Source organism: Erithacus rubecula, assembly GCF_903797595.1.
Source record: "Erithacus rubecula genome assembly, chromosome: 2".
In the NCBI taxonomy this organism is placed as follows: Eukaryota; Metazoa; Chordata; class Aves; order Passeriformes; family Muscicapidae; genus Erithacus; species Erithacus rubecula.
In genome coordinates, this window is record NC_136685.1 from 46,344,660 (window position 1) to 46,592,392 (window position 247,733).

At 37.9% G+C, this 247,733-nt stretch overlaps 4 protein-coding genes and 1 long non-coding RNA gene across 5 annotated transcripts; 2 read left to right on the top strand and 3 right to left on the bottom strand.

Moving 5' to 3' along the window:
- Positions 1-847: 847 nt before the first annotated feature.
- FRK (fyn related Src family tyrosine kinase) lies at positions 848-48,660 on the bottom strand (the record flags this gene model as incomplete). Its single annotated transcript, XM_079298920.1, has 8 exons — positions 47,568-48,660; positions 25,967-26,088; positions 19,509-19,669; positions 18,708-18,876; positions 10,629-10,787; positions 5,374-5,559; positions 3,080-3,241; positions 848-1,188 (listed from the first exon to the last, which is right to left on the bottom strand). Exons 1-8 carry the CDS (start codon positions 48,032-48,034, stop codon positions 848-850), a joined length of 1,767 nt encoding a protein of 588 aa, XP_079155046.1. The 5' UTR covers positions 48,035-48,660.
- Positions 48,661-61,683: 13,023 nt separating this feature from the next.
- Positions 61,684-230,869, top strand: LOC306798641 (dermatan-sulfate epimerase-like). The gene is given in 19 exon segments (XM_079298819.1): positions 61,684-61,911; positions 63,770-63,861; positions 65,294-65,365; positions 66,738-66,844; positions 68,463-68,542; positions 72,212-72,293; positions 140,057-140,231; positions 144,431-144,528; positions 165,948-166,066; positions 166,886-167,044; positions 173,108-173,276; positions 183,830-183,915; positions 183,918-183,923; positions 183,927-183,939; positions 208,257-208,725; positions 220,753-221,006; positions 224,720-224,959; positions 225,945-226,152; positions 227,834-230,869. Coding segments are annotated over 19 exon segments (4,290 nt in total). The 5' UTR covers positions 61,684-61,818; the 3' UTR covers positions 229,602-230,869.
- On the bottom strand, positions 77,365-84,027 carry COL10A1 (collagen type X alpha 1 chain; the record flags this gene model as incomplete). The annotated part of the gene is made up of 2 exons (XM_079298257.1): positions 77,365-79,383; positions 83,889-84,027. 2 exons carry the CDS (start codon positions 84,025-84,027, stop codon positions 77,498-77,500), a joined length of 2,025 nt encoding a protein of 674 aa, XP_079154383.1. The 3' UTR covers positions 77,365-77,497.
- On the bottom strand, positions 140,292-150,133 carry LOC306798642. Its single transcript, XR_013773422.1, has 3 exons — positions 149,763-150,133; positions 148,495-148,624; positions 140,292-142,646 (listed from the first exon to the last, which is right to left on the bottom strand). It is a non-coding gene; the product is annotated as an uncharacterized lncRNA (long non-coding RNA).
- Positions 230,870-239,527: 8,658 nt separating the features above from the next.
- Positions 239,528-242,284, top strand: LOC306798717 (calcium homeostasis modulator protein 6-like; the record flags this gene model as incomplete). Its single annotated transcript, XM_079298921.1, has 2 exons — positions 239,528-240,073; positions 241,895-242,284. 2 exons carry the CDS (start codon positions 239,528-239,530, stop codon positions 242,282-242,284), a joined length of 936 nt encoding a protein of 311 aa, XP_079155047.1.
- Positions 242,285-247,733: the final 5,449 nt, after the last annotated feature.

Consider the following 247,733-nt stretch of genomic DNA (forward strand, 5'->3'; position numbering starts at 1 on the left):
AGAAGAAGCACCTGGGCTCCATTTCTCATGGAACAAAATAAAATGAATCATAATCTCCTGTATTAAAGTTGAATCTGAAGAAGGTAGAAGAAAGGTCTGCTAGTTACTCTGCAAAATACCTAGACCTGCCCTGTTGAAGTGGGTTTGTGATTTGAGGAAGCAGGATTGAAAAGCTGTCACTCTAAAACACTGAGATAGACTCGAGTTCATGTTAAAATATATTTTCCTCCAGTATCCCTAAAATTAAGAACCATAAAATAAACCCTTACAGTTCAATGGACAATAACTCAATGGACAAGAACTCATAGATATTTAACAATGTTAAGAACAAATAACTTCAGGAACCTAATAATAATTTTGTTTATTCTTGTAAAAGAAGTACAGTAGACAAAATATAAAAAAATCAGCCTATGCATCCAAAATAATAAACAATTCCTTTCCTCCCATGAATATCTGTTTATTTTCAGATATAGCAAAAGATCATGTGCTTCAGTTCTAAGCAAGGCAATTAATTTGGATTCTGCCAAATCAGAGCCATCACAGTTACAGGATTCCTTCTATTATTTTTATCATTAAAGGACTCTGGGAGCACAGATCCTGCTGTGTAGAGCCATCACATTCCTTCACAAGAACAAACTGGTAGGAAGGAAAAATCTAAAAGTAAATAATTATTCCAATAAAGAAATCACAAAAAGCTACAATAGTTACTTAGCTAGACTCATTTAATTTGTTTGTTCTTGCATTGCATCATTTTAAAATAAATAGGAGACTCTTTCTTTTTTTGAAACATCCATCCTCCATCCACTTGATGCTTTGTCTTGCAAAACACTTGCCAGCGGCAAAAACTTTAAGAGTCATTGAGGATCACAGGAGCGGATGAAGTGTACCAGGGTTCTTCAGCTGGGGTCAGGCTGACTCCACAGCCTCCATTAGCCATGTTGGCTAGGACATGCCCTTTAGGAGCATCCTGAGGGTCCATGTCCCAAGGCCTGGGCCTTAGCAATTGCATGGAGATGGATGTCATGGTACTGTCCAGCTGCTCGCTGAGCGCCTCGAAGGTGGGTCGCGCATCGGCCTCGGCGCTCCAGCACTGCAGCATCATCTCGTAGAGTGGCCCTGGGCACCCCTCCGGCTGGGGAAGTCTGTACCCATTTTCCAGCAGCTGGATCACCTGGTATCCTGGCATTCCTGCAGGACAAAATGGGTCCATCAGGCTACTCAGGATCTGCCTACTGATGCAATGTGTTCCTCTCTCTTCAGCACAGAATCACCATAGAATGGTTTGGGTGTTGGAAAGGACCTTCAAGATCACTGAATTCAAAACCCCTGCTATGAGCAGGAACACCTTCCACTGGACCAGGTTGCTCAAAGCCCCTTCCAGCCTGCCCTTGAACAATTCCAGGGACAGGGCCTCATCTCTTACTGTTTACCAGCAATTAAAAACGACCTCTGACATTTCCCAACCACCTCATCCTGACTGTGCCAGCTGCAAGGCATCCCAAATAGGTTTTTCTGGGTGTGAAGCTTTTCCCCCACCATTTGGGTTTGTCAAAACTTTTCTGATATCTATTTAGCTTAAATAGTTCCTAAACACCTCTAGTCTCATTGGCTACAAAATCTCCTAAGAAAACCTGACCTGCTGCTGAATTTTCCTCACATTTAGAAACTTTTTCCTAAAGTCAGCACTAGGTTTCCTCAAGAGCAGCTTGGACAGTGGTATCTTACTTGCTCTATCACCACCAGTCATGGAGAGGAAACCATTCCCCTATCTTTGCTATACTTTTATACACTAAGACTGTTGTCCTGTACCCTTCCAATTTTTTACTCTTTAAATTAAATCTTGTATTGTGTTAACTTCTTTTCCCTAGATCTATGAATGGTGTTTCCTCTGCACATTATCCACTGTCACCACAAATCAACACAACCTCTTCTAACTGATTACTGAGAACAAACCCCTGAAAGTAATGCCAAGTAAGCAAATAGCCATGGCAAAATGGCATTTTCTACTTTCAAGATACAGACAAAGTATGCTTTTAAAAAGGGACAATACTGAATGGATTTTCAGATAATATCCAGAGCTATGGTGTTACTTATTTTTTATACTAAAATTATTTATTTAAGTGCATGTGTGTACATATGCACTCACCTATAGTTTATATAAGACTTCAGGACATTTTGGTTTTGCTTTTTTTTCCTTCAGAACAATTTCGCAGGAGGTGAGGATGGAATCAAAAAGCAAAATCAATTTTTCCTTTTACAGAAAATATCAGTTTGGGACACTGTGAAATGTAGTTTATGGTGAATGCACCACCCCTCAGGCCTGTACAGATACAACATAAGATTTTTTTCTTTACTCCTTCCCTTGTGTTCTACTCACCAGCACAAAATGAGTCACAGTCAATCACCTCACTGATATCTCATGTTATTAGAGCCACAGATCCTTGAGCATTTCTCACAGTACTAGAAATAGTAGCTGCACTCAGACTACTGTATCTACTTTTGAGGTTGGTGACATTTTATATTTTAATTATTTAATTCTTGTAATCTTTTCCTTTATGAAGGCTTTTCACTGCAATGATCAAATATGAGGGAAGGGGGTAAAACCACCCTGATTTATTTTTCAGACACCTTCTTCCTTAAGTGCTTGTGCAGAATTTCATACATAATCTATTCTTCCATATGACATACTAAAAAAAAAATATTAAAAGGAAAGGTTGGGGAATAAAAGAAAAATACTTCCTTTATTTATTCCCTTTCTTCACATTCCAAGAATTGGCATTTTTGATCTGATGATGGAGAAAAATAGCCAGCTGGCTTAGGTGCCTGGCAGTGCAGGTTGATTTCAGCAGGAGGAAGCTTGAGTGTGTGCTAACCACAGCCTTTGCAAAGCTGCCAGGGGGGCCTGGGGAAACCAAAAGGTCTGACTCACTAAATGGACCTCATCTGAACAATCTTCTTCCTCTCTTTAAACTTTTAACCCTTTAACATACCCGTAGTACAGGCATTCAACCTTTTTTTTTGTGTCATTCTGAAATCAAGAAAAAAGTTAGACATCATTCTTTAGGTAAAAAGTACTTACCCTGATAAGGCATCTGCCCATAGGTGACTATTTCAAACAGAAGAATCCCAAATGACCAGACATCTGATTTAATGCTGAATCTCTTGGAGAGGATTGCCTCCGGGGCTGTCCATTTCACTGGGAGTTTTGTTTCAGCCCTAGCTTCATATACTTCTTCATTTTCTACCTATCACGGGTAAAACAAAGCAAGCCTAGTTTCAGATCTGCTTCAGGGAAGCACTTAAGCATCTCACCAAACTCAGCATGTGCTTAATCTGATAATCTTTTAACCAAATTCTTGTTTTTTATGTAAGTACCCATTTTCTGAAGTCTATCTATCACTAGAATCAGTTTTGCAGTTGAAAAATGTTGAGGCTTCATCGGAGGCTTTTCTATAGCATTTATTATTTCAAGCAAGTACATAGCATGGGAGTGGCTCCTGATTAATTATGACTTACTACTGTGAATTCTGAATCTGGCATGCAAAATTTCAAAAGTCTGTCAGGAGTGGCAGTGTAAGCATCCTGCTGACACTAGAGACCAAATGTCTCCACGTCTGGTCTACAGGAAAGAGAGAATGCAAGAGCAAGAGCTAATGAATTTTGGAAGCTTTCTTCTGTGATTTATTGTGGTGTTGAAGGGCCATTGGCTGATAGCAGTCATTTAAGCAGGTTTTTGGGGAGGAAAGAATAAACTCTGACTGATTCAAATTAACATATTAGTTTCCAGTGAGCTAATTAATGTAAAGTGTAAGTGAAAGACACAAAGAATCTGTTCAGTTGCAAATTTGTAGAATCATGTCCTTAAAGGTTTATTGCACAGACATCTTAATTTTGTGAACATTTCTTCTCTCTTTAATGCCTACATGTAATGTAGTGTACATAAGTCACATCTAAGCCTTGGTCAAGTTTTTCACATGCAAATCCAGACATACATGTACCAGATTTTGCTTTTTTGATTGTTTAAATACAGAATTTATGTTTCCCAGATGCAATGCTCAATAGTTTTGAAAATACTGGTAGTTATTGATTTGTATCTCTGTAGTCTTACATGTTGGCATCTTGACCATAACATATCTTTAGAGACAAGAAATTGTTTTATTGCACTAAATAACACATGTAAAAATAGAGATTTCATTTCTCACACTTAATTCTTTGTATATGACCATGTTAGTGTTTTGGCTTAGGAGGCAAAATATTCCTAAGATAGTCTGCCCAAATAATTCTGTGACTGAGTATTTAAGTAAAGTTCAGTTTTAACAAAATGCCAATGGCTGTAAATTATTACCTTTCCTAGTGAGGACAGAAGACAAATATCCATTATGAACAATGTTCAATTAAAAGCATGTATATTTTATATCAAAGAACTTGTAATATGAACTTATACATATTTAGAAGAATCAAAATTCAATTAAAAGAATTTTCAAACTCCCTTGATGCCTTTGTTAAATCATTATTCTGTACTTCAGTATGCAATAAAGCCAATTCTGTTATGAACTTCAATTTCTGCTGCTTGAATGGAAAAACTAAATGAGAAGCATAAGACTTTTTGTCTGTTTTTCCTTCTCAGTGCAAGAACATAAATAAATAATAAAATCCAAACAAACACAGACTCAGAAAATATGGATTTCATATTGAAATCCATAAAATATGGCAAAATAAATCTTTCCAGATTTTCAGAGGTAAGAAATCTCATTTTTAAACCACAGCTCTTTCATAGGGAGACTTTGGTCAGTGATCCTTGACATTCTCTGCCTTCAAGCACTAGAGAAAAAAACAAAATGGTGCAGTGGCAAAGAATTTGCAACTGCAACAGATTTAAAGCTTACTTTATGAACTTTTCTCTTAGCTAGGGAGAGAAATGATTATGATTTACTACTACTTTTATGATTACTACCTGTGATCACAAGTATCATGGAGGCAGTGGGGAAGTGAACAAGGAGAGAATATATGTCAATACATTTTTGTATGCCTTCCCTTATTGGCCCAGGTGTATAATCTTTCCATCATTCCTCTCCATGTTTCAGACACTAAAGCTTGTCCAGCAAAGGGTATTGATTGCCAGGATTCTTCCTGGGTGGCTGAGTGGGAAGCAGACACCAGGATTCTTCAGACTGACACAAAGGCACAGGGCGACTTCTAAACTTGCAAGGGATAATGCAGGTAGAAGACACAATATGTGAATATGTCATAGATCCTTTCCTTCCTGGGCTTGCCTTTGTCTGAATCCATCAATTCAGGGCTACAATTCGTTCTTTCACCTCTTTCACCTTGCTCTCCAGAGTTAAAAACAGGGACAATTAACTCACTCACAACCTACCTTAAAAACTCTTGCAAGTCCAAAGTCTGCCACTTTGTAAACATTGTGTTCACCAACAAGAACATTCCTGGCAGCCAGATCCCGATGGATATAGTTCTGAGATTCAAGATACGCCATCCCAGAAGCCACCTGAGCAGCCATGTCTACCTGATGTGTCAGGGAGATTTTAGAGCCTCCGTCTTCTGTTTAAAAAGGAGATGACAAGAGCAACATAAGAACAAGAACATGATGCTGATTTCAGACATAAATAACTTAAAATCTGACTGGTTCAAAAAGCCAACACAGAGAAACCAGACCATGCAATACAATGAAGTAACAGCAAAATGACAGGGATTAGTGAACGACATTATTTATTTCCCAATAACTGAGTAACAATGCTTGTTCCATCTTCTCTAAAAGAGTGGATACTAAATGCAGGAGTTAATCTTGGCCAGGAAAGAGCTTCTGACACAGTCCAAAGAGAAAATCATTTATCTACTGATAGTAACATAATATGCACCTTTCTGACAGGTTCATAAAACTGTTCCAAACTGTGAATAAGATGTGAGTACCCAGTGGCTGTAGCTAGAGCTGACTAAAGATGGAAAAGGACAGAATTATCCTTATTGCCTGTTCTATGATGATTCTGACTAGGAAAAAAGCCCATCTGCTGTCAAGTATAACTCATTTTCACTTTCCAGTCCACTTGACTGCTTCATGCTGTTATCTCTGGTGTCACTACTCAATGGTAGGATTCCTTGAGATGCTTTCAAGCTATCCTGCTTCTCCAGTAGAACTTTTTGAAGCAATGTGCATGTCATTCTCACCACACTAAGATAAGCAAATTCCAGAAATTAAGATTTAGCAATCAAAGCAATCAAACAATGCAGTAGAAGAACTTTGAGTTGAGCAACTTGCCTCCACAAATGAAGGAAACTCCTAGGCCACTAAAAACTGCAGCTAAAACTGTAAGACAATTAACAAAAAAAAAAAAAAAATCACTGGGGTATAACACATTAGAGTACAAATTCAGGGCCTTTGCAGCATTCTGGGGACAATCAGGCATTCTGAGTAACCAACTTCCTCAATGCAAAGAATTCAAACTAGGAGGTAATTGATGGTAAACCAAATCAGTGGACCATTCAAGGATCACTGTCACCCAATCCCAAATGCTGCAGCACTGAAACATGACTTTCTACCTCTGTAGCCTCTAACACACAAAGCTGTTTCAACTTTGTGTTTCAGAACCTTAATATCAAAAAGCTGAATACTTGCTGCTAGGCTTATTGGCAGTTCTTTGCCATTAGGTTGGTGACTCTTACTAACTGCCCCTGTGTTAGAGAAATAAAAATTTTGTAGCTGGCAGTCTTCTCTCATTTATTTTTAATAGATTTTCAGTGATAATGCATTAGTATTGTTTTAAGTAGCCTACTCCAGTTCTGGCATTTTATTTGATGTAACCTTGTGATTTCACCTTAAGAAGAGTGTGAAATGCCATTGTTTACTAATCTAATCTGCAATCACCAGGCTCTGAAATTCCTGGTCATCTGGATGCTTTGACATAATTAGGCAAAAATAAAATAAAAGAAGAAAAACAAAATTTTTCCTGCTGTATGTGTCTTAATCTATATCCTTTTTTAGGCTAAACTCATTGTCATGATAAACCAGCATTAAGATTATTTACTTCTATTGTTGACTCAGAATGTTTTTTCCTCTCCTACACATTTCATACTGCCTGGACTTTTAAAAGAAAGAGGGACAAAAATTGGACTGTGTGAAAATCCACTCAGTCCACAGAATAATAAGATTTTCTGTTCTGATAGCTGGCAGGCATCAACATTTATTATTCATGCTGCTAGACAAAAATATAAACCCACAAATTATGCTTATGTTGTATTTAATCAAAAAATAACTAAATGTTTTCAAGCACCTTGCATTAGTACTTGGATTTTGAAAGTTAGCCTATGTCAGTCAGCCTTAAATATTCCCTTTCACATGACTTAATCTGCACGTGTTGTGAGCTACCTGGTGAGAGCAGACAAGGATACCAACAAAGCTGAGCACAGCTTTGTCACTGGTCAGCTGATGTTCCAGGACAGCCTGATTTAAACTTGCTTCAAGAGGCAAAATAAGGCAATGCCTCAGGAAAAAGGGGTGACTCATCAGCCTCGTATTTAATGAGCTACTTCAGTGCCAAATGGGAGTTAGAACTGCTGAACCCTCCCTGTTTTATTTCCTGCAGGACACTCAGGAGCACCATGCTAAAGGGCAAAGGTGAGATCCACATCTTACACTAGAGTAGCAGCTAAAAGATCACTTCTATCATTAGGGCCTGTTTGGAATATCAGACTGGGCTGACCTACTGCCTTTAGCCTGGGCTGAGGGAGGGGAAGAAGCCACTCTTGCCCTGGCTGCTGCAGTATTTCTTGGATGCTCTCTCTCTGCCAGCTGGCTCTGCACTGCAGCTGTTCTGGAGTCTAAAGAAGGGAAAGCTTTAATGAGAAGCCACAGCTCACCCAGAGCTACAACTTGTGTACAAAGACAGAGGATGAAATTACAGGTATCTTTGGGATCTGAAGTGTAAATAATCTATGTCTGTCTCCTAAAGATTTCTGACTACACCTCCAAAACTCCAGGTTGGGCCAGACAGGACCTCACCACCCTCATAGTGAAGAATTTCTAAGAATTACCTGATGATAAGCCACCATCTTTCAGATTAAAGCCATTCCCCCTTGTCCTGTCACTATCTGGCCTTGTAAAAGGTCCCTCTCCAGCTCTATTGTAGGCTCCCTTTAGGTACTGGAAGGCTGCTCTAAGTATATTTATAGATAGCTAGACAGATAGATAGATAGATAGATAGATAGATAGATAGATAGATAGATAGATAGATAGACAGACAGACAGATAGATAGATAGATAGATAGATAGATAGATAGATAGATAGACAGACAGACAGACAGACAGATAGATAGATAGATAGATAGATAGATAGATAATGTTAATATGACTTCCACACTCATAATCAGGCACTACTGCTCAATTTATAAAATCTTCTCTTGTATTATTCTTTAACTGATAAAGAAAATGCAGCACCTCCATGTCCTTTTTTACTAATATTTTTTGACAAAACCCTCAACCTCTTATGAAAAATTTATTAGAGAAAATATTAAAGAATTCTTGGGGTCTGCACCCTGTTCTAAGCAATCCATCACAACTGCTCATATAGAAAAGACAGGAAAATATTCTCATTGACAGATATCTGACAATAAAATAAGAGAAAAATAAATAAGCAGTACTTTCTCCAGTGAGGGCATTGCCTCCACAATAATTCACTGAATTTCAAGAATGCATACCTGCCAGAACAAGCCCCAGGTCCATCAGAATTCATAAAAGCACTCATACATTTATGACAATTTCATTCACTTCCAATAACAAAGAAAAGTTTTCAGGTGCATTTTTCTCATACAGCTCAATAACTCTGCATAGCAGTGTTCATCAAGAACTCTCCCAAAGTACATTTGAAGTGTGCACAGGGAATTCCCATGTCCATCATTATTAAGTAGCTGTCATTATAGGGAAATGTGAATAAAATTTTTAAAATTTAAAGCTGGAAAAGCATACCATACAGTTCTGGGAGGGGAATAGGAACAACGAATATCTCTGGACTTTCCTCTGCTCTAGTTTGCCCTATTTACCCATAGTGTACCCAGAGACAGAAGCCTTCTGGAAATATTTTCCTGTTTCCTGCAGAGGCTGAATCTCAAGAAAACTTATCAGGAGCTGTTGCACTCCAGCTGATATAAATCACTTCCAGTCACAAAGCTTCAAATACAAGCTTGAAATATTTTTCCTTATTAGTCTCACTAACAGCAATGACTTTTCTCTGACCACAATACCCATCAAAACACTTGGATCTCTACCTTCACCTCTTAGTTCTGTGCACCTCCCTGTGCATTGGCCATCAGACAAGGAGGGATACTCCTAGGCTGGGTTTCAACTGAACATTTTTATGGATATCTTGATGGCTGCCTGGAAACCAACTGACTTCCCACAGCCTCTGATGAAGAGCTACAGAAGTGAGCAAGGAGCAGGGTGCTGTGCATATGCTGGGAACTGATCCATGCACAGGCTGCAGCACTGATGTGCTCTGGACACGTTTCCTCTATGCACACTAACAGGCCAATTTTCACCTCTGCAATAGCTGTGACTCATTCTGGCTTTCTCAGAGCTATTTCTCCAGCGTAATAAATGTTTCCATGTACAGCAATCATTTTCTGATGTGCCAGGCTCTTTCAATCAGATAAACTGCAATCTGCACACAAAGGCACCAAAGATGAGAATTTAAAGAAAATTTGTGCCTTGCTACCTCTAGCCAGCAAATGCCTACAAAACTGTGGATGATCTGGCCCAAGGTCATGGCAGACCCACTCTGGGCAGTTCCTGGTAGGGCTCTCTCCATGTCAAAGTTTTCTTTAGCTGTAATTGTGGGTAGACAGACCCTCATTTAAAAATGGTTCTGCAGAGAAGATGGGGGAATGTGTCATGGTAAGTGCTGCCTGTGGTATTGCACAGGACTTGGTTTTATGGGCTGGAAACAGAAGAAATTCAGCCTGACAACCGTGGCAAACATTTTGTCTTCAAGAAATCATTACAGCTTTAAAGACATTTAGCATCTCACAGACATCTGCTAAACTGAAAAATGGGTAACAACTCTAGAATCAAGCATTTCTCAACAACAGGAGTGAACTTAAAAGTGCAATCATTATGCTAGTCTGTTCCAGGCTGTACGATTTTATTTTTAATTATTATTTGCCTTCAAAAAAGCACTTTGAAGTGCTGCTGAGATAAAAGCCTTGATGAGATAGGCAAGAGACAAATTTGTAGTGGAAAGCTATCCCTGACTAGTAATAGTTTTCAAAGCTGGTAAGTACATTTTGTGGAAGTGCCTCTATTTCATCTCAAATACAATGACCTATCCTGGATACTTGTGTTTTTATTCCTTTGTGTATGTTCCCATCTAAGCATAGAACTGAATGAAAAAATATGGTCCATTATAAGGCAAGAATCAGACTGTGAATGTGATTCTTTCCTACTTCTCAAATATTTTGGCATGTCAAAAATTCATAAACCCTTCTTTCCACTTTTTTCACCCCCACACATGACAAATAATGCAGCTTTTATATTAAACCAGGGTATTGTGCTTCTATCTTTTATGTTAGTGTATTTACTAAACTGCAGCACCCTTAACATGAGTTTAGAGTAACTTGCTTACTTTTAAGGTATTCTAGAAGACTTCCATGTCTCATCAGCTCAGTAATAATATAAATTGGGTCCTCTAAAGTGCAGACAGCATAAAGCTGTATAAGCTTTGGATGTCTCAAGTTCTTCATCATTTGTGCTTCCCTCAGAAAGTCATTTCGATCCATTGAACCTGAAACAACAGCATATAACAAAACATAAGCTAAGGTTATTAAAGGGCTTTCTACTAGCCTGGCAATCTTAAGGGAGTAACTGATACTGTTTTCTGTCTTTGAAAGTACATTAGCATCTCAAATCTTCACAGTTCCCACAGAAAACAGACAGTGCAGCTGAAACAAACAGTTAATGAGTGAAACATGCCAGTTGCGTAGGGACAGAGAACATATGTGTCCCAGCCCCCAGAAATATAAAGCCTAAAATCAACCACCCTCAGGCCGCCCCCAAACAGGAAAAAAAAATGTGAGGCTAGAATATTAAGGGATACATTTTAGACAAAAACCAGGTTAACAAAAGGACCAGAAACTGAGGTGAGAGTGTCTAGCTAATGAATATAAAATTTCTGAGAGAAAACTAGTGTTGCAATAACAATCTGTTGCACTATATTTTCAGCTTCACCAATCAAAGCCTGAAAGCACTGGAAATCAGTTTAGCATATGCAGAGAAGATGTGTGCATTTTATATATACAGAAACAAATAGCTATTTATAATGATCATGCAATGGCAACCTTATCAGAAATACCAATGTATGCACAGATGTAACATTAATTTTACAATCCTTTAAATACCAAGTGTCTTAACAGCAAATGATGCCAACTTTTTAAGTGTTACATAAGATCATAACATCTCTAGTTCTATTCATATACATAGGGAACCAATGCAGAAACTATGTCAAAGAAGCAACCAGAAATGGCACAGGAAGCTAAAGTCATGCAAATGTAGGATTAAAGCTCATATGTCCTGAACAGGGGATTGATAAGGAAAACATGCACAAATAAAGAAGCAAAGCTTTCTAGATCAATGATCCAGTAGTGATCAGATATTGTCAGATGTTTGAGGAAGTTGGTGAATAATCTCCTTCAAAACACTTGTACAAACAAATGGGAAACTATTCAACTACTGACATGTCTCCTTCCTCCCAAATGAAGAAAATATCACAGTTAAGATTAGAGAGTAAAATATCTAGTTATCCAAGTTATTCTGCTTTATGTCATGTTTCAAAACAAACTCCTCTTACTCAGTAAGCAGACTAAGTAATTTGAGAAGCCAAGAGTCTTTATGAGGTTTTTTTTTTTTTTAATATTAGGTAATCTATAAGGCTCCTTTGGGAGTTTGACTCTGTTCCAAACATGGATTTTTAAATTAAGTTAAATTCTTGGAGGATGTTAAATGGCTCAGCAATAAAATTCCAACAGAAAATCTGTTCTACAATAAGGATTATAAAATCAACCTGCTCACCCAATACCTACCTTAAATGCCGCCTCCTGAAAAATGCCCCAGCCTATTTCCCAAAACATAGTAATGATGTGTGATTTCATATTCTCACATCAATACAAGAGGAATGATGCAGAAATGCTCCTAACATAGACTTTATGAAAAAAGAGCCTCTTGACGTTGCTACTTGGGAGAGCAAAGATTACATTGCAAGGAACTTCCATTTCCTCACACTTCCCCTGGCAATCCCACATTGCCCAATTTGATAAGACTCTATAGGATGGCATAAGGAGGAATGCTCACAGTTTATGGATTTCTATGCCATCAATAAATGGCAGCCAATAATACATATCCTTAACAGGTACAAGCTATACACATTTTCTTTAGTCACTCTCAGAGGAAAGTGGGGGCCTACACAAAGAGTAAATGACACCTGGTCTGAGTAAAGCAAAGATTATGACAGAGAGATAACCCAAAATATATTTCATGCTTATTTTTCTTGTTTAGAACAACAGAATCTTTATAGATTTACTCGAACTTTGCCCAATTCTAGATTTTTTTTTTAATTAAACTCTAGGGTTGTCTTTTTAAGTTTTAGACTCACTTTGATATTGATTTAAAATTCTGCCCCATTTGTTTACTTGTTTCAAAATATGTGTATTGTCATAAAAACGAAGCTAAAATCTAGAAGCTTCATGGTGTGAAGCATTCTGCCTCCAAAAGCAAATGCCTCACCATGACTAATGATTTAGTATCAGTGCCAAAATTTGACAAGTTGATCCTAAAAAGGATAAACCACTCGCTCTCTTAGGGTCTACCAAATCATGGACCCTCTATGGATCATTATACAAGATTTCTTCACACCATAGAATTTGACAGTCTGATTTGTTCCCACCATCTAAGTTTGCCTACAAGGAATTTCTCAGTTTAATCATGCTATAAACTTCTTCCAACAAACTGAAACTGGTAAACATGTATGACAACTTCCAATAAATTGATCAAGAAGGAAGTATTCCATTAACTGAATAGCTGCAAATCCTTTTCTACACTGTAAAAGCAAATAACAGTGACAATAATGATAACCAACCAGAAAAAAATCAGTAAGTATTTCTTGCATATTTTAAAGAGCATATGTAACCTTCAGTTTTACTTAGTTTGTATCTTTAAATAGTACAAGTAGCAGACAGCACCCCAACCCCCCACAGCCTTGTAGATCTTATATTGTACTTAATAAAATTGGATGCTAACTGAAAAAAATTTAAAAGTGTATTTATGACTGTTCTGCCTAAGATTAGGTTTCAGCAACTGAATAAGCAAATTAAAAACTGCCTCTAAAAGCAATCAAACACGCTTGTTACAAATTAGTTGGATAAAGCCTATCACAATACTGGCAAAGAATTTACAGTAGATCCCTTTGAGGAAGGAAACACATGCCACATGGAGTTTCAAATAACTGAGGAGGGTTTAGCTTGTAGTTGAATATGTGTGTTTATAATGAAATATGCATTTCATCTGTAAGTGGAAAACACAGAATAAAGAGCAGGTGGAAATAGAAACCACTTGGTCATTAAATGATTAGTTTACACAAGCCTTTATTGAGACAAGTAGAGGCTTCTTTTGTGTAAGATACCAGTTTGGGAGTAGATTTATCAGGACATGAAAAAATACAGTCTTGATAATCTATTTTTTTGAGTGAGAGATGTTTTTCTAAATTTCAAAGTCATTCCTAAGAACAAAATGTTGGAATCTCTTTCTTTGAGCTGTTCTATGTTGTGCTGCTTTAGCAGAAATCACCTCTAACTTATCTTAGAACAGATATACCAGTTCTGAATAACTTCTCTTTGAAAATATTCTGTTACAGATCTGAAGAAATTTCATATTCTAAGATAAACACTGATAATCTGGAAATGAGTTGGAGAGGAAGGCCAGTTATTTTCCAGATTCCACTAAATGTAAATGGCTCTAAAATATTTAATAAACCCATCACAAGACCCTTTGCTTGCAACTTTTCAATAAACTTTCCCAAATTGCTTCAAAGTACCCTTGTACTTCAGAGGAATTGAGTCCTCTAAGTAAAGTTTATAGAAAGTTAATTTATGTGGAGACTGCATTAAACATATAACTATGATCTTCTGAATAAGTTTATGAGTAATAAAGAAATAACTTAGAAACTAAATATATGGCAACACAAGAAACTAAAATAGCCTATTCACATTAACAAATGAATAATATATGTTTTTGGATATTCTCAAGCAGCTTTGTCACCACACAGAAGTAAACTTATAAGTCAGTGCAAGGCCACATACTGAATTAAATGGAATAAAAATTTTTCTTTTTCTTGGGGAAATTGGGGTACTTCCCTGAATGCAAAGCTTTTTACACTGCATATATATTAAAGAGATGAAAAATTAAAGAACTGAACATATTATTAAAAACTCCACTGACAGTGCCAACCCAGACAATATACTGGAAAATCCTCCTGGAAGAAAAAAGTCATGCTTGGACAGTTTCCATGCAGAGAGAAGGTTGGGAGATACTCTACACCGTGATAATGACAAATGTATCCGTCAGCTTCAACAGGCATAAGGAACTTTATCAGATACAATTAATTGGTGATGATAGATGTCTGCTTCACATGCTGGCAGCTGGAGAAGCAAGCTAGCCCAGACAATAGCTTCTAGAAAATCCATCACACTCAACACAGGACAAAGTACAAACCCCTGATGCAATGATTTCCACTTAAATAGAAAAAAAACAGTGTCTCAATGAGGAAATAAAAACAGAAATGTGAAATGACATGTTCAGGGACCTGCATCAAGGCAGTGCTCTGCAGGGCCAAAACCAGAAATAGCAACTTCTGGTTTCTAGACGGTTTTCCTATCTGCTGATTCCTGCACCTCTTTGAAAACTGTGGGTCAACAGCTCAAAAGTCAAAGATGTTCCTTAAGGCAAATATGTCCTTATGTTTTGTTTTTTCATTCACACATTCATGGCTATAGTTGGGGCTGGTAAAATGCCACAGATGTCTCCAAAGCAGAGACAAGTGGACCGGTGAACAGATAAAAGAATTATTTGAACAAAAGCATTACATTACTACTGCTTTTTGTTTATAGTCACACTGAACAACAAATTGCAAAAGGAATTAAGAGAAATAATGTGCAAGACATTGACAATGATATTTAAGAGCAAAGAGTGGAATGATCTCAGGGAATTTCAGTTGTAATTATGCTGGAGGGACAAGGGGTGTGTGCAAATTGTCAACTTTGAGTTTGTGATTATGATGTTTTGCTTTTGGTGTGGAGAATTATTTTTCTTGATGTTAGTAAAGTTTATGAATGAGGAATATGCCACCCAAACTGGAGCAGTCTGCTCCTGAAGGACTGCATCCCATGGAAGAGAGCTCCACTGGAGCAGTTTGTGAAGTACTGCAGCCTGGAGGAGGAACTCAAGCTGGGGACAGTTGTGGAGGACTCTCCTGTGGGAGAGACTCCTTGTTGGAGCAGAGGAAGAATGTGAGGAGCTCTTCCTCTGAGGCAGAAGGAACATCAGAGACAATATGTGATGCACTAACCACAACTCTCATTCTCATGTCTAGCTGCCTCCTCCCACAGTGGAGGATTTTGGATTCCAGGAATCCAATTTTACAATCAATATAAAGAAATGTGCTCTAATAGCATGTTATTTTCCCATTGTAATGTGCATTTTCAATCTAGAGTCTGACATATGAGTGCATATATTTTCCTGCAAATTATTACAAAATCTTGTTCTATCTGAAAGGCCAGACACCTAAAAAGAGGAAAAGCATTGCTAGTATGCTGCACATGAATGTTTCTGAAAGAAACAGTTGTGAAATTTTGAGTTTGTATAAAATATTTCAAAAATTGGCTCTTGCTCACAATTGGAATGGAAACAGACTTCTGAATACCCTAATCACTCATGAGTCAAAAATCACACATTGGCATCAAGGGAGCCAATGACTTTGGGGAAAACCCATTACTGCCACTTTACCAGGAAAAGTTTATTTGGGAAATGAGAAGGATACTATCTAACAAACTGCATTTAGCCTTTCTAAAGACAGCTGAAAATTGGTTTAACCCACTCTGTGTTTACTTCCAGAATGGAAAGAAAAATTAATACATTAAATAGGCTTATTACAAGAAAGGGTTAAAGAGAAGACCTCAGGCAAATTCAAAGGTGAAATTAGGTGCACATTCTTACAGTGCCTTTATCTTAGGACATGAGGACTTCTCATTATTGTGTACTCGAGAACAAGCTGTGTTTTGATTAATATAAATGCTAATCTCAGCAGAGGGATGATGTGTAATGGCACATAACAGCAAAGTATTCTGACTATATATGGTCTAGAACAGATGTACACTGCAAAATAAAGCTCAGCTGGAAAACCCAAAGTAACAGAAATCTTTTCTGGCTTTCAGGCCTATAAATCTGTGACATTCTGATTGCATTATGCTCTTTGCTATTGTTCACAATGTGATTACCCTTGCTCAACCTGCTCCTGTGTGGTAATAAGCACTGTTCCATTTCACAGTTTCTCTGGTGGTAAAGCCTTTCTAGCTTTCCATCTCAGGCCTTTATATTTCCAGTCAGATCACTTTGAGTTTAACACACTCCTCTGTTTTTCTGATAACTTGCTTGTCTACACCGTAAAACAGCTTAATGAAAAGTTTGTAGTTTAAAATACAGCCCCTCCTGCCCCAGGGTAAAGACAAGTGATTCAGATCTTTGAGCCAAGCAATAGGCGAGGTTCATTTTACAATGTGTTACACTGAAGCCTGAAACGCTGCTTATGTGAACATTGGAAGCTTCAATCATCAACACAATATATTTCTTGATTACCCATTAACTACTATGTTTTCCATTCATTTATCAACTTTATGTTATGGGGAGTGAAATTACCAAGCCTACCCTTTGCTGAAATTTTATTTGTACCAAGGTAAACATTTATTACTCAGATTAGGGTGAGAGTATTGTGGTTTGTCCTTAATTAGTGAAGTGTTATTCCTCATGAGTAATAATGAACAAAAGTTATGGAAAACCAATGTGCTGGTTACTGTAAGGCACTCCAAATGCCTTCCACTATACAGTGAAAAACACTGTATAGAAGAGGATAATTCACTGGAGAAGTAATACTAGAAGGTTAAATGCTTACATTTGTGACTGTTTGAACGAGATAGTTCACAAACTACAGTGATAAGAGATTCAGCATTAACTACATAATTTAGCAAGGACAAATCAAAGTCTTCATTCTGAGCAACACCATGAGCAATACCTGGCTTTCTTATCACAGTGTGAGGTCACAAACTCTTCTATCCATGCACTGCATCCAGGTGGGGCTTCTAACAGCCCTAACTCAACACAACCCACCATGCAATCAGTAAAACTGCTGCTGTTGACCTTAGCAAGAGTCAGACTAGAGTGGGAAAATCTGAGATAGAAGTATTGATTAATCAAGCCTTTTTTCCCAGGTGAACTATGATACTACAGAAAGAACCACAGTTGAAGGAGTTTCTTCTATTATACTGTGCTAGTCTATACGTGATAAGAAGTTTGTAGTGTCTTATGTTTATTCTGGTAAAAAGACCTGGTTTCTGTTTGCTGAGTCACTAGGGAGATGAACCTGTTCACTGAAAAAAGTATTGTCTTTTATATGAATTATAGAAGGTCTTTAGTTTGAGCAGTATTTATATTTTCAGTTAAGCAGAGAGAAAAGAAAGGGTACTTATTTTATTTCAGTTTGCATGTCCCAAAACCCAAAAGATATCCTGATACAAGAGAGCCTTAAAACATATGTTTATATTCCTCCCTGTTCAGGAGACCATTCAAGCAGTGCTCAAGCATATTGATGTTATTCTGAATCAAAGGTCTGAATCTGTTCTGCTTCCTGAATCAGGTTCATTAGTGCCCAACACCAGCTTTTTCAATTAACCACAGCTCATGCTGTTATCTCTTTTTAAAAAACATATATATAATCCAGACTACCTCTCTTATCTATGTGGTTCTTGCCATCTGCTGGCAGATATTTTATGTTGTCAATTGAAAATGCACAAATTTCTTGAAGTTAATGAAACATAATTAAGAAAAATGCTAAAAGCTGTAATAGTCACAATCTTATATTACATGCAAATAGTGGATATAAATGTTGTGTGTCAAAAACTTTGAAAAATTGTATTCAAGCAGTACTAGGATTAAAGCACTCCTTAAGCACAAATTTAGCATAGTGGATACTCTGTATTACCAAAGAAATCACTGTAATATAGCACCTAATCACTAGAAAACTCCTACAGATGACAAACTGCTACTAAATCAATTACCTCACCTACAGATTATTCACTACAGTTACTCATTTCCATATAAACAATACGGAAAAAAATAGGAACAACCCTTATTGTGGTTGCCTTCTTATGTGACACAGATGTTGAATTAATTCAGCTCATCTAGAAACAGAAAACAGTATAAAATTCTAATTCAAAATACCCAAGGCTATCTGGACCTAGAGCTTTACTAATCTCCATGTCTAGGTGTGTGGATTTTAAGAATGTGTGCATATAGAGATAGGCTGTCTTTGCTGTAGCATTTAAAAAGTAAAGAAGCACTCTTGCTCATATTTCATATTATTAAAATTTAAAAATAATTCACATACCTGGTTTTAATGTTTTGATTGCCACAGGGGTGGTATCATTCCACCGTCCTTCCCATACTTCACCAAACTGACCAGATCCTAATTTTTGCACCAATTTCAGAGATCGTCGGTCTATCTCCCAATGATCAACAGTTTTATAAGACAAATCAAAAGTAGCAGGACTTTGTATCTGGTAAAAGAAAATAAATAATACAATAATTGAGACTTGTAGTATTTTTTCAACAACATACACAAATCATTGCTAACCATGTCATTTAAAGCTGGAACAGATATAAATAATGTTTCCTTAGAGTACACCCATGAGATAAAGTGAATCGAGAACATAAAATACAACCCTCATACTGGGTGCTCTTTGTTAGAAATAAGAAATATACTAAGGAAAATATCCTGCCATTAAAAGCAAAAATTAGAAAACATCCCTCTAGCAACCTTTTTGAAAAGTGACATATTGTTTGCCAGAACCTTGTGGTTTTATCTCAGTAATTACTTATGGACAGCTAGAGTTATGAAGCTGGAGATTTCATCTCCATATACATTTACAAAAAGGTATTCATAAATCATGATTTGGCATATTCCCCCCCTCCAAACACTTAATGATTTTTTCAAAATGGCATGGTACTCTATTATTAATTTATCAACCTCAAGAACGAAACTGTAACACTACCCAGAACTTTCTGAAAACAAGCAGATCATTAACATCTGAAATGGTAGAAGCAGATATGGGGACAACACTTTCTGAAGTGATATCTGATGAGTCAACTCACAAAAATTACTTTGCACAGTGTAGCATCCACTCCTTACCTTTAGGCATGGCTTTCTGAGTGACATGCAGAGGCCATCTCTGTTCTTGCTATAATAGTCAACCAGCTCATTCAGAGTTTTGAAAGTTATTCTTTCAGTTAGGAAAATTCTTCCATCCACCTTTCTGATCCTGTAGTGCTTCACAGATATGCCATCAAAAACTAAAGATTTAAATATATTAAATGTCCAGGAATTATTGCAGTGGTACAATATAATTTATAACCAAACCATCACAATGTTCCTAAATATATTTATGAGGACCTTAAAATAAATTATTTTAGTTCCAAATATGTCAGCTATTCAAACCAAAACCCGTTGTTCAGATAGCTTCATGTATCTTGTCTATTAGTCTTCAGCTATTCAGATTTGGAGATTCTCCAGCATAAGAACTGATATAGAAGTACATAAAAACATCTTCTGTGAGGCAGTTCATGTTTCCCATCTTTGAAGACACCAAAACCAGCCAAAACCATCAAATTGACTGCAATCATTTAGTCAGTTTTTAATATTTCCTTTATCCTCCTTTATTTTAGTGTTAACATACCAAATAGCAGCTGTTAGGCTGGCAGGCATTTTAGAGGAAACAGATATACCCTCCACATAGCCATGGTTCTTGGAAAGGCACTCACATTTCCAAGGGAGTTTTTAATTTTTTGCATGTTTGGAATATGCAAAAATCAGGTGAATAATGCTTCAGGCAGTTGATTCCTTTTCAGTGGAATCTTTTTATTCTAATCTGCTTTGTCTTAATCAATAAGTTACTTATCTACATATGATGGCAGCCAAAGTGTCCCTACCTGTGTCCATTGGAGCACCCTTTTACATGTGTCAGAAAAAAGGCTGGGCCACTGCATGCTGGGGCTATACATGGGCCAGATCAGAGAGACAAAAAATGAACATAAATCTCACACACACACACACACACACACACACACACAGAGAGAAGAGTTTGGAGACCCATTAGTTTAAAGATCTTTACAAAGAAATATCAGTAGAAGCAATAGCAGGCTCATCACAGAGGGCAGTTGAGAACAGCTGAAAAGATATTTATTCACTTATGTGGGTGTCATTTACAAGACACTCCATTATTTAGACATCACTGTTCATGTTCAATGGGCAGTAGACAGTTTATATTACATACAGAAGAGTAGCTGATTTAGCTCCAAAGAAGTCCAAAGCTTTTAGCTCTAACATTAACAGTGTTCCACTGTTAAACCTGGAAGACAGATTTTTTTATACTGTTTTACTGCATGCATCTTGGCAATAGCTTTGTTTATAATAACAGAGGAATGCATGGCTACATATTGTATGTAGAAAAAATATAGAATAGGTTGCATGAAATTAGCAAAGCTGATGGAAGAATAATTTCTCTCACCATCTAAGTGATGAAATAAAGAGGAAATCTTCCTTAGCTACTATTGTGAATGATCAAATATCTTTGCACTGTACTGTGTGATTGTCATCCAAGACCACCAGAGAGCAGACAGGAGCTTTTCAAAATACTCCAACTCAGGTAGTAGTTTTAAGAATCTAGCAACTTACAATTCTGCATGAGGACAGGAATGAGAATATTTGTAAACAAAATACATATTACACTGCACTTTTCAAATTATATTTCTTTCTGAATTAATACCCATAATTTTTAACTGTAAAATTTATGAATGTTTTTGTGATGTGTCATTTGGAGTTGAAGCAAAATGAAGAAAAGAGTAATTCAGTAAGAACAGACTGAAAATGTAATGACTTTTTCAAAGTTCACGGGAAAATTAATCCAGACAAATTAGTTAGTCTTTATGATGCATTGAACAAAAGGCCAACAGGATGACTGTGTTAATCCAGTTTCAGTTGTATATCACAAGCAATAGTAGTTTGACTACCTGATTTATTTATTAGCAGTATTATAGCTATTACTTGTGAAGTAGCTTACATTAATAATGTAAGAGCTGGTTTGAAGGATGTGCTCTAATTTCTTAAATGAGCCTTTTACAAAGCCTTATCATTGACAGCATCCAGGTCAGATGGTGATTTGCTGGAGAAAATTTATGTACTGATAACATCTCATCTTGCAATAAGTAGATTATACTAGTGCAGTATTTGACAGGGGGTTGTTTACTTCTATTTTAGGGCTGAATTTGGGTGTACAAATCCTGCAGCACACACTTGGCATTCCACAGCATCGTGTGGCTCCTCTGCCAAAATTATACAGAGCACATACGGAAAGGACTATCCATAACTCCTTTCAGTCATCTCTACATCCATGCCAGACTACTAACCAGGACAGGGTTGCAATTTCAGTTTCACATAGCTAGGCAGTAGCTGGGTTTGAAGACTGAAGAGGTTTTATCCTCAACTCACCCTTTCCAAAAGAATTACAGCTCCCCATTAGATTTCTAAATGGTTTCAGTCTAGCAGAAGGATTATCCTCTCTATCTATCTTCACATGATGGGTCAAGCAGAAGTGGGTTTTGCCACCTGAAGAATGTGAATAAAATAATTTACTAGTTCTTCTCCAGGGCACAAAAATTTATGGTGGTATCAGCAGAGTACACACCTTCACCAAATGAGTAATGAGACACTAATGTTCCATTACTGCCAAAAACAATGTGTCCCAACACGGCTCCTGTGCAGAGTCCTCCCCCAGCACCTGCCATGCATCACTGCCACCAGCACCTCTGCTCTGCCTCCATGCCCAGAGTGGATGTGGGAGGAGGGTGACTCATGAGATCACTCTCACCAGCACAGAAAGGGTACAGGGACAGATCCAAAATCATCCTCTCAGCATGGCCATGATTTTGCCAGTTCTATAAGTCTGCTGCCTTTAACAACTCCCTGTTTTTCCTGTGCTGGAACCCAAGAGGAAAGCACACAATATTCTTTCAGGAGCATGGAAATAATAGCTGAAGAAAACACAAACCATTTACATTGTTACTTAATGCAATAAGTCTTTCAGATACCATTATTCAAGGATGGGCTAAGTACAGAGCCTCCTGCTATCATTGGCAATGACACTCAATTAAGCTGAGCACATCTGAATTATGGCTTTTAATTAAAAAGAGGCAACATCTAAGATGGCACTAACATGTTTAAAATTTAATGCATTTCACACCAGATGCTGGAGTCATCAGCATAAAAATCTGTCGACAACATGTGCATTTTTAAAATGGGAAAACCTATTTTTAAAATGTCAAACACTCAAAATTTATAGTAACACATGTCAGTGGCCTATCTGGCTTGATGAGCTTTCCATTTCACTATTCACAGATGATAAAAATCTTTCTGAACATGTATTTTTGTTTTCAATTTAAATAATTATTTATTATCCAAATCTTACAAATTGAGAGGTTTCCCAACAAAACAATTTAGAAGCAAAAAGTGTAGTTTTATGAGATTGAATTTTTTTTTTTTTCTTACTATGAAGATCATTTGTCTCCTCAATCAACATTAAATCTCTTATATATCCCATTGCCCATATGAGTAGAAATCACCCATGAAAATTATAAAATCAGTTTATAGGTTATTGGGTAAAAATCTTTCTTCAACTTCTTTTTTACCTAAATGCCATGCTGGACAGAGAATTAAAATATTTTCTTGAAGACCTTAATTCTGAAAGCCAAGTTTTCACTCTTCAAGCCATTATCATCTACACTGCAATGAAACCAAATCAGTAATAGAAGCTAGAGCTAAACCAATCAGACCTAGAGAATGTGGGACTTCTGAGGTCTAATGTTTCTGGACTGAAAAAAATTGGAAACAGAAATTAGGGATTTATTTCAAAATACCAGATTGTGACTTCTCCCCTGTCAGTGTATCAGCTACCATGGAGATAAAAGCCAAAAAGCCATCCTTTTGCCTCAGCTTTCATGTTTCAGAATTCCTGCTGATGGCACAAACAGGAAAGATGCAGGAAAAGTCTTTTCTCTGTAGAACCTGGTGAACTGAACAACCTCCTTTCCTACTAATGCTTCCCACAATACAAATAATTTCATTGCTTGCTTTAGAATGCACTAGCTTTCCAAGAAGTAGACAGTAAGCAGTGAGATTAAGGACATAAAATATCTAGACCCTGATGTATAGTATTAGGTTGAAAGCAAAGGAGTTTGCACAATACAAACAGATGCCATTCAGCTAAGCCCATTCAGCACGCAGCAAATAATACTTAGCTCTTTGGGAAGAAGTACCATGTTAAGGATAAATTATGTTCAACTCTGAGAAGAAGCAAAAAGATCAACACCAGGAAATTATGTCACCAATAGTGCCTACAGATTGTTTCAGAATTTATCCTCTTTCTTTGCCCAAAAGAGCACAAACATTCAGTAAATCTGAGAGGGTACATATATTCACACATACATGCTCAGAGTATTCTTGCACATACTTGTGCAAGAAAGACAGCTGGCTCCTCCAGCTGGAGCCTTGCCTCTGTGTAAGTTTTCTTCAACGCCACTCTTATCTTCCTTAATCAAACAAACCAGCATGAAACAAGCCAACACTCTTGGTTTCATACCTTGCTCTTATCAGTCATCATCAAAGCTCCTCTCCCAAATATGCTTATAGAAAAATGTAAAAAAATTTCTACCACAAGCTTTCATAATTGAATCAAATATACTGGATCAGATGGAATAAATTTTCTATCCAAAATTTATAATGAAAAAACGAAACATTTTTTTTTTTATATCGAAGAGTATAAGTAGTATAAGAGATCTTATACTACTATAAATGCTGAATTAATATTTATTTTAATTCTCTTGGATTTTTCTCTGAAGTATCTCATGGTTTATCTAAGATACTTCCACGTTCCTTTAGAGAAGTGGTTAGGATGTGGGATAAAATATTAATATTTTAAATCTTTCCTAAAAGTCCATAGTTGGAGAATAATAAAAAGAAGTTGCATTTCTACCCCCAGGTGCACAAGGAAAACATTTTTCATTGATTTTTAATAATGTGCCATATATTCAAGGGCTATCATTAAGAAGATAGTACAGGCTTGTCTTTCTTTCCCTAGATAACATCACCATGTCAGCAGTCTAGCCCAGCACTTTGATGAAACCAGTTTGCTCATGAACAGCACTTGAAGGAAGCTGAAACCATGTAACAACAGCAATAAATTGGCACATGTAGAAAAAGCATTTTGAAAGGTCTGTGGCTGTAATACAGTCCTAGGATGAAAGTGTACACACACAAAGGGGTCAGTTCTGTCACAGCTCAGGAGCAGTCTGATTCCTCATTAAAGGTAGTTTCCCTTTAAGCATTTCATGGCAACTTCCTTGAGGGCAAACTGAAAACTGTGGAGTAAACTCTCCCAGTACTGCATATTTACTTACACATTTATTTCAATAAACTTCCCCATATTCCACATTTCTTTGTCTTGGCAATACAAAGCCAAATTACCACAAGACATTGCAGGTACATGCACTTTAGTTATAACTGGGAAAGTGAAACCAAGAATGTGACAAAATTTCCTTAAGCTGTGTTTCTGTGTAGTATTCAGAAGGTGAATGACTCATAATCATCCAGGCAAAAGAGGAGTCAAAATGAATTTGGTTACAGCCAAGGTGCCTCTCATTTTACTAACATAATTCTGCACATGACTACTCATAATTTATTCACTAACATAAAAAGCCTTTCCTGGCTCTGGGATTAATATAGGTAGAGCACATTAGGAAGTTTGGGTGTATAGCCCTGTTGCCTCAAGGACAGCACTATACTGCTGACTCACAGCTGTATGACAAGTTTGATGGGAAATGTTCATGGAAAACAACCAATGAACAATCTCATTTATTATCTAAGATGGCAAATATCTAGAGCATAAAAAATATGATGTACTTATATGACAGTAAAATTATTAACAAATAAGTGTCTTAATTTGATAATCATTCAGATTTAAATAAAGGACTTAAATAAATTTCAAATTGCACCATCATCATCAATCCAATTTTTTACTGAAGTTTACAGTGAAATTTTCAATGAAACATCACTGATTCTGAAGTACAGCTGTGAAGACCTTCCTATGATTTTATCCCTAAAAACAAATAAGTATAAACACAAGTGTGAGTTCTAACAGAAATCTCCTTTCCTTAAATTTCAGATACCTGTCAACATGCTTTTTTTTAAATTTTTGTAATCAGAGCTCTAGTGTACAATTGTAATGTAATTTTTAATGCTTCGATCATGAAAATACTATAGGTATTAAGGCAGCTAGAACACTGGAAGTACTAAGCATAAATAGGTTAATTTCAGTTCTGAGTATATTGTTGAACAAAATCTATAAAATATAAACTCAAATTACTTTCACCAAGTTTTCTTTATATGTCTCCTGGGAAAAAAAAAAATTAACTTTATGAACATTATTATGACCTTAATTTCATTTTCATGCCCTCAGTTTATTGTCCTCAAAGATGAAAAAGCCCAGATCACCTGAGAAATTTTTAGAACATTGCTTCAGATGAAAAACTAGAATATACCTGAGAGGGAGTATTCGCCTTTTAGACTTTCGCTGTCTCGGACTAGGAAGGCTCCTTCCGGGTTTTCAGGGTACAATAGTTGTCTCTCGGCATCTGCTCGTTTGATTGGGCCAAAGAACCATCTGAACAAATAAAAACCATTAATTTTACCATTCAGTGAAACATACCAGGAAGTCAGTTTAGCTTTTATAAACATGCTGCATATTTACTAAGAGATAATCTGCATTATGTCAATAGTATGGGGTGGTGGGGGAAGCCAACAAGAACTACAGAACAAATTTATTGCTAGAAAACATCACTTATATATTTGAGTGAAATCTGCTTTTTTTTTTTTTTTTTTTTTTTTTTTTTTTTTTTTTTTTTTCTGATGAAATGTCTTACTGCTTTCAAGGCAACAAGCATACAGAAGTGACAGACTGGTCTTGTCCCAGAAGAAAAGCACCAAGAAAATTTGCCAAGGCTACAAGGGCAGAAATTGATGCCACGACCATTGGTGCCACTTGAACTATGTAGAGGTGCAGGTATGTGCTAACAACCCAACATCTTAAAAAAGATTCCAAGGTGTAAATCACCCTCCTTCCCCATTCCACTGCCATGTCAATACCTCAAGTGAGTTACTGGCAGTTTTTCAGCTTTGCTGCTTTTTGACAAACAAAACCAGCAGATCCCTCAAGTCACAACAAATATCTCCGTACCTTTGTTCTGTGAAAATCTACTCTGATCTATGGCTTTTAAAATATTTTTCCTCACTAAACCCTGTAGTTCACAAAGGCTTGTTCAAGCAAAAATTTTAATTTGCTCCTCTGAAGGTAAGATTTAACTCTCTTTCTGCTTTGTGCTGAGTTTAAATTAAAGAGCAAGAAGACAGAGATGAGTCAGCGTTTTCAACAAGGGTGGTGGCCAGTTTCCTTCCAGCAAATATGCAAAGCTCTTTCCAAGCTTAGCTCCACTTCTTATTTGAAGGAAATTATGATAAATAGGTATCAGAAAGATGCCATAAGCTCATAGAAGAATTCCTTTTAAATTAATAATACTAAAACTATTATACAAACTTCAAATATAAATCAGTGCACCACAAGTTGCCTACTTGATTTGTCAATAACTAGTGAGAAGTACAGACAGAGTCATCAACAAACTATTTTAGTATCTGCAAGGCTTGTAGTCATCAAGAGGAATGGAGGAAATAATGAGAATACTGGGTGATACCTTAGCTGATCAAGCATGAGGACTGATAAATGGGTTTGTATTAACAAAGAGGAAATGAAAAGAGGTAAATATAGACAGCTCTAACCCACACTGAATATGCTTTTTTAACAAAAGAAAATTAAAGGCAGATTTTCCAGACCATATTTCTATCTGCTGAGTTGAAGATGATTTGTATAAAATAGGTCTTGATACATATTTGGCAAGCAAAGTAATCTCACTAGAAAGCTGGAATGGGTTAGTAGTAATTTTAATTAGTTAAATGTGTTCATTAATTCAAGTAATTAATTTAATTAATTCATTCATTAGACTGTAGAAAACTAAGTAATCAATAATTGTTCAAATTCTTGACTAAGGTTCTTGTCAAAGGAAGGAAAGTACAAGTTCAACTGCATTCAAGTCCCAACTGTATTTAAAGTCCTAATTCTAAAATCTGAATTGCCTAAATATTACATCTCTGAAAATAACATCTGAAAACTAACAAACTATATGAGCCAAAAAAAGAAAAAAATCCCCTTGAAGTATATCACTCAATGGTGTTCAAAGCAAGTGATCCTCGTAAGTGTGTATAAGAAGGGTTGTTTAATTTTTTGTCTCCTTTCTTCTGGGGTTAGAAAGCACCTTTCAAAATAATTTAATTTTGTACCAAACCCAAAGTTTCCAATGTATTTTTGGCAAGACTAGATTTATGGTCAGGATAGTCAAAACACAGTCTTTATGTGACTCAGCATTTGACTATACACTATTAATAAGTCAAATTTCTAAAGCTGAAAACTTGAGCCGTAATACAATCTATGCAACTAGAGCAAACTGTTGGTTTATTTTGGAAATATAAACTAATATACTATTACTATGTGTATGTAAAACCATTTCTACAATATAAACCATGATTTGGGAAAATAATATGCACATAAGTGCATCACATTTAGGCATAAGTATCTGCTTCTTTGATTTCTAAACATTTTAACTTATACACTTATTTTTATTAGACTGGAAAATCTTCACTTAAATCGATATGAAATTGCAATTAAAGGTTATAAAAATATGTAGGTTCTGACTCCAGATAAGCTTAGCAGTTAAAAAGATCCTAACTTGAAAACAAGATAATTAGAGCAACAATATTAGAGGAGGTAAGTGTAACTGAAGCAATTATTATAGAGGGTGAAACGTGGACACATATTGTGTATTACCTCATTTGCCTGGCTTTATATGATCTGATTAAAATGTTTCAGAAAAATACAGGGAAAATTACTTTTAATAGCACTTGAATATTTGAATCTTAGTTCAAAGCCATTGGGTTTGCAATAATAATTATAGAGTACCAAAAGTAATACTGAATGTGAACAAAAACCTCTTAACTTCAAAGCAAATAATTTAATTTGTTGTTCCTTTTTTTTTTTTTTTTTTTTTTTACTAAAGCACTTCTGAATTTAAAGTACTATTTTCAGTATAATGGAAGTTTAAATTCTTTTTATAAAGCATGAAGAGCTTATTTCGATTTCTAGCAATTGAACTTATGCTTCAAAAGGCTTAATATTTTACTTCATCCAAAAGTGTGTATCTTAGAGGGAAAAGCACTCTAAAAAGTAATAATGAATCAAAGTAATTGCTCACCACAAGATATTGCTCTGCAGGATAGGAAGGTCAGACCAAAGCAACACCCAATCCTTAGTAAATCTATTCATGTTTTATAGCTCAAAGACAGATGAAAGTTTTAAAACAGAACACTTGGAAAACAGGAACTGAACATGAAGCACTATCCATTGAGCAAGTTAAGAAACTTCTCTGACTTCAGTGCAGTGTATTGGCACCAGACAGTCCAGGAGAAGTTTGAATTAGCAATTCTTACACAGTATCAATCTTAACTTCAGCTCACAGCCAGGTCACTTTGGGTCATGACCGTCGGTGCTGGATCAGTAGATTACCAGGTATGGCACAAATGAGTGCATTCAGAATGGGGCACAGTTTTCCATTTCTAGCAGGAGCTGTGTGGTTAGCACAGCAATATTGCTCTTCTGCCAGCAAGACCCAGGAACATGCTTTCTTGGCCAACACTGCACATAACCCTCCACCAACTCCCTTTTAAGTGTAGGATGCCACATCTGGTTTTGGGGGATTCTTTTCTAGCAGCTTCCTCTGAATTCCTTGCTTTCACCACCATTCATAGCTGTTGGGAATACATTCATTAAAAATTCCAGAGTACTTCCAGGTCATTTTGGCCACCACATACAGGATGATTTTGAAGACAGAAAATTTGACCTTCGTATAGGTCCATAACAAACATAGTCCTCATCTGTTTTAGATGATGCTCAATACTGGAATATCAGTGAGATTTGTTGTGGTTATTGACAGCCTAGTAATCACATATGTTTTGGCCATCGGTTCCACTAGCATGTTTATCATCACCATTTCACATCATGGATCACAGGAGGTTTTGTCATGGCATGCTCCCTTACTGTGACAGTATCCCTGCTGAGACCTCTGATGAGCATCTTCCAGCAAAGGAAATCATCTAGCTGAATGCTGGTGGTTATGCTTGAAAGGCAATTTATTTTAAGGAACAGAGATCACCCCACCTTACACTCACTCCTGCCTACCTATTCATCCCAGTTTGAGTTAAAATAGTCATGAGTTCAAGGGAAGTTGGTAGTGCTACCTGGCTCCATCACTGCCTTTTCTGAGAAGCTTTCTGTCCTCCATGGTGCAATACACTGCTGATCTCCCTCTAAATGTCAAAATCTTTTTAACCTGGTTTTGTTTTCTGTCGCCCTGTGCTTTGCTAGATAAAAACCCGCTAAAATAAAAGTAGTCACTCCTACTTCTGCATTTCTTATAGCAGGAAGATATGGCAGGAACTTTCAAGCTAGAAGGTAGAAGAGTAACATGGGTCAAGAGCTAAATCAAAGAAAAATGTGGAGGCAGAGTTCTCCAATGCTATATCACTGGCAATGTTTCCAGTGCCTGATAACATGCCTGGAAATGGACAAAAGCCCCAGTGGAAAAAATAAACCAACAAATATCCCCATAACAAAAAGGAAGAGTATGCAAATGAGTTTTCTTCCCTCTCACTAATGCAAAATCCTCTTCTGATCAGATCTGTTCAAAGCACTCACCTGAGATAGAGACTGAAGATTTTACAGATCTCAACTAATCTGGGAACTGTGGGGTTTTTCTGTTCTGAAATTAATTCTATCTAACACTCAGAACTAACACTTTCCTGAAAAAAAGTATTCCCAGCCATGCTCCAAATGAAAATGCTCTCAGGGAAAATATTTTTTGTCAGTCCACCATTCCTTGGATACCCCTTTCACAGACCCCACACCTCCCTACATTCAACTTCTCTTCTTGTTCTCTCCTAAATCCCTAACATGCTAAATCCTGACTCTAACACAAAGTGTGTGCTGAGCCTTATCCAAAGTACCCCACTCATTGGCCAGACAAAATATTTTTTTGGACATGTCACTCCTTCGGCAGCTCCTTCGCAATTATGTTCCAACAGAAACTCCATGATTAAGGACTCTGTGAGCATCCCCCTTTGGGACTTGGGGAAGATGCTCACTACCAAGCTAAACATTAACCCTGAAATAACATCTGCAATCTTTAGCTTTCTTGGAAATCTCGGCAGATTCCTCAATGATCTTTTGTTATTCCCAATGAAAACCAGCAGAGAAAATGATGTGGAGTTTTTTCACCCATTTCCTTTAAGGCTCACCAGTTTCCCACTTTTATCCCCTACCATTATTTAGATTTAATATGTACAGGAGAAAAGTCAGAATTAACTCCACAATGTCATATCCGAAGTCACTGAATTTCCTTTAATAAGTAGTTGGAACTGGGATATAGGGGGATTATATCAGTTGTTCATTCAAGTTTCAGGACACTGGAGATAAGATTAGAAGCAGAAGTCTGTGACATACTGTTAATTTTGTTATTGTTCACTTAAAAGTAAAAATCCTGAGGGCTGAGTCAGCAGTAAGGTACAACCACATACAGAAGCTGTGATCATTACAACAGGCATGAAGAGGGAGGAAAGGGGACCAAAATGCTGAAAAATAACATGAAGAAATAACAGAATGAATAATAGCAAATAAGTCACATAACATTTATTTCAAAAATTATTGAAGATGTTGTAATGAACAGCACAAACCTATCCTGGATCAGCACTTTGTGGCACAAGGGCATCTTGAATCTCACTTTCCATAAGTGCTTACAACTGGGATTTAGTTTCTCATGTTAGGGTAAGTCTCATGAGGCTAAGTGTCAGCAGCTGAGAGGGTTTGTTGAGATTCCAGTAGTTCTCCAGAAGTCTCCATTAGGGAACAAATGGTGCTGACAAAAAGGTTATCTGGCCCTCCAGAAGATAAACTCAAGTGTGTTAACTGAGTCTGTAGTACTAGGCTGAGGAGAATATGTTTCTTTGACTGAGAAAAGCAAAGAATTACTGCAATTAGAGCAAAATTCTTGGGTGAGGACAAAAAAAAAAAAAAAAAAAAAAAAAAAAAAAAAAAAAAAAAAAAAACTAGATACTATCTATACCAAAACCACACATATTCCAGTTTCTGGAATGAAGAAAGCTTGTGTAAGAGCTAAAAACAAATACAGAAAAGTTCCAACAGCATACAAAGTTTACATTTTAAATGCCTCAACATCTATTGTCATAGAAAGCTGTAATTGCACTCTCAAGTACTTCAAAGTTAGGAGATGACAATATTAATATTGCTTTCATGGCATCCACTCAGCCATTTTCAGAAGATCCACTGTGATACTATCTTTAATTACATGGTCATATCCAGTGCTCCCTACAGTGTTAATATGAATGCTGTTCACTGAATTGTTGCCTTCTATTTTATTTTGTCACTGCATAGATAGAGTTCATTTTTCACTGTTTTAAACAATTTACATTGTTTAGCCTCTGCTCTCAGTGCCAGTTACAAAATTACATGAACAGCTTCTTTCCTCAAATCTTTTATTACAGTGCTCATTCAATGACTGCAATATCCAAATGCATTGCAAACATTCATTAAATATTTTTGTGGTGCTTTTCCTTGTAATATACTTTCTACAGTGAAGAAACAGACAGAAAAGGACTAAAGCAATATGAAAACACTATGAGTCAATATGAAAATACTATGAGTATTTTCTACTAACTTTGGATATCCAACTTGAAAAGTCCAGGACCCATCTTTCAGGAAATTTAACATCCTGCAGTATGTAGTGATTTGGACAGCAATAGGTGCTAACTTCTGTGCCACAGAAGACAAGGAGAGATGCATGGAAAGCTAGAGAGACAGAGACAGGGAGATCCTCCAGGGTCTTATTCAATTACTTTCATCATATGACCACCCTGTGACCACTGCCCTTACTCAGCACATGGAAACCTGAACAGGCTTGTGTACACCACTCTTCACTGCTGTCATCCATGCGGGACAAAGAGGGATGCTGAACCAGCTTTTAATCCATGCCAGGTCTGCAGTCTGTTGTGGGTAAAGAACAGTGCAGAAACAGGGCCAGAAACTTACCAAGGGAGCCACCAGCAAGTCCTCTCTATGCTGACAGGGAGGCTCCAAGCACTTTTGGGTTTTCCCAAAATATCAAAGTTAGAAAATGCAACTCTCAAGTGTAAATGAATATGTTCAATTACTACATATAAAGTCTAATTGTATTTTCAAAGCCTTGGTTATTTTGAAGCAAAGTATTATTAGATAGCAAAAACACACACACTTTGGTGCAGAAATCTTTCCTAGTAAACATCAAGCCTTTTCTCCTACATACATGAACAAAAGATTTATTTTATTGTTCTGAGTCATGTTTTTTACTTTTAGGCAAAGAGGCAGGCTGTGCTTCCCCTGTGCCTGGTATCAATCCCAGAAAATTCACAGCCAATCAGGTAAAGTCTGGAAAAATTAAAAGCAACTAAACAAGCTCTTCTGATGCAAATATTAGGTTGTTTTAATTATAAGACTAATGAAGTAATAGCATTGCTTCAAGAGCTGATTTTCAAAAAATTAGGAAATATCACTGCCTGGATGAAAGCCTTCAAGATAACATAATTAAGAAAAAAAGGTGCTTTGCAAATGATGAGGTGTGTGCATGAAGGTAAGAGTGGGAGATGAGCACTGGCTGCTTCAATTTTTCCCTGTACAGGATACAGTGAACCTTATGACAGTTACCAGGGGGGAAAGAAGCCAAACCAAAGAAACAAAAAAAAAAAAAAAAAAAAAAAAAAAAAAAAAAAAAAAAAAAAACCAAAACCAAAAACCAAACCAAAAATGAAAGGCAAAAACCCCATAAAACAAAGCAATAACAAAACAACAAAAAATAAAATAAAAAAAAACCCCAAAACATATGAGATAAAACCACTGAAAACCAGAAAAAAATCTTTACTCTGGCTAAACCATGAAGATGAACACTTGCCAGCAAGATTCCTTTCAAGAGCATTTTCAAAAACACAAACATTACCATAAATGGCATAAGAATCTACACAGTGAAAAGTCAAGGATTTTTCTGGTACTTGCAGATTTTAATTGGACAGAATCCAGAAAACCAAAGATTGGGTTTCAGGCAGAGCCTTTCCTCCTTACTTCTTTCTACAAGCATGCCTGGGATAATTTTTAATTGTCTGTCTCTCACTGTCATTTATTATCAGATACTGAAAGGTACACGGAAAGACAAAATTTAAGAGGAAGGAATTTAAATCTAATGGTAAAGGATGTCATAGGACATTGAAGGAGGAACGGACAAAACTGGGCAGTAAAAATTCAAAGCTGAGAGGACCATAGAATATTAGCAAGTGGATGGATTGAGAGAAGAAAATCAGTTAGTAAGCAATTATGAGAAAAGAAAAAAGACAAAGCTGAGGACTGCATTTAGGAGCCTGGCCTATGGCAGCCATTTCAGTTCTACTTGGGAAAACAATTCTACAGAATGTCTCTTGAAACAATTTCACAGACTAACTTTCACTGTGAGGATTTCTCTATACAGATCTTTCCTCTGTCACTTTCTTAGTTCATCACAGCACTCATTTTTGTACTACCAAAAGAATACTTTAACATTACCTTTTGTCACATATATTTATTGCCTAGAAGTCATTGCTTTAAACCTCAGTGACCAAAGTACCATCAGCAAAAAGCGAGCAGTTAAAAACATTCATGTGACAACACCCTTCTCTGTCTGCATAAGTAAATCATCTCTTAACAGACTGCAGAGAGTACCTGACTTGGAATTGAAATAAAAAGACATTTAAACTGTTTATCTGTAGTGACTCAGCACAGTTCTGACTACTTATTTACCACATTGAGAATCTAATTCCCTCCAAGTGAAACCAGAAATTCAGGTTCTCAGGAGCAGTTATGTCACTTATCACACTGAACCTTCAGCAACTATAATGGATTTGCATCATACGGAAAGAACTGAGTCCTGTATATTGCTCAGAGCCCTGTTGTTGAATAACTTATCACAAGCTAAAATGAAGACTGTGCAATGTGTGTGGGACTTGGAGCTTCTGAGTCTTTCCACAGTGGGTGGAATAAGTTTGGTTTTCTTTCCACAGAGAAAAACATAGAACATGTGAATAGATCTGTATAAAATAGATATATTTTTAAAAAGGCTCATTTCTACACTATGCAGGCATCAGATATCTATCAAAACAACAGAGCAACACTAGTTTATGTTTTTAAAAGTCTGTCTGTGTGTTTGAAAGTGACTGTCTGTAGCAATATGCTGTAAGTTTTGTTGAATTTTCCACACTTTGAGATCAACATTGTGATTTTTCTTTGAATAACCATTACAGTGCGAAATACAGTTTTGGAAAACAACAGATCCTATTTTGCTTTTGGCTTTTGGATAGTTTTCCTAGTGTTCTTGTCAGCAGATATAGCTGACTGGTTGGTGTTTTTCCAGAAACACTAAATATAGGTTTGACTTGAGAGAGTTTTATTGGTGAGATGGCAGAATATAAGAGGAGATATGAGAAGAGGCATAGAAGCAAAAAGGGAAAGATAATTAAATTATACTTCTCCATCTATTTTCTAAACAAAATGTTATAGTTTAATTTGGGAAAGTACTCAATTTGAATAATTTTAAAAATTAAAGGTTTTATGTTTCTGTTTTCAAATGGAAGTTCCCACACAATATCATCTTTTTTCAAAATTTTGTTCAGAAATTATTACATTATTTGAACACAAGGTAAAAACAAACAATACTCTTCACAATATTTCAGTACATATTTTGATTTCATACAAAGCTAAAACTAAGGACTCTTGAGAAACCTCTCTGCTTCTTTCTTCCAGGAGAAAGGAGACATTTTTCCTTTCTCTCATTCCATACTTATTTGCTAATGAATATGTGCACTAGAACACAAGTGATACATTCATCCACATAAAAAGGGACGTTTAGGTAAAACAAGGCAATTTAAACCTATGTTTCTAATATATTATAGTCACTGTCTTGCTAGAATTTACAATGTGCATAGATACTTAAATACCATAATATGGTAAACATAGCACTTGAATAAACAGAGGAAATATTTTAGGGACTGAATGTCTATGAGCCTACCACCAAAATTAGGCATTTCTTTTGCTACCATTTCTTTGTAGCAAGATGGGATTTTGCAGACATTGCCAGAAAATAAGTCTTTATACTTCTAGACTGAAGGAGCAGATTCAACACACTTTCATTGTGTAGTGTCTTTAAAAACAGATGGTTTCAATTTTCTAATCACTGAAAAGTGGAGTGTAACACTGAAGAGTAGCTTACTCCACATCATCTCAATGGCTGCAAATGTAACACTCCCACCTACCCTGACAGACTGACTTTATGTGCATCTACGACCCAAAAGGAATGCCAGGTTCCACAAACAAATCACTGGGGCAGAGATGAAGAAACTGCAGGACACTGCTTTCTCATGTGAAGAGGACAACAGAAGTGTCAAAAAAGACTCTGAGCACCTAAAGTCTCTTTTGGTCTAAGAAATATCTTTGTTTTGTGTTCATTGTTTCTGCATAATAAATAATGAGCTGTGCCCTAAATAAAGGACTCTAAAGGGTCTTAAAGAGCCTGTCAGAGCTTCACAGGCTTTTATAGTAAAGTAACTGTGTGGGATAGATAAGGGAAAATTCAACAGTGAGTAAATTGGCTTAAGCCCACCACAATGGCAGGCATTTCCTCTTCCAAACAAATTTTTTTCCCTCTAAAACAAATTTCCTATCTTGTAAACATAAACATCAAGATTACTTGTGCATTTGGCTAAAAATCTGTGACACATTGTGTGCAAGCCTTCCCCAAGGTGGGCCATGACCATCCTGACACCTGATTGTGCTGTAAGGGATTACAAATAATACTGCATTCATTCCTCACTAGTTGATAATGACAGTTGAGCGTGCTGCAAACATGGAAATTGATTTGCTCTGAGTCTGCAGCAGGATGACAAACCATTGCATCTTTGGCTACCCTTGCTCTCAGTAATGACTGGAAATGACTCTTTATCTTGTAGAAATAATATTATGAGGCCAAGTGCATGAGCTGTGTAATTTAGCATAGCTCACCCAACACTGGGTTCATTGTACAATAGGAACAAAATCATAATCTCATAGGATTAATTTGTGGAAATATCCATTATTTTGTGCTACTTTGCTATTGGGTAATTAATTTTAACATTTGTATTAATTCTCCACAATATTAGTCATCTGCATGCTGTATTATTTAATCTGCTCTGAAGTTCTTCTATATGAGAAAACCAATAGCAGGTGAAAGTGATATCATACTGCTTTTTGTAATGTTTTAGTTAAAAAGCTCCATTTAGAGATTAAAGTTAATTGTCAACATTTGTTCTCTGTTGGATTTTGCACCTGAATAAGGCTTCCAGTGCATTTAAAGCTTCTTCTCAAAAAACATCTTGCATTTGGAATCAATGGAAAGCTACCACTGTCTTTAACAGCATTAGCTTTAGGATTTGGGGTGTGAAATACAGCCATATAATCACCTCTTTTAAAAACATCCAAACTTAAAATACATTCTTGAGACCCTATTTCTGCTGCATGGAGTCTTTCAAATAGCATTGTAAAAATCTTGCATCAATGTTAGTATACCTGTATACATTTGTACTTCTATACTGACATAATATACTGTAAAAGTAGCAATAACTTGCTGTTCATAACCAAGGAACAAGTGGAAATCTTGAGGTTGCCTTAATGTTAACATGGTACAGAGAAATAACATGAATTGATGGGAAAATCAAATAGACAAGAAAATTTTCAATCATACATTCACTTAAACCATTACAGCTTCCAGAAGCACTCAATTGATTTTCTTGAGAAAATCATTCAGAGAAATTATTTTCTTTTCTCACAGAGAAACTCAGTGCAGAAATAATACAGAAAACTTAAGAAGCAAAAATTCCCTGTGCCTGCCCAAGACACTGGTGGCAGAGCACTATCCTCATCCATTTTGTGCAGAGCTCTCTCTTGGACATTCACTTGGGTTCACACCTCAGACTACTGCAGCACTCTGGTGGAGTTGTGTCCTCTGCCAGGTCAGTTTTCAGTGGAGGACAACCAGAATACTCTGTCCCCAGAGGGACACATAAAAAACTGCACAGTCTGGCATCCTCAGGTGTCTCCAAGCCAAAGGACAGAATGGTTCTTCCATGGGGGCACAAATTTCTTTAAAAGAGGGTCTCCCAGCTTTCAGATGAACCTTTTCAGGGTGGCAGATGGGAAGAGTGACACAATAAAGATACCTTTGACTTCCAGAAGTAAAGCTGGAGCACATCAAACTCCATTTCAGTGTGTGCATTATCAGATCAAGACCCTCACACAGATTTCTTTTGTAAGAGATCACCATGTAAGACTTATGTCACGATCACAAGAAGTTTCTGGGTGATTTTTCAAGCATTTTAGCTCTGTAATAAGAACAAGACTTCACTTTCTTTTTTTCTTTCCTTGCACATATTCAGAAAACCAATAATTATCTTTTTATTTGAATCAAGATGTTGTCCTGGAATAACATAATGAATCCCCAGGTTTACATTCTTATCAGCTGCATAGTCTGAGTTTGCCTGTCATTTCCTAATAGCTCATCAGCTGGTGTGACTCAATTTATTTCTGGTTATGGTTTTTCTTAACATTAACTTGTCAGATTTGGTGTCTGTGTGTTTTTTCTCTCCCTTTCCTTGTTGGCAAGGTCCAGATAATCCTGAAAAGAAGTGTTTCCAAACTCCACATACCCTTCTCTGTCAGTGCAACTGAGCAGATCCTCCTCATCACCACCACCCTCCTTGGGTGCCCCTCAGGTTTGTCTGTGTGTTCTTGGGTATGGCTCCCTCCATTACACCACCTCAGAGCAGCAAAGATTCCTCCCATATTTCCCTACAGAGATTTCCACTAACTGTAGAGATCAGTAACTCCCAAAGGAAAACTAGTTTTGTTGAGTTCTCAACATTTCTGAAATTCATGGTACATATTCATTCCCATATGTGAGTCTTAGATTTCTTTTTTTCTCTCTTTTGCAGAGTGGTTTTAAAAGCTGTGATGCAAAATTTTTATGTTCTAAATACAGGAAAAAGATTGTTAAGTAAGCTAGAAATATATCTATTTTAGTGAGTGAAATCTAAGGAAAAATTCTTACTGACATTACTGCAGACAAATTTATAATGTAAAGTATTATAGAGTACTCTGCACAGAAGTAGTGGAATATCAATCCTTTATGGAGCTATCACTTATCACTTAAGTCACTGCTTTGTTTTTTCAGCTGTTATTGATTATGATAAGTGTACTAGCATAAAAAAAAATATGCATTTCTATGTGGTGGAAGTGATAGAGAAAAGGAATATTTTTTCATGATCAGTATGTTGTTTGATCTTCTGAAAAGCTATTTCCAGATGACTTCTAAACCTGCCTGGAGAACTGAAAACTGAAAAGATGCCAATTTCCATTCTAATTTCTTATAACGTGGTTTTCTTTACACAGATATGTGTTGAAAACCTGAATGTCAACATTTAAGAAAATTTTGATGAAGGATCAACTTCTTATGTAAAAACATTTAATCTCTTATTTTTGAAGTTTTAACACAAGAAGGGCCTTCAAATATAACCTACAATCCTATAGTATTGTTTAAAAATAACTGGAAATGGACTTTTCCTCTTACATAGTATAGTAAATATGTAATAATATTTAGTCCTTTTCCTTAAATATCCTCCAATAAATTTTTTTTTTTTTTCTACTATGCTTGCCTGACTTGAGAAAGAAAAAACTATTTTACTACAGAAATGCATCTGATTCTGATGAATCATATTTTCTCTACTAACCTCTTTTAAAATTAAAGTCCAGGTAAATTTTCTGTCATCTAAATTCTGCCGCTGGAAGGCTGCTCAGTACCAAAATTTCTGCAATGTCTGCTATAGCCTGAGTATACATATATATATATATATATATATATATATATATATATATATACAAATCCTGATTTTAGTGTCAAATCTTATTTGATGGATGTGAAGGTAAAGTCATTGATGCCTGCAGCCTGGGTTGACTTAGAGGCACTAGTGTAGATGAGGCAATAGGTGAGATCTGTAAAGGACCAGTCCCTTAATGTCACAGAGACCTGGGCAGCCTACCATTTCCTTGTATGCCTATTTATTTTCAGTATGTCTTTTTTTTTTTTTTTTTTTTTTTTTTTAATATCACTCATGATTAAGCACTCAACAATCTAGGGGGGGGAAAAAGATAAACACTTGTTTAGAAATATAGAAGTCTCTGCAGAGAAGACTGGGGATTTTGTAGGGCTGTTTTTTGTCCTAATAGCTTGGTCTTTGCCCACCAACAGAAATAAAGAATTGTGCAGTGTCAACACCTATGGTTTTGTTAAGCAGACTTGACAATAGGTCTGTAATTAGACATGGCAGTGATGTACCCTTGACTTTGCTTATACAACAGTTCCAGCCTGTGGTGAAATAGAAAGGTAAGAGACCAAAGAAAGCAATGGGGCTAGAGGGAGCCATTGGCTTGACCTTGTAGGGTATCTCTTATGTTTCTATATCTTAATCTCTTCAGTGCAGCTAGAATCTTACACAAAGAAAGTCTTCTATAACCAACAGTGCTTTTCACTTGTGACAAAATAATTCTTCACAGAGATACCTGACCTAGTTTGTTTAAAATGAGCCCAGCTTTAGGACTTCTTAGCCTGGCTGAACTCTTGGTTGCTATTTCTTAGTTCTAAACCTGCTCAGAGATCACTCAGCTCTGCACAGCTCTGTATTATCCTGGGCAGAGAGCCATCAAAGCCAGGTATTGAGGAAACATTGTAAAATACCTGGAATGTTTTTGCAACAACATTACTCAAACACAACTAATCTGTGCAAGCATGCACAATGCTTATTCCTACTGAGTAGGGGAAAACCCACCAAACAGGACTATTGAGTTGCTAGGACAAGCATGTGGCCTTTTTGTTTTGCTTTTTTTTTTCCCCTAAAAGGCACTGTAAAGGCCACCAAGCCTTAGAGAAAGCTAACTGGCTGTGTTTGCAGGATGTACTTTTTTTTTGGTCTTCACATGATTCATTGCCATATTCTTCGTAATAGGGTAATGAAAACCAATAGCAGATGATTATAATATATAGTACTCACACTAATTTCAAATAAAGACAAGGTAGGATAAAATTTCCAAATTTCTCAGAATTTGAATAGACAAAGTCATATATGTTGAAACCACATTGCCAGAAAATAGGTGACCTTAACATGGAAAGTTTTCATGAGCAGCTCATCTACAATGTCGTAACTCCTTTCTCTTTTCTGAGCAGAGGCACATTTTCTCGACATGGATATGCATATGGATGTATAAATAATTTTGGCACTTGAAAAAATTTGTCATTTTACAGCTTGGTAAATAATTTCCTTTTGTGTTCAGTATAGTCTTTGAATATTTAAGAAATAAGTAGAAATTAAGTCAAAGTTTGATATGTGCTTGAATACAGCAATGGAATACTTAACCAACATTAAAAAAGTTAAATTATTAATTTAATGATCTTTTTGCAGTATTTCATTATTTAAATTTGAGAAAGGCACTCCCAAGTCAAAAAACATCAAAAACATGATTTAGCTTTACAATACAGACCTCATCTCACAGGGCTGTATTGCATGATCTTGAAAATATCAGTCTTACAAACTTTCTTTATGTTGTGTGTGTGTACACATGTATGCACATACAAAAAAAAACCCCATAGATAAAGTATATCAATTGAAAGAAAATATGGAATTTCACATATAGGCTTTTATACTAAATACAGATTTTGGTGATAGAGACCTTTTCTACCAAAAAGATAAAGAAAAAAATATTACTTTTGTACTTAACAGGTTCCAAGAATGCAAAAAAAAACCCTACTAGTACTTTGTGTACTAGTGACTACATGACTTTGTGTAATCATGTTAGCAATGAAAAATTTTTACAAGTTCATTTCAGTACAAGGGTTAGTGGTGATTCTGGTGTGTCCTCAGGAATCTGTACTGTGACAAAATAAGGAACTATGAGAGCAAGAGAGAGGGAGCACAGAGAAACCACAGTGGAATTCATTCCGTTTTCTGCAGTATTAGGTAGAATCTAAGGCTTCACTTTCAAAAAAGCCTCTAGACATTTTGACTGTAAATACCACTTTGAAAAATGACCCACATGATCCAATGAAACCCTAAAAGCCTCATTTTGCAGGAAGTCTAAAACAAGTCAGCAAAGTGAAAGCTTCTTCACATATAGTAACTGAGATTCAGTCAATGTATGAAATAGTTAAAGCTAAGCCAGGTAACAGAAGGTGAAGGAATTATGGAGATTGACAAAAATAACCTACAAGACACTTCTGCTTTCAGAAGGTTGTTTAAAAAGCTCACTGTGGAATTGACTGGTTAGATTTCATTGATTAGGTCTGGAGCTCCAGACCAGGTATTTTCCACCTATGTAAGATATAAAAGATAAGAAATATTTTTGAAACTGACAAAAGTTAAAAGTAATTGCTATGATCTTTTCTGACTTAATCCACTAGGAATTTGTACAGATTTGCTTCCCTCAGCACAGCTGTCTTGTGTCAACAATACTGGCATGAAGACATGGAGTGAAGATGGCCAATGGCACCCTGGCCTGTATCAGCAGTAGTGTGACCAGCAAGACCAGGGCAGTGATGGTCCCTCTGTGCTCAGCACTGGTGAGCTCTGTGCTCAGTTTTGGACTCACTCATTATAGGAAGGACACTGAGGTACAGAGCATGTCCAGAGAATGGAGCTGGGGAAGGGTCTGGAGGACAAAGAAGAGGAGCAGATGAGGGAGCTGAGGTTGTTGAGAAAAAAGGGCTCAGGGGTAATCTCACTGCTCTCTGTAACTACCTGGAAGGAGGTTGTTGTGAGGTAAGGGTCAGTCTCTTCCAGGTAACAAGAGACAGGAAGAGAAGTTGTGCCAATGGAGGGGATTGGTTATTTTAAAAAATTTCTTCATGAAAAAAATTGTCAAGCACTGCAACAAGCTTCCTGGGGAACTGTGGAATCACCATGCCTGAAATCTTGAAAAGGCATGTGGATGTGACTCCTGGGGCCAGTGGCAAACACAGTGGTGCTGGGTTAATGGCTGGACTTGATCATCTTAGATGTCTTTTTCAACCTCAGTTATTCTATGATTTTGTGATTGTAAGTTGTCTTTCAATAAATAGCCAACAAGTCCATCAGGATGGCAGGCAAGAGCCCCCTCTAAGTACTATCTATCTTTCCTCTATCAAAACCAGAATTCACATCACTCCAGCAGTGAGGTGTTTTATTTTTGCTTCATTAAAATTAACTGTAGAGCTGGGCTATATTTTTCATCCAGAACAATTTTCACTATGTCATTTTCTTGTTTAGTTTAAACAACCGGCAGTAATAGAACAAGAGCAGGTGAACATGTTACTATGGTTCCTGTTTGTAGTGCAGAATAACAGACACAGAAGAGGAGCACAGAGACAGGAAGGTCACACCTTTTTGCCAAGAAGATCTATCTGTTAATTCAGATTTTGGTATTTGTCAGGCTTTTCTTTCTCATCATCCTTTGTTGGATGTGCAAATTAAATTATGTGATTCATAAGGTTTTCTGTTTTCTTTTTCTAAGTGTTTAATGTTTAAACACTGAAAGAAGAGCATTCCAAATTCATGGGATGCAGCAGATACAACCTCATTCAAACTAGAAATTAATTCAAATTAGAAATGAAAAATTTGTCTGGCTCTTGGTTTTGACTGCTACCTGTGATGCAGAGAGAAGAAAAGCACCAATGCTCTTACAGTTGCTAATTTATCATTAGCATAGTTTGTGTCTGCTTTGGTCAGATATTATTTCAAATAATGTTTTCACGGTACCAGATTTATTTCCTTATGAAGAGAAAGTTCACTATGTGACTATGGTTTGCCAGATTAATGCTTCCACTCCCCAGCTGCCTTATCCCACCTATCCCAGGTGAGGCCAGGAGAACACACTCTCTCCAGAGATACTAAACACAATTCCTTCACAATCTCTCCACCTGACAGGTTGTTTTTGGTGCAAGAAGTCCTGCAGGTGCTAGAAGAGATTAGCAATGAGATGTTTTACTGGTAAATATAAAAATGAAGGGCCTTGTTTCCTCAGTCTGTCCAAAATAGATTTCATTGTAGCAGGTGTGCACTTCTTGGATGCATTTCATCTTCTGCAGCACATGTTTGGACTGAAATGTTGCAGCTGACAGAACTCAAGCCATGGATTTATCCTTTTTTCTCTTTTCACACAGATTGTTACCAATTTCATCCAAGTTATCCACCTACAAAGAGATCACTCAAGCCAAAGGAAGGAAGCAAAATTATCTTTTAACAAGAAGTCATGAACAAATAAGAAGTGTTTGACTTTGGATATAATTTAGTTCTACTATATAATATAAATATATTAGCAAAATATAATATTAAAAAATGCCCCCTTCAATTGTAGCATCCAAATTCTACCAATAACCTTTGGTCTGAGGAGAGCAACACAGTAAAGAAATTTCATCCTTTCTCAGTTCTGATAGCCAAGGATACATGATAATTGCCTTTGTTATGAATAGTGCTTATTTTTTTGTTTTCCCCAGATGAGACATTGCAAGTTCTTTCTGCCCTTTCCCCCATATATTGATCCACCTTATCAGCTCTACCTCATTCATATCACACAGTCAGAGACATCCAGGAAGAAAAATTATCGAAAGAAGTTTCTCACTTTCCTTGCTTTACTTTTTCTCTTTCTTACCAAGGAAAAGCAAAAAGAAAAAGTATGCCTTTCTCCTTGATAAAAATTCACAGACACTTCAGCAAGGAGACAAACTGGTCTGCTGCAGCACTTGCTGAGAACAAGCAATGACCCAGCATTATTCTATGCCAGAACTGAAGACACAGCTCCAGATGGACTATGTGATCTCTAATTGTCTCCATAATAAAGACCACGCCAATAAGTTGATAAAAGAGGACCAGATATATTTGCTTGTTAATGCTCTTGAAGGTCACAGGCAAAACTGAAATGATAAGCAAAAAGAAATTTGACTACTCTACAAGCAGCTCTCAAGCATCTATTGGCTAAACTTATAGAGTGGCCCTGTCATCTCATTTTAGAGCCTTCCATGTCCTTCTATTCCTTCGTTTCAGTGACTCCATGGAGTAGCCATGCATGCATATGAATGCAATTTTTTAAATAGTTTCTACACAAACATGCTGAAATCAGATGCTAAAGAATGTGATCAGTCTGGTTTTCTTTCCAAGCTCCCTAAGAGTCACACCACAATTAAGTCTGTTTCTTGGAACAGAATAGCCAGCGTTTCTTTGCTTGTAAGATGAAGATGCAATTCAGAAACAAAATTCCTGTTGTCTCTGCAGATGTACAGAAGCTGGTTAGTGTATAAAATGTGCATTCAGTTAAGTCTAAGACTGTTGATCAACTGTGCCTGGAAAATACTGGAAGCATAAAAAAACCACACTGCAAATATATGGTGAATGTACATTTTGGCAGGTGAACATGAGATTGTGAGTTTTCCATTCTTTGTCAGTTCTGTGCTGGGACCATAAAGAACAGCCATACAGGATGCAAGGGTGCATTAGAAACTCCATGTATTCTATATCATGGCTATGAAAAATTGGCCAACACCAAAGAGAATTAAAACCAAAATACAGAGATAAACTGAGGTTAGGGTAGAAAGAATTATTTAATCTTTGAATTTTAATTAAAAAGACGCTAGAATAGCCATTTTTCTAATTGCAATCTTTAGGGAAAACAAAGGGTAGTTCTTTAAACCATCATTACTCTTGTTCTTACTGTTTCACTAGGGCAATAGAGGTATAAACTACACAGGGTGGGTGAAAGGGGATTCTTGGAGGAAATTGTAGCAAGGTATCTTCCAATGTGATACAAGGCAATAAAAATCGTCACCATGAAGATGAACAGCTCAACTGGAAATGCTCAACAAAGCAAAGACGTCTAGCCTTATTTTGGCCATGTTTGAGTTAGGATGACTCTTCAAATGTCCTGCAGAGGTCCTTTCTAACCTCAGTTAGTCTATTGTTATATTTGTATGGGGTGACAGCAGACAAGCTTATATATATATATATATATATACATATATATATATATATATATATATATATATATATATATATGAAGATCACTAAAGCCAAGTAATTTAGAAAGAAATGTCAGAAAAGACAACATGTTTAAGCCACATTAATCTTGCTGTGAAATAAAAAGCTCATTTTGGAGAAATTACTTCATCTGAGAACTGGAAAAAAACTCCATATTTTCCTCTCCAGTGTTCTAACAATCTATAGAGAAAAATGTTTTCTTGTAACTTAGTCTTTACTATAAAGGGAGAAATGTATATTAAACAAGTAAAAAAACCAATTAAATTGATTCAGTAACAAGTAAAAAATCAAAGGTTACACAACAATACACTTTGGCAAACTTCACTTTGTATTTGAAGTTCTAGATATAGAAAGATAAGGACATTAGGAGCTGAGATGTTGTATAACTGAGAAAAATTACTTTCAAAGTATTAACAGCATGAAGAAATCAGATGACTTCTAAAAAAACTAGCTCTTGAAAGAGAGCAAAGGCCAAGCTGAGCTAAATTAGAGCCTACCACCATTTATCTAGTGATTCAGAAAATGCCCTCCCTGCAGATTAATTTCTCCAGTTGGAAGAATTTTTTTTTAACATGACCATTGAAAATGTTGTCTGCAAGAATACAGAAATAGAAACAGCTGGTGACACTCTGGAAATTAAGGTCTTCAGGTTAGAGATTAATCTTAGAGTTGGCCTAAAATGCCTGTAGCAAAAATCCTACAACTGATAAAAGACTGGCATAATCATATCTGAGCCAATTTTGCCAGCCTGTGGCAGTAGAGTGGGCAGATCAGGTCAAAGATGATGTTTCAGGTCCAAATGAGATTTCACTGAAAGGCTACATCGCCATCCTTCTGAAGTCAACATTCATTCTGAGACTAATAATGAATGTCACTTATGGCATTTCTTCACACAGTGATGATTTTTGCCAAAACATACCTCTGGAACAACAGTCAGACCTATTTCAGTAAATACTGCCTTTGACTTCAACACACAGAAGTAACTCTACAGCCCAGGCTGATTCAGACCTTACTCATCATCACTAGGGAGCCAAGTAACTGATTCTGTGTGATTCCTGATCTATTTCAGAATATTTAATAAGATCTGGTATGCTTTGAAGGGGCAGAAGAAGATGGGATGGATAATTAAGCTCTGTGAAAGTTTAACAACTTCATCTGCACTCTGTTGTCATATCCACTTTTGCTCTTTGCAGTACTTGCTACAGTTAATTTTGCCCTGAGAGCTGAGATTGTCTCCAGAGAAGATGCACATAGTCTAGAAGAAACCATTAGGAACTTATCTGTTATGGACTCACCCATCATTTGGAAGATGAAAAGGTGTAAAGGTAGCTTGCTTTAACTGATTAACTCTGGTAACTTAGCAGATGGCTAAGCTGAACACCACTCAGGGCAGCAGTCTGCCCTATATTTCTACTCTCTGGGTATCATCTCATATACACTTACTCTTATACAAATAAAAATAATGAGCCATCACAGCAGTAACCAACTTGATGGTCCCAGATGATTTTTAAACAACTGATTAGTGTGTATCAGAGAAGGAAATTATTTAAAACAAAATAAAACCCCTCCACACTCTGCCTTTGGTAATTTATTTTCCTGTGACCACAGAGTCTTTTCCTTGCACACGCCAAATACTGCTGCCACCTCTAGGACCAGCTGGAGGCTGAGTGTGGCATGGTACTACCCACCAAGAGAAAAGGCTGTGGGCTCCTGTCCCAAAGCCATTTAACACAACAGAAAGGAGTCTCATTCCACATAAGGTGGGTTACTCACGGCTCAGCTTCGATGCTCTGGTCAGCAGCGATGTAGTTGGCAGGGACGTAGCCCGCGAGCTTGCGGCCAGGACAGACTGACCCCTCTGGCAGGAGCAGCTTGGCGTACCACCACCCCTCGTGGGATGCATTCAGCACTTCCAGCTTCTCCCCTGCTCGGAAGCTCAAGTCGTCCTCAGTGCGAGCCTCATAGTCGAACAGTGCCACAAAGCTGCAAATGTTTGCTAGATCCTGGCCAGGCAGTGGAGGTAAAGGTTTCTCTTTTATCTTACTCTCTAAGGCATTCTGTTCTACTAAATCCTTCTGTCCTGCTAAGTCCTTCTGTCCTTCTTGGAGGTCAGATTTTACCGCAGCAAGGTTGGCAAAGACCTGGCCTCCTTTGTCTTCCTGCTCATCATTTCTCCCAAAGAATAAGCAGGGAAGGTAATGCTCCAACCAGGGACAGTGCTTCCGGAAGAAATTTCCCATCCTGACTCTTTGTTGCTTCCTCTGCTTCTGCTTTTCCTTTGCTTTTCCTGGTTGAAAGACCCTTAGACCAATTTTTGCACCATCCACATCTTAACTTTTTGTGGATTTCTTCTTCCCCATCTCCTTTAGCACAAAATGAAACAACTCTTGGCACAGCTGGAAGCTCCTATCTGCGTCCCACGGAGAGCTCATTAGAGACGGCTCCTAGTTAGGGAGTGAAACCTGAGCATTCAAATGCCAGCACACTTATGGAGGGAATTTTTCACTTCCTCTTCACAACAGGAAAGCAACACAACAGCCGAGCTGGGCTGAGCTCTGAGAACAACAGCAAAGTGTGGAGACTCTTCTATTACAGCAAAACAATAAAGCCAGAACATGTAAATAAGGGAAGCTTTTCAATTCCTTCTGCTCGGAATGGGTGTTTTCTTATCTTAGACGTGGTCTGGTCATACGATCAGTGGTGAATGTCTGTCTTGGCAATGATTAACCAAACTGACCTGCCTGCCTCCTCAGCAGTCTGACGTGGACAGCTTGAATGAATATTTCTTTTTGTTTCCTGGTTTGTACTGGTTTCGATTCACAGTGGGAAGCCTTTTCTTGCCTGAGACTGGCAGACACCCTCACCGGGAGTGCACCTGTGTCTCCTGCCTTCACTCACACCCAGGCACATTCCCTGCCAAGAACCCGCCCCTCAGACCAACCCTATGACTTTTTTTATTTTTTTATTCAGCTGGGATGGGCACTTTTTACAAGGAAAACCAAATATCTATGGCTTACAGTGATAAAGCATTACATTTTAAGGCATTCCTTATTCTGAATGTTAAGGAAACCAAGGCACTAGCCAAAAGCATTTCTCTAGGTGGCTGGCTAATTAAATCAACCTTATATAAAAATAAAGGCTGTTTTCCAGTCAGCATGTAAGCAATGACACTGCATTGACCATTTCTAAAGTATCTCTAACCCAGCACACAGACCAAGCATGGGTGCCTGGATACTGCTGTGGCAAAGCAGGCTGAAGGGTTTGGTGCCATATCACAGTGGTGCAATCCAAGGTTTGTAACTACTGGAAATCTCCACTGCCTGGGGGACACGGAATGGTTGGAACAGGAGCAGGAAGCACAGAAGATACAGTGACAGCTTATCTGCACACAGTGGTGATATTTCAGTAAGAGACAAACTCTCACAGATCAGAGTATATTTATTGAGATTAACCAAAACTAACACAGAGACCTATAACTTCCTGGTGAATAAAAAACCTGAGTCACATATTTTTCTTTTTTTTCCTCCTCAGGAATTTGGTGCTGTTTTCCCAAATCTGTTGCACATTTCTCAGTTCCATTTGGAGTTGCTGACTTCTGTGATTTTACTTTACTACAATGAAAACAACTAAATAACAGAAACCAAAATCATTTGCTTTCATTGTGTCTCTCATTCACTGAATGAGGAGACCAGTGGCAGAGGCAGAAGGCTCCAATGAACTAGGGATAGTGGCATGGCTAAAAGATATCTCCACTGAAAGTGCTAATGTAAATATCAGGTGCATCTCCACTGAAGAGGAATGGGGAACTGCTTGCACACGGTTCTGCAATGTTGCAGAAGAAATTAAATAAAGAAGAAAGCACCATACACATCAAACCATCACTAAACTTCATCGTCTTTAGGGTCTATAAAAAAAGGTAAATTGATTTTGTAGATTATCATAATCTTATTTAGTTTCTGAAGCAGCACTGGAAATGATTTTTCAACAGCAATTATTAACCACATAATAGTAAGAACACAGATATCAAGATACCAAGAGATATTTACTTTTCCTTGGTGTGAATAACACTATCCAAAGGAAAGAAAAGCCTGTATTGATAAAGAAACTACCATAATTAGTCTTGCTTATAGAATCGTCTACATTTACTGAAAGTAGAGAATATTAGAAACTACTACTAAGTAATCTGGCAATGTTCAATTTGCCTATTTGATTGACTTTTCATGTAATGGTTTTTGGTTCTGGAAACTTGGACACTAATTTAGCAAAGCTTTGCAAACTCATTTACTGCCTAGAATAGTTTCATCATGACAACAAAGCCATTTGCATCATACAGAATCAAGCTGTACAAGGCACAACTGTTTTCAGGATCAAGTTCCACCTTTACACTCAGGAATCAAAATACAAACACATTAGAAATCACATGAGACCATCAGATTAGCATTTGTAACTGTAACTACAACAAGGCTTAAGCCTTCAAATAGTTGTGTATAAGGTATATGTGTACACCTTATCTCAAAGAGCTCCAGGCACTAAATTCATCTTCTCCCTCAATTTGTGTCCCTGTGTGGCTTTAGAACAGAAAGACCTTTTCTGGAAGTGGTCAATAACTCTAAATCAGAGTTTTTTCATCCTGATCTTCAGTTCTGTGTATTAACCAAGCAGAATTTAATAAATAGCACTAAATTAACTAATCAGACTTAAAAGACTTCTCAAAAAGAGAGAAGATTGGAGTTGCTGAGAACCACTGAGCAGATTTCCTATCCCAGGTGGGACAAGACAGTAAGTGAGCTGTGGTGGCCACACTGCAGCAACTTCTGCAAGGGTCTTTTTTCCCATCCTGGTGACTTTATAGAGAATCGACTGCATTTATGAAAATTAAGAAGTACTCCTAATGGTTTAGAGACTATATAATTTTATCACAGGCAAGAAAAGAAAATTAGCATGCAATAAAAATGTTCTTGCTGATTTTACAGAAAAAAATAAAATCTGATAAATCCCATAATCCTGATTTTCATATTCACAGTTTGGAACAAATGAGAATAATAATGTATATTCAGGAGCTTTTCAATATAAACTGTTTTCCAAGTCTTCTGCATTTGTATTACATATAATTTAATAGAATAATGTTTGCATTACTTATGCCTTGGCTTAACTTATTTCTTTGTCTTGAATCCCATTATATTTCCCTTTTTTTGCAAAAGAAGGCCAAACAGTTCTGCATTGCTCTTTAGCCTTCTGTATCTGTACTTAATTTGTTTTAGAGTCTGAATATCAGAGCAGAAATTGTTCAAAAAATAAGCTACTGGAGTGACTGTAAAAGAATTAAACAGAGATATTGATTAATTTTATTGGCAAAAGTGCTTTAAGAAGGATACAAGGGTCTCACCTCATTCTTGCAGCCAGCACTAGCTAGCAAAAAGATGAATTTATTATAACCAGAATGGCACATTTACATTATGAACACTGAGATATAGTATTCTGGTCCTATATTATAATAAAAAACTCCAATCACTAATATTGCAAGTAATTTCTTAAAATACGCAACACCTTGAAACAAAGATTGATAATTTAAAAGCTGTGTCTGACAGGACTATATAAACTAAGGCTTTAGAAAAGAGAGCAAATCTATTCAATCAAGCAGTACTTTCCCCCTTCAAACAAGGTAATTGCCCACTGCTTTTAACGTATATTTCCTTGTTATTTCCTTGTTCCATAAAGAACATGATGCTATAGATATCTGAAGTTACTTTTTATATTCTATATGTTGCCTATAAAGTCCAGTACAAGTAAGACTCTTGCCAGGAGCCTTACGCCTTGCACCTTATGCTTGCTTAAAGGATTAATTTGAAGTCCTCTGAATGCATTAAATCAAATTCTAATTAACTTAGAGCCAATATCCCTTATACATTATTCTACAAAACAATCATGTTTAAACATGGTGGTGAAACATATTTTTCTTATCTGACTGAATGGACAGAAGAATAATGTGTTAACAGTAGTGGCTTAGTACAAAACTAATCTGCAACACTGACATTAATTGATCTTAGAATCAGGTCCTGATTGCATGAATTAAGGCATCAGACTAAGTTGTATAAAATAAGTACAGATAAGATTTAAAACCACAATATTTCAAAAGGCTTGTTTTGATATAAGTTCTATTTATGTTCCATGCCTTCAGAAATTATTTTGTAAGAGTTTGCATTACAGATATTTCCTACAATGGTTGGTTTGTATGTGCTCTATGTGGAACTATTGGCATAAATACATAAAAATTTGGGAGTTTCAGAAAAATGAACCCTCCTTCAACACATAAATATGCTGGTTCATATTTCAGAGACAAGGAGTGAACATCACTGAGACTTAGTCTTCAGTACTGATGATACACAGTGTTTGAAACCATTCCCCTAGGTCATGCAGAGAAGAATTGCAGTCTGAACAGAGCTCTGCTGGGGGAAAAAGAATATTCCAAGGCAATATCCATCAACAGTTTTGTTATGAAATATGAGTCAATTGAAATTGGAAATTGAAAAAGAGAGTGTTTTTTCTTAATGAGACCACAACTGAAACAAACATTTTTGTTCATAATTGTGTTGAATTCCGTAAAAGGAAAACACTCCATGTAAGGAAATGAGAAAGTAAGAATTGTAATTAAATAATCTACAATGCCTGTAGCACCACTTTCAATACTATATAATCTTTTTCAAGCCAGAAGCTGTAATGCTGCATTTAATGCATGCTGGTTTAAATATTTTACATTTTTTCCTTGCTTAGAAAACTTCATAATGATTATGATAAAGCAAGTCAAACCATTCAGCAAAGTAAAATATTCAAATAAAGCGATCTTTAAAGAAGTTGGCAGAAAACAAAAAACATATTGCTTTGAATCTGTTCTTGGGAAATAATTAAAATTACTAACCATTTTAAAGTTGTCTATTTTTTAAAGGCAACAAACTGAAATAAAGCACAGTGATTTTTTTTTTTTTTTTACTACAGCCATCTTTTCAGCTATATTTCTTTCCATTTGCACATTAAAATGGAACACATTACTACAACTTTGTAGCTTTTCTTTATTCCTTTTAATCAACTTCCATTTTGTTTCTCTAATTTGCAAACTGCCTTTTTTTTCAGTGAAAATAAATTATGTGTGCAATTTTGTCCTTGACAAAATTGTTTACTCTTAACACTTACTCACTTTCTTGGTTTTGTCTCTTATCTTGAACCATAAATCCATGAAGATTGTTACAGATTTATATTTGATTCTGCATTTTCCAACTTGAAATATTTTTGCATTTGCAATGAGAAAACTCTAGCTATTTATTTCCATAAGGCTGATCCAGTAATCCATCTCTACCCTAGAAAACATTAAAAGTATACTTTCAAGTGCTGTGACTATGAGAGTTGGTTGTTTATTATCCGAATTCGGGCCTGAAACACACTACATCTGACAACAAATTAACAGAGAGAATAAGGTTCTGTCAAGGATTGACATAATAGAGACTTCCTCCATTTGTTCAAACAAACAGATCCCACTTTGCTCAAATTTAATGTGAGTTTTGCCATTATCTGCAATGGGAACAGACCTCAACCATTATTTTTCATTTCACTGTATGTTATTCTAAATTATATGCAGCTCACAGTGTTAAAAATTGTAACTTAATTTGCTTTCTATGAAGCAGCCTCTCAGAATAAAACGAAAGAGCTGTAGCTCTCTAAGACATGAAAAATACTTCTAATCATATTTATCTCTGTGTAGGAAAAAATATGGCAAGTGGATGACAAAGAATTATCAGCAAACATGAATTTGCCATTCTTTTAATAAAATGAATTCAAAACCTGACCCTGTTATGAATAGTTTTTTAATTTAGAATGTGTATATGTTTATGAAGATTTTATGATGGGTCAAGATCATTTCCCACATAACTCTATCAAAGTCTGCACGCTCTGATATATATGACTTGTGAACATGATTTACCATTTTTATCTTAAGTTGGAATTGAATCAAAAGAAGCAGAGAAGTCCAAAGAGAGATGGATGCAAAGGAGCAGTTTATCAAAGTACTGCACTCATTGTTTCACCTGAGAGTGAAAGAGCTTGGGGTTTTTTCCAAAAATAAAACCAGCAGTCTCACCTGACTTTCACTGTACCTCAAAAAGGTAACATCTCACAGAGAGCTGAAATTTACTATCAGAATATATTGATATCCCATATAAAGGAACATGTCTTATTAGTTAATTTAGATTACTGAAATATGACAAGCAAAACCAGTAGAAAAACTAGAGGTTAATTTTACAATAGAATAGAACAGAGCAGAACAAAACAGTTCAGCTGGAGGTGACCTGTAATGATCATCTGCCTGACCACTTCAGGACTGGCCAAAAGTTAAACCATGTTTTAAAGGACATTGCCCAAACACTTCTCAAACACTGACAGGCTTGGGGTACCAACTACTTCTCCAGGAAGACCATTCCAGTGTTTGACCACCCTCTCAGTAAAGAAATACTTTCAGTATGGACTTCTGACACAGAATTCTGTTGTTGTAGATTAAATAATTCACCTTCTTTCTCTGAAAATTTTTCCCCATATCCATATTCATTGGTATTGACTTTCACAGCTTTAAACCTTATCAGAATTGCCTCTCCCCCTGTCAAGAACATGAAGGTAGCTAAATGCAGACACATGCTTTTCCTAAAAACAGAAGAGTTGCTCTGACCTGCTTCACATACACAGAAACAAAGTACAGATATTTAAACAGTTGTATCAGCATGATGGGCTCTTCTTGATGGTTAGTATACATTCCTCTACATCACCACCTTCTTATCAAAATGCAGCATACTTTCTTTTTTATGCTTCCATCAGACCACTACTAGACACCCTCTAGAGGCAGAAGCAGAACAGTAAATATCAAATGTAATTTATATTGAAAATAAGCTCTTATATTTTAGATTTATAAGCATTAATATTAGCTTTTTGTTATTGCAGCCCAGGAAATATCACTGTCATTATAATCAGCAATGAACACATACAGAAGAAACATGTATTGAATAGAAGATCAAATTTAAAAAGAGGCTTTGTAGTTAGAGAAGAAAAAATTTGATCTCTCTACTCATCATAGTGATAGCATAAAATCTGATCTTGAAAATTCTAACATGGTAAGAATTGTAATTAATTAAGTAACTGGTATGTTAGTTTGAAAGCACAAATTTCTGTGTTATGTTACAGTGGGTTAAATTTTTCTGTATTCAGTCATAGCAAGACCAAAACTAGAGCAACGTGCCCAGTTTTTCTGTATTCCAGAAAATTTGTTAATGACCAAGTGATGAATGAATATCATCCAGACTGAAAATCAAAGATAAGCAGGCTTGAAACCCCTTGGCCTTCAAGGAAGGAACTTAATTAAACAAAAGGAGTCTGTGGGAAAACATAGTAGCAGCCTTCAAATAGATGGAAGTCTGGTGCATAATGATGAGTTTCTCACATCTGCCAGAAACAGGACACAACAAAAGAGAAGAAGATGCATTAGAGCACCAGAGACTTTATTTTGAAATGGAGGGAGAAAACTCTGTGTACTGCATATAAGGACTATTAAACACTGGAAGAAATTGCCTCAGTGGCTCTTTCAGAGGCATACTTTTAAAGAAGTAGACAATTGACTTTTAAGGAATGTTTGTAGTCAGATTGATTGTACCCCAGGGCAGAAGATGGCTGTTGTTAGGTCTTTCCTAGTGCTGTTATCTGCAAGTCTGCAGTGTTATAGTTGTGCCATTTCCCACTGGCTGTTCAATAGCTCTGTTCTTTTGTGCAGACTGTGGATTGGAATGCGTTAGATTTTTTTTATGCAATGATCAGCCAACGTCAAGCTTGAAATGCAAGCCTGTAACCTACTTGGACAACTCAGAAATCTTAAGAATGTCTGGTTTACTCATGAAGAAATTTAAGCTATAAGCAATTTATATTACCTGTCCATGAACACACCACAGATGAATGGGAAATGGGGACTGAAAACTGAGCAGTCCTCTGGATTTTATGCTTCACGTTGTAAACATAAAATAACAGTAGGCCCAAAAGAATGAGAAAAAACCCCAATATAGGAAAAATAAGGCAGTGTCCCTTAGATCATAGAAACTGCACTGTTTTCCCACTATTAAATACAAAAAGGTGTCTTTTGGAAGTCTGTAACTCTAGTGCAATTTCTTTTGACTAAATGCAACATTCATCTAATTCAAAAAGAAAAATCTTTCAAAATACCTTTAAACCACTATGCAGAGTTTTTAAATATATACTCACTAAGGCTCCAGCAATCAGTCTTGGCTATTAATCATTTTGACAAAAAAATTGATTTTCATTTCCTTCTTTCATGTTGTGTGGGAACAGTCTGAGCTAGATTACAAGATCTGAGAGAGATGATAAGGACAGTAAGAAGGCTTCTGAGAGACTCTGAGCACCTAGTGGATTACTGTCTGTTTAACCTTTTGATGAACTATTGGGTTTAGTTTTGGGAATTTTGTCTCTTTAGCATCCTGATTTTCATTTCTATGCTGGTGAGATACAATGTAGTGAATATAGCACTGAGGTGCCAGATGTAATCAAATGTTCTAATCCCAGCAAGACACTAGAAATTTTACATGTATAATTCCATGAGAAAGTTGATGTATCCATACTTTGTAGTGTATAAAAAGGCTCCTAAACATCTCAATAAACAGTAAAACTTCTGAAATCACTGGAATTTAATCGAATCTTAAATCCTGATTAATACTTCAGTATATTCACCAAGCTTCTCTACCTAGCAACAAGGCATCCTGTGTGCCACAGAGGGATGCTGTGAAGATTATATAGTATTTCGTTCAACTTTTAAAAGTCTGCTAAAGAAATAACAAGTGCTAGAGATTGTTTCACAAATAAAAGACATTATTGTCAGATTTGACTGTCTTGCAGAGACAAAGGTTATCCTTAAAATAAATTAATGTTGACAGACCTATGTCTCCCAAAGTATTACTCTGCATAGCTGTACTTCTGCATATCCTGAGCTTATTCCTGTGAAAATCCAACAATCCTGTTTGAATGCACAAAGAATCCCATTGAAGCATCATAGGGCTGTGAGTGTTCTTATATCTGTGCACTGAACAACTTCATGGGTTAAAAGCTCAACCAAGTGCAAACCTGAAGTTCACCTCTTAACAGTGTGCTAAAATAAAATATATTTTTTAAAAACCAAAACCCAGCACCTTTTTGTTCGACTAATGTTAATCCAAATGTATTTTCATTTGTTTTTAAAAACAGGTGAAAATCTAGAATGTCCTGACCTTATTTCTGCATAAGAAGATGTTCCTTGTCTGAATGAAAATCATCCATATTTTTTTCAAATTTTTATTTTCACATACCACTGTTGCATACTCTTCTGTAAAAATACGAGTGTGTCTACCTTTTTTTTTTTTTTTTTGACTAAAAAGTTTTACAGCCCTAGCCAAAATAGACAAGCGGCTACAGCTGCATAGTTGGGACAAAGCCAAGGTACACAGTCTTAGGACAATACACACGGAGTTCAGGGAAAGTGAAATAGGCTGAGGAGCAGAGGATTCCCAGCTAACTCAGAGGGATGCTGCAATGTATTGTACTGCTGCCCCCTTAAGGACAAAGAAAGAGAGGAGCTGCAGTACTTGTCCTGCTCCGAGGCCTGCAACTTCTGTGTGACAGCTGGGATTTTGACATGGTTCTCATGCCATGTACATATGCACATGTCGTGTACATCAATGTACACTCAGTTTTGTCCCTTTTGCTCTCCAGGGCATGTTTGTGCACACCTGTACTCTAAAGCTGGCTGGTGCTAGGAGCCTGTTCTGCATGGAAAGCAGGCAGGGTGAGGCATGATGGAAACCAAAATGCTCCTTTTCCATATTTCTAAAAGGCTTTGATATATCAGATCTCCCACTCCACATGTTTCCTGCAGGTTGCTAAACATTAGGGTGATGAGAATGTGCAGAAGCCACTGCCCTGTCCTGCTGGCTCCGTAGGTGTCTGCACCAGGGGTTGAGGGCTGGAGAGGGAATGTTCCTCCAGCAGCCTTGCAGCCCTAGCCTGAGGAAGGCTGGTCTTCAGATGTGCCACACCACAAGCAATTCTATATCCTACAGAGTGAATAGTTAGAAATTTCCCCTACTACATAGGATTTGTGATTTTACCCAGTTTGCCAATTACCACCCATTCACAACATAAAATAAATTATTATGAGCCATAGATTAACCATAAGGAAACCTGAAATAAGTTCAGGTACAACCTGATAGCCCAGTTCAACTTCAGTTATGTGGACATCTCTGGGTCTCGTGGTGCCATCAGACCTGAAGAACAGAGCTGAAAGAGGGCTGTTAACACATTAAGGTACTCCAGTTTTTGCAGAGGATTTTCATTAAAGGCAGCTCCTTTCTGAGAAAGGCCCTAAAATGCGATGTCAGCATATTTAAAGAATTCATCTGAAAGGAAGAAACTGTGAGAAAAAATACTTTTAAGACAAAAGAAAAAGAAATAGAATGTGGTGCATATGTGCTGATAGCAGACTTCTAAGGCTTTCCTATTACCAGACTACTACTGCAAATACTGAATGTAAAGTATAATTCTCTCATTTATCTTCTCTTTTCCCAAAACTGAAAACCAATTATCTTCATCAGTATTTCCTCTATTTCTTGTTGTCAAACTTCTGATTTAATCTTCAGCTCCATATACCTGAAATTTAACTTTTTGAATCCCTCCATGGATGAATATTGTTCTCTACACAAAACAGTTTGAGATAAGTATGATTAGTATTTTTGTGTTGTAAATTCTATGATAGCTTGTCATTGCTATCAATATAATTGTGCAGCATTCATAAAATCTGGATGTTCAAGATTACATTTAGTTGACAGTGAATACAATGACCAGAGGGTTGGACTACATGATCTTCTAACCCAAACCATCCTATGATTCTATCTATTAATACCCAATTTTCAATATCTGTTCAGATGTTTCAATACTTCAGTGTGTTAAGTTGCTTTTCCAGTGAGTTTTTTGCATAAAATGCTTTACTGGCATAGCAAGAAAATTATACCTTTTAAATGCCGTAACCTATACACTATTTTGGAAGCCACCTGAATCCTCTTCAGTGAAAAAAAACCCAAAAAAGTAACTGTAATGAGATAGCTGTACTGATATAGTCTGCAAGGCAGACAAACTTTATATGAGAATAACATGAAACACTAACTGTGGGTGATCTTTTGGACCTTCTGAAGTCAATCAAAATTGTGGCCATCAGCTTAAGTTGGACAGGAATTTGTTTTGTATTTTCTGAAGTGAGCAGCTTTAGCAAGGTAAATTGTCTTGCTGCCCCATCTAGATAGTTATTATTCCCATTTTGTGTGAGGTCCTGGATGTACCTTTTTTGTATGCTCAAGTTTCACACATATTAATTTCTATGTATTTAGGCATAGATGTATTTCTTGAATATATGTCTAAAACAGATACACATGTATGTATCATTATTTATACATAAATTATGGAGTGTATACATATACAATGTATGGTGTGAGTATACAATATATGATATTCATATATATATATACACACATATACATACACAGCAGCATTAGAAAGTATATTAATGTCTGTGAGAGATTCAGAGAACCTTTAAAAGAAGCTACTGTACAATGGGCTTTGGTAAAATTACATAATCCATTCCTATCTTGCTCTGACACCTTAAATGTTCATCCTGTCCTACTACCAGCATTTTTTGAATTTTATTCCTAGTTTCTATATATTTTCCTGTCTATTTCCTAAATTGACACTGAACTTCTCTGTGCAATTTTTAAATGTGTCTGAGAGGTCATGCTATTAAATTTCTCTCATCTGCGTCTACCTGAACATAGCAAACTGAACTTTAATATATAAGTACATTGTATCTCTTAATATATAAGAAAATTGTATCTGTTTACTACTTGAGTGTATTTCAGAAGGGTTTTTCTCTGTAATATTAAAGTATAATTGAGTCATCCTCCAAAAATCAAATCATAATTTAATATAATCAAAATTTCTGCTGCACAGTTCTATGGTTATGAAGTCCAGCTTATCCACCTACAAAGCACAGTACTTAGTTGTGCACAGGTAGGCAACACTGGAAAAGATTACTTGTATTAAGTATTTTTTAACAACTGCTCTCAATTCAAATATGTTTTATACTATTCTATTTATAGCCATACAAGAAGTTTTAAAGAAAATGTATTTATTTACTAAATACTGAACTAGAATTTTTTTATTTTTTGTGAATCAAAAAGTTTGATGGTGTTATTGGTCTACTGAGAGAAAAGAATTGAAGCATAAGGAGGTACTTCAAACAAGGCTGTCAAGCCCAGCTGGTTTAGCATCTTGAGTCCTTAGCTATATTCAAGCTCAAAAACTGAGAACAAGACTACATTAATGCAACTTTCATCTGTTTGCTTTTCTCCAAATACAGCACTTCCTTTCAGACAGCACTTTATTTCTAATTGCACTGCAGCATTATTTATTCAGATACCTATCAAAAGCTAATTTGTTTATGTGCTCTGGACACAGACTGCACTGTTCTTAATTTTTTTTTCCTTTTTTTTTGATTACCAAAACTGTCAATAAATTAAAAGGTAGCAATGGAATTACCTATGGAATTTTGGCTTTTCCACGGCCTAATGCACAGGATAGTGTAGTTTACTGTATACAGTATACCCTGCAAGGTGTACATAGAATCATAAAATGATAACATAGAATCATAAATGGTTTGCCTTGGAAGTGACCTTTAAGATCATCCAGTTCCAACCCTCCTGCTTCAACTATTCATGGGATGGGGTATCCACAAGTTCTTTGGGCAACCTGTTTCAGTGCCTCACCAGCCACATAAGAAAGAATTTCTTCCTTGTATTGATCCAAATCTACCCTCAGCTTAAAGCCCTTGTCCTATCATTACACATCTTTGTAGAAAACCTCCATCCAGATTTCCTGTAAGCTCCTTTAGGTACTGGGAGGTCTCTCTGAAGCCTTTTCTTCTCCAGGCTTTGTAAGAGAGGCACTCCAGCCCTCTCATTATCTTCATGACCCTCCTCAGGAGTATGTCCAGCAGGTTGCACCACTTTCTCACTTTGGGGGCCCCAGAGATGGGCATAACAGGAGTGGACTAGATGGGCAGAATCCCATTCCTTGCCCTGCTGCCCACATTTCTCTTGATGCATCCCAGGACACAGTTGCCTTTCTGGGCTGGAAGTGAACATTGCTGGGTCATGTTGAATTTCTCCTCCACCAATACCCCCCAGATCCTTCTGTTCAGAGCTGCTCTCTGTTCATTCTCTGCTCAGCCTGCATTTGTGCTTGGGATTGCCCTGACTCAGGTGCAGGACCTTGCTCTTGACCTTGTTGAACGCCACGAGGTTCGCAGAGTGCCACCTCTCAAGCCTGGATGGCATCCCTTCCTTCCAGCGAGTCGACTGTCCCACACAGCTTGGTGTCATCGTAAACGTGCTGAGGATGTGTAATGAAATACTAACTAGTGTTTTCCTACTTACATGAGCTAATTCTCCCCGGTAGGGCCCTTGCGATGTGTCACCGGCTGCCCTGTCACTAACCAAGGCTGACTCCTGTGCCCCCCCTGCTGCCTGCCCACCAGGTCCTCCCAGCAAACACCCGCCGGTGACTCTCGTTCTCGGTCTGCCAGACGAGCGGGAAGCCCCCGTTCCCACGCCTGCTCCCAAGCGCACAGAGCCGCGGCGGGAAGCGTGTTTTTCGAATCCGAGCGCTTCGGCACGCCTCCGGCCATCACCCTGCCGTGCCCGCCCTCCCGCCCGGGCTCGCCGCGGGGCTGTGCCGCAGGTGAGGGCGGCCCCGCCGGGGCTGGGCGGGCCGGGGCGGGCCGGGGATTCCCGCGGGCCGCGCTCCGCTCTGCCCGGCACGGCTCCGCAGGAAGCGCCGCCCGCGCTCCTTCCTCCTCCCGCCTCTTTCTCCTCCTCCTCCTCCGCCCGCCTGCGGCGGCGGCGGCTCGGCGATGCAGCAGCACTTTTCCCTGGCCGAGTGCGACGTGGTGGGCTTCGACCTGGACCACACGCTCTGCCGGTACCACCTCCCGCAGAGCGCACGGGTGAGTGCGGGCCGAGGGGAGCCGCGGGAGGGGCCCCGCTCCGCCCCGCTCCCGCCGCATGCCCCGCCGGAGGCACGGGGGCCGGGACCCTCCGCCGGGGCAGCGAGCCCGGGGCCGGCTGGCTCCGGCATCCACGGAAGAGAGGAGAAACGCGAGTGCATCTCTCGCCGGGCGCTTCCTCAGCAGGCCTATCTGCCCGAGCAGGGGGGACAGCCATGTCTCTCTCCTTCCTTGAAAATGGTTCTTTCCTGGCCGTAGCGGCGCTGAGGAAAAGGTAGAGCCCGCCTGCTAAATCCAGAGATGCTGCAGAGTGAGGAGCCCGCAGCACTTTGGACAGGAGACCTTTGTGAACTTTCTGGTGCTTATAATAAAACGCCGAGTTTAGAGACACCTCTGACTTAGCCCTGTGCTGTGCCTTCCCGCTCTTGTCACTTTCGTTTTTAAACTCCCTGGTTATCTTACATTGACTCGTTCTTCTCTCTTGACTCTGTTCTGAAGCTGTCTTGTGTCACGGATGCTCACGGTGTCTCACTCTCCCCCTTTCTTTGCCTCTATTCACTTACAGTACATTTTGCACTGCACAGGACTCCCACGCTAATTGCTAGATAATTTCAGAATTTGGTATAGAAACAAATGTTTATGAGCTGTCCCATTTATTAATAGGCAGTGCATCCTGTGCTGAAAAAGTGAATTGCTTCCCTTAGCTGTGTGTGAACTTAAGTGGAGAGGCATCTTGCTTACAGAAGAAGATTCAACAGTAACAATAAAATGTACAAGCTCTTAAATTTCTAGATGGAAACTGTGTAACATTAGGTTTACCTTCCATATTCTTACCATACACAAGCATGTTCTTTCTGATACAAATTCTGTCTGATGAAGGCAAACATTAGAAAATTGATAACTATAAGGGTTTTTCAAAAATGCTAACCAAGCAATGAACAAAATGAAGAAAAAAATCCCAAAACTTTTACTAAACTTGGTACACTCTTCATCTTCTTACAGGAGACAGAGGCAGACTGACATATGCCCATTGCCCATTGCATGCCTCCTTATCTCTTGGAAATAAGAAACACTAAAAGATTGACAGGCTCAGCTGAGGATGTAGTTAGTTCTTACTGTTCAGCACTGGCTTTCATATTTGTCTTTCTCAGATGTTATTCATACTGATTCCAAGAGCATCTGTTATAATTAAAGAAAAAAGGCCAGGGAACAGCTTTAATGAATGAACCATGAGAAAAAGGGAGCAATTACTATTTTTGGATGGTCTTTAAGGGCATGGCAGCATCTCCATAGAGCTTCTTGTAAAACTTTACCAGCACAATACATTAATAAATTGCTGAGTGTCATGCTAGGCCATCTGAACTTAGAAATAAAACCGTTTATTCAGTAATTGCATATTTTCTTCAAAATAAATTCCTTCAAATACTTTTAAAATGCCCCTAAGGGTAAATGTTTATTGGTTTGGAAGCTGCTTGTTGATTTTCAGTAACCATGACATTTAAAATTAAGAAAAAAAAAAAAAAAAGCCAAAAGGACTGGCAAGGGGGAAATAATGACTTGTCTTGAAGTACTTACCATCTTGATTTCCCAACAGTCTTGAAGCACAGGGACTGTAAAGTAGAATGTTGTAATCTGGGTTATGGTGGGCACATTGCACCAGAACTCTTGTGTGTTTTCCAGATATGACAGAAATAACCTCAGGCACTATTTCTCAGTGGGGGCTGTGGGACAGGGCCCCTAGCTCCATGGTTTGATTTTGCTTAGGAGGCACTAGCACTTGCATCTTGCCACTTTTCAAGGAAGCAGTGATTTGGATTTCACTTAATATAATGAATACATGTATTTTTTTCATTTGTAGCTAATATATGATAGTTTTGCCCAGTATCTGGTAACGGAGAAGGGATATGACGAAGACTTGCTGACTCTAGCTCCAGACAGCTTAGACTTCTGGTGAGTACATTGAAAATAATGTCATTCCTTCATGCTGTAACTTTTACAAAGCTCAGAAAACAGCACCATTTATTAGGCAGTTGGTGTTATAATTGTCAAGCCCAATGGCTAAATCCAAAATTACAGTTTTAAATAGTTGTTTTAAAAAGTATTTGTTATGAGACGCTTCTAACATGGTAGTTTGAAGAGAGAACTGAGCATCCAGGCTTGCTTTGTCTGTGCTTCCAACTGTGTGAACACAAGCCTTTTAGTCTGTCTCTCTTATTTTATGTATAGTCTTTGTCTTCTACATTCTATTCAACAGTAACCATCAGATTTTTATCTCAACAGATGTTTTTTTTGTTTGTGTAAGGCAGATTAATCCCAGCAGCCTTCTGAGAAACTGCAGAAAGGAAGCATACCAGGAGGTAGCATTTGGGTGGCAAATCAGGCAAATGCAAAAGACATAAACCCAAAAAGATGCAAACCCAAGTTCCTGCTCTGAACTTAGTGGTTTCTGAGCAGGAACTTGAACTTGAATCTTGAGCTTTTAACTTCATAAGGTTATTATCTAGGCCACGGAGGTGGGGACTTGAAGACCAGGTAATAATTAGATATTTTTAAAAATAATATGTACATTCTTGTGTAATGGTTTTTACAATTCAATATTTGACTGGAAAATTTCCAGTTAGATTGATTTCAACTTCCATGAGACAAGCAGTATATCTGTTTATCATAATTTGAGGCCTATGATGCAAGAAATCATTTGTTCAGCTCTAAATATCTTGGATTTGGTCTCTTATTGAAGCAGGAGGCTCCTTACCATGGACCTGCAAGTCCACAGTGCTAGTAACACTTGTGTCATTGCTTCTTGCCCAGGAGTCATTCATGAAAGGTTGGCATCTGCTTACTGCCTTCATGGCATATGTTCTTTCCTTTGGGTGTCTCCTAGAGGATGAAGGTGTCATTGCTTCCTGTCTCGTTTATTCGTTTGTATTCTAACCACTGAACTCTGAATTAATTTTTCAAAGAACCTAAGCAAATGTAGATTCAGTTATCTGAAAGATAAAGATTTGTTAGGGACAATCAGAAACTCTTGCTAAGTGTCTCCAATGTTGTCAAGTCTTCCCCTTGTTAGTTTTATATGTTTGGACTTTAAACCTCCAATCTATATAATTGTCCCTAAATTTACTGGACATAGAACTGGGTTTATTTAGTAGGATTTTGCTGCATAAGGAAAATCCAATCCTCATTGTAATAATATGCACTTTCTTATAGAGAGGATTGTTCAGACATGGAAGTATTTGAAGGGTTATGACTTGTTTGGTTTTCTGTAGCATCATAGCTACAGAAGCACTATAATTTCTGTAACTGCATATCATTGATAAATGAGAAGACAGTCCTCTGAAAGCCTTAATTTTTTGTTTCTTCCTTAAAATTAATTTACTCTTAGTTGCAAAGGCTTGGTGTTGGACATTGAAGAAGGAAACTTTCTGAAACTTGCAGAAGATGGAACAGTTTTAAGGTAATATGGACAATAACTCTATATTGTTAAATGTGAGTTGTATTGTTAAATATACTAACATCCCCTAACTATCCCCTTCCTAAATGCCATCTCTCAGTTTTATAAAAATTTAAAACACTTATTTCAGCATGCATTCCTTTATTAGATGTAAAAGTTTAAATTACTCTTTGGTATTGTGGTGCTCAGTTTCTCTTTATGTTACGTATGGAATATTTTAGTAATGTTTTGATGTTAGCTAGTAGTAAATAGTATCTCATTTTTAATGAGATGTGAGACTCTGAAGACACATTGATCTTGAAAGTGAATTCTTATTTTTGGTGGCTACCAATGTATTCTTTGTCCAGCTCTGCTAAAATACAGGGTAAGGGTTTTTTTTGATTGAGAGTAACCTGGCTTGGGAGGCAGTACTAATGACTAATACTAATGACTATTATCTTTGTGCCATAGACATTCTAAGTTCTGCAAGTTTGCAACATATAATTTAAACATCCTGAGATAGATTAAACACAGAAACTGATGCATTCAGTTTTGGAATTCTGGGGGGTTTCCACTTAAAAGCTGTTTGGCTTTAAGTCATCACTTTGAGTGAATCCTTAGTTCTTCTTTCTTTCCTTTTTTTTTTTTTTTTTTTTTCCCTGATAGCATGTGGGAAAAGGAGCTTGAAGATGCTAAGGAAGATCAAATCTCATTAAAAAAAGACAAAAATACTCTTGACTCATTGCTGTGTATCCCAAAATTCATTAAATAGCATGAATTTTGGAGTACTAAATGCAGAATTCAAGATTAGAGGTATACCTCATTAAAGGGAAGAGTGGTACAGGGTTACCTCTGTGGGCACTGCCTGCATTTGCTTCAAAATGGGACCCAGTTTGATGGTCCAAGTAGTTAATTTTTAATGCCTAAAAAGGCTTGTGTGTACTTATGTATTAAAAAGCTGCTTTCAGGGCTCAAACTAGCACTTTTCCATGGTTCTGCCCTGCATTCTGTAGGCTTCAGAATGATGTATAGGCTTTCTGCACTGTGCTTTATTGTGCAGTGTATATTGATAGCTCAAGTGTAGCGAGTGTCCTCACACAATTGAAAACATTCGAGCAATACAGAGTGATTGTGTTAGCAGGTGAGGCACAGTGGCTGTGCCCCCAGCCAACCAAACCTTTGTGTAGTAATGCCTTTATCGAGAACTGGAATGTATATGAGAAAAGCTTAGTAGGTCCTGGGAAACTTCTAAGCTATAAAGAGAGTCAGTTTTGATCAGCTTGCATGCACTGTAATTCAGTTGCAGTGTGTTACTTTGCACAAGTAGTAGTTTGGATGTTTTCAACTCTTTTCTCTTTTGCTTTTTTGTTTATAAACAACTGAATGCATCGAATAGGGCAAGCCATGGTACAAAGAGCATGACATTCGAAGAGATCCTGGAGATCTATGGAAGAAAGGAGTGGAAGCATTTCAATACAGTCAGTGGAATGGTTTCACGTACAGGTAGCTATGCTTTAGCATCTCCTCTTCTTTGAAATTGCTCTGGTCCCTTCAGTGCCTCTCACTATTTGTCCTTAACACAGATTTGTAAAAATACTTGAACTGAGAATTACTGGAACAGGTAAATGTATTGGGGAAGACTTGGTTTATATGTGTTTTTAACTTCTAGTATTGGAATTCACCTTAATATTTATTTCATGATATTTATTTTATGGTAAGTCAAATGAGCTGACATTATAGGCATGTTTTGGTCATAGTGGTGGGCACAGTGTCTCTTGATGAAATAGACTGATACTTGCAGTATCAGATCATGATTAAACCCCAGCCAGCAACTGAAGACCATACAGCTGCTCACTCACTCCCACCCTGCCCAGGCTCAGTGGTGAGGAGAATCAGAAAGAATGGTAAATCTCATGGGTTGGGAACAATTTATAATTGCAACAAAATGTTGTAATAATAAATATATACTAATAATTATTATTGTAATGGCAAGGAAACAGAGCCTCAGAACCCAATACAATTGAACAATACCTGCTGCCTGACAGCCTATCTCATTTAGGACAAATCTGAAATTTTTCTTAATTGTTGATTTACTGCCACCATTTCTGTTACCAGAGGTCTGGGTGCAGCTGCAAAGAACAAAGTGGGTCTAGAAACAAAACTTCTCTCCTTGCATTTGCAGTTTCTGTGGTTAAGATGGGAGTCACTTTGAAGGAGCTATGGCTAGGTTTGCTGTCTTGCTCTGTGTTTCTGTTTTACTTTGATCTTGGCTGTTGAGAGTAACACACAGGAAGTGCTCACTTAAGGTGTGTTTTGTTATGTAATGGAGATACTTTCCTTGAGATTTTGTTGACTGCAAATGCAATGCTTATTGTAAAACTGCTGGTAATCTTTTGCAAAGCGGAGGAAGAGAAAGATTTCCTTTGGTCATACAGGAAATGTGCTTTTCTTTTTCACTGAAACATACTCTTGGTCTCTGTTGTGAATGTTAATCCCCACTTTGCTGACTTGTTTTTGAATATACCTAAGAGAAAGCACAAACAAGATAATGAAAAATAATCACTGGTTAAGTAATTTCACTCCTTGAAGAGAGTTGTTGAGCATGATCGTAGTCTGGGGGAACATTTACACCTTCCTGGTGCAGTTGTGTTTTGTGGACTGATGTAATAATGTGAGCACACTTCCCTTTGGGCTGAGGCACTGTCCACAGCAGTGTGTTCAAAGGACATGACTGTGTCAGACCTGTCCAAACGTCTTTGAACTTGTTAAACACTTTTCTTTTGTTTTCACTCTAGGGAAATAGATGTTTTGGAAGAGTTGAAAGATACTGTCCTGAATTAAAACTCATGGTTCTCTTCTTTTTCTTTTACTTGGGCTTTTAGAATCTTAAAATGTCTTATTAAAATCTCGCTGCTTTCATATAGGTAAACAACTTTTAGTTGCCAGTTATGACGATCAGAAGTTTGCCTTTGTTAACAAAGGTTGGGAAACAGATGATGCTTATTACCAGTAAAATCCGAAGAGGAGCTTATATTATCATTATTAGTTAAATGCAATTTTTATTTATGATTATGCATACAATACAGGGATGTTTAAAGTATATTTTTAATTTTTTTTTCAGCTAAATACTATTTGTATGATAATTATTTTGACCTGCCGGGAGCCCTCTTATGTGCAAGGGTTGTGGACAGCTTAGACCAGGTAAGAACTGGATTGTTTGAAAATTATGTATTGCATTATCTTTTTCTTCCACCCCCATATCTCTTGCATGCATTATTAAATGCATGCAAATTGAGTATTGAACAGCATCAAAGTATTTTTCTTATTTGGACCCTTCCATGTTGCACTTACTGTATTAAAGTCATCTCTGAAGATAATTGTGAGCTACATGGCATGTTCAAAATAAAAGTACTTCCACCAGAGGGCACAAATAACTAGGACACTAATGGAAACGTGCTGTTTCCTCAAGTTTACCCTGTGGTATGCACAGTGCAGTTCTTTAAGTCTCCTGTAATTATGCTTGATTATACTTGAAATAATATAGTGTAAGTTTGCTGAATTACACGATTTGTTAATTTGCAAGCTGTTAAAGAGTATATAAAGTTTAATTTTATCCTTTTAAACCTTGTTTTTGTCCTAAATATATTGATCTGTATACACATATATAAATATACCTCTGGCATAGTATCTTTTAATTTTTTTTTTCCTCTGCTAAACAGTAAAATAAATTCTTAAGGTGGAAAATACAGTTCCTTGAACCTATTTCAGTGCTTTTTAGATAGATATAATGTCCTAAATGCTACCTTTGAAATTTGGTGATAATTGCGTAGAGGAAGGTTTGAATGTTTAACTTGCGTTTAGCTGGAGGTAGGAGAGGGTTCTTCTCACAGAATAACTGTGTTGATGTCTAAAAAGTACTGGGGTAGTCTTCTGGCAGAAGTACCAAAGTGCTTCAGGCCTGAAAATTGTCAATACTTAACCTTGTCTGCAGAGTGGAAGTCTGACCTGTAAGATGAGTATCTGGGGTCTCTTTGCATATTAGATGAATTGGTGCTTTAGCCTTCACTCCAAAATAGCATGCTGAGTAGATTGCTGCCTGAGTCCAAGTGCTGCATGAAGAGTTAGCTGAAACTAGCTTATCAGGGAAGCAGGGAGGACAGGTGCTCGCTAAGACTCTTAATTTTCTGCCTGATTAATCTCCTTCCCCTAAGCTGTTCACAGCTTAGAAACCTGTTGCAGTTGTGACACCTGTATTGTGTTTACTTTATATTTAATTTAGACTCAGCACAAATCACCTACTTACTAAGGGAGAAAGCACATAATGGCTTTCACATCCAGTTACTAGTCTGCAGGCTGGAGCACTGACCCAGGGTCAGTGCCATTTTCAGCCAGAGGGAATTAAGCCTGTGCCATTTCTCCAGTGAGCCATGAGAAGTGGGTCATGCACCCTCTTTATCTCCTAGCAGTTCTCAAGTATTTTACTGGATGTCAGCCCTGTTTCAACAGGAGGGCTGCAGTAATTCCCTGAAAGGTTAGCATCAGCCACTTGAGAAAGATGCAAGGCAGGAGGTGGTCAGCCTCTCCAGCCCAAAGCTCATGCCTGCAAAATGCTGCATCCTAAGGATAGAAACCATCACATTTTCTTCCACATTCCTAAAAGAAAGTAGAGCCTCCTGTGTCCTGTTCTGTGTGCCTGCTTACGAAGTGCTATTTTCTTACCATTTCCAGACAACATTCTAGCTTCAGGAAAGCTTTCTACTGGAAGCAGATGTGAGAATTACTAAGTTGGATTCAAAATGGGTTTAGACATGAGCTGGGTGCTAGACTACCCTGCACTGTTAAAAATGTATCTGTTTTTGCTGTTTCCAGAGCCAGAACTCCTACGTGTTTTCAAAGCATGGGAGCTTCTTAATGTTTTTGATCTTCACACTGATGAGTTAAACAAAACATTGCTTTGTCTTGATAGTTCAGCTAATAAAATCACATTTTGTAAACACACCAAAATAATGATGGACTGGATGGCCATGCATACAGTATTCTCTCTGCTTTTTGGAATCGGTCAGTTTTCCTTTACAGCTTGTATGAAATGGCTGAAGATTTGCAAGAAATTAGTTTAAGTTATTTTAGTCTCCTCTGAGTTCAAATGTTGCAAAGGAAGTGTACCCAGTTCTAAACTACCATCTATCTGTCATCAAAAGGGCACTCTGAGGAACTTCTGGTTCAGTTCAGTGATTAATTATTTTTTAAGATAAACAAGCAAAAAAACCCAAGACTCCAAATGAAGGACTAAGTCAGCCACATGGAAGACAGTTGAATCTGTCTGTCTTGAGAAGAGTGCTAGCTTAGGCTACTTGCATTGCTGCTAGACAGATGTATCTCCTGTACATAACTTTGAATAGTCAACCTTGGTTAGCATCATTGGCTAGCTGAAGCTGACCTATGAAATATTTTCTTTGTATGAGCTTTTTTATGTATTTCTGTGGCTGTTTGCTATAGGAAGGGATTAAAAAATAAAAACTTGTGAAAGCCACATTGCCATCTTTCCTGCTGTTAACCTGGAGAGCTGATGACTGATAAGCAGACTGTACTTGTCAGTTATGCACAAAAGACCTTGTTTGTGTGACTTGCTGATTGTGAAAGTAAAGGCAGGCTGTTCTCTGGAAGCCTCCATGGCAGGTTTGGCCTGAAATAGCAGTTTACTTCAGTATATATAAGCTACATGTTTTAGGTTTTTGTTTCTCAATGATAAGTATTTGAGTTTGGAGGGGTTTTTTAGTTTTTGAATGTTTCCCTCTCTACAATATGCTTTATGCTTATAAAATGGCTCATTTCTCAGGTATCAGTGCAGATATCAATACACAGAGGGCAGCAGTGCCTTGAAACTGCAAACAGTTGCCTTGAAATTTATCCTGATGTGGATATGGAAGGCCTGTAACAGCATTACAGAAATACTTTCCATGACACATAAACTCAAAGACTGTACCACCTGCTTGATGCTGCCAAGTTACTGTGTAACTGAGCACCTCTTAGGGGCTCTGTAGCTAATCCTCTGCTCTGTAATACTGGCTAGCTGTGTAATTGCATCTGTTTCATTCATCATCACTACAAAATTTGTGGTGCTTGAGAGTGCTGTGGGGCTCAGCTGGTTGAGGTTTTCCTCTGCCATGTGAGAGGCTGAAGGGGAAGCTGAGGTCAACTGGAGCTCTGCTCTGCCTGGGAAGCTTTCTAGGAATAGTGAGAGACTGTTCACAATCGAGGATCACCTTCCTCTGTCCTGCCAGAGCTGGGGTTTGGCAGTCTTCAGAGCACAATGCCACAAAATGCTGTTCAGCCAGGCTTCTTGATGAGCATTTTGTACCATGTTTGGGGTAGAGTTCTTGGCAGAAGGGCATTACCTCTAAATTATAGCAAAGGGATTTGCCAATTCTTAAGGTGGAAGGTGATATGAATGCCAGGCTGTGGATAATGTCAGCATGCTAATTAAGTTCAGTATCTGCAGCCCTAGGCACTTCTTTTTCCCAAATGTCAGTGGATGGGATGGGATGGGATGGGATGCTTATGCTGTAAGTTGCTGTTCTATCTGATAACCCTTTTTGCTGTAATATGTTACAGTTCCTCACAAACACCAAGCATTTCTCCATTTCCTTTCTTTCTCCCATCATAACACTCTAAGAGGGACATAACTTGTCTGCAGTTATCCAGAGTTAATCTGCATGCTACTGAATCCTGATGTCCTGAATCCTACTGCCTTAAGATTGTCTTACTCTGTATGATTTTGTTAATTCATGGCATTTCTGTCATTGTTTCAATATGAAAATTTGTAACAGCTGATACTTGATATAATGACTAGGTTCCTTTTGACACTTACAGCATGATGGTCAGAAAAAGTATGACTTCTGGAAGGACATGGTGGCTGCTATCCAACATAATTATAAAATATCAGCTTTTAAAGGTAAGTGGATTCACTGAAGACTCACCATAACAGCTGAAAATATTACATGTGCTTGCCATAGCAAGTGTGTTTGCAAGTACACTGTAGACTACTCACCACAGCTTTTATTTTTAAATTTTATAAATCGTTGTATAGTAAACACGTTTTTCCTGGAATAAAATATTTTTATCCTAACTTTTTTTTTTCATTTCACTGCTTTGACATCTTTAATAACATTTCTGATGTGCTATTTCACTCAGTATTTCAATTTTATTGCTATTTAAAATAACTTAGAAGGAAAATTTGTTTCTTATCGTGATTGATGTGGTAATGTGGACATCCTTGAACTGTGATTTGAATCTATTCCTTATGATCTTGTAATGATATATAAAACCAGAAATTAATTGGGGAAAGAAATTCAAGTACTGACTAATATTTCATGATTTTCTTAAGCACTCTAGTTTTGATTAGAATTCCTCATGTAGTATTTACACAGTATAGAGGTTTTGAACTTCGTAACATTTGCAGAGGGCCATTTTTTAATAACATTGTTTCTCCACCCAAACCCAACATTATAATACTGTAATATAAATTATAATTGAGAAACATCTTGGATACTGTTCTGCAAGAATTTTCCTTTCCTTCACAGATGTAATTTCAGAGTTACTATCAGGCATATAAAATAATAAGTTGATAATAAAGTCTAACCATTGTGTGTGCATGCAGTTAATTGAAATTGTTTTTAACAATATTTATTGTAAAACATTTATATGCAGCTCAGTTTTGAATTCTGAACAATTCTGAACAATTAGAATTGCCTTAGTTGATGCAACACTCACTAGACACAGGTGTAGATTGCAATACAGATTATATGCACTGCCTAAACATTGTAATACAAGAAAGGGATATGCTCTGTCATGCATCACTTTGGAAGGCTTCAGAGTAGTTTTACTTTCCATTTATTAACGTGGTCCAGTAGCTAAAGCACTGGAGTCAGAAGAACCTGAGCTAATTTCTTCCTGTATCACTTACCAGTGATGTTCCCATGGAGCATCTCTTTTTGCTTCAGGTCCCTCTGTGATACAAGAAGAAGGGTACTAGTCTTCTATCACTGCTGACAAAGTGATTTATTTTTCTCAATTTGACATCTCATATAACTTCTTAAGGAAACTCTCAGACCTGGATCCCACCATCTACATACCAGGAAGCCCCAGTGTCTTTCATAGCCCAGAATCTGCCCTGAAAACCACTTAACTTTTGACATAACTCCATGTCTTTTAGAGGATTTAACCCTTCAGAGAAAAGCAGTGCTCATTAACAGTTAGTCAAGGTAAAATTTCAAAAGCAAACTTATTAAGTGGTCAGTTGGGGCGACGCAAAGTTCCCAAGTTGAAATGCCGTCTTAGCTTTGCCATTGTCAGTGGTGGAGCAGAACGACTGACCACTTTACTTTTTGAAATCCACTGAGTGTTTGCAGTTCACTTTGATTTGTTGTCAGTATGCCCTTGTGTCTCTATGTCCCTTCTCTTTTTCACAGGATTTTTTTGATCATAATCAGGTGTCTGATGGATTTTGCTTTTCATTGTCTTAGCTATGGTAATTGCCTTAGATAATTGCCCTATGATATTTTTTTTGGATGGCCCTTTCAGATAGGCATGATTGTCTTGACTTAGCTTGATGAAGGGTATTAACCCACTCTTCTCCTTGTAAAGAAGTGAAGAATTGAGGCTTGCAAAAGGAAAATAAAGGGGTTCCCAATAAAATTGTGTTATTTTAGACATTTTGTTGTGAAAAATAACTAAAAAAAAAAAATCTATAAAATACTATCAGAAAAGCATGGTGTCTGATAGCAGTGAACACAGATATTTGCATGTAGTAATTTCTTGCCTAATACCTGCAATAGAGTTCTCTGCAATCAGTATCCCAGCTGAGCATTATATTACTTGAGAAATTTTATTTTATTCTCAATACTTTATTCTTATTGCTGGAATATTTTGTGACTATAAGGTGATTAACACTGGACTATGTTAGATTTAGGGGATGTTTTATAGGTAGTAGTAAAGAGCAATTTTAAAGAAAACATCATGGGGCAATGTATTTTACACTTTTAAGCTATGTAGACATATTATGGAAACAAAATGTGCTCTTCAGAGGGCTAATAAGAGCTTGAAGTATTTATTATAATATATATACACATATAACATATATGTATAATTATTTCCTTGTGGAAAATTTCAGATTCGATGATTTTTTTGGACAGAAAAATCAATAGCTCTTTTAGGGAAATGTTGCCAAATATAACTTCTTAAAGCAGAATTTGTTAAATTTCTTATCTTAAAGGCTACTTTCTGTCTCCTGAAGGCTTACCTTTCTCTGTAACTTTACTGACACTTCTGGAAACTGTAGCATCTGTGGTTATATAGTTAAAATTATATATCTGTAATATTTTCAATCAGTTTGTAAGTTTAAATTTCATTTTGGAAGTGAAAAATCATGGCTGATATGGCAGCAGACTTCATAAATTGCCCATAACAAGGCTTGTTAGGATACATGTTTTTGAACACAATTTATTGTCTTGGCAGAAGATGATGAATTTAGACATCTGTGATATGTATGTTTTATCTTTAATACACAACTTTAGACATAAGGGAGAAAAAAGCAAAATGCTTTTCTGGCCAAAAGAGAAACAATCTTGTGCAAAATGTTAGTAGTTCCTAATGTTGATATAGCAATGATGAGATATCTGTCTTAATTGTGAAAACTGCACCGAAGAAGCAAGTGAAAAGTAAATTTGTTACATTTCTTTGTTGTGCCTTCCAATTAAATATAGAAGGGATTTTTTGAGTGCTTCATGTTTTTGATCACATCAGGCTTCAGAAATTTCAGTACTTCTTTGGAAGTGACTTTGTACTACTACAGGCTCTTAAGTTTTCATTTGAATCTCATGTTGGATTTTCTTTCCTTTAATATCCAAGATCCAGAAGAAGTAGTGTTTTTGGAAGGGCTTTGTCATTAGAGAGGTTGATGATTTTCTTGTGGAAAAAACATTAAAAAACAAACTTAAAAAATCTTACAGACCTTCTAAAGGTCCCCTCTAAACTTAAAATCCAGAGCTAAAATCAAACTTGTGCTTTTGTCACAATTTGCTGTATCATCTCTAGCTTTTCAGTTTTAAGAATTTAGTGACTTAATATCTGAGTAATCATGGAAAGACTTTAAAAACCAGCATGAAGTTCCAAGCTGTAGACTTATTTGAAGTTCCATATGTTTGAGGAACAAAGACATAAAGGACAAATCCTGATTTAAAGTGGATGGAATGGATGGGGTGGGTGGATGGGATGGACGGATGGATGGATGGATGGATGGATGGATGGATGGATGGATGGATGGATGGATGGATGGATGGATGGATGAATGGATGGATGGATGGATAAGGGTTAGTGAACTGTGTTTTTAAGAATGCTGCCAGGCCCAGTTTCTTCTAAGTTCATTAGAATCACAGGGCAATGTGGTCCTGAGCTGCTGAGCACCAAGCCTCTCCAACAATTTAGAACATGTGCTTTAGCATACATTTCATATGTAAAGTAATTAACTTGAAGTCTACTACTTGGTAATATTTTCCTGCTCCCATATCCAGTCTCTCTATTATTTTCTGAAACATAAATTCCAAGTTGGTAGAGTGGATGGGCAGCAGGACATACTATGTCCTGGGAAGTACTGTTGAACTAAGTTCATTTATTATTTTACTGAACTATAGCCTGAACCACAGGTTTCCTTATCCAGCAGCACTTAAAAAGACGAAGAAAAAAAAATTCTTCAGGTTGCTTTTAAGGTAGGTCTTTACAGATTCCAAAGTGTTATATTGTTTTGCTAATGGTGGGTGAGCCATCAAGCAAAAAGTGTCCTAGCTTTTTTATTAATCCTGGTGTATTATCAAGTATTTAGGATACTTTTGATTTCAAATGTACACAACATAACAAGCCTCATGTCTGCTTTCATGAAGAAATAGTAATATCATTAAAAACTGAAGTTAGGCCTACATACTTTAGGTGCAAGTGATTAAAAGCTTCTGTTTAAATAACAAAAAAAGGTAACTACAGTAGTTTGAAGGGTTCTTAAGGTTTTGATATGTATATGATACTTTTAAAGCACATGAATGGCAACTGCCACTGGAAGAAGTGTGTGATCAAACTATTAAGGTTTTGTAATTCATAAGCTAACTTTTCATAGTGGCATAACAAATTAATGAGATTATTAATTTTTGTGAGACATGGTTGTGTCACAATTACTGACTAATTACTGTCATCCTCTGATAAATTTACCAAATAAATAAAATGTATTCCTCACACTATTGTGCTTTAAAGGAGTGAACTGTTCAGGAAAAATCAGGGCAAGGATTGTGGGGTGGTAAAGCTGATCAGTTTTTATAAGTGTCTGCTTGCTTGTGAAGATATGTTTTTAAGGTTTGGATTTGGTCAATGTTGTTTTATAGTACTCTGAGTGTTACAGAATGTTAGATTTAAAAATGTTGAACTAGTTTGTAACATCAATGTGCATTAAAGAAAAACAAGTGGATTTTGAGGCTTCAAATCTGGTTGCTTTTTCATATTGTGAAAATTTAGATCTTCAGTAACATATATAATGTATAAATGTTATCTTTCTCCAAGGTAGTTAGTAATTAATAAGAACAGCACAACTAAATGAAAACTGTGATTATGATGTGCATTCTGTTTGAGTTGTCGTTCTTGTCTCCTGTTGGATAGCTTAAAGATGAAGCTGGATGTAGAATGTTCCTGAAGTGTATTGACCAGCTGTTCAGGAGACTGTGGTATATTTGAGACCATTTACTTGGACTAAAATGCCTTCAGTTAATGAAGTATGATCTATCATCCTTTATTGTGTTATGAGGTGTGATAGTTAGAAATTCTCATTTTCCTTGCAAATGAAAAAGAAAAAAGGACAGAGACTGGTGCATTATATTAATTCATAAATTTTTTATGTTGAATTCAGTCAAACAATCATCATTCAAAACAATTTTTAATGACAATTTTCTAAAAACATACAATATTATTCTATGAGGTTTTAACCACTCTCTTCCACTTTCTCACTCCCTCCTCCATTCCTGTTGCAACACTGAAGTTGCATGACCAGCTAGGGACAAATCAGATCAGTGCCTGGTTAAAACAGTCTGAAGGAGAGTGTGTCAGGACAGGATAAGTGGGGTATTAGATGTGAGCAAAGAGGAAACCTGAGAAAGAAGAGTGAACATACTCAGAGGAATAGAGACCATTAGATTCTGAATTGGGCAGTTGGAGCCATACTTGGTCATTCTCCATGAGATCAATGACAGCACTGCCAGAAGCCTGGTCGAGGTATCCTTTCTTGTACTCATCATAGGTATACATGATTGGGGAACCATTTTTGTAGAGTGCAACCCAAACATTTGTTCCTTTTGCATGCACGTGGTAGGAGAAATAGTACAGTCCAGGTGTCCTGCAGGTGAAGATTCCTGTTCTGGGGTCATAGTGTTGCTGCCTATTGTACAAGATTTTATCAAATTTGATGGGGACTGTTGCTGCAGGGTAGGCTTTTGAGAGGATGACGCTGAAAGCAGACACTGGCATCCCTGTCAGAGCTTGGTTTACTCCTCCTTTTATGAAAGATATCCCTGATAGCTCCCGAGATTCTCCTGCTTTAACATAGCCTTCGGGCATTACAGCTTGGCCAGGGGGACCAGGAGGACCTGGGGGGCCGGGCAAGCCAGGCTCACCATTGCTGCCTTTAGGCCCGGGGGGTCCAGGTGGTCCCATGGGTCCACTTAAGCCTTTTGTGGAAATGCCTGCTGGGCCCGGCAGTCCTGGTGCTCCTGGCTCACCCTTGGCACCAGGGGCTCCCGGCAGGCCAGGGGGGCCAATGGGACCTCTGATCCCAGGTATTCCTGAAGGGCCTCTGGGGCCCGGCTCACCGTTGGTCCCTGGCACTCCCTTGGCTCCCTGTGGACCCATTGGGCCAGGCAGCCCAGGTAGCCCAGCAGGGCCCGTATCGCCTTTTGCACCTGGGACACCCGGGTGTCCCTTAGGACCAGCTAGACCCTGCTCACCTGGGTATCCCGGTTTTCCCTCTAATCCTGGTAGGCCTCGTTCCCCCTTGGCCCCTGGGAATCCTGGGTGGCCTGCAGGGCCCATGTCACCTTTGGGCCCAGGTAGGCCATTCTCACCAGGCACACCTTTGAGTCCGTGAGGGCCCATGTTTCCTGGTGGCCCGACCGGCCCTGGTTCTCCTGGCACACCAGCTGGACCTTGGTCTCCTTTAGGTCCTGGAAGGCCAGGAGGACCTTCAGGTCCTCTGTGTCCCTTCATCCCTGGCAATCCTGGCTTTCCAAAACCTGGGAGTCCCGGGGATCCAGGCAGCCCTGCAGGTCCAGGATGTCCCTTGGCCCCAGGGATACCTGCTGCTCCTGGTGGTCCCATTGGCCCAGGCTTGCCAATGCCAACTTCTCCAGGTTCGCCTGGGAGACCCTGAGGACCTGGGAGACCAACTGCTCCAGGTGCACCTGGAAAACCTCGGTCACCTTTCAGACCTGGCTGGCCTGGCAGGCCATTTTCACCAGGCTTCCCTATCCCAGCAGGGCCAGGGGGGCCCCGGGGTCCCTGTGGACCTGGAAGACCCCTGCCACCCGGGCGGCCTGGGATTCCGAATCCGTTTTCTCCCTTTTGTCCGTTTATACCTGGGATCCCTGGCTCTCCCTTCTCACCAGGGAGTCCCCTTGGTCCCTGAGCTCCTGGAGGGCCCTGTGGTCCTGGCTTGCCAGGGACAGTCAGTCCTGCGGGGCCGGGGCTGCCGGGGGGCCCCTGTGGCCCTCTTGCTCCTGGGAGTCCAGCAGGTCCGGGTTCTCCTTTCTCACCGTTTAGTCCTCTTGCTCCTGGCTTTCCTGGTAGACCTGGTGCTCCTGGCTTTCCAACTGCAGAGAATCCAGGTGGTCCTGGGGGGCCAGGGGGGCCTTGGGGACCTGGACTTCCAAAGCCTGGCTTTCCTGCAGGACCTGGTTGTCCTCTTGGTCCAGCGGGGCCTGGGGGACCAGGGGGTCCTTGTTCCCCCCTGACCTGCACACCTGTGAGAGAGAGGAAACCTCATCAACCTGGGCACCTACAACATTTACAGGCAATGTAGCGTGGTGATAAAATGCAAGCTCATAGAAGTCAAGTTTCAGCTGCTGTGTTGCTCACTGAGAACCTGACATTCAGGGTAAAAGTGTTTCACAGCCCTTACAAGTAACAAGTGCAAATTTGTTGGAAATGTGAGATATAAGGCCTCTAGAAATCATTTTTCTTCAATACATTCAGGGTCATCAGAGAGCTTAAAATTGCTGTGCAAGTAGATGCAGACTATTAAGCAAGGAAAAAAAAAAAAACCAGACAAATAACAGATTTTGCAGCTTTTCAGACTTGATGAATGAAATCACAGAAAGCTATCTGTGCAGGTGCAGCAGCTTTTCAGAAATAACTTGGTACTACATTTAAGTTGTTCTTCCCTGCCCCCTCCTTTCAAAAGTGTCCCATGGCACTGGCGCTCTTTTGTAAATACATGAATGTTATGTTTTCAGATATTGTCTGAAAGACTTTTGTCTGTCATAAAAATTTCACACAGTGGCAAGTTTGCAACTGATAATTCATTTTACTGCTGTCAGAATTCTGATACTGTTATAGGATTTTTTAATACTATTTCATTTTCTTAGTTACCAAAACAGCAGGTGGAGCCACTTAACCAAATGTCACAAACAGAGGATTAAACAAGCTCACTGTTTAGTTTTCTGTGTGCTTTGGAGGAGCCTGCGCTTTTTGTTGGAATTAGCGTGCTGATTCATTGCACATTGCATGAAAGTTTAACACAGATACTGTGAGACTACTTCAGCAGTTTGCAACAACTGGCAGCATTATAGAACAAAATGGCATGTCTGTGATGGATGACAATTTAAGAAGTCATTTTAAAAATAAAAAGTGAAGGATGCAAAAAGAGCCTGGATTCTGTTTTTTTATAACAGCAACACACTCTACTGAATGCTCATTTAGAAAATATTATTGATCAACAGTTGCATCAGCTACATTTTTTCCTTTCAGTCTCTCACTAAAACACCAGTGTATGAATTACAGATACATATACACATGAAAGTTTTTACAATGACTATTTGTCTGTCTCTGATAATAAACTGCTTTTTCCAATGTGGCTAGTCTTGTTGAACCAAATGTGAGGTGAAGGAGGAAACTATTCTTCTACATATTGATTTGGGTTTTTGGTTTTTTGGTTGTTTTTTTTTCATAATAGAGGTATGCTTATGAAATACATTTGATTTTGGTTTGTTATTGGATCTGCAAGGTTGCCTACTTCCTATATTGACAGGGAAATTGTTCTTTTCTAGAAAGTGCAGAGAGTTCATTTTCTTTTCTGCTGATGCATAAAATCAGCACAAATGCATATCAAGTTATTTTGCACATCTTCCTATCTCATCCTTCTTAAGGCCATGAAAAGAAAGATAGCTTTTAAAATCCTACACACAGAAAGCAAGCATGGTCTAGGATTTATGATATATTGACAAACTTTTTTTGTGGCAAATTGCATCCGACTTTAGATTGTGTATCTCCTTATTTTACCATATTTTAGATGCAAATATTAGTCCTAGGTTCATAGAGTGGTGAGTTCTGCCAATTTTGCTTAAGATGTTAAAGGCATTGTCAGCACTCATGTTGTTTTAGAGATTTTCTGTGAGCTGTGTCGTTCCAAAGTTGTGCTGCTTTTAGATTCAAATTGTAATTTTGATTGTGCTGTCTAAAAGCAGTGGTTATTCTTCTGAGGAGAGGACTGCTAAATTCGTAAATGAATCAGAATTTATACCAAGAGCAGAATTTATACCAAGAGCATTGATTGGCTGCTCTTTTCCATGTCTTAGCACATGGAAAATTGATGCACCTTGATGCAAAATTGGTTTACATTCTCTAGTGCAATCAAACCCCATATATATGTATTGAATTAAATATATGGACTTTAATATAACCTGCATTATTGGCTTATTTAAACATTGCTGAACAGTGAGACCTTCTTCAATTATTGTTTTCAACTTGGGCTTTTAAAATATTTCAAGCCAAAGAGATACTGGTTAAAAAATTGTGTTCTGGAGAGCTGTCAAGACCAGTATTTTTTAAACAATTTCACCAAACTAAACTTTCATTGCCAACAGAAATTGTGTGATCTGTTTTAGGTTGTCCCGAGTCACCAGTTCGGGTACAGACTGAAATTTCAGTTCAAGGCTGCTTTTTGACAAAGCAAAAAGATACTTATTGGTAGCTCTATCTGTAGAAGTCAGTGTTTGGTGATCAAATTGGAAAAGTAAGCTATGATGAAAAGCTTGCCATTGCTACTTGGGCTTCTTTCAAATGGAATGACTCACTAGACAAAATATGTGGATTCATTTGGTTCTGTACGCTCCTGTTTTATTCTTCTGAGATCATCTCAGATTACAAATTACAATCTCCAGCAGTCTTCTCTCTTTAAACTCTCCTAAAAACTCTATAGGATGCTTGTTTTCTGGACTCGGGAATAACAGTCCTCTCTTTCAATGCTTGGTCACCAAATCAAAATTTATCAAGCACTTTTGAATGACTGGACTTTCATGTCTGTAAAACTGCATGTTATTCCTGCTATTGAGGTCTAGTATATAGTCTTCTGTTATGTTTTCTAAATCGAGAACATCTTATACTTCTCAGGTTTTGATATAATCATTCTCATCCTAAGGATGAATTTTCACTCACATTAGGTTCTGTGTTTGTATATAAAGTGAAAACTTAGTTCAGGGCAATTCATTTCCCCCTTTCACACCATTTTCTGTCTAGCCTGATTCTTGATTAATTTGTTGCTGGTTTCCCCCTTCCCAAATGTTTTCTATAGAGGGGGAAAGAAGAACCACTATGAGAAGTATGTGAAGTATGGTAGAGGATAGCCAAGTAAATATTATACTTCACTTAACAATAGTATAAATACATAAATTATTCTGAGTAAAGTAATGGAAAAGCATAATGAAAAGTTAATGAGGAAGGAGGAAGGAAATGCAGCATTTAACTCAATGAAAATTCTAGTTAGCAAGTCCTCAGCGTAGCTGTTTATGAGCATGTACCTAAATTTGATCCAGGAGTGCTAGGATTCCAGGAAGTCCTTGTGCTGAAGACAAGGGATGAAACTATGACAGTATTTTGGTACAGCCCAGGAGAATATTTTGGGGGTAAGGTTCTCAGCCATGCTGCTCTCACTTGTTTCTTACTGCTGAGATTCTTGGAGCATGTGGGTTGGAGCTGGTTGGTATGGAGCCAGTGGGACACAGCTGATATGAGACCAGAGTCCTGTGTGTGCTGCTCATCATCAGACAGTCCATAGGATCTGTCTCCAGAGCTATTCTGAATCAAAACCCCCTGAATGAAGATAATGTGGATGCAATACCCTGAGCACCAATTCTGCTCTCCAGATTTGCCCATGTCCTTTTTCTGGTGAAGAGAAGCTTATTTGCTAATGCTGTTTTCTGAGCCTCTCATTCAGTTTCCTCATTTCCTCCCAAGTGTGATTATTACAACTAAAAGTGGATGGAATACAGCAAAAAAAGGAAATCGAAAATACTTTTAATATCCTGATGATATCTGGAAGAAAATAATGCTATTCTCAGGGACTAAGGTAAGGTTTTCTTAATTTTAGTAATGACAATTTTAAATAGTCATTATGGACAAGAAGCTTTGAGTTTAGGTTTTTTTAAAAGATGTTGGCCTAAAGATGGAAAAATAGAAAAGAACTCAAATAATTTCAAACATTAGGTATAGTCACCTATTCAACTTAAAGGGACAGAGAGGATAACCAGAAATAATATGAAACAATGTAGCATTGCAGTTATGTATTGCCTATCCAAGCTGCCATAAGACTGCTTTATGCAATGAAGAAGGGTTTATTAAATGTACTAAAGCTAAAATTGTTATATTACTATGTGCTTATCTTGATAATTAAAGCATAAGCTTAAATCACTCATGAAAAGCTATGTAGAAGTTTATGGCACATTTTTACAACTATATATCATTTTATTTTGTCGTTCTAGGCTTTAAGTGGGTCTTCATTTGCCCATGTGTATCATTTATATATTTAAATTTGCACCTAAGGTCTGTTTTGAGTGCAGATAACATGACAAAGTATGTAAAAGTTCTTCCTGAATGTAGGTAGGTTCTACATGACAGGTCTGTTGCTAGAAACCCCAGTGCTGAATTAAGAAATTTGAAGATAATTAGCATGTTGTACATCATTGTGTATGCAATCATGTTGTGTTACTTCCACTACTGAACTGGAGATCTGGAGCTGTTACTTTGTTTCTGCTGTATATGCCTTTGGTGTTTATTGCATAAAACATTTGTCTGACAAGTGAGCCAACTCCAGAGCCATTGTAAATTCTTTCTGAAGTGATAAAATTAATTCAATAAAACTAAACTGTTAGTGAAATTTGAATACCAGCAGTATAAGCAAAGAGCTTTTGCTCATATACTGAACCTCTAGGGATAGCTGTGTTAGTTTATTATGAAAATATATTAAACTTACCTTGACTCTTTACATTGTATGGTAGAAAATGTGGTCCCTTGATGCTGGATTGCTTCTGATATCGTTCAGAAAAGTATCCATCACCACCATGGACAATGTTCAGACCAAACAGCAGCAGTAAAGATATTTGTAAATGCATGTTTCCAAATCAGTTCTGTGTTGGAAAAGGTAGAGAAAGATTGTTGTAAAGAAAAGCTGTTTAGTTCTGGTTTTGGAGCATAAATAGATGAGTTTACCTAAATTATTGGTATTATTAGTAAATTATTTTGTGCTTACTTCCATCTGCTTTCATTAGTTTTGAAAAATGCTCTAAGAAAAAGTGAATCAGCACTGCTATACTTTGAATGATGGAGCTGTTGTATAGATAGATTAGAGGCAATAGCTCACTCTTAGGAAAAGAATAATTTTGATTGGATGGCAGCCTATTCATGACAACAGTATTCAGAAACAATGGTTGTTTTAACTAGACCTCTAAAGTTGAGGAGTTCCATATACCAAAACTCCTGAAAAGAGGAGAAGTTTTTAGTGAAAATAAATGAACACTTCCATGATCTTACTGCCTCTGTCTAATGCTATAGCAAATGAAGGATTAAGTCCTGGTTCCTTCAGCATAAGTGGCAAAAATCTCACCAAGGTTGAAACCTGTTTTTAACCTGTAGCCTTACAAAGAACCCCAGTGGCAGTGAGAATGCTGTCACTGGCCCTTAAATATTAATCTTCTTCCCTCCCCCCAGACAGAAAAGAGGCAACCTGAAGAAGTTTACCTTCAAAACCAAAGAGAATAAAATGAAATCGTGACATACCAAAATGTTGTGGAGCTCCAATGCAGAGTGGTAAAGGAGTGAATCCTCCTCTACTGAGGAGTTCTTCTGCCACTGGTGAGTGAGCAGAAGCTGATGATTTCAAGTGCCACCCTTGAGTATTTATCTGGTTTTCTCCTTAGTTGGGTGACTGCTGGACATAAGCTCCTCCCCCAAAATCAGTAAGCAGTAATTACCTGTGTGTGTATAAGTGTGTTTTTTAGGGGTGGGGGAGAGCTATTTTGGGCAGTCATCCTAGACTCTCTTAAGGGGTGTTTTTTATTATGTTTTTTCTTATTGTTTATGAGATTGTATTTCTCATAGCTTGATTTTTCTAAAATTTTTTGGCCCCTCTGTTTTTAGAATTGATACAGGTAACATTGGGAAAAATCATGAACTAGGAAGTAAGGTTAGTAATTCCAAGTATTCATTTAAATTTCTCTGTAAATGTTTTAAGGAAAGACCTATACATTTTGAATTTTGATGAGCTGTTACTTTCAGGAATGACCCCGCTAAAGTTTGTAAGGACCATTTATGTGAGTAACTAGAGGCTATTTATGTGAGTGTTCACTGGGATAAAAGTGAAGAAGTTAAAATCAATTAAGATGTTAATAAGGGAATTGTCAGAAAACCTGATTACTTTTAGGCATTTATTTTAGGAGATTATCTTCATGTTATATCTCTAGACTTCTGTTTTGATGTTGGAGGTATACTACTACACATATAATGCAAGTAATGTTTCTGTATTATGAAATCTTAAAATGTGAGTTCACCTTTCAAAATGAGAACTTCATTGTGTCTGGTTGTAACAAATGTACTGAAATCCACACTGCTTAATTTTGCAAGTGTTAACACATGGGTAATGTTTGGGGGTTTCAGTTTAGAAAATTTAATCTAATGCTGGTTTTAGTGTTGGTGGATCAAATCTGGTTATGGTTTTAGCTCTTAAGAGATTTTGTTAAACCAGTGTTACTTAATGGATTGTACCCACAGTTTGCAACTACTTTTTTTTTAAATAAATCTTATAGTGATTCAGCATCACTTCATTGAAGTTCAGTACTAAGTAGGCAGTAATTCTTAGTCCTTGAATTGTTTGTTACTCTGAATAATCTTTTAAAACTGAAGGTCAGAGACAAGAAACAACTCTTCTGATTAAGGATACAACTGTAGAATTAAATATATAGTGCACTTTGCTTTAAGAAAAAATACCTACATATGCATTATCTGTGTATTAAAACTCTTTCACCAATTGTAGACTTCTTCAATACTCATATATGGTATTCAATTTTGTAGGAGTTATAGGAATACTAATAAATAATGTGTACTTCTGTCAGTTCTCATGCATGGTAGGTACAGAATGAACATCTGTTGCAGTTTCAGCCAAAAGACTGAGCTGGTGGCCCTGAGCCCTGTGGCTGTCCTGTGGAATGACAGGTTAACGTGGGCTGAATTTTACCTCCTCCATGTCTTTGTTTAATTCCATAGTCTTCAGCTTTTTTGGCTTTTATGTATTATGGCAAATATCCTAGAACACAAGTTACTGTACTGAAAGGGACCAGTGGACCATCAAGTCTGTTCTGCTTCCAATTGTGTTAATATCTTTGCTTACTAGAGGACTGGATTAATGTTTTAACTTAAACTGGTGCAATAATTTATTCAATGTATTGTTGAACAGTTCTTTTCTTCTTCTTCCTAGCCATCCTCTAAACAACACTATTTTTGTATTATTTTCATAAATTACCCTTTTTGCTGCAAAGGTCTTCAGATTAATGCCTGCTTTCTCCATTAAGCTTTCATGCCTGACCTGGTCAGTGATTTTCAGAGAGTTTGCATATCTGAGATGATATTTTTACTCCCCATATATGTATTCAGTTTCTTTTAGACTTTCAGAGAAAAACTCTGTCCTCAGGTTTTTTGTGTAACTTCTCAAGGTGCTTTATTTTAAAAATTATCTCTTTGAACTCAAATGAGAATCCAGACATCCCGTTTTGACAGAGGCAGTAAATATATGGGCATAAAGTTTATTTCCTCCTTGAAAAAACACAGCTCCAGCCCCTTTTTTGGTTCATATAAATGTAAAAATAGCTTTTGATTTTTTTAAAGCATTTAAATATGTAGCCCTCAGTGGGAAGTGTGGTTGTTGCTAATTTGACAATATTTGGTTAAGAACAGCAGGCGACAGTTTCGTGCACACACAGTTTTGTGCTAATTTCTTGCCTAATTCATAAATACCCCCAAAGCAGGCACACTTATGTTACAAAAGCACTGATAATTTACACTGATATTTGCTCAGCAGCCTCGCTTCCTGCCTTGGCTCCCTCTGGGCAGGAAGGTGAATAATCTCTATGTGTGTCTGCATAAATAAGGATGATTGTGGGGTAAAAAGGTATATACAGGCAAACCCGTTGTCCTTGTGATTGACCTGAGCTCCACCCTATTGTGCTATCTTATGCCACTTCTTGGGCTTGAGGTTTTGTTTTTTGTGGGTGTGGAAAGCTGAGGGAGAATTGGAATTCACTGCTTTTGTATGTTTTCCCTGTTGCTGTGGCTCTTTCATATTGGCAGAGCACTAACATACATTTAGTACTAAGCATGCCTGTGAAAGGTGTGCTGTAGTATGTATTTGCCCTTGCAAAAATACATGTAACAGACACACTTACTATATCTATTTAGAGTAACAGCACACTGTAAACTAGAAAGGTTATTTGCATAGCTGTTTTCAAAATATAAACTTTCTGATGCTTTTGTTTTATGGTTACACATTTAGAAAATTGTTGTTTCTTACAATAAAGGTGTCTTTACTCCCTCCTCCCTATTACATATTGTAATATTGCATATTACAAATATAATAGTCAGGAATAAAATTGATCCATTCTACTGCTTCAGAACTTGCTTTTTAGTAGTGTACTGGCTGCATCTTCCCATTTAAAGGTAGTCAATGCAATAGCTTAAGTCCTAAGTTTAACTGCAGTAGAAGGACTCCAAACAGTCTTTATTGTCCACTGAATGGTACTGAAGTCAAAGCCTCCAGTGCCATTTGCAGCAGTCTGCAGTATTTCATCAGATTTGCTGACTAGGTGTTCTAATTGTTGTTGAATGTTGCTGGAAAGCGTGCACTTACACATGCTTTCCAAAACCCCTTTTTGCTTCAGTCTCTTACTCCACAGAGTCAGTGGAAACATGTGTAACACGGCAGTGTCACCATGATTTGGAAAATAGCAAGTGACTTTCACCACAACCCTGCAGGTTACTCACAAAGTGACTTTAACCCACTCCCTGTCATACACCCTTCAAAAAAAAAATAAAAAAAGTGCTATTATGTTCTTGATGTTGAAGATACTCAGTGTGAATATATTTATTGTTTTTACTTGGAGTATATGTTCTTAGTTTTTGCACCATCTAAGCACAAGCTATGAACTTAGTTTCAAATAACAGAGTTCTCTGAAAGTAATAACTCATGGCTTTAATTTGAAATTTGTCTTATTTTTAATAATTGGCTTTTAGTCTTAATCCTGACTTTTTTCCTTAAAATTGCTGCTATGGATTATAATTACTGTTTATGGTTAAAAATGGTACTCAGGGAAATTGGTCTGTGGAAGGCTGTTTACTCCCTTTATTTGGATAAGTAATCTCAGTTATGAAGAAAGTCAACAATGTGCTGGTGGGAGATTTTTCCTTTAATTTAAAAAAGACTGAAAAATGGGGAGCAATTTGTTATTGATCATATAAAATCAAAACACTGTCAGCAACAGGACACAGTGCTTTTGCTGCTTCTGGCTGAGGTCCAATTTTCTTACCTGCTTGAAGTAACCTTGAGGAATGTCCTAGTCTGTGACAAGTTTTGTTCTATTAAAATGCTTGTACACAAAACGTGGTAGTTTTGGAAAGGACTCTAACAGCAAGGACTCTTAAGAGCTTCTAGCACCCTCCCTGGTAAATGAATTCTCCAGCCTCCAATTTTAAGTTTTCAAAGAAAGGTGTTTAAGAGTTTCCACAAGAAGTTTGAAAGCCTGCCATGAAATTAAAGGAATAATTGGTTTTCCTAGTTTGTAGAATGCTTTATGGCACTTTGGAAACTCCTAAGTCATGTTGATTGCATGGTTTAGAGCTGTCCTCCTGTCCCTTTCTGTCACACAGTGGTGAAGAGTATTCTCATCTTCCCTCGATAGCAGCCAGGTAAGCTCTTAATGGGAGTGCAGAGCAACAAAGTGTTCCACTGAACCTGACAGGCCACACTAATACAGAGGGGTTTTAGCTTTTTATTGCCCACAGCCAAATGGACACAAAGGAATGGTAAATTGGAAAATTTGTTAACTCAATAGATGTGGGAAATCTGAGTGATTGGTTGTTTTTTTTTTTTATTTTGTTTGGTTTGTTATGTATTTATTGTAGCATTCTATTTACATGGAGGGCATTTTCTATTCCAACACTAGCTGCTTGGACTGCACAGGATTAGAAAACATCTTGGAGAAGGAAATATTTACCTTGCTAATTGAAAAATAAATAAGATTTATTTTGAGTTTCAGAATGCACACTGTCTTTTTTAATTAACAGGCTTGTTGAGGTAATGTGCAGGGCTGTCCAGCCCTATCTATATCCATGTTTTGAGATATAATAAAGAATTCTCTTTAAACAAACAAAACAAAACAAACTGTTACTCCTACAGTCCTGTTGTACTCTTTTTATAGACTTCAAGTCCTTATAGTCTTTTAACACTTGTAATTGTGGTTGAGTAAATGTCCTCCTTTGAAGCAGTAATGGAAAGATGGTCTGTATTTTTTCTGGCACTGCAAAATTGACTGCTGACCAGTTTGTTCTGTTCAGCTCAAGTAACTGTTGATCCTAAGCACTCTATTTAGTATAGAAGTATATTTAAATAGATGACACCCAGTTAAATATTTATAGTTGTATTCTGGCTGAGTTAACTTGCAGGGAGACTGAATAACCATGTTGAAACCTCAAGAGAAGATGTTTTCCAAATAGCTTATAGAGAAAGCTTTGAGATCAACATGAATTTTTGATGAAACACTCCTCTGAAACAGGTAGTATTATTGATTATTGCTTTCTAACAGCACTACATTGTTTATCACCATGTTCACTGGGCTTGTATAAAGACAAGACAATCTTTACCCACCAAAGAGAATTTCTGGTAACTAGGAAAAAGATATCAAACAGAAGTACTGGTGTTAGAAAACATGCTTTCCTTTGGTATCCTGTTGGCCTGACCTTATTTCACCCTCATTTTTATATCTCCATCCCCTGCTCCTGAAAGTGAAAACAGTAAATATTGTTTAAATTAATGTATTAATTTGAAACTCCTATCAGATATATATGTTTAATTGAAAACCAATCAGATTCAAGATACTGAAAACACAAAACTGGGTTTGTGTATTAGATAGTCATCCTTTCTTTTACAAATGCCTTTCTAATCAAGTAGCATAAATGTTTAATTATATAAAGTTTTGTGTTTTCACTAGCTCTATTTAAAAGTGCAGACTTGCAGCTGATGGCACGACTTGCTTGGAGAGGAAGAGTGGGATTTTGTTAACTAGTTGCAAAGTTCAGGAAAATAAGATTTCCAGGAGCCTGGTCACTGAATAGACTGAGGAAATGCAAGCATTTTGCTCTGGATTTTAAGGAGGGGGTTCCACAAAACTCTTTTCTGGAGCTACTTAAACATAACCAGATACAGCCAGATAAAGAGGCTTCTAGTTCATTCTAGCTGAAGATGCTCATTTTCAGCCTTCTGGTTGATATTGGTTGCACTCCCAGTTGTTTCAATGCAATGGTTTATGAAGCTTTTCTTTAAGAATTTCATTTGGATTAAAATCAGTTAGGCTTTCCTGGGAGTGATGGTAATAGAGACTTGTTTTCTGTAGGTCCATGTCATTTCACAGTATATTTTAAATTATTTTTGAACATGTTAAATAGATCATTAGTCTTTTAAAATTACTGCAAGTCTTCTTTCTATTTTAGTAAGTACTTGATGTTCTTTTTTTAAAAAGAGCATTCACATAGAAATGTAAATATGCTAAGTAGTCATATTTTCCCACTGAGGAGTATTTTTATTCATTTTTTTAATTCATGCTCTATTTTTTCAATGATTTTTATTAGATTATTTAATATCTTTCTCTACCTCAGTGCTTGCTAGACTCCAGGTTTCTGTCAGAGTGCCCTGAACCACAGAGAATAAAGTAGAAACCATGGAAAAAAAGAGTGAGAACCACTTCTACTTTCCCAAAGGTGAAAAAGTTCATGCAGCTTCCTCTGGTATCCCGTAATTAGGAGAATCTGCCAAATAGTTGGTCAAAAATAGGTGTAACTGAGCTGCTTTTTCAAGTGTATCCACTGGAACATGTAGTCAGCCTGCTGAATAGTCTCATTCATTGACTATACTACCTGCTGTGGTTTGGACAATTGGCACAAAGTTGTTTTTAAACTTGCATGTTTAAAAACAGGTGCCAAAGGGGGAAATCCAGACTTTTACAAGCAGAACAAATAAAAAGTTGTCTGAGTCCATTTTAAAAATAAGATATTTGTTTGTTTTATTAAGTCTGGCATTTTAAATATTGTTGATTTGTTTTAATTTATTTAAATTGAAACTTTGAAAAATTATTTAGTGGATGCCTGTGCATATGGTGGGTGCGAGTCCTATGAAGAGTAGTTGAGGAAGCTGAAGTTGTTCAGTCTAGAGAAAAGAGCCTCAAGTGGGACCTTATTTCTCTCTACAACTACCTGAAAAGAAGTTAGAGAGAGTTGCAGTGTCTTTTCCTAAGTAGAGAGTGATACAACAAGAGGAAACAGCCTCATGTTGTACCAGGAGAGGGTTAGATTGGATACTAGGACAATTTTGTTTTTTAACAAAAAGGGTTGTCAAGCATTGGAACAGGCTGCCCAGGTAAGGGGTGGAGTCACCATTCCTGGAGGTGTCTAAAAGCCTTTTAGAAATGGTGTTTAGGGACATGGTTGGACTTGGCAGTGCTGAGTTAATGGTTAGACTTGCTGACCCTACAGTTTTTTGAAATCTAAATGATTCTATGATTCTGTATAATTTTTTTGTACACTCACACTTATGCAAAATAAGCTTAAGTCTATGAAACCTAAGTGTTCCTGATGATTATTAATAGACTGGTTTTCATTTCAATTAGCCGAAATTGAATTTTTACAAGCATTATCTTGTCACAAAGGAGAGTTAGAATTACTTGCTTTTAATAAAGTGCTAATGAATTGTCAGCTTTTATTATTATAGAAAACCAGGGCTACAAATTATTGCAGGTTTTATAGTTTTATTTGCTGTATTACCTAACTCAAATCACAAGTTTCAATGTCTCCTGTAGGACATCTTCTTCCATAGGAAGAAAATCACATGAATATGAGGGATGATCTTTTTTTATGGAATTTACTAGTAGACTTTTGCATTCAAAGCTTTGAGGACTAAAAGAGAGACTCATGTGAAGCAGATAGACACTTTCCACACTACTGATACAAAAACATTGGGACACCAGGAAAGACAGCGACTCTTAAATTCATGACAGACAACCTGACCAAACTTCATCCTGTTTCCCATGGTGATATTTGCTGCCCCTGCTGCTGCTGTTCTAAATGGTGAAAAAACAAATTGAAAATTGGTCTTCTGCAAGAGGTGGTGTGAAATGACTTCTGCACCCACTGATGGTGATCTCCAGAGATCACAGATACTCCACCAGTGTAATTCTACTGCATACAAAAGTAAAAGTGGGGATAGGAGATGGGCTAAGGATGAAAAGACTCATTTATCCATGTCACATAGTCCAAATTGTGATGTGGACTCTGAATTATATGGTTATCTCATGCAACATCTCCCTTAAAAAATTCCTGTAGAACGTTTGGATTTGTCCCTCAAAAAGCTGTAGATTCCAGTTTGAGAGCTACTGTAAGCATTTGCCTGCAGTGGGGAAAAGTATCATATGATGATTAGGGGAAGGACTTTTTAACAGTAGAAAATAAGGGTTGCTCTAAATTAGTTTTCAATCAAAAATAACTGTGGAATCTGGGAAGCCAGGGCTAAAATGAATTCTGTTACTTGATATGGTATCTGTGTTGGTGTCATCACATCACTTAACATTAAATCTGGTACATTCAATTCAGTGGTTCTATTGCCATTGCATGCCTTGTCCAATTAGTATCCCTTTCTGCACTAGAAATAAGGCAAAGTTCTATCTTTATATTTGCATATTTGCAATCTTATTCTGCATGCTAGCTTTACCTTTTTTATTTTTTTTTTAAGGTACTTCACATTTTTCCAACAAGAGACTTGAGTATTAGATTTAGATGTAGTTGATTCAAAAAGAAACCTTATGTACAGGACATCTATCTGCAAATTCAGTAGAAGTTACTAGAATGAGATTTAGAATTTTATTTTTTCATTGAAACCCTTTTATTTACCAGCTTGAAATATTTCTAAATAAAGCTGAGAATCTTGAAACCATCTCTTTATTTCAGGACATGAACATAACACTATTTGTCTGTTGAAGTATTAGGTCACAAGAATGCATGTTAGGTCATTCAGAGAGAGCTTATTGTTTCAGAAAATAGACCTTCTGTGTCTGTAGAGCTGTGGTGGGATGTATTTGCTTACCTACGTATTAGTAGGTAAAAGTAAAATTAAAATACTAGAATATTTTTTCTCCTGCTTCATTTTTATACCGGTCTAAATCCAGATCTTTTCTGGTATGTCCTGTGTACATAAATTGTATTGGGTTTCAGAGTTGGATTCCACCTTTGGCTGTGCTGATGACCACAGGATGTTTACATGAACTATGGCAGACTTTTCCCTCTGAGGCTTTCCTGCAGTGCTGTATCCCTGAGACACTCCAGTTGTTTAGAACAGGGGGGTTTGTGCACCAATAGCTTGCAGGTACTTTAAGGGGAGATATATTTAGGGTAGTCTCATAGGGAGTGCCAACACTGTTGGAAAACTGAGCTGGCAAGAGCATGAGCAGAATTTATTTGATATGTGGAATAATCTCTGGTCAACCTTACAAAGTATTTAAGTATAATTTTACTACCTTTACCAGTTTCTAGAGATTAAAAATGCCAAATAAAGATAAGAGGAACTTTTACATTGACAAAGCAAGATCTATTTTACAAACTTAATTGGAATAGTGGACAATTTTGTCACATTATTACTAAAATTGACTGAGAATGTTTAAACTTCTACTGGATCATCTTTTAGAAGAAGAGAAAGATCTCAGTGTAAAAGTTTGTGTTCTCTAAGAAAACAATGTGAAATTTCTACAGAATTTGATTAGAAGTTCTCAGAGTGATGCTACCTATGAATCTCACAATTAGGGCTAAATGGTCTCTTGGGAATGCAGGATCTTGGTCTTTTGACAAGGAAAATGCAAAAGTAGTCATAGATGTAAAGGACCTATTTCTGTTGAGACTTGGCAGATTCAAGAATAGAAAACAAGTTAAAATTCCAGTATCTTTAAACTGTTTTTCTATGGAATGATAATGCAGGATGCACTGCCATCCAGCTGTTCTGATGGTGCATTTTTGTGTCTAGTAGTTAGGAGAAGTTGGTTTGCATACTTGCATACAGCTGCAGAAAAGAGATGATGAGCAAGACTACATTTTGTGTTTGGAGTTATTTTATGGAGTTATGTATACGTCTAAAATGTCTGCTTGAAATAAAGCATGTTTTTTCCAAGTTATACTAATGTTCAGGAAAGGACTTTAGGCTGTCCAAGTCTCAACTATCAGCTTACAATCAAGACCTGATGTCACCTACTTAGATTTCAGGTGACTGCACAGTGGCCTGTGAAGTAAAATATTCAATTTTAGGCACTGGTTTATGCAAATGTGGATGAGGTCTCTGATGTTTTTTCAAGGACATATATGCCCTAAGTCTGTATTTAACAGAAAATGAATCTATAAACAGTCTAACAACAGGTTCTGGGTTTCTGCAGTCAAGCTTATGGCCCATCAAAGCTTAATCAGCTCCCTATACCCCTACAACACAGCATTTTTCCTTGACTTCTGTATTCATGCCACATGCTTGGAAGGCACATAGGAAGCATTTCAAGTTTCTGTTCTTGTGCTAGGAGGGCAAAGTAGATGTGATTATATTCTTCCACTGCCTCTTCCAAAAGAAACACTCTCTTTTGGAGAGTGGTCCATTAAGCAACTAAGTAGGTGTGAGAACTTGACACTGAAGGTGTAGATAAGCTCTTTGGGGCATTTAGCTGCCAAACTCTAACAAGCCTTTATTGTGCAAATACAGTCAGGAATTTGTAATAATTGCATAAAATTTCATGGTAATGGCAGATTGGATACTTTGCACGTTGTACCACTATGTCCCAAATTCCAAACCTGTGAAAAGAATTAGTGCCTTGGAGCTATTTGGCAAGATGTGTATACATGACTAGGGTAGAGACTTTTTTCATGATGTTTTTATTAAAGGATAAACAATCAGTTTTAAACAAATATTTTTGAAAAAGTAAAAGCATGAGGTACAAGAAGTTGCACTTATTGCATGTATGAGGTATTGCAGTTGGGCTGGTGAAAATTTGGCAGCTTTCTATCTGAAAACCTAATCCTGATGAAACTTCACAATTCACACTAAAGATTAATTGTATATGTGTCCTGTTACAATATGAGGTGATTATTTTAATGTTTAAACTCTTCTCTTATGCTTTTACAATTCAGGGCATCAGGGTTCTTTCTAAGGAAAACTATTTTCATAGTCTTTGCTTTTTATTTTTGAAGGCATGGTATTTCATACTGTTATTAAAAGCTCTTTGATCTACAAAAACAGGTATTGAAAGTTGTGTACTAACACTCAGTAGCCATAAATTCTAATGAAATCTTCCCAAGGAAAAAGAAACCAACCCAAAAATGCAAGTGTTTCATATGTCATTTATAGTACTGTAGTTTAAAGCATGGTCACTTCTTATATCTGTGTTGTCTCTCTCCTTATTGGTAACTGTATCCCTCTGAGATCCTCTTGCCAAACAGGTGCTAGGAGTAACAAACTAGTGCTTTGGAAAAGTTGAAACTCACAACTAAACTAACTTCAGGCTTGTCAAAACTTTTCCCAAAGGCATTTATTTCCTTCTTCATCCCAAATATTTATTAAGTTTTCAAATGGAGAACCTTTTAAAGATGAGTATTACAATGTTCCTGGCTTTTTTTGAAGAACAGTAGATTTTTTTTTTTTTTAAAGTATGAAAATCAATGGCAAAGTCCATAATAACTGGTTTTTAAATTCTATTTTCCCAAGGTCTTTCATTTGTTTTTCTTAGTCTAGAACAGAACGGTGCTCTGAATTTCAGTTATTGTCATTTAAAATTACAAAAAATTTAGACAAATTTTCTGCATTCTCTGTGGTTTGGAGCTGATTGGACTGTTACTGTTACCCTCCTGTGTATATCAGAATAAAAACAACTATAAACATGTTTAAGAATATGAATATATCTTTTGGGGTATATCCCATGGGGATGCTTTCTAAAACTGGTTGCTCATTACAACATGGAAGTACAGGGAGAGGATTAGAATTTTAAAATGCTGCATATGTGTTCATATTTGATTATTTTTAGGGCTCTTTTAGGGTTCCCCCCCCCCCCCCCCCCCGCTTTTGTTTCATTCTAAATGTTGTGGTTAGGCAGGTATTAAGGATTGTTATGATTACACAGACCTCCTGCTTTTCTCAGTGTCCTCTTGACAGGAACTTTGTATGCCAAAGGCATATATGTATAATGGAAAAGATAACGCTGAAAGGGATTTGAGTAGTTGTGGCTATTGCAATGATTGCTGTCTCACATCAGTAAAACTGATTCCTGTAGAAATTGCTGCCTGGCTAGCCATCCACATTTTGGCTTATGTTTTGAAGGCGTTTGAATTGCTCACAAAATTACCTCTGTTTAGACATTGAAGTCCATGTCCCAGGTGAGGCATCCTCTGAATGCCTCTTTTATAGGGGCAGCTAACTGCTGTCCTCAGATGAGGCTGGAGATAAGAATTCCTGATTTTCTCCAGTGACTGACTGATGTATTCTGGTACTCAATATATTGTCAGTTAGAAATCCATTTTTGAGTATCTGATTGTCCATTATTTATGAACTTATTATATGTATTATTATTTAATACTGAATGCTCTGTATTGCCTGCATCTCTCTGCATCTGGCCCTTAGTGTCTGTTGATAATGAATGGAACTCAGGCTGGTGATGAAATCCCCTGCTGTGGTGACAGCCCAAGAATGCTGTCCACTCCATCAGATCAGGTTTGGAATTCAGGGCATTTCTCTTTTGTTTGTGTCTGTGAACTTGAAAGGAGCATTTTCCAGCAGGAAACAAATATGGATGTTTTTATGATACGCCACTCATTTCAAGTAGTTGCTCAGGACTTGTTTTCTTCAGATTTATTTAAACTCTTTGGGACTGAAGAGATTTCTTGCTATCTGAGAAATCACTACCAGGTTTCCCAGTAATTCTCTGGAGTCTTGACGTGTGTCTACAGCTTATTCTCCCTTGAACAAAATGTAATTTTAAATATTTTCAATGTCTAAAGCCAAACTGGATCATTACAATAATTCATTCCTACTGACATAACACAAGCCAAAGAAGCTTGCCCAGCAGCTTCTGTTTCTATCCAAAGTTTGTCTTCAAGGACATAACATTTTATCCTATCTATTATGTAGCTGTGGGTTACTCTGGTTACTTCACAAACTGCTCCTGATCCTATTTCACACCACAGAAGAGAACTCCCTTTGTTATCACAGCTTTCAGTTGTCTGTCAGGAGTTTCTTTTTAATCTCTTTTTTTATTTCTTTTTCTTGTTTGTTTTTTTTTTTTTTTCCCTGCATTGGAGTGTTGTGTAATGCTGTTTTAGTATGCAAGGAGCTATATTAACTTGTTTTGATGTAGGAGAATCTAAGCATCAGGATCTGTGATTGATGGCTACTACAGACACAATCTCTTCTACCCCTCCAAAAGAACCTGATTTCTTCATATTTTGAAGCATCTTTCTCTCAGTTCAGTGGTTTTATTTTCATATCTTACTTTTGCTTTTGATCAGTTTCTTATCCTGTCATCTTCCTGCTTGTTTGGATATGTTATATATTCTGTCTTTTGCTCCTATAAAAATATTAATGCATATATATGTATAAACTGTATTATATGTACACTAATTGGATAACAGATTTAAACAAGTGAAGTTTAAAAGTATTCTTTTTCAATAAGACATTTTTGTATATATGGACATGACAAATTATCTCATATCAGCTAATTTTAAGAATTTAATTCTAACACAGTTTTCAGGACATACACAAAAATCATACAGTTTCATTAAAAATTAGTTTTTGAAAAATAATGTAAAAATTAATCTAGATAAAATTATGAAATTGCATAGAAAATGTGTAACCGTTTTTTTTTCTAATTTCTGGTTGCAACTAGTTCCTGACTTTAAAATTCAGTTTTTAATTCAACGTTTTAATCAGCATCCAAGAGATCAGAATTAGATAAGCTGTAGAAAAGCTTTGTAAAAATTCTATTTCATATATTTGTCTGCAAATTCAAAAGAAAGAGAAGCATTATTTCCTTATCAGAGGAGGAATATTCCTTGAACTGTTCTCAAGACTTTACCCTTAGGTGCAGGAAAATCTTTACTTTTTCAAGTGCCTTTAATTTCCTAGTTTCCAAAGTAGTTTTAAACACTGTAATTATATTTTGAGAAATGCAATTGATGCTTTTGCATATAGAGCTCAATTAACCCGTATATTATGCATCAGAACAGCATTCATCTCTTGGAAATTATGGGGAACAGAATGACAGACTGTGCTGTTCACCAAAGCAAATGTCTGGACTGGTCCCCTGTATCTGTAAGTAGAGTCTAGTGGATCCTAACTTCATCCATATTGACAAAAGTCCTGCCCTTGTCAAAGGTTTGCTGTTGGAGTGGTCTGCTAAATTAGTCTGAAGTGTATCTTTCAAGCCAGAAATTTACTTCAAACAGGAAAGACTACAGTAGAAATAAGGCTGTGACTGCAAATATGAATCAACAAAGGAAATCTGGCCGGCCCAAAGCCTACATGACCTACGTGAAGCCCTTCAGAATGTTTCTGTTGACAGATGCATGACTGGACTTGCATCTGGCGAGTCTTGCTAAGAGACAGCAAAGCAGCTCCTTTCTTGTTGAGCAGAAGAGTGGTCAACCCTTCATAAAACCCTTTCTGTGACTTGCCAAATGTACACAAGTAAATTTGAGATGCCAATTTCTATTTGTGTCTGTGGTAGCAGGTTGTACTTTTCCTCTGGCTGTCATTTATTAACTCTTTACAAGTCCTGCATTACATCTTCCATTGCTAATGTCTAGTTGACCCCATGAAGATTTGTTGTACTTGTGTTTGGGTTCTTGAGAGCTTGTCTTTTCTCTAGAAGCTGCAGCTTTACAGAAAGTTACTCCTCAGCATATTTCATGCCTCTGGCCAGCTACACAAAGCAAATTCTGCTATTTTATATTTGAGTCTCTGAGCGCATTGGATGTGTTTATACAGCTGGCACCAGACTTTCGCAATCCTGCAGAAGCCAAGTGGATGTGAAGCAGACCTTTACTGGAACCTGTGTGACTATCTAGAGTGGTACAGCACAATACATGTGTTAACAAGGGGACATCCATGCTAATGCAGCTTTGTGTGCAGTCATACCAGGGTATAAACAGAGTCTGGTTGCACCTGCCTGCATAGATACCATTGCTGTGTCAAACAAATTGTGTAGAACTGCCAGTTCTGGTCACCTAAAAGTGAATTATCAAGTTACAGCAAAAAGAAATAGTTGTACTGTTGCAAAATACAAGGAGAGTGGAAAAAGAACATGATTGGAAAAGGAAAAAAAATTTTTTTTTTACACCAAACTATTTCCATCAAAATGCCAGAGCACACAAAACTAGATTTGGCAGGAGCCTCTTCCACGCAGTTCTCTGTTGGATGCTGTGGGGAAAGTGGCTTTGGAACTGGATGAGTGAGGAGGCTGGAAATCCTATTGTGTGTGCTTATGAGTTTGAACAGAACTTCTTTCTTCTGAAGTGCAAAATATGGCAGTTGGTATGTGGCAAATGGTCAGGTTTGCAACAGATATGAATAACCAATTATGGAGTATTCCATGAAGCAGTGAATCCAGAGAGAATAGCTTTGGTGTCTGTAACAGTGTGTTCCTAGAACTTCACTCAGTGATTGAGCGATTTTAAAGAAAGTGAAAGATAAATCCTTCCACACCCATTGGAAAAGCAGATATTTTCCTTTTAGCAGAGAACATCTGTTGTAGTTAAACTTATATGTGGAATACTTTTTTTCTGGGAAATTGGAGCAACTGCTGTTTTTACAAACAGTAAAGACTGAAGAGATAATGAGAACTTATGTATTAAAGGTCTCCTTTGATATAGAATATAAACACTTCTATCAAAACAAATTTTACCTTAACCTTATATCTCAAGGTAATTTATGAAATGACCATACCCATAATCTGAGATTCACATAAATTTACGGAAAACAAGAAAGACAGCAAAAACATAACAACAGAAAAGACTACACAGCCTCATTCCCACAAATCACTCCAGAGCTGTTGTCTTTCCTCATTTTAAACAGATGTAGTTTGTATTAGTATTCTGGAAATGTAGGTGTATCAAAAGACCTGCTTTAAACAGCAGACAATGCAAAAAGCTAAATATTTGTGTAAATGACATTAGGTACTATTAGTCTTTGTCTGCTAAAAAGGCTAGTGCAGATAATAGTGTAAGAGCCACCTTCTTTAGCTCGAAAGCTGACTCATGCTTTCATTACTGATTCATCTGAGCAGGTTCTGCTTACAGCACACAAACAACCCCATAGAATCGCACAGACTGCTCACATGATTCAACAAATGATTATCTCTTTTGGTTAATGTGGTGGTACTTTTTTTCCCTCCATAAAGAAGATCACGAGTCACAAAAGACAATTTAACTTATCGTTGAAAATGTTTGGTGATCTACTCATAGAAGCATTATTTGAGGCTGATTTATGGCAGGAGGAACCTCCAAACATGAGTTAGAAGAAGCAGTGGCATCTACTAGAGATATTTTAAGAGACAAATTTTGGTACTTAAAAGTGAATTTGATGAGAATTACTTTCAAAAGAGAAATCCAAGCTGATGGTTCCTGAAGACTTTTAAAATTTTTCTAGCTATAGCAGTTAGATAAATAGGTGTGGTTATTCATCAAAAAAATGTGGAGGATCAGAAAACACTATAGGAGTGCCTTGTTTGAGGACCAATCACATCTTTGATACTCGTGATATTGACTACAGCTTGGTGCTTTAGTCTAGCCGGACTTAATTCAGTGGATTTGCCCAAAGTAGGTATTGATCGAAAAAGGGAAAAAAAGGGGGGGAAAAAAAGTGTCCAAATTGTTTAGTGCTGCTACAACTAAATACTTAGTTCAATCTATTGATTTCCAGTTAATCTATGTGTAGTTTTTACCTTGTCATGGGTTAGTTAAATCTTCCAAATTAGCCTGAGAGAAATGTAAAATAGTGATTTACAGTGCTGCTAATGCAATATGAGAAATGGGTTGTTGAACCTTGAAAGTGCAACAGGTTCAGTTATATGCAAGATTTGGTTGCTTTTATGTGGGTGGAGATAAAGTTGATGAGGTTGATGAAGTGAGCTGTTGAGAAATGTCATTATATTCCTCTGTAACTAAATTCCCTCTGTCCCTCACAAATGAAAAGTAATCTAAATAATGTTTTAAAATCTGGGGTTCTTTTTAAAAATCACTTTTTACACTGAAATCCTTTTGTTGGAAAAACTTTAATATGTTTGTTCCTGAAAACCTTTTATTTCCTAAATGTTACTTTGAAAGACGGCAAATTTTGTAGCTAAATTTAATATATTCTTCATTTTCTTCTACTAAAAACAGATTAAATTTTGCCTATATATTTGTGTGTGTGTGTTTATAGTAAGAAAGAGACAGGAGGGCAACCCTCAACCTGGAAAAGGTGATAGAGGACTAAGAAATATTTTATCATCTCTGATTTAGCCATTCCAAGTTATGGTCAACTAGTAAATTTCTCTTTCCAAGCTAGCCTGTGCTGGTTAAACACAAGATGTTTACTTTGGCTACAGGACCTTTAGGCAGACGTGGTATGAGAGGCAGAGAGTGCCAAGTTAGTTGAAAGGTCTGTTAAAACATTTGAAAGTGGACAGGGAGGAACAATACTAGTTATTTATTTGAACTCTAAGTATTAAAATATGGAACTCCTTTTTGTGGTAGTAGAGAAAGTGTGCTTTTTTCTACCTGAGAATGCAGTATAGCATTGACAGATGTCGATTATTTGTAGACTTAAAAGAAACCATTACCTTGTTATCCTATCTAGAGATATATTTTGTCTATTTACCAATTTGAAAAAAATTGAAATTCATATTAAAGCTGAGGATGGAGAAAATGTTGACATTATTAAGTTGTTTAAATTTAGCCTGGTTTTTCTGCAGCTGGAATGCAATTTTTCTTCTGTTTACCTGAGAATTGAGTCCATAAATAATTGCAGCTCAAGTGACTTGCAAATAGGTTTTAATTTGTATTCCTGATGCATAAGGTGGTATCTTTATCATTGTATATTGAGTTTTAACTTAAAAGTTTTTAAATTATGTGATGAAATAGAGAACAGTATGGTTTTCACAAGGCACCTCATGAAAAGAAACATGGCATTGTCTTGAAACCAAGTAAAGCAGTTGCACTATTTGTCCTTTTATCCATCTTTGGTACCAATATGTACCTTTCATCTCTTGTTAATCTCTTCTGGTTTTCCTAATTTTGTCCAGATTATAAATTATTATTCAGCAACATAGTTCATTGCAGCCTTTTCTTAAAATCTACTTTTTTTTTTCTCATTTTCCATATGTAGGAATATTTCTATGTGGTATCACATATTTGCATATGTTATTATTGCATTGTCATTTTGTGCCTGCTTAATTGAAAAATGGAAACAAGGCATATATTTTGTAATCCATTTCTCTGCATAGAATGAAAATAGCATGTTGTTGGAATTACTTTAATGCTGTTGTTACAAACATGAGAAGATTTCCCCTACTTTCCATTGGTTTTAATTGTCAAAGGTTTGTGTGCAATGGACAACAGACATTATATTTTGATGAAAGCAGAAGCATTAACTCTTTTCCAAAATCAGAAGAGCAATGTGTTTTTGAAAGATAATAAATTATATGAAATTTTGCTTTAAATTGGTTCAGCTTAACACCACAATTTCTCTGAGTGACTTTTGAACATCTTCTGTCCAAGTTATTTTGTTTACAAGAGATTTTGGTTATGGTAGCACACCCCAGCCATCACATCAAGGCAGCTTCAGCACTGGTCAGTAGCATTCATATATTCATATTCATCATAAAAAATATTCCTTATATTCCTTGTCATTATCCTTTCTCATAATAGTAAGAGAAATGAAAAGGTACTTGTTCATATTAGGTCAGCGCAGGGGATAAACACAGCAGAGTTTATCTTCCTGCCTCCAGACTCCTCTCTTAAAGGAAAAAGTATTTGTAAAGCATAAAAATAATACATACTTGAATGCTAGAAGTATTCTAATATTTCTGTTTAAAACCAAAGATGTCTCTGAGCAATTCTCACAGATGCAACATTGTGGTTACCTTTAATAACTGAGTTTACAGTTTCATATGTAAATGTTCACTCTAGCACAGAAAAGGTCATCTACACAGGACAATACAGAAGATTTACCCCCTGCTTACTGGAATGCCAGATTCTTGCCCTTTTTTTCCTAGTGACTATTCTTGTGGGTCGTACAAGCCTAGCTCTGCATATAGGCGGCTCACAGTTTAAATTGTAGTAGTGTCGTTTGTTTCACACACACCAAAAAAAATATTTAATAAGAAAGAAGCCAAAGGAGATAATATCTTCAGCATATGCAGCATTTTCTAGTTACTTTCCATATTTTAGAAGTGTTCCATCCCTTTTTCTTTGTAATGTAATGCTGCTTCCTAATTTAATAACTTTCAAGATAATATTTGGCCTAAGAAATGACTGGAATAGAGTTAAGAAATCTGTAACATTGAAAGATATTTTTGCAAAAGTTAACCTTAACATCTAAAATGCCAACAGGAGGACTTTCTGCCAATTTTGACATCTGTCTCTTATTTTTAAGCAATGGCTTTAAATAATTTCCCAGATGTTACACAACATTTTTACAAAATCCATGTTTTTATACCTCCTGAATTGTATCCTCTACCTTTCTGCAACATATGTACTTCTTTCTTACTCAGTAACCCTACATTTTTTCCCCCTCTCAAAATGTTAGAGTCATTGGAATGGTTTGTGTGTTTCCAAGGGTAGGTACTTGGAGGTTAACATTTTATGTGTAATATGTGCTACTGTAGTTAATTCAAAGTAATTTGGAGGCATAAGGATATGTCAAATGTGGATAAAGCCCAAATCACAACACTGATTGTCATCCCCCTGTTTCTGTGCTTTAAGTTTGCAATACATCATGTAATGAATTATCTTGCATCAAAATAGCAAGGTGTGTATATGTCCATAGTAGTTTATGGTAAGTGTGGAATTATGAGAGTAATTAATTGTCTTTGTGGGCAAAGCCAGAGTTTCACAGCTGTGCTCACCTACTTGGCTGCTTGCCACAATAGGTCAGCTTCTCTGCCCTAGCTCTGTCCTTTAGCCCCCCTCCTGTGTTCTCATTTCCTTCTGCCATGTGTGGCTTTTGTCAGGTTCTTCTGGGATCTGCTTTAGCTGAGATAGCTGAAACCGACCAAACCTTTTTACTGGTTTAGTTTTCTTCCATTCTAGAAAATTGAAAGCATTATAGGGATGTTCCATCAGCATTAGGTTGAAAGAGTGAGCAGAGGAGGAACAGGTCCATGAATCACTCAGAATGCTCCACAGTCCGTATTTTTAATTCAGGTCTTTGACTCTAGCCATTAACACAATTTTTTTTTAACTTGCACCTTGTGTATGAAACAGAGACATTTGTTGCCTCATGTGGTTAGAAATAAATGAAGTCCTGAAAATGAACTGTGTTGCAATTTATCTTCTATGACTTTAAAAGGTTGATTATATCAGTGTACTCAGATATTTGGAACTTTGGATTACTTAATAGCTTGAGACATTTTGACTTAAAATGTGATGTTCTGCAGGAAATCAAACTGGTCTTGTTCAGATTTATAAAGACTAGTTAATTTCAAACTGTTCCTAATTGGAAAACAAGAATGGAGAGATGTCTGTGTTTGTAGGAAGAAGTGAAGCATTTCTCGTCATTGATTTTGAGCATCAGGAAACTTTTTCTACCATAAGGGCAAACTAGCTTAATTAATTTCAATAAGTTAATCAAGAAAAAACTTATATCTTTCCTTCACAGCTTTTTGAAGGAAATCTGATACTTGGGTAACTGAAGTGCTAATGCACTAACAAGGATGTAAAAGTTCTTACTTCAGTTACATAGATTATATTTAGAAAACTTTGACCTAATGGCTTACTGTTTTTTTTTTTCTGTTCCATGAAATGGGGTTTGACTCTTACTCACTGCCCATTTTGAGAATAAACTGTCAATCTCTATTCATCTAGTCCCCAAATTAAGAGCATCTGCCAATTGCTGTATGTTATATTTGCACATGCACTGCCTGGAGAGTGGCCTAACAGAGGATTGCAATGTCCTTAATGCCACCCATCAGGGTGGCCATCCTAAAAATAACCAGGCAGTGCTACTCAAGGTAATGCTCAAGCACATTGACTGCAAGCACTGCCTACTGCAGTCACTACTACCTACTACTTTCTAATAAGCACCAGGCTTTAAATACAAATATAAATTAATTGCTTTATGCTCATTTTGATTGTGACTGCTTAAGGATTGATCATGGCTTGCAGTTTCTCTCTCCCTGGCCTATTCTGTTGTTAAAAGAATCTGCTGTGTAGAGTCTTTTTTCTTTTACCTATTTTTCTGTATTATGGGGGGTGACAACCTCTATTATTCAAAGAATCCATATATCATTTCATGCTGGGGTAAGAAACTGTGAGCAGTGGTACTTGTGCATCATTACCTCCCCAGAATTACTATCTAATTATAACCTGATTCTTAAAAGATTATGTCCTAAACTGTCACTTAGTATAGGTTTAAAGCTTGTCTTGTAAAAGGCAGGCGTTGTTAATTTGGGATCTAGATCTTTTCTCTTTTTCCCAGCATTGTCATTATGCTTTCTTTCTTCCTTGGTAAGAAGTTGGACATCTACAATTTCCCATATTCTTGCAGAAAGTCACCAAGTTTGAAAAGAAGTTGTAAAAAAAAAAAAAAAAAAAAAATGCAGGGACACCAGATAGCAAGCACTTTAATGAAAAATTTTGTCATGTAAAAAGATGTCCAAAGCCAAACAATATTTGATAGAGTGATGTTAATTTGGTGATTACTAAACACAGCTCTATGTAAGGTTAGTTTTTTTCCATTCCTTAAGTATATTGAAAGACTCTATTCATTATATCCTCATACAATAGTTTGAAATAAATAGAGATAATAGCTTGAAGTTATAGTGCACTGTAAATGAGTCAGATCCTAGCAGAATAACAGTATAAATGAAATTCTGAAGTTCTGACTCATTTATGCCCTCATACACTTTGGAGATCATTTAGGGTACCAATGGAAGATGTGCTGAATCTTTAAAAATTGTATTAACTGTCTGTTATGGGAAAATAATGCTCAATCAGCACTGTGTTTAGGAGAAACAATGTTGTCTAGTACACTCCTCTCTCACTCTGTCTTATATTATTGAGGATATTCTCCTATGATTTTTGTGACAAATTAATTTAGGGCACAGCTATCAAAATGTATACTTTCTTCTTCCAAGCTGATTTTAAGTGGCAGAATTATCAATTTTCATAGTAAGCCATGCTGATCTCTGTTACCAACCACAAAGGCTTGAATCTTGGATTTTAGGGATTCCTGGTGCATTGGATTTTAGGGATTTCCTGGTTTTAAAATGAAGGAAGACTTTGCTCTGTAGCAACTGCTAAGGTATTCTGCACAAATAAAAATTTGTATGTCACAGTTAAAAATATGTTTGCCTGCTTTATGTGCAAAAATATGTTTTAAAGTATGTGGTTTTAAATTCTTAATGCTATGTGAAGGCAAAGCCAAATTAGGCATAAAGGAAGGACATTTTCTTTGGGATGCTGTCCATTTTTCTTTGATTTTAGTACTGCTCCTGTTGATATGGTAAGGATAAGTGTGGGGCTAGGGCTGATTGTCAGTGTTCAGATCTTTGCAGGGGATGATTACCCGCAGCAGACTTGTTGAATCCTCCACCTCATAATTGAGGAGTTTCTAAGAACTTGATGGGGATGACCTGATTGAACAGACTTCCTCAAAGAAGTTGTGAGCAGTTATAGAACTAGTATTATCAATATGACTTCAAGTGTCTGGAAAATAGACTTAATTGGCTTTTTTGAAGCACAAATCCTAATATTCTGTCTTGAGCCGTGAATCACCCAACTAAGGTTAGGGACATGCCTAACTTCAGAAGTACTGATCACTTTCTAAAAGTGTCATCAGTGGTTTTATTTTATTATACAGAAGTGAAAAGACAAAAAGTAGTGAGCATATTGAGCAATATTGAGTAATTCCAGTGTCATGGGCTACTAGACCAGTCTGGAGAAAGGTGAGATTTGGTGTGTGCAGATTTCAGGTGCAGTGTGGAGTTGGAAGGAGTGGATCAGGAAAAGAATAATTCTGGGTGGGAACTTGAAGACACAAGCTCCTGTGGGAGAGAATTTAAAGGTAACACCTCAGGGGAGATGCAGAATTAACATTAGGACATATTTTACTAAGTTTGTCAAGTACTGGAATGAGCTTCCTAGAAACATGATCAGTATTCCAAACCTGTCAGTTTTTATGGACAATGCCCTTAGTAACAGACTTTAACTTTTGTTCAGATCTGAAGTGATAAAGCAGTGGACTTGATGATCATTGGAAGTCCCTTCCAGCTGAACTAATCTAGTAGATTCTAGTCTATTCCAAAAGAATTGGAAGGTAACTGGATGTGGAGTGGGAAAAGCAAGAGGGTTTGGGAGAGCATTAAGAGAGTGGCACTTTCAGAGGCAAAGCATTGGCACTGTGGGATTGGGAAGATTAGATTTGTGAGGAACTAGAACAAAAGATTTAAAGCCAGAGGCTTTAGCAGCGAGAAGAGGAAAACTGGAGACATTGATGGGAGGCTCTGTAGGAAAATGACCAAGTCAACATCGGCTTCTGGTACCAGAGGCAATTTTCCTCTCCCAGACATATGCATGGATTTGAAATATCTCTGCCCTGACTTTTTGTCTTCATAAAGCTCTATATTTTAAATTTCAGGGATTTTTTCATTGGAACAAAAATCAAACAAATTTATGATTCTGATTTTCCTTAGATTGCAAAGTTAATAAACAAACCCAGCATTGGTATTCTGTCCTCACTCCTCCTGTATAGAAAGTCTACGAACCATAATTGAGAGCTGTAGCTGTGACAGCTTTTATACTTTTACAGATGCAGTTTGGGGCATGTTGATTTATGTGTGTCCTGGTGTGTAAGTCCGTGCATGAGAATAAGATGCATCTGAGAACCTCTGATAATGAAAGCTGTAGTACAACTGGGTCAAATGTGTTTAAGTAAATACACTACAGATACAACACAGTAAAAAATAAAATCATCTGCAAGGAGCTTAGGTGTGAAGTACACTTATTAATACTGAGAAGGCTAATTTTTCTGAGTTATCACCATGCATTATTTTATTTCTGGTATGAAGAAGGTGTTTGGCAAAGATAAGCCCATAGCTGCAGTTTAAAATATGAACTGTAAGATAAGGCACAGAAGTTGTATTGGTGGCTTCCTATGCCAAATCTAGGCCCTTCTCTCTTAATGTATAACACAGTAACTCTCCAATAAGAGGATTTTTTCTTTATTGAAGTGAGTACTTTGAAAATATTTCAGCTTAGTCTAGCTGTGTCCACAGATTGCAGCAATAATAGTTGGCATGGTGAGGGTCATCTGGAATATTCATTGAAAGTTAATTTTTGTCACTTTAAAGGACAGTTTTCAAATCTTAAAATTTAAGTAAAATAAAGCAAACACCACAACTGCCTGTTGAGAGCCCAAGTTCAAAGTAGTATTATGGAGTAAAAATTATTCATTAAAAATTACTGTGCAGACTGTGAAAAATACCTGAAGCATTTTCTCCCCCTAAAAATAGAATAAACCCCCCCACACACACACACTTTTATGTAAGGTATCTGTTCAAATCTTGTTTAAAGGATAAAAAGTTAGAGACAGTTTTTAATGTAGCTTCAGTTTTAAAACTGTGGTAAGCTGCTTTCTCCAAATAAAGATGACTGTTTTTGTAACCCTATTCTTACACTTTTTCCTGCAGAAAAATTTCCAATGTATTTAAACAGGAAGAGCAGGCATCAAAGCAGATGAAAGAAAATTAAGTATTTGTTTTTATTCTAAATTTCACCACTTTTGTACAGCTCACACTTTTTTGTAAAGCTCAAGTGGTTTTGCCTGCTGTTACTCCAAGTGTAACAAGGCTATTTGGAATATTTTAGACAGAAGTCTTTTGAACACACAGAAAATGTTCATTGTTAGTAATTTGTTAAATGATCAGACTAGTAAAAATCTAGCATATGATTAATCTGGGAGCCAATTAATATTTTTTTCAATTGGTTTAACAAGTAGGACAAAACTCCTATTCAAAATACATTGCCTTGAAAATGAGAGTGAATTACAGCAGAAATAGTTTTCTGATTGTGTATATTGCATTGAGAAATATTTAAAGCATTTGAAGGCTCAGCTAAATCATTCTGCAGTTCAAGCACTGAATTTAACATAAGTGGAATACTTAGTGCTATTTTAACCTTTTGTATCATTTTCCAATACTTGAATGGAATGTTTTTTTCCAATGTCTTTTTCCTTAGAAAGAGTGTTCATTTCTCAATTATTCAGTGTTTGCTAGTATAATTATAAAATATAAGCAAAAATCATCCTGTTTTATGAAGCATCTATAATCACCTTTCTTTTTATGGAAAACCCTATGGTTGAAGGGAGAGTTGTAATTGTTATGTTATTTTAATCATTGATCTAATTTCTTTTTGGCATCCAGCTACAGGAATTGATGTTTGTCCTACCTTTTAGTTGAATGAAAGCTGTCCCTCGATAGAGGGAGTGTCTGCTTGCCAGCTGTCACCAAAAATCCCTCTTTCTTAACTCAGATGTGCTCCTCTTGCAGCAGTTGTGATACATAGGAGTGATCAGCAAGCAATTCAAAAGATTTAGGAGGAAGCAGTCTTCTCATTCAGAAACCTTTTTTTTGGTGACTTTTGGACTTTCTAACTTATTGAAAAGCTGAGCTGAATCATATACTGGCTACTGACTGATGGGTCTGCCTTCTGATTCACTTCCAGGAGAGAATAATTTTTTGTTTCCCAGCAGAAAATGATTGCATATGAGAGGTGGAAGGGGATTTGGGATTCTCACTTTAAGCTCCATGTTCTCATTTATCTGTGTTAAAGAGGAGCATGAAATTCATTTGACATGTCTCTCTAATGGGATGGGATTTTTTTGAGAGTAGAGAACAAATTCCTTTATGTTCTGTAACCAATAAAAAAATCCATTTTATGAGAAAAAATTACAGCATATTCCTGAGTTTTTCAGTCTATTCATATTTTTGTAGCAAAACTCAGATTTTAGAAAGGGGAAACAAGCTTCCTAGAAGATCTTATACAAATGCCTTCATGTCTGTCATCCATTTCTCTTCTTCTGTTAATGTAAAGGTCAAATAGCAATACCTGTGATTTTTTATTTTTTTTTTTCATATTAAGGAATGAGGGTAAATCTAAAGTATTAGTGTTTCCTGGAATCCAATAGAGTAATCACAAATCAGGATATTTTCTTCCTTTTCATTACCATTTCTGAATCCATTAGTTCCAGTACTGAATTTGGATGATTTGAAAATTCCATCTTCTGAACTGGTTTCATGGCTATGGTAGTGCTGTAGCTAACTTTCAAGAATGACTATGCTGTGCTTTTTAAAGTTCATAAAGTCTCTTATGCTGATACTTTTCTTCATTTAGCCTAAACAATTCTTTGTTATTGAAGTATGAAAACCTTGCCTTTGGAGTAAACTCAGTCACTGCCGTAGACTTTGGGAGAAAAAAAAGCCATGAGAAAAGTATAAACCTTGAAGATGACAGTGCAAGATGTTAATTTTCATCATATCCCTTGGCTGAGGCAGATTCATCTTTTTTACAGTCACTGTTTAATCTCAATATTTCGCTGATGTGAGACAGGTAACTATGACATGACGTGTGACGTTGTTTCAAAATGCAATGGCAGAAAAGATATATACTTGTATTAATGCATATAGACAACTAATTGTCATGTTCCCTGCACCTTAGCTTCAGAGATACTTCAAACCATTTTTCAAAACTTAATGCAAAATACTTCAAATTTTAGGTATCAAAATTTTAGTCAGCTCCGTGACCTTGGATTTTATTTGTAATGATACAGGAAATTATTTTTAGTATTGATTCTGTTTGGTAAGCAGCCAAAATCATGAGAGTAGTTTGTCTGCACTTTTTGATCCTCCTGCTACATGGAATGAATTCTTTGAGAACTGCTAATCTGCATGATTTAGTTCAGTTTGAGTCTGTCCTCTCTGAAGATGAGCTGGTTTCTGAGATAACATTAACTTCATTAAAATTACAAGTCAGTTACAACTCTAAACCTAAAACTCAGATTTGACTGAAAATTCTAGTTTGGTCCCATAGAGACTAGGTGGGCATGCCTGTGTTAGGGCACTGCTGCTCTGGGGGCAGTGATCCCATTCATTTCTGTAGAATTTTTGACAGTGAGTTCAAGAGAGACAAGGTTTTCCTAAACTGCGGAACTTCTCCACATTTAGAGGCACAAGGTTTTCACAAGGCATGTCTCTTTCCAGGTGATCCTTCATTTTTTGCTGTACCTTTTATCATCATTCAGGGGCTGAGGGCTTGACATACAAAGGGCAAAAGAAAAGGTCATAGTACCCATGAATGGGATTTCTCTATATTAATATGTTTGGAAAACAGTAAAAATGTCAGGGAAAGGGGCAGCCAGAATTAGTGGATGTATGTGCCATAGCATCTCTCTATCTAAGTGTAATGGGGATTTTTGTAGGATGGGAATAGAAAAATGCCAATATCTCTTAGGAATGTGATGAATGTTCATAAATTTTTATTAAATTCTGGGTTGCCTTTATGGGTGGTAGTGCTGACAGTCATAAGAAAGCCAATATTAATAGATTTGTGTGCAAAGTATATGTGAGCAAATAAAAAAAAATGTGGAAATAAGATAGTGAACCTGACATATTAAGAGGAAGGACTGTAAGATGATTTTTTTGGAACTTCAACTTTATTTATAGGATATAGATAGATCTTACAATGAAAGTGACATTTCCTGTCCTGTATTTATTTAGTATATATCTGAACTTCCTTAATGCATCCTTTCAAAATCACAGTTTAGGACCACAGTATCTACAGTCCAGAGTGGTAAGTGTTGCAGGATAAACTATGGATTTCTGTAAAATTATTTCTGTGTATAATTTCTGAATTCAGTTGATGTCCATCCTGGATTGTTTTGAGTTGAATGCACTTTTACTTGCCTTTCACCCACCACTGCTGGGTAGTTAATATGGCTTGTTTAAGGACAAGATAACCATTATTCCTCTGCAGTAAATCATTGCTTTTCCCCCTTTCCTTTCATATTTTTTCTAGTCCCACTGTCTTACGTCTGTTTCTTAGAAATTTTTACCCTACTTCAATGCAAGATGTGTAATTCTGGGAGATTTTCCACTCCAGTATACCAAGGGAGCTGAGAACTGAGAACCTCGTTGCTTATAGGCAAGAATAGTGATTTATATAATCCTACTGGCACAGCAGTTCTATGTGAGAATAGAAAATACGTAGGAAGAATGGAATGTTTGAAGAATTTTATTGCCTAAATCCATAATGCAAATTTCAGAAGCATGTATTTTAGATTGTTCCTGAAGTGTAAAACCAGAGCACTTTAACACCAGGAGGCAGCTTGTGCTGTTGCATAAATTCTGTGGATTTATATTATAAAAATAATTCTCATTAATATGATTTTGGGTGCTAGTGATTGTTGTTGCTCTTGCTTAAGAATTTATTTTGTTTCAAGTTTGCTTCATTAATTATATTTTGCATCATGCCTTTTTATGCCACCAAATGATAGATTAGCCAGACCACCTCTAGAATATTTCTCACAAATGAATGCCCTTGAGGTGGATTATTTTGTCTTTCACCCTTGCCTCATCTGTATATATTTTAGCTGTATTAATTATTTCAAGTAGATGATATTTCATTCAGATGCTTAAATATTTTTCAGTGGACTAACTTCAATAGAGATTTGGTGTTTCTCAGAAATTACCTATGTTCCTTTTGGTTCTCCTATAAAATTGAGAAAAATCTGTATGTTTAAAACATACAGATTACATCTTTTCCCTATGTTTTATTCAATAAGTCATTATAGACTATCTTTTATAGTTAGTCTGAGAAAGTAATATTTACAACTTCTCACTGCTTACAGCAAGATTTAGTTCTTTATCTGTTTTGCAGTGGCATTATCCCTAAGTTAACATTTATTTCTAACTTCTCAAAAATACCAAAATGATACTGATTTTCTCAGCTTCTGAATTATGATACAAATATTCTTGGGTTTGTATTTTCTTTGTTTCAGTGGAGAAAGAGTCTTTATTTCTGCACAGATGTTGAAATCACATCTTAATAAAGATTATTTATTGTTCTGTTCTGTGGGAAAGAGAACTGGGTGTTTCTTCAATAGTGGAAAAACTTGTGGTCTCTCTAAAGCTCTGGTTACAATTTTTTCTTCAACTTCACTTTCCTGTATTAAACTGACACTTCTTTCATCTATATGCTTGAAGACTGCAATTCCATTCATCCATAAGGTATGGTCCTCCCTTATGTATATTCTTATTTCCTTTGCATACAACCATCTCCCTTCAAACAAGCACCAAGCTATAAATGCATAATAAATTATAGCTTGAAAATATATTTTAGGTCCTTAGACAATCCTAGAACTCAAAATGGTTAGCTTGATCCCAGGCTTTAGCTTGGCCTAGGCAAGCTTTTCATTCTTTGTGCTATAAAAAAATGCAAACTGATTCTGAAGAAATAAACACATGTAGGGGTGGGGAACAGTCTTGTGGTTAGAAAGGAAAGAATATACAACACATACCTAAAAAGAGCAAAATAAAAGAAATACACTCTTGGATTGGTGAGAGCATTGCTTTTTATCATTTCAAGTTAGTAATCATAAAAGCTACAAGTAGCAAATTTTGCAAAGAGGGAATGGTACTGCGAAATGTTTCTGGCTGTCTGCTTTGCTTCATGAAAGCACTTGGATAAGGAAATATTAGACTGGAACTTGAAAGTTTGAAAAGCTTTTTGTAGAGGTTCAGACAATTGTACAAAAGCTGGTAGAGCAAGATTGTTATCTCAGGAGAAGAATCTGTACATTTCTTGATCAGACTGCTGAGCATTTTCTAGCCATGGCAATAAATACTTCTAGCCCAAGGATCCCAGTGCCTGTTTATCAGCCAGACTCCCATAAAGCCTTTGGCAAGTTTGGAAAATAAATACATTGACATTCATAAGAAACCTAGAAATTTCAGTGAGATTCTCCACAAAAGTACAGATAGATAAGCAGGAGGAAAGGCACACAAAACTTGAAACTGATTTTGTCAATGGTGAAGGGTTTTAAAGCTAAGTCTTAAAGCATTTCAGTAATCTTCCACATGATACTGCCGCGTTGTGAAACAAATTAGAAATGTCCAGCTTTTCTTCAAAAATTAGTCATAAAACCATATTCACTTGGCATGTTACAACCTGGGAGTCGTTCAGTTTGCCTGGTCCTAATTACATCAGAGTTTTGCATTTGATCCCTACATGGGCCATTCACTTATATGTTGGACTTGATGGACTTGGTGATCCTTGTGGGTCCCTTCCATCTCAATATTCTGATGCACGTCAGCTCTATTTTAAAAGAATTTCTCTATAAAAGATACACTTAATAGATGATATAGCTAATTACAGATACCCAGCAGTGAAGGCTGACTGGCTAAGTAGTTGTTTGTCTGTTTTGCCTAAGATTGCCCCTAACATAGTATCTTTATGTCTTCATAATAAAAAATTACACCATAGCTTCACATAAAGAAGCACAGCAATTTCATTCTAAAATCAGTTATTACCTCTTTGATCAGTACCATGTTCACATGATACATTTTTGTTATTTTTTTTCATATGCAGTGTGGAAAACCACCCTAGTTGCAAAATAGCAAGTTGATGTTTATTGATCAACAAGAGCACGTTTATTGCACACTGATTTTTCAGGGTACCTTTTTCTGCTATTCTGCCCTGCTTTGAAATCTTTGTTCTTCTTTATCATCATATGCATATATCACATTTCTATGGAATTCTGGCTTTAGATCATAATTTCACCATTATACTGATCCATGGCACTTTTTGAGATTGGCAAAGGAATCCTGGACGACACTATTTGAGGTCTGTTCTCCTGTGTTTAAATGTTTAGCCTGGTTTTCTGAGAAAATACATATGGAGTCTATGGAGGGTGGCTTGTGTGCATGGCATGGGGTAAACTGAAGACCTTTGGGGAATTTCAAGGGAATTTTACAACCTCAAATGTAATTAAGTTCCTTAAAAACTTCATTGTGAGAATGGAGAGAGCATTATTGCATGAGAGCAAAGCTTCAGGCTGCAGTTAGAGCAGGTAGATTGCATCCACATAGCTCTGGCTGCTTGGAGTTACTGTATCTCAGCACAGGGCAAGCAAGATCCATGATAAAGATAGAAATCAGCAGATAATTTTCTTTATGACCAGGTTGAATAGTTTGTAGAACAATATAGCTAAAATAATTAATTTTGAGATGTACATATCCTGTGTATAGTTTAATTGATAATCCTGGCTTTGTTTGGCTTTTTTTCTTTATTATGACAACACAGAGAAATCAAGAGATATTGTGATTTCTACCTGTATTTTTGCATTTGTGGAAAGCTTATTTGGATAAACATAATTTTGGATAATCAACTTAAACTTTTCATTTTTCCATTTCCTTTATAAATTCAAAACAATGTATATTTGCTTCAAAGGGGCTTTTCAAAGATGCCTTAAAAATAGGTGATATAGTAAATTATTATTAATTAATTATATTATTGATAACTTTTTATTAAATGTCTCCTTTTTCTTTGGTGAGGTAATGTAAGGTTGGGAATTAAAGACTGGCAATTGTCTTTTTTTTAAATACACATTTATCTTACAGTGCATATATTTTTGTTATTAAATGCTTGTTTCAGCATGTGCTTCCCCAGATCTATACAACAAGAAGATACATTTATAAGAGAAGAACAGATTCAGTTCTCAGATATTAGATACTACTAAAATTGTGACAGGCATATGGCAAAATGACGAAGTGAAATTTCAGTTCCTAGGGGAAGAAATAAAATCTGGTTACTCAGTCGACTCTTTACTTACACTGTGATTATTTAAGCTGTATGTGCTATAAAACCATCAGGTGTCTGTGTAAATAAATGTTTTTTTTTATGAAACTCTTCAAACTCTCTTTCAAACTTGCATCAGAAATTAGCTAGCTGTATCTCATAACAAACTTTAAACCTCCTATTTTACATGAAATTGCAAAAAGTTACTGAAATGAAATCAAGTTATTTTAATTAAGTATAATTTCACTAATAATTTACTTTGTTTAGGAATGTCTATATAGCAAAAAAGCTCAAGAAAAAAAAGAATAAAGCTCTTTCATAAAAAGTCCATCTGCTTGATTTAGCCAAATGAAAAATTTGTCTCATTTATGTTGTTCAAATCACTCTGTTTCTTTCTCAAAACCAAAAAAAGGTTAAATCAATAAATAAAATCATCAACCAAATATTTAATATTAATAAATTAAAATGCCCCCATAAAAAGGAATGTTAGCTTTGAATTCAGACATTTTGTTCTGTTACTGTCATCAGAATTGACAAATCTGTCATTTCCCTTTGAAAACCTATATAAATATACTAGGGTACACTGGAAAAATGTTTTAACAGCTTAGAAGAGCTTGGAAGTTTTTTTGGTGCTGTTAAAGTATAAAATAAAGGTTCTTAGGGAATTTCAGTCCATTTTCAAATTATAGTTAGGAATCTAGCTTTTGGGTCTTTTTTCAAGCCAAAATAAAACTAGTAAGATTCTTCTGGCACACCACTTCTTCTCACGCCCTGCATCATATAATTGTTTCATAAAACAGTGCAGGTCACTTAAAATTCTTCAGGTTTCTGGCCTTCAGTAGCTTTTTTGAAAGGCACTCCCAGAGCCTCAATATTCTCATGTTTGAGAAAGTTTCCAGCCTAAATCTGTTTGTGGCAGGTTTCTAGCCTGCTGCTGTTGTGGGTTTTAAGATTAAACTGTCCTTCTCCCTTATGAGAGGAGGGATCTAATGAGGCATTTAGCTATTCATGTAGTTCTTGCTCTTGCAGTGTTTTCTTGCAAGACAAGCTGTGTTCTGAAAGACTCTTGCAGAATATGGACAGTCAGATACTGACTCAGATGAGATTCCACTAGTATTTTTACACTGGTATTCACTCTTTGGTGCTTCAGTTGAATTTATCTTGTGTAGTGTATCTGAAGAAGTTATTTGTGTTTTCTTGAGTCCTGGGTCAGAAAAGAAAATTGCATGTTTTTCTCTTACCTGATTTCTGGCTGATGAGCTACTGAAAAATAAATTTTCAATAGTCCTTAGGGAGATTTTTTTTGTTTGAAAGTTAGGCACCTAAGGAAGACTTACAAATGTACCTTATGAATAACTATAGAAAGATGGAGAAATCTCCAGAGAATCTCCATTCATCCCATTTAGACATGGGATAGTAGAAATATAAAACATCAGTGGATTTGTTCACACCTTTCCACTGATTATACAAAGAGCTGGGAAGTTACAAAGTTTTTAGATAGCTTGGATGAGTTGAATCCCATCTCTGCTGGGGGGGCACTGCACTTTGTACTTCCATCCCATGTTTAATATTCTTCTCCATTTTTTTACTATGCATGGGTGTTCTTCTCCCTGTCAGTGCTTCTCTTTTTTTTTATTTTTTCCAAACTGCTTGTATTCATTCCTATTTTTGGGATTAAATCACAAAAGTAAAATTATAAGTAAAACTGATATCAAGACTGATATCAGAGAAGCTCTACTGGAGTGATTTCTTTTAGCCCAGAGGTTTCCCTTTCAGCACGGCTCATTGGCATTCCCTCTGCAACAGTCACTTTAGTCAGCATCTTCAGTCTTTTTCTAACCTTCTTTTTTTCAGTTTATCAAGTAATCTCCATTGTGACACCTTACCAAATGTTCTGCTGAAGTTCAGATAAAATCTAATCTCTCTGTGCAGTTCTTTTGTCTGGAAAATCGGGTATCCTATCAAAGGAAAAAATCGGGCTGCTCTGACATGACCTACCTTTCTAAAGCCATGTTGCATTTTGTTCTATTGTCCATTTACCTTCAAGCCTTTAATTATTCTTTTCTTCAGATTTCATCATATGATTAACATGGCGCATGAGGTGTGAAAGGATAAAAAATTTTGAGTCATTTTTTATTCTCCAATATTGGCACAAATCCTGTTATAACCTGAGTATATTTTGTAGCTCTGCCTAAGTAACATCTTCATTAAAAATCTTTCTTTTGGGTCTGGCATTAATTATATGGCCATTTTTCAGAATTCTGAGATAAAAGGGAGCTTATGAGTAGGTTCAAGTGCATTAAGCTGCTTAATCATTGCTTGTTCCTTAACTATGATTATGAACATATGCTTACCTCACACATTAACGTCACTGAAGACTTCCATTTAATTTGGGAATCATGTTGATTTCTACTGTGGTATTTCAACTACTCTGCTAGAACTACTTTTATTCCCTGGTAGTTGAAAAGGTTGTTGGCATTTTCTTGAACTGTTTTTTTTTTTTTTTTTTTGCTTCAAGGAGCAATTAATTTTGCCATTTTATTTTATTTCTTTGTATCCAGTCCTTTTAGGCTTTCTGCTTTTTCAAATATTGTTATCTATCCATTTGGATCTGAAGACATGATATAAAGGGATTTCCCTTTCATTGAGATGCAAGTTCCAATAAATACTTGAATATTTGATATAAAGAAATCCAAGTGTCCTTCATCATTTTTTTTCACCTTTTTTCTTTTTTTTTTTTTTTGTCTGAGAAGACTAATATTTTCAAATAAATCTCAAGGGAGCTCTTGAAAAGTTGCTTTAAAGTATGTTCTCTCTGCTAAGTAGTTTATTTTCCTGGTAAAATAAATAGCTATGCAATTTTAATAGTAAGAGTAAGCTTATAGTACTTGCACACTTTCTCAGAGAGCTTCTGGTTAGTCAAAGCTTGTTTCCAGTGACTGTGTCATTTATTAAGTTTGAAGAAAAAGGCCATGATCTTAGTGACCAGACAACTTTTACAAAAAATTTGACTGAGATGTGAAGTGACTGTTTTAAGTCATTAAAAAGTAATAAAGTAAAACATTTTGCAAAGGAAATGTAAGCTAACACTGCAGTGGCATCACATTGCTAAGTAACAATTCCAGAATTACTGTGCTCTAGGTTCTCCAGATGGATATGGAAAGGAAAAAAGAGCAAATGCCTGTAAAAACATTTGCCTCAGTAGTGGATGTGCTTCTACCATTACATGGGGCCTTTGGCTGTCTACATTTGGAAGTGATTTGAAATGCCACCGTGTTGAGCCAGTTGCTTTACAGGAAAGGAGAAATGCAATTGATTAATGCCATTTTGGACTGAAGCTCCTTCATTTGTTTCTCATAACTGACTGGATCATGATCCAAGCAACCTAATTCAATAAATAAGGGAGTACATTATAGTTACAAAGAACATCACAACTGAATATTTTCTTAGGAAATTTAAACACCTCATGATCAATGACCATTGGCTGTATATTTTTACTCCTGTATCAACTGGGGAGAAAGATAATTATTTACCTAGTTTGTCCAAATGTTTAGTCAATGAGGTTTTGGAAAATTACTGATGAAGTAGAGAAGTCAATATTCTCTTTTGCAAATGTTAAAGGAGGCTATTCCCAATGTGCCCCATGGGGAATATGCTGCACCATTTGCTGTCTGCGAAAGGTTTTGCATGCCAATCAGACATCACCAGTTTCTTAATACAGGTTATGGAATGAAGCAGGATCAGCTATTGTTACCTGCTGATGTATCCTGATGTTAAGGACCCAGCTGGTTACTTTGTGTTTGTTTTTTTTTAATTCAGTCTAACCTGATCTTAAAGAGACTTTAATTTTATCTTAAAGACAACTATTTTCAGAATTTACAGTAAAAAGCATAGTGTAAAGTTTAATTAGAAGAGTGAATGCAAGTAAAAGGAGTAAGCCCACAGAATTTTGCTTAGCTTAGTTAGTTCAAGGGTTTCTTTTATCCCCATTCGCTTTGACAATGGCTGTATTCAAGATAAGACATCTCATTTTCCCCGGATTGTGGATGTTTGCAGAAGACAGTCAAGATTTGGTGCATGTTCTTTTTACCTGCATAGTCAATGTTCATCTTTCATGAAAGAGAGAAGGAAAAGGATAGAAAAGTAGATAATTTCTTTTCAGACAATCTTATGCCTGTAGTCCTTTAGTGTTCATCAATCCTATTAATTCTAATAATTGCTGTTTGTCCTGTTTTAGAGGTGTTCATGTTTAATTAACCCAGCTGAACAAATCACATCCTTCCAGCCAGGCTGGCTTTCATGCAAGTGAACACTGGCCATTGACAACTAGACATTTGTTGTCTAGATTCCTTTTTTGAAGCAAAGGAAAGAAACAGGCATTTGTAACGTGTGACTCACATGGTCTATTTTAGACATCTGTGTACACTCAAGTGGGAAGAGCAATATGCTAGAGACACCCATTTGTCTCCATCAACTATAAAAGAAACCTTGCAATCCTGCACAGATTTAGGGATTGTCAACCTTACGTGGGGTGATTCTCATACTTAAGGACTGTCCTTTTACTAGGCTAGGTTTTTACCAAAGCAGTGATTCATGATGAAGTCCTGTCCTCATTTTGAAGAGCTGGGAAATTTCCATGTCCCGGAGAAAAAGTTCTCATTCTCCCTCTTTGCTTACCCAGCAATTACAGTGTAGCCGTCTGTACATTATGTAGCTGGGACTGTGTGTGCAACTCAGGAGAGAGCTGCTGTTTGGGACCAGTCCTGGAATGGACCCCTCAGTGCTGCCATTAACTGCTTTGGGAGCTTCTGGCTCTTTTTCATGGCATTGGGGTAAAGGCAGTGAAAATCTGCCCTGCAAGACCTGCAAGGAATTCCCAGCACCACTCTTCTCTGTGTTCTCCTACAGTTTCAGGACTTGCCAGCATTCCACTTGCACCTGCAAATGTTCCCACAGCAAAGGGAAAGAAATTGGGGTAATCCATATGGAAACTCAAACAAAGCAAAGTTTTCACAGAAATGGTGTTTGCAGTTAGTAGAACACTGTGGATATTCCAAAACTGGTGTAATGGTGGACATCTGTAGGTGGGAGGGAGCATTTAAAAATATCCTTAGTGTCTGAGTATGAAATCTTCAAACACTATTTAAGCTGAACCTGAATGTGTGTGCTGACATTCAGTGACGAACTGATGCTGGCTTAAGGCTCCTAGGGCCTCATGCAGAACATCATATTAAATAAAGCAGTGGTGTAGGGTGCTGATAAGATTTCTCTCCAAAAATATCATCAAGGTTAACTTTGTCCCAGCAGACTTTCCTTGAGGCTCTTGGGAAATGTGAAGAAAAAAAAAAAAGTGTTTATGTCCACACCTGACCTGCTGCAAAATTTTATTTTATTGGGTGATCTGCCAGAGGACAGATCTGATATAATTGTCTATAGAGCTTAGATTTTATGCCACTACACTTATGTGAAGGAGAATACAGAAATAGTGATCATAAACCAACTAACATATCTAATGAAGGTATTAGAATGACAAAGGTGCTTGTATTGCAACTGCAGTAGTATTCTCTTCCTCTAAGGAAAGCTAAAGTTTTCTGGTGCCTGGCAGGAATAACAAAAAGGAGACATTCTCACTGTAATTAAAAAGAAAAGGAAAAAATAATTTTAATAAAACAAGTGTTAGTGCTTGATTTATTAATTTTTAGTTCTGTATTTCCTAGAGGAAAAAGAATCAAGAGTAAATAGACATACTGAGTCTTTAGTACCCCTTTGTGATTCAAACAATATTCCAGTTTCTTGCTGGTGTAGATTTCATTAATTAAAAAAATCTAGTGATATTCTCAATATCCTAGCTATTTGTCTGTGCTACAAAACATACTAGGACTTTGGTTTTTGAAAGGTAAAGTATAGCAAGCTGTTAATGGAATTTATATTTGTGCTCCCAAGAGATTTAAATGAAGTCTTGAGGGTAACCACAATCCCTGGCAAGAATTACCTTTCTTATTAAAACTGACCTGGACAGGACTTGCTTTCAAGCCGCATTGAAATTGTCTAGAGAAAAGAATCTCTGTGGGAGACAGCACAAATTCTTCTTGTCTCCCTGCCTCTGGCCAGCCTAGCATAGCACTGCATCTTAGTCATTAGCAAGGGAGAGAAGGAAACCAGTACTTCCCAGTTCTGGAAAAGAAAACCACTAAAGAAAAAATACACTTACTAGATTCCACAAACTAATAATGAAAGTTTTGTTTGATCACCAACAACTTACTGCGACCTCATGAACTGGAAAATATTTTCTGTTATCCTTGGGTAAGTTTTGTCAGTGGATTGTTTCAAGGTTTCTTGGGATGCATGGAATAACTTAAAAGGTGACTTGCTTGAATTTTAAAGCATTTATTTATTCAGTACACTTCAGTTTGCTAATTATTTAGCCCAAGCAAAAGCAATTAGCTGCCAGGAAAACATCAGCAATAAGTAATGTTGATGTTCCCTCTAAGAGTTGGCACCTGCATTAAATTCTTGTTCTAAATCACCCACCTGGATCTGCCCCACTCTCTGCATTAATAAAGTAGGAAAACTGGTAGAGAAAAGTTAATCAATATTCACAACTCCCCCCCTTAAAAAAATAAAATAAAATAAAATAAAATAAAATAAAATAAAATAAAATAAAATAAAATAAAATAATGTGTTGTTTTCATGCGTCTTTTCTATCAAATTGTTATTTTAAGGTACTTTTTTTTTTTTAATTTACCTGCCATGAAATTACTAAAACTGCTTTAGAAGTCCAAAGCTGAGATTTCCTAAGTAAAAACTTGCCTGCTAAATATAAGCTTCCTTGCAAAATTTAAAACTGAATTCTTACAGTAAAATGTATGAAGTGATTTGAAATTGGATGTATAGTGTTATTATTGTACTAGTTTTTAATGAGGATGTCAAAGAAGGAATACTGATGGGATAATATATCTAACTGTACAGTGCCAGCTACTTTGTAACTGCTATCAAAGTTTAAGAAAAAGAGATCAGCTTCTTTCTAAAAAGATGTTGAACAAAATCAAAGTGCTTAGGAAAGGACTGAAGATGAAAAGGAACCTAAGTTTTGTGTGCAGTTTTTAATGGTGGTAACTGATTTTCTGACAAAACTTTTAAAAAATTATGCATGATCATGTGCTATTTTTGGAGAATTATAAGAATCAAATAAATCTGTCAGGAAGCCAGATATGTACTTGAACACAGAATTACCACTCTGGTAACTTACATCAATCTTAGAAGATGATTTGAACTGCCTTGCTAGTAGATTTGAAAACAGTGTGAAATATATCCAGTCACTGGCCATATGGCATGCATCCACCTTCCAGCATGAAAGCCAGTATGTGGCACTAATGTGCATTTCAGAGGCAGGCTAACTTCCAAATGGCTGAAGGGTACCAGCCAGCTGCCTGCATGCACAGAGAGAGGAACCGAAATGCAAGGGGAGAACCCTGCTGAAATCCTTGAGGTCTCCTGTGCCTTTGCACCAGCTGTTTGCCTTATAGAGCTCTGAGCAAAACCATACAGGAAAGATCATAGACCTCTTGCACTGTCAAATAGTTTGTGGCCTCCAGAAGCTTGAGAGTTGAACTATGAGACCTGTGTGGTATGTGAGAGGGCTGGAAGGGATTGCTTCAGTTCGGAAGGCAGGGACAGCACTGCTGGATCTCAGTAGCCTGCTGAGGTGCCAGACAGCCTCTTCCTTGGAGCTTGAAAAGGACAAGTGAAGTGATCCAAGAGCTAGTAAGTTTATCCATTAAGGTCAGGTGAAGTACAAACTCCCTAATTACAGTGCTTACCAGAAGGACGGGAAAACACTCTGTGGAGTTTGCGAAATCGGAATTACATTTTCTTCTTTCAAATATACCCTCCAATCTTTAAAAGTTCAATGTGATACTTTTCCTTTTTTCATCCTGTACTTTAGAAGCAGGAAAATATGTTGTGTCTAGGTATTAGAAATCCTCCTAATGCTGCCTGATATTTGACAGACTTTTAATTTATGTATATACAGGTAGAGGGTATGTTGTTTAGGCATTCTTTTTTCTTGCTCCTTGCACCCAGATCTTTGTTTTTTGTAGTAATTATGGTGATCAAATCCTTGGGATGCCTTTCTCCCATGGGATCATAATGTATTTGGAGTGAAAGAAATGTGTGCTGCTTTGCTGCAACAGTACTAATCAGACCAGCTCCAAAAAAACCTGTTGTGAATTCTGCTTTTCACTGCTGTTGCTGCTCCCTGGCCAGAAACCCTACTCACTCAAGAGGCTGTTCTTTTTCCCTTTCTCCTTGTGCTTCCCTGGCTTAGTCCTATGACTTTCTCCTGTCCTTCTCCTCCCTCTTTTCTGAAACTCATTGTTCTTAGATTGAAAGCAGACACCAAAGCCACCACAAACTGTTTTCTTTGGTTTGAAACAGCCCTTCCTGTGCATTCCGTGCATACAGAATGATTTGCTAGTGGCTCAGATCAGCCACCATCATTGGAGAGAGCAGGGAGGACTAAGACGTGCATGCTGAAAAATTCTTTATGAGGAGAAATTGCAATAATCATAATGTAAAGATACTCCTGACCTTAGAGGACCCTCAGGAGCAGGGCACCACCAACAACAGGGCATCATCTGTAAAAATAAAAATCCCTTGGGATCTTACCGTGTAGTAAGTGGCAATGTTTTCTGACCAAACTGGGCCCAGTGTAATGACACAAAAGGATTTTTACCACTGCTAAATTTTTACACTGTACTAACAGTGCAGGCATACATTGCCACTTGATCAATCCTTAAGAGCAGCTGAAAAGTTTCAGTTCCCATTCAAGACTCAGCAACAAGGTCACTTCTGATTCAGGTGTAATTTTTTCAGATCTGAATCATCAACAAGGCAACGAATTTTTTTTTTTTTTTTTTTTTTTTTTTTGTTCTTTGAGCCCTGCTTAGTTTAGTCTCTAATGAAAGACAAGAGAATGTGGTTTTTCCAAGTAACTCACTTCACTGCATGGTGGATTTGACTTTGATCGTATCGTTTTTTTTTTTTTAGTCTTTTAGAGGAGTCTGTCACAACTGAGTCTGTGACTTGTGCTGTGAAGGAGTGTGAGTCAGTTTTTATAAAAACAGTCAGCACAAATATATTCTTTATTAGGCAAATACATCAAGGCAGTTAGTTTTTCCTCCCATAGTCAGATACAGAAGATTTTTCAGCTTTGTAAATAAAAACCTGCAACTGCCCAAATGATGCACATCGTCACTTTTTCTGCTCTTTGGGGCTCCTTGTTACACATTTCATTGCAAGTTGAAGGATACATTCCCAGCGGTTCTGGGGAGGGAATGTAATCCTCCAAAAGGATGAAACACAGTAGTCAGGAGAGTTTCAATGAACGCATTCGCTCCTCTGTGAAACTTGCTCCCTCTGGTGTTTCAGCTGAGCCAGTGCTTGGTGACTTTTAAATCCAGAGTTGCAGTGTAATTACTTTGTAGTAATGACGGCATCATAATCCGTAAAACAATTATAAAAACTTAGCGTATCTTACTTTTAAAAAAATGGTGTTTCCACCGAAACACTCAGGTGACATTGTAGTGAATGCAAAGAGCCACACACATACCTTCCCATTTTGGTCTGAATGCTATCTTCCCTATATATAATTATTTCACTTTATACTTTTATGAATTTAAAGAAAAATAAATTGTCTCATTTTTGAAGCTTTATTTAGAAAGCACTTGTTACTTGCGGTTTTTTTATATAATATAAAGCTATTTGTAGCTGTCAATCTAGGGGGGAAAAAAGACATGTAATCATGCTTCTGATTTAAATCATTCCCAGTTCTGCTGTATTAGAATTTGGACATGTTCTTACAACTCAAACAAGATTGACTGAATAAAATATGAGACACCTATCATGTAGGCAAAATGTGTGCATAGCAATTGAAGTGTTTCTTGCATGCCTAAGATTGTAAGTCACTCAGACGAGCTTCTTACTGCACTGTGGGGAAATGCTGCCACCTGTTTGGTTTAGCTCTATGCACTTAATAAGCCAAAATACTTTTCCCAGTCTAGGACTCCTGCAGTCTTCTTTATATCCATTTTGTATGGCTCAAGCAAAGTGCATTTTAAACAAGCTGGAAAGGAAGAGTTTAAACTTCCCAGGTGAGCATTTTGAAAGGTGTTTTTAGATGGGCACATTACATGGGGCATGTTGCTGAGCTTGCAAATGGCATAAAAAGTTACAGCCTGTCAGGTGAGATAGAGTGACTGATTGTATATGTGTACATTAAACCTGTCCCCAAAGTGAAATAAAACACTCTCCTAAATGAGGGAGTAAAGAAAGCAGGTACAGGTTCTCGTCTGCCATATGCTAAGATTTGCTTATTTGATCTCTTGTAGTCATCTGCAACAGAAATTAAAATGAGAGCAGAGTAGAAGCAAATTCAGCTTGTCTTTTGAGTGAATAAAATACTATTTGCTGATGCTCATTCTCTTGTTTTGAAGAGAATAAGATCCTTGTAAACCCTTATGCCACTGAAGTCAGTGTGAATTTTTTCACTGGACTGTGAACAAATCTTTAAGAGGCATACTTGCATCAAGCTATAAAATATCTTACTGTAGTACACAATCAGCTATGGTCAAATACCAACCACAATGTTTATTACCACAATGTTTCTGGTGAGTTAATCATGAAAGAGCATGAGGTTTAATAAAAATTTTATGAAAACTCTTATTATAGATTCTCTGTTTTTGTCTTTTCATAACAACACGTGATGCTGTTTTCATACTTTCTAATAATGCATTTCTGTAGAAGAATGACTGTACATGTGGAAAAGTCATAAGTAATTCAAATGCCTAACAAATGAGCACATAAGACTTAAAGTCCTTTTTCTAAAGATTCTTTAAGTCTTTATGTATAATTTAAAGTTTCTTTAAGTATAGTTATTATTTTATTCTATCTACTAGCCCATAAACTTAGAACTATATATAATGGTAATTATGGCTTTTTCAATATAAATGTATTTCTCTTTCTCTACAAATGTATCTTACATGTGTGTGTAACGTGTAAATTGGATTTTGTTTTATAGCAAGTTTTAGCAATGAATACAGATATGAGCAAATTCTTGAAAGAATATATCTCTCAGGCATATATCTGCTTGTGCTGTTGCCAGAGTTGTCTTTGATATTCAGATGGTTTCTAATGCCTGAAAATTTGCACTTAAAAAGGAAAAAGAAAATATTCCTTTTACTTGTTCTTCTTTTTGCTTATCTTGAGTCCTTATACAGCAGGGAAGTTTCTTTTAAAAAGCAGCTGTGATATACCCACTGTTGCTGATGTAATTTAATGTTGGTCCTGATAGGAGTGTTTTGATGAAAAAAACATACTTTGTGTCCTATATCACTATAAACTGTCTGAAACCAGCATTCTTGTAGAGACATTTCCATATTAAATTCATTTCTTCCAGCAGAAAGGTAGTAATAAAAGAAAGCTTGTGCAACAAATTATATTAATAAGAATACTCAAGAACCTGACATTAATGATCAGATATCAGTCCAAAAAGATAATGAGGCTGTTGTCTCATTTTTGCAGAATGTAAGGTGCCGAATGCAAACATGGTGTGCATATATCATTGGCTTTGGCAGGAATGATAATTTGAAGACTAAAGGAGAAATAGATCTCCTTATATGTCTGTTTTCTTGGAACTTAATAAGCAGTGCCACAATCTGGAAAACAAAAGAGCTGTTTGTGTGTCATCTGGTTTCTTCATAAATATTCAGGGAAGACTTGTTGCTTTGTGGAAACTGCCTCTACAAACACTTTAAATATACAAATATGAATTGTTCATGCAGTCTTTGCTTTCATAAATATTCCATCCTGTTTGGCTAAGGCCCATGTAAGTGGAATTTCAATGGCAGGACTTCCTTCCTCACAGCCTAGCAAGGGGTTCAAGTGGTAACCAGGCACTTGTTTTCTACTTTTTCTCATCAAACTATTTAATTGAGGTTGTATTGAGAGAGCAAGAAAATTGGAGCAGGGCTGTTGGTGGTGGAGGTGCATGGGAAACCCTCCTGCTCCACAGCCTACCCACCCAGAACATGCCCAGGAGTGCCCAGTGCTGTAATGAGCAGGGTGGGTTCCCAATCACCCACTGCCTGGTCTGTCAGCCACTGCAGAAACCTGAAACACTGAGTCTTGTAAAGTTTGTATTAACAGGAAAAGCAGCAGCATTTTGGGATATTCTTTGTAAATGCAATATAAATGTAAGAGATACGCTATAGTCACTTAAATATTTTGAGAGAATGTTTGAAACTACATGATCTTTAAGGTGCCTCCCAACCTGAACCATTCTACAATTCAGTTTTTGATATCAAATACATAAATTGCCTTTAATTTCCAGAATTTTCTGCTAGCGGTTGCAGAGATCCATACAAAAAATGGCCTCAGAAGAGGCCAGGAGTTCTCATATATTTGTGTCATTTGGATAATGTTAACAAAGATGAAGAATCAAACCTGGAGATATAAGAGTACAGAATCACAAATAGAGCACCCAGAAAAATTTTCTTCACAACTTTTAAATAAATTTCTCTGGGCTCTAAACTCCAAAATTGCTGACAGCTTGACAAGCAATGACCTTTTCAGCACTTTAGGTATAATTTTAACTAATTTCTTCTTTGCTGTTCTCCATAAGAGAGTGATGAACTCAACACACACACTTTGCATAAATAATTTCATTTAGCTGTGACATTTTTAAAGCATTCTTAATGGAGACTGTACATCTTGTTAAATTTCTGGAAAGTGTTTTGTTTTTTTTCTTTGTGCTCAAGCTGATTGCTTGGCCATAAAATAATGGACTCTTTATGCTCATGAAAATGGCATTAGGGGGTGCTCCTCTCTCAACCTTCCTGTGGCAAATGAGCTGGTACAAATGGGTAGGGGATGTCTGCAATGAAAGTAGCATGAAGTCAGCATGTATTTTGTTTAGATAAGTTTCAGGCTTCTTGTTCAGATTAGCAAAAACTGTGATTAACAGAACTGTGCTGCTACTCTTTGCTGACTTCATTCCTCATACTGCTCACTAGTAAATTTTTCTGATGTGACCCTAAGTGTCATTATTGAAAAATATGAACACTAGCATCACTCATTAAAGCAATGGATGGAGGTGTACATACTCATTGATAATATGTAATCACAATACTTTAAGGAACTGTAGAAAATAACTTGCATTTAGCACACCACTTCCAAAATGGTGTATTAGATGTTCCTAACAGACAGCTTTCTAGCCTCTTTTTAAAGACCTGCACTGACAAACATCATACAACCTCGTTGGTAGCTTTTCCAGTGCATCAGTACCACTCAAATCAGAAACCTTCATATCATTCCTAATCTAGGTTTGCAGAGGTGTAAGATTATTGCTTCTTGAGTCATTGACCTTGGTCTCGGAGGACAGATTATTCCTTTTTTCTTTTTTTTTGCCCCAAGCATGAGCTTTCTACATTAAGCTGTCAAATCACCCAGTGTTTCCATGAAGCCTTTCCCCCAGATCCACACCCTGACCTCTGTCACTTGTTGTTTGGGGACCACTGCCATTTTATTCAGTTCTGTTCCATTTTTAAAAGTTTTGTCTAGGAGTTTAAGAAGGTTTCAATAACTAAAGAAAAGGGAAAAAATGAGTAGCTGGGATCTGTGCTCCCGACAGGCATGGAGTGACAGTTCTTGATAGCAGAGGGGCTGCGGTGCTTTGAGGTGACTGCGGTGCGGCCGCCTCCACGGTGCCGGTGCCGGTCCTGGGGGCTCCCCCTCACTAGATGGCACCACTGGATCGATGGACCACTCCTGGAAGGATGAACTCCTTCTCCAGGAGTTGCTCTCTCTCTTTCCAGTGCCAGCTGGACTATTGAGATGGGGAACAAATATGCACATGTGGAGGCCTTGCTTCCTCCAGCTGTGCCGGCTTCTTAGAGATGAATGAAAGCCTTTATACTGTGTTTCACTGTACTGTCTGAATGTACCATGACTCCTTGTCATTTAAGCTCTTTGAGTCTTATCCTGATGACCCTTCTTGGTACATCTTCCTATTAATATTTCTTTAATACACAGAGACTGAAAATACACTTTTGCAACCAGATTTATGCAGCTCTGCAGGCAAGAACCATGAGAAGTACTTGGTGTGTGTGTGATTTGAGAGGTGTATAGATAGCTAGAGTGAGATCCCAGGCAAGAAGAGTAAGACTTTCATTTTATGTATTAAAATATGGTGGTAAGCATAGCAGAAGGTGGTAATCACCTACAGCAGGAATAGTTATTGTTGAACACTGCCTGTAAGTTATAAAAATAATGAGATCACAGAAAGCACACAACTGGTAACTTTGTGTATGCACAGGGTAGTCATAAACATGAAAGATGGATAGCCTGACACAAATCTCCTCTGGTCACACTCTTCTGATTTCCGATAGGTTTTTCTGATAAAATTGTAAATGCCTCAATTTACACAGAGTTCTTTTCCCTACCCCATTCTTGTGGTACTTGTTGCTTGCAGTTTCCCATTGCCCATCAGATTGTTCTTGAAGTGTGCATGTGGCATCTGTATAGCAGTGTTATGTAGGAAGTAAAGTGAGTCTGCTTACAACTCTTGGTCCATGTGTACCCATTTAGAAAGTTTGCAGCTGTAGACCTGGAGGTTGAATTAACACCATTTGTTCTTGTCAGTGCACAGTGTCTTGGAAGACAGAAAAGGATTATTTCTTGTTTTAAGAAAAAATACAGTTTTTCTTTAATATACACATACGCATATACATATACATATACATATACATATACATATACATATACATATACATATACATATACATAATCTCTGTTTGTGTGTTAGTATGCACATGTGCAAATATAAGAGGTAGATGATGATGCTGCTTCCAGGAAAAAGATTTCTGAGAACTTAAACTTCTTTCTTACTGCAAGAAGTGCCTCAAAGTAGCTGATCCATTCAAAGCTTCACAAAGAGTTTCATCTCTTCCCCAGAGCTATTTTAATTTGAGATTTCAAAAGCAGGGATTACCTGTAATGTCTTCTTGGGGGAGCAGGACAGCTGAGTAGGATTTTTAGTTTATCAGCAGCTGTAGTCTGTGTTTCATTGTAAGATATTTATCTACTGAATTTTATTTCTTCATTATGCACTTCATTTCCACTCCAAGCATAAAAATACATTTTACATGAGCCAATATACTCAACTAACTTTCATCAGATTTGTAAATAAAACAGTGCTTGAATATTTTACTTCCTGACAAATTAGACTGCAGCAGCATCCTGAACAGATCCCATTTCCCACCTCCTTAGCTGCTTTCAGTTGAACAAAACAATTTCCTCCTTCCATCCTAAATTGTGTTTCAGGTTTTTTAGGGTGTCTTTATTAAGGGATGTATTTTAAAGGTGTGTGAATTGACAACAGGTAGAGTTTAATAGGCATCTAAGTATGCAAAATTTGTTGGGAAAGTAGTTGTTGACTGCAAATAGTTGTAATGTATGTAGAGGAAAAATCTCAAATATGCTTCTATGGCAAGTTTGTGTGACAAATATGTAAGGATCAGTAGCTTCAGCAATCTAAGTATAGGTAAAGATGGAGATTTCCAGAATTTTTGTGGTTATTTCCCGCTGATAGATTGTCTTCCTGTAAATCTTAACACCATGGCAATACTTATATAACAAATGATCCATGTAAATAACAGGAGGAAGAAATGTGGGTTGTGTTGCCTTGAGCAATCACTATGCCACCTTTCAGTCTTTTACTTCCAAGCATACATAAGTGTGTTGCATGCATCCCATCAGAAGACGTTCTTGACAATGGAGCAAAGCAGATTTTTTCCACCTGCAGATTATTCACTTTAATTGTTCACACAGTGCAGTAGGGAGGATCTGGAGAATCAGATTAATTGAACTGAGTGTTTGTTTAGCAAAGGACAGTCATCTCTACAGAAGTTTAGTGTCCAGTTCACGGGTTGTTAGTGTCATTAGAAATGGTTTCATACAGTTTGGTAAATCTGATCTGTTATGCTGCAAACTAGCATGGTAATTCTTTTGTGAAATAAATAATTTCTTCTAAAATATAGCAACAGATCCTGTCCTACCTCCTAAGTGCATCCTTCTTGCTTTGTAGTACACTGGGGAAACATTGCTATAAATAAATATAAATATATATTGATATAAATATTAACATAAAACCAGAAGGAAAAGAAAAAAAACAAGGAAAGAAAGAAATTCTGTCTCCAGCATTGTATATGTAAAACTATGGAAGGTCATTCAAACTACCTACATCAAGACAACTTCTCTACAAGTGTCATGTATCAACAGTCAGGGTGCAGACTTTGCCACATGCATCTGTTTCTCATAACTTTTTTTTATTTGTGGTGTTACCCTTTTCTGTAGGAAGGGATTTGGGATGAAATGGGCAAGGACTGCAGTGTGGGGCTAACTCTGACTATGTGAGCAGTTAAATCAGCCACTTGGGAACACCAGTAGAAACAGAAAACATGAAAATAGCCTGGATTTCTCTTTCAGTGTCCATGGACTTCAGTAAAAACTAGGAATAACAGTACATGCAAAAGCCATGTCAGTATCTGGCTGTGGCATTGTGCTCCTAGGAGTCTTGGCTGTTCTGCATCCAGGACACTGCTGATGTGGTGGGAGATGAGGCAGAGCTGGCAAGCAGAAGGGTGAAGATTAGGGGCAGATTGAATGGGGTTCTTCTAGATAGGAAATAGTGGGGGAATGTCAGAAATTGTACTTTTAAGCTTGCTTGAAAAGTTTTTGGGGAAAAGTAGTTAACAAGCTATGTTTTCAGGAAATTATACAGCCTCATCTTGAAGCTGATTTTAGCTAGGGCCAACCCTTAAACCTTGCACAGCCTTGAGGTTCTGGGCTGTCCATCAGAGGTCTTTGGTTCTACCCCTGCTACACAGGGGGAAAAAGGGGGTGATATTCAGCTAAGAGATGTCAGAGCCATAATAACTTCTAATTTAGACATTAGGACTTCCCCTTAAATAAAGGTTCTGTGCTGTTCCTGACAGCCTTTGTCATGGGAACCTCACCTCAGAAAGGAGGGGGAGTGGTGGTTCCTGCCTTATTAAGCCAGAAGAAACAACATCTGCTCTTCGCTTCCTTAGGAAAATTCCTAGTAAATCAGACCCTATTTCATTGGAGACCTATCTTTAGCTACTAAAGCATTTTAAATTTTGCATTAAATTTGTCATAGGCCACAGGAGTAGAAAATAAGTACAAGAGGAAATGACCCATGAAATATTTGCAGAGGTGATGTTTTGTGTATGTTCTACTAAAATGTTTCCCTCAGTGTATTAAGTGTTTATATAGCACTACAGCCACTATTAATCCAAGTAGTCATGTTTTTCCTAGCCCACCACAGACCCTTACCTTATGATCACCCCCTTGAAATTAATCAAGGTGGGTACAGAGTTGTCATCACTGCAAAATAGTTTATTATTTTAGAAAATGTGGATGTTGCTAAAAATATTGAGGATGTTAATGTTACATGGTCAGTAAACATCTTCTTTAACAGATACACAGGCAGAAGAGGCAAATGAAGAACCAGTTGATCCTGTAGTTCAACTGGTAATATATGATTAGCTCAAAATTCAAGTGCAACATGCAAAGGGCTTACATTGTGATCTTTAAAATCCCTACTTTTCTGAGAACACAGGAGGAAAAGCTTTTTAATTTAATTGGACATCCTAATACATGTTCCCTAAGTATAAGCATGCATTAGTAATAGAATGCAACCTATCCTTAATACTGGTTGGTTTTCATTTCTTCTCATATTTCCTACCTCCTCTCTTCTGTCTGATTTTCAATGGTTTTTTTTCCCTTTTCTGTCTGATTTCAGTTCATTTGTATATACAGGAGCAGCTTGAAAGACTCTGTTTTTTAAGCAGCTACTCATATATCTGGCACATAAGCTAATTCTTAGCTGCAACAAGCAGAGGCTCATCAGGTTGCAAAGTTCAGCCTCATGACAGGCAGAAGCTCACTGAGGTGTCATTCTAAATTTCTGGTCTCCATTGGCCAATTCACCCATGCTTCATTTTTTCCACTAATTTATAACAGAAATAGTGCTGCACTCTTTTTTCAGGTGAGAATGAGGTATTTGGTACCATAATATTGTTTTCCTTTGTCTCCAAACTTAGTATCTTTTTTTCATGTCTGCTCCTAATAAATTAAGATGTGTAAATAGCTGATGTTCTTCCTGCCTGAACTGGACCAGGATGTTTAATCCTTTGGCCTTTTAAAAAATGGCACAGTTTTTCTAAATAATTTTCTCAATCTTTCTAAAGAACTGAGACAATTGCAGAAAACATAAAATCTCAAAATATTTGATATCTCTCACTCTTCATTTTTGCTATTATGATATTTGCCTCTTCCTAACTTCCTATCTTCCAGGACTGTCATCCTTTTATTCTGTTTTTAAAACTTTTTATCTCCTGGGGGATGGAGAGGATGATTTATCTCTTCCTGCTGCTCCCTGTTCCTGGTATCTGCCTCATCCCAGGCCTCCAGAATGTAACCATATTTTGTCCAGTCATTCCTGCATCACCCTTCATTATCTTTTCTTATCTTGCTTTATGTTAACATTTCCTTCCCTCTGTCTCTCATTTTGCTTCTGCTGCTTAAATGAAAGGCAATAAAAGACAACTTGCCTGATGTAATTTGGACTATCACCCTCTTTCCCCTCTGCTTGCTTTCATTAGATGAAATTTAGGTTCTTTTGGAGAATCTCCTGTCATGAAGTTATTTTTCTTGTGTTCCTGTTGAATCCTCATGATAATTGTTAGATTCGTTTATTTGGACAGGAGAAGAAGACAGCAACATTGGTCAAAGAAGTTTCTCTGTTCACTTCAAAAAAACTGAAGTGCTGTAAGGCTACAGTGGAGAGGAAAACACAGCTAATATAATTCTCTGTGTCATTGCTGATTGTAACATTTATTGCAGCTCTACTCTGTTAATCAAATCAATAACTGTTACCTGCAAGCCAGCATTTTAAGACAAAAATTAGGGAAGAACTGTAAGTTCTTTCTCACGGCAGAGCTGCAGAGAATTTGGCTGTGGGTATTAATAGCTAAGCTATCATATTGCCTTTGAATTTAAAAGAGAGAAAAGTCACATTCCCAATTACTATTTTCATTGTAAGAGATTGTTAAAGCCACTGAATACAAGATACAAATTGGCAGTGTAAAGTTGGTTTTTTTGGCTAAATTCTAGGGATTTTTTTTTAGCTTCATACTTCTCTGCTTACCTTAATTGTATAAATAGCAAATAAGTTATTTTTAATTTAATCAAGTTGGTACCCTTTAGAAGCAGTGACAATACCAAGAAATACACTATTCCTGTGTTTTAGTTCTGGACTAAAACCTTGCCAGAAAGGTGCCTCTTGAACATTTACCCACTTTACAATCCAAATAGCAGTTAAGGGATGAAAACTGCAGTGTCCTGGCAGTGCAGATTTACAAACATTGAGTGCAAAGGAGTCCAGAGCCAGTGGGTGTGAACTGAGCCTGCCAGGGAGAAGCAGTGTAGTGCAGAGCACAAGCAAAATCCATAATTAATATCCAAATACAGGTATTATTTTAGAACATCAGGCTGCATACTTCAATGGAGTAAGTTTGTGACTGTAGTAGAGGAGGGGCATTGCCTGAAGGACTGGATTATTATGTGTGCTGGAAGACACGACAAGCATCAGCCTCTCTCTGAGTATGGTCTGGGAGTTCTGCATTTCCAGCATTTCCAGCTACATAAGTCCCATCACACTTGCTAGCCCAACTCTGTTGCACACAGTTAAACTGCAAGTCAAGAAAATGTCAGATAAATGTCACATCAAAAATCAGATTAAATGTCAGATTAAGTCAGATTAAATGTCAGATTAAAATGTCAGATAACACACAAATAAACTCTGAACTGGACACTAAAGGAACTTCTGATAATATAGATAGAGGAAATCATATCGCTTTGAAAGTACATCAGGACGTTGATCTGATAAGAGACTCTGACAGGACCTTAATATGTGGTGGTTCTAGACAATTCATTTTATTTGCTTCTATTTCTACATTGAATTTATAAAGCATATATCTTTTTCTGGTGGATCGCAAAAGCACTAATTGTTTTTGAAAGTGTATTTGAAGGATTATTATAAGTCTTTACAGAGGCTAGTTGCTGATTTGCTGTTCCAGGCTGTATTTCAGAGATTTGAGATAAACTTCAAGTTGTTTAGAAACAAGAATGAAATTGCAAAAATTGCATTTGTTCCATGATAACAAATACATAATACATTCTAAGGTTGTGTATGAAATGAATTCACTTTCTTGCTCCACATCATTGGATTAAGTTTCCTCATAAAAACACAGGGGGTAAATATGTTGATTGTTATATTGATTGTCACAGTCTTCTTGCTTCAATTTGTTTTTATTAAATACTTCTTTGTATTTTGTGTAAGCGTTCACACTGCCAAAGAGCCAGAGGTTACTAATAAAGGCTTTGGCATGCTTGAAGGTAATGGAAAACAACAGAAAATTTGAGGTGAAAGTTGGGACAGTTATTTTGTTAATGTTTTGCTTTCACTGATTTATGGGTATATATATGTCCATGTCCATATAGTTGTATGTTAAGTGATATTCATAAAACCTAGAGGAAAAAAGATAGAGATTTTGTTTTAAGCAGTGTATAGAAAACAAACAATCAGTTATAGATCTGGCAGTGACCACAAGTCCCCCACTTGGATACAATGAATTTGTGGACCAACAAAACTTTCCTAAAGTTTACTTATATTTCCACTTTTCCATTTTCCAATTTGGATGGCCCCATAAGCATTATCAGGGAGGTGTTATGGACTAGAGAATTTCTTACTTCTCCACAGTGTTATTCTGATGAATTACTTCTTTTTTTTTCAAGAATGGAGCTGTATGACAGTTGCATAATCACTTATTTCTATTAACTCATCTTTGCTTTCCCTGTTAAGTAAGAGCTCCCTGTTATCAGAGCTATTAGCTGTGATAAAATTATTTCTTTTCTGATTTCTCACTGATGCTTTGCTTAAAAGAGTTTTCTTACTATTTTTATTGTTCGTTTGCTTTAGAAAAACATAGCGAAATGTATGTCGTAGTGGGAAAAAAAAGGCTTCATCTGTCGTTAGGAAATCATTCCATTTGATTTTGAAGGCTTAACACTATGCTATTTGTCCATCACATGCTAAAGCTTCCAAAATTCTCTCTGCCAACAAGGTGCTTGTGTCTCTGCTATACTCCTCAAAACTGGCTCCTGCTCTGGGTTAATGAACAAGAGTTTTGGCTTTTATTTTATCTGGCTTTCAATCAAATCTTTCTAGCTTTGGTGGTTAAACTCATTTACAGGTATGAGTTTGTATTCCACCAAACTGTCTTCACCAGATACAATAGTATGCTAGGAATTAACTCAAACTCTGCTTTCCTGGGCCATGCTGGCCTGATTACAGTAGACTATGCTTTAATGAGGATTCTTCTGAGCTGCCTCTGCCTGATATGGCAAACAGCCCAGAGGCAAATTTCAGATCCCAGTGTCAAGAACTGATTCATTGCTTGTCTGCAATTAACATGCTGGGCTTCAGGGTCTAGATAGAAAGCTAGAATAAGACTCTCTTTCAGCTCATGTATAGAACCCAGAGTTGTTGACTTTTTCCAATGCAGATATAGCTCAAAGGTCAAATATAATAGATATGTCAGGTAAAAGATACTATACAGATTATGGAGAGATAAGGCAGTGTTGATTAAATTAATTCAAAGGCTTTAAATTGCACATCAAACAGTGGTCACAGACAGTGGAAGGCATTTCATAAAGATAGAAAAACAAGGAGTGTCCAGGAGTAAAACAGATCTTTTTGTCTGAGGGTGATAAGAGTGATAGGTCATTGGTTATATAAATGAACTTTGCCATCTTTATTTTAAATTGTTTAAACCCATGAGAGCTAATGCCTAGCCTGGTTTTTTTTGTGTGCCCCTTCCTTCTCATCTGATATTGTGCACTTTCCAAAACACCAAAAAAGAAAAATTGTCAAAGCATAGCATATGAAATATTATTGCAAGTTATAATATGGAGGGGAAAAAAATGCAGTTTCTGCTCCTAGAAACTCTGTTGCTCATCCCAAATACTATTCATGCCTCAGGAAAGAAGGAGGGAAAACACAACAGGAAACCTTCTTTCGTAAATCTGCTTTGTTTAATCAAAAATATCATTGTTCTTGGCTAGCTCTCAAGGCAAATGTCATGGCATCCCATAATGCTGGCTGCAGGAACAGGCTCGTATTCCCCTGGTAGACTTACACAGCCTGACCTAAATACAGCAAAGAACTCAAAGAATGGCCTGGTTGTGAGCTGGGAGATTTTGTTGGAGACTCTCCTCAAATATACCAGTCCACTTTTCTTGAAGAAATCTGTCAAGATGTAGTACAGAATGATAGATTTTTGCCTCCTGTCTAGTTCCAGGGATAACAGCCAATTTGAAACTTTTTTTGGAACACTTTTGTTCCCTGCCATCTGTAGATGTTTGAATGTGCAGTGTATGGAACAGAGTTATGTTTAGCACCCAGCATCTTTCAGTCTTTCTTTGATACTACTGTTTCAAACATGCATGTTCTCTTCCATTAAACTGCTAAAGTTCAAGTGGTTTAAATCTTATTTTTTCAAACTAGAGAACAGCATTACTCACATACCAAAAGGCTAAGTAATGTCTGGGATTTATTAAATCATTCAGCAAAGTTGACCACAGACAGTTGCATATAGAACAAGTGCTGGAAGAAAAATAATCTATGATGATGTTCATTATACTACAACACACACAGACTGAGAGCCAAATATTTGGTATAATTTCTGTCTCTACAATTATTATATTTCTTTTTAAAGTTTTAACTAGCTTGACAGTTTTGGTTATAGAGGGTTTGAGCACAGAGGAAATATGTAGGGAAATTTAATGTTAATTTGACATCTTGGTAAAGCAGTTATGGGCTATAACAGGATGAATATTTATTGGTGACTTTAATGAATAGGTAACTTTTACTGCAAAGCTAATGTTGCTGCACACTTTTAAAGTCTTCCATTCTAAGTGTATTTGCAAAATTCTATTGCTGTTTCATTTGGCAAAAAGAACATTATTGAAGCTCTAATTGAAACAGGTCAGTTTTTTGTATCTGTTCCTAGTATTCCAAATACTTACTTACAAATACTTACTTTGCCAGTTTATCAGCCTTTTATAGATAAAGTGCTACTTGAAAAAAAACGCAAAAACAGTAAAATGGATGTTACTGATCAGTCAATGCTAATGTGAAGTGTCAGAAGTAAGTGAACAGGTGTTCTTTGGAATTTTAGGCCCTTACTACTTTCTAAACATTTAGCTCATTTCACAATCACAAACTAAGTATCCAAAAATTGAGAAAACACAAAAGGAAATAATTATTTCCTGCATGAAACTATAATCTAAAATTTCTTTGCTATAAACTATTATGAGCAAAAGAACATCAAACAAAATAATTATGAAAATTCCACAATGAAAGAGTAAAGTCATGCCAACTTATTTCTGTGAATTTTCTTGATTTGATTGGAGGTTTTGGTTTATATTATGTTACAACCCAGAGAAAATTTTAAACTTTGCTTTGCTTTATTTTAATTTTATTGTTTGCACATAAAAGGATATTTGTTGTGTGGATTAAGTGGTTTGTGAGGAGGATTGGATAACATAATCCTATTTTAAATTTTTTAGAAGACTGTGGGATGTATTTCCCAGAAGTGAAAAATCATCCAGACAAATATTTACAAAGATGTCCTGAGTCTGTAAAAAAGTGGCTGAAACAACTGAAGAATGCTGGGAAGATTCTGCTGTTAATTACCAGTTCTCACAGTGACTACTGCAGGCTTCTGTGTGAGCATGTTCTTGGGTAAGTGCAAAGTCCATTTCAAATTAAATCTGCCCATTGGAGACTGGAGATTGCAACTGGAGATTACCCTGAGTTATTGGGAAGCTTATCTGAGTTTTGTTTATGTATGATGAATTATTTGGTTCCGAGTTTTCTGCTGACCCCTCACTGGTGGAGTGGTACAGGGTACTTGAGACAGTGTAGTCCATCTGTGAGTCTGTGAGCTGTATGTGACCCACAGCACACTTACAACCTGCATCCTTTTGGAGGCATCATGATGGGATTGAGGATGCCAGGGAATTACCTGTCAGGCCAATATCCTATACACTATTTGATTCCTGATTTTATTGTAAGCTTTTGCTAGACTGTCATATTTAAGCCACTTATTTTCTTGCTTCTCCAGCAGTAAATGCAACTAGCAGTACTATTGCATTTCCTTGCAGTAAAGCTACAGGAAAATCTTACCAATATTTTTCCCATTAGTGCTTTCCAAAAGATGGTTGTGCATGAGAAATGTGCTTCACAACAGCAGAAAAGATAAATCAGGTGGTTCATTGCACTTGGCAACTGCTTTAGGTTGTAGTTGCTGATCACAACAGCTTTTTTTAGTATAATGTTAAGAACATGACTGGTCAAGTTAAATTCAGTGAAATTCAGCAGAGCTATGACTTACCTACAAAAAAAAATTAATCAGTGATGCAAATAGTGAGGTGGGTGACAGAGTGAGACTATGAATTTATTATTAATCAAAGAATTAAAGTAGTTCAATATGAGCCTACCTTGGCTATCAGGATATGCTAGGGAACAGCAGAATGAATACAGCAACACTGTAAGAAAACCATGGACAAGGTAAAAGACAGAGCTACCTTCCAAAACCAGTCCTGCCAGTATCACTTCTCTTTTGTACTCTCCAGGCTAAATGCTAAAATGAAGCATCAACTGTGCCAGTTCTCACTGCTTTGCTTGAACATTATACCTGCTTGTTTGAGGGGCAAATCTACTTCCTGACAAAAGCCAATTCTCCTTTATGAGCAAGATGCCTGTGAATTAACTCTTTTGTGTAAATCTGTCTAGTTATTTCCTAAATTAAAATTTGGCAAAAAAAGTAAATTCTTGTCCACATATAATGATTTTGGCTTTTTGTTCCTTGGTGAATAATGTTCAGCTATTTAAGGTAACTGTAAAAATCCTGTTGGAAGGCAGTAAGCAAGATACCAGAAACTATCATTGCCTTTCAAAACACCAAAAAGATATCCTGCTAGAAGGATACTGTGTCACTCTCTCTTTCCACAGAAGTGTAGGATGTTCTATGGTATTTATTACAATTATATTTTTCAATGATTTATGCAGTGTGGCTTCCAGGTAGCTTTTGGAAAACTAAGTACTCCACTGTCCATTAGACTTCAGTGAAGAGGGGCTGTTTTCCTGAAAATCTAAACCTTTTATTGATTTTGTTTGTTCCATGCCTCTCGTATCAGACAAAAAGACTCTACATACCTGTGCTGCTTTTTGCTGTACTGGTTCACACCCATTATCTCTGCTCTTACCAGGCTAACTGGTTTTTATTCTTGACATCAACACTGCATTTTATTCTTCAACTCTTAAGAGTTGAAGATATCAACTCTTAAGAATTGCACCTACAAAGTCTTTTATTAATTTCTATTCCTACTCCTTTCACTTAACCAATATGATACTGAGAAGCCCAAAATTGTATAAATATGAAAATCAGAGATGCATGTGAACTTTTAGCCCTTACTCCTAATATTCTTACCTTGTAGCTCTTTACTTTTTGCACTTTATTAAAGAAGCACCTTTTTGGCTAAGAAATTATTGTCTTCATAAAGCTTGTGGTGGGAAATTCATGTTTAATTGTATAATTTACCATTTCTTGAGCAAAATATCCCAGTTGTGTTGTTTGACCAAATTGTCCTTAACTAGAACACATTTTGGTAGGGAGAGGAAGTTTAAGAAAAAAACTTCATTTTGAAATAAAATGAGAACTGTTCCCCAGCCAGAGCACAGACATACTGCTGGGATCAGTATATAAGACATGTAAACCTTAAAAAGCAAGTTCCAGTTCATTCACACAGCAGCATCTTGGTGTATTTTTTCAGTCTTACCTGCCATAAGGATACCATCCAGTTAACTGAACATTTAAGTGTTGACAGGAGCACACCTAAAAACGAGTCAATCATCATATAGTCACTGAAGCCAAGTGTATTTCACCTTTTCAGGAATGTTAGCTACCTAAAAATGAGGAACTTTTTGAAGCTGGTCATTTTATTTCCCTCTGTGGTTAGTGGAGAGAAACCACTGGGCATTATCCTTAGGAGTTCATTCTGCATTGTAGAATTAAGTCTGAAATAAATGGGATGAATTACCTTTCAAGAGTGTGGATGTTTTTCCATTGGGTCTGTTAATGGTGTCAACCACAATCTGAATTCAAGGCCACAGCTAAGCGCATCTCCTCATACAAAGCAGTTTTTGGACAGATCAATAAAGTTACCAAATCTTCTGGAAAGTCTGTTTGTTCTGTTTCAATTTTTTTGAACAAAACACTTGCCACTTTTTCCACAAATCAGAGAATCATAGAGACGTTTAGGTTGGAAGAGATCATTAAGTCCAAGCACCTTTGTGTTTGCCACTAAGCCGTGTCACCAAGTGCCACATCCACACATTGTTTGAACTCTTGCAGGGAGGGTGACTCCACCACGACCCTGGGCAGACTGTTCCAATGCCTGACCACCCTTTCTGTGAACAAAATTTTTCATAAAATCAAATATAATCCTGCTCTGGTGCAACTTGAGGCCATTTCCTCTCACCTTCTCACTTGTTTATCGTTTTTTGTTGTGCTCCTGAAATGTTTGCTTTGTTTTGCAAATTCAAGCCTAACTTACCCATGGATGGATTATTTGCACCAGATGCTAATATGAAAAGTTTATCTCTGTTGGTACTTTTCACCTGGAGAAGAACCCAGCCTATTTGCTCGGCATCTGGAATCTTCTACATGGAAACACACCATTGGAATATTTCATGTTGATTCTTTTAAAAAGGCAAAGGTTTGCATATGGTCACAAGTGAAGAAAAATTAGACAAAGCCAAAATTCGTCGGAGAAAGGAAATTTGAAGGACTTTTATTTTAAGGCTAGAATGTAATTTTGAGCACAGCCCAAAAGCTGTCTCTCATAGGGAGCTCATTCAGTTTTTGATAAGATATTTCACTCCCATGGAAGATCATAAATTATTTGAAAGTGATATAGTTAACTGGTTTATTTCCACAAATTCCCTCAAATGCTAATAGCATTTCAGTGTCTGTGACCATCCTGGATTTGCCATCTGTGATTTCTTTGTTCCATGCAAGACCATCCATATTTTTTTGGATGTTGTAGGCAATTAAGTCACCTAAGCAATGAAATATTTCTAATAAAATAAAGTACCTCATAGATGAGGAATGTTTTCTTATATACCATGCTGAGACATTCAAACCCATTTAAACTGATGGGATTTCCACAGTTCAGATAACAATCTGTATATATGGATCTAATGATCATCAAAAAATCCGAAATTTGTTCTGGGATTCAGCTGGCAGATGAAGACTTGTAGCTGGTGGCTTTTTATTTATAGTCACATGTTCAGCCTCCTTGTAAGCAGCAGGGATGCAGTGAGAGCAGCCAGTGGAGTCTGGAGAGAGAGTTCAGCTATCAAAAGGTTGCTTCAGTTTTGGAATATGTGAAATTACACTCTAATTTTCATTGGCTGTAAATTAGATCTCAGTTGTCTGCCAAGGGTATCTTAGGCCTGTGCATACCTTCAGTATGGATACCAGCAATATAAGCACCTGTGTTTAAGTGTCTTCAGACATCACTTCAGATATTCTTCTTTGAAAAGAAAATCCCTCATTTACAACTTTCTGTCCATGTCTATGCATATGTTGCCATCTCAGATTAAAAATATGTCATCTGTTACATGTTCTTCTGAGATCAAGGAACATCTTTTTACAAATAATGAGTGTTCCCAAAGATCACTCACTGTGATTTGACTCTCTTTTGACAGCCTCAGTATAAGAATAATAGTGACATTGAACAAACATCGAAAAAAAAAGGCAACAGAAGCAAGTGCCTTAAAGAAGTACTCTGATATTTTCTTAAGTCTTACAGAGTATTTCATGACATCTTAACTAGTTTGTTTGCTTTACTAATCATGTTTACTTTACTTTCTAGGAGTGATTTTGAGGAGTATTTTGACATTTTGATCACAAATGCTTTGAAACCTGGTTTCTTCTCCCTTACACCAAACCAAAGACCCTTCCGAACTCTTGGTAAGTTGCAGTTGCTTCTCATCTGCTTACATCTGGGGGAGAGGGGAGAATAAAAATTAAGGCAACTGAACACTGGTAGTGGGGTGGGAAGTGAACTAAATTCTGTTAAGACTGAGGAGCACTGAGAAATTAAAAATTACAGTGTTGAGGATAATTAAAAGACAGAGCTGTAATAGCAATTAAAATTACATTGGGGCTCAGAAATTGCATCTGTAATGAAAAGGAATCTTTCTTTATTGTGCTCACAGGGTCATACACAGAAAATGAAATTTAGTTCTGGGAAAAAAAAGCAGAAATATTTAAAGAATTTAAAGGAAATTCAGAGAACTGTACAAATAAAATTGTAAAGCTAAAGGAAGAAATTTATGACAGAAATCTGACAGCATTAAGTGTGTTTATTTTGGCTAAATAATGACAGAGTAGGTGAAAAGGAAGTGCCCCTGTACTCACTTAATTTAATTAAAACAATCTGAAACACTTGGCAATGTTGTCCGTTAGGTAACTAAGGTTGTAACACAGGAGGTTTATAAGAGCAGTGTTCATTGAACTACAAATAACAACTTGTAAAAACAGTAACATTAGTGAAGACAGTTAATTTTTCCATGTTTTGGTAAATACCTTTATGATTAAGTTACCTGAAAATTAATCTTATAGCCAATATATGCCAAAATATTGCCAAACTATGGTTTATCATTTTGACAGGAAAGTCAGTGTTCTAGCCCAAAAGAAATTTTGCTAGTGGAACTTTTACAGTAAAACTGAAATAAGCAGCAAAAATAAATATTGAAACTAACTTTTAATGTTTCACATATTTATATAGAAAATAACAAGTATCTTAGGTGTGATTTTTAAAGGATCTGTTCAAATAGATGTCAAGTTGACAATTTGAGAAATAATCTCAGTAGGGAAATTGAAAATGTTTGTATGAAAGGAGAGAGAGGAGTAAAATGATGAAGAGTGTAAAAGGCTTAGCTCTGCAACCATTTTATTTAGTTTCATATAAGGTAAATTGAAAATAAAATGTAATACACTTTGGTTTTGTTTTAAACAATTTGATTAGCCTGACTTCCTGAGGAAATCCTGCTGTGTCCCTCTGTCAGTAATTCAGCCAGCAACTTTTGGAGCTGTTGGACAGCTTCAGTGAATTTAATAGACAGCCAAAAAACTCCAGGATACTTTGATGAGGTGGGGGGTTTTGTGCAAAAAAGGGGCAGAATAGAGGAAGACCAAGTTACTCTCTCCATTGATAATATGCAACACTGGCATAATCACCACATTACACTGGAAGGACAAATTTTCATGACGCTGTTTCTTTCTCTGCTTTCAAATAGGAGCAGCTTTATCTGGTGTTCTCTTACTGACTTAGTGGTTTTCCTTCAGTTTGTGTCTTGACAATGCAGAGGGGCTCAAATGTTGGTCAATCACTCATTGCATTAATACCTATTTAATGCAAAATAAAGTGTCATTTCTGCTCTGTATGTAAAATATTTACTTCTCTATGTAAATAGATAAGGGACACAAATGTAACTAAAGCAATCATCAGATAAATAATTTGTTGAAACTACTAACCCAGGAGTGCATCTTTTTTCTTATTATGTTTGTATTTGAATGACAGTAACTGTTTTTTTCTGAAAGACCAACCACAACATTCAAAACAAAGTCTTGGACACATAGGAGAAGGTTTTTAGAGACATGTTTAAAAGTACTGTAGAGCTTGTTTAAGAGTACATGAAGTTTAAACCATAAAAGTAGGAGCATTTATATGAGAAAATGCCTGAAATAATAATACATTTCTATAATGTTTATTTTGCTGCCCTACCTCTGTGTTCCTTACAGCAGCTGAAACAGTACACAGTGAGGCTTCTAATACTTTGACAGGGAGCAGTTTTCAGAATATTTTTAAGGCTTGCTTTCAGAACCACTGAAAGTTTAAAATTTCTTTCTTCCTGTTGGCACTACAGACTTCAGGGAGAAGAGTTTGGCCACTGTGCTGCAGATCAGGGAGACAAAATTTCCATATTTTTCATTTGAAAAAGTAAAAATCTATAGGTGGACATCATCGTCCATTTATTAGTCCAAAAATATTTTCTTAAAGCACAGAGACTAAACTTTTATTAAGGTAATTTAGGGGAAGAAAGTTTTTTCTAGGAAGAAATGTGTTGTAGAAAATGAACTGAAGTAACTGCTTGTCATTGTTACCCATTTCTCCACATCTAAATCTCAACCATGTTCTTCCAACCATCAGTAGGTCTGAGCTGCAATAAATTCCTAATGATACCATATTTTATTGTGTTATAAATGAAAATAAGGATAAGGTCAAAATACGGAATGCGTTCTTAATTTCAGAAATCCCAAGTTTTGCATTGTGTACTGGACTTAAATGTTATTTATCTATAACAGGACTTCTGCTGCAGATTTACTAAAGGAAAGGTTTTGAAGTTTACTAAAGAGAAGGATAAATTCTTTTCAGTGACTAAGTTCAAAAGACAGTTGTATTCAGCAGGCATTTGAAGGAGAACAAGAAACAGGATGAGATGACAAAGGAGGCATTGTCTGGAAATGTGATATTGGGTAACAGCTCTGAAAAAGTGGTTTTTTTAGTAGACAAGTAATTTTAGAGCTAATCCATTTAGAAACCATGAAAAATTATTTTAATTGCTCAATTAAAATTGCATCACTGCTTCATTTTCATTTCAAGATGTGCATCATTTAAAGCAACTAAAACACTAAACTAAAAGATTTGTGTGACTGGGGCACTGAAAAGCACAATAATAATTTATTTAGTTTTGTATAATTGTCTTTCAAAATACCATTCTGTTATGGAAGGAACAGTTTATATGAATCTTTACCTATTTTAGGACAGCTACACTTATTTTGACCCTGCAAAACAGTTTTTATAATTAGGGCTAACTTATGCAGCAAAGGATGTATTTTGTGAGAGCAGTGCTGTACATAAAAGTATCCCAGACTTTTCTACCATAATATGAATACTCCATATATTACTTGTTTTTCACGAGGTTGTACTTTCTTTTACAAAGGGAAATTCTTCTCATGGTTCTTGAAAGTACTAATAATATCTTGAGCTACAGGACCTAAGGATTGGGTTGAAAATGTTTGTGTAAATCCTATGTTGACAAGGAAGGATTTTCTTTGCTTTCAACAGCTACATCCAGCTTAAAATAATTTCTCATTCCATGAAGGGCTTGAAGGAATATAAATAGAAAATACAGTTGTGAATTATATGATAATCTGCAATACATGAAGATTTCTGTAACATTTGACAACAGAGCTTTCCTTTTATCACATCACTTTTTAATGCGTATCAAATTACTAGCCTGACTGCCAGTCCTTATCATTGCCAAATACATCTTTTACAATCCAGAATTATAATTGAAATGCTAAACATAACCCTTAATTCCCTGGAAGCCTTCTCTAAGTCTGTATTCACAGGGAAGTCTGTGTGGCCTTAAAGAAGGCTTATATATCTTTTATTTTCAGCTCAGTCACAGCTGTCTTTTCTGATCTGTTTTTTGGGGGTGTTTTCCCCTGTAAATTGAAAATGTATTGCTGGTTGTTCAGTGTCTGAATTTGAAACACCCACTTAAAAACTTATGTATAGCCTCATGTGTATGTGTATGTACAGGCTGAAAACAACCCTATAGATAGAGTGCCAATGAATGCCACATTTCAAAGCTTGCTTTCAGTTACACTTCCAGGCTGTCTGCCTTGTTCCTGAACTTGAATTTCTGTCCATCTTAAGGTGCCTCTACTGCAGAATGTAGCTTCCCATTTAAGAAACTTTCAGTCATCTAATTTCTAGTAACTGCCATTTTAACAATTCTATGCAGAAGCTTTTTTCCTCCTTCATTCGATTTTCCCTACCCTTATAAAAATACTGGAAAATTCTATAAGCCAAAAGGACCAATTAGAAAAGAAAATAAGGAGACAGGATATAAAACACCATACCTCTGGACTGAATAGCATCTTTGGTTATTAGGGTCTGCAAGGCTTCAGAAGGTGGTGATCCCATGTCTGTCACTTGAGTTTTCTTTTGCCATTTTCGTGAACAACTGGGTTTGGCTATGCCAAAGATGGGCTGGATGGGAAAGAGGGAAGGGGGAAGGGGGAGCATAGGAGGAGGTAGAGTGATGACAGAGCAGTACATGGAAACATACAAAGGAAAGGGATTTCACACTGCTGGAGTTTTCTGAATTTCAGGTCTTTGCTTTTTGACTTTTACTGTTGCTTCAAGGAGGACTTCTGCCATAAGGCTGATGTGTCAAACATAGCTTAAAATGATGAACCCATGTACTGGGCTGACTGGGACTCCCAGCTGGCCCTCCAACCACATCAGGGATTACAGCACTGTCCTCCCAGGGGTCTCAGAGCTCAGGAAGCCTTTTGCAGGGAAGCCCACAAAGGGCCTCATCTCACATCTCTCAGGAGGCACAAGCAGAGTAACAGCAGCACCAGCAAAGAGCGCCTGTTAATCTCTTCCTCCAGTGGCTCAGGGTGTTCCCTTATGTAATGCAGCTGTGCTTGTTGTCATTCTTCTGGAGATGCTACCTCTTTTTATTAGTCTATGTGGATATATTCTATAACATGAGGCCACATAATAATGCGTTTTTGCTGGGAGCTTATGACAGAGCAGCATGTGAAGTTGCACTGGCTGCACACTGCATGATTCAAGAGCTATCAAGTCTATAACCATTTCTTTCTACAAGAAGATGCCTTTAAATTGTTATCCCACAGTGCCATATTGCTTTTAAAAGCCATGATACTGTTTTTAAGGGAAATGAAAGTGTATTGGTGCTGTTTTTCATGTGCTTTCCAGCTATTTAGGAAAGAAAAAGGATTATAACCAATAAGTAATGGCATTTTGTACTCTAGTTTTCTAAACTAGATCTTCTGTTACCTCACAGGATCATAACAGTAAATCTCTTACTGCTCTAATACCAGAAACAGGTTCTGTTATAAGCTTTCAATGGGAGATCCACTGTTAGGAAAGGGGATAAAGCATCTTATTCTATACCCAAGCCACCACTGAGAAATAATTCCCTGCTCTTATCTCAGCCAGGGATTTTCATTTTATCCATGGTTTCTGAGAAAAAGAAGTTTCTTTTTAAGCAACAGGTTAGTATGGATAATTATATATACAGATCTTCATATTCAGTGATAGAATTTGTCTGGTTTTAATTTTTTATTATGAAAAACTATAAGGATTGTGGACGTACCTTATGAAGATGTCACCTTCCTTCAGGTGACACCCTCTTTGGCAGCATGATCAATGTCTGACTGCACTTTCTGAAAAGCAGGCTAGGGCAGGCCAGTCAGGCTGACAGTAGGAGACACATAAAAGAAATTTCATCTCATGTACCAGGGTTTGTTTTTATACAGGTATTCATACTCCACTGGAGAAGCTCAGAGATTGTTTCAAAAAAATCCACAATGTCAGGCTTCTTGGCTGAGTGTTTCACCTCCTATCATTTGTTTAAATGATCTTAGTCTAAAACTATTCCACTTTGTGTACTGCCTTTGCAAAGATATCGACACTCCACAGATTGTTTTTCTGACAGTCTAAACAGCTGTCTCAGAGACTTCTGGTTTCCTGATATTATTTATGTCCTATAGACAAACATTTAAAAAATCAACAGATGTTACCTTGTAATGAAAGGGACTTACCAATTTATCTTTTTAATGTTTGCTAGATAGTGCCTGTGTGTATTTTAAATCAGCACTTCAGAAATCATTTGAGAATGGAAGCGATCATTTCCTATCATTGTTTGTATTTAAGCCATGGATAGGTAAGATGGGAGTCTTTTAACTGTCCTAATGGGTTAGAAAACTCTTCTCTAACAGTTAAATTTTATTTCATTTTTTATAAATATAGACTCAGTAGACAGTGACAGTTTGGATTTTAGGTTCTCTGTGTTCAGTACACAAGCTTTCTGTGTGAAAGCATTTTAAAAAGGTGTGAAAAGCAGAATAAAGTTGGGCCAGCACATGCTTACATCCTTTTGCAGAGCAGGTTGTTAGTCACAGGCTTCATTCTTTCTGATGGTTTCCAAAGTCCTTAGCTACCATATTCAATGGTCTTTGCCTCATAAAAACAGATGCTTTGTGCAATTTTGATCTATTACAGACATAATGAATTAGAAATTGAGGACACAATTGATCACTAATTGGCAGTGTGTCATTTATAAACTGTTTGTGTAATGCAAGAGACTGCAATTTGCACTGACAGTGTGTGTATCCACTACTACACTGACATAATTAAACTGGTGTAAGTTTGTCAAGCTGTGACTCTGTAGTACTTAGACCATGTGGAAGCCTAAGAATGACTTTCCCTTACAGCACATTCCTCTTGGGAATCCGAGCTGAGAAGCCATTCCTTTTCTTAGGAAGAGGAGTGGAGTGAGTGTGTTTTGTTTGGGGTTGTTTTTTGAATGGGCTTTGCTGGTGCTTGCTTCAGAAGTTCTGTGAGGCCAGTTTGTCATGGCATGATTTATATAAATTTATTTATACAAATTATGGGTTTCACTCAGGCGTTTTACAGCACATCAGAAGCTGGAGGTTGAGCAGCAAAGCTCTGGTTCTGTTTCTACCAGGAAGGCATTGTGTTGGCCTGAATACAGACATTCACTGTAAACCTGAAGCACAGGCCAAGGGCTGGATTTCAGCTGATGCCTGAAACTTGCCATGGGAGGTACCCGGTTATCAGCTGAACCAGCCAATGTAAATTGAGTTTGGTGCTCCTTCTTGAGCTCTTTTTGTTCAATCATATTAGCCAGAAGAGCCACCAGGACACAGGTTAATTCTTTAACATTTACTGTTTGCCTAAGCATTGAGGATTATGCAATCTCATGGTATGTGTGGGTAGGGATTTCCACCCATCCCCTCCAGCAAACCTCTATCAATACTGCAGCTTCAACCATATTTGAGACTGGCCTAGCATTCTCAGAGATATTACAGCCTCAGTGAGCTGGAGAGGAAAAGATGGACCTATCACTGCCAACACAGAGAAAGGCTGTGGTATAAACTTCCCCTAGGTTAGATATCTTAGTATCCATCCATGAGACCCTAGCTACATCCATGAGAGCCTAGCACAGTTCAAAACAACTTCATAGGAAGATAGTCCCCATTATTTCCATTGTTGTTCATAGACTCTTTGTCTATTTGAAATTATTTTTAGAAGAAAATAATTAAATTGTGTTTGAAATGAGGCATCTCTTTGTTGCTGAGTATTGAGAAGAATGCTGAGCTGCATTCTCCAATGCCCATCCTTCTTTAAAAGAAAAAAACTTATAGTAAATGTGTCAGGCCAAGGTCTTTATATGTTTACATAGTGTTCAAAGTACCTCAGAGGATAAAATGAATAAGAAGTTATTCATCCAAAAATCAAAAGTGAGAAACTGCAACTTGCTTCTGCATAAAGACAGCAGGGATTGCTTCAGCTGATTACCTTTGATATTAAATAGCGTGTTTGGCACAGAGCTGATAAGAATATTACAGAAAGCCAGTTCAAAGAAAGTTAAAACTGCTGGTTCAAAAGCATGGTATCTACAATATTCCTTTTGTTAAAACTGGAAAACATGTTTAGCATAATTGCCAAGTACTCCAAAACAGAATTCTATGTGTATAGAGAGTATACTTTCATTTTTAAAAGGAGTTACAGTAACTACTGCAGTAACACCACTACACAATCCTAGCTATTGATTATATCATGTATATTCAAGGCTTTGAAGGATAAAGCTCAAACCCCTTTTCTTTAAGGTACTGTGCAAGGATGTGATAAGAGTCAATTTCTGTCTTCAAGGAGCCCACAGGCAGACCAGATAAACAAATGGCAGAAAGACAAAAGCATTGGCTTTCTGTTTGAGCTAAAGAACCAAGATATTGAATGACCTCCCCTGAATCGTATCTCTGGCAGATATGCATATTCACCTAAGATATCTAATGTCCTAATCCAGAAGCAGTGAAGAACTGTAAACTGAGTTTGAATAAGGACTTGTCAGTCTTGACTGTGAAAATCCTTTTAGCCCTTTCTAAAGATTTAGCATAGTGGAAAAATTGATATTATTTTGATTAATTCTGCTAGATTTAATTTTTATGGTTCATTGATATATCCTTTATAATTTCCTGGAATTGGACCCATGAACTTTATGTGTTCTATACTGAAATGAATCAAATTATTCAATAGTTATCTAGTAATTATTTCAAAATATTGGAAGTGATAAGCTCTAGTCATTTATTTTGGAAGACAGCTGAGTACCAGTGGTTCAGGCCACATTTATGTTTCATTTTAATGAGAGAAACATCCTTCATAAAGAAGCATGTCAAATGCCTTGAAACACACACACCATGGATTGGTAGGTTGTTAAGAGTCAACATCTCTAGAAAATCCTCAGTCATAGTTTTCTGGTCACCTTCTGGTGTTGTTTCTTATACTGTCTTTTACTTCAGGATGCTAGCAGAGAGAAGTACTGTGGTACAGTTTGATCTGGCTTGCACCAGAGAGATAAGGCAGGGAAACTGCCACACTTAGGAAGCCGAATTAATCAAAAAAATGCAGCTTCTTTTTACAGCAGAATTAGCTAAGGGCCTGTCAGCCCAATCCCCTCCTGCCAGTGAGTGCCCACAGAACATAAATTGCCATAGCCTAAGTCTGTGTTTTCAAAACCAAAGCCAAAATGCCTAAATGACAAAACTTGTTCAGCAAACAGACTATCTGGCTTAAGGGAATTCTTCTCCAAGACATGAAAATCTTATTAATAGGAGATGATTTTTTTTTTTTCTTCACATGCTGTGAGAAAAACAGACAACATTTAGAAGCAAAGCAGTGAGCACTTAACTTAGACTGCATTTATAGTGTGATAATAATATGCAATGCATAAAAATGCTTGGGATTGATGGAAGATTTTATACTGAATGTAAAGACACAGTTCTGTATGGCAGACAAAAGAAAATGCACATTTCTAACATGTGCAAGGCTTGCCAAGCCTACTGTTATTATTCCTGAGATTAGCTCAGTTGGTTAGAGCATGGTGCTAATAACACCAACGAGTTGTTGCAGCAGTGATAGCACCCATTCTGAAACAATACCTTGAGTTCCCATGTTTATGTTTTCATAGAAATGCTAAAGAATGTCTAGCAATTTTTTATACAAATAATTTGATTCAATACCCACAATTCTAGACTAGAAGTGTGGAATTATGGTTGTGAATGTCTTTTCACCTTTGTTCTCTTGTATGTCTCCCAGCACATACAAGAGTGTCCATCAAGAGTGTCCATGACTACAGGGGAAGAACTAAATTAAAAATTGCAAGAGACTGAAAGGAATACTAGGGAGACAAACCATGCACAACTCAACAGCTGTTCTGGCCTTAAGAGACTACATACTTCCATTTGATTTGTTTTGTGCAATTTTATTATCAGATGGTTAAACAGATTTTATTTTGTCCATGTAATAATAAATGCCCCACTGGAAAGCTTATAAATTTACATATATTATTAACAAACGCTATTGCTGTTTCTAAGTAGGATGTTACACCATTTGTAGTTTATTCAAAACCTGGGTTTTTTCTTGCCAAATCTGTATCAGAGAAATGGATCGTTTTAAGAAGCTATTTTTTTAATATGGAGTTGCAAGCCTCTCATTGTCATGGTTTCACCCCAGCCAGCAGCCAAGCCACTCACTCACTCCCCCACCAGCAGGATTGGAGAGAGAATCAGAGGGTAAAAAAAAAACCTCATGGGTTGAGATAAAGGCAGTTTAATAGCAAAAGCAAAAGCTGCACACTCAGGCAGAACAAAACAATTCACAGCTTCCCATGGACAGGCAGGTGTTCAGCCATCCCCAGGATAGCAGGGACTTGAGAAGGCAAACTCCATCACTCTGTGTCTCCCTTCCTTCTTCCTACCCTCACTTTATATACTCGGCATGATGTCAGCTGGTCTGGAATATCCCCTTTGGTCATTTGGGGTCACCTGTCCCAGCTGTGTCTCCTCCCAAACTCCTATGGCACCTCCAACTTTCCTTGCCAGCATGGAAGTACTAAGAGCAGAAAAGACCATGACTCAGTTTAAGCTCAGCAATAACAAAAACATTTCCATATTCATCACTGTGCTCAGCACAAATCCAAAACACAGCCCCCTGCCAGCCACTTGGAAGAAAATTAATTCTCCCCCAGCAAAAACCACCACAGTCCCTGGAACAAAAATTGACTCAGAATTACATTGTAAGGGTGCTGCCATATCTCAAAAATCAGAGGTCTATTTTGAAACAGTAAAATACCAGGAATAGCTACAGAAACCACAGTGTAGAAACTGCTCTGTCCATCATTTATCCTCAGCCACCTCCCACTGCAGACAAAGAAGGGCCAGCAGACCTGGTCAATGGAGGGCCTTTCTGTGCCCAAGCAGCAGTGCCTGCGCTGCACAGGAGGCATTGCCCCACTGACCCAGTGCTGCTCTTCCTGATCAGAGCCTTCACACTGTGTTTCTGCACCAGGGTCTGAATCCCAACTGAGCAATGAATTAGCTCATTGCTAATTATAGACCTGCAGTGCTGATCAAGAGCCCCAAGGAACCCAAAGGTCTTGCAGAAGTGGCACAGACCCTATGGAAGATGGGATGCCTGAGGGATGGATCAGTACAAGTTTGGAAACTTTACTGGTCCACTAATGTATAGTGCAAACCTGTGAGAAATAACTTCACTCTATAGTTCTTAAAACTATGTCAAAATCCAAACAGAATTCCTGTAAGAAAGAAAAATCACCTGTGAAATGGGGGACTTACCAGTAAGAGTTTGCAGGGGAAAAAACATTATTTGACATTTATAACACACGTGTAAACAATACATGATAGAAGTAAGAATTTTATTCACCCTTCTTCTCTGTGAGGTTTTGTTCATCTTTATTCTTCATGTAATTGTTTTCATCTGTAGAATTCAAAAGAAGTAGATTATTAGACAGAGAACCTCATAAAGAGTTACCTTGTGATTTGATTTCATAACTAGTTTGGAAATTGGAATTGAGGCAGTTTGTAGTAAAGCAAAAATAAAACTGTATGGTACATTCCCGGCAGAGTGAGAGCTGGCAACTGATGCAGAGAGCTTCCCTTCAGCATAGTTTCCATGAATCTGTATGTGCTGGTTTTGATTAAGGAGCTTTAGAGTTCTCTTGTGTGTTCTCCAAAATGTCAAGCTTTTATTAAGGTTAGTCTGTAGAATTGGTTTTTGCAGAAATCACTTTTTGCTTTTTGTGCTGCAGATCTGCTATTGGAAGCAAGTAGTGAAAGGAGCCCTAGAAATGAGTTGAGAACACGTGGACAAATCATAATCAAAGCCTGGGCTGAGATCTGCTTCAGTTTGATATGACAGCTGATCTCTGCCTCAGTTTTCCAGTTTCTAAATACCGCAGCTTACATGATGCTTATGAAGCACCCAGGAGAACTGGAAAGCACTAAGTGGCAGAGGAGATCTACAATGAGCAGCAGATGTGAATTTATCACACATGGGGTAAATATCAAGTGTGTAGAGACTCACCTTGTTCAGAAGCAGTTCTGCCTCTCTCACCAAGTACAGGGAAATAATAGGTCAGAGAATATAAAAATGGACATTTCTTGGCTGGTAAGTGATCATGGGACACTGCATTGTTAAGGTGAGCCTAAGTCCTCCATAGCTAAAGTTCCAAAAGGAATTAGTTCTTGCAACCTGAAAGCTCAAAACCAAAAGTGATGTACCATCTTCTTCCTCGCTGTCTTTGTTCTTCAATGTGTCTTTATTATTCACATTGGGCTCCAGATGTCTTAAACCTCAATATGTATGCTGCACATTTTTGTAGGTAGAGTTAGAGACCCCCAGACTTTTTCTCTTTGTTAGCAAACATGTTCATTCTAATTTGATTCTTATCTGCTGTAAAACTACTTCATATATTTATTACAGTCCACAGATTCCAGGTGCCTCTGTGATACTGCCAGACTAAGGCTGAATGCTCCAAGATTGTTATTTTTTCTGGAATAATAGTAGCAAGAGATTTTATCTGTGAAATTCCTGCACAGAGAGATCTGGCAGAATGCTCTTGGTTCTGAGAACCATTTTCATATAAACACCCAAGTGGTTTTGCAAACCACACAAAATGCACTAATAAGGAACTGGAAAGATAATCACAGATTGGTTTGGGTTAGAAGGGAGCCTTGAGGATCATCTAGTTCCAACCCCTCTGCTGTGGACATGGACACCTTCAGGTAGACCAGATTGCTCCAAGCCCCAGCCAACATGGCCTTGAATACCTCCAGGCAAGGGGCATTCACAGCTTCCCTGGGCAACCTGTTCCAGTGCATCACCACCCTCACAGTAAAGATTTTTTTTCTAATATGTTATCTAAAGCTAGTCGCAATTTAAACCATTGTCCTGTCACTACATATGCTTGTAAATATTCTTGCCCCATCTTTCCTGTAAGTTCCCTTCAAGGATGCAGTTTGGTCACCCCAAAGCCTTTTCTTCTCCAGGCTGAACAATCACAGTTCTCTCAGCCTTTCCCTATAGAAGAGGTGCTCCACCTCCCTGATCAATTTTGTGGCCTTCCTCTGAACTCACTCCTATAGATCTATGTCCTTCCTGTGCTGAAGATCCCAGAGCTGGATGCTCTACAGCAGGTGAGGTCTCAGGAGAGAAAGATGTTGGGGGGAATCATGTCAAAGGCCTTACATGAGTCCAGGTAGATGACATTTGTAGCTTTTCCCTTACCCACTATTGTAGTTACTCCATTACAGAGAGCCACTAGGTTGATCAGACAGGATTTTCCCTTGGTGGAGCCATGCTGGCTGTCTGGAGGACCTCCCTGTCCTCCATGTGCCTTAGGAAGTATCAGGGAAATAATTTCTCTTTCATTTCTTCAGAAGACTCTTTACTACAAATCTTTCATATTAGTCTTCTCTTCAAAGGATAACTAAATATACTTTGCCAGAAAGGAATATTTTCCATTCTTACTTGCCATCTCTAGCCCAGCAGCATTGTTCTGAGATTTACAGTGGCTGCTTCACGTAAGAACTCTTCCTGTTTCTTAGAACATTCATTTCCTAACACATTTCATTTTGTTTATTAAATACGAAGTTGTACTGTATCTCAACAGATCCTACAGGAGCAAGGTTTCGTGCTGATTTTCATTGTGGTGTTACCTGGCCCACTTGGCTCCTTAGCAGACCTTAAACAGCTTCTTAAGTCTTTGCCAGTAGTTCAAACCTGTCATGTTCTTTGTCCCTCCTTAGAATTCATCCATGGCTGTGATCCACAGGGCTATTAAATTGTCCCCAGACCTCAAGTGTGAACTTGTTCTCACATTTCTGACTTCCAACACATGCTCACACCTTCTCCTTCCCTTCTTTTGTAATGTTTTTATCTAGAAGAAATAGTAAGAATATAAAATGCAGGAGAGACTATAATAAAATCATCCTCATTGCAAAAAAAAATTTCAAAATCACCACTGGGGTTCATTGATATACGTGAACAGAGACATGACTCCAAGGGGAGACTCCAAAATCCGTGTTAGGTCCCAAACTCTTCTGGTACCTCTTGAACTTTTTCTTTAGCAAAGGGAAAAAAATATAAGGCAGAAAATATGTCAGGAAAAAAGTGTATTTGTTACTGAACAAAACCACCCAGTGTGATTGTGGATATGTTTCATATTCTTTCATATCTACTATTTTAAACTATTAGTGGCAGTTACTATATTTTCTAAGAGAAAATGGTCCTTAACTATTTAATGCCATTATATAGTAATTAAATAGTTTTTTCTTTGATTGTTATTTGAAGTGCCAAGTAACCTAGTAACCTAGAAAAATGCTCCCTATTTAATACATATATGAAGCAATGCTGAGGAAGTGTCTTCCCTGACAGCTGTATTCAAATGGGTTTAATGTCAGTTTGATTTTTACATGTGTAATGAAATGCTTCTCTGCTACCATGAGATGAAAATAATTCTTGGGTCAACAGAAGCCAGAAGCCCTCCCTCAGTAGGCTCAGATGTTAGCTTTTCTTCCCAGAGATAAAGAACTATTACTCTAGGGCATCCAGTTTTCCTTAGAAATATTGGGTTTGAGTGGGGTTCTTCTTTTTAATTCCTAAAGGTGAGCAATGCTTTAAAATCCACTATCTGCAGCTATACTTATACAGTTGCTAACAAGCAGAGAGCTCTGTGGGTTTATTTGTTTATTTATTTTTAATTCCTAAATTTATTTTTCTGCATTTAGAATCTTAAATCATAAGTTAGACCTTAAAGGTTGATATAAAACTGCCCCCTTCAGAGGCAACCAATATTTGGAGCTAGAACTTCAGACAGAATAAATCAATAAAATTAAACTAGGTATTTGAGATAGTGTAATAAGACAGGAAAAAAAGAATGGAACTACTTATAAATCATAAATCAACCTGGTTGTATAAATAGTTTTCATATAAAAGTTAATGAAAATGTCTATTGTGTATTCCAGGTAAATCAGTGTGTGCAATAACTATGCATGCTCTTGTCTCCTACACAATTCCCTTTGAAATAACATATTTTAGGGAACTGAAAACATGAAAATATAAGGATCCTTGCAGCAGGGTACTTATATTGCTTTGTGGGGGTGCATTTCTTCAGAAACAAATTGTCTGTTCAAGTTTTCATATATATTTTATACCTGAAGTATTAAGATATAGGAGAAAAAGTTTTTCTGTAACTGAAGATTAAAGAACTTCTGGTCTTTTTTTGGTCCTGGGAGTTGTTCTTTTTTTAAGTCTAAGGCCAAGGTAAATGATGGCAGGGAGTTTTTCCCCCTTACACTTCAGTGTCAATTTTCATTGGGGGAAAGTATGGTCCAACAGCAAATTTCTATTTGCCTTATTTCAGGAGTATTACTAGAGAGACTTAAAAGGTTCAGATAAACTGGAAGACTATAGACTACACAGTGCAAAGAAGATGCTTTGTGTGTGTCACTTTTATTTTGAGAAATGGAGACATATTTCTGAAGTGACAGGTTAGGTCAGAACTATCTGATGTCCTTCATCTCATCTTCTCTGTTTCCCTCCTAGTTCTGCTTCCACCTCATATACACCAGGTAACAACAGCTATGGACAGGTGCTTGAACTGAGCTGCATATTCCTGGAATGTTTATGTCAGGGTTTTTCCCTCAATTACCTACCTTTCATAACTTATTTAAATTGGAAATGCTTTCTGGAAAAGCCTGTCTCTCTCCATAATTATTAAGGGATCTCTAGGAAGACTGTTGTACTAATTTTAACATGGCTATTTTTCTGAATATGAGAAGTTCCTCCTTTATAAGACTCTGTTCTGGATCTTTTTGCAAAACTAATGAGGTCCAGAATAAAACTGTTCTAGAGAGGGAATTTATTTCTTTTTGTACCATTTTGCACCTTTCCAAGATCCCAGTTTGAAAAAAACAAAAAAGAACAAAAAAACCCTCACAAAATACCTGCAATGAAGAAGTGAAATTATGCAATTATATTCCCCTTAGCCTTGCAAAGTAGAAGTTTTCTTATTTATGATTGCAAATAAAATTATGGAAAACTCTTGCCAAATTTGCACATGACTACAATTAGAAATGAACTTGTAGGAGAGTCGTTTTCCAAAAAGTGATTCTTCTTTCCTGAGAAAAAGACGACCTTGCTTGTATTTCATCATATCAGTGTTTCAAACAGAAAGGCTTTGTTAGCCAGACTGTTCCTGGGAAGACAGAAAGTTATTGCTTTGACAGTTTTGAAAACAAATTACTCAATCTGTAGGGAGCTGTTATTTTCAGTTCCTGTAGCAGAACAATCAAAACTTCTAGAGAAACTTACTTGCTTCTCTAAAGAAACCACTGATTTTCTTATAAACAAGTAAAAGTTCAGAGAAGCTTACTTGCTGACGTCTCTAAAAGGAGCTACTGATTTTCTTGTAAAAAAATTAAAGCTTCACTCTTATCTCTATGTACGTAGCCTGTTGCTTGGCACAATTTAAGCAGTAAGGCAGATCTTATTTTCATAAAAATATAAAAGGTTTTGGTAAAACGAAAAAATAAAAACTTTCCTTTTTATTTCTGCTCAAAGGATTCTGTGGTTTTTATATATGCCTGGAGCAATTTGAAAATACACTATTTCATACTTTAGTCTTACAAAATAGTGGAAGAACAGACGTTCTTCCTGAGAAAAGTAATTGTTAGTAAAGTGGTAAACACTACTTATGAATTATTTTGAAATAGTTTTTGGGGTTTTTTTCACAGGATGTTATCTGGTTTTTTTTCCTCAGCTTTATCTGTAGTGTTCTTCCAGAGCATTGCCAGTTTTTAGTAGTACTGTTATTTAGTCCTCCATATTATCAAACACACATATGCTGGGATTGCTAAACATAAGAAAGATCTATCACTGCCTAAATTTTAAAATCATATTCCAGCTTTCAAAATTGAGTTTTTACTTTGATTAGTTCAGCCTCCATCTCACCAACCATAAGCCTCCCCAAAAAATGCAGAATGATGCAAAGAGGAGGTGATCTTCAGGCTTTTTCAGGGTGGGGGGGAACAAAACACCACAGATTGGACTGCCAAGAATGGAGATGGCCAAAATCACTTTGGGAAGCCTTAACCTTTCATTTCAGCACATCATGTCAAGGGAATAATTTGTTCTTTATCATTTCCCTGAAGTCAGATAGGGAACTGGCAAGTGCTGATGCATGGGCTGATGGATTTCACAGCTGCTTCCAGGGCACAGAAGTAATTCAGGGATGGCAAAACACATACTAATACCACAGTGAATCCTGGAAACCACACAGCATAGTTGATTGGTCTATACACAGGAGTTTGGGGTGATACCCTAAGAAGGGTGCCCATAGCGTATGAAGTTTTGCCTCTGGGAATCTTGTGCTTGTTTTCTTCATGGAGAACATACCCACAGGAAAACTCCACAGCTTATATCATCCCATCTTGTTATACCTTTACAATTGGAAGAACTCTGTGCAGGTCCCTTTGTCCTTGTAAAACAATGCACTTTCCTGCCATGATTTCCCTTTTGGAAAGGAGTTTGTCTTTCTTATGTGAGCTCAAAATGTTGTCCAGAATCAGGCTGTGTTTGCAAGTCTGGAACATAACCTAGCTTTTATATTAATGCCCTCAGGGTCTGAAATGGCATTATTTTAAATTGCAGAGAGACATATGAGTGTGATAGTTGTGGGCCACAGATTTGTTATACAAATTTGTTATACAATAACCCCTGTGTTGGTAACCAGAACTTCAGTTGCTGAACACACCAGCCCGTCTGTATGAGGTGCCTGCAGGAGGGAGCCCACCAGAGCTGCCCATGGGCAAAAAGAGGCAGCAGCAGGTACAGGCATGAACAGTGACAGAGCTGACACGTTTCTCATTCTACTGCACAGCTCAAAGGGGAAAAAAAAGCCACCAGTAACCCTAATAGCCAGTCTAACTCGGTCTGTGTGAAAATGGGTTAAAGGCTGTCCAGGGAAAGGCAGAATGACAGACTGTGGCTAAGCTGTATGTACATTGTAGTCAAACCCAGCACACTTTTGGCTGGCATGGCCTCTGGGCACTTGGAATTGCTTTCTTCCCCTGGTGTCTGCCCAGTCAAGTTGATGTGAGCTGTCCTCAGGCTCTTTGGTGAGTCACTAGCAGGTCCTGGCCCCAGTGTGTAGCCAGCACTCACAGCAGGGCATCCAGCTGGAGGAGCAGCAAGGGGTGATGCCTCAGGCATGGTGAACTGATGAGAATTAATCTGGGTGTAGGTGTGGCTCAGTATAGGTGAATAACTGTTGAAGCATAAATTTCCCCTCACTTGAGTTTCTCTCTTAACCTCAAGCTTTCCAACCAAGAGCCCTATCCCATGGCCTGGGGTCTGAACACCAGCCAGGCTGGGGATGATCCCCAGGTTCAGACCCTTTCCCTCCCAGCAGGTATAACCCATTAGAGGACACAGAACAGATGGCACTAAGCAGGCTGTTCAAAGTCTTTCCCAAAAAGTGACTCTTTGCCAAAGTAAATTACCATCAGTTGTCATTTAAATGAGAATAAGCTTCACTGATTACTTTTTGCATAATCATTCAGAATGAAACCAGATGTTCCTCAGGCCATGTTTTAAAGCTGCAGTGTACATTTAAAGGTAGACAAGAAAATCCTCACAAGAAGAAGCATATTATGTCTTGTTAGTGAATTGGTTTATCTGAAAAAACTTATCTTTTATTGGTGATGAAAATATACTTCTGAATCAGAAACCATTTCCCATTTGTTAGACAAAGCTATATGGAAATTGCTATCCCAGCAATGTTACTATTGCCCCAGCATGAGTCAAGCTTTCGTTGTTTTTAAAAAGGAACAGTAACTTCCCTTCAGGAAGACTGCTCTGAATTACAGTTAGGTTTGGGCAAGTGTTTTAGAATTATTTTCTGGGTTTAATTATTTCAATTTTACTTGCTTGGTACCTTTACATTTCTTGACATGACACGTTTTCAGTCTACAGCCAGGAATCTGGTTTGCAGTGTTGAGGCTTCTAAAAGGAAGCAAATCACTCTATATCATCAGAGAAATACTTTTTGGTTATCCAGTCTGTTTGAAATTGTCAGGACATCTCCTTTTCCTCCTAGTTTATAAGACCTAAAGCATCCCTACCTATTTGTTTCTTCCTGCTGGAAGAATATTTATAGCATTTCTGACATTTGAATGAACTTTTAAGAATCAATAACAGCAAAGTGGAAAGAAGGTCAGCAGCAGTTTTCCTCCTGAATAAGGGTAGCCAGCATTCAGCTTGGAATATCTATGTTGGGAACTACCATAATCACATTTAGGCAGCATTTTTGCAGGAAATTTTGAGATTTCCTCAGCGCTGTCATGCAGCTACAATCTGAAGGATACAAGGCCAGAGCCATTGGTTTCATTGATGGGTTTTTAAGTTGTTATATATCATTTTTTACATGGCAGAACTCCTTAAAAAGCCTTGAAATGTGGTGCTGAAGAATAATTTTCTTAGCTGTATTTTGCCACTGGACAAATATAAGTGAATTAGAAACTGTTCTCATTAATGACTTATCACAACTGAAACACCATCCATTTCCTTCCACAGATTACAGTAATAAAATAGACACAGTGACCCCTCAATGTGTGAGAACAAGCAGCCATAAGAGATGGTTCAAGACAAGATTTGTCCATTCAGAGTTGTTATTCCTATGACCCTACATCTCAAATATTTTAAAGGACCTTTCCTAATTCCTCAAATTTATGAAGCTCCTTCAAATCAAAATGTTCCTGTAATGAACTAGACATTTCAGTGCTATTTTGCTGCCTCTTTCTAAAGGGGAAATTATTTTCCCTTTATTTCTTTGCCTAAAAATGAAGTTTCTCACTTAATTAAATCCTTTCTTTCTCCATAGCTAGCATCCCAGAAAATTATTGTTGCACTGTCTTTTACCTTCCACAGGTTCCTGGCCAGCTAGTTCAGATTGTAACTGTGCATTAGAAGCCGAAATTCCGAATGCCTTGAGTCAAGTGAGAGGAATCCCATTGCTGGGGGTGACAGCAATAGCTCTCACAGAGTGAGCAGTCTTCTACCTTGTAATTAGAGTGAATTGTTGCAGTCAGGACTTCCCCTCATGCCATTCCATAGGGTAGCCCAACAGCCTCCTGAAACTGCTGTAATACATAGGCTTTCTGTTTACAAATGCAATGTCATTATTCAGAAAATACCTAACAAAAGCTCAATTTTTCTCCAGTATTTTCCTGATTGACTGAATGGAGAGACAATGACAGCTATACAAATCTTCAAAAATTTCAAAAAACTATAGCGTCTCAAAAGAGTTGTTTTCCTAAGTTTCTTTTTCTATCTCCATGTCATTTGAAGATTGTGTCTACTTGTTCAGCCAACCATCCAAATATGTCTAAAAATACAAGGAAAATAAAATAAATTTACTGTTATGACAACTTCTGTTTGCTCAAAAAATGTTTGATCAAAGGTTTTAATAGTCAGGAAATTAAGATTTTTTTAATGGATGTTGTCATATTTATTATTATTGTAATTAGTGTTACATTCCTGAAGAAGAACAAAGGAAAAGACATTTCCACACAAGTTCTACATGAATTGTTAATGTCAACTTTGAACTTCCTTGTTTTTTCCTAGTTTATAAAACACCCTTAATATAGAATTGTTGTGTCTCCATTTCTTCAAATTCATAGATTCATATATTAAAGAATTATTTCATTCCTCTCTATACCTACTCATTTCCCTCTTTTTGCTCCTATTTAAATTTCATTCAAAGACCAATGTATTGTGTCATGTGCATCTTCAGTGCTCTTAAACATAAGGCTGTCTTAGCATTTCACTGTTCTCCAAAATTTGCATTTCATCTTTCAGCAGTCTCTAACCAAGTAGAAGTTGCTCTTTTCCTCTTATTCCTAACACATTTTAAGTACTTAGAAAAATTCTATAAAGCAGGAGAAAAACTGAGTCATATCTAAGTACTATATTGGTTTCGAACTCTTCTGTCTCTAGCATAAAATTAAGATCTTTGAGACTAAATAACAAAATCAGCCTTTTGTTTCACCAGTTCAATAGACAAAAGACATTAATATTAATATTTCTGGTGAAATTGTAGTTTATCGGTTCATTGAGGCTGCTATTTTGGCTCCAGCAAGAAGCTAGAGTTCATCTGGCAATAGTACATGAATTTGAAAAAGCAACAAGGTTACGTGGACACTGAGACAGATCCATGCTTTGGAAACAGCCAAAGACAAAGCCTGTGGCAAAGCTGGCTGATGACCATGGAGTACCAGTTTCTACAGATTTTTTTCTAATTTACTGACAATGCCAGAGTGGATACATGTCAATGCAGATTATACCACTGCCAGCAGCACTGGGGGATTTGTCCACTCATTATTTCTTCAAAACTGGATGATAACTGGAACTGCTCATTGTTTGTGAGGACCTAAGACTGATGAACATCCTTAAGAGCTGCTTCAGTCTGTTTTGTTTGGTTTATGTCAGTGTTTAAAAACTGTGGGTTATTTTTATGCATGGTGGGGTACATTCTGTCTCTTACAGTCTGTTTTATCTCATGGTTTCACCTTCATCTGTAGCAGCTCCATCAGTCTGGTCTGTTGGCCTCCTGCATTCACTGCTGCAGTGTTTGGGAGGCAAAGTCCATGAATTGAATTCCTTAGGTCTTCTGTACACACAAGGCCCAGCTGCTTCTTTTCTCATGAGTGTCTGCCTAACCCCATCTACCAAACACCTTGACTGAATCCACAGTCAGTACCAGAACATAAGCCAGACACTGGAGCTGGTTTAATGTCAAAATAGTCCAGCTGTGCACAGGCAGCTTGTCACACATCTTAAAAGTACAGGAGATGGGCTGGTCTCACTAACAGCTTACAATTTGGCTTGGTGATTCCAGAAAATGACGAGGAACAGGAGGCTCTGCTGTCACTGGACAAGCCTGGATGGTATTCCCAAGGTAATGCTATCCAGCTTTATGATCTACTGAAGAAGATGACTGGCAAGTTGGATCCCAAGGTATGTTGTGAGAGTAAATCTTCCTGAAAATACCTTGTTTCACTCAAGAATTCACCAGACAAAGTTTCATTAAAGTTATTGATGTGTTTGGTCACAAACTTCTTTTCTAGTTACTCTTGCTGCTGTCCACCAGCCTGCAGCCCAGAACTGGAAGTAGCATATTTGTCTTCTTAGAATATGTAAACTTTTTAGATGTAAACTTTCTGTATGCATGGTTAAACGCTTCAGCAGCTTTAGGAAGAATCAGGTTGCAATCAGGAAATGTCCCTGAGGAAATTGATCATAAAGATTAAAAGGTGGTATCAGTGAAAACTAGGAATATGTTAAGTACAGGTGTGGTAAGTGAAAAAGCCACTAATGATGGTGTAAAAAATTTTTCATAGTTAATAAATTCTTCTCTGGGCACAGAAGAGTTTCAAGTCACCAAGAATAATGTTCTGTCTTGTTTCCAGTGTAGTGTAAAACTTGTTCCAGTTTAGTGTATTTTTTTGGTAGTCTTTCTACTGCTTCCCGTCAGGCTATTTCTGTCAGCCAAAAAACTCACACTTCCTTTTGCTGGTCCCAGCTAGGCATCCCTTTCCAATGCCCCTGGAGGGGGAGAGCAAGGAGGGTGTGTGGGGCCAGCCTTTCCCTTATGGAAGTGGTTGAAGATAAAACCCCAAACTTGACATTAGGATCTCTGCATGTCTTGACCAAGTGTAAACATGGAGGAATTTTTATTAGGTCGTTTTAAAGGATCTTTCTCTCTCTCTGTGAAATACAGTTTACTTGTGTTTTCCTCATATACAATGAACTTCTAATTTGCTTCTTCCCTCACAGGTTGTTTATTTTGGTGACAGTATGCACTCAGATATTTTCCCAGCTCATCACTATAGCAACTGGGAAACTGTCTTCATCTTAGAAGAGCTTCTAGGGGACAAAGGTATAGTGCCTGCAAAGGCTGAATCTGAGCCCTTGGAGAAGAAAGGAAAATACGAGGTAAGGCTTCCTGCAGATGTTTCCTGGAACAGAACTAAGTAAATTGCAAAAAAGCTTCATGTCACCTGCACTAAGAATGAACCTGCTTGTCTTACCAGGGTGCTGGCAGCATCAGTATCCCTCACAGGTGTATCCTCCTTATCTTACCAGGAGGATGCTGTTCTGTCCCAGCTCAGCAATGCATGGGTGACACAGCACCTCTACCTGGACCTAAGCCATGGACTTCAGAAAAGGAGCTGTATATGCTCTCCTTGAGCAAGGACCTTTTTAATAACAAGATGCCTCCATCCCACAAGTAGAAATTTCCTGCCCACTTATCACAAGTCCAACGCCTGAACCCTGCTGAGTTCATGACATTTCCCTGTGTGTTGTGGCGAACTGTAAACACGGAGGAATTTTTATTATATTGTTTTGAAGGTTGCTTTCTCTCTATGTAAAATATGGTTTGCTTGTGCTTTCCTGATATACAAAGAGCTTTTAATTTGCTGCTTCCCTCACAGGTTGTTGTGTTGGTGACAGCTGCGCTCAGATAAAGGGGACTGCTTCAAAACCTGGCCAAGTGTCGACTTACTGATAGTTGCCTTAGATAACTAAAATGATTTTCAGGTTGATCAAGTCGGAAAGCAGGGCCTTAGCCCTGCTGTTACCCTTTAATTCTCCCACAGAAGGTGGGAAGTTACTATGGTTTATCCTTTCCTCTGCTGCCAAAGAGCTATATAGATAGGAAACAGCACTGAGATGGATGATGAGGCAGAATTGTACCTCCAGCATGTCGTAGGTAGGTAGGACCTACAGGAAAGCTTCACTCTCCATTTGGAGTGTCTCTTCATGTCATATGCTACTAAATAAATAGGTTGTTTTCTTCTAATTGCAGAGAAATATACATGCTTTTCACACTTTTCTTTGTAAAGCACTAAACTTTATTTTTCTTTTTAAAATAATTACTCTTTGTGATTAAAAGTTAACTTATCAAGAGAAAAGATTTGGGGGGTGCATTTATACTTGGTATGTTTTTAATCTAAGTGTTAAAAAATGTCCTTGTTTTAATGGAGAAAAGGGTACCTTCAATGGGACTAAAACAATATAGACATTGATATCTATATATTATTTTTTATTAAACATATCTCATATTTTCCCCCATTATCCACTGATTTCTAAACTAAGGTCAGACAAGGACATTTCAGTCCTTGAAAGTAAGGAAATCTAACCATTAATGTTTTCCTGGGTTGTAATAAACAAAAATAAAGTAAAAAAATTCAATATCCTATCAGGAAAATGTGTTTCTCAGTAGGAAGGGGACGTGGGGGAGGAAGAGCTAGTAGCACTTTTAGGTTAATATGACTTGATTTAAATAATTAATGCTTTAAAAATAACTCAATATTCTCTGTAAATTTGTTCGTTCTCTGACTGGAGATTTCTGCATTGCTGCATAAAATTTAAGGTTGTGGGGATTTGTTCAACAGGGTTTCTTAAGCATGTTCAATATAAGCTTTTGAAGCACTTATTTTTAAACAGAGGGGCAGAAAGTGGTTCTTTTCCTGGATGTGCAAAGAAAGAGTAATGGATTGATGCATTTCCAAGCCCACGATGATGATTTGGTTTTCCCTTGCTGCCACATCTCTGCTCAACTGCTCACGAGATCCATCTTCTCTATCACAGCAGCTGTCTAGCAGCAAATTGAGACTTTTAAACAGGTGCTTGGCATTTCACTGACACTGTAGCATTCTTGATAAGAGATTGCAGTATCTCAAAGAGACACCATCCCTACCACACACAGCCCCTGTTCCGTTTACATCCGCTACTGGTGACAGCAAGCAAGCAAGGGAGAAATGAATTGTGTTGATTAAAGGAACCTGAACAAGGGGGGCCGTGGCAGGTCAGTGGTGTTATTTCATTACCATGCTGCTCACTGGAGTCTGAACAACAGGTCACATCCATATCTCTGCAGTTGACTGGACACCACTAACTTAACAGGACTAGTTCAAAGGGACTTCCTTTACAAGCCTATGAGAATTTGATTTTCATTCTCCCAAGCAACTTCTCCCATTAACCCTTTGGTTAAGAAGGGAGAAAAGCCAATTCAAAGGATTGTACAAAGTCAGGTGTTTCTGGAAAATTAGTCACAAACAAATTAGATTTTATCTGGTTAGTCAGCCTTACCATTCATTGGTAATAAAATACAGTACTACTGTAGATTTTCCAGGCCATGCTTCATGTGCAAGAAGGGATTGAAAACTTAATACATGATGCAACTCTCAATGTTATCACTCTTTTCAAAATACTATTAAAGTAATAAAGTATTGCTTTAATTGTCAATTGCATCTTTCAGAAAGAAATTACTAAAATCTGGTTTTAGTTTTTGGTGTTTCATCACTGACAGAGAGGGGAAGAAAACAACCTCCTCACACACCAAGAGGGAGACTTATGATTTCCATTTTCATTGGCAGTTTTTGTCTTTTCCCTTCAGTTAAATGCACTATATAAGCCAGATACACATAACTGTGAAATTATGGTAACAACTGCAGTTCTTTTAAGTAGTGAGTCATAACCAAATAAGCAAGAGAATAGCAAACTAAAAACTATTTATACAGTTACTTGGCACCTAAGTAAATTGCAGCATGCAGGGTGAATAAAAATGCAAGGCATTGTGTTGAAACAAGATTTCTCCTGAGCTGGGGGTTTGTTTGGCTGGAAGCTTTGGTTTTGCATTCTGTTCTTGAAATGTATGATCAGCTCCATCAATGAAAACTCAAAGGAAAGCTGGAATTTGTCCCAGGATTTCGAGGAAAATCATTACAGAGGAGCTGTCAGTGTGTGAAAACCTTGGGCTATGTGAATGAATGGAGCAGAAATCAAATAATTAATTGATGGATATAGATGACAATTTTGTAATTAGAAGGGAATACTTAATTTTTACAATTCTGCCTAGTGACTGGTTTGTAGAAGTCAGGGCTGTTATCCCCCTGAATTTCCATTAACTCCCTTGGTGTGAGCATAGATATTTACTTTATGTTTTTTGGCACTGTTTGTCTCTTAATTCCTGTTTATCTTTGGCATGAGTCTAACAGTACTTTCAGGAACAACCTGATGTGGTGTTTTGAGGCCTGGTGAGTTAAAGCAATATTCTTGGAGCAATGCCCTGAAGTACAGCACATTTAATTTTAAATTTGCTTATAGTGTTCTCTGTTGTAGTTTAGGTACAATAATCACGGGTGAAATGTTTTATATTTGCATGATGTGTAAGAAGGCAAATTCTGTGCAACAGAATTCAAACCAATGGCTGACTTGTCCATTTGCACATCCAGCATGGATGTCTGGTTCAGGGGCATCCCATTATTGTAGTCAGCACAGCTGTGCTGACAGAAACACCTCAAATACTGTTACACCAGAAAAACTGTATTTTGAGCATTGATTTTTTTTCTGACATCAAGAGTCAGTGGTGTGTTACTACCTCAGAACACACATACAACCATCAGTACCATCACTCATATTGGATGCAGTAAATATGCATGAGTATTCCTCATGCTCTGTCCTTGCTATGAAGATGATAGCATAGTTGGTAGATCTGCCTCTAAATAAAGCCCTTAAAATACTAATGGCTTGATCTTTCACTCCTGTCTTTTTTACATCTTTTTTCCTTTCATCTGTGTACCAAATGTAGAAAAACTTCAGAGCTTGACTCCCTGCAAATTTGTATTTTAGAAAGGTCATTTGTAAGCTGGCAAATCAGCATTACCCAAGGGTCCTATTAACAGATTCTGTCTATTGTGCTAACAGGCCCTATTTGTCTAGAGCTAGCAAAGCAAAGGTGGTAGTAAGTACTCCCGGTATTTTGACTTTGTGAAAGCCCTGGAACTTGGGAATTTCTGGTGCCATCCCTATTTGCCTGAAGTGTAGAGATTTTCTTCGAGGCTCTGTACCCTCAATTGACACAATCAACATCTGACCTGCTGCTGTCTGACCAATATGCCTGAGAGCAAACCTATATTTTTGGGAGATTTGCATGAGAAAGAGGGGTTGTCCAGAACTTTCTGGGATCTGCTCTGCTGTGAGAGCAAATTCTGTGTCTGGGGACTGGGGACTGTGCCTGGGGAGTGGCTGATGTATCTTCCAGAGCTCCTCAGCCCTGCTGCTGGGCATGTGCCTCCAGGCATGTGAGTAGCCACAGTTAGAGGAGACTTTTGCCTCATTTCACAGATGTACAGATTGGTGGTGTGTGGTCTGTCCTTCAGTGCAGGCTCTGATCAGGTGTTCTGCAGGTGAGATAAGGACATCTTCAGGGCATCAGTTAGGGATGGAAAGGGAGCAGTGTATTATGTTTCCTAGGGATGTGGTCAAAGTTTTGACTGCTCTTCCTGGATTTTAAATCAAGATTTAGCCTGCCAGACCTGCCCTGTCATGTGCAGATAAGTCAGCAGCAAAATGATGAGAGCACTGCACCAGGTGACTTGATGACAAGTCTCATATTTAACTTGGTTTGATTTCACCAAGGGCTTGGGTTGTAAATCCAAAGTTTAACTCCCTCCTGTTTATTAATAAGGAAGAAATTCCTACTCTAGAATCAAACCTCTGCAAAAACCCAGGTTACATTTTTGATTGTCTGCTGAACTAACCATCCACTTCAGAAAGCAGAACCCTCACATCAATTCCTCTAGTCCATAAATAGAGTCCTGTCGTTTGTACAAATGCTTATGTGGGCCAGTACTGGGGTTATTTTGATTAATCACCTGAACAGCTGTAACAGCCTTAAGAGTTTTCTGCATGTGTCATCCAGCTGGCAAACAGATTTTAATTCATTAGAGCACCTACACTTAATCATAACTGATGTAAAGTCCTGAGATTTATATGGAAAGATAAGATTTAGTGAGGAAAAAAAGAAAGTAGCATGCTGTCCTTTTGTGTAAGGCACAAAAAAAAAAAAAAAAAAAAAAAAAAAAAAAAAAAAAAAAAAGCCCAGGACTTCAGTTAAATGCTTATTTTGAACAAAAGATAGGAGAGTTATTTTTCCAATGTATTTATGTCAGAATATAGAAATTAATATCTACTTTTGTTGAAATCAGTACATTCCCCCCATCAATACTCAGAGGACAAACTGTAACACAGACTCATGGAGAGAGTGGCTCTGTGTTCACTAGTATGGTCTGCTCAGCTGCCTCAACAGCTTCCTTGTGACAAAAGGTACAGGCCTCTGTCATAAACACAAAGGACAGACTTCAGCAGATTCTCAAAACTTTCAAGAGAGGGGTTAAATGGAGAATAAGGTACAAAAGTTCACGAACCTGAAGGCGCAAACTTCAGTATCTGTTCTGTGTTCTGCAGTCTGAGACATTACTTTGCACACAAATTACTTTAACAGATTTTCTATAGCGTAGTTTTGTTTCCCATTTTTTCATCTTTCTGTGTCCTGGCATTTTTTTCTGATTGCTCATGGTAGTATATAGCAAGTTTCAAGATGAACTGGTAAAAAGTCAGTTTTCCCAATGCTGGTTTAATGCTTTCTTTAAAACATAATTAGCCTAGATGTTGTTGTCTGAAAATACATATTAAAAAAATAAATACTCCACAATTTTCTAGGCAGCTGACTGTCTCTCCATGGATTCTGTGGCTCTGTTTTCACTCATTCCTCAGCCCAGAAACAGATAACACAGGTAGTAGGTTGCATTCTTTGCAGTTACTCCACCCAGCATCAGGAAGCTCCTTTTCCCCCAGGAGGAGATCCCAGCTGTAGAATAGCCTCTCCAGCACAGAAGGACAACAAGCAATTCACACTATCAAAACCAGAAAACAGAAAATGGAAAATAGAAGGGGTTTTCTTAAAAGGTTTAAAAAATGTTGAAAGTTAACTTTTTATGTCCTAGGGAATCCATACATTGTATAAACAGGAACTTGGGGACTTATGGGAAGAGGATTGTTATTGTGTTGTTACTGTCTTTATATTTTAAAGCCACATTGCTCCTGAGATACAATATAGCCTTCCCAGAGAATCAGAAAAACACTAGCGTTCCTTAAACTAATGCTGATTTCTTTTTCTTTCTTTTTTTTTTTCTTTTTTTTTTCTTTCAGGAAGATGAGCTCAAAGTTCCTTACTTTGTATCTAAGCAGTGGGGCTCTTTCTTCATGGACAGATTGCCAGGCCTGGAAAATGCAGAGGAGTCCTTCGTTCACACGTGGTCCTGTAAATGTATTAGCACTTACAGCACAATTGCAATCCCTAGTCTGGAAGCAATAGCAGGTAAGGAATGTGTTTGGGGTTTTTTTTCCAATGAATGTGCAGTATTCAAAGTTTGTAGTGCTGTAGATCTGGTTTTGAGATGACATGTATTTAAAATACATTCAAAATACTCTGTTCATACTGTGCAGCACTTAGCACTAGTGTTTAATACTAGGTGTTTAATTGCTTCTCTGTTAGAGGTAAGGTGCAACATTTACCAGACTGTAGATTAGTTCCTGAACTTGGTCCCTACTTCCTCACTGTGGTTTGCTGTTTCTATTTTCAGTGGTGAGATACATTTGAAACAAACAACATGCAAAGTTACTTGAGAGTGTTATACTTGCAAAAATGTTTCTCACTGATCTGGCTTGCTACACTTCCCCTATCAGTTGGCATTTGCTTTACTAACACCTCCCTTCAGCATCTTTTGCCTGCATTGTGCATAAGACCACAGAATAAAAGTTTGTTGCAAGAGAGCATTTCAGGCTTGCCCAACAGTGACTTCTACAGCAGGACACATGATAGACCTTTTCTTTGCAACCATATTTTACACGTGTACTTACATTGTATGGATATCTCAGAACAATCATAGGCTGTCAGAATTTGTTTATGCTTCTGGTATTTGCCATTTTGCAGTCTATTTCAGCCTAAAGGCACAAAACCCAAACATACCAATGAAAAATGCCAACAGAAAGATGACTTCTGTAAAACTCCCATCTAATACCTTTTCCAGGGTCATACTGTGGCTTGCTTTGAAAGTGTTGGCCAAGAGAAAATGGTCAGCCACAGTCTGAAACTCTGCCTCCCAGCCAGCTCCCCCCCAACCACAGCTCAGTTTAAAGCACAAGTGTAAGTAAGAGCTCTCAACCACAAGTGTATGACAAGCTTTCCAGCTACAGATGAAAGGGTGGGAACCCATAAGCATATATGGGCTGTTAGTGAGTAGGATAGCTGCCTGTCATCAGCACTGGAGCTCTTAAAAAGCCTGTTTCTCCATTGGGCAGGACACCATGATCTGTCCCTCCCTGCATTGAACCACTGCTGGGGCAGAGGGTCATGTCTGTAAAAGTTAAACCCCTGTGCTAAAGGACAGGGGAGAAATAATGTTTTAAACGTGCAGCTGTGTGCCATACAGGAGACTCAAAGTTGAAGGTACAAGAGCATCTCTGCTTTCTTACAGAGAGTGGTATTTCTTGTTTGTTTGTGTGGAAGAGCAGATGTTCATTGTTATGGATGTTAAGGCATTCCTGACTCCTCTTGAATACCTTGTCTGACTGCTGTCACAGCAAGCTGTGAGAACCCCTGCTTTGCCAAGCCCTGAAGTTTTTGGCTGCAGTTTTAAGTCATATCTTAGCTGCAGCTATTTGGGAATAACTATCTAGAAGAGATTGAAATGGGTTATGTAAATTTGATGCTCTCCAGCTTTTCCTTTCCCATTCAGCTGCTTTAATTAGCAGCAGAGGACTTTCCACTGCCAAGCTGCAAAAACTCAGGCCTTTTCTCAAGATCCCCTGAGCCCAAACATGCAGCCAGGCTGCTACCATGCTGACCACATGAACCTAGCTCCCAGCCAGCAATGTGCTGACTGTGAGAGCTCAGCTCAGGCTGGCTCAGCCTTGACCCAGCCAAACAGCCTTGACCCAGCTGCCCTGCTCACTGGAGGTGTGCTGGAGCCTCCTATGAGCTGGGGGTTGACAAGGGTTTCTCTATCAACAATGTCTGACCTGGCTTTTGTCCACCCACATGAGCAGTAGTTAGTACCATGTACAAGTCAGGATGCCAACAGCTTGTGATCTGCATAAATATTTGGTGAAATGTGGCAGATGGCTGTGCTGCTGACTTTAAGATTGATTCTTCTTGTTTGGCTGCAGTGAGTATCTGTGCATGAAGAACAGCTTGGTTTACTTCACAAGAAGTAAAAAGATTGAAAACGATTATTTCAAAAACTATTCAACATTACTCAATATTAGTAACTCACTTAATACCAGTTAAAAGGTGCATTAGAAGTTCTGAACTTTAATCTCACTTCTGGAAGGGAAGGTATTACTGGAATTGCAGGCTACTGCACCACAGTTCATTATCTAAACTCTCCTGAGAGTCCTTGAAGAGAAAATGGTATATATTTTTGTGCATGAAAAAGTGTATTTCATTTATTGTTAAAATTGCCCAAAGGATGCCTTCTACAATACCCTCTGTGTACTTCCATCAGTTTGGAGTTATACTGATAGTACATGGTTAATAAAATAGTAGAAGCCAATGTCCCTATTCCTATTCTACATGCCTCACTCACAAATCCATCTGTTTCTCCACTTTTCTGCTGTTGAGTCTTTCTTCATTTACAGCTCCCTTACAGATTTTGAGCATTTTAAAGCACAATGATATCATAAGAGATTTTCCAAACTGGGATCCATTACCATGGGAATGTTACTTTAAAGCTCCTGCATGGAAATTAAAAGGTGTAGGGGTCTGACATTCTGCATAAACCAGAGTTTCCATGACATTTTTCTCCACTTGACAAGGTTAGGTATGGGCCAAGTAGAGGAGGATTACTGTGATCTTTCCTACCTGAATAATCTGAATTTTACCTTAAAGACAGTGACCACTACTTTGTGACCATGTGATCACACTTCCAGATCCCCATGTTAATAATTGTATTCCCTGAATCATATAAATATTCCAACAGTATTTTCAACAGTTTCAAAAATACTCTTTAAGACAGTTTTTAATATTATTATTATTATTATTAACAGTTCTTTGATCCAAAAATATGATACACATATTTCAAGCTAATGCTTTGTCTTTCAATCTCACTATGTTTGATATTTTTATAAAAGTCACACTTCAAAAAATTCCATTAGGAGTTTTAGAGCTGGGGGGGATTTTTCCTAATTTCATAATTCTTAACCTAATGTTCTAAATTTGTCTCATAACCTCTGAATGGTGAACTTTGTCATAGGATTAAAAACTACTGCAAGCAAAAACAGGAGCCTGAGTGATGTTGCAGCTCAAGAAAATTTCATTTCAGAAAATTAATGCAAATGTAAATGCTTCATGGAGACTGAGTTTTGGAGACTTGATAACCAGGCTTGTCTCATGCATGAGAATAATGCATTTTTAAAATTTTACATGCAGTGTGAAATTGTATCAGGGTTTGCCCATATGTCTCCTTAAGTTTTTCTTCATGCCTTATTGTTATTTCAATTAGCTAGAACTAGAGGAGAAATTTCCATTATAATTAACCAAAGCTGTCTCTTTAAAGATGCCTACAGATCTGTACCCTGCCACTTTCTGCAGGAGTTTAAGTCGTCAGCCTGCTTGCTGTATAAATATAATGATAAAATTGCCAGTGAACCATGACAAAGAAGTTCATGTTTCTGCTTAGAGCTGCAAATTATCTGCACAATGGAAAGCTCAAGGCAGCAGTGGCTGGGGCTCCACACATGGCAGTGTGCAGGTTGCAGATACACAGGTCTGCCCAGCAGAGATCTGCAGACTTCACACACCATCTTCCACATGTATCTTTTAGGTGAATGGCCTGTTATCATGGAAGACATGAATTTCACTAATCATGTGATATACTAATCACTAATCTGCCATATACTGCAGCCATATACTGCTCTAATCAGCCATATACTATTTCTGTATTGTGAACAGCATCATTTGCAATTATTGCTGAAGTGAAACCAAAAAAATCCCTCATATTTTTGCACCTTAGTTCTATGTTTTTTAATTGACATTGAATCAGCTAAAGTAAAAACCAACTCCTTTTAAAATTAAATTAGTCCTTGCTGTAACCAGACTGATAACTGTGCTCTTGCTAAAATGATACAATAATATATAACTCCCTTAAACACATAGAACTATCTGTATTATGTACTTCTGGTTAGGAGTAACCTTTCATATTTAATGTCTTATCTTAGAACTGTGCTTTTACTTGCCAAGTTCAGTGTAAGACTGTGTCTGCACAATAAGTGTCTAAACACTAAGATTATCAAAATGCTTTGAGGATTTAAACTGTTTGGGGAATTTGCTGTTACTAATATTAGTTGCTGTTACAAGGCCAAAGAGGTCATTTTTATAATTAAAACTTTTATGCAAAAAAAGTATTCTTAGAACTGCTGAAAAATTGGTATAAATACACAGCAGTAACATTTCCGAGGTTTTGTGGCCTTGAGATTTTATACAAGGAAAAAACAAACAGATAACAAAGATAACTGAATAGAGAGAAGATGTGTTCTGAGTGTATAAACAGCATCTTGATCTATGTGTCAGTTGAAAAGCATCAGATAATGTAAATCTGATTCATCTGTTCCAGGAAACTAGCTTTAATATTCTCCTTTCAGAAGAAAAAAAAAAAATCATGCCCAACACAACCAACAAATATAAGGCATATTTTTTTCAGCTGGAAAATACAGCAATAAAACAGCATTTTAACCATAAAAAATTACTGTTCAATAAATCAGGACTAGTTTATAAAAAGTTTTCAGGACCTAGTTAGTTCCCAAATGGTCTGAGACCTCATCTTTAGCACAAAATTTGACTACTTGACAGTAATTTTCAGTATTGAAAGGACAGTATTAAGTATATTACAGTTTTTTTCAGGCATTCCTTCCTTCTTCAGAAAGGTGTATTGACTTGTGCCCCTGGAGACCATGTCAAATCATGCAGAACCCAAAAGATTACTTCCTAGCCAATAGCTGACAGAAATGTTCCTGCCATCATTATTTTGCTCTATGAGATGTCAAAGTACACCCACCTCAAAAAGATTAAAGGGAGAACTCATGAGCAACTCATTAAGAAAGGGGGAACCACTCAGTCATTTCTGCTTTAGAGTTATCCTTCAACTCAGGCAGCATAATTTCATTTGCAGGCTGTAATTAAAGCTATAATTGGGTTTTGAATGGATCACAGGCTTATGGGGTGGGTTTAGACTGACATTTCATATACTGGTTATAATACAGTGTTGATAACTTTTTAGTGTGAAAAGTAATGAAAATAGGTAAATCACCAAATACTGAAAATACTCATCTGACCAGGTTTAAACTATACATAACCTGCAACCTCACATGTACAAAAAACATTGCTGGAAGCATTTATGTACTCTGCATTAAGATGGTCACACATGCACAAAAAATTGTGTAGGCCTTGTCTTCATGAGTGGATTTTTATTTTAAGGTAGACAATGTTTATCACCCTTCAAGAGAAAAAATCAGGCAAAGGGAAAGAAAGCATGTGTTTTACGAGAGAGCAGAACGTGATGAGATTAACCCATCTCATGAGTTTGGAGAGGAAGCTTATCTTGATGAGTTTGCCTCAAAATGAAAGTAAAGGAGTGTCTGCATTTCTCTTAATATAGCTCCTTCACAGTCCCAAAATGCAACTCCTTTTATTTTAATGAATCAGAAATACCTGTCACCTCAATTGCTTGTTTCCAGGCTAACTTCTTGCACCTGCCTCAGAAGCCCTTCCTCCTTGCTCTAAGATCCAGAATGTATCATTCACACAGAAATTAATTTACAGATCCCTGAAAGACTAACACTTTTTGATAGGATCTTGGCATTCTCTCAAGATTTTTTTTTTTTAGATTAAGTCTTCACCTAGATATTTAAAAATATTATATTATAGTCCAATATTTTCTTCTGATCAGTTCCAGATCAAGCAAAGAACCACACAGGGCTATTTTCTTACAAGACCTTCAAAAACCACTGTTTAAACTAAAACAGAAATGAGAGACTTTTCTCTCACATAGAAATAATGAGTTTTCTTGTGAAAACCCAAAACAGCAAAGGAATTTCTGAGGCTTTTCTCCACTGCAGACTCTTAGCAGGCTCAGCTGCGAGTTAGTGCATGCCTTGTGCACAGCTGTTTTGTTCAGGAAGGGGTCAGCAGTCCCTTGGCCATAGGGTAGACCCAAAGTAATGGGACTTGTTATTCCCAAGATAATTACAGTAAAATTGCACACCACAAGCAATCACAGCAGCCACGATGGGACAGTCATTCCATTTCCCCAGGCACACATCTGTCTGCAAAACTGGTAGTAAAGCTGCTGCTGTACATATCCCTGCAGTTTGCCACTGGGGTTTTCTCCAGTGGCACTGTCTTCTGTGTTAGACACCACAGAAAAGTAACCAGAGACAAACCTCATTGGCACTGAAGCTCTCTCTTGCTCAGGCCAAGCTCAGTCCACAAATGTCTGCTGGCAATGCCACAGGCATGATCTCCAACCAATATACCTATGTTGGCAAAAGCTCTTATGTAAGTGCAAGTAAAGCAGCAAGCCTGCACTTTGGCTGAGAGTAGTCTTTATTCCTGCATGCCCTGGGGTAAACTGCACTGGCTTGTATAACCAACTGTATCCAAACTCAGCAGCTTGCTCCAGTGGAGCAAACCTGTGTTGAGGAGTCCCCTCTTTCCCACACTGCACAGATACTCTACTCCTCTTCAACTTTTTTGAGTTATGGAGTATGCAGACAGCAGCTCTGACTTTCATGTAATTGACAGAAGAAATGCTTTTCTTTGCTGACTTCACTCTTTTGGGAGCTGTGCTTTAGTACAGCAAATATCTGAGCTCCAGTTTTGGAAAATCAGCCTTAGAAGTTTTTCTAAAAATAATTGCTATCAGATAGATCTACTTGTGGCCTTGGGTTTTTTCTTTTTGCCTCTAGTATGCTGTCTCACATCCTGAGCTTTTAGTGCAGGTGCTGCTTTGACTGTTGCAAAATAGAGGTGGGCCAGGAGATAAAAACATTTGGTATTTAGAAGAAGCAACACCTGTTAACAGGTTACCCACAGACTGGCAAGTCAAGTCACTCAAAGGCACAGCCAAACTGGTGAGTTCCCCTGCAGCAATTGTGCTTACTGCATTGCTAAGAAATAATTGTTAGAAGTTGTTATCATTAAGAAATTAATGTTTTCTTTCAGCAGTGACTTTGAAATACAATGAAAGATTTATGATAAAGCTTCTAAGCCAGCATTAATTGTGGAAAATCCTCTAAAAGCAAAAGAATTTATACTAGCTGATGGTTTGTCCTCTGCCCCTATAATTACCTCACCCAGATGACGATATGTAAGATAGAGCTCTCGGTGTTTTCTGAAATTTGCCACAATTAAGCAGTTTAAAGATCTGTTTTTCAAACTTGAGTATCACTAGCAAGGTTTTAGTTCTTTTCTTTGGTGATAATCAGGAGGATATATTTGGATTCACTAAAGAACACAACCCTGCTGTTTACTTAGGAGGCTTCTGCAGCATCTGGCGCCAGCGCTGTTCACTGGCAGGGAGCAGATTTCAGGATGGGAGAGGGAGTTCTGCTTTCTGCAGGGCTTCTCACTCGTCCCAGAGATGCTGCTGTGGTGTCATGATGAAAAAATGTTGGCTTTGCTTTTGTTGGTCAATACTGAAAAATGATTCCTGACATTTCTGCGGTGTATTTTGGGAGAAATCTGTTTCAATCTTGGACTGTGCTTTTAATTGAAAAATAAAGCCATCCATCTAAAGTGCTTAGTTAAGATTTTATTTGTTTAATGTATTGGTTTGTTCAAGGAAGTTGAAAAAAATTAGAGTAGTAAGTTTATCAAGCAGGCCTGTGTCTGGATTAAATTAAAATTGTCTTCCATTCAGTTACTCAAATACTTTCCTGATCACTCATTGAGAATATTATGTTTTCCCTTCTTCTTGTGGTTTCTCTTCCTTGCTTGTGGGTGGAACTCCAAGTCTTCCTGTGATAAAAGCTTGTTGCATTCATTTAGCTGGCCTACACTAAGTGCACAGCACATTAGACAGTGAGATGTTGTAACTATGATATAAATCCATCCATAACTCCTAAGTACATGTGTGGATCTGGGTATATTTAAGCATCAGAACACAATGTTTTACTTAATGTCACGTAAAAACAGAATCTGGATAACTGGAACACGGTAACTGACAGTAGCTACTGTTCAAATATCATCATTGTTATTTTGTTCATGCCAGGGCTGCTGGAGGCAGGGCAGGGCAGAAGCTCCTCTGAGCTCAAGTTAAGCCATATAACCTGTGAGGGTTGCCCAAGCCATTGGGAAATGCTAATAACACTCAGTGGTCACCACAAAGGAAAGCAGTTTTCATCACTCATTTGCAGTCAGGCTGGTGTGGGAGCAAAGAAAGGAGGGGGACAGGAATTCAGTATGATGCATCTAATAACTGGCATTTCTGTAAATCTGGGACCTTCTATACTCCTCTGGGACTCTCTTGGGACTCTTCATGTCTGATCTCTAGGAGTCTTTGGCTCTTAAAGAGAGTATCCTATTTGTCTTGGGTTTAAAAAAATTAGTCTGGGTGGAATTATTTAAGAATGATAGAAAAATTCTGGGACTCATTCTCAAGCAATTGGGTAAAGTCAGCTCGTTCCTTCTTCCAATCTCAAGTTGTTTCATTTGTTCAAGTCTATTTAGGGTTTTTTAGGATAGTGGCAATATTGGATTAATTTTGTGCTGAATTAATTATCAGTAGGTTAGGACTCATTAGAGCCTTGCTGTTAAGCTCTATCTCAGAGAGGACTCAATATCTGCCCCCTGCCTAATTTATGACTCTCCATCAGGTTTAGATGAGAAGTGGGTGCCAAGATACAGAGGTCTACCACCACAGCAGCAGCTCTGAGCATGCACAGCAGCAAACCCTGAAGAATTTACTGGGGAAAAACATTAGGAAAATAACTTGGAAATAAGAAACTATTTTTTTCCCCAAGATTGGCTTTATTATCAAATGCTGTATAGGGTTAGGCTGCTGGGTTTTTTTCATACTTTTGCAAAATGGATATGAATATTTTCTAGCCATCTTCCAAAGTCAGCTTGCTGAGACAAAAGCAACATTTAAATTTATATACTGGGGTGGGAATGTATAAACATGTATAAAATAGTTTGGTGTTTAAGCTGATTCTGTAAAGCTAGTTTACCAAGAAATACCAATGAAATTACCATTTTGATCCAGCTTATTCTTTTCCTTGGCAATAAGCAACTCTGTAGCAAGTCTGCCCCATCTGTGCTGCTTTTTGATTAAACTTCTCTTGGGAAACTCCAGGCTTCTGGACTATTAAGCTAGTAAAAGCTTTTTTATAAAACTAATTGTATGAAATTCGATTTTTATAGCTTGTAAAGATATTTGGAAATATTTGCTTTCTTTTTCAATTTATTTTGTAATTTTTTAAACCTTTGTGTTAAACTGAGCATCATAAATATACTCATCACCCAGTAAATCCAGTGGGCTTCTTCATGCTAGGAGAACATCTGCCTGTTCTGCCATGCTCACAGTGAGCTCCAGAGATTTCCTTGACTCAGACAAAATGAGAAAATTAACTTCTTTGACAAGCTAAAATCATCCACTTAAATAATTCTCTTCCAATTAACTTTCCTCCTATTCCTCCTTTATTCCAGTCTCTATCTGATTTTTCACCTTGATCTAAGTACTCACTTGCAGTGTTATGTTCAATATGAGTTTAAAGCTGCAGACCTGGATGCTGACCAGGTGCCTGCCTGCGAATCACTTGTGAGACAGAACTGCATTTCCTGTTGTTTTTGCTGAAACTACTAAAATTGTGGGTTTCTGTTTCGTAGAGCTATTGAATAGGTGGGGGGCGAAATTGCAGTGTGTAGTGACAGGATGTCACTTCCCCAGATTTACACCAAAATCTAAAAAAATTTGCAATTCAAAAGTTGTACAGATGAGCTGAGTAATAGCTTTTATGCATTACTTTGGTCCTAAACAGACAACCTGGAAAGGAGCAGCTAACCCTGTTTGGGGGGAGTTTGTTCTTTCTATTAATTCATTGGAAAGGGAATGTTTTTTGAACTAAGTTTTATTTATATTTTTTTTAAATTTGGTTTCTTAAACTTTGAGTTTGAGGTGAGCACGAGAAGTATCAGTTTTCTGTCTGTGAGGGTGGGCGGGTCACTGCTGGCAGCAGAAGCTTTTTAAAAAGTTACAGAAAAGAAAGCTTTGACTGTTCAGAGCTATTTTAATGCATTCAGTGTTCTTTACAGACTGGAAGTGATGAGTACATCAAGTTGCAAGTACAGATTTCTAAGAATGCTTGATACAAAATGATGTTGTTAACGTTGGACTGCAAGAAGGTCTAAGAGCGGGTGCCTTTTGGGAATCTTGCTTCAAAAGCCATGAAAAACAAAAAAGGAACTGATTCTTTGTTTTAAACATAACTCTCATATGAGTAGATTGCTGAGATAAAAGAGAAGGTGACAAATTAAAGAATGAACTTGAAGGTATATTGGGAGAAAAACTGAATCTAGGCTTAATGAAGATTTTTGATTAGTATTTGAGCATTAGTTAAATAATTGTCTCTGACTAGCATTATTTCATCAATCAGGGGACTGAATATCCTTTACTGCAGTTGAGTAAACTCTGAAAGTCAATCCCTTGAACAGCTGAAGATGCCAAATAAATGTGTAATCATGCAATCTGATTGAATTCTGATGCTGGTGAGCAAACAGCTCAAGGTTTTAAGAAGTACTGCTATTCACCACAGGCTTATTTTTTATGTGATACAGGCTGTGTTGCTAATCAGATGTGGTATGTTTCTGTCTTACAGATTTACCACTGGATTATAGATTTACACGATTTTCCTCAAATAATTCAGCAACTGCTGGGTACTACCCAAGCCCTCCAAGAGCACTGCTGCCAACTGAGGACTCAGCAATGGTGAAATAGGTTGTTGGCTTTTTCCTTAAATAACCCTGTGGCCCTTACTTAAACTGCTATCAAATGCTAATTCGTGAAAATGCTGTGTGATGCTTCATAAAATAGAGTGATGGATTAAAGCAGACTCCTGTGTAGACTTGTGTTTCACTTGTTTCTCTAGTCCAATCAGAACAGGTGAGTGATGCATTCTTCTGTCCAAGTCTTCTGACCACCACTACCTTTCACAAAGTGCTTTTTCCATGCACTGCCCACTGCCTTCAGGAGAAATGTAATAGTAATACCCCATCCTGAGTTACATTCTACATTTTTGAGGAAATTGTAGGTAGTTTGTCTGTGAGATGATGCTGTTACTACCATAAGCCCCAGGAAAGACACAGCCATATTTCAATTAACAGTTACCTTGGGTAGCCCAAGTTATCACCATATATCAATGTTCTGCAGGCTCTGAGGAATTCATGCTCCCACTGTAAGTGTTCTTGGAGACAGAGAGAGACTGAGTCCCAAACAGAAAGATCATCATACTCAAAGAGAGATTTGAGTGGGATTTAGGCAGACTGATAATTCAGAAAGCCTTTATCATACTTTGTATTCCTGAAAATACTTGGCTGCTCTTCAGCCATAAGGTTCCCTACATGCCTTTTCCTCCTTTAGTCTGCAATACTTCAAGCATCAGAGCCCTTCTGCAGAAGGAGGGAAACTTGTACACAGTTCCCTTCTCTGATGGAGTGGATTCAAATCCACATTCTTCACCTCCCTGGGAAAACCTCCCAAGAGTAGGAAAGATATAGCAACCAGCCATCTTTGCCAAGTGCAGCCTCAGCCAGAAGAGGAGCAAAACTCAAGGCATGAACTGAAAATACATGATTTTTACCTGTTTATTTAAGCAAACAGGAATCCTGTTCTCTGTGGATTTTGGTTCAAAGACCTGTTCTCCAGCACTTAGTACAGGGAGAGCTCAGTAACTAACACAGGCTAGCAGATGCAAAAACATGTCAAATATTTGTTTAGTCAGCAGTTTTGTCACACTATGATGGCAGGTTTTTGGATAAACTTCCCTCAAAGTTTAAAGAACAATCAACACAAACTTAATTTTTTCGTTTCCAAGGAAAAGAACTCACTTTGTTAAGCCTAGACGATTACCACAATGGATTCAGTTTGTATTGACACTTAATTTGTGTCACCACAGCTCACTCTGTGTCTTCACAGCTTCACCAGCTTAAACATTTTGTGTCAGAATCAGACATAGACACCATTCCACCTCATTTCAGAGATGATACTGGCCTCTGTCTGCATATTTTTTCCTGCTTTTAAATAGAATGTTATTTTTACATTCTTGTGGACCAGTTTACTTGCAAGGAATAAACAACATTTCCAAATTAGCATTAAGCACTGGTTTATTGAAAGGAAAACATAAAACAAATGGGGACAAAACTGAGAAAAACTTTCTTTAAGACAAGGTGAATGAGGAATGAAAATGGAAGTGCCATTCTCCTCATAAAATACAGGCTGAAAATATTTGACTTGAGATGGTAACAGTTAGTAATTGTTGAGTTTATTTGGAATTTTTTAAATTAGCATCAATGTCTTCAGCAGCAAATCTTGCTCATGACGGTGATATGATCTGTATTAAGGAGAGAGAGATACCCAGATTAAAATCTCAGATTCCTGATTACAGCATCTTTGAAATTCTAGCTTGAATCAAGTAATCTTCTGCAAATAATTTCAAACTAATTTATGGTGCAAACCCATATTGTGTACCCTCACACTTCTGTTGTTATGAATTTAAAACTGGTTTTTTTTAATTGGGGAAATTTTTTCTTGATTTTTTTAAAGGAAACTAATTGAATTGTTATGGAAAAACAGGTTTAAAATATTCTAAGTCCTTGGGTCCTGATGACTCAGTAGAGAAGCAGTATTTTTTTTAATGGAAGGGTGGCAGATTCTGAAGACAGCCTGAACACAAAGCTCACCAGAAGAAATACATATGCCCATCTTTGACAAAGGCTGTCAGCAGCCATTTGCACGTGCTGCCAGAAGGATCTCAGAGTAGCAGAGAAAGAAGAGGATAACAGAAAATTGCTGTAAACATGACTCCATGTGCCACTGTAGTCTGTGGCTGCAGGAAAACTTGGGAAAAATAACTGAAGTGGTTTTCCAAAAAGTAGAGTTCCTCTTACTTAAAGACTCCTCTATTCAAGGATCTGTGAAAATTATATAGATCTTATTGCAAAGTAGAGATTGGAAATGGAGGAATGAGGAGAGCTGTGGCAAGAGGAAATGGCACAAAGAACCAGGGAGAAGAAATGCACACAGCAGAAAATTGCTAGAAAGCTGGCCATATTAAATATGACACTGTAAAGACACCATCTTTGCTTTTTCCTTATTTCTGTCTCTCTTCTTTTTCTTTTTTTTTTTTAACCCCTGGAAATCTCTGAAATTCTTGGATTCTCTTGTGAGAGGCCATTGACAGAAAGATTGTTGAAGTGCCTGCTCAACTATCTGGCACATCAGCAGGGAGACATAAAGTTGTAAAGTTTCCTTGAAATCACTGTGTCTGGTTAGACAGCCTTGAAAGCCACAGTTTTGCTTAATGCCAGAGATGAATACCAAGTCTCTTTTGGTGTCTGTTTTGGTATAAAGCACATGTGTCTGGATTTTAAAATAAAGGGAATTTATTTCTGACCAAAAAAAAAAAAATGTTCTTTGAATTTACTTTGTAGCTGAGCAGCAAAATGAGAAAGGGGAGATAAGCTTGTCTCAATGCAGTGCAAGGAGAGGTTTTGCTACAGCCTCAAACGAAACAAAACTTGACCTGCTCAGCATAAGACATATGAAACAACCAAAAACTTTAATAAATTAATACCTTTAATACTCATTGATAGTAATCTTTGATGCACAGAAGAGCTCAGTGCAGGTTTCCTGACAAGGACTTCTTCATGGGAGCTAAAGGCTTCTTCATCCCCAGTGAGAAGTTAAATAAACACAAGCAGATTATCTGTGGTGAGCAGGGGGCACTGCTGGACTCAGGATTTTCAGAGGTTTCTCCTTCCCCAGACTATATCTGTGTTAGTGCAGTAGCAATTCTTAAGGGAAAATTTTTCTGATGACAGGCACCAGGAACCAGCAGTCCCAAATCTAGTTTAAGTCTTTCCTCCTGAGGTCAAGTATGCATTAAATCATGCTAAAGTAAGAAACAGCAGAGCATAAGAATATGTTACTTGGCAGAGGTGCCACCAGCAGGAAAGTGACATCTGAACTTCTCTTTTTGACACCACAAGGAACAAAAACACAGTAAGTATAAAACACACTTTCATACAAAAACTTGATGTTTCACAGCAGTTTCTCAGAAAGCCAGGTTTAGAAATAAAGCCACCTCTGTACAAGAAGGTAGAAGAATCACACACTTCACCACAGGGATCTGATTTCCCTGGGAAGGGAGAATGGCATGGGGCAGCCTGCTGCTCCTCAGCATCATGGAAGGAGCAAGACAAGTTTTACAGCACATTTAGGCAACTAACTTTTAAAACAAAATATGCCTCTTTCTGTGCATATGCCTGGAGGCAAATAGCATTTCAGCTGACTCATGGTATCAGATTTAGGGGGGAAAGCACATGGCTAAACTACAGGAACCTTACCTCTGTGGAGTGTGCCAGCTGTAATGGTATAATGGCTAAAATGGTGTAGCCACAGACATCTATTGTTAACAATTGGCCAGAAACCAGCCCTTCCAGCAAGCACATAGCTGATCCAGAACCCCCAGGGGAAAGGCTAAATCTCATTATAAATCCAGTTGCCTGTAATTTTGTTTTCTGCAATTCTAAGTGGAACATCAAACCCCCTTGGTGAGTCACAAGAGAGAAAAAAAAAATTTAGAAGAGGTTTTCTTCTGACTGTTTTTGGTGCAAGAAACAAATGCTGTTTTTCAGTAAGCATTATAAATAGAAATGTTTAACTGGAAAATGGAGGCTGGATTATGGCCAAAATAAGATGGAATCCAGGAAGTTAAACAGACACTGTGATTTCCAGCCCTAAAAGCTTGCTAGCATCTTTACAGGGAAATCTGGGGATTCCTGTCTACAGGACTGGTGCTGTGGCCAGGATGGCCCATAATCTTCCTGAATATGGGACAAAGGTGTAAGGTAAATCTTTCCAGTATGAAGTGGGTACCCACAGCTGTTCTCTGGCAGCCATGGCAAGACCACAGAGGTTTTACAGCTGGCCAGATGTCACAGTTCACAGAAGGGCAAACATCTGAAGCAGCACATTCAACTTCTGCCCTGCTGCAGCTAAACTGATTTAATCAGAACTGTGCTAAAAATCCCTCACGCCTCCCACTCCCGCAGCGCACACGTGGCTCTCTCACACGTGGCCATAACAGCTTTTGAGTATTTGCACAGGGGTGAGAAACCATCACAGCCACTTCAAAATTATGTGATGGCTTTCAGCCCCTTCTGCAAATTAGAGGTTGCAAGACACAAAATGGTAGCAGCACAGATGGAGCAGCAGCTCCAGCGGCCCAGCCAGAGCAGATTCTCCAGCCAGAAAGGCATTTCTGCTTTCCAGTGGCTACTAGATATTGAGTAAAAAACAGTGAAACACTCTATTTGATTCTGCCTTACAAAGCTAGGAGCTAACATTCTTTTTAAGAGTGAAGAAAATCATAAACCACTTTACACTGTATACTGGAAAAAGTAGGAAAAAAAATAGGTGCTCTATTCTATCTGTTCTGAGAGTGATATTTTCAGGGTGTATTTTAGGAAATAAGTCCATTAACTTTCAGTAAACCTTGTTCTGTCACAGCACTAAATGAACTCCAAAAATTGGGACTCCATGTACCTAATAAATGTACATTAAACAATTAATTTCTAAAGCCTCCAAAATCTCTGAGGAATAAAAGTACAGGTGAATATAGCAATTCTTTTTTTTGCCTTATCTCTAAATAATTCCTGAAAGTTTCAGTTTTCTCTCTATATCATCCCCTCTATCATAACTTCAGCTCACAATGAAAAATTAAATATGCACTCCTGTGTGCTAAGCAGCCTGTAAATTACATTAATCAAGAGAAAGAAGATGCAACTGTAAATTTTGTGAAATTAAACAACATGTTATTAAATTAAGAGATAAAAAATTATCTTATTCTGAGAGAGGCCTCAAAAATACCTACTGAAGGGCTGCTGTTGAAGCAGCTGCAGCAATGTTGGAGACAGCAGTGTTGGAGACAGCAGCACTGAGGGTCAGCATGAGCTGACTGTAGTAGTGTCTAGAGGGTATCAGGGAAAGGAGTTCACATATATCTCAGAAAATAATCATTACCAAAATATATCTATTGTGTGGGGTTTTCATCTTTCCTCTAATCTTCCCATGTTATTGTGCGGGACTTGGAGATGCCCAGTACATTACTGATATTAATCCATACACAAAATGGGGAGGGGGGGGGGAAAGTAGCCTGAATATGATTACATGAATTTAAGAAAATAGACTTAATAACCATCAATATGACCATTGTTAGATAGATATTCTTAAATGTAACTGAAAGTATTTGTATGTTTGTATACATATTTGTGAGCACATTTAAAAACCCCTGCTGTACAAAGCACACTGCCAGGAACTCAACAAATAGATATGGTGCCTATGAGTGGCCCATCACAAGGTGGTTACAGGGGCCCCTGAAATACTCAGCAGCAGTGCCCCAAAAGGCCCAGAACTACAGACACAATGAGTAATTATTGATGCAAATGAGTGCAACAGCTTCATGAAGACCCTAAAACTGAGAAGCAGTGGTGGAGCTGCCTTTGGGGAGTATGTATGACTGCAACAAGAGCCACCCGTTGTTGAGCACCATTGCTTTAGAATCAAGTGTGAAGAATTGATTGCTACAGTACTCTAGTGATGCCTAGTAAGTATTATATTTAAGTGGAAATTAATTTTTAATGCCTTTCTTTGTGTTTGATTTAATATCTCACCCTTGAGTCTTGGCTGCACTAAATAGAATGCAGTAAATCAGAGGGAGAAGATTACAAAGAGAAATGGAGAATCAGCAAGAAGTTTGAATACAGTCACTGAGACAAACCTTTTTCATGCACATGTTTCTGCTGTAAAGAAGAGGAGAGAGACATGGGACTGTGAAACTCTAGAACTGGGATGGGGATAAATAAGCAACTTGTAAAAATGTTCATGAATTCCAGCAGTTGCTTAGTTGTCTGCTTGACTTTCCACATACCAAGTGACTCCATAAAATTGGTGGATTCTAGCCTTAAAAAATGAAAATAGCATTCTACAAGTGGAAAACATTATTGTGACATATTTGGCATCCAGAGAGGGAGGTTGTGGCAGTCAGCTCTAAGAGAGCACTTTGGAAGTGGCTTTGGAAGGTTCTTCTCGGTATGAGCATTAACAGTTTGTGCTCCCAGGGCATGATGCTTGGCCTATAACATCAAACAAATTTGGAGAGAAAGAAGTTGACACTTATCATGCATGTTGAGAAAGGTCACACATTTGAAAACATAAAGTAACAACCAATTCAGATAAATAAGAAGCCACATGCTGCTGGAGAGTTGCGCCTCTGCAACGTGTTTTGATCATCAGCAGAGAAAAGAAGGGATATCTGCTAAAGAACAAGCAGGCCAGTTAGGCAGACAGATACCTGCTAGAAGAAGATAAACCTAAACCCTGTCAATGTCTACAGCAATGTAAAAGCAGTAATATGGATTCTGCTATTAAAAGGCACAGATGATGGAAGTGATTTTTTTATTGGATCAAGGTATTTGATGGCACTTCCCATTTAAGTGCCTGTGTACCTGCTTTATGGTTACTTCCTGACACATCTGAGGACCATGAATTTGTCTCCACTCTGATTACTGATGCTGCAGCTTCCCATTCCTTAAGAAATCTGCAAGAATATTTTTATCTGACTTTGTCTGCTGGCCTCAGGCTAAAACAGGCTGAACACATGGTGAGAGCAAGAAAGAGGGAAAGAAAGGAAATGTAAAGCAGAGAAAGATGTCCCATTTACATACAAAGAAGAGCTGTTTAGGAAACATCTAGTGTTTTTCCCTTCCAGCTACTCTACTGATAGTTTGGCTACCACAAAGTAGAAGAGTAAAAGGCTGCATCTGTGAGAAAGAGAGAAGTGTTTCCAGTCCGTGGATGTAGATGAAGGATTTTGCTGTGAGACAAACTGCTTTGTGCCTCACTAAATGTGCCCCAACCAGATGAGCTTAGACTAGATTTCCAAAATTTGATGGAAGTCAGCCCTAAGAATCAGAATTCTTCTGATTCATAAGACTGATTTCAGGCAACTTCTTTTCATCCTAGTTTTGAAGCTGTGACTGTATCCATGAGCGAGAACCCCAAATGCCCAAGTAGTAAATTGAAAGAATCATGCAACAGCCTCATAAACTTGAAGGTTGTAGCAGGAACAACTAAGTTAGGACACTGTCTGGTGCACACCCTGGTTGGAAAATAGGAAAGGGCCAACATTCTCCCATATGTGTCTGGAACTGGGATAAGATTGGAAAATTAAAGCTGCCTTCATGTGGCTCTAATAAAGTCCAAGGAGAAGAGTTGGGCCGAGCATCTCAGAACAAGGAGAGCAGGGTGAGCAATATGCAAGTGTCCAGTTTTGCAGTCCTGCAAGTCAGCTAGAAGAAGAGACTCTTGTCCTACAGATTTCAGCTCACAGCACTAGATCAGAAATCATCACAGCTGGACACAAAAGGCAAAGAAAACACAAGGGTTACGGTCATAACCAAATAAATTATTTTGAAGAATTACTGAAAAAATATGGGGAGTTTTCTGTTTCTCATTTCATTTGAAGAGTTTTTTGTGTCTCTTAATGGCAACTGTTAGAAGTGTTTCTTACATGGAAATTAGAGACCAAATAGATCATGCAGAGAACACAGGGGTCTTTAATGAAAGGTGGGCAACAGTAAAAAAACCCAAATCAAAACGAACAAAATCAAACAAGCAAAAGAAGACAAATAAAAACAACCTAAGCACACAGAGGAAAATCCAAAGAAGAAAAAAATGCTCTTGCATAGACTGGGCAGGAAGAAAGAAAAGGATAGCCAAGGCTGCATAAATGGAACAGGTAGAATGATATACAGCTTCCCTCTTTAGGCTATCTTCAGTCAGCAAGGAAGAGAAACAAACTCCAAACATCCAAACTCCAAAAAGTGAGAACCAAAGGCTTTTAAATGCATGAAGTATCAGCAGGCACTTGGTGTCTGCCCCAGAATGAGCCCTGCATCACTTGTTCCATGTGGCCCTGCTGCCTTCGTTCCTTGCTGTCCTACTGAGGCAACCGGGTTTGTTCCCTCTTCACATCCTCGTGATCCAGCTTGCCAATGCAGCAGGAAAATAAAGTGTGTTTCCCTCCCCCTGCAAGCCAGATAACTACTGGGCTTTCTTGGCAGCTTTTCCTTCTCAAAGAAGAAAGGATAGATGCTACCAAGAGGTGGCTGTGCAGAGTGTTTGTGATGCCATAGACATTTTCAAGATATGCACTCTGCTTAGGTGTACAGTGATTTCTCTGAGTGTGACCTAAAAATTTGCCATTGTTGGAAAAGAGCAGCATTTCCCACATATGTTTGGCTCAGTCCCACAGACACCAGACATTGCATATAATGTGGTTTGCCATAAACACCTAGGAAAAATAATGAGCATGTGACGTAGGAGTAGAAGTGTCTGACCTGAACAGTTTTCAAAGTATTTCCATGAAACACACTCTGGACAACTGGGCAAATCAATGGTCTTAGCTCCAATAGGTAAATTTAGCTCCTTTCCTAAATCCATTCTGGAGCAATGCCACCCAAAAGGTCAGGTTGCTGTATGTTTTAGTGTCACATGATGCAATTTAGGGAAATGACAGCTACAAAAACTATTAACCTCAGTGAGACTTTTCCAATAAAATAAAATTAAATTTTAAAATATGGGGGGAAAGGGAACAAATAAACTAGGGGTTTGATACTTGAAAGGAAAGAGGGAATGAAAGATTTCAGGGACAGAAGCACCAGAGGAATGGAAAATAGAAGATTGTATGTTACTGAGTCAGTCATTTAAACCTACTTTATGGTTGGTGGCAGGAACAGATCGCCTAGGCACATGATTCATCACATCCTAATGAAGACATCTAAAACAGGTCAGATGAATTCTGCTGTAAAATAATTTATTTTTCTCTGCAGTGCTATAAACAGAGTCTAACGTGACTCGATCAGAGGTAGTTGCCAGTCAAGTACAGAACAAAAGTGCATGACACGTTCAGAGGTTAGACGGATCCCACCCAAAGTTGCTGCTCCAAATTGACATTGTTTCATTGTTTAATTGTTTTCTTCTTGCTGTCAGCACTGAATTCACTGGCATGCAGCAAGGTCAGCAAACCACTGAGAAAAACAACCTCAGCAAGAGGAGTTATACCCATGGCTAAAGAAGTGAAGGGCAGAAGATGATCAAAGACAGTCCATAATCTTGCCTGTGCAAGTAGCATTTTGAACATAATCACACAAAACAGGACCTTGACAGGTCATCTGGTCCACCCCTTGCTCTGAGGCAATATTCATCAGACTTTCTAGATCTGAACACTTCTTGTCAAATATATGTTCAACTTGCACTTAAAAAGCCTCCAGGGAGAGAGGTGCTGTTCGCTTCTCCTTTATTTACTCTTACAAGTAATTTTTTTTTTTATCCTAGCTAGTCTAAATTTCTCTTACTGTAATTTACATACGGTTTTCAGAGGACGAGTTTAAGAGATTAGTATCTTCTTTTTAGCAGCTTTTACTTAGCTGAAGGCAATCTTCCTCCAACTTCTATTCCTGAGGCTAACTTCTTTGGTCTAAAACAATACAAACAAATTTTCTTTTCAAAATTACCAGTGGCAATGCTGAAATTAATCTAGTGTGGACAGATCTTGCCTCTCTTAGATATCGCTGAATCATCCTATAAATGTTAATTTATCTATTTAGCCTGACAAACACTCTGAGCTACTGGGAAGTAAAACAAGCCCCATTTTACACAAGAGGACATGAGTCAGAGAGGATTTGTGGCTTTCCACTCTGTTGGTATCTCCACCACGTTCTAACTGTGCACCAGAGCAAGATCCCAGCAGTACATCCAATCTCATTCTTTAATGAGGCAGGAAGCCAAGAACCCACACTATAAGGGGTCCATGGTGTGCCTTGAATTTGTGATCACAAGGCAGCAGTGGGCAGTTTTTCTATAATATAGAGAGATCCATGCACAGACCAAGGGCAGGATTTCAAAAGCCATGCAGCCATTATGCTTTTCAGAATTGTAAGGGCTAATTCCATTTAACTTAGAGTCAGGTACTTGATATATTCACATACCTAATGATGCAGACGTGAGAAAAACTTAAACACCTTCCTCCTGATCACTTTAGGCACCCTGATAATTTTAGAAATTCCAGTAGAATGAGCCTATCTGCCACATCTGCTCTGACTGTGAGGTCTGCACCTCTTCACATGTTCATTTTTATCACAACAATATTTTACAACTCTAGTGTCAATTCAGTAGATCCTAATACAATTCAAATAAGTGTTCAGAAAGCTATCTTCTAATGGTTAATCTAGTGTTTGCATGAAACTGAAGCACTTCATGCTTTTAGGCATGTCATTACTGGTAAAAAATCAAAGCTTCATTCCAGGTTCTGGCATTGCACTTGGAGATTGCAGCAACAATGTGTGGATCTCTGCTCTTTAAGGCTGAGATTGTCGATAGATATTGCTGAGAAATACAACAGGAATGGAAGGGTGAAGGGAAATTCATAGTTTCTGGCTTTGTCTAGCTTCCACAAATTTATTAGTCCTGATAGAACAGCAGGAAATCACACTTTCAAGCACAATGAATCTATTTAAAACGATCATCAGAAAATACAGATTTTGCATTTTAGAATAGGGAACTGAGGTCTTAGGAGCCTGCTGACTGATTCAGTAACATCAGTAAACACATTACTAAAATGAGGAATACACTTTGTAAGACGTAAGCTTCATGTAATTGGAGACCATCCTGATCTATCATATATAAATATTTTTATTTTCATTACGTAGTCAATAAAATATGCATGGCTTTCAAAACCCAACAAACAGTCGGAATTCACTTAGAACTTTGTCTTGGCTATAGTGACTGAGAAGTAAAAAAGAATGTTCCAAAGTATCATTTATTTTATATTTATATTACTTTCATGTTACTTTCTGAAATATCTTCAATTGTGTGTCTGCGAAAAATGTCGGGATGGCTGACTGGAGCAGTCACTGCATTTCACTTTTATTTTTTTCTTCTTTTACATTGGAAACGTTTATGTAGGTAGCCACACCATACTTAAAAGAGCAGATTGGCAAATCGGCTTTTTGTTTCTTTGCTGGCTTGAGGGGACTTTTGGGTGGGAGGTCCTTTTCCTGTCATGGATACGGTGACAGTACCAGGGATGGACAATGGATATGAATGGGACACCCGGGATGCTGTCACCTCCACAGCCACCCTGCCCGCCCCGCGGTACCGCTGCCGTACCCTCTAGCTCCAGGGAATCCTGTGCCAACACTCCGGCCTCGGAACCAAAACATTCCCTGCGGAGGAACGCTAAAAGGGAGAATTAGGGCATTTCCGTGAAGTTCGAGCCGGGCAGGAACGGGCGGGGGAGGAAAAGCCGTGCGAGCGCCAGGGATAAACAAACACGAGGGCACACAGGGAGCGAGGGGAGCGCCCGGGCCGGAGCGGAGCGGAGCTGCGGGGCGGCTCCGAGCGCCGTGCCGCCATGGCGTGAGGGGCCGGCGGGGGAGGAGGAGGAGGAGGACGGGGAGAGGTACGGAAGGAGGGCGGGGAAGCGGGAGGTGGAGCGGGAGCGGGAGCGGGGGGGAGCCACTTTCTTCCTGCCTTGAAAAACGCACCCCGCACCCCCCTCCCCGCTCATCCCCCGGGGCTGCGGAGGAGAAACTTTCTGGCAGACGAGAGGCGGTCGGCGCCGGGCAGGGGCCGCGGGCGGTGAGTGCCCGTGCGGGGCGGGCAGCGCTCCCGTTCCTCCATCCCGCCGCTCCATCCCGCGCTGCGCTCCGCCGCGCTCCCGGGGCGCCTGGCGGCGGGGCGGGGGCCCGGCTTCGGGAGGGGCGGCCGGCCCGAGCGCTGCCTGCGGCGCGCCGTACCCAGGCCGGGAGCGGGAGCGGTCCAGGTGCCGGGAGCGGGAGCGGGGCCGGGGCGTCCCGCGGGGAGCAGCCCCCGGGCAGGCACGGGCTTTTCCCGGCCGCTCCCGGCGGAGCGGGGCTGCTGTCGGGAGCCGCGGGACGGGCCCCGGAGGTCGGAGGGAGGTGGGTGCGAGCGGGGGACGTGGCGCTTGCTGCGCGGAGCTTCACCTGTGGGCGCCGTGGGTAACAGCTCTGCTCGTCCGCAGCGCCGCGGCCGCGGGAGCCCCCGAGCCTTCTGCTGCCGAGTTCAGCCTCCCAAACATGCGTGCGTGAAAGGTAAGCTGCAGCATCCTTGTCTTGCACCTAGGCAAGCTGAGACACAGGAACAGAGAGACTCGCCCGATGCAACTTCCTGCCAATTCTCTCTTTCTTTATATATTTGTTTTTATTTCTTGTTTTTTAAATTGGGAAAGTTTTAAGTGACCCGGGACCAGAGCTGTCAACTGGAGAAGCTCAGTCTTCTCAGCCCCAGGCAATGAGTTGCAATTCCTATAGCTAATATTGCATGAAAGCAGTGCATCATCACTTGGTGTGTCTCATGCCAACTCTTAAAATTCAATTTGGTATGAATGAAAGTAATCACCCTCTCTGTTCTTCTGTCACTCCCTCTTGAAGCAATATAAAACTGTGACTTTTCCCTGTGTTTTCAAGTTGGGCTGGCTTTGGTTTTAGCCATAAGCAATGGGAACATAAAAAATAGTCACAACTGTGAATAAAATACAACAAATATTGCTCAACCCTGGAGATTTTTTGGTCATGCTAAGACGATCAACTGCAATTTAAAAAACACTAAAATTTTAATAAAGTCTAAACAAAGACAAAGAAAATCTCAGCCTAAATATTGCCACATTGTGTTTATCATGCCAACTATTATTGTAACTCACTGCACTATTTCAAAAAAGGAACAATTCAGCTGAAGGGCAACAGTGGGAGTCAATAATTGAGATGCTGTTTATTATTCTGAAAGACTCTAACTGGGTACCCTTGGGCAAGTCACTCCACCTCTCCTTGGCTCTGTTTTCTTCCTCATAAAACAGATAAATGTGCTTGCTTGCTTCACAGGGGTGTTGAGAAGTTTAATTAATTAATTAGTTTCATGACTACTTTTAGATCCTTGGGCACATCGTTCTACAGAAGTGCTAAGTATTACTCAACTAAGAGTTTCTTTACTGTATCACTTATATGTGTTTTTTAAGTGACCTGAATTAGTTACATTTTTAGGGGAAGTCAACAAAGTAGCAGTTTTGGATTGGCATTGTCTTGACTCTTGGTAAACTTCACTGAGACGTGAAACCGAAATATACTAACTACAATGTATTTTAATGGAGAAGAGCTACTGGCACTTCAAAAGAGTGTCATTTTCTCATTATTCAAAGCAAGAGCTTGTCTTTGTTGCTTTGTTTGAAGTACTGTGATGTTTTGCATGATTTTGAATTGCCATGTGAAACACCTAAGTGCTCTTAATAAAAGAGAAAGATATGAGAATAGTTTATAAACATCAGTATTCTCTACTGCGAACACTGACCTCGGAAGACACTTGGTGCTGATTTTCCCCTACACATCAATATACAGTCTCCTTTACAACCTGTTCTTTGGTTATAAAGAATGTTGCAAGAAAGAAATGCCACTGATTGCCTATGGTAAAAGTTGATAGATTTTGGTGGCCTAGGCAAACTCAGTTTTTATTGCAGTGTATATTAGTTATTGTAACTAGATATTGAGTAATTATCTGCATTACAATGGAGATAAAAGTATGTTTTATTACGTGGTCAAATGTTAGATGTGGTTTTTATAGGTTACATATAGTTATAAGTAAAAATGGGTAGCTGAAAGTGGGTTTTAGAGTGACATCTTGGGTTTGGTATTTTTAAAGGCTCTTGGGGTCTGTGTGTACCATTTCTTTTCCTCAAGGACAATGACACAAAGTACATAAGCTATTTTAAAATTGAATTCAAATAAAAACTAGATCAGATCAGTGGTGGTAAAAAGTTGTTCATATCACCAGGCAGCTGTTGTGTGAATGAACATAGGAAGTTTACATTTTAGCAGAGAAATTGTCACATCTGTCAGTACCCAGCGGTCTGAGCAGTGAAAACTTGGGTTAAATGAGGAGGTGAATGCCCATAAAACTGAAGTGTTCCTTCTCTCAGAAGTGATTGCATTTAACTAAAATTCAGTCACATTCTTAGGCTTGTGTATGGAAACTCGCACATCTGGCACCCACAGCATACTATAGCAATGAGCAGAAATAAATCTAGTTACTATTGCTATTGTTCCTGGATATTTTGCAAGAAATAAAACCCTTTGAGGGGGAGGAGGGGCACTGAAGGAATTAAAAAATAAAGGAAAAAAAACCCCAACTTTCTGTAATGATTGTTTTCTTGTTTAGACTTGGTAATCCAAGTGTGTGGTGAGTGAAAGAGGTTATGACTTTTTCCCAGCAAATTTTACTTAGATGGTAAACATGACATCTCAGCAGCAGGTTTGTCCTGTTCTCACCTTCTTTGCTGTCTCCATTCAGCTGAGGTAGATCGAAGACATACTTACGGTGCTGTATTCTCCTACATCTCTTAAACCATGGTGCCAGTTTGCAGTTCAAGACTATAGCCACATGCTTAGTATAAATAATGTAATAGATTCTGCATTTGAGCCCCTTTGAGCCAGTGTTCTCTTTATATGGGTAAACTTTGCACTGGTGTCTCTTAGCCCAACTAAGCCCAGTTGGGATAATGCTGTCTTAGTAAACCCTCAAACCCTTGTGCACTGCACTTTGAGCAGATTCAGTTTTATACTCAGGATGAGAAATGAGCAGAGAAGCCTGCTAGGAAAAAGGAAATTTAGCAAATGCCACCAGAGATCTCCCTTTTGAATGCTTTGTTGGCAAAAGTTTAGCAGAAATGAACTGTTGGTAATGGAGAGCTGACCAAATAAGTCAGGCAATTTTGGGAATCACATGAAGGACAGATCACTGGAGATGTTTTCTCACATCAGATGCTGGCATGATGGTTTCATCCATTCTTGAGACATGGTCAGGTGTGATAGCACAGACACAAGGTGACTGTTATGTACACAGTCTGAAATTACCTTTGTTTGGTCTTTTTCTGTTTTTCCCCTTGCTTTTGACTCAGAGTATACAGGAGGAATCAGCAGTAGCATTGTTTAGTGTGAGCAAAGGATTGTAGGGACCTTGGTCATTTGAGTTTGGTGTTGTATCTCAGTACAAAAGAAAGGTAATTTTAATGTACAAGTTCTTTTATCATGGTTGGCCTGTTTGATGCTTTTGTTTTGTGGGGTCTTTTAAACAGAAATATTAAAAATGCTGAACATTTTATATAAACCTGGTATGCCTTCTTCAGCCTTCTAATCAAGTGGCTATCTAGAATTGTTAAAGTATTTTGAAAATATATTTCTGTGGATGTCATGTTCTGTTTAATAATATCCTTGCAATAATAGTTCATCATACTTTTTACCAAAATGATCTGTCCAGTTTCAGTTCTGCTATGAGAGCCATGCCTGCACAACTTACAGTCAGAAATGAGATCATAAGATTCTAAATTTCAAAATTAACCTATAATTTAATGGTTGTGTTGACACCTGCTCACAGATTGCTCATACACACTCTGAGTAGCTACATTTTTCAGGAATAATGTAGCCATTTAACTCCATCTACAGTCGAGGATTCTGTCCTTGAAAATGTAATGACCACTTTTTTCAAAGTTTTTGTTAAGGGTGTTCTGGGGAACACTGAGGACAGTAATAACCCTGAATGAACTACAGGGCAATACATTTTTGTCTGTCCAAGTTTATACCTTGAAAAAAGCAATGCATCTGGACATGTGTATATTCCATCTATGGAGAGAAAGAGGAGCTGTATGCTCTTGTCTCTCTGTGAAGAAACCCTAGATAATGAGATAGCAGCAGATGTAACAGCAGAATTGTATCAACAATAATGAACAACGCACTCATTTGTAGAGAGATGCAGCTGCCAGGTAGGGTGGCACAATTTAGGTCTACGAACACAGTGACATTTATCCAGTAACAAATGAACCAGTGGCTCTTCTGTGTGAGAACACATTTGGGGTCTGCATGCTCACACTCTGAGATTATCTGTGATAATATAAAAGCAAGTGTTGGTTTAAACTGCTTAGATTACAAACTCCTTAGGTTCATAAATTGACTAGCATCAGCATCTTTGGACTTTGCTGGTGCTCCTGTATGCTGTCACAATAATTTAACATATGTGATTGCCATGGTTTTATCCCAGCTGGCAATTCAGCCCTATGGCCACTTGTTCACTCCCTTCAGTGGGATGAGGAAGAGAATTGCAAGAATCAAAGTGAGAACACTTGTGGGTTGAGATACAGTCAGTTTAATAGACAAAAGTCACACAAAACAGAATTCATTTAGCACTTCCCATGGGCAGGCAGGTGTTCAGGCATCCCCAGGAGAGCACGGCTCTGTCACAAGTAATGCTTACTTGGGAGGACAAATGCTGCAACTGTGAATGTGTCTGTTTCTTCTTTTTTCCCAATAGTGTATGCTGAGCATGATATCATATATTATGGAATGTCCCTCTGGTCAGTTGGGATCGGCTGTCCTGACTGTCCCCTCCCAGCTCCTTGTGCATCCTCAGCCCCCTTGCTGGTGGGGTGGGGGGAGAGGCAGAAAAGTTCTGGACTGTATAAATGTTGCTCAGCAGTAACTAAAACATCCCTAAATTATCAACACTGTTTCCAGCACAAATCCAGAACGTAGCCTTGTACCAGCTACTATGAAGAAAATTAACTCTACCCTAGCCAAAACCATCACAATGAAAATAACAATAAAATATTAATATAGTTTTGTGTGCAACACTGAGTAATAAACAGGATATATAAACACTTAAAATGAGTTTTAATCCCATAGCAACTGAGGGATATGATGCATTTTATAGTTCCTGTCTATTAATATGAAGTCCTGTGGCAATTCTTTACAAATAAAAAGATTTGCTGTCTTCTGCTACTAGTTTGTAGATAGAGAGTGAGAACTGCTTTTGTAAAACTCTAGCAGCATCACATAATTTGTTTGCAATATCTTGAAGACAATTGAATGAAGGACAATTAATATAATAAGCAGAGACTAATAAAAATGTTAATTACTTATAGTCAAGAACAACAAATGAGGGGACTTAAAACATTTACAAGTGTTTGGAAGAGTAAAGGTCAAGGCCAGCAAAGTAGTTTTAGTTAGAAAGAGGATAAAAGTTAAAGTCTGAAATGAAAACACTTGTTTTGTTATCAGAAGTTTCTGGTGTTGTAATCAGCCTCCTCAGAAGTGAGGGAAGATGGATGGCATGCAATTCCCTGAGGCAGGTTAGGCACAAGCAGGAATTCTGGCAGCAGTAAATTGGCTTTCCCCTTTTGCATGTATGATTATTTTTTCCTGTCCTTTTATTTGTGCCTCCTGGGGATTGCCATCACCATGTGAAGTTTTTCCAGTTCCTCTTGTGCTCCATGACTGTACCATTGGATCCAGTCTGCCCCAGGCATTTCTGTTCCCTTGCTCCCTTCTTGTGATGGGTGGTTGTGCCTTAGGGCTGTGGCTTTCTCAGAGGAAACTCTAAATATTCCTAATACCCTACGCCAAAGGGTTCACAGCTTTGCTGACCCTGAGTGGGTCTCTGCGAGGGCTAGGAAGATGAGTAATTTCTCAGCATTTGCCAAAGGAACATTGTTTCACCACGTGGATTGTGCAGGAGCCTCTGTTCTGTGTTTCTGAAGTGCCTATTTCTATCATAGTCCTAAACACCAGAGGTGTCCTACATGCTGTAATAGTGTAACACGTGGATGAGTGGTTTGTGTGACTCCTGGGAGCAGACAAAGGTAGGGAGTGTATCTTTTTGGCCTAGATGAAAGTTTTCAAACTGCCTTCCTATAGTGCTGACATCTGTGAAAAAACTTCTGAAGTAAAAAACAAAACTGAATTTTATTTCTTGAGATGGCCTTTTGGAATTATGTTAGCACAGGATACAGTACTGGTGTTCTAGAAGGAATCTTTCTGTGGTAACTTCTAGTTTTAAGCCTTCAATGGTAAAAGTGATTGGGCTTTCATTCACTGAATGTGGATGCCTTAACAGGCATGTCTGTACTGGTTGGGAATGATCATGTGCAGGATTCTAGATACCAAAATTATTTTGTTACTCATTCTACAGAGATGTATGGGATAAAAGATTCCGGTAAGGGCTAGGAATACTAGTGTTATTGCAACCAGAAAATTATCAAGAAAGCATTTTTGCAGGAGGATAAATTGCAAAATAGAAGGAAATTCTAAATTCTCAGATTATGGTATGGATGTGCAGATGATTTAAATCAGGTTTTCTCTTGAGGTAGAGAAAAGGTTATGCATTCAGTGTGTGTGTGTGTGTATGCCCTGTTAGTTTATATATACAGTGATAAAATAGACAAATAAGCTTTTAACTGAAAGGAATTAACAGATGAAACTTCCCTCACAGATGTCTTACACATCCTACTGTGAACTTATAAAAATATTTTGCAGTTGCTGTCCTACCTGTAGAATGGTGGAGAATGAATGCAACCCTCCATTCTCCTGGAATTATGGTCTGACACGGCTGTGTACTGCTTTACACAGATCCATTTAATTTTGTGTTAGATCAAAGGACAGATACAAGTTTAAATCTTGACTGCTGACATGATGGCATATACTGATAATCTCTATAGGAACTGACTGTTTCTGGTTGCCATTAGGATTTTCATAGCACAGCTGTTAGTCAGACATGAAAGTTGATACAAAACTTCTTTCAAGTTATTCAGAACATTTCAGAACAAGTGCAATACTAACACCTGGGTACCTGATCTGGACTTTATTTATGGCAGATGTTATTCTGAATTATATTTGGGATTTCAGTATTTAAGTTTTGAAATACCTTTGAAATTATATAATTGTAACATGTTTTTCATAGTGGAAAAGCCAGAGGAAGAAATGAAGTAATGTCCCCTGGTGGTTAAGGTAGTAATAGGTATTTTTCAAATATTAAGCAGTGATTTTTTACACCTTCCTAGTATTTTTATTGGAGAGCCAGATAGTCACTGGTTTTAGTTCACCATCCAAAAGGTAGGTGAAGGACTCCTGACTGCTCCTTACTCTTGGGATGTAGGAGTTTCCCACCCTGGTGCTCTGCCCCACAGCTTTGAAAGGATCTCAGCAGTACTACTGTTTGTTGATGTAGAAGCTACAGAGCTTGGGGCTTCAGTCAATAGATTTATTGTGATTATTACAGCACAAAGAAAAGCTTATAATTTTATTGGTTCTGCTCCATCATGCTCCTAATCACACTGTATTGGATATGGTTCTCTGGAACCAAATGACAATATATATATATATATGAGAATTAGTCTCCATTGACTCTTTCACCTCTCTGTTTTCATGGACTTACCCTGCATTTTTTAGTACTGGAACTTAATTGGATTCAGTTAGAAGACTAAATTTCTCTCCCAATTTTAAATATGTTTGCAAAATATATATATTGGTGGTAAAAGTGACCATTGAACAAAACAGCTCTTCAGCTGATGTAACTGTTATGATTTTAGAATGCTACCATTATATAATGTTACCAAATTTTCCAACTGATATATTCCGTGTTATAGGTTCTGCTCCTCTCATCAGCAACAAAGTCAATTGCAATGTGTGTGAAAAGATATTTCAGATATTTGGACAAGTGCAAAAAAAAAATTCTACAGAAGTTTGCTTTTCTCTGCTGTGATCTAACCTATTGCTTCTTGTGTTACATTTTGGCAGCTGTCAGCATTGGAACAAAGAGTTGCACTCCCTCTCCATTTAATGGAACAATATTCCACACAAATCTCATTGCAGTGTTACTTATTAATTTCATGGTTTTGGTAGGACAGCAGCTGTTTCTGGTGATTGACCATTTCTTGTCAAAATATCTATTACTTTCATACCTGTTTTAGTGCTGGGCTCTAAAATTACTTATTTTCGTTTTAATACCAGTTATTTTAATGTAATTTGTGACAAAACTGTAGTGACACCGTTGTTCAAAATCAAACTGCATGTTACAATATTACAAGCATTGAAAAAAAATTCAGTAAAAAAAAGTTCATTTTCACTGTCAATCATTTATGAAGTGCAAAGAAATTATTAAATTTAAGTCCATGCTGGCTCAGAGGTCATTTTCTAAGGTAAAACCTCAAGATTTGATTTTCATCAGTATGGTAGAACAGATTTCCCTTTAAATATTTTAAGACATTTCTTAGGCAAAGATTTGTTTCTCAGGTATCTCAGGTAACAATAATGAGAGCTGTAGCCTTTGTGGAAAATAGTAGCCTCCCAAAAGAAGACAAAGAGTCTGACGTGTTCACGTCCCAGCCCTGAGCTCTGGTGAGATCTTTATTCAGAAATCTGACTAATCTGTGGTGGTGTAATGCCTCCAGTTCTTGGAAGCTTCAGTCACCTGAAATCCCACCTTTTTTGTTCCTGACTGTAAGTGTTGACAAGGTGCCCATTTCAGAGATGGGCCATGGCTAGCAAGGGAGATGCCAGCAGAGACACTTGCAACTTCTGCTTTTTAAGAAGCAATAGAAGTTTGGTCCCAGGAAAAAGCGGCTACAAAGCAGAGCAGCTCTTCAGAACTGACACTACAGAAAACCACAGTTCCTTACCTGTTTTTACTTGTTAACCACTCACAAGAAGGTCAGATTGCTTCAAGGACAGGTGTGCAAGCTGGTGATCCCAACAGACATCGTTTCCTCTCCCTCCTCCTCTGCCCCTCTCTCACTCCTCTGCTCTCACTGATGAAGTGACATTTCTCTACACACGTGGCAGGAGTTAATGGGCCTCTCTTTTCTTTTAAATAGTTTATTTGGTAAAGTTGTTTGTATAAACCAATGTTTCATTTAGTTAGTTAGTGGTTTCAGTTTTACAGTAACTTTTTTTTTCCCTACAGCTGATCATCTACCAGTTGATGTAGATGGGGAGAACTAAAATTGTTAAGACTGTTTTGGGTGGTTTTTTCAGGAATAATTTATGGTTTTTCCTGTTTGTTTCTGCTGGCAGTGGAGTGGAAATAATGCAAAATGCTCTTTCAATCTAGAAGTAAATGACAACTTTTTCAAAGCACACTGTATAATACCATTTTCTTCCATGGCCAAGCATCCTTCATTCTCCTTTTAATTTTTAATACTTTATCAGATCATGGTTTCCTAATTGAATAAACCCCCCTCATTTTCAGAAAAGTCTGAGTTGCTTGGTAAAGTTTTTCTTGGAAGATGTAGTTGGTAATGATGCAGTGTAATATGAGAGTAAGAAATTCCTTTAGCTTTAAAAAATGGTATTGTGAGTGCACATTAAATGATCAGAAGGTCATACTCCAATTCTTTCAAACCTTGTGTATCAGACAAACTTGTAAAAGGTTCATGCACATCTGGTAAGGTGAACAGTTATTTGCACAGATCCAGCTTCACCTAAGCTATGCTGATAATCAATGAAAATTAAAATCAATGGAAATTAAAATCAATGCTGATAATTGCATGGAAAGGAAGGTGTGCTCCTTTCCAGCTGCCTCCTCCCATCCATCAGTCACACCAGGCTGAGTCCTGCAAAGTTATGGGACAGGGTTCACTGTCTTTTGTGAGTCTGGCTGCTGTGAGGTATTGTCTTCATATCATAATTTAACCAAGAATAAATGATTCTGTACTCCTGCTTTTGTCACTGCCTATTGACTTTTTTCCAGATCCTGACTCTGAGTAAATATAAAATAGGTTGATTTTCCAGTTATTCTGTTGTAAGCCTAAACAGGGAGGTGCAGTGGTTTCTTGTTATGTAAAGGAGAAAAAAGGTTTTACTTTCTCAGTAAAACATGCACATGAATGAAGGGTGAAAATATGGGAGGCTATTGAATACTTAAGAGTACAGACTATGACTTTTTGGCAGCCCTGAATGTGTTTGATGATGGTGTAATGCTGGGAAATGTGTGTTCAGGTTTGCAAAGGAGTTCTGGGAAACCTTACTGTATATTCCCTAATCATTGGTCAGAAATAACTTAATTGAGGGAACTCTTAAAACCATCCCTGAATTTATGCATGTTCTTAATTCTCACTGATGTGCAGAAGTACTTACAGAAATCAAACCAAAGGAAAGAATGCATGAAGTCCTTACTGCTAGCTGGGATTTTTTTTCTGCTTGTGTGAGCCAGGAAATATTTCCAATAAATGATTAACACAGAAAAGTGACAAGTATTTTTAGCTTTTTGGGGGATATTTTTTAAGTCTTTTCCTCTGCCCACAGTTCTAAAGGATCACAGAGGATTTAAAAAAACTGAATTGGGGATTTTTATTATCATGCCAAAGAGGTTTTTTCATCAATTAAAAAAATTACATCATGTTTCAACCGTAATGTATTGCTTTGGTTTTTACCTCCTTCCTGTCAAAATATACTGTTGTATAGTCTCCTTCAGCATAGAGAAGAATACAAGTAGTTTTGAGTATAATTTGAGTAGATTTGGATAAACTATGGTGCACGTGTCTTTTTGCATGTGTGTATGGGGTGAGAGACAATGCAGATATAGCTAAAGTGTTACCAAATAAACCAGCCGGTGATAATGTAACCTGTAACAATTAGTTTGCATCCAAAACAGAGCAAAATGTACTTGCAAAATTAAAATAGTATGAAAATGTCATCTTCCATTATGCTCTGTTTAAAAAATTATGCTGCTCACTATAATACATAAATTTAAGCAGTTACAGGGTACAATATTATTTGTGCCCTAGGTAGGAGTTCACAAGAAATTAAGTATTTCTTTGACCAAAGATATTTGCTCACAAATTAATTGTAGGATCTGAGCACAAAAATCTAGAGGGTCTGGGCACCCAGTAGTCATGAAGTGTCCTTGTCTGTCAAAGTTTTCTCATACTAATGACTTTGTTGAAACAGGATGTGGGTCTCTAAATAAGGTTTTAGCAGCCTCAGTTTCTATTAGAAAATCTTGGCTATGGAATAAGACCTGTGGGGAGAAGTAAAAGGTTGCTTTGTACTTTAACTTCCTACAAATTTTATGACTGAATCCTATGAAACGGGTTTTCCACAGGAGAAAAAAAAATATGTCTGTTTTTATGTTTTCTTTCCTTCTATTTCTCCTTTTAATAATTGAAAACTACTGTTCATTATTTACATAAAACTGTCTCACTTGAGTCTGCTTTCCGTAACCTTTTCCCTCGTAAGAATTCTAGGAATTTGCTGGCTTTCCTCAGGGGGGTCTTGGCCATGTTTTATCTGTGACTTTAGGCCAGATAGTTGGTAATTTCTACAAAGTAACTTACTATGTTTAAATTGCATTTGCCCCTAGATAGAATTCCCATTTGAGTGCATTTCCAGAAGTCATGTATGTAGAAGAATATGCATTTTAATTCAGTGTTCGGCCTTCTTGGTAACTGGCAGTAAATCTCCACATGTAAAATGGAAAGCCCCTTGGAAAAAAATACTAATAATGCAAACCCCTAAATGCCTGGAAGGCAAAGTATTTCAGCTGTTTTTTTAAGACTCTGCCACTTACTGTTTCCCTTTTTGACTCCTAACTTGCTCTCTTTTTTTTCTTTTTTATAAAATGAGGACGTGTCAGAACCAGAGGCCTTAAGCTCTGTATAAAGTGACCCCAGTGCAAACCTCCAGCATTCCTCATCTTTCACTCTCTCCAGCTGCTAACATCAGCCAAGGCAGCACACAGGCTTGGCTGCTGCCAGCTCCCTGGCTCTCCCCCTTCCTCCTTCCTTCCCGCCCTTCTCTGCTTGCCAGTACAGTCAGCACTGCTTCATATTAAGCACCATTGCAATTGTTTGAAATCTTGACTACAAGAGCTTTGTTGTGTCCCTTCAGTTGGTGTCAGCTACCAGAGAGAAAGGTGTGGGAAAGAATAGGCTTTCTTCAAAGTGTACTGCTTTTTCTCTTGGATGAAGTGCTCAGCAGATGTTTCATGTGAAGTATTCAAATAGAAATGATTTGAAAGTCACCTGGAGAATACATGGGGTTCTTCAGATGGAATCATATTTCCTAGAGAGACTCCTGAATGATAGTGTCTCAGATTCATTTCCTAACTCATTCTTTCATATCCATCTACCACAGGACACTTCAAAGATGGTTTGGCTGCCACTGAGACCTGGAGATCTGATGCCACAATGAGGACTCACACGCGGGGAGCCCCAAGTGTGTTTTTCATACATGCGGTTTGCTTTGCCTTTGCCTGCAGCGCCAGGGAGGACCAAGACACGATGGTTCCTTTTGTCAATGCCAACTATGACAGCTACCCCATGCTCTACTTCTCCAAGGGGGACGTGGAGACTCTGCAGCTCCAGGCCAGCACCACGCACCAGCACATTGCAGCTCATCTGATTGAAGCAGTGCAAACCATGCTGTCGAATCCCCTGGACTACCTTCCTCCCTGGGACCCAAAGGAGTTCAGCGCTCGCTGGAATGAAATTTATGGCAACAACCTTGGGGCCCTGGCAATGTTCTGTGTGCTCTTCCCTGAAAACATGGAGGCCATCAACATGGCCAAGGATTACATGGAGAGGATGGCGGCTCAGCCTAGTTGGTAGATTTTTGTCTTTTTTTTTTTAAGTTGACCTTTTAAAAGTTATTCTTACTATATAAACTGCTTACAGTTGGAGGAGTGAGTGGATGAGTGAATTGCTTAAATTATGTCAGTTGTACTAATATTCATTTTAACAGTGACTAACTTGCTGAATTCATTTACTGTCATCTGGACCAGCAGTGACACACAGCTTTTCACCTTCACTGGACTTATCTTCTTGAAAGTTGGTGCTGAAAGGAGAATGGTCCTTTGTGCACGTCCCTGTTTGCTGTAAAAAAAAAAAAAAACGTAGTTCCACTCTCAAACAGAAGAAAGAGTTTTACATCTGGTTTATGGCAAGAAGTGCTGAAAGTGTTACTTTTAAAGCATGTTTTCCCCCAGATTCATACATATCTTTTGGGTAATTCTTAGGAAGAATTTAGGAAAAGGGGGCCTATGAAAAAGGTATAATTAGGTGTAGGTAAATATGATACTCTTGGGCTTTTGCAGTCTGCTCTAACATCTGTCTGAGCTTTAGTTCAGAGTGGCAGCTTCATTTGGCTGCATGGTTCTTGGGCCTCTCCTTAAAACATTCTAGGACATGATAGTAGTCCATCTGATTACTGGAACTGCCTGAGTAACTGGTGTTTTGATGATCACCTTCTGGATTAACTTCCCCTGGATATGAGCTGTCATCCCTACAAGTTACTCTGTCTTCTCTATGCCATACTCTTTTTATGGGGAGAGAAGTTCATGTTCTCACTGTGGGAGTGATTCTAGAATTGAGACCCCAAGGACTCCTTTTCATACCCACCTGCAATTTATCTCCTCTTTTTGCTCAGGCATTTCTCCTACCTCCCTGTAGCAGCTGCCACTAGGTGCACCTTCCAAACTACAGTCCAGGATTGCTGTCACTGTGAATAGGTCAGACAGAGGATGGGAACGTGGGCTTTGCCCAGACAAAAGCATCTGCTCAGGGCAGCAAGGTGGAGCTGGTTGGGGCACTGCTCCCTTCTGTCACAGCTGCACTTCTACAGATCTATGCTGACAGCAGCTCAGCAGAAGTGTGAGTCAAGATTCAAGTCAGCACAGGAAGAGAAGCACTAGCTGTTCAAGCAGTATTCATTGCTAAACTATGATTCCTTACCTTCTGGTAACCAACTAGTGGTATCCTATGGATGTTATCCTTCCATGGGCCATCACTGGAGTTACGCTGGATTTGAGCTAGCATAACTCAGGATCTTTGTCCTCCTGATGGGCATGATTGAAAAGACAGGATAGTGTTTGGGTTCCCCTGCACTAAGTATTAAAATGATGAATGACACAGAAATACATGAGCTAGAGCAAAAGAAGTAATGGGAGACAGAAGGGACACACTGACCAGATATGTTGCCTGCATGTCACAGAAGAGAGGACATGTGGTATTTTGGAAGAAAAGTATTGTCTCAGCAGTGGTGGTAATTTCCAAAATCTTCCACTGAAGCATAGCAATACAAAGCTTCAGTCTCAGCTCTGGAGACAGTGTATGTTTCTCCTGGCACACTGACAGAGGGATATAGCTTACCAGAGGTGAGTTCAAGGATGTGTGACCATCTCCAGTAGGAGACAGACTGCTCCAAAGTCAACACCTTCCTCCTTAGTTTCATCATTCACACTCTTTCTTAACTTGTTTTGGGTAGGGTATAGTTACATGGCCATCTGTTTTAATGAAATAAGAAAGAGAGGGAAGCATTATTATGAGTAGGAGAATTTGTTTGTGTCTGGTTATTTTCAGTTTCCTACATCTCACTCTCTGTCTCAACCTTATTTAAGTTCCTTATGTCCTGTGATTCCTGGATTAATTGTGGGTTGTTCTGTCCCTTGTTATAATGCTTTCCTTTGTCCTAGCTGACCAGATAGCAATCAGAACCAAAGGATATCCCATTTCCACTTGGCTTTGATGCTATTTACCTGCTCCAGCTACTTTTTTTTCTCAAGCAAATATCTTGCATTACCTTGGTGAAAGAGAAACCATGCTTTTCCCATCTTTCCCTTCAGGTGTATGCATCCCATTCAGAAACCAATTAAGGTTTAATTAGGGTTCTGTGCTTTGCAAAAGAAGTGACTGCAATGTGCTTAGTAGTAGTGGAAGTGCAGGAGGAAAATGTAAACATAGGCAATAGAGCTGGGCTAAGCTGCCCTTTGTAAAACCTCCAGCTGGCCAGCTCTTCAAATGCTGCAGCAGAAACATGGATCTGGTTTCCATTTTTGTTTCCTCCCTGAGAACTTATGTCTGAATGCTGTCAGCATGGAGTTTATGCTATAGCCCCAGCAGTGGTGGCAGTAATATGCATCTTTCTCCCTTGTCCAACAGTGGTTTTCAGAAAAGTAGGAATGTGACATCTCTGAGGCATGTACTCCATTCTCTGTCTGCCTTTGCTCAAATAGTCTGGATTCAGAGGGTGAAGGACTGGGCAGACAGATTATGTAAAGCTGTTTTTCCTAAGAAACTCAACTTAAAAGTACCAGAAAATGTTACTGCACACACTTCTCCTCTTAGGATAAGACTAGGAGAATAAACATGATAAATAGGTGTTGTGGCTCTTATATGAGCTGTTCTGGCAGTGTCACAGTGGTGGATTTTTTGTCTAGTTTATCTAGGCATGTTTGGCTTTCCTCAGACTTTAGGAAAATACCATTGCAGATTATATATTATGGTTATTGTCCTTATTAAATAATTTGAAGGCATGTGTGTTCTAATCAGGAGGGTGGAAAGAAGGAGCAGTCTTGATGTTGCCTGACTTTGGAGCCTTGCATATTAGGAGAGTCAGAATCATCTGCCAGAACTCTTTATTTCATCAGGAAAAAAGGGCTTTTCCAAAGAGGTATCAGTAAGGTAAGTAAATCAGGCCTCTCTCTCCTTAGACCTCCACAGTAATATAGGTGCCAAAAGTGGCATGTAAATTTTCTGGAAAAATATCTTTTTTATCACTGACAGATTCATCAACATGTTGGAAAGTTAAATTTGGCATTGGCAGCTTAATTCTTTCAGAGGTATAATCTGGATTTCTTTTGACTTCTGCTGTCATGGCATTGACTCTAAAATAGCTTTAAGAAAAAAAAAAAAAAAAAGAAATTCATCTTAATGTGTTTCCTCTAGTTTTTTGGCAATGTTAAGTAAAATTTAAGTCTTACCAGAAAACAAAAGTGTATATTTTTAGCATGTGCAGTAGTTGAATAAAAGAACTGTGGTTTAGAATGTCACTGGTTATTTGTTTCAGAATGCTAGGAGATTAAGGTGACTGGCGTTTTGAATTTCTTCTTTACATTAGTGGAATCCTCAATAGTCCAAATATCATTCAATATCCCAGGATGCAATTATGAGAAAATCTGCTGATAATTGATATATACATGGAAGGGGCATGTAATTAAGAACTCTGGTCCTTTCTCATTTATTTAAGTAGTCACTTTATGTCATATAATAAAGTGCACCAGTAACAGAGTTCCCATTTGTGTCAACGAACAGAGGTTGAGCTGTTTGTCATAACAACCCATGTTGATAGGCATGCTGCTCATTAGCAAAGCATCCCTAATGGCTACATCCTGGAGTAGGTTTACATTTAAAAATAAACAGAGGGCCACTGGGTAACAGCTAGCTATAACAATCACCCAAAATAATATGGGAACGACACTGTTGTGGAGACTAGCAACAGCAAACAAACGTGCATTAATATTTTAGTTGAAATAGATGAGCATTAATGTTTTTTACCTGTAAAAATTAAAAGCTGGTGTTAAATAAACCCCTTGGTTTTCCATGGATTGGATATCTAGGAACTGTCTAAAATCTTATGGGGAATTTTCCTTATATTTGAACTGTACTACCTTTTTTCAGAGGGAGCAGAGGATATTGATGTGTTTTCTGGCACTTTATGTCTGACTGGCCCCTAGAGCCCTCCCCACCAGAAGGGCGTTTTGGCCGAGCAGATCTGTGCTCGTGATTCTTTCCATATGCCGCTGGCTCGTCCCGTCCCCGCACTGAGCAGCATGATGTAATCAGAGTCACACATTGTGCAGAAATAACAGTTCAGTCAGATTCTCTGTTTTGGACAAAGCAGTGAAAAACTCTCTTCTTTACTAAGCCCTTTACAAACAAATGCCTTGGGAGTTCACAAATTCTGCGTCCTTCTTGTAGCAAGAGAGATGTTCCACTTTGCAATTTCCAGAAAGAGGTTTCTGTGGGTTTGGTTTTGGATTTTATGCACATAGTCTGGGGTTTTTGCAGGTTTTTAAAGACAAGTATGTTACCATTGTGCAGTAAGGTGTGGGATTTAACAGTGGCTCTGTGGGTTTCACAGGGCAGATAATTACTGTCAAGCACATGCAGACATTCCAAGGAAATAGCAGCAACTAAGGAGAAGCTAACAGGAGGCTGCAGCATAACAAATCTGTGACCTTTCTGCTGCTTTCTTATAAACTAGCAATCATGTAGCTTTCTGTTAGTCACTGTTTATTAAAAAGTGTTGGAGTGTCCTATACTTTTTAATAAACATACCCTTACTGTTGGTGCCAGAAGTAGAAAAATACAGATTACAAGGAAAAAATAGATACGTGTAAATAATTAAATGTGTGGATAATCATTTAACTGAAGTAAATTCATATATGCCAAGTTGAAATAAAGCAAGTCTGTGTTGACACCAGAAATTTATAACATCTGTTTGACTCCCAACAATCAAACAGCAATCACATTCAAAGAAAACTTGGAGGCCTTTATAAGACTGTGGAATAAAAGTTAGTATAAAAGAAGCTTGGAGAAGCTGATAAGCTGTCTCCCACAGAGAGAAAAAAATAAAAGAAAGGGTAGGAGGATGAATTTGATATCTGCAATATATGTTATGTTAGTAAGTGAAATATCAAACCCTTATGCTGTTTTTACCTTCTACATATGTAGTGTTTAAAAATAGAAATTGTGCATGTCTGAAATTAAGTGCTTAACTGGATTTTGGAGAGCTTCTTTAATACCTAAATTGATATAGAAGATAAATTGGTGCTGACGTTCTGTGGTAGCTACAGGGAGCTCACTTTGTGGTGTGACTGGTATAAAAATTTGCTAAAACAAGAGCTAGAGGCAATCTCCTAAAATAATAACATAATTAAATGTCTGTGTCTGCTTAATATGACACTGAGAACAACTAAAACAGAGTCAGTTCTAGTTTATTAATGTGTCAACACAGAAGCATCATAAAAGCAAGCCCTGTGTGAGAAAGACTCTCTGGTGATCAAAGCCAAAAATGAGAGAAGATCTGAAAGAAGCTTTAAAAGCATCAGAATGATGGTCATAGACCTATGAGGAAACAGAGGGAAAGAGGTTGAAAAGTAGATTAAGATTTTTAAGGATCTAAAGTTTTACTTTTCTCCCCATGGCATCTAAGCAGTATAACTCCATTTTTATAGTAAGCTCTTAAAACCATTTCTCCCATGCTGACATGAATATAGCCTTTTACATTTAACCACTCCTTTGCCTTTCTTCCTGTCAACTGAGCTGCAATGGGCACAAGCATGTGAGATGGATGCTGCTGAAACATGGTTGGTAAAGAGAGAGGGACTGTCCTGGTTTGAAAGGACAGGTGTCTGCCAGTAGGGGCAGAAGTTTCCCTTTTTGGAATAGAGACTTTGGTTCCACTCCCCTCCCCCAAGTATTACGATTGTTTGAATCAAGGACTCTGAGGCAGAGATAAGGGGGGTGGGAATAACAGCTCTTTTACTAATATATCAAACTATACAAACAGAAAACAATAACAGTTAAAATTGCTAACAGAACGAAATAGATAACTCGGTGTCAGTCCCTTTAGATGCAAGCACACTGTCTCTGTGCTTAGTCCAGAGCCCGGATTTGCCAGAGGGCAGACGGGAACGGAGGCAGGAGGGAGGGGGGGAGGGGCAGCAGCGGCCACGCCGGTCCCGGGCGGGAACGGGCTCACCCTCACCGAGGGCGGCGGCTCCTCGCTCACCGTGTGTGTCCGGGGGATCAGCTGTGTCCGCAGAGGCAGGAGGCTGGAACGGGGCAGATGCAGGGCAGGTGATCGCAGAGGGTCTGGCTCTGCTGTGCTCGGCCGCGTGGCTGAACGATCCCAGGCGTCCTCCTCTCAGCTCGCCGGAAACGCGAGTGCCCTCCCGGAAGCCTCAGAGGCCCCTCCGGGGGCCGTCCCCACCCACCCCCTTTGTCTGGACCCATCAGGGACCCTGGGTGTAACCCGGCCAGCTCCATTGGCATGATAATGGGAAAAATTCTTACAATTGACACAGTAGCAGAAAAACACTCAACCCCGAACAGGGACAAATCTGTTTTACCTTAGATACCATAAACAAAAATCATCAGCTTTTCAAGTATGTTTTTTGTTTTTAACTTTTTAACTGTTTTGGTGTTGCAAAGGACCAAGTGCTAAGGCTGGGCAGATAATGGGGCTTTTGCTTTGGCAGCCAACGAGAAAAATGTGGGAAGGGTAAAAGCTGAGAGGTTGTTTCTTTTCAAAGAGTCATCTTTTTTCTTCCCAAAATTACAGTTGTAGAATATTGCTCCATTTATTAAGGAAATATTCCACTTGAGCACAAAAGAATACCTTGTTTTGGAGACTTTATAAGAAAAATATTTAATATTTGGTTGGGTCTATAAAATAAATTCTGGTGGTCTGATTCCTCTTGGAGGGTGTTCTTCCTCTTGATATGTATGCTTTGTACAGCCACAGAAGAATATTTCTCTTTCTTGCCTGATGGAAGGCTTAAAGCTGTATCTTCCTCCCTCAAAAGTGGGTCAGGACAGTAGCAAGAATGCCAAGGCATTGCCCTTGGCATTGGGAAGACACTTGCACAATTGTACAATTGCACAAGTAATCAAGAGGTCAGTTGGCCCCAATACATGCCTCATTTGCATCCACACTTGACATTTAGTGTGCATTAAACTCAACCATGCTCACAGCTGACTACCAGATCTGGGGTAGATGGCATCGAAATGCACTACAGGGCTGTCTTAGAAATAATTTTCACCTCTAAGCCATTAAAGTTTCTCATTTCCTTTGCATGCATCTAGTGAGATTGAGAATTTCAGTACTGAGGAGGGAGTACTTGCATTCTTCCTTCAATCTCCTCCTCCAGAATTATTCTGCAGTCATTTGTCATGGGAAAGTTTGGAGCACTGAAATTCACTATGTGGATTACTTGTGTAATGCATGTGTTGGGATGTGCTTAATTCTTCATTATGCATGCACTGATACCATGGTTGTTGTTAACCTAGAGACCAAAACTCAGATCTCACACTGCATGGAATATTATTCTATATCTCAGATTAAAGAGGATTATTTTCCTATTCACTTCAATTTGCTTTTAAGAACTGGATACACTGTGAAGGAAAGATAACTCTGAACATCCCACAGGTCATGATCAAGGAACTCACTGGAACAGCAGAGTTTGATTTAAATCCTGCCTTGAACAGATAGTTTTTCCTTCTTGGCTTGTATTTCTGAGAGAAATTATAATAGAGTAACAGAAACAGGATTGTTTCGGTTTGAAGATCCTCCAGTTCCAAAACCTCTGCATCTGGACTAGACAAGGTTTCTTGAAAGCCCCATCCAGCCTGGCCTTGAACACTTCCAGTTTGGGGCATCCACAACTTCTCTGGGCAACCTGTGCCAGTGCCTCCTCACCCTCACAATCAAGAGTTTCTTCATAACTCTTGATCTCTATTTTTAGTTTAAAACCATTCCCCTATGTCTTATCATTATCTGCCCATGCAAAACCCCTCTTTTTTATATATCCCCCTTTAGGTACTAGAAAGTTTCTGGAGACTTTTCCAGGCTGAACAAACCCATCTCTCTCAACCTGTCTGCATAGGAAGGTGCTCCAGCCATCTGAGCATCTTTCTGGCTTCCTCTGGACTCACTCCAACAGGTCCATGTCCTTCTTACATTGAGGAGCCCAGAGCAGTTTGCAGTGCTCCTGGTGAGGTCTCACCAGGGCAGAGGGGAGGAGCAGAATCCCCTTCCTCACCCTGCTGGCCACGCTGCTTTTGATGAGCCCAGAACAATTGGCTTCCTGGGCTGCAGGTGCACCTAACAGGGTCATGTCCAGCTTTTCATCCACCTGAACCCCAAAATCCTCCTCTCTAGGGCTGTACTCATGTCTGGGACTGCCCCAACCCAGGTGACCCTGCTTTCAGTAAGGAAGCAGTTATTTGGTAGTGAATAGTGAGAAATTGCAGAAACATATTTCTAGTGTGAGAAGAGACAGTAGTAGCATCAGGAATGTTGTCAAGAAATTGAGAGGTTGTAGTGATCTTGGCTTTGGGGTAATAGTGGTTTTTTACTTTCCACTTAAAATTTTAAGCAAAGGGTATACTTATTTAGAGTTTGGAATTGCATTTATGAGGGTGCTGTGTATACATAGAACAAATCAGTGCATGCATGATGGTTTTTGGTGCCATCAATTGATCACTGGAAAACAGGGTCTCCTCCTCTTCATATTCATTGTTCATTGCAGAAGGTGGTAAATCTAAAACAGATAAACCACATTGCACCATGCTAGAATTCTCAACACATGTAAGAAAACTATACTCCTTATCCATAATTTCAGCCTTATCCATGATCTCTTTATTTCTCCAGTTTCTTCATGCAAAATCTGTATCAAACTCTGAAAGTTTAAAATAAAGTAACAAAAAATATTTTAAAGAACACAGATGAACACAACTTTAAAGAACACCCCAGGCATGTATTTACCCTGTGCCATTCACAGGATTTGTCCAGACAGCAGTTTTTTGTGCAGAACAATGCATATGGCTTTGGATGTTTATGGAGCTTGATCATGAGGTAGCAAACATGTTCAGCACTTTTTGCTCTTTCATAGCCTTCTCAAGTTTCCAGATAGGCACCTCTTCCAATTATACCTATACCTACAGATACAGGTATATAAGTGTAAAAAGGTACTGTAGGGGTGCCTTTATGTTTTAGAATTTCAAATATATTTTAGAATTCTTGGAACAGTTGTCTTTCCTCAAAGAGCATAAACCTGCAACTAAGTAGTTTTTCTATATAAAGAACCCTTTATAGATATTTTTCTGTTTACTTTGGATTTGCTTGTTTGTTTGTTTTTGTAGCATCTGATGCCTTTGAAGGCTGACAAGGCTAACGCAGCCTTGAGGTAGAAGTTATTTGCTGTCGTCAGAGACAGTTTATTGTGAAGCTGAAGTTCATACTCTCTGATGTTAAGTTTTAGTCTTGAGTGAGTGACTTGGAAAACAGCTTGTTGTACAGGGCAAAGTGTCAGCTGTATAAATTCATACCACTTTTCTTAGTAGTTAATAGCCCTGAAAACATTTTTTTCACTTACATTCAGTGCATGCCTGTGTCTCTGTGCTTTCACCCAGTTTATCAGCCAGGCTATTTACCAAGTCTGACACTCAGAGATGCATTTGAAAAACGAGAATATAATTTAAATGCAAAAGCCATGTAATGCTTGCTACTTGACCATTCTTCTTGTGAATAATTTTCCACATGTTTGATGTACATTACTTGGTTCCCTTGAAACTAAGTTAAGGGTGGGTGCACTGATTTATAGCAGCCAAGGAGTTGTTTCTTCAAAAGAGCTTCACTTTAAGAATAGATGTTGACTGTGGGTTTGTGTGTTTAGAAATTAAGATCTTTAAATTGTCATCTTTAATTTTCTCTATTACTTGTGTGAATCTCCTCTGTGAAATTTTATACAAGACTTAACTGTATAGAAGTGCAATTTGAGGGCAGTTGTGACAAAATTGCTTGTCTAACCCAAGCTGAGTAACTATGTCAGTATGTATGATAAGGGTGCTTAACATAAGGTTTTTTACACTGAAAGGCTGTGGGGTTTGTTTTGTTTTGTTTCGTTTTTTTTCTTGAAAAGATCAAGAGCCTAAATGCAGTTACAGCTTCTTAATTTATCACCTCCCATGTAGAAGACTTTCTATTTCATCAGCAGTGCTATGAAGACTATTATATGCTCTTACAATGTATATTTTGCTATGGTATACTGTTAGAAACTAGGCATAAAGTTAGCATACACCTTAACAGTGAAAGTTACAATAAATCAGTTCCCCTGACAAATCAGATTTTAAATTAAGTCAGGTAAAGATCAGGTTTAAGCAGAATAGATTTAATCAGAATGTAATTAGGAGCTTGTGTGTTGTTAAAAGGATACTGAACTTTGAATTAAATATTTTAAATTAGCTCAAATTCTTTCATTGTACCTTTCTTCCACCCTAATGTATAACTTAGCCTCAAATTCTTTGTAATTGTTCCAAGCAGATGTCTTTAACGAGAAATTTCCTGTACCTATTTGAACTCTGATTTCTGAATATGCAAAGGTTTAATGAAAGTAAAAATACTTTGGAAATTAGAATTCATTATATAACTGATCAAAGAAATTTTTTTGTGTCAAAGGATTCCTGACAGAAATCATGGTGCCAGAATGTTGCATATAATTGGCATAGAATGGAACTTGCTTTTTCAATTATAAGGAAAGATGAAGACCAGAAATAGAGAATTAATTGATATTGGCAAATAACCTGGTAACTCAGATGATATTTAATTTAAATCTGTGAGACAAAGGTTTCATTTTAAAAGAAGGAAAAAAAAAATGCCTTATTTCACTGCAAGCAGAAGATGGGATCAAAGCTGAGAGAAGGTGAACAGCTAAAACTGTTGGAAATTCAGCTGATCAAAAAGCATAAAGAGTTTCCTTACATGGGAGTATGGATGTGCCAAACTTGAGTTCTTCCAATGATTTAAATATGCTGAAATAAAAATTAAAGGTCTTTTTTTTCACTTGCACATGTCTTTTACCATCATTGCAGTGCCTTGGGCTGATGATCATAATTGGAATGCCATTAAATGCTTCTGTAGCAGAATTTTTTCTATTTTATCTTACTCTTTGGGGATTTTTTTTTCTCATCTGCTCACACTGCTGCTTACACAAATGAGGGTGAAATCATATTTGTAGATCATAAAGTAGTTGAAATGGCAATGTGTGTGCCTTCAGGAGCACAGCACCATTTCTACTGCTTTCAGTAGGACATTCATCTCAACAATTTAAATTCATTTCTGTAATAGAAAATAGATTGCAAAAAAAAAATGAAAGAGGAGAACAAGCATGAGAGCAACTGATGATTTTTCAGTTTATAAATGTTTATTTTCGCTATGTATTCCTTCACATTTTCTTTTCTGTAGAACCACGACCAGAAGTACTGTAAGTACTGCAAAATTGAAGTCTTTGATACACAATGTATGCTTGATTTAAGAGGAATATTTGTCCCATGGTATCTGTATTATGAATTTTCTTGCTAACAATTTGCTATTTTGCTAAGTTCAGTGTAATTACTGGACACAATCCAGTAGTTCCTAAAAAATAATTTTGAGTATTGACAGCATTTCACCTTTTTTCTATCTTAATATTAAAAAACCCCAGTGTTTATTAATAATGTTAATTCAAGCTATAGTAAAAAAAACTAGGTTTCCTCTTCTCTACTTCTGTCTCTGATTGCATTTGAGACATGATAAAACAGTATAGTAGATTGTTTTATTACACTTGCTTTAAAGGCAGCTTTAGTCTCATAGGCACCATTTATTATCAACTGACTCCTTTGGAAAAGAAAGAAAACATTTGTTGAAGAAGGTTGGAGGAGTATAAGCCACAGCATATTACTTTATCACAAAAATTACATGAATCTTTATTCAGATGAATAGATTGTATTTCTGTACAATCAGTATTCTACCTATCTTTCACCTAGCAAAACCCAGAATATTTCAAACATTTTTCTAGTATTTAGCAACGTTGTATTTTTAATAAAGTTTATGAGCTTTGAAGATTAGTGTTGTCTATACTTAGGATAAGAAAGAATGGTTTGGAGACTTGGCAAGTATCTTACTACTGTGTTAAAATTCAACCTGCATCATCTAACTTTGGAGACTTTAAGTCATATACATGTCCCAGTACAGTAAGGGGGAAAGCTAAATAGGTGAAACTCAATTAATTGCCATCTTTATTTATTGACAGGCTAGTGAAGGATGCCCCCTGGGATGAAGTTCCTCTTGCTCACTCCTTGGTTGGTTTTGCCACTGCTTATGACTTCTTGTACAGCTACCTTAGCAAGATTCAACAGGAGAGATTTCTTGAAGTGATTGCCAATGCCTCAGGATATATGTACGAAACATCCTACAGACGTGGATGGGGTTTCCAGTACCTTCACAACCACCAGCCTACCAACTGTGTGGCCCTGCTGGCTGGAAGCCTGGTTCTGATGAATCAAGGTATGTGCTAAGCCATAGGAATGTTTTTCCTGAAGTGTGTCAGCTCAAATCAGCTAATTATGCAGCAAAGTTCAGGATTTGATAAAAATGCTTCTTAGTGTACAGCAGTATTGGGTTTGCTATTTTGGTGCTTAGTAAAATTTAATTTACTGAATAAAACAAAAGTCTGTGGGCAGATATACAAAGTATGGCATGTGTGTATATAAGTTCAGTTTTCTAAGTGATTCTGAAATTCTTGTCTTGTCCCCTGTGTACAGTTTGACCAGTCCTGATTTATGGACAGTGTGTTTCAGAGTAGGTTATCAATGTATGATGATGTGCTTGGTCTTCTTACACAAAGCATTGTGAAAGTCAGCAGTCAGAAACACCCAGTGTTCTGACCTAGGGGCCAGACAACAAAATAACCTGGAATTTCATCCAAGACTTCTCTTTGGTCACCTGGGGGAGCTGCAAAAGTGTGACTTTATCCACCCAAGTGCCACAGCTTAGGACCTTTCTTCCCAGAAGCCTTTTCTATGGAGATTCATAAGGCTATACTTTTTTCCCCTCTGAATTCTGCCCCTGCACCCCACAACCAGCATTTATGCCAGGTTTCCTCTTCTTCTTTGCTTCGGGGACATAAAACCATCCTTCCCATTTCCATGGTGAATAGCCTGGCCAGTAGCCTTTGCCTGCTCTGTCAAGGGGCTGTTCCTGTCCTCTTGGAGAATGCAAGTCACAGAGTGAGAGAGAGAAAGCAAGTAAGCAATCCCCACTTTAAACCCCAGAGGTACTTCAGCTGAGAGATGGCAGTCATGGAGCCAGCTCCTGCTTCTATAAGAATGAATCAGCATTTCATCAGGTGATTATTTTATATGTGCTAGAAGTATTTTGAAAACATGATCCCCAATGGAATTGCTTATAAACACTGCAAGTCAAGGAAAATCCAGTTTCTGGATGCTGATGGTGTTGCCAAGCTGCTCAGCCCTGCCAAGCACGAGCACATCTGCACATCACTAAAGCTTTCAAGTGCTCAAAGAAGTGTGACAAAAAAACTGTGACACCTACTGTGTTTGCAGGGTCATTTTTTGCTAAGTGCCTGTCAAAACAAACACCCTGACTGATGTGTATATGTTGAAAAGCATCAAGAGGGTGTGTGGAAGTTATTCTCTACCCTCCTGTCTTGCCTTCCACAAATTAAAGACTCCAGCCATGTTTATTCAGTGGGTTTGCTAAATTTATATAATTCTGTCATTTTTAAGCCTTTGTTGGTGCAGAAAGCTGGCAGTTTGCAAGATGATTCCGCTTTTCATTAAGGTATAGACCATAAGTATGCCTTGTGAAAAACAGTGAAAACATCACAGGAAGCTGGGCAATTTTTTTTTTTTTTTTCACTAAGGTAATGGTGTTTGGGGGGAGGAGGAAAGAAAAAAACAGGACACTAATGAAATTTTGAGCAAATTGAAAATAATGGTAATATTTAAAATGAAAGAAAATCAAAACAGACTGTATATTTCCAAATTAAAATTCTGTTGTTTTGATATAGAGCAACTTTATTTTTTTTAAATAGCAACTTAAATGTGGTTTTTCTCCTAGTCTAAAACAAAAAAACAATACACCCAATATGAAAAGAAAATAATCCAATATGAAAGAAAATAATCTGAAGGAGACAAAAAAGGGAGGGAGAAAAGGAATGAACATACTATGCATCTGAATCAGAAACATAGCAATTGCAAATAATGTACCCCAGTGTAGACCTTTCTCACAGAAGGTTTAAATTCCAACTAGTTCATTTAAACACAATTCAGCTATTGAAACTTGTAGACACCAAACAGCCAATTTAAAAGAATGCAAATGTTTCCATAGGCATGAAAATTGAAACTAATTGAAGTTAATTCTAGGCACATGCACATGGTGAAGTCTTTGCACTCAGCCACTTAGATGTTCAAAATAGAAACTTATAGAGTAAGGTCTTGATATTGATATAGATACCTGATTTTTATACTGCTAAATTTAGGTGAGATTTGTTCTGGTTTATCATGCAGCCTGACAGAGTGTTGAGTCTTTTACTTTTCTCATTTCATTGTATTATTATTCTTTTAGTGTACTACAAGTGCAGTGTTATAGCACAGATATATCCTGAGTAAACAGAGCATTAATGCACTACAATGATAAAGGCACTTTGCTAAACCATGGCAAGAAACATTATTGCAGCAGTCAAAAACTAGCTTCCTTTTTATGTCACAAGGGAAAACAGGAGTGGAAACCTTCAGGATTTTATTCTGACAGACCACTGTGCTGCCAACTCCATGAAGAGTAATGATGGAGTGTCTTAACAGCTATGAGTGAAGTGGAAGTAAATAGTACCACTGCCACTGCTGCTCAGGCCTTCCCCATCACAGTTTTCTCTTTGGCCAGGCATTTAAAGTACTGGGTTAAACTCAGGTTGTCTGTTTTGCTTAGACATTGCTATTTTTTTTCTCTGTTAACTGAGCAGGATTTGGCAGCCGTGACTACGAGGATGCCTGAATTACTCATCACTGCTGAGAATAAATACAGTGTTGGTGGCAATGAGATGAAACACTCTGAATAACAGAATTGAATGCAACTCCTACTCCCTTAGCCTGGCACATGTGCTTCATTCAGCAGGCACTGCTTCACCACATAGTGGGCTGTAACATGTGCCAGCTGGGCTTTGCTACAGGGTGGAATTAAGCCTGGTTAAATCTATGTCCAGACATTTTGAGCTGGGAGAACACTGTTGCCATGTAGAAGTACAAGGCATTTATCTCTGTTTAGTCCTACCTCTGTTGCTGCTCAGTCCTAAAGAAAGTAAGAGAAGGCACACAGCTTTTCCTCTGCTGGCTTCCATCTGCTGCCTTCTGCAATAAGTAAATGTGGTGCTGAGGCTTTCATGCTTGTGCTTAGTGAAAGCAGACTGGCAATGGGAAGGTTTCTCGTGACCTCTTCCCAAGTCTTGATTTGTGTAGAGCAGACCAAAATAGTAAAATCTCTGAAATGCTATTCTTTAGAAAAACTAAAACTTCTTAGGTCTTGTATATGTGGAGGCTGAGAATTTGTCTACTTGGATGATTAATTTTATTCTGGAATTGAGGAATCTACTTTTGGAATTACCCATGCCAAGCTCTTCCAAAATAACTTTTATTTGGATAACCCTTTAGGTTGTACAACAAACTGAAAATATAGAACAGAGCAGATCTTAAAATAGAGCATGAGTTAATAGAATATCAATTAATATTAGTTAATGCTGCTCAAATATGAACTTTTTTACTTTTTTAGTCTCTGTGGATCTCCTTACCATGGTGGTGATCCTGCCTGTGAAAAATACCCGATCAGAATTGTTACATTATTGGAGCCCTCTAGTGGGGCCATTGGTTTGTTTTCATACAGCTTTAATTTGAAATGCAATAAATAGCCTTGGTTTGGCTCCTCCCTTTTTAGCATGTCCTAAATGCATTAAGAAGATTTCCATTTTAAAATGTAAAACATAGCCCTGTATTATTAGCAAAGGTGTTTGATAGATTTTCCCATGCTCATGTGACCTTGCATTGCTGTGTTTAAATACAGTATTTGATTTTTCACCCTAGAAGTACAGGGATGCTGCAGCAGGAGGAAGTATATAGACTCCTGAAGGATCCCACTGTGGGAGTACAGATGGCGTTGTCTATGAACTGTTGTGTTGTAATCAGTTTTGCATTGTCTTTTTCTCTCAGGCTACCTTCAGGAAGCTTACTTGTGGACCAAGCAAGTGTTGGCCATCATGGAGAAGTCAGTAGTCCTGCTGCAGGAGGTCACAGATGGCTCCCTCTATGAAGGGGTAGCTTATGGCAGCTACACAACCAGATCACTGTTTCAGTACATGTTTCTTGTCCAAAGGCATTTTGACATCAATCACTTCAGCCACCCCTGGCTCAAGCAGCACTTTGCATTTATGTACAGGACTGTCCTGCCAGGTAGGTCTTTGGGTGAATAAAAATAAATCTCTTTATTTTTGAAGCAGCAATAAATTTCATACTCAAAATAGGCCATTTTAAAACAGCAGTCTCCTTAGATTATTCTCAAAATAACCATTTCCTTGGATTTTACATTCAACAGTCATCAAAACAGTAAAATCATTGCTTATCTCTGTTTATTAACGGAGGACACCTTCTACAAGCCCAGGTTGCTCAAAGTCCCATCCAGCCTAGCCTTGAACACTGCCAGGAGTGGAGCATCTACAACTTCACAACCAGTTCAAGTGCCTCACTATCCCCACAGGAAAGAACCTCTTCCTTGTATCTAAACAAGTTTAGATGGTTTTCAGTTTAAAGCTGTTGCCCCTTCTGTTGCTTATTTGTAGTACACTTCATTAGAAATTTACACTGCTCACATTTCAGGTTAAAAAAGGGATAGATAACTCTCTTAGAACCCCAGATCTATCCATGTATGCAAGGGGAGCTGAATGCAGCTTTGGATAGCAGCACAGGCACATAAGAAATTGTGCTGACTCCATGTGAGACCACAGGCATCCTTTGGGGAGAGGATCCTAAGAGCAAAATTGACTCACACTGATGCCTTCAAGGTGAAGCTGATTATTTTGTTCTTCAAGGGTGCCTCTGGTTTATTCCTTTGGGGAGTATAGATTCACATATAAACATAAAAGCTGTAAAGGGAAGGTTACCTTTTCCAGACTTGATTGAGGAGAGGAAGTGGATTGTATCTTACATTTTCTGTAGTACTTTGGCTGTTTGTAGCCCAAAGCCAAAGAAGAAAGGTGAATATTCAAGTTAGCTGCAGCAGAAGGAAACCACTCTTGTGTAACCTATTTACAGCTCATTCACAAGCAGGCCTGTAAACACCTGAAAAGGCTTCTGTTTGCACCACTTGCCTTCACCATCACACTCTTCAAAAGCATCTTTGTGTGTTTATTGGTTCTTTCTTACATTCCTTTTCCCCAAGGGTTCCAGAGAACCGTGGCCATCGCGGATTCCAACTATAACTGGTTCTACGGGCCGGAGAGTCAGCTGGTGTTTCTGGACAAATTTGTCATGCGCAACGGCAGCGGGAACTGGCTGGCAGAGCAGATCAGAAGGAACCGAGTGGTGGAGGGCCCGGGCACACCATCCAAAGGGCAGAGGTGGTGCACTCTCCACACTGAATTCCTCTGGTATGAAAGGGAATGAGTGGGCTCTAAAGCAACCTGGCAGCTGTTTGCTGTTGGTGATAATTCATTATCTTTACATGTGCACTGTAGAGGCCAAGCTCAGGCTGTCTGTGTGCCACCCAGACACACAAGAACTTCTTCACTTAGCACAGATGCACAGGACGGGCTGCCACAGGGAACACCCTGGTCTTGTCCTACATCTGGTTTTATGGTTTCTTTCTACTGTCTATGACTTTCATAGAATACAAGCCATTCCAAAGGAACTCAAAATTTGCCTGTATGTAGTCTTTCTTTAATTTGGTCTATTCTAATGTGGTTTAATCCTTTTCTGTTCTTTTATAATGAATTAGGTGAATATTTAAAGCATAGCTTTCTTTCAAAAGTACTGTGAATTAGTATAAGCCTTCTTTTAAAAGCTAAATAATCCAAGCAGTGATGTTACTGTTAATTGGATTTGCACACTAATTTGCAAATTATGCTTGGAAAAAGTGCCATGATAGATGGCTAAATAGATATTTTCCCATGCAATTTACAGCTATGCTAACTTCTATGTCAATCTCCTAAAAGTAAGAAATTAAACAACTCAAGAAGCTTTAGATCCACATATGAATTCTGTTTATGGAGATAAGTGTATTTTCAAGGAGTCAGTGTAGCTCTCTCTCTCTCTCGCAAGAAAAATCTTATTGAACATCTGTTGGTTTGCACTTATTATGTGGCTCTTATTAGGCTCCAAACAGCTTTCATCTTGTTACTTGCAAAATACAGAATCTCTCCTCTACAGCCTCATCCCATCACTGTTTTCTCCTGTGTCTTCATGGAGATTCTGAGGCTGTCTAGGGCCTCCCAAAAGCTCCTGGTTAGTTACAAGAATAAATCTGATTCCAGAACGGTCTAACACAAATGTTAGTGGGTTTCTTATGGTTTTGTTTATTTTGGTTGCTTAAAAACAATGCCAGAAGGTTAAGATTTGTTTTGGATTTTTGTTGTTTTAACTCCCATAGATAAAATTATAATAAATTTAACCTTTTCTGGAATTAAGGCTTCTTTTTAAACAAAATGTCTTGTATCTCACAATTTATTAAAGAAAGAAACCTGAAATTTTTCTTTCAGCCGAGTTTGGAGAAACTAACATACATTAACTGATACAAGTAATAAACATTTATCCTTTAGAATGTCTTTTCACTAATTTTTAATTTATTGCCTATAATGTTTGAAGACTAGAGACTTTTGTAATCATCTTTTTGGGGAAACAGATACTCTGCTTCTCTTTGTTAAGTAATCACTAAATAGGCACAAATGCTGATGTCTAGGCAGAGTCTGCAGCCTGGTCTTATCTGCCTTTTTTAAAGATCTATGTTATAGTCAGTAGTTTTATGACTATATAGGACAAAACATGGCTAGTTTGAAAGTAGTGGTTTTTTGAACTGCAGCTAGACTGCTTCATTTAAATGCAGAGCAGATGTTTTCATCTATTGTTCTGTAAAAAACGCACAACAAATTTGTATAGGGATTAGTATGATGAATAATAATTACAGCTTTATGATCAGGAAGCGTAACTATGGGCTTTACATTTTTGGCTGGCTCCTTGATGTGAATAGTGAATTGCTTTTTGAGTTTTGTACAAGTGCTGATAGTGGAATCATTCAGGTGATTTTTAACCCCATTTTTCTCATCTTTTTTACAGGTATGACGCAAGTTTGCGCTCTGTACCTCCACCGGACTATGGGGTTCCAAAGCTGCATTATTTTGAAGACTGGGGAGTGGTAACTTATGGAAGTGCTTTGCCAGCTGAAATCAACAGGCCTTTCCTTTCCTTCAAGTCAGGAAAGCTGGGAGGACGTGCAATATATGATATTGTTCATAAGAACAAGTACAAAGAGTGGATCAAGGGGTGGAGGAACTTTAACGCTGGCCACGAACACCCAGACCAGAACTCCTTTACTTTCGCTCCCAATGGCGTACCTTTCATAACAGAAGCTCTGTATGGGCCAAAATATACTTTTTTAAATAATGTGTTGATGTTTTCCCCTGCTGTGTCTAAGAGCTGCTTCTCCCCATGGGAAGGGCAGATTACAGAAGACTGTTCCTCAAAGTGGCTTAAATATAAACATGACTTGGCTGGCGACTGTCAGGGACGAGTGGTTGCCGCCATGGAGAGAAGCGGGGTGGTTTTCATCCGGGGAGAAGGAGTGGGTGCATATAATCCTAAACTGAAGCTGAGAAGATTGCAGCGAAACCTTATACTTCTCCATCCCCAGCTCCTCTTGCTAGTGGACCAAATCCATCTAGAAGATGACAGCCCTCTGGAGGCAGCGACCAGTTTCTTCCACAATGTGGACGTGCCTTTTGAAGAAACAGTTGTTGATGATGTCCACGGGGCCTTCATTAGGCATCGTGATGGGATTTATAAGATGTACTGGATGGACGACACTGGCCACAGCGAGAAAGCCACCATTGCCTCAAGGATGTACCCCCGGGGCTACCCCTACAACGGAACAAACTACGTGAATGTAACGACCCTGCTGCGGCGCCCCGTCACCAGGGCCATCTACCTTTTCATTGGGCCCTCTGTGGACGTGCAGAGCTTCACCGTGCGTGGGGATTCCCCGCAGCTGGATGTTTTTGTGACCACTGGTGAGCACGCCTACGCCGTGTACCTGTGGCCCGTCGAGGACGGCTCCCGCTCTGCCTTTGCACAGGTTATCGCAGACCGCCAGAAAATCGTCTTTGACCGAGCCTCTGCCATTAGGAGCTCCGCAGTGCCAGAAGTGAAGGACTACACAGGGATCGTGGAGAGGAACCTGCAACGCATTAAGCCCGTTTTCCAGCAGCTTGAGAAGCAGATCCTGTCTCGTGTACGCAACACGGCCAGCTTTAGGAAGACTGCCGAGCGTCTGCTGAGGTTTTCAGATAAGAGACAGACAGAGGAGGCCATTGACAGGATATTTGCAATCTCACAGAGGCAGCAGCAGCAGCAGCAGCAGCGCAGCAGAACAAAGAAAAACAGAAAGGTATCCAAAGGCTACAAATTTGTTGATGCCGTTCCTGACATTTTTGCACAAATTGAGGTAAATGAAAGAAAAGTGCGACAAAAGGCACAGACTCAAGCACAAAAAGAGTTGCCTGTAGATGAAGATGAGGAAATGAAAGATCTTCTGGATTTTGCAGATATCACTTATGTGAAGCACAAAACTGGGGTGTCAATCAAAGGGCAATCGGGGCTGGCACAAATGGTGACGAGTACTCGAAGTGCCCCGTCAATATCAGCCTCTTATACTCGCCTCTTTCTACTTCTCAACATTGCTATTTTTTTTGTCATGTTAGCAATGCAGCTCACGTATTTTCAGAAGGCCAAGAGACTGCATGGCCAAAGATGTCTCTATGCAATACTTTTAGTAGACAGCTGTATATTATTGTGGCTGTATTCTTCCTGTTCTCAGTCACAATGTTAGCAGAAGACCTCTACTAGTTGACCAGTTTGTGGTCATATATGTCTATGCAAAAGCATTAACCCTAATAGGGCCAAAGTTTATATCTTCCTTTTGTTTTTATTTTCCTGAAACATTCCAAAAACAGCTGGGGAAAGATTGTTTTCAGACCAGAAGAGATTAAAGAATAGGGCAAGCAATGAATATTTCAGAAAAATCAGTACTTAGGAAGTACTCCTCCTTTGTGTTTTGAGTTGGGCCTCACATCTGAAGGAATGTGATGCTTTATTCATCAGAGTTCAGTAATTTAAAGTTGTAATTAATTATTTGGTGAGAAGAGCCCTCTTGATAGGTTTATTTCTAAGGTCTTTTTTTATACATAATTTGATTTGCATGTAGTGAGTTTTCTTTTGAGGCTGCTACGGATATCTGTGGACATTCTCCTAAGTTGAGGACATTCAAACATATGTATACGAGGAAGATCTTAGCAGTAAACTTCATTTCTCTCTGCCAAACCAAAGAATGGCTCAATATGGGACACCCCTGTATCATTGTAGACCCTTATATTGTGTCATCTCCTCTATGCTTTACAATTGGCACATGGGAAATGACAATCATGTCAGTGCTTTCCAAGTGAGAAGCACATCACTAGTAGGTAGTAGTAGAAGGCAAATATGGGCTTAACACAAAGTAGGACAGAACACAATTCTCAGGAAAACAAAATAATTGTATTTTAGCCAAGTGTAGGCTGAAGAATGCTGAATTCCGTAGGGTCTGTTCTCCATTTTTCAAGGCAGGGTTTCAAGAAACTTTTCTATAGTTTGAAGCACATCTTAGTAGGGAAATATTGTCCTAGATCTCTGCCCTTCCATTTGCAATTTTAAAAATACAAAGAACCAAAGCAATCCTGTGGTAACCTCAGCAACTGCTAGTATGGAAAAGTATATATTAAGGAAGTATTTCATGCCTTTTTTTCTTTCCACATGGCTAGAAAGAGGAAAATTAAAGTTTTGTGAACAGCCTGTTCTCTATAAAGCACCAGCAAGGGTTCTGTAAGCTCTTGGTGGCCCCAGGTCAATTATTTGGGGATTAGTGGTAAATGGAATCATGTGCTTTATGACAAAAATAAATTTGACATCTCCACATATATTCCCCTCTGTTCATTAATCTAATTTCAAAAATTAATAGCTATTTAAGAGAATGGAATCTCTGTGGAATTGGGGCATATCTGTATGTCTTTAAAGAAAAACAATTCTTCATTACATTTGCTAAATAAAAGCATTATAATTATCTCTATGGAAAAGTTGTTTTTCTTTGATTTAAATATTTTCCCTGATAATTACAGTTAATATCTTCGTCATCCCTTGGTTCAAACCACTTGCTGCTTCCTCTTCTTTATGTCATTTAGATGTATGTTGTCTGCATACTCCTGTTAAGCCATCTGCAAGTCTGTGTGTTGAAATGTGAAGAGCTTGCCTTGTCTAAACATCCTCAGTGAGTAGGTCAGAATATTTTCACTAGGTTCCAGCCTACTGAGTCAGTTCAGAGCACTGTATTCACATAAACAAGACCTACTGCAGTCTTCAATGCAGAGATTAGCAATTTAGGTATGGTTTTGCACATTAGCTCTCATTGACACCACAGTTCCCTGCACTGTTCCAGCAGTGCCAAGGGAAAGAGGTGGTTGCAAGAGCTGCCTGTGCTTACAACCAGGTCAAAGCAGCTTTTAAGGCAGACTGGGATTCAAATGAATGGTTTGTGTGCAATGGTGCTGTAAAGGGAAATGAAATGCAGCAGCCTGCCCCTCCTCAATGAGAGACCAGACCCATTGCAGCATAAAGTGTGCATCCAGGGCTTTTGCAGCCTGTGCTTGGTTTGCATCTGTTAAGGATTTGTGTGTACAGGAGTGTCATTACTTGCTGCTCTGCACTCCACTTGCACAGATGTGACATTCATTCAGATTGAGCAACGAAAGAAGCAATTTAGTCCTTAATTGTGTTGTCTTCTAGATATTAAAAGAATCCTTAGTTATTATTTTCCAGGCCAGAGCCTTTAAAAGTCCCTCTTCAGTGGTTCTGTTTACACTTTTTTCCCCCATTCTTTTATCTCTCATTCCTTACCAAGGGCTGTAACTCTTTTTGATTTTTATTTTGAAACAGATTTTTCTATGCCATAAGTAATGTGGCATGAGTAGTTGAGTGTTGGCTAGAAGTGCCTGTGTCACAGCAAAGAAACAGTTTGAGGCCTCAGGTGGCAGGATCCTGAAAAATCCAAGCTGCCCTTGCTTCCCTAGGAAATGCAGTGAGGGAGAACAGGTAAATGGGATCAGCTTGACAGCCCTACTGGCTTGTGGCAGGGCTGCAGAAAGATGGTGTTCCTTCACACTTGCTTATGCAGGACAGGCTTTCCTCACCTTTGCATCTTTTGTCTGAACTGCAGGAAAAAAGCAGCCTCAGTGTCCGTGGTAGAAGCACTTAGCACTGGGTTCATCTAGAGTGGGTAAACTGAACAACTTTTGAAATGTCACTGTGTGGCACTCAGCAGCAAAGTTGTTTGCCAGGTGTTTCTGGCACATGCCTCTGCTCCCATTCTTATTCTGCTTACTTTCATTTCTGAAAATGCTCATTTTCTGCATCTCTGGCCACAGGAAAAAGTGGCTATCCAAGAACTGGGTTTATGTGGATGAGTTCCTGTGTTCATCTGAGACCTTGCTAACTTCACTCCATTTCTCCTCAATAGCAGCTGTTCAATCATGCATGCTTCATTTCAGGATTGCAGTCTAATTTAGTCTAAAGTTAATTCACTGCATTCTGAACAAAGTGAATGGACATTTAGCTCACAGGTAGTGGTGTATATATTTGAGGGTGGAAGTGGAATCTGGTTCTTAGATTTTTTCAATTATTTTTTTCAAGTCCAGCCAAAAAAATATCTGTGTTATATACATCATTGTGGCTTATGAAAGCAAAGGGAAAGGAGCACATTACTTCACTTCTTAAAAATTGTAAGATGAAAGCTTATTCTGAAGAATTTTGTGTCTGAAATACATCACATTCTTCTGTTAGTCTATGTATTTTCCACTGATGAAAAGCATTTTCTTAGTGTTTGAAAGCATATAGAATTTGAAAAATAGCTGTATTTCTGCACCGGGACATTACATTCATATTTATTTGGTCTGCAAAAGACTCAGTTGGGACCATAAATACTTTTGCCTAACTTTAATCCCTTTGCTCTGGCTAGTTTGTTCAAATCAGTAGGGTAACTTCAGGCTGGTAAGTAAGACTGAGCTGATGAAGCCAAGATGTCATTTTAGTGCTTTCTTGGCTGCTGAGTCCAGGAGCTCTCTGCAGCAGAAGGTCTATGCAATCCAGTGCTGGATATGTCTGTACTGTCATCAGGATAGAAATGGTGTTCCTTGAAACAAATAATGTCAAAGCATTTCAAATAAGAGCCCTGGACCCTCTCAAGTAAGGAACAAAATTATTCTCTGCTTCAGGCAGGCAGGAGACTGGACCCAGCTAGGTAATATGAGAGTGCATTCTTTAAGCAAAATGCCTGTGTAGCATTTTCTCAGATGCTACCTTTCCTGACAGGTTCTTCAGGCTGACAAAGCATTCATAATATTTATGGTGATTTTCCAGAAATTTAGCATGCAGAGAAAAATTGCTGGCTGAAATGCATTATTGTATAAGACATTTAGCATGATGTTGTGACCTTTTCCCCCTTTGACTAGTGTCAAAACCATCAATGATTTTACTGGTTTCTTAACTGACCCTGGGACAATCAAGAGGAAAACTGTCCTACTCCAACACCCAGGGCTCTGGAACCATGAACAAAAATCCACAACAACTGTATATGAGTTTATGACTGTTGTTAAAATATTGACATACATTTTTTCACCAAATATTCCAAACTCAGTCTAGCTTCATACCTACCTCCAGTTGGAAGGCCTTTTTGAAGGAGGTGGAACACTTTTAAAATCACAAGTATAAAACCCCTGGCTTCTCACTTTTTCTTCATTAAAACTATAATATGGGAAGCAAGGAATGCCAGAAAAGCTGGGCCCACTGTATATGCCCACAGGAAATGCTAGTGAAGAAAACTTGAGGTGGATTGAGGCATGGGAACTTCCCTACACTGCCCAGCTGCTGGGAGGGTAAGCTAGATTAAATAACCCTGTGGGAAAAGGGAATAGGTGATCAGCATATGCATTTCTTTTTAACAGGACTATCCTTGGGATGAGGAGCTAAACTCTCTGGGACATGCTAAGGAAGGCCACATTTCTCCATGTCCTATTAAAGATGCTACAGCAGTTACAGTGGACCTTTACTGTTAATTGTAGTCTAGAACTCCCATGCCTGTCCCTTTTTATATGGCATAACTCTTATTTTGATCAAGTAAAGTAATTTTGTTCTTTCACTTATTATGTTTGTCATGGAGTTTCCTCTGATGGACCCAACTGTGGGTTGGTAGCAATGGGAAAATGGGCAGAGGACCAGAGTCCCTGGGAGGGCACTTGAAGAACTCTGCCTTTATGGAAGCTGGAGGAATAGAAGATGCCCAATAGTGCTATAAATACAGTTGCAAATGCCAGGCAAATAAAATGACAATGATGATGGAGTATTTGAACATTACAGAATAAATGAGGGCAGACCGAGAGACTTGGAAAGTTACTGCTAACATAAAATATAGGCAACTGGGAGTATTTTCTCCTTATGTCCCATGTATCATTCTTTCCTTCTGAATCATATTTTCCCATTAAAAAAATGGAAAGTGCACAGACAGTTCTTTTGAGTGTAATAGAGTTCAGCCTTTACTATGAGCCAGACATAGTTACCAGAGAGCCTGACCCAGCTTGTGCAGTTGTGGTGAGCCTGAAGCAGCTAGGATATTCTGTAGCTAAGGATTAGATTGATTAGAAAAAATATACCAGCAAGGGAGGTTGAGGATCAGAAGCCAGAAACTTTTCAATTCTTTGACATCTTTGAAAAGGATAGGGCCTCAGTTCTAGGGCTGCATACTGTTAGAAAAAATTCTATAAGCAACAAAATTTTGGCAGCAAAGGAACCTGAGATGGGAAACTGGAGATGGTGGTATACTACATGAACTAAAGGACTAGTTAACTTGTTCAAGTTTAAAAAGAGAAAGAAGGACTAATTGAATGGAAAAGTACAGAGCATGTTTTGTAGCACATGATCAGCGACATTGGGACACACACATACGCTCACAGAGTGGAACAGATCAAATCTTAGGACAAGGGGGAATGCCCTTAAGATGAAAGAAGGCAGATTAGATTAGATATCAGGACAAAATTCTTTACTGTGGGGAAGCGAGGCTCTGGAACAGGTCACCCAGAGAGGCTCTACCCCATCCCTGGAAGTGTTTGAGACCAGACTGGATGAGGCCCTGAGTGCTCTGGTCTAGTGGAATTTTCCCAGCACATGGCAGGAGGGTTGGAACTAGGCATTCTTTCAAGTCTCTTCCGACCAAGACCGTCTGATTCTATGACTCTATGAACTCTCAGCTATTCAGCAACTCCAAGGCAGCAAGATGTAATGGTATAACCTGAAGAAAGCAGGGACACATGGAGCACAAAACATCTATAATAGGAGTATATAAATATTTTGGGTTTAATGTACTTAAATTTACAAAGAAATGTTATGGTATTTCATTTTCCATAGTAAATTAAAATGGCAGATTTGCTTTCTTAGAACTGGCTGGATAACTACCTAGGATGATTTACCTGATTAATCTTAACTAGAATCTGCCTCACCAAGGCTACTTAATTTCATCATAAAGCATGATAATTTCTACCTTTTTAATTCTATGCTTCTATCATGTTTTCTTATCAGTTAAGGGAATATTTGTCACTTAATCCACAGCAAGCATTAAAGAGTCACACAGATTTATCTATGGCTCATGTAGACTGTAGACTGAACCGTAAAACTCTCATGTAGCTGGTTGCTGTGGGACATTTGGACTGGGTCATAGGACTTCTCTACACAGAAATGAGATGTGTAGTGGACCCACAGTACTAAAAGAGCAGCAGTAAATAATGGCAAGTGAGAATTAGTGCCTTGGCTTACGTGGCTCTGTCCCAGAGCTCACCCATCAGTGCCTCCTTCAGAGCCATGCATGGTTTCCCAGACCTGTTTCCTTCCTGCCCGCTAAAATTCATTTTCAGCCAAAAGCTGTTAATAAATGTAATGCCTTAAAATAGCAGTAACATGTACACAAATGCTTCTAAGCTGTGCAGGCCCAGGCCCAGGCCCAGGCTACTTCTCAGGCTGCTGTTCTACTAAGTATTAGTACTGCTCATGATTTATGTGGTGCCACTGAGCTCTGTGACGCTTCCTAAACTTGTAAGAAGGCCAGCTCAACCATAGAGCCAGAATAACTTCCTCAGTTTCACAAAGTGAGGCAATGGGCCTCTGGGGGAGATCAGTCCACCTGGAGAGTAGCTGCAGATCTGCTTGTGGACAGGACCTCCAACACGCTAAGCATTAATTTCATCCAGAATGAGACAATAGGCATTCATTACAAGAATTTTCCTAGAATAAAAGGGCTTATTATCCATCTGACTTTCTGAAGTGGAGAAGTGCAGCTTTGCATCTCTTTCAGCTGAAGGAACAAGTCCAGTTCTTATAAGCAGGAGACCAGTACAGAGGTGCTCTTTTCCATTGCAATCATGAATGTACAAGATATTACAGTATTAATATGAAGCTGAGCTTTATAAGACTAATGGATGGAATTTAGGACAGGATGGGCCTTGGATGTAACAGCTGGAAGGAGCATGACTTGTAGGAAAACAAAACCAGACTTTGGCTATTCTGAACAAGTAGAAAATGTTCCAGAAAAAAATAATTAAAAAAAACCTACTGTAAGGACTTACTAGCATAACTAAAACAAGATCTGCACAATATGTACTGGTAAAGCCCTTCAGTGCACTTACACACACTGCATTTATGACCAGTATTATGCATTTTATTGAGCCACAGAAGTAGTTCAGACTATAGTTTTTTCCACCAAAAAAATGTTTGAGAATCATTCGTCAGGAAATGAAAGAATAGAAGTTGAAATGTCAAGGAGATAATAAACTATTGAACAAGTTCACTTGTTTTCAGCTGACCTCCTTATTTTAATAAATAATATTTCAAAGCAGAAAGATGTTTCAATTTAAAAAATAATACTTTGTTCTAAAAATGCCCATCTTTTGTTCCCATTTCCCTTGGAAGACATGAAATTTAATGCAAATCAATGTAAAAACAACCATTAAATTGGAATTCTGGGTCCTTTAACAGAAAGCTGCTTTTCCGAATGAATACTTTCCATGTAATGCTTTGCAGCTGTTGTGGCCAGACAAGTGTTAATTTAGAGGGCAAGAAAGAGCTGCCTTGGGAGAAGAGAGCTCTTAGTGAACAGGGGCTCTGTAACTCCCTGGCCCCAGGCTCCTCACACCCAGGAGCCCCCTTGGGCTGTCCCCAGCTCCCAAAGCTGCCACCAGCTGGGCTCACCCTGGCCACTCCTGCACCCTGCTTGGCTGCCAGCACAGCTGCTCCCCCTCTTCCCAACCAGGGTGGTCTCTCTTCCCTCACCCTCCACTGTGAATATTTACTGGAAATATGCTTTCTTGGAGGAGGGTTAATCCTTTTTCATGCAGAGGTCCCCTCCCTTTTCCCAAGCAGCTTGTTCCTGAAATCATATTTTATTACAGGTAAATAAAACATTACTAAAATTAGACTCAGAAAGAGAAGCAGCAGGGTTTCTTGGCTTTCCCCTGTGTGGTCGTAATCTGTTCCAGAGGGCTGCCTCTGGTCCTTTGCCTCTTGGTAAACCAGTGTTTCGTGGAGGCAGCTCATGGCCCTGTCTTTGTCAGGATGTGTCCTTGCAGCAATTTCATGTTGCATCTCTTTTTTCTGCTGTGCTGACAGAGAATCACGGAACCACCAAAAAATTTTGGGCTGGAAGGATCCTTAAATATCATCCAGTTCCAGCCCCCGTGCCATGGGCAGCGGCAATTTCCATGAGACAAGGCTGCTTAAAACTTCATCCAACCTGTCCTGAAATGCTTCCACAAATGGAGCATCTGCTAAGGCTTTTTCGGGTATGATGAATTCTGGTTTCATGGTTTGCTAACCTCTGTCTCTAGCTGCCTCTAAGTAAAAATCAAGGTAACAATACTTGCCAATAAAGCAAAGTTATTCTCAATATTTAAAAATGAACCGCTGCTTCAAAGAACTGGAGAGATACTTTCTCAGGCTGCCTGACCAGCAAGCAAAATGACATGTCTCATTCAGTACAGAAGAAATGGTGTTCAAAGTGATACCAAATATTCCTTTATATATACACTGATAGACTTGGATCTTGCTGAGGTTATCTCTCAAGGGCTGAAAAGCTTTTTATTATAATGCATATCTGGCTAAAATATCAGTTCATGAATGATAAAAAACAATTCTAGAAATTTTTCCAAGGAAATAGAAAACAAATGTCAGTATTCCTTTGTAGTAAACTGTGATGCAGTTGCATCTTCAATGCACTGGAAATCTGGTATACTTCCTATTTCCTCTCATGTGAAAAATGATACCTGAATCCTAGACAACAGCTCAGGTGGCAACAGGATAAAGAAAGTATGCAAAGTAAGGTTCCCCCAGCCTGGGAAAGAGAGGGTTAAGGTAAAGGTATACAGGACCACGAGTTGATGGAGACACCAAGGATCCAATCTTTTATCTCTTTCCCTTCCAGATCTTGAGCAATCAAATGGGATAGTGTCAGGTTCAAATGAAGGTTAAGTGCACTTGCTATACAATATTTTGGATGTCAGTAAGTCTGCATAGGTTAAAACAAAAGATATTAGATACAAAGGAAATCCTTGAAATCACCCTGATTCACCTTGAAATGTGAGGGCATTGCAAAACTTCCTTTTCCTATCCCTGTGCTCCCAACTCAGCTATTGGTTGTAGCTGAGATGTGGTGAGACTAACCTCCAGTCTGATTAATTCTTCCTGGTTTTATATCTTTGTTTGGTTGCTATATCATTGTACTATACTGCTGCATAAAAATGAGGGTTCCTCCAGGCCAAGCCACACATTTCATTTAGCAGCACATTTTCCTCTGCAGCAATAGCTTGGCACTGAGCACAGCACCTCTGCTGTGAGCCCAGCAGCCACCTGAACCAGCACTGTCTGCTCTGGAGCCTCTGTGCCATCCTCTCACCAGCTCAAAGAGCTGAAATGGGAGCTGTACATTTTTAAAATCCTTTACCTCCAAATCACCTTTATTGTTTTTTTGCCTTTTTTTTTTTTTTTTTTTTTTTGGAGCTTATCAGGCCTTGGCCAGCAAGACTCAAAGCCTCAGTGGTTTAAAGATTAAACAAAGAACAAGGTCCATCAACCCTTTTTTCTTGGGAAAGACAAACAAATCCTTGATTTAATGCACTTTAAAATAAAAAAAAATGTAAGATTCATATAATTTCCAACACATCTACTCTAAAAAATACCTTGAAAAATTGACATGATTATAGGTGAATTTTCTTCCGTAAGAGAACACACCATATTGTACAGCTAAAAATAAGACAGGATAAGAATCTGTATATAGTTATGTGTTGTTTTCTCATATTTTATCCACACTTTGAATCTGGTACCTCTAAGAAGAGATGATGAGGTTTAAGCCATTGCTATTTACAATGCATATGTGGACAAACACAAACTACTTTTATAGAAACAAATATCTTCATTGTTTTGCTGGTGATAACTGCAGTGGTTTTCTTATTTGGTCTCTGCTTGACTGTGGAGTAAGTGTATTTTCCTATATGAAGGGCTATTTCCGTTCCCCACTAATCGCGAACAACAGAAACTGAAAGCTCTGTAAGCCTCTCTACACTGTGGGAGCTGCAGAACACTTGTCTCTCTTTCGTTCTTTTCTGGCAGAAATTTTGCTCTTCTCAAAGTAAGAAAATGGTGAAAATGAAAGTGTTTCAAAATGCCGTGAATTTCTACACCCAGCACCGGAATGTTCTGGGTTACAGCATCGTGTCCCTGGTGACTGTTGGCATCGAGCAAATCTTCTCAAAAGTGGTGTTCCAGTGTCCCTGCAATTCTGCTTCTGAGAACATGCTCTATGGTCTTTCCTTCCTCTTAGCACCTGCCTTCATCCTCTTGCTGCTCGGCTACATGGCAAACACCGAGATGTGGCTTCTGTTGACAGGCAAGTGCTCTCAGGAGAAGCATTGTCAATGTAGTTATGGGACAACCTGTAACTACTTGCGCCAGCTGTTGCAGGTGACAGCCAAAGTCTCGGTGGCCCCACTCACCTGGATAGCAGTAGCCCTGTTTGGAGACAACTACTATGAGTGTGCGGCCAGTGGGAGCAGCTTGGCAGTGTACTACTTCTGTAAAGAGAATATTACTGACTGCAAACACAACCTGACGAAAATGCCCTGTGACAAGAAATTATCAGGAGAGATAGCAAATGGACGGCTCACCCTTCAGGCACAATCCCAGGTAAGGCCTCACTGCTCTTCTCCCCACACTATGGGCTTCAGCCCTGGCTGCTCAATGTGTAGTGATGCCTGATGGTCACTGTAAACAGTCCTTCTCTCCTATATTATATAATACCATGGACCAAAAGCAAGCAGCTAGCAAAAAAAAAAAGTAGTAACAGAAAAACAAAATGGGTATTTTTATGATACTTTCTGGTTTCGTATGTTTGCATAGTAATGGTTTGGCACTGTCATTAACAAAACCTCATGGGCAGGGAACCAGGAATGGGACTTGCATAGCAAATTTTCATCTCAATTAACTTAGACATAGTTAGAGTTCTTCTCCAATTTTATGTCTCTGAATACCTCAAACTTTTGCAGATAGGCATTAGTTGAGGGGAAGCTGAGATCACCACTAACAGGTAGAAGCTGATGTCTCTCCTGCAACTGAGTGGTTGCAAGGAAACACCAAGAAAAAGAAACAAATAAGTATAACTTGTTTAACTATAAATCTCAATGTTTGAATCTCTTAATGATTTCACACTTGTATACTAGAAGAATAGTTAAAATATATATCTGTCTTGTTTAAGTCTCTTGTTCAGAAGGAAAACTACATAATCAAAACATTTGTGCTTTTTTTTTTTTGTTTGGTTCTTTGGCACTCCAGTTTTGTTTCCGATATTTGTATGGATTATGTCTTAACTCCATTAAGAAAATGAAGTTTTGCAACTTCTTCCCAAGAAGTTAAGGGAATTAAGTTTATAAGAGTTTATAATTACTTTGGTTTTAGAAGTTCCTGTTTGAAATACATGCCTATTAAAACAAAAAACAAAAAACAAAAAAAAAGTGGTTTTATTTGTTAAATACTTAGCACGCTGATTTTCCAAGAAAAAAGCTGGAAAGGGGCAAACTCTGCACCACTGATTTTAGATAGGGTAAGAAATGAGCAAAACCAAGGAAGACTGACTGTTACTGACATTCCAGGGGAATCTAAAAGAAATATGCAGTCAAACAAAAATGAGAAAAGTGTGAGTGCATATTTATTACTGACCTCTATTTTTAATATCCAATCTACTTTCAACAGCATTAAGAACCATAAAGACTATAAACTCCTTTTTGTTTAGCGCTCAATACTTTTTCATTTGTACAAAATATTATTCTGACATAAATGAGCATGTTGTAGGATCTCTGGCTGGAGCTACCAGCTGATTACCCCTGCATAAAAAAGGACTACCAATATACTTAGTTTTGATGGGACCTCTGAGACTCATCTAAGGATGTTAGAATCAGGTATAAAGCAAGAATGAATTCCCATATTCAATAGCCAAATCTGTGTCCTGCCTACAAAACATACAAGACAAAACCTTTCCTCTGTGTCATGCAAAAACCAGCTGGTTTAGCAGGTTCAGACATCAGGGAGAGCAGCTGAATTCCATAGCCAGCAGGAGCTCTGATTAGCAGCATGAAGCAGACAGAGTGATCCTGCACCCTCTGTACCATAAATGTGACCACAACTGCAGAAACCAATTGTCAGTATCTTGCCTTAAAAGGTAAGAAAGCTGGGTATAACCCAGTAAATAACTTCTGTCCATCTTCTCTTTTTTTTTTTTTTTTTTGTATTCATCATAAATCTGAAAAGATCAACTGAGGGGTGTAGAAGCTCTGTATGTACATCTAGCTGAATTCCAAGCATGGGATCCCTTCTTTTCGTAGCAAGAAAACAGTTATATGCACTCCAAGGTGTCTTTGCTCACAGTTTTCTTATTTCTTCAAAGTTACGTTCTGTACTCGCACATATGATCATGCCAAAACATCATTAACCTATATATCCTTTTTTACCAAGCTGTTTGGATGGCTCCTGATAGCTGCCATCATGACTTTGACAGTGATTTCAACATGTTTCGGCCACTGCTGCTCCACAGCCAGCTATCTTCAGCTCAAGTTCTGGAAAACTTACTCAAAAACAGAACATGAAGTCTTTGAGACCAAAGCCAAAGAGCATGCAAAGAATCTAGCAGAAAGAAATATTGAATGCTTTTTAAAAGACACTGTCGCAGCACCATTTTATACTCCCAGCAGAGAAGACTGGAAGAAGATTTCATTCTTGAATACTGGTAATTCACAAGAGCAGTATTACAGCATGTTACACAAGTATGCAAACGCCAAGATAGGAAAAAGTGCCAATATCCAGGCAGGTCGGCTTTCTGCAAAGCAAGTCCAGTCAGAGCTCTAATGAAACAAATCCTTTCCAACGCTGGCAGTCGTTTAACCCTACTGATATAAGAAGAGAGTTATTCTATGCTCTTACTGAAATCTATTCAAACTGAAGATGAAAGCTGATCATTGCAACCTTCAGTAGACTTGCTTTTAAATACATTTTAATTCTTTTGCTTAAGCACATTTAAATGGTGTTTTCTTAAGCTGCTGTTCATTGAGAAGAGTCATATGTAAAATAATCATCCAAATCCAATCATCCAATCCACAAAGATGTCAGCACATATTATGTCAATCTATTACTGAAAACTTAAAATCACTTGGCAGGTAGAATGACAATACTAAATCACATCCAAGAGACAAAACAAAGGAATGGAAGATTTGATCAGAAATTCAGCTTAGTTTATTAGCTCTCTCTTTATAATGAAGCTTTGAACAATCTCTAGATTAAAAAATTTAGATTGGGGGTTTAGGCATATGCATAACACAGCAATGCAGGTGAAGCATATATATTAACAAACATTAAAAGCACATTTGTACATTTGAGGATATGAAAAATCTGCAATCCATATTAGCAAGTAGAAATATTTTTATCAAAGTAGTAATATTCATATCATATAATAAGAAATAAAGATACAAGTTTTGCATGAAGAATAATAAAGTTCACTTTTCTTCTGAAAAGCTGTTGTTTAAGAGAGTATTTCAGATATGTAAGTCAGATGGTTTGGTCTTGTCCTGATCCATTTACTTCCCCCAGAAATTTTCTCTTTCTACACAACAAATTAAGAAATTAGTAAGAGAGACAGAAATCCCAAGTTATTTGTTACATTCACTTTGCAAGTAACTGTCACAGTCCGCCCAATTCAAGAGCGAGTCGTGACTGGTTCTTTTATGGATCTTAGAGCGCAAAAGACAGCAGGGGACAAAACCAGTTTACTTGTACAGAAATGCACTTTATTTAGTGCCAACCAAAATGCGATAGTGGGACAGAGAGAGAGAGAGAGAGGGGTCGGGATTATAGCTACCAAGACGGGCAGACGAATCCTCGTGGAGTCAGCCAGTAGATGTCCGTTGCCGTCTGGGGAGATCTCAGGGGTCTCCTTTGCGAAAGTCACTTTTATAGTCCTTTCCCAAAGCGAGTGGCTTCTGGCCAAAAGGTGGGAAGATTTATGGACTATTGTATGTGGAGCTCGTTACGCGGGGGAACAGGTGGAAACAGGACGCTTCAAGGCACATTAGACCATCTTTGTCGTCATGAACACAAGCAGGGCAGCCCATACTGATCAGTCCATTGTTCTTTCATCTGTGGGAGCTTGTTGAGTAAACTCTCCATGACTAGTTGTCATGAGAAACCAGTCCTGGTAGGCATCACCTGCAGAACAGTCCCTTGGCGTTCCTCCCATCCTTGGGCAGCGCAGGCCTCAGGCGAGGGTCGTTGGGCAGAAACAGATGAGAGGCTCGGACGAACTCTCACATCATCCCGTGACCAACGAGTGTCGCTGAGAAACTCCAGCAGCATGATGTTGTGACCTTGTAGCATCTTCAGGACCCGCCCTTGGTAGCATCCCGGGAACAGGAAAAGGGAAAACAAAAAACCGGGGATAAGAAGGAAAAGGAAAAGGAAAGGAAAAGGAAAAGGAAGGAAAATAAACAGGAAAATAATAGTGAAAAATAATCACAACAAAATTGATTAAAATTCAAACAAATCACAATGATATTAGCTAAAATAACTTTCAAACAATCAAAATTAATCAATAAAATAGCATCTAAACAATTAAAATTCAAACAATTAAAATTCTGACAATTAGAATCAAAACAAAATCAATGAAATAATATTCAAACAATTAAAATTCTAACAATTAGAATCAAAATTAATCAATAAAATAACATTCAAACAATTAAAATTAAAACAAATCAGTATCCATTATAATATGTTTTATGATTAAAACAATTATTTTCCAAAACTATTTTAATCAGAAGCTTAACATTACTAAAACTGATCATACTAATCATAACCAGTAACAAACAATTTTAATGAGTTTGCTGTTAAAGGCCTGACTTCTACTGCTCGTGTAATTTGTCTGGTGTCAATAATTTTAGGGGTATCTCTAGCAGATGGAGTAGTGATCAAATTATGTGCTTCCATTGTTGATGCCAATTGTGTAAAACGTTTTACCATTCTCCAATTCAGGATGTATAGAATGGCTGACAAAACAAAACTGATTAAAACCAAAATCAAAAGCACAACAACGGGATGACACAATTTGTTTAGGATGCCGGTAGCAGTAGGTGACCACCCAAAAAGAGTATCCCACCACCTGAGTTCAACATCCCCTTTTACCCTTTCTAAAACCCGATGTATTTCTCTCACATCATGATGAACTGTCACCAGGGTCTTCTGCCCATTTTTCTTGATTTTTTCCAAGATTCCAATTAAGTCCTGGTGAAGCAACAATTGTTTAATCAAAGTGAGGTTCATCCCAATGGGAGCAGGCACTAACTGATGAATCAGTGTAAAATTGGATTGCAAAAGGTGATGAGACATAACTGGAACAATATAGGAAAAGTCACAGCCCATGATTGTGGTAAAATTACAAACACAAAAATTTAAATGATTTTTTAGATTCACTGTTACATTTTCTACAAACACTGAGTTGCAAGCAGTTCTTACACACACACATCCATTTCCGATGTACACCAGCATGGTTGCAGGAGTCTCATCAAGGTGTATTTCAAAATGACAGATATTTTGTTCTGTGTCTAAACAGATGTCTTGGGCCACAATGGCATTGCTTTCACAAATGAAACCCAGTTGCTCCCGAGTAACACAAGATTCCAAATTAACAGTTTGCCATTTCTTACCAATTTGATGGGCCCATTCTCTATGCTCAAAAGGATAGAGAATAGTTTCATCATGATTCAATCCTAATGCAATGATGGGGTATATCAAATGCACTGAAGCGTTGCGTATTGTCAACACAAAGGCTGTGGCTGTGTTTGTGCTGGGGTTGTAGGTAAAGTTTACCAAATTCCACCAGGACTGAAACTTCCTTTTGAAATCATTAGCATTTCCCCAAATTATTGTCCGGATTTCAGTAGGGAAGATGCCTTCTTCCCCTTCCCTTATAATTGAGGCGAAAACTGTTTGCATCCAAAGCTGTGCCTGGATACAGCTGAGGGCTAAGGATATGTTGTTTTGAGCAGTACCAAGAGCATCAATTAGCAATTTATGATCATTTACATTTGTCTTTTCCCAATCTGGTAAAATGTTTGATAATAACAACTGTTGTGTCCCCAGGGCCGTTAAAGAGGACTGCAGAGGTTGTTTCAATTTGGTCAGGTCTCTGGTGGTGGCAACTAATTTGTTCATTAGTACTTCTGAATAAATGCTATTTAAAATTCCCAATCCTGTTCCCACAACACCGGTTATGTCTCTTGCCATGAGTTTTTTGGAAGGAGTCCGCTTCCACAGCCAGGTGGTCCACCCCTGAAACAAAGTTTGTAAAAAAGGTGAACATTTTGGCTGAATTTCTGAGGCATTGTTTTTTATTGGCAATTTGACTTGTTTAAAAGACCATACCGAATTAAACAATATTTGCTGTTGGCCAGTTTTCTTAATTACTTAAGGCCCAATTTCAAAAATTTTCAGGCTCAGTATAACCGGTGGTTGGGTAGTAGGTGTTACAACATTGACATCAAGTTCTCCTTTATATTTTGTATTGTTTTTCCCACACATAATTTTTTTGGAAAAATTGTACAACAGTTCAATTTTGATTTTAAATTCTCACAAAATAAAACACAGCTGTAAGGTCCTGTGCTGTAACTGTATACAGGTTCGATGAGGGATTCAGCAATTAATCTTCATGTTCCATGGTGTTATTCTGTGAAAAGTAAACACAACAGAATCTGCCACAAAGAAGCAGGAGATTAAAATGATGGAACTATGCAGACAGAAATTCTGTTAACCTCCCAGTCATTTTGCTGCAAAGAAGGAAGCCACTCTGTACCTCCTTTAAAGACAGCATAAGAGTCAGTGTAGGAGGCACTCCACACTTCAAGCTGGAAAACATCCCAAATAACCATCAGTGCCCCAAGCCAAGAGTCACCCCGTCCCCCAGCAATAGATTGTTTGGAGGAGAAAGCAGAGGCTACTTTAATTATTGAGGCAGGTTTGTCATCGTTGTTGCCAAAGTTCTCAGTTTCTGTTATTGCCCGATTTTTTACAGTTCCTTCTGTTACTGAGGATTTTTGGGCCACTCTGTCAGGGAGGGCAGTCCCAGTCTTCCAAAACTTCACTTCCTGAGAAGGTTTTTGAATTTTCTCTGAGGCAATTTGCAAGTTAGGGCTTTCTAGGTGGAAAATTATTTTCTGTTGCACATCCCTCACTTCTTCTTTTTCTTCTTCTCCTTGGGTTTTTGGATTGGCCATACAGGGGAGTTTTGCAAGTCCTATATAACCGGTTTGATCTCTACTTTGGCACTAGAAAGGAGAGAGCATTGTTTTACATTTACAGGTAATTGCATAGGTGATTTATGACCAGCAGTGAATTGTATTTCATGTATAATTTGCAAGCAGTGAGCTTTGTGAATGTTTTTTAAGAGTTGGTCTGGGGTGCCAGTTATGGCTAGAGGATCACCTCTCTCTAGGGGGCTAAGTCCCCCAGCCCAATAGGCTGCACGCTGTGTCAGAGACCATGGAACACGAGCGTTTCCAGTTTTTAAGAAAACTCCAGGCCCCCAGTACCCACTGGCCTTTTGTTCACTTAATTTAATTTGATTTCTTCCAGTGAGTGAAACTCTAAATACATACTCGGTCTCAGATTCTTGTGGGAGACATGAGTATTCTTTCTTTAATTTGGCTAATTCAGTAGCAGTGTATGGTATTTCTTTGGAGGTTATGTGGGGGTCAAAATCCTCATCGTTCAGGTATCTAAATTCCGTTTTAACGAGAGGTGTCATTTTAGAGCAGCAATTTTCCCCACTATTTTGTATGTGTATTAGTTCTTTCTGTGGGTATATCTGCTTTATGTGATGTTTCCTTTTCTTCTGTGTCATTAGGTGTATCTGCATGTTGTGAGGCATGTGATAGTTGCAGCAAATAGTTGTGTTTTCTTTCCTGCTCTAGTTGGTTTTGCAGAGTTTCTATTTGATTTGTTTTCTCTTGTAATAGCTTTTGCAAAGCTTCCACTAGGTTTTGCAAGGAGTCTATCACTGCACTTTCCTCACTTACTCATTTAAAACGAGATTCTACAGCAGCTGAAAGACAAGCACCTAGAACTGAGCAAAGTGTGGTTTTATTCTTCTTGCTCAGTTTGAATTTTGTTTCATGTTGCAAAGAATGAATCCTATCAATCACATTTTCTAAGTTAAACCAATTACTGTGTGCCCAGTCTTCCCCCCCTTGGGAGGGTCTGGCATTATACTTAGCTAGTAAAGCGTAAAATGTAGCTTTATCATTTTCAGACATTT